The sequence below is a fragment of the Colossoma macropomum genome, unplaced genomic scaffold (assembly GCF_904425465.1).
Source record: "Colossoma macropomum unplaced genomic scaffold, Colossoma_macropomum, whole genome shotgun sequence".
Taxonomy (NCBI): domain Eukaryota; kingdom Metazoa; phylum Chordata; class Actinopteri; order Characiformes; family Serrasalmidae; genus Colossoma; species Colossoma macropomum.
In genome coordinates, this window is record NW_023494787.1 from 32,939,379 (window position 1) to 33,227,736 (window position 288,358).

At 39.0% G+C, this 288,358-nt stretch overlaps 8 protein-coding genes across 9 annotated transcripts in view; 4 read left to right on the top strand and 4 right to left on the bottom strand.

The window, feature by feature from the left end:
• wbp2nl (WBP2 N-terminal like) overlaps positions 1-4,097 on the top strand; it is a 15,918-nt gene extending 11,821 nt beyond the window's left edge. Inside the window, exons 6-8 of the mRNA XM_036567027.1 lie at positions 944-1,021; positions 1,170-1,255; positions 2,201-4,097. Coding sequence (XP_036422920.1) covers positions 944-1,021; positions 1,170-1,255; positions 2,201-2,257 — 221 coding nt within the window. The 3' untranslated portion in view covers positions 2,258-4,097. The remainder of the gene's footprint in view (positions 1-943; positions 1,022-1,169; positions 1,256-2,200) is intronic.
• A 13,177-nt stretch (positions 4,098-17,274) lies between these two features.
• LOC118805092 (heme-binding protein 1-like) lies at positions 17,275-32,556 on the bottom strand. Its single transcript, XM_036565702.1, has 4 exons — positions 32,174-32,556; positions 25,321-25,459; positions 24,699-24,879; positions 17,275-17,692 (listed from the first exon to the last, which is right to left on the bottom strand). The coding sequence occupies exons 1-4, from the start codon at positions 32,249-32,251 to the stop codon at positions 17,515-17,517; spliced, it is 576 nt and encodes a 191-aa protein (XP_036421595.1). The 5' UTR covers positions 32,252-32,556; the 3' UTR covers positions 17,275-17,514.
• An 8,289-nt stretch (positions 32,557-40,845) lies between these two features.
• fmc1 (formation of mitochondrial complex V assembly factor 1 homolog) lies at positions 40,846-43,468 on the bottom strand. Its single transcript, XM_036567028.1, has 2 exons — positions 43,302-43,468; positions 40,846-41,408 (listed from the first exon to the last, which is right to left on the bottom strand). Exons 1-2 carry the CDS (start codon positions 43,425-43,427, stop codon positions 41,205-41,207), a joined length of 330 nt encoding a protein of 109 aa, XP_036422921.1. The 5' UTR covers positions 43,428-43,468; the 3' UTR covers positions 40,846-41,204.
• Positions 43,469-59,053: 15,585 nt separating this feature from the next.
• On the top strand, positions 59,054-185,636 carry LOC118805887 (glutamate receptor ionotropic, NMDA 2B). Its single transcript, XM_036567029.1, has 17 exons — positions 59,054-59,165; positions 74,748-74,847; positions 75,486-75,609; positions 104,274-104,864; positions 138,930-139,073; positions 142,700-142,970; positions 145,857-146,049; positions 154,823-154,937; positions 156,355-156,563; positions 159,220-159,391; positions 165,444-165,597; positions 166,960-167,085; positions 168,429-168,658; positions 170,389-170,549; positions 171,323-171,510; positions 174,589-174,827; positions 182,166-185,636. Exons 3-17 carry the CDS (start codon positions 75,583-75,585, stop codon positions 184,209-184,211), a joined length of 4,866 nt encoding a protein of 1,621 aa, XP_036422922.1. The 5' UTR covers positions 59,054-59,165; positions 74,748-74,847; positions 75,486-75,582; the 3' UTR covers positions 184,212-185,636.
• Positions 185,637-221,628: 35,992 nt separating this feature from the next.
• On the top strand, positions 221,629-243,038 carry tcf20 (transcription factor 20). Its single transcript, XM_036567030.1, has 7 exons — positions 221,629-221,808; positions 222,042-222,223; positions 223,966-232,068; positions 232,234-232,327; positions 232,513-232,562; positions 235,766-235,876; positions 241,847-243,038. Exons 3-6 carry the CDS (start codon positions 224,989-224,991, stop codon positions 235,829-235,831), a joined length of 7,290 nt encoding a protein of 2,429 aa, XP_036422923.1. The 5' UTR covers positions 221,629-221,808; positions 222,042-222,223; positions 223,966-224,988; the 3' UTR covers positions 235,832-235,876; positions 241,847-243,038.
• Positions 243,039-247,272: 4,234 nt separating this feature from the next.
• On the top strand, positions 247,273-256,523 carry LOC118804909 (germ cell-specific gene 1-like protein). Its single transcript, XM_036565522.1, has 6 exons — positions 247,273-247,698; positions 250,564-250,611; positions 253,204-253,368; positions 253,488-253,599; positions 254,519-254,813; positions 256,365-256,523. The coding sequence occupies exons 1-6, from the start codon at positions 247,407-247,409 to the stop codon at positions 256,521-256,523; spliced, it is 1,071 nt and encodes a 356-aa protein (XP_036421415.1). The 5' UTR covers positions 247,273-247,406.
• Positions 256,524-263,846: 7,323 nt separating this feature from the next.
• On the bottom strand, positions 263,847-272,826 carry LOC118805889 (epithelial membrane protein 2-like). The gene is made up of 5 exons (XM_036567032.1): positions 272,682-272,826; positions 269,598-269,680; positions 268,577-268,679; positions 265,318-265,458; positions 263,847-265,136 (listed from the first exon to the last, which is right to left on the bottom strand). Exons 2-5 carry the CDS (start codon positions 269,673-269,675, stop codon positions 264,976-264,978), a joined length of 483 nt encoding a protein of 160 aa, XP_036422925.1. The 5' UTR covers positions 269,676-269,680; positions 272,682-272,826; the 3' UTR covers positions 263,847-264,975.
• A 6,471-nt stretch (positions 272,827-279,297) lies between these two features.
• zgc:65811 (uncharacterized protein LOC393524 homolog) overlaps positions 279,298-288,358 on the bottom strand; it is a 21,389-nt gene continuing 12,328 nt past the window's right edge. Inside the window, exons 5-9 of one of the 2 annotated variants that reach the window (XM_036567033.1) lie at positions 286,321-286,395; positions 285,952-286,053; positions 285,709-285,813; positions 282,562-282,639; positions 279,298-280,989 (exon numbers count right to left, since the gene is read on the bottom strand). In XM_036567033.1, coding sequence (XP_036422926.1) covers positions 280,831-280,989; positions 282,562-282,639; positions 285,709-285,813; positions 285,952-286,053; positions 286,321-286,395 — 519 coding nt within the window. In that variant the 3' untranslated portion in view covers positions 279,298-280,830. The remainder of the gene's footprint in view (positions 280,990-282,561; positions 282,640-285,708; positions 285,814-285,951; positions 286,054-286,320; positions 286,396-288,358) is intronic. The other variant, XM_036567034.1, reaches the window with a different exon arrangement.

Consider the following 288,358-nt stretch of genomic DNA (forward strand, 5'->3'; position numbering starts at 1 on the left):
AAACCATACTCCTACCCAGCTACTCCACCAGGAACCACACAGCCTGCTTATAATCCATACGCTTACCCAGCTACTGCACCAGGAACAACACAACCCATTTACAACTCATACGCTTACCCAGCTACTGCACCAGGAACAGCACAGCCTGCTTACAATCCATGCGCTTACCCAGCTACTGCACCAGAAACAACACAGCCTATTTACAACCCATAAGTTTACCCAGCTACTGCACCAGGTACAGCACAGCCTACTTGCAGCCCATACTCTTACTCAGCTACTGTACAAGGTACATCACAGCCCACTCGCTTACCCAGCTGCTGCACCAGGTACAGCACAGACCACTTACAACCCATATCACTTACCCAGCTACTACACCAGGTATAGCACAGACCACTTTTAACCCATAAGCGTACCCAGCTACTCTACCAGGTACACAGCATAGCAGGCTTACAACCTATTCATTTACTTAGCTACTGCACCAGGTACACTGCACAGCCCACTTACAGCCCACACGCTTACCCAGCTACTGCATCAGGTACAACACAACACAGCACAGTGTGGGTGTTAATAATGAGGCTAACAAACCAAAGCAGTCATCGAACCAAAGCAAAAAGGAATATTTTGATTAAGCTAGTGAAATCATTACAAATCATTAAGTTAAATGTTAAATACCATTTAACTAATACTTGTGTTTTGTTTTTGCTTTATTTTTACTGTCCATGCTTGTGTGAAATTCAGGGATTCCTCATGCTGCAGCAGAAAGGATTTAGCTAAATGTTGCTGCTACTATAACTAAAAGCATGGGAAAATCCAGTTAAAATTAAAGTTCTCTTATTAACTAACAGGCAATGTCACTTCTGTAGGTGTGTTTATAAGTTTGCAAAAGTATGTTTTTGTGTAATTGATATAGTGTGTGTGCGTGTGTGTTTGTGCATATGTGTAGGAATGAACCCCACTGCCCCGCCCTATATGGCTCCACCTCCTCCTTACCCTGGCCCCCCCCAGAACTGGAATGCGCCAGGTATCTCTCACACATACACACACAAACACACTGTACATCACTGTACACACACACAGCCACACACACAAATACATACACAGGCATTTTTGTATTGTTTACCTCTTACAAATAATGTGTGTGTCTCTCTCTTTCACTGTCTCTCTCTTAGTCGCTCCAGGTAATGCTAAAGCACAAGAAGCGGCTGGTAGCGCCTACTACAACCCCACCAACCCCCACAATGTCTACATGCCAATGGTATATACACACAATACACACGTATTAGGGCTGCAACTGAGTATTTTTTCTCTGATTTGATTAATCAACTGCTATTCGTTTCTGTTATGCTAATCATTCAGTTAAAGTACTCTCCCTTCTTCAGTTCCTCTCCCTTTGCGCTGCCATCGTTAAAAATTATTTATGTTGCTGTGTTCATAAGGGTTCAATCATTAACTCTTTTACTGTTCACCACATGGTATTTGCTATATAGTGAACTGGCTGGACCAAAATATTTATTATTGTGAATTCACCAACACTACAACATGACTGACTCCCTATATAGTGCACTATTTCTGTAATAAAATTGAACTCAGTGATTTTGTGTTAGATTTTATTACAAAAAGAATGTACTATTTGAAAAGTATGGCTTTTTCTGTCAAATAATGCACTAAATGTTCAACAGTGAGACATGCAGTCTATGGTAGAATCCTAAGTGTACCGCGTTTGTACATTTAATGCATTTGGATGTAAAAGTTGTAATTTCATGACCTACGCAGTGCAGTATATACGAAGTCCGGAGCCATTTGAGATTCATCCCTTATGTGAGGAGCGTTTTTGTCCCCTACTCTTCCTGTAGTGTATAACAATCTGTTTAAATGACTATATGAATGACCATGTAATTATCAAATAAACAGTATTGTGAATAATTACGGTACATCACAACAAGCTTTTTTGACTATATCATGGATATCGTCAAAACACTTTTTCAGAGAGAATGTAATTAACTGGATTTGGTTTAACATAGTTTTTATATTATTACCATATTGCCCAGCCCTAATTTTTCACAGTTGACAGTTACCAACTAATTGACTGTTGACTAATTGTTGCAGCCCTAATAACAAACTACAGCCACAATGTAGACCTCAATAAGTATGTATTCTAAATCTCTCTCTCTCTCTTTCTCTTTCTCTCTCTTGCCCTCAGGATCAGCCTCCTCCTTACTATCCTCCTCAGAATCAGCCAGACAAGAAAAACAACTGAAGTCTCTGAGCCCACTTACATTATTATTATTATTATTATTATTATTATTATTATTGTTGCTCTTGGCTATCACAGATTCCTGTGATGCTTGTATTCAGGCATTAGGAGTTGCTGAATGTTTGAATCAGAGTAATCATACAAAATGGGTTTGAGTTGGTTTCTGTGTGTGTGTGTGTGTGTGTGTGTGTGTGTGTGTGTGTGTGTGTCCCATCCCTTGGTATTGAAGTGCTTCATCCTCTTTTGTTCTCTGTAGGCTTGTACACTCTTTCCTTTATTGGGGAGAAAGAGAGAAGGATAGATTGCGTGTGTGTGGGTTTGTGAGATAGCTATGAGGGTGCTTTTGGAATGTAGAAGCTGGAGTTTTTAATCGCAGTTATAAGCAATGAGACAGAAAGATGTAATTAAGATGTTGTGGATATAATTATTTAGCATGTAATCTTAACAGTGAATGAAGAGTTCTTATTAATAATGTTAAATTTCTACTTTTGCTAACAGACGCATTCACCTGGAGAAGGTGTGTTGGGGGTTATGCACTGTGTGCGTGTTTGTGTGTGTGAGAGAGTGAGTGAGTTAATGGTTTGGTATTAAATGGTCAGAAGGGCTGTAAATCTCTAACCTCACAACGATTTAATTTGTTTACGATTCTTTAGGAAACACTTTATGCATCATGACATTTCACATTTCAACAGGAGTTGTGATTGTGAGAAATATAAACAGTAAAAACAATACACCTATCTTTTTACAACTCAAAGCTCAAAAACCTTATTCTGGCAAAAACATACTGCATTCAATTATTATAAGCATTATAACTGATACTAACATTTCTGTGTATTTGCAATTAAATCACCACTTTCAGATCGATGGATTTTTCCATGTACAGGCTTATGTACTGCAGGACATTATTGTGATGTAACTGAACCCAGAAATGAGCATTTAGGCTAGTCACGTTACCAGGCTGAAATGGCACAAATCCGATTTTTTGGCTTAATATGGCAGATCAGATTTTTTCAGCATTATTGGAATTTGTTATATCATGTTGTTTTTTCACTGCGCATATACCATCTTTCAGTGTTAATGTGGCAGCAGTGCCTAACCTGAAGTTAGTCAGTAAAGTGTGAAATCAAAGCACCTGACCATTTTTCATCTTCAACCTGCTCTATTAATAAACAGCTAAAAACTGGTCAGAATAAATCATCTTTGCTTCTGCTGGTTTGTTTGTTGTTCATAATGCATGTGGTTCATTTGCCCAATGTTGTTCATTAGGATTTGCTCATGCGGGCTGTTTAAGCACACAGGTTTGTTCACATCAGTGACAGATTTGATACCTACACCAATGAACCATCAAGTTAGGAGTGGAATTGAGCAGTGAGGCTTGTAATGTGAACGTAGCCTTATATTAGCAGTGATCCTGCCAATGCCGTTTCCTGCTATAGGTGGTTTAGCTCCACAGGGTTGCCAGGTGGCCCCAAGTATGTCATTTCTGAAGTGTATTCAATATTGCTTGCAGAAAAAGCACAGTGAGTCCAAAGATTTCTTCATTTTTCCCTGTTCAGAATTAAGTAATAATCCTTGTTCTGGTGGAGCTGACCTCAAATAATATGTGGCTTGGGGGTCTTCCAAAGTGAGTTGGGTAGTCAGTGAGCTTGGGGTGTGTGTGTGTGTGTGTGTGTGTGTGTGTGTGTATGTGTGGTTGGTTGAGAATGTACTATGGTGTACAGTGTACCCCCCCACACACCTTCCTCCTTCCTTTCCTTAGACTTTAGTGTTTCCTTTCTATGATATGATTTCTAACTGTTGAATATTATATTACTTAATAATAATAAATAAATATGAAACTCGGTGCATTTGTCTGAAGTAACTGTTAAGCCTCTTAGAGCCCCATGCATATCCATCCATCCATCATCTAAACCGCATATCCTTCTGGGTCACGGTGGGGTGCTGGAGCCTATCCCAGCTGTCATTGGGCGGAAGGCAGGATACACCCTGGACAGGTCGCCAGTCCATCGCAGGGCAGACAAACAGACATACACATTCACACACTCACACCTAGGGGCAATTTAGCATGTCCAATCAGCCTGACTGCTACCCACTGCGCCACCGTGCCGCCCGCCCCATGCATATATTATATATAATTTGTCTTGAAACTTATCTTACATTTTGTTTACTTTTTGCTGCTTTTAAGTAGAAAAGGAGAGAAAAAATGCTAGATTTAATAATGGAGTGGGAGAAAAAGAATGAATGTGATGCTGTTATCTGTATTTCATTCTGTGCAGTAGTATTGTGCTTGATAGCCTGCTATCCAGTCAGCACTCAGAGTAATGCTAGCATACTGTATATACCCTTATACTTTCTAAAATTAAAGGAAGGTTCTGGACAGGGGGTTAGAAACTAATTTAACTTTTAGTTTTTAGCTGTTTCATCCCTATTCATTGAAGGGGTTTTGCAGTCATGTTTTTGATATAATGGGGGAAACAGGAATTGGCCTTAAAGAGTAACTACACCCTAAGACCATTTTTTCATTAATAGCTGAAATGCACTGCTCTGTAATAATATACACCAGCCTTGAAACGTGAACACATTTCTAAACCATAAAAAATTTTTTTATTGTGGTTCGTTCCGGCTCTGCAGTGCCCCTCTTGTTCAACTCTGCTATATGTGCGGATGACGTGTCATCGTACTTTGGTACGATAACAGAATTCACAGGGTATATTTTATGTAAAATTTTAAAGTGAACTTCTTTGATCTTATTGGACATACAGTATTTATGAGGCAAAAGCCACGCCCTTTTCCAATTAATATCCTCAATAAAGGGCATCCAATAGAACTTACCCCTAGGGGAAATTTTGTTTCTTTGTTGAAGTATATATCGAATATATTTATTATCACATTTTTTCAAGTATATTTATACCCAAAAGCAATGAGGGTAGCATAATTTCATTATTACTAAAACTTAAATAACTTTTTACAAGATGAATGAGGCCATCAGGAATAGCTCTAAGCAAGGCATTATATTCTTTAAAGGGGACTGGGAAGTCATGTGTAGCCATGAATTGATCATAAGAGATAAACCTGAAGCTTGAGAAAAAAACTCAACTAAATTTATGGCATTTGACAGCTGACCACTATCTTTTAAAAACAAGGTAGTGTCATCTGCTAATTGAGAAATTTTAATTTCACGACCAAAAACGGAAATTCCTTCAAGACTATTTTCATGTACAATGCTTAATGATAACAATTCAGTAACTAAAATGAACAAACAGGGCGAAATGGGGCAGTCTTGTCTTAACCCACGATTTATGTCAAATCTTTGAGAAGTATTAAAATTAACAATTACAGAGCTATTAATTACTTTATAAAACATACTAATAATATCAATAAATCTATCACCAAATCCAAATAATTGGAGGGACTTTGAAAGAAAGTTATGATCAATAATATCAAACGCTTTATAAAAGTCCAAAAAGAGAATAAGAGCTTTAGAGTGTACTGAATTTGCATAATCTACTAAGTCTAAAATTAGTCTTATGTTGTTGCTAATATGCCAACCCTTTACAAAACCAGACTGTGTTTCTGATACTATGCTGTTAAGACCGGACTTTAATCTGTAAGCATAAGCCATAGATGGAATTTTGTAGTCTATGGTCAAAAGTGTAATAGGCCGCCAATTGTCTAATAAGAAGGTATCCTTATCGGGTTTGCGAATAAGGGAAATAATTCCCTGTTTCATAGTTGTTGTCATCTCTCCCTGGTCGATACATTCCTTATACATATTAAACAGAAGATGTTCAATAATTTCCCAAAAATGTATATAAAATTCTACAGACAAACCATCTATACCTGCCAATTTTCCTTTTTTCATTGAAAACAATGCCAATTTAATTTTGTCAATAGTAAAGCTAGAGTCGCAAAAGACTTTCCTCTATAATTGGAAGGTTTCCTCTATAATTGGAATGTAATGGCGAATTTTATCAACAAAACCTTCACACCTTTTCTCATCAAAATTAGAGGCATAAAGATTGGTATAAAATGAAGTTACATAATTAGACATTAATTTAGAATTTGTACATTAAACACCATTAATAGTAGCGCAGTTAAGGATTTCTTCTTGCCATTTCTTTTTTCAGGGGCAGCACGGTGGCGCAGTGGGTAGCGCTGTTGCCTCACAGCAAGAATGGCCTGGGTTCGATTCCCAGCTGGGCGACCAGGGTCCTTTCTGTGTGGAGTTTGCCTGTTGTCTGCGTGGGTTTCCTCCCACAGTCCAAAAACATGCAGTCAGGCTGATTGGACGTGCTAAAATTGCCCCTAGGTGTGAGTGAGTGTGTGATTGTGTATGTCTGTCTGTCTGCCCTGCGATGGACTGGCGACCTGTCCAGGGTGTATCCTGCCTTCCGCCCAATGACAGCTGGGATAGGCTCCAGCACCCCACCGTGACCCAGAAGGATAAGTGGTTTAGATGATGTATGTATGTATGTATTTCTTTTTTCAAGAGCAAAAAAATTATTTGTTTTTTTTCCCTTTCTTCCAACCATTTTGCTCTAGATATTATGAACGCACCCTTTGCCAGGTCCAAATAAATTGTATTTATCTACAGACTTATTTCTTTTAATTCCAATTCCTCTTCATCAGTAATTTTGTTTTTACTCAACAATACATTGATCCTAGTAAACAGTTCTGATTCTAATTTAGTTTTCAAATTTTTCAACTCTTTGCTTCTCTGAATAGCAATATATCTGATCTTATATTTAAAATATTCCCATTTTTGTTTGTGGCTACCTTTTGTAGTATCAACAGAGATTTCACTGACTAAATCTAAAATACTTTTATTAAAGCAATCGTCCTTCAAAAGAGTATTATTAAACTTCCAATAACCTCTCATCCTACGAATCTCTTGAATGCCGCCCATTTTCAAAGTAACACATTTGTGATCTAATAAAGGAGCAAATGAGTGAGATACATCATTAACAAAATGCATGGCTGAGGTGGAAACTAAGAAAAAGTCAATCCTGGATCTTGAAGATAAATTCCTATTAGACCAGCTAAATTCTAATGTATTCAGATTTAGCCATGCATCAGTCAGAGAGAGGTCAGAACATACCGAGAGGATAAGGTTATATCTTTGTGGACCTAAACTTAATTTGGGAGGGTATCTATCCAATGTGTCATCCATGCATTCATTAAAGTCCCCACCTAAAATTATAATGGAACCAGGATGTTTACAAAGCAATCCCTTGATTTCAGAAGTTATTAGGCAAAAAAGCTTTTTGTTAGCTGGGTGGGAATTATGACCGTAAATACTGCATATGATAAAGAAGGAATTATCCTGCTTAACTAAAATAATAATCCATCTTCCATCATTTGAAGACACCACATCCAGTACATCCCCTTTAACATTATGCAAAAGAACTAAAACACCAGCCCAATGACTGGTACCATGACTACAATAAATGGAATTTCCCCACTGCACCTTCTAAAATTTAAGATCTGAATCACATGAATTAGTTTCTTGAAGAATAATCAGATCAGCATCACTTCTCTTACAAAACAAAAAAATGGCTTTCCTCTTTACCACATCACGCAAGCCCCTGACATTCAAAGACAAAACAGAGAATGAGTTAAATGGAACATCCATAATATAAGGAAGTAAGAACGTAACTGACTTACACTAGTATGAACAACAAGAATCAAGTGTGCTTTAACTAGCTTAAAAGGCTAGTGGTAAACAACCAGCAAAACATTATCTATACCCTGTGACTAAGAAAATTATAAACCAAGATATGCAACAAAGTAAGGGTCATTTTTGGGCATATATAATTAACTAATTATAAAATAACTAAATTGTGCATTAAGTGCATCTGATGAGAGAGAAAAAAATACATAAAATGAAATAATAATAACTCTTAACTTTTGAGTTTTAAGGCAATGCCCATGCACATAGCACCGATAAGACAATATATAATAAGTGCATCACACCAGCAGGACTCTTTTGGGAAGTCAGGTCTACTTTACACTAGAAAAGTCCATTTTTTTCCTATTGGCAAATGAGGCACAGAAGGAGGCTTTCTTCCCTCATCCCTTGCTTTCTTTACCAGAGGCCACAGCTTCTCTCTCGCAGCTCTGTCCTCTGGTGACAGGGCCTCAGTTTGTTGTCTCGGAGAAACTTGCTTCGTCTGGCCAAATGGCATCTCTCAAGCGGCGGACTGCAAACAAAATGATGATGGATCTATGGGTTCCATCCTTTCTTCCTGGGCCAAGACGATGCACGACATCCACCCCCTTCACCAAGTGCTCACGTAGCTCTGGAGCCATTTTTCCAAGAATGTCAATTGCTACGTTTCTGGCGTCCTCTCTTTCCTCCTCCTTAACTCCATGTAGTTTTAATACCCACTTCCAACTGCAGCACTTGCATTCAGCCATTGCTGCTTTCAGTGACTCATTCTCTTTTCTCATCTTTTGAAGCTCAGCGTCCAAATGTTTCAGCGTTTCTTTTTGTTGATTGACATCTACCATTTGTCGGTGTACAGTAGAGGACAGCTTTTCAATTTGTTCGGAAGTAGTCTTGGTCGTTGTTTCAATTGCGGAAACTTTCTGGAATGTCTCGTCATGTTTAGCTGAAAGTTCGCAAATGGCGTTCAAAAAGTCCGCATACCCGTCTTTGTTGTCGCGTTTAGTCTTTTTGGTTAATGGTTTCAGAGAAGTGTCGGGAAGACGTACATCACTATCAATGTTTGGGTCTAACTCAAACTAGTTCACGCCACTCTGTTGCTGCGGTGACAACTTGCTTTCTTCTCTTTCCGCCCATAAATAGTCAAGTTCAGTTCTTACAGTCACACTCTATTTTGTCACTAACATATTCATGTCTAGAAACTTAGCCTTACTGCCTGTATTACTACATAACCCTAAAGATTGACGGAGCTTCACAAAACGCGTCTCACCTACCACCGCCATCTTGGCCCCCCCATATTTCATGTCCATATCTAAAATAGACCACTGTAGTCATGCGTCATTCTGTAGTCCTCGTTATGCCCATATTAGGAACTCCGGGTCTAAGCTCCATTTCTCTAAGCCAGAATGAACAGGGTTTTCGAAAAATCGCCTCTATCGCCCCCCTGTTAAATACAAATGTTCAGAACCCGATACGTTTTGTTCTGTGTACATCTTTCTCCCGAATACCACTGGATCATCCGAATTGCGAGGTCGTAAAGAACTATAATACTTGTATTGCTACATGCGAGCTAAAGCTATTTCGCATCAATTTGATGTCACTACATTACACGAAACTAAGGCGGGCTGTGGCAGTGCTCTGACAAGCTGTGCTACCTTATCGAAATGTTCTACCGTTGCGCATATATACAGGTATACCCGTAAATAAAACCTCTAGGTAGGATATTTTGGTAGGTTAAAACTCCTTATCAAAAATACTACCCGTGTTAAAACTACGAAGCTGAATTTTTTTTTTCGCAGCTTCTTGTTTGAATGTTCCCGTTCCACCTTAAATGGTGCAGCAGCTGTGACTCACAAACATTAGCAAACGAGACAAAATACCGACCTTTTAGTTCAGTGAAACAGCAAAAATAATTTAATGTTACTCAGCTGTTAAGCGTAAATAGTGAAACCTCTTCATATCAGGCCTTTCAACCCTCCATGAAGCTGAAGTCAGCTTGTTTTTCGCCGGCTGCTTGTTCAAATTTTCCCGTTTCACCTTAAGTGGCGCAGCAGTTGACTGCTGCACCATTTAAGGTGCAACGGGAAAAGTCGAACAAGCTAGCGAATGTCCTGAGAAAATGTCCTCAGAAAAATGTTCCCAGCATTACATTCCTCAAGCTAAACGGCTTGGAGTCTCAGAAAAAACATAACAGGTATCAGACCAAACGTAAGCCTGGTCGAGCATATACTGGTTCGTATAACTTAGAAAACTATTGTGTATCTCGATATAACTGCCAGTATAACATTTTCACAGTTTTTTCTGAGGCCGTTTGGTCTTCATTTTAGATATGGCCATGATATACCAGAATAACGACTAAAATGAAATGACAAATAGCTGTTTTAAATTTATTTTTATTTTTGTCACAGATTACTCATGCTTATGTGAAAAATGAAACTGCAAATGTAGGTATTTCATTTCATTTTCAAATTTTGGTAGGATATTTGCGCAGATGTTTGGAAAAAGAAATGGATTGCATTTACATTTTATTGTTTTAATTTTAAATTCTTTTTTGGCTGGATTTGCTTCCTATAGCATTCCGCCTCTACAAAACATAGCAAAACATCTGAGAAGGCCATTCTTGGCACTCTTCTAGCGTATGCTACTAACAAAACTATACTAAAATACTTATGACAAACATGTCTTCTAATGTCGTCAGTTGTCACATACACCTGCATACATACATCTGCAGCGGCCACATTTGTAGAGGACTGTATTAGAATCCATAGCACTGCTTTTTTACTATAGTGGGGTTTATATGTCGCTTCTGACTGGGTAACACCTCTGACACACCCTTGAAACGAGAGAAAACGCACCCCATTTCACACTGTTTTGACGAAACATGTTGTTCCACCCAGAAACCATAGCAAAACGGCACACAACGTTTTGAGATTGAACTTGCCTCAGATTTCAACTTTTTGCAAATGAATGTGGCCACCACATTGCATTTAACCAATCAGGCAATGGTCAACTGGTGTTCATCATGAACAGCAAACATCACTTTCATCAGAAGTAGACGGGGCAACAGCATCTCTCTGTTGAATGTGAGTGTTCAGCATAATAATCAAAATATCTGGATTTATACAGAACTGTTGACAGTGATGGTTTGAAGGGAGAAGTTTACATGGATCGAGCATTAAGGCAAAATTTAAACAATACATAGCTTGTAGTTTACTTACCAAAATAGCTAGCTTGGTTGCTTATGAGATAGAGCAAGCTAACTTTCTAGCTTGTGAGGATGACTGATGCATTCTAAAAATTCTGCAAACATAAGTTTGTATTTCAGTTCCACTGTAAGCTTACATTTACAGCATTTGGCAGACACTCTTATCCAGAGCAACTTACAATTTGATCATTTTTTACACAGGTAGGAGAAGGTGGCGTTAGGTGTCTTGCCCAAGAACTCTTATTGGTATAGTGTAGGGTGCTTGCCCAGGCAGAGGACTGAACCCCAGTCTACAACATAGAGGGCAGCAGTGTTACCCAGTACACTATACCAAGCTTCTGAACAGCAGCAGCCAGCTTTTATATATGTTTAGAAACAGCCCCAGATATTTTCAGTAGGGTTACTTCAATTGTATAACAACAGAGAAACGCCCTCCAGTGGCGAGCAGAGAGATCCAGAGTGGCGGAATGGTCAGGCATACCATAACAATAACACTTAACAAATCGTTCTCGTCCTAAACAAAACTGATTTGCTGAGCTAAGTAAAGTACTTGATATGTGCACACCTATGTCTGCCTCACAAGTTGAATTCTGTATTACTGCACCCAGACACTAAAAAGATTGGTCTATGTTATGCTACTTACATGGACCGCCAAGAACATTGATGGATGAAGTAAGAATGCAGTTTTGTTTAAACTGGGTAGTTAACAGCTTATTTCAGGGATGTCAGAATCTTTTTCAAAGAGGGCCAGATTGTACTGTGTTAAAATATCTGAGGGCTGACATATTATTCACAAATTATTCAAAATATTAAGTTGTAAAATATCGCAGATAGCACATTGAATGTTTCCTGTTGCTGTATAAAAGATGCACAACGTTTCTTCTATTGTTGGATTGTCCATTCAGAACAGTTTGGATCAATAAGCGCTTATAATAAATAATTGAATTGTTTAAGAGTGGCGATACATCATGTCTAATGTATTAGACATGGCTTATTTCCTTAACAACTAGACAAAATATAGCAGACTAGACAGGCATTCTGTGGCAAAGGCAAATCCTTTTTCATTTTCATAAGCTTATCACTGGTTACAAGCTAGATAACATACTACAGGATGGTGCCAAAACATGGCAGCCGAAGACTTTATAGCTATTCTTAGAGCAATATATCCACTTATGATGCCTAATGTCTTTATACATGACCTGATGAAAAAGCGTTTAATCCAATGGGTGGCCAAGTTCTCTAGTTTATTAGTCTGTGTAGCACGGCCTGTGCTACCCAGGGCACAGGAAGGACCCTGGAGGCAGGGTTGAAGATTGCACCGGCCATTTTAACTTTATTTTCACCCCAGCAAACACAACAAATGAAACAAAACCAAAGCTGGCCACTTTTCAGTGGCTTCAAAGTTAGACTTTTCAGTCCTTCTCTCAAAGTTGAGCTTTTCAGCTCTTCAGTCTGCTGTTGCCTGTCCCTCTTATCTCTCTGTTCCCTTCCTGCTCTTATTAAAAGGCGCTCACCTGAGCCGAGAGGGACAAAGCTCACTGCTCTGTTCAGGAGTTCGTGACTCGTGTCCTCATTTTGTGCCTCTTGTGGCTGTCATTGTCGTTCCCTCCTCTCTGGCGGCTGACATCCTCCTCCAGCCGTCACTCACATCCCTTGGCGGTATTTGGGGTCCGGGCCCACCTTCCCGCCAGCTCTTGCAGCTGTCATCGAGCCTGGGGGTCTGGTTTATAAAAACAGAAAGACTTTATAACCAGGGGAGCAGGGAGGCCCATCACACAGATTCCAGTTGATGGCATGTGGCGATATCTTCTATAATGTGAGCATTGAATGTGGATATATTCCTCTGCCATCACCACACCTGCTAATACAATACATGAATAGTGGAGGGCTGCAGAATTAAGCTAGCTAAAAGCCATGGTTAATGCTAGCTAATGCTACATTCCTAAAAAGGTCCTGATCTTCTGTTGTTACCAGCTGGCTAATATGAACCAACTTACTATATCACCCACATACCAATGATTTGTATAATTTTCTGTTTGAAAAGGAAAGCAGGACATCAGAGACCCCCTAGCTGATTTTGGTCTAAATACATTATATTGCCAAAAGTATTCGCTCGTCTGCCTTCACACGCATATGAACTTGAGTGACATCCTATTCTTAATCCATAGGGTTCAATATGATGTCGGCCCACCCTTTGCAGCCATAACAGCTTCAACTCTTCTGGGAAGGCTTTCCACAAGGTTTAGGAATGTGTTTATGGGAATTTTTGATCATTGTTCCATAAGCGCATTTATGAGGTCAGACACTGATGTTGGACGAGAAGGCCTGGCTCACACTCTCTGCTCCAATTTATCCCAAAGGTGTTCTATCGGGTTGAGATCCGGACTCTGTGCAGGCCAGTCAAGTTCTTCCACACCAAACTCGCTCATCCATGTCTTTATGGACCTTGCTTTGTGCACTGGTCCGCAGTCATGTTGGAACTGGAAGGGGCCATCCCCAAACTGTTCCCACAAAGTTGGGAGCATGAAATTGTCCAAAATCTCTTGGTATACTAAAGCATTAAGAGTTCCTTTCACTGGAACTAAGGGGCTGAGCCCAACTCCTGAAAAACAACCCCACACCATAATCCCCCCCTCCACCAAACTTTACACTTGGCACAATGCAGTCAGACAAGTACCGTTCTCCTGGCAACCGCCAAACCCAGACTCGTCCTTTGGATTGCCAGACGGAGAAGCGTGATTCGTCACTCCAGAGAACACGTCTCCACTGATCTAGAGTCCACCACTGCATTCAACACTTTGCATTGTGCTTGGTGATGTAAGGCTGGGATGCAGCTGCTTGTCCATGGAAACCCATTCCATGAAGCTCTGTAGACACTGTTCTTGAGCTAATCTGAAGGCCACATGAAGTTTGGATATCTGTAGCGATTGACTCTGCAGAAAGTTGGCGACCTCTGCGCACTATGCGCCTCAGCATCCGCTGACCTTGCTCTGTCATTTTACGTGGCCTACCACTTTGTGGCTGAGTTGCTGTCATTCCCAATCACTGTCATCCACTTTGTTATAATACCACTGACAGTTGACTGTGGAATATTTAGTAGTGAGGAAATTTCACGACTGGACTTGTTGCACAGGTGGCATCCTATCACGGTACCATGCTGGAATTCACAGAGCTTTCACAAATGTTTGTAGAAGCAGTCTGCATGCCTAGGTGCTTGGTTTTATACACCTGTGGCCATGGAAGTGATTGGAACACCTGAATTCAATGATTTGGATGTGTGAGTGAATACTTTTGGCAATATATTGTATGACAGGATACTGACACGGTACAGCGGCTGTTGCTGAATACAATACAAAAATCTACTATGTGTTCGATTAAAGATTATTTGTGGGTTCTGTATAGAGACATAGTAACCATTACAAGTGGATATGTTGCTCTGTTTCACCCTATCTTCTAATGTAAGATCAGACATGGTCCACATGAATCCTTCTCCGCTTAATGTACTGTTGGCCCCGTCCTGATGGGATGATTGACAGGTTGCCAAGTCTATGACAATGAAAATTAGGTCTGGTCAAATGCATTTTCAAAGGCATTTTGCCGCAGAATATGTGCAGTAGGCGAGACTATGCAATTGCAAAGTGGAAAGGCACCGTTTTTCCTGTAACATTTGAATTTTGCTATCTTTCTAGTGTGGTGCTGAGTTTGATAATTACATTTCAAATTCATTATTACTGAGTACAAATGCATATTAGGTCAATAGCATTTTAATTATCATTTTGACACCATTACTCCATGATCACATGAAATATATTCATCCAGTTTAGGAAATACATTTTAATTTAAATAAAGCTACTCATGAAGCATCCAGATGCATGTAAATGAAATATCAATAGTAGTCTACCAAATGGCAAATTTAACTGTAAAACTTGTAAATGTAATACTTTTTACATTTAAGTTGGAAATTACGGACAGGTGTGATGAATAAGAACTCTTTAGTGTGGTAGATCTCCAGACCTCGATTGGGCACCCCTGCTCTAATCAAACTAAATTTCTTAGAATTGTATATTGCGATTATTATTATTTATGACCTACATTATTTAGGAAAGATGTGTGTATTTTACCACATTTCATGTTGTCACTTTTTTATAAACGCAATAACCCACTTGAGGCCATGCGTTACAGTAATTTTACCACAGGTAAGGGTGTTTATGTTAAACAGTATGCCAAAAATAACTAATAATTATTCTAAACGTTAAACAGTTGTTTAGCTGTTTTAGAGGCACATCAGTAGGTAAACTCCACATCTGTTTTCCACAAAGCCTTTATTTTCACATGTAGTTAAATCAGTCAAATACATCCAGCCTAGATTTTCACACATAATAACACACTACACACAGCTTTAGCTTCAAATTCAGAGTCATTAACTAAATAAGAGAAGCTACTCTTATTATATTTACACACACATATGTCAGTATATCAGTTTATCAGTATATTAGATCAAATGAATCTACACTGGAGAAATGCAGCTCTGAGATAAACTAGGAAAGCAAACAAGAAAACTACTGTATTGCTTCCATTTAATTATGAACCTATACGTAAACATAAAAAATATAAATGACTAGAACAACTTAAGCACAAACACCCCAAAAAAGAGTCCACACAGCATGAGACACAGTTGAAATAAGGAGGAAACACCAAATTGCAACTCTACAGGTCGTATTTAGTCTCAATTTTCTAACACAACTGATTTCTCTTGGACCAGACATCAGCAGGACGTTCCATATTATTCCCAAACCCAGCCTCAGTCTGTGTGCCACATCAGTGGTGGACATGAACTTCATCAGGGGGCAAAATTTGCCTTATGGATTTGATTTTCAGGTTCATCCAGTCATCACAAACACTTTAATTTCAGTTAATCATTTCATTTAAACACTTGCTCTGTGTTTTCCATAAAACTACACATCTACTATAAATGCACTATCATGTGAACTACTCATGAACTACTGATTCACAAAAGCAAGGAGTGGGGGTGGGGTTAATCTCACATTGATATTTTTTACACTTTTAGGGCATAAGTATGCTAATACTTTAAGGGCAGGTGTTGTTTAAAAATACAAAACCTTCCTTGTAAGTCTATCAAGTCTATTCGTAATGTGCGCTGTAAACTCCAAATGTCAGCTTTCTCAAAACCACAGCACGACAGCAGTCGATCTGGGATTTACAAGATCGTTAGCCAAAAAAGTCCATAGGCCTATTTTTGCAAATGCATTTCTGAGATTTTTCCATAAAATCACACACATGACAACCCAAATTATAAAATATAAGCTACCAGGGAAATGACAAGAAGAGAGAGCAGGGGAATAAGCATCACGCAACACTGCCGGCTTTTATAGTGCTAATGTGAGAAGTGTTCAGAATAGGTTAGAAATTTTGTGCTTTCAAATGAAGACTGGGCCCATGTGTCTATCTTAGCACCAGACTTGTCCAACATGACCTTCCAGTGTGGGGTCTAACTCACTGTTTCACTAACTTACTCAGTGGTAAAGAGAATCTCTGCTGAAAACAAAAGATCTAACACAAGTATGTGTGTGAGAGAGAGAGAGAGAGAGAGAGAGAGAGTGCACTGGCCAGCCATTATCAGAAAGCCCTTGTAGCTCCACCTTGCTGGTATGCAGTTAGAAACTGTAGTCTATCTGTTGATGCTCAGTTTGATAGCCATCCTCAAGTCATCAATGGCCACAGTCCACAGAAATTGATAACTGACAAACTGTACATGACAACAGATGGGCTACATCTGTACACCTATATGGTGGACCTGTAAGGTTTGTGGAGCTCATTAAATAAATCCATAACAATAACTATCAAAATCAGTTCTTTTGTTATTGATGATCTGGTATTAGCAACAAAGGCTTGATGATGCTGTGTTCCTTTTACTTGCTCTACAGGTAGGGAAAAATGTCCTGGAAAAATGCCAATAGTTTTGTATACTTCATCAGAAAAAGTATTTTGTTTTCTTCAGGATTTAACATACTATTGAGACTCTATCATCAGTCAATAATCATAATAATTCTAATGCAGTGAATGAAAGCAAATATAATAATATAAGAAAATAATATGCTAACTGGTGACTGATAGCTTCCATTCATTGTTAGCAGCCTTAGTGCAGTGGAACTGTTCCTTTGAAAACTGAGCATTAGGAAATGTAAATTAATTGCACACAATTGATATCAAATGACATGGAAAAAATATTATGATAATAAATTTGGCTGTATTGCCCTACACTATTGGCCTGTGAGTGGAAATACACAAGGGGTTTCTAATAAAGTGGATGGTGAGTGTATATATGCACGTGAATGGATGTGTGTGTGCGTGTGTGCGTGTGTGTGTTTCTCAGGGTTCCTCCTGGATGAACCACACTTCATTGCGGCGGCTGTAGGGCTTGATTGGTGGGTCGTAGCTGCAGCAGAAGTAATGTTTGCGTTGGTATGGAGCGCCCTCTCCCAGAGTCCGAATGAGCCGGGCTGCCTGCGCACGATACTCACTCTCCCCCGCAAAACCACCAAACTGCCTACACACACACACATGCACAGGGGGTAAAGGTCAGAGACAGGGCATGGTTTGGGTTTCCTGAAAGCATCTTAGCATAAAGATGATTCTTAAATGGTAGAGGGAATGCCACACTGAGCTAGGGTTGCCAACCAGCATGTATGTGTTTCATACTGAACTGATACAGGACATGCTTTGTTCCATATTTCTGAGGATTAATTTGGAGCAAAAGTATGGGAGAGAAATATTACAGGTTAACTTATTAAGACAGTTTGATTTGTATGAGAAGAAAACCCTTCTGTTCTGCCTCAGCCTGTCTGTCATGTTATGTTACACTTCTCAAACTGAGGCTGTATTTCATTCCACAGGGTCCCTAAGCAGTACTGTTATATTCTCTACCCCACGACTCCCCCAGTTCTCCTTATTATATGTAAAGCTTAATGTCAATACATAAAACCATGCATGAAACCACTCCACCATGCTGCAGTGAAAAAGCAAAAATTGCTACAGTGACTAGGTATCACCTTAGAGCAGCTAGCACTGACTCTGAGACTTTTTAGAGTAAGGTAACGCATATACCCAAGAACTTACTGGTTCAGGTTTAATTTTTTTTCCGTTTTCCTGCTTTCAAAAGCTGGTAGAGCTGCTAAACTCGTAATATAAAACCCAGTGAATGCATTGTTAGTTTGGTGCTGTAACATAACAGATGTGAGCATTGTCAAAGAAGATAAAGTCAGTCATAGCAGATAAAATAAAGGCAATTTATTAAGTTACATTTTTTTCATTAAACACTGCACTGAAAATGAACAGCTGGTGCATGCTCATGATTTAATGACAAAAAAAAAAAAATAAACACACACAGTCCAGTTAATGATGAAGTAAGAATATCAGTTTAAAATAGAATTTAACAGCACCAGAACAGCTGCAGTAGCACATAGGATTCCATTATCAACCCTGAAAACATTAGGAGCATATAGTGTGCCAATACTTGATATAATAATAATGAATATGGAGAGGTACACACTATCTCAGTGTTTAGATGTTTCATTACAAGATCACTGAAAAAGTTCTGTTTTATCTGATATTTTGTTTAAAGAACTCCGAATTAAATATCTGAATTGATAGTAAATCCTGTTGTAGCAGTGAGGTGCTACAAGCATTACCCACTCAGAATTGAGGTCTTTGTTGTTGTGATGTAACACTGATTTGACCTATTAGTCAAGTAAGAATTTGTGACATCAAACAGCACACACCAGAGAAAATCACAGAGGCTGCGAAGGACACATGGAGGGGGGGGTCTCAAATTTCCTTGTCTGCCAGGCGTCTTTAGAGGTTAATATGGTATGTATTATAATCATATTGATTTTTTTTACCCAAATCTGGTTGATAGATAACAGTGTTGGGGAATCTATTTTGAAAGCATAGCTTTACAAGCTATCAATTACTCGACAATGGATAAAGTACAGCTAAGCTTTCCTAGTAGGAAATCTAGTTTAGTTCACTAAAGCTACTTAAAGCAGTTCAAACTACTATGTGAAAAACTATCAAATTGACAATATATATGTGGTACAACATTATAACAAAATATAATTCAAAAAAGTCACATGCCAGCAAAAAATGCTACACTGCAGTTTACTGCAAAAGAGCACCTGTACACTGGTCATACATAAACCAAAAAAAATAAAATAGCCTACAGTTCATGGGAAAGTGCAAGGTATGTCAGCTTTTTATGACCCTTTATTGTTTCTAGTTTTAGTAGTTAACTACACAAAAAGTAATTTATTTACTAGAATTACGATGCAGATTTGAATGTAGCTGAACTACCAGCAAGCTAATTACATTAGTTAATTACATGTAGTTCAATACTCCCAACACTGATAGATACATTGTGATTATTTTTACTGTATAAGTGAAAGTGCATCAAGTTAAGGTTCATATAATATAAATAGTAACAACTGAGTAGTAAATTATATTTACTATTTTATTTATAATAATAATAATTACATACTTTATATATATATATATAAACATAACCTTTTACACACATTTAACACATTTAAGTCCACACAGCTCCTATATGTATACATACAGGTAGTTTATACTATATACATGTACTATAAATATGTAACTATACATACTGTATATACAGTGAAATTGCATCCTTTTTTCTTTACAGGTGACTGCTGCTGTGTTAGAACATATACTGTGGAGTACAACTTGAGCTACAACAGTTCTAACTGTGCGCTTAAGCTGACTCACCGCCCACATTGCCAAGATGTCCTGTGGGAGGACAAAAGTTGAGGCAGCGGTCACAGTTGTCCTTGCTCCAAAGGCAGTAGAGGATGTGATCAATAAATTAAAGCAACACTATGTACAATTTAGGGATTTGGAGACCTCTCTTGTGGAAATATGTAATTGCAAACAACATGCTGAAGAACATTCAATGACGTTGGTTGTGCTTTGGACCCTAAGTGGATGAATCTGACTTTTGCAAGTGCATTAAAAGAATATTTGAAAATAACCCAAGTCAAAACTTTGTAAAAGATGTTTCTTCCGAGGTTGTAAATTAATTATCTATTATTGTCATCATTTCTTTATAAATATAATATTGACTTTGCATTTGAGACTTAAACATCAAGTTAGACCTTCTTTTTGAGCCTGTGTGTAGGACATTCATGTGTAAAGACTTGACGTGGTCTGAGAAACTCCCGCCAAATCTGTCCCAGGACCTCTGACCTTTAAATGATTATTTCAGGCTTTACAGGGTGACTTCACAGCTGAGCAAGCATGCCATATTTTAGTGTGTTCTTTTTTCTCCATACTCAGAAACGCCATTTTCAGTTTTGACAAAAATATTACACAGTGCTGCCTTAAAAAGTGCTGAGAATCCACTCCCATTCTCTATATAAACAGATGACTCTAACAAGGACAACCGCACAACATTTCCCTTGGCCTTACAGTTTTTCACTCAAGACAGACACATTAACAAGTTGATTAATTTTGTTGAAAATCCAAATGAGTCTGCTGAAGGAATAGTCAAAACCATCCTGAGTCTCTTTTGAAAACCTGGGCCTGACTTTGGATCTTGTGTCTGCATTCAGTGCAGACAATGCAAATGTCAATTAGGCCAGCCACAATTCAGTCTTCCAGCAGTAACCTCCTCCTAGGCAACTGCCATGCACATATTGTCCATAACACTATTAAACATGTCTTGGATCAGCTCTCAGTTAATAGTCTTAAAGGTCTACAGTTTCTTTTCCATCTCAGTCAAAAGGACAGAGTCCCTGAAGGGGTTTTGTGCCTTTTGTGATGTTGAGTTCCATGAAATCCTGCACCATGTGGTGATCAGATGGCTGTCACTCAACCCTGCAATCACCCGCCTGTTGCAGAACTGGAGTCCTCTGAAGTCATATTTTATCAGCATTGGCGATGACTGTCCAAGGCACCTGCAAGCACTGCTGAGGTTTAAAGGGGATGCCCGGAGTTGAAGAGGAGGCTGATCTTGCAGAGGTGTACCTCCTCTTCTGTAATGATGTTCTGTCCCTCTATGAAGAGGTGATCAAGAAGCTGAAGAAGGATGACACCACATCAACTGACCTCTGTGCCATTATGCACTGTTTTCTGAGAAGAAGAGATGATGTGTTCTATGGCTTCCTGAAAAAACAAAAGCTTCACTGTCTCTCTTCATCTAAGGCTGATGTTGCCAGACAGGAGTTTACAGCTTCCTTACACACCATAATCAGTCCAGAACTTTTGGTTAAACTTTTCAGAGGAAAACTGTCTCTTTCAGCTGCAGCTACACTCTCTGACATCTGGGAGGATCTCCTATGGAGAAGATCACTGAGCGGCTTCACTTGGCAGGCTTAACATCACCATGGATGAGCTCTACGATGAATGTGTTACTGCCAACAGCATTCCAGAGTGCATCAGGAGTGGGTGGACAGGTAGACAGCTGAGAGGTGGATGGCAATTTTCCAGGCTTCTGACCTTCCAAACATCTTGGCTGTGGTGTCCTTTGCCCTCAACATCCCATCCTCTACTGGTTGTGTGGAGAGGGTTTTCTCTTCAATGAAAAATTAATGGACAGATGTGTGGAACAAATGTTCTGTTGCACTACTGAAGAGTGAGTTGATTGTCACTCTATATTTTAAAATGTCTTGCTCAGAGTTTTACAGTACAGCTCTGGAGGATAAACAGCTACTTACAGCTGTAAGATATCAAAAAAAAATTAGTGAAAAAAAGGGCCTTGACCAAATTCGGAGCTGCTTCTAGAGCTGCTTGTGATGTCCACTAGTTTTTTTTTGTGTGTGTGTGATGTCTTCCATGGTTCAGGGTTTGAAAAATATATACATTTCAATAATTAATTATACTTTTGTTTAGAACATTTTTTCTGCAATCGATTTTTTTTGCACTAATGGTTGAAATTCTTTCACAATACCAGGCCTGTTTTATTCAAATGAGATGTAAAAGTGCAGTTTTGCACTTTTTTTTTCTTGAAATACAGATGTTTTATTAAAGAATGAGAAAATAATATATGTTAAACTGTTGGTTTGCACAGCCTAAATAAAATTCTTGAATGAGAATTTGTTTCACAAGTACACCTATCGCTCAGAAATACAGGACTGATCAAATTCAGGTTTGTGTATTTGTTTGCCCTGATACATGGGCGTATAGATACATGTCCAGTAAATAGTTGAAGCCATTGCAGTTTCCTTGATGCGAATATGTATGGTATAGATAGGACTTCTCACAACCAAGAATATGGGAATTACATCTTTAGAAATACACTAAGTTTACTACTGAAAGGTAATACAGGTGTAAGACCCATTATATTTCTTATAGGTCCTCAGTCTGACCTTCTCAGTTCAACATCACACTCCGCACGTTCCTTATTTCCATTTCAGGAAGTTGGCAACCCTACATTGAAAACTCTCTCTACAGTTAAGATGATCTTCATAATAAGATGCTTTGGGAAACTGGTCCCTGCTAAGTAGCTAACATAGTGATACCACTAATCAAAGGATCCATTGTTGGTTAAGTTACTTGTAAGGATGTGTACAGCTGCTAATTTTAGAACATTAACTCATGATGTTATAGATAGCAATACTAGCTCATAAAGCTAAGTTTAAGTTAACTAGCAATGCTAAATTAAACATCAATGCACATACTCATGTGTGAAAGCAATGTTCACTTTAATATTAATGGCTGAGCTAACTCAAATCCTTCTAAGTTAGCTAAAAGATCCAGACTGTTATGTTGGGTTATCTGTGCACTATAGCTTGTTTGCACACTAGCATAAATATAATGTTACCTCAGACATAAGCTTTGACTGGCATGTTCAGTTTTAACAATTTGAGTTTTTTTTCTGTAATTCAGCAATATGCTGTGCCATGGACAACACTGCCCCAATGGTACAAACCCAGTTACAAAAAGAGATCTTTAGAAAAATGAAAATATAAACAGACAGAAATTATGTGAAAATGCTTTTGGACCTGTATACAGTTGAAAACAGGACAGATACAATATATTTAATGATTCATTAAATAAATAAAGAAAAAATTCATTGACTTTACTGTTTTGTATATATGAACTTATTGCAAATTTGATGCCTGCAGCATATTTCAAAATTTGGGACAGGGACATGTTTACCACTGATTTACATCACCTTTCCTTTAACAACGTTCAGAAATAGTTTGGGAGCTAAGGACACTGATTGTTGTAGTTGTAAAAGTGGAATTGTTCTAATTCTTGCTTGATAAAACACTTCAGCTGCTCAACAGACCAGGGTCTCCATTGTAATATATTGCGCTTCATAATGCACCACATGTTTTCAGTGGGAGACATCTGAAATGCAGGCAGGCCAGTCTAGCACCTGCACTCTTTTACTACCGAGCCATGCTGTTGTAACATGTGCAGAACATGGCTTGGCACTGTCATCTAAACAAGTATGTTTGTCCCTGATAAAGACTTTGTCTAGATGGCAGCATATGTTGGTCCTGCATGCATGTGTACCCCTCAACATTAATGGTGCCTTCACAGATGTGCAAGGAACCCATGCCATTGGCACTAACACATCCCCACACCATGAGAAATGCTGGCTTTTGAATTTTGCACTGGTGACAATCAGGATGGTCTTTTTCCTATTTGGCCTGGAGAACATCAGACCTCAGACCACAGCATATGTTTCCACTCTACATCAGTCTGTTTCAGATTAGCTTTAGCCCAGAGAAGTCGGAGGCGTTTCTGGGCATTGATGTTTGGCTTCGGCTTTGCATAGTAAAGTATAAATGTTTTTGTAGATGCAACAATAAACTGTATTCCCGAGCCCAATGTGGTCATATTCATTACAAAAGCATTTCAGTTTTTGCTGCACTTCTGAGTGTACCTTTTTATGTACCTTCAGCCATGTCAGCCTTTAACAAGATACCCTACTCAAATGGATATTCCACAATGCCTGCTTTTAAAGGAAGTTATTTATCCATAGGCCTTCTGTTGATGCTTTTTGGGTGGGCTTGTCGGTTCCTATCCTTGTTTGGAGTCCATATGAATGTATGTAATTTCTAATGTCTGATCTTGCGCATTGCTCAACATTGTTTTTAAACTGTTTGACTATTCACTCATGAACTTTTTCAAAGGTGGTGAACCTTGGGTGATCCTTGCTCATAAATGAATGAGCCTTTGGGAATGCTCATTTTATACCCAATGATGATGGCATCACCTGTTCACTATTCACCTGTGGAAAGATCCAAAACAAGTATTTTTAATCATTTCACAAACTTCCCAGGCTTACATTGCCCCTGTCTCAACCTTTTTTGGAATGTGTTGCAGGCAACAATTTTGGAAGCAGTGTATATTTACAAAAATCAATTAATTTCATAAGGTAAAATATTAAATATGTCTTCTTTGTGCTGTTTTCAATACCTGTAAAACACTGTTTACAAATCACTCCTTTCTGTTTTTACTGCATTTTATCTACTGTGTTTGTACAAAGTGTAGATGGTCATGCTATGCATGTGTGTGTATCGTACAATGTGTATACAGTCATTCCCGGTCTATCCTCTATCCTTATTCCGCTGTCTGTAGGGGTGGGTGGCTCATTCCTGTAGCTGTTAGGAATCTGCATCCCGGCAACCAGGCGACGAGTCATGACCCCATCATCACGTGGAAACACTGTGATGACGATGGGGATTGTGGTGCCCATCGCCTCACCTGTGAGCACACACAAACATACAGTCTGATTACACTGCTGCACCAGAAACACACACATAGCTTAATTACAAAAATGTGTGAAGTTTTGTCCAGCAGGGCAGCAGTACTATGCAGTTTAGTGTTTCCCCACCCCAGTACACCTGCATAAACCCATCACCTAATTATCAACCTGACTCAGGTGTGTTGGAGCAGGAAACCACTTAACCGTGTAGTGTGTGGGAGTCCCAGCAATAAATATAGAAATAACATAAAACATTTAATTTTAACATAAAACAATAATTATAGACATAAAACATTTTTTGTGATATCGATAATGTGCATTTGAGGTATTTTTATAAAATGATTTCACAACATCCACTGTAAACCCCTTGACCCTCAGCCCTCAGCAAGGAGCCTGGTCATTGGCTGGTGAATGTTAACATAGTGATTTGATCGGCTCACCTTGTTCATTGCTACCTCCAGTGTACATGAGCAGCCGGCGCACCAGCTCACCTGACACCTGGTCAAAGCTCCGCCCCTCTGAGCTCACACAGGCATACTTAGCAGCATCATAGCGGCGCACCTCATAGCTCACACCATCCTACAAGAGAGAGAAAGAGTGTTTGTGTATGCATGTGCATAAGCATAAAAGACAGAACAGAACAGCATGAGTCAGTTGTGATGCTTATGAAAGGACACACAGTGTTCCAGCAGAAAAAGGCCTTCAGCGACACACACACACACCCACACACACACATACACAGAGGTACTCTACTCCTGTTCATTAAATGCCATTGGCTGTAGTGCTGTGCTGTGTCCACGGCAACGCTGAATCAGGACAATGTTTTCCAAAGGCAGCATCACACAGTAATCAGCGATATTCTCCACAGTGAGCCATCGCCATGGACATGTTACCAACATAAAATAAAGGGCTGTGAAGTCTCCGCTGACACCACATTGCATAAGATGTTTATTACAAAGTAAAATGGTATCATATCAAGCACTATAAAGTACCTGAGAGAGGATCCGTGCCAATTGTGTCCCCTCCAGAACAGAATATCCAACTGTTTATATAGAGTGCTTGTTGTTGAAAAAGCAAACTGAACATATGGCCCTTTTAAATTGATCTCATCTATGTAGAACTAAGAGATAGACCTTTGGAACAGGGGGCCCCTTTAATGTTAACATTCCAAACCCTGCAAAAACAGATAGCACAGAGGACTTCAGACCTCACCTTATACTTATAGAAGTTAAGAGTGTTTTTACCTTCTTTTATAAAACTATTTTTCTAAATACACCTCATCGGACAGTTATTTCCAGGCAAACAAGACCAGACTTCTATCTCCCTGAATGAGAAGAAACCAAAATATTCAAAACTGAAGGTAAAATTACCATTTCAAAATGATAATTGAAATCACAGATAAAATCTGACAAAAACCTCCTAAATAGTTTGTAGCGTTTGGCTGAATAATGCACAAAAAACTACTGTGCTTGTGCTGATCTCCACAATAGGGAAGGGGGTGTTTCCTGCGAGCACCACAATATTATCGACCCGTGTCTCTGAAATTATCTACATATACTAATGTGTCATCATTTATTTCTTACCTACATATAATAATGTAAAAGTGTGACCAAGGACAAATTACCTATTGTTTCGCCGTGTACATGTTCCCCACAGTACATGCAAAAATGTGACGATGTTGTTGATTGTGACTCTCTACTACCAGTATTTTAAGCTATCGTTGTCGACTTGTCACCTACATACAGTAATGCAAGAGTCATCATTTACATATTACCCACATATAATGATGTAAGTGTCGCTGTGGAGATATTACCAACATACAAGAATGTGCATGTTGCCATGGACACATTACCTACATACAATAATGCTGCTGTCACAGCGGGCATGTTAACTAAATAAATAATGTGTGTGTCACAATGGCCATGTTACCTATATACCCTTACAATAAAGCAAGTGCCATTCCATAAGTGTGTCGCCAATGTGCATCTTGCCATGGACATGTTACCTACAGTATATGCAATAATGTAAGTGGCCATGTTAATTGGTACTCTCATACTATAATGTGAGTACCGCTGTTGACTTGTTACCCACATACATTAATGTGAGTGTCATGGACAGATTACCAACATACTTTATCAGCATACAATAAGTATGACCATCAGCACTTATACACAACATATACCAACATAAAACAATGCAACTGTTGTCATAGACATGTTAATAACATACAATAACTTGCATGTCATGAATGGCATACAACAATGTGAGTCTTGCCATTAACAACACATAACAATGCGAGTGTTACCACAGACACGTTTACAACATACAGTAATGTGAGTGCTGCAGTGGACAAATTGAACAAGACATATAATCACATTAAAAGTCACCACAGACATATTTACAACATAGAAAGACATTAGTGTTGCCATGGATCCACTAAAGATTTACATGATAAATTACAAGATTGGTGCGACATACAACCTACAATTAAGTGTCACCACAGACAATTAAATGACATAATAATATGTGTGTTGCCGTGGGCACACCAACATAAATAATGATCATCACACAAAAACACAGTCTAGAACAGTGCTGTAGAAATTCAGAATTAGGGAATATTTCTGAAACACTTTCTTAAATGTACATGTTCATTTTCATACATGTAAACATACCATAAAAACAAACAGACAGGCACATGTTTCCATATGCATGCACATGTATTTCTCTCTCTGAACAAGCACATAGACACAAACACAAAAAAACACACACACACACAATGTGTGGTATTAGCAGCAATGTTGGATTCTGTTCCAGTTCAGCGAACACATATACTGGATAATTTTCCTATGAGTCAGCCTCTGACCCACTGCTGGCACTGCACACACGCAAATGCACACACGCAAATGCGAACACACACACACACACACACACACACACACACACACACACACACACACAGTTACACTAACGTTGCACCCAAACACACAAATCTCACAGTTGCACTGAAGCTCTATGACAGGCAGAACAGTTCTGCAGTTATTCGACACACTCCAACATCTCTACACTGCCTAAACCAAGAATTAAACCAACAAGACATAAAAAGAACATACTGAGTTGCAAAAAGCACATGTTTGGGTATTTATCTCTTTGTGAGGACCAGATATCCCCAGGATAATGAAAACATGAACATTTTGACATGTGGTCATTTGACTGAACTAATGGAAGCGTACAGACCACCAATCAGTGCGGTGCAAGCGACATGCCTAATTTATTACACACTTCACTCAAACTGTGTCAAGTTGTTAAGTAATCTCAGTTCGACTTGTTTATGCGGCTTCAGACACTCTATGACATACTGTTATCTATAGATGCAGTAGACAAAAAAAAACACTAGCAAAAATGCACTAATTGTCCAAAAGGATTTGTGAATTCAGCTACTTTAATGTACACCCATTGCTGACACAGACATTAAACTGCATTTACACAGCTTATATAATTTCCTTAGAAAAGCATTGGAAACAGAATGGGACGCTCTGGAGCAGCTGCACATTAGCGTAAGGTCACCATACCCAATGCCAAGAGTTGACTAGAGGAGTATAAGGCCCCGAGCACTGGGCTGTGGAGCAGTAGAACTGCATTCTCTGGAATGATGGAGTACCATCCAATAACTTTGAGATGAGCTGAAGTAAAATTTATGTTCCAGAACTACTCATTCAACATCAGTATCTGGTCTCATTAATCCTCTTGTGGCTAAATGCAATAAAATCCTCACAACAATATTCATCATCGAGAGTAAATCTCTTCTCAGAAGAATAGAGGCTGTTACTTTATCAAACGTGGGGACAAACTCCCTATCAATACCCTTGATTTCAGAAGAAATGCTGGATAAGAAGTCTACAAAATTTTGGACATTAACTGTACATAACATAGAGTAAAACTGCAGATAACAGATTTTGTCTATACATTTGCCATTTTTTTGGACAACAGTATGTATAGTTGACAAAAAAAATACTCAATGGCCAGCAGTTTTGAAGAGTTTTATATTCTTAAGAATTCTTCAACACATGGTACCAAAAAAGGAGACCAGAAGGAATGTGCAAACTATCATACAATTTCTTTTATGTCACATAAAATCATTATGCTCAAGATCATTCAATGCAGACTAAAGCCTCATGTTGTACAAGCAGGATTTGGGACAGGTAGTGAAACAAGACACATCATTGCTGATGTATGCTAGATAACTGAAAAAGCGAAAGAATTCAAGAAGGAAGTAAAAGGACAAACAGACTGGTATCACATCAGCAAAGGCTTCATACCATCACCATACTTGTTCAGCTGGGATGCTGAGGACTGGAGGAAGATGATCAAGGATTCAAGCAACATCAGTAACCTTTGATATGCCGATGACACGATACTCCAAGTGGAGAATGAAGACGATATTATAAGGAAAGTTAAAGAACAGTGAGAAGATGGGACTTCAGCTCAAAATGAAGAAAACAAAGGTTATGACAACAGAAAAAGTGGAGAACTTCACCACTGATGGTGAAGATGTAGAAGTGGTGAACAGCTTTTGCCTACTTGGATCAATTATTAACAAATATGATACAAATTGGCACTTGGCAGAACAAGGATAAAGGAGTTTGAAAAGGTCTTCAAATGTAGTTATTTTATCTCTATGTACAGAGATCAGAACTGAAGCAGGACACGAAAATATTGATGCCTTTGAATTCTGATGTTGGCGAAGACATTTGAGAGTTTCTTAGACAGAAAAAATCCTCAACCAAATCAAATCTTACCTCTCACTCGAAGCCCAAATAGCTCTGTTATTTTGGACAAATTACGAAAAGAATCAGTTCACTGAAAAATACTTGGAGCAGCTGAAAGTAAAGGAGGGAATGGGTGGCCAGCAACAAGATGGATCGATAAAATGAAAGGAATCATGAACAAACCATTAGAAGGCCTGAAGACCCAAACAGAAGATGAGATGGTCTGGAGAAACATTATCCATATGGTCAACCAACATGACGGCACTTAATAATAATAATAATAATAATAATAATAATAATAATAACAGTAGTATGATGTTAACCTGGTGCCTAGCTTTAATTGCTAGCTATGTTAGCCAGTGCCCCAGAACAAAACTAAAGAAGCAAACTTCGGACACCTAACACACCAAGTCTTGGCCAACTGACTACATCTGGGGTAAGGGAGAAATTTTGAATTTTTTTCCAGTGAACTAGAGCACTCAGTCTGACACACCCTGACCAAACACATCTAGAGTCCACGCTAACGCTAATGAGTGCTGACGTCTCTCTGTTTCTCTCTGTGCTGAGTCCCCTGTAATTTAACCTGCAGTCTTAGCCACCCCAGTGACACACACACACACACACACACACACACACACACACACACACGTGACACCTGGAGACAATAGCAATTACACACTCAACTTTGGGACTGCAGTTTGTTAGAGTTAGAGTGGTCTGTGTGTAAGGCAGATTAAGCTCCACTCGTTTCTCTTTGTTTAATTATTTTGTGTCTGAGCAGTAGAGTAGTCAGAGCTGTAATTAATGTAGCTATACTAATATTAGCCCTGTGCTAAATAATTGATCTCTCTCATGTTCTTTTGTCTCTGAGTGGCTGCTGGTTATTATAAGAGAGAGTTATAGCAGATACTGATGTTATTGCATTAACTACACTACAATAACTACTGAAAGGGTTCTTTAACATTCAATACTGCCATACAACAACAGTTCTTGGAATTTGCTTTAGCATGCTCACCACACAGACACAATAAAACTATACAAACTTGGTATATATTTTTTAGATGACTGTGCCATACAGAGTAAGAAACCATATAATCAAGACCCAATCAATAAACATCCATTGGTTGTTAGCTACATAAGCTTCAAGGCTCCAGCATAAAACTACAGAAAATCTTCAGACCCCAAACATGTCTTGACTGAATGACTACATTTGGGATAAAGGGGAAACCTTTTCTTGCTTTCATATGTGATTTAGGTGAGTTGGAGCAGAGAAAACGAAAGGGAGGGGGTTTAGAGTAGCTGAGGTAAAGAGATAGATTGCATGTGGTGCGTGTGATTGGAGTGTCACAGTTCCTCAGTGTTTCGTGTCAGCTGTAATTAAGTGTGTGTGTGTGTGTGTGTGTGTGGGGCTGGATCTCATGCTACTGTCTGATTTTGTTCTTTGCTGCAATTCACACGATGGTGTGTGTGTGTGTGTTAGTGTTTCTTTCTCTCCTTCTCTTTAGGAACTTGACCTTTCTAGTGGGTGACATCAGGGATTTTATTTCATTAGGAAACCTCCTTTACATTGTGTGTGGAGTGTGTGTATAGTGTGCCTTTTTGGCCCAGTATGTGTGTGTTTGTCTGTGTGTGTGTTCTTATTGCTGTTGTTGTCATTGGTGTCCTTGTTGCTGCTGCAGAGCCTTGATGGAAATGATGACTCAGACCCAGCTGAGCCTTGACCCCAACATAAATACAGAAATAATCAAAGAAAGACAGTAAGGCCACAAGGAAACAGCGCAATGACACTAAACTGCCCAGTGCCACCTGTTAAAGACTGACACTACCAAAAGAAAGCCCTAAAAACTGACATTACCAAGAGTAAGAGCCCTTACCAAGAGCCCTAAAATCTATCAGTAAGAGATCATTTTATCATGAAATGTTAATGTAAATGGTACCGAATTATAAAAATGAAAAAATAGAAATTGAAAAAAAAATTGAGTTTTTTATATGTATCAAAACCTTTTTGTGTCAAAGGTTTTGATACATATAATTCATTTTTTACTGGAATTATGTTGACACCGGATATTTGAGAAGTGTAGTTTAAATGTAATCCTGTACATGTAATTCTGATTGTAATTCTGGTTAGAGGTAGTTTAGGGTCAGCTCTTACGTAACAGAGCGGAAGTGAAGAGGGAAAATGAACCCAAAACTATATAAGTGCATATAATAACTATATGAGTGCATACAAAACCATATAAGTGCATAAAAGGTGACCTGTGTTGACTGCTATTAGATTAACAGTTCTGCTTCCAGCTGAGATCATACTTATGTTTAGGTAGTATTTGTGTGCAACATGCAAGAACCATAGAAACATTATATAGAACTACTGGAGCATGTTTTGTGTGATAGCTCAAAGTATAGCCTTAGTATTCCACACTCACATTTCCATCTAGAATAGAGAACACACACACACACATATATATATATATATATATATATATTTACACATACTTATACATTTAAATTTATGTGTGTATTACATTACCTTGGTCTCAGTGCTCAGTAGTTTGTACTCTACTTCCTCTGTGGCCCCGAACAGTGAGTTTTTGATCATTCCGAACATGCTGAGTGTGTTTGTGTTTCCTCTGTGTCCTGCTGTATCTCTTGCAGTGATGCTGACACACACTCAGCCTCAAAAGGTCCAAACTCTCTCTGATGGATCTGTAGTTCCAAACCCCAGCTGCTCAGGATGATCTGATAACGCTGTGTGTGTGTGTGTGTGTGTGTGTGTGTGTGTGTGTGCTTTCCAAGCGCTCGCAGCTTTGAAGAGAATGAAATGAAGCGATGCAACTCCCTCTCTCTCTCTGTCACTAACTCTGTTTTTGCTTCTCTCTCTCTCTCTCTCTCTCTCTCTCTTAGTAACTTAGTCCCTGCCCTCCTCTCTCTCCAGCTCTGTCTCTGGCTCTCTCTCTCATTAATTCTTCCTCTCAATGCCCCTCTCTTAGTCTCGCCTTATCTTTTTCTCAATCCCCTCCTCTTTCTTTGTTTCTTTCTCTCTCTCCTCCTCTCTGTCTCTCTGACTCTAATGATAATATTGAAGAACAAAAAAATGCGTATGGTTGCTGTCACAATAAAACATATCTCTGAAATGATAACTTTCATTCATCATGAACTGCTTACGTAATGTAAAGGCCAGCGTGCATTTTGAAATATGTGTGAGTAAAAATGGAATTTGACACGGCAGCGATGATATACAGTGATCATATGGCGTTCTCTACATTGATTGACGGGGATAAGGATGGTGATAAACTGTGTAGAAACAACTGGGTAATTGTAAACCTAGTACAAAATGCACATATATGGGAGGTGTTTCTGATAAAATGGTCAACGAGTATGAGTATTTCTGTTGTACACTCCCTCTATGTATGTGTGTATTCACTTACCCTCCTCTCTGTATACATGTACAGTGGCAGTCAGGAAGGCTCTCTCTCTCTCTCTCTCTCTCTATGTGCATTGTAAGTCACTGTTCTTTCTGTCACTTTCCTCAATTTCTAGAAAAGCATGTCTGGAAGTCTTTAAAAGTTTGGACCCTCATTATGCTGAGAACACACACACACATACAGATCTCAGTTTGGTATGACCTTAAGCTCTGGTGTTGTGTGTGCTCTGCTGTAGGTTTACTGTTAGTGTGTGTGTGTGTGTGTGTGCGCATGTGTGTGCTTTTACACAGCATGAACAGTGATGCATTCATGCCCATATATTTATATAGTATGTAATGTATATAACAGTGAAGCATGCATGTGTGTGAGATGCATGTGGTATGGCTTTGGGCTCTGTCTATTTCCACTGCTGAAAACTGGATTACTCATCTCTTTGTGTGTGTGTGTGTGTGTGTGTGTGTGTGTGTGTGTGTGTGTGTGTGTGTGTGTGTGATTTTACCCAGTGGACATGCATTGTGCTGATGAGCATTTTGTTCTTAAATCTCTGACTGACATATCAGAGAGAGTGATGAAGGGACGGAGGGATAGAGGGATAGAAGGATAGAGGGACTGGGTGTTTTAGAGAAGAAGTGAGCGACAGACTCACACTGATGGATCCCTGAAGGAGATATATGTCACATCTATTGAGTCACAGAGAGAGAGAGAGAGAGAGAGAGAGAGAGAGAGAGAGAGAAGGAGGCAGAGAGAGAGAGTCTCACTGCAGCTCAGAGCACAACAACAAATCAATCACATCTCACCAAACCTGCAAAGCAAAGGAATCAATCATGCTAAAAAACCTAAAAAAACAGACCAAATCAGAGGACCCCAGTCCTCTAAAAATGAAAATTCAAAACCAGAGGAATCTAATCCACTAAAGATCCAGAAAATCCAAACCAAACCATAAGAATTCAACCTGTTAGAAAATCCACTATAGAATCTAGAAAAACCATATCATAATTCATTCAAATCATAATTAACACTTAAATCCAATTAGATGAATTCAGTCCATTGCAAAACCCAGCAAATTGAAATCAAATCTGCTTTAAATTTCAAACCAAATCAGAGAGGTCTGCTACGTCAAAATCCAGAAAAACCTAATCCAAACCAGAGGTATCCAATCTGCTAAAAAAAGCTGGAATATTTCTGAAAGGTTGCCAAAGTAATGAAAGTAATGAAAAACATTAAAAAAAGAAGAAACTTAAACATAAAGAGAGTATAGATTTGTGATTATGTACACTAACACACTCTCACAGGGTTATTTATGTCTTTCTGTCTCTCTCTGTGAAAGGAAATGGAATTCAGCTCTTTTTCTCAGCATGCTGGTCTGTGTGTGAGAAGCTCTTATTCTTTCTGAGGCAGCAGTGACCAGTGACAGCGTCAGACCCAAAAGGATCCTCAGAGCTACTCTCTCTCTTCACTTTCTCTTTCTGTCACTCGCACACACACACACACACACACACACACACACGTTTGTGTATTCAGTGATACTCTGTCCATTCCCTGATCTATCAGCTGATGTGCTTCACTTCATTAGCTTATTAGTTCATTAGTAAAAAAAATTAGACTCCCTCTAACTCTGGTAGATATTGGTAGGTTTGCTAAAATAAATGTGTCGGGTACTTAAGAAATGTATCAAAAATGGCCATTCGTAAATTCTGTGTGATGGGACGTAACCCCAAAAAGTGGAAAAGAGAACATCTTTACATTAAAACTGTAAAATCTGCTTTTCAGAATTACAGTACCATAAAGAATATTTTATCACAATCATCATAATTAACAGAGTCGATAAAAATAGCGAAAAATCTCAACAGATCAAGAAATTCTGCATTTTTCAGTTTCTTCTGGCTATTGACTTTGATAGTACATATAAACTGGACCCAGTCATCTCACTCTTTTTAGTGGGGACCAGATGAGGTCAATTGCATACCTCCTGATTGGCTTTGTGCGGTGGATAGCGGTAGATAACACATGAGAGTGTGCAGATGCCTTAATGATGCAAATTAGTGGTCTGTTTGTAAGAGCTGCTCAGCAAATTTTTGTGAACATATTGAAGGGAACATAAATCATCACAATCATTCATCACAACAGTACATATTCACCGCATGAATAAGTTTTAGTTACTACTTTCTCCACCATTAGTTGTTTGTGTAAAATATGTTGTAGAATTTGAGATGAAAACAACAAGAAAAGACAACATGAGGGGAAAGTTTGGGTTGTTTCCTGCTTGTTGGTTAGACAGTAAGCTGATTAGTTATTTTTATTGAAGGACAGGACTTTCCTTGTAAACGAATGCCATGTTGAGCTTTTCAAGCTTTCTCAATTTTATTTCAACCAGTGACCTGTCTCCTCCTTTGTAACATCTCTGGTTACAATCAGCAAATCGGGGCTGCACCACTTGAGGGGGACTGCTGCTTTAATCCCTAAATTACTACAGATGTAAACTTGGATGTAACATTTTTAGTTTGTCTGAGTGTTCTTGTGCTTATGTAACACTGAGATTAACAACTGGCTCATTATCTTGATTTATCAGTCTGCTCAGGCTTTAGATGGAACTTTTCAAACGTTTGCAGAAAAAGTTAATGGAAGTGCTCTTTAGAATTGGTTAATAAACAAGCACTGATGGTGTTTCTTTTGAAGATTGTCTGTTTTTATTTAGGGGTAAGTATTCTAAAAGTATTCTCCTATAAATGCAAAACGTAACTGTATACTACCTTTTCAGAATATGAACTGGACTGATCAGAGAGGCTTAATTTCTGTATTCTGAAATTAAGCATTCTCAATACTTGTGTTCAGTTTCATATTCTAACCCTGTTTATAAATTTGTTCACAGTAACAGGTCCAAAACAATACTGGCCCACTGGGGACTCTCACGACTCTCCTGATTACCCACCGTGGCATTGTCATTATAAAGCATAACTATTATAATGGAGCCTTGGTTCACCAAAAGATGATGTTCACATGGGTCACTTATGTGCTTCTACAAAGGCCCACCCAGAGGAACAAGTTATTGTTCGATTGTTGCTCTTTGATGGCTCAGGAGACTTAATGGTGATTCTCTAAAAATTGCTCATTAGAAACAGCATTAGACAAAAAAGAGAGATTTGAGATAAAATAGGAATAAAGAAAGAAATAATTGTTTTGGCAAATCTGAGCATAATGTATGACTTCATTGAGATCTCTACTGAACCCTCAAGAGGAGACTTGTGAGATGACTGGGGTCTGTTGCTTTGGAGAAATATCAAAGAAGCAGGAGACTTCAGCAACAGCAAAAGATGATCTCTTTTTGTATTTTCCTATGGGCAAGGTCTTGAAGTGTTTCCGAATAATCTCCTCAGAGCAGAAAAACACAAAATTGTGTAGAACAGGGGGTTTAACAGAGTAAAAGACTGGGAAACACTAAATTAGTTTATTGCCGCATTTGAGGTTCAGTGGTGTAATTCAACCTAATCAGGTTTGTATTTTCTTCCACTTGAGTCACATCAATGCCATCTGGAGCTGAATCAGAAATCAAAAATAAACTGTAGGAGATAAGACTTCATAGATTATATGTATTGGTGCATAACTGCAGCTACTGCAGTTGGGTGATTCCACAACTATGGTGCCTTTTAGCCCTTGTCACTCATAAAAATTAAACTTTTTTTCTCCCAAAATTAAATCTAATACTGCCTTCAGGTGCTCCTCCTAAGGTGATATATACTAGATGGTTAACGAAACATGGCTTCAGTCCATTCAGGTGCTTGTTGGATGATACACCACAGAAAAATAAAGCATGGAAGTCTTGAGAAGTCAAGTCGCGATCCGCCATCCAGATGTTTATTAATGTCATTTCACTGCACAATATTGAAATCCTTTAAATGATGCTGCACTGCTTCTAATAACCTCCAAAGTTGTGTGTCATGACCATATTCATATTAGGAAGTCCAGGTTTTTCTACATGAGAAAAATGAATAGCGTTTTTTAAAAACACTAGTATCACATCCTAGGGTACACAAAAACGTTTAAAACCTGATACGTAATGCTCTGTGTACGAGATCATTCAACAGTCAAAATATGAATAATGCTACATTCCCACACACTGAAATGACATCACATGAAAGTAAGTCTACTATTAAACATTATTATATAGGCTACCAACATCAGCTATTCAAACTGTTGGCTATTACTGCCAAGGCAACTTAACTACATTTGGCAAAGCTTGCTGGTTTATGTGAGAAGTTTAGGTGAGGTTGCCTGTCTAATGTTAGCTCAGTGCAGCAATTATAGCTTGTATGCATAGCAATATTCATATTTTGACTCTTTACCAACCTCATAATTCAGAGGACTTGGTGACATAAATGTACATACAGCAAAACATAACAGCTTTGGAACATTTTTGTTTACCATAGGGCATGATAGCTGCACTTTCTGAAAACACCATTAATTTTCCCGCAGAGAAGTCAGCTTAGCCCTAGCCTTTGTGACATGGGCATGAAACCAACAACAAAATGATTACACCACTTCAGAAGTCAATGCTTTACAAAACATTTTACAGAGAATTAACAGCATTTTAAGCTACAAAGACAGCCACAACTTCTTCATAGTCAAAAGAAAAATATGGAATACATTGCAGCTAGTAGTGGTGTAAAAACTGCTTTCTGTTCTCCACAGGCAGCAACTCCACAGGCTTTTCTACTTTTTTTGTTCATACGCCTATGTATATACTTGCTTACTTGCTTAATGAGAGAGGTAGGAATATTGGCAATGCGATCAGTCCAGCTAGATCTGCTGATATTTTAATCACCATTGCAGTTACACTTGTCTTTAAATGTGTATGTGGACAACATCCAGATACAGGACAAATTTATTTGCAGGGGCAATTTAATGCACCAGCTTACCTGGGCTGAAGCTATTTCCCCCCATCTAGATTGATAACAAGCCTACCCAATCAAATCTAACTTCTTAAGTAAATTTGTGCTGTCACTGTATTGTGGCGAATCAAATTATTACCAGAGCCAGTTTATGTGGAGCCTGGCCACTTCCTATTTCCCCCGTTATATCAAAAAACATGACTGTAAAACGTCAAAGGGGGCCCGTGAGCGAGTTCTTGATAAATAAGAGTAACTGGAGCTCAATGGCTAAAAACGAAAAGTTAAATTGTTTGTAATCACTTGCCCAAAACTTTCCTTTAATTTTACAAAATAGAAGGATGTATTTTACCAAAAATGTGAAAGAAAACGTACCTGTATGTTTCCTTTTTTTCTACAGCAAACAGGTTTTGGGCAGCAGAACGCTGGAATCAGAGCTGTGTAGAGAGAGTAGCGTCATCTCCATTCAGTCCAATGGACCATTTTTTTTTACAGCAATGGCGGATCATGGAGCCTCTCAATAGTTCCCGGAAGTTAGCAGCAAATACTAGCAGTGCAGCCAAGTTGCAGCAGAATAGACCGGTTCTGATGCACTTTTAAAGGGTAAGACATTTAAAGAATCAGTTTGTATATAATCAGCACATCTGAATCAAATTAACATGTATATTAAAGTATGTCAGTGGATTATCCCTGACTGAATGAATAGATTTAGGGAACATTAACAGATAAGGCTAGGATACTGAGTAAAGTTAGCAACACATAACGGTAACCATAAACAGCCCTTGTAATTGCAAATTCCCTGCTCTCAATGTCATTTCATCCACCGTTGTTGAATTATAGAAAAAGGCTTATAAACGTGAGTTTTCGCAGGGTGGGTGGGAGTTAAATATTAGTTAAATATAACATGGGGGCATTATGTTGCAGTTTAGTTGATTTTGAATTAATGGCAAAAACCGCGGGGGTTTTGAAGCATTTTGAACTTCCGTTGACGCGACTCTCTCTACATGGCTCTGGGCTGGAACAGAGCCGTATAGAGAGAGAGAGTAGCGTCAACGGAAGTTCAAAATGCTTGATGGTCACGTGATTCACGTAGACTTCAGATAGTTCCATGACGTTCTTAGCAGGCAATTTAAACCCATAAACACAGAGCGACAGAACTGCGTCTTTTAGTTCTGTGGTTCTATGTAGAATCACATACAGCACATTCTCCATCAATCTGAAGAACTATTTCACCACGCAAAGAAACATTTAATCATTTGACATGGCTCTATACAGAGCCCCTGATTCTAAATAAAACCATTGCCTTTACTAAATAACCCTTGAAGAACCAACTTTTAGAGTGTAGGCCAGGGGTGCACAACTCCCCAGCGTCCAGTGCACTTTGGTGATTTCACTCCTAAAACACACCAGATTCAACTCCTCTGTCATCTGCCAGGTACAGTGGTTGTGTTTAAGTAGGGGAACCACCAAACTGTGCTGGACACCGGCCCTCTACGACTGGAGTTGTGCACCCCTGGTGTAGGCTATTTTACCTTCATTGGAATGTATGCCAATTTTGTTGAAAGATTTGTTCTCTCTTTCATATGACCATTTCAGACCAATCAAGGGATCATCAGGCAGTTGAAGTTACTGATCTGTGTGAAGCAGGTATAAAGATGAGTGAATAGCCTAAAGATAATCCTCACAACAATAATAATGATAATAACGTTACTCTAACACAAAGTGGGAGATTACTAAGGTACAAAAACGGATTTAATGAAGTTTTACAATAATCCCCCCAAAACCTTTGAATATGCATGTCAAATTGCAGAAAATTGTCATTATTTTCTTTTTTTCTGGGGAAGCCCCCCCCCCATACCCCCAACTCTTAATTGTGCCCCCCCCGGCTTGCATGATGCCCTTGGCCACAAACTCAGTATGTTATCAGCATGCCTGTGTTTTAATCTGAAGCTCCATTGGTGGTTAAAAGATATAACTGAGTACGTAAAAATGTGAGATCCCGTCCTGTAGAGTACATCGTTTTCTACTGTTGTCTGTGTCATTTTTTTTTTTTGCGAATTTGGTACTTATAATGTTCTTTTATTATAAAGGCTGAAATGGGCTTTGTGAAAATGCCAAAGCAAACATATATCAAAAGTAAAACATGAATAAACATTTTATATACCCCGCATGGCTGTATGCCTTACCTACCATAATTAGGTTTCCCTTTTTTTTTTAATGTTTTCTCTCAGTCGTCTCATCTTCTTTACGTCCATGCGTTTGGAAACTGTGTCTATCATGTTAGTCTACCCACTTACAGACCTACACAACAGTTTACCACTGAATCAGATGTTATACTACAGCTTGTTGTGGTCCTAAGCTCTTTAAGTGATGTTAATGGTTTTACAGAATACCACTGGAGAAGCGTCACTTGACTGACTGGATGTAGCAGAGCTAGCACATATAAGCTAAAGTTCGTTGCAAATTTGACCAACTATGAGTTTTAGTGGTTTGATTCTAGATTTAAGTTTGGTGAGGCTAAAACTAGCTTTCTATTCACCACCTTTGTATTTTCTGTTCAACCTTAAATAGTGTGACAGTCACAGGCACCAGAATGCAACTGCAGCACCATTTAAGGTTGAACAGAAAATTTGAAAAAGAACATGGCAGATAAAAAGCTAACTTAACCTTTGTATAAGTTTGAGCGGTAATGAAAAGATGATGAATAGTGGTATTGGAAATCACAAAAACAAAGGTTTCGAGTTTTTGGACACTGTGTAACTATACCCATAGGGCCCCTGAGCGGGTTAAAGTGCTGCTGTTTAAATGCCATGTATAAACAGAGCCTTTGTATCTACTAGCATTTCAAATTTAATACTGTGTTTGTCACTAGGAAAGGATTGTGAATCACTGAATAAAGGAGCGACAAAAATGTTTTAGTTAATTTTCCAGTGAAGACAAACATCTAGAAATCTGCTCATTTACAGCAACACAGGAGCCTTAGCAAGACAGGCTACGTCTCTAGTGGCTCCCTACTTCCTATACAGTGCAGTATGTCTTGAAGCTATGGCTTTTACGCCCAAACAGTGCATTACATATCCAATAGAGACTACAGCTGAATCCTGAATGGCCACTCTATAGGCAGTATGGAGCCATCCGAGATTCACTCGCAGTCAGTGAAATAAAAGACTTCTTATTCTTTCCCTTCAATCAGAGCCTCAGGACCAGCTTAAAGTCTAGTCCACCATCCTTCTTCATTCTTTTCTCCTCTTCGTCACTTCTCCCAGCCCTTGCCGCCTGGCTGTGTGGGCAGTCGCAGCCCCACCAGTCTGGCCACTTCATCTGGCCCACGCTCGCCCCGTGCGTGGTACTGCTGATGAAGATCCAAGTGGAGGCGTGTGGATTCCAGCAGACACAGGTAAACCTGACTGGTGTGCAAGGCCTCTCTCTGAGCACGGCAGTAACGCTCACCTGTCACCTGACACACAAAAACAGAGAGAAACTGATATGAATTTGAAATTATAAGGTTCTATCTGACATTTGTGTCAAAACATAGTTATACATACAGTTAAACATTTACTGCTCATTATAGTTTCTGTGGTATATCTTTAAACGATAAGTGTCAGAGTCTGTATTTTTAAAAAGTACAAGCTTTTAATCACAATAATTAATAATCACATACTAAGTTGGCGTTATAAGGTTCTACCTGCAGACCAGTCAGTGCAGCTGATGAATGTTGGAAAATCCATCTTTTCCCCCATGTTCCCGAACTCAACGGTAGGCTCTTTAAAGGGCTTAGTAACTATTTTCAGACTCTTTTGTAGACTTTTTAAACAATTTCAGTAGTAAAGCTATGCTGAAAGTGTAGTAATGCTGCTGATTGACCAAGGAGTTAAAAATATAACAGGTTTTTCCCAGTTTAAAGTCAAGTTAGAAGCAGCTACTTGCAATAACCATTGTTAGCTGAAGTCAGTCAGCTTAGCACATGAATCTCTCTACAAAACAGTTATCTAACTAACTAAAATCTGAGTACAAGGAATATGCCTCACTGTTTTTACCTGAAGTCATCTTTGGGAGTTATTAGTTTGCTGGGAAATAAAATACTAAAGGTTAGATTCCTTATCTAGCTGCTGTTGGCCACCTAGCTAACTGGTATTCAGTTTAATTACCCAATCTCCAAAGTAAAAAGCTAGCTACCAGAGTAGCAACAATAACACACACGGCTGCAGAGAAAGAGTATTTCTTATGCTGATATACTGCAATAAATGCATATTAAGAAATTAACATGTTGAAGCCTCTTCTTTCTTCACATTGGTTTTTCTCCTCATAATAACATGGCACAGTATATTGACTTATAATCATACAGCTTTTTCATATACATGTAGTATTTACACTATCCATATTTGCAAATTCTCACACTGATGTAGAACAACAGACTTATAAGTGTATATCTATATGATAGATTTTTCTCTCATTTCTTATTTCTTGATATTTCTTCATAATTCTTATCTGTAACTCATGAAACCTGTACAAAAGGGTTTCCATTTCAGTTTGGGTTTATTCACAAAACGTTAAAATTCTAAACGCAGTGAGAGGTCTTGGAATTAAAAAGTTCTATCTGCATTTGGTCCTTTCTGGAAAAGTCATTTTTTGAAAAAATCTAGAATTTTAAAATTCTGTGGCCAAAAGTAACTCAAGGCAACAACCTTGTTAAGATATGAAAGTAGAACCAGGTATAGTCTTCCTATTTTGAAAGTGAAATCACTGTTCCTCAATATCTCAATACTGCTCACACAGCTTATTCAAAAAGCAGTCCAGCCTAAAACACTCTTTAAAACTTAAGCATGAATGGGCAGGACTAGGCTTCTGTAGGCTGAGTAGCAGGGTAAATTTGTTGGTTTTTGTGACAGGCTGCTTTTTCAGTTTAGTTTCCACTAAACTAGACTACATGGACCAGGGAGTGGATGATGTTTTGAACCTTTAACAGTGTTTACATATACATCTAACTCTTGTTTCAGAAAAGTGAGGAACTATTATTATTATTAATATTATTAAGTATTTCCAAGACTTGGCAATACAGGTAACTAACAAACTATTATGCATACTACTAGTGAAGCACCATGAACTCAAGAGTTCTCTTATACTGGACTAACGTACAGTAAACTCGGCTGCATTCATAGTTAAGCGTTAGAGCTGATAAAATCTTACCGAACTGTGTTATGTGAATTTAGTAATAAATCTGACAATCTAAGTGGATCAGACCACTGAACTGTTCTACATTCACAGTTAAGTGTCCGCAGGTCGAGATGTGTATCCTTCACGTGAGTGTGTGTGTTCTGCTGTTCCTCAGACTCTTGTGTGTGTGTGTTACCTGGTTGTTTCTGAACTGCTCTCTCAGGTGTGTGTAGGCCATGGATTGTGTGTATTCGGAGCCCTGCAGATGCCGAAGCTCCTTTAACACACTGCGATATACACGGAGCGCGCACACAACCGCCATCACACTCACACACACACACTACCGGAAATGACGCAACGGTCCTCTCAAACAGTCACAAAACAGGAGAGCGGAGCCTATTTAAGTATTTGACCAGAAACGAATCTGTGATTAGACTGTATTTATTTTGTATTTAGAGTGTTTTTACAAAAAAAATGAGTTTAATGGCAATAAAGACACGCCACGCAATCATTAGCTAATTCTCTCGGCACCGTTTTTATTGACTATCCGTGCTAGGGAGATGTAGTCGATTTCCGAGCGAATCTATTCCGAGCAAAATTGTTTATGACCAAATCTGAATGATTTTAAACCACACTACCATCACTTACTAATTAGACGAAACGCAGAAATGAGTAAAATGCTCAGGTAAAACTTGAGTACTGAGTTTGCAATAAAACTAGTAAATCTACGGTGGAATTTTGTGGTACTAAGGACTGCATCTATCAACATGAGGTTTGTTAGGCACAGTTCTTCTCTTTTTGCAATACTTTTAGCCATAAATGAAACGTTATAGCTCCAAAAAGAGAGGTGTGAGCAACAGGACCTGTTTCAGTACTTTAATATACCCTCTCCAACTTCTACTCACTCCACTCCACTTTTTTTTGTCAGATCCTGCCAGTGATTTCCAACATGTTTGTGAAAAATTAATGTAGCTTCCTGGCTTTAAGTTTCAGGTTTATAACTCTCTCCCCATTTAAAGAGGAGTCTTGTATGAAATAAATGCCCGGTGGTGTTGCCAAGATGACACAGTCAGCTATATTAGCTATATTAGTGAGTCCATTTAATTTGCTGTCCATGCAACTGTATAATGCAAAATGTTTCTTGAGACTTCATAAGACATAAAATTTATGAACTGCTTTGTCTTGCTCTAAGTTTTGGTTTAGAACTGTGTACCCATTTGCTTGTTAACTAGCTAGTAAAGCAAAGAATTTGTATCAATAGTCATGTAAAACAGGAGTATTTTGCTACATAAATATTTGTTTGAACACAGCAAATCAGATGTTGGATATTTTGAAATGTTGAGTAATTTATTTTTTATTGGTATAGCTCTGTCTGCCATTTTTCTTGACCTGAAATGCATCAGATTGCAAATGATTTTCTGGGCATGTTCTCCTTCTGAATTTGACACTGGTGTTGCCTTTGAGTGGTGCTGAAAACTGGGAAATAATTGTTCACTGATTAATTGCAGTCAAACAGCTGACAATGTCATAATAACAAGTGCGGAAACTCGGGATTCTATACGATACAAGAGTTCACCAGATGTAATGTATAATGCAACCTTTCATCTTTTCCAGGAATGAAAAATGCTAAACTTGACAACGAATGTGAAAAAAATACACCTGATGTGTTCTTTGATCAGTGATCTTTTAAATATATCAAAGAAAATCAGCATACGTATTCTCCAGATCTCCGAATCTTCCAACAAGCACCTGATCATAGTGAACTCATATTTACTAGTTAACAATCATGCAAGTTCGATGGGCATCCAAATGCAGCATTATGTTCACTTAATCGCTCACCCCTCTGAAGACTCATCTAGTGAACTCCTCTTGAGCTAATATAGTAATGGGATGGCCCACCACATGGCTCTTAAGAGGAGAAATGGTGAGAGTAAGTTATAAAGAGTATTGAAACAGGCAGTAGAAAAAACAATAGAGGGTCAGTTACATACTTTTTTGTTTTTTTATGTATAGTTTATGTACAGTTTTATACTTGATTAGAATGCTACCTTACAATATGTACTAATAGAACCAGTTGGCGAACTAGTAATAACTATTAGTTAGTAAAAACAGTGATTGATATTAAATTTATGAAAAAGGGCCCTGCAAGTCCACATCATGGATTAATGGTTGCTTGGGTTCTGTCAGTTATATTAAAGCATGAAGCTACTCCTTTTTTTTTAGTGTGGATCTCATAACTTGTGGGCTCTAGTCTCACAGTCCTGCGATTTATGTTCTGTGATGAATGTCATCATGTCACATCACTTTTGGAACTTTTTCATTCATCTTGTTTCATTCATCATTTGTTTCACTATGAATTTAGAGTTAATCCTTGAGCAAAGTCTGCTTAAGTCTGCATACCAGGAGGACTATCTGGAAGTTCACAAAAAGTGTGCCTGACCCTCTTTGCAGATTTATTAAATGATAAAATATTAAATAATAAATATAAATGAAATAAACAAAACGGTATTCCATTACAGTTACAGAAAAAAGACAGTAAACAGATTGCAGGTGCATTATAAAAACAAAGTTATTACCAGCAGGATTACATTCAAATACAAAGTTGTCGTCTTATGTCGAAATTCGCTATTTTAATGATTAAATGAGTCACATGAGTCGCATAGATTTAAAGAGCTTTTATTTTGGGGAAAGGGGAAGGTGGTGCTGCTGCCAGGAGAGATTTCTGAAGACTCCCATGACCTGCTGATGAGCAGCAATTCAGTGTCCGAGCATGACGCACCAACATAATGATCCAGTACAAACTTATGATCCAGTACGGCCTTTTAGCAGACAGAACAAAAATGATCGGCAGTTAGAGTTTTAGAATTACCTCTATTTATGATTATTGTTGATGAGGGGTCTCAAAATAAGATTTCTACCAGATTGATCGTTTGACTTTGGCATGATAAACAGCAGATTTTAACAAATAAGGCAAATAAGAAAAAGTCCCAGAAGAGCAGTATAGGTTTACTATATTGCATTTGACACATTGTACTGGATTATTCTACATAGACTACCTGTTTCCCTGTGTTACGGGCTTTTAGTTTCAGTGTACTATTTTTTTAAATGTTCCTGTTAAAATCATCCATTTTTTTTTCCTGGGGAGCAAAGCTTGATTTCTAAACTTCAAGGTACAAGTCTAAAGTCAAACGATTTGTACTGTACAAATTTATCATCTATGTGTTTGAAATATTTCTATATATATTGCTCCACTGAGGTTTGGCCATTTTACTAAATGTGAGATCAGTGACTGTTTCTGTGAGGCAAAAAAATTTAAGTCACCTATAATGTATCATTTGGTTTTATAAAACAGTGCATTTAATTATATGACTTTAAAAAGACAAGTAATCCAAAAGTAATGGGAAGTAATCAGATTACATTACTTTTATATACTAATCCTTTGGATTGAGTTACAGCTACATTTTTTTTAGCAGGTAATGAGTAATATGTAAAGGAATACAGATTAAAAGTAACCCTCCCAAACCCCATGAGCCATTAACATATTATAATTAGATATTTATATGTTAGATAGTGTATATGCTTATGTTAAATGACCTATTCTGAAATATACATACTTTATGAAAATGTTATTTGTGATTGTAGTTCAATGTAGGCCACTCTCTGCGGTCATGATTATAATGGAGGAGGATCTTGGGTGTGATTTACTGGGTGAAAATCGATTAAAGTCCAGCAGAGAAAAACAAAAAGTTTGTGTGTGCGAATGATTTTCTGGGCATGTTCTGCTGCTGAAGTTGGCACCAGTGTGGCCTTCGAGTGGTGTTTAAAACTGGGAAAGAAACGCTAAAACAGGGAAAACAAAAAGTTTGTTGCTAATTGACACTCCCAAAGCGTCACTTTTTCAGTCCTATTGCTGCACAGGTTTAAAGTACATAATGCTAGTGTTAATGTTTATATAGGTCCAGTGTCACATCCACTGTTGGGGTAGTTACTCAAAAAAAGTAATCCATTACAAGTTACTAAATACTTATCTCAAGTTATGATAGGATTGCGTTACTTAATACTTTCCTTCTGTGTTACATGTGGATGGAGAGGATGAGAAAAATGAACAGAAGGAGAGTGAAATGAATGTGGAGAATCAGAAGAAGTAGGATGAAGAAACTGAAGTTTTATAGAGCCCCCTACTGGACAGATGTACTGCAAACTTAAAACTTTTCATACTTTTCAGGTTTATAAACAGTTCTAATAACCTAATTCTAATTCACTTTAGTGAATATGGATTAAAACATTATGTGGATTTCAAGGTGAAAAGTGTTACAAGGAATACAGTGTTACAATTGCATGTGTGGGCGTTTGTATTTAACGCCCACACATGCAAACCCTTACCTTTTTATTTTAACACCACCACAAATGAACACCCCATTTATAAACACCACAGTCTATCAGCACATTGTCATTCAATAACACTGCCATTCAGAAACACAGCAGCAGACCATATAAACTGAGAAGTGAACAATATGTTTTAAAATGTAAGTTAAACTCTTTAAAAAAAGCAAAAAAATATTTTTTATATTATGTTGGCCGTTGGTCTATATGATGTGTTAGTTGATGGTGTGTTGACAGATAGTGAAGTTGGATAGTGATATTGAAGGATGGTGGTGTTGATGGAAGGTGTGTTGATTAGTGGTAATAATAATAATAATAATAATAATATGATACATGATGGGGGCGGCACGGTGGTGCAGTGGGTAGCGCTGTCGCCTCACAGCAAGAATGGCCTGGGTTTGATTCCCGGCCAGGCGACCAGGGTCATTTCTGTGTGGAGTTTGCATGTTCTCCCCGTGTCTGCGTGGGTTTCCTCCGGGTACTCCGGTTTCCTCCCACAGTCCAAAGACATGCTGAATGTCAGGTGTGAATGTGTATGTCTGTCTGTCTGCCCTGCGATGGACTGGCGACCTGTCCAGGGTGTATCCTGCCTTCTGCCCAATGACAGCTAGGATAGGCTCCAGCACCCCACCGCGACCCAGAAGGATAAGCGGTTTAGATGATGGATGGATGATACATGATCATTTGAAAAATGCGGTAGTCAGTTGGTTACGTTGTAATGTAGTACTGTCCATGCTTTAGACATTTTCTTGTCTTCACATGTCCAATGTGGATTTTTTTTTCATTGTTTATATGTTGCAGGTTTACAAATGGCATCTTGTAAAACACCTCAAATCTGGTTTCTGTCTTGGGAACTTACTGGAACCGTGTCTAGGCCAGGGGTCGGCAACCCAAATGTTAAGAAGAGCCATTTTGTCCTTTCAACAAAACTCAAACCACCTTAGGAGCCGAAGCATTTTATATCCATTTTACCATCTTGGCTATAAATATGTCTCAGTACGTGCAAATGTACTAGTACAGGCTAAAAATATAATATAAACAAAAACTTACTTTGCTCTGCTTTAAGCATTAGCTCATTAGCTCAATGTATCATATGGAGTGCATATAAATGACTTAGCAGTTATGCAATAACTCTTAAAATTTGGTACAATGATCAGCAGCGCTTTATTTAATGCAAAGGAGGATTATTTTTCCTTAAAAATCGAATTCTTCTGTGGAGCCTCTACAGGGCAGTAAAAGAGCCGCATGTTGCTGACCCCTGGTTTAGGCTGTGTACAACAATGCATGTTGAGGACAGAAGAGTAAAAAGATTGTCTACACATCAAGAGTATAGTGGACTGCATGCACCTCATTTTTCACACGAGTAGTGATGTCAAGCGCTCCAGATCCCGGTCAGCTTCCTAACATTGAAGTCAGGTTTGAGTGTAGGGGTTCATCAGTTACATCATCATTGTCATGGTGGTCTGTTAAGTCAAATGCAAGTCAGGCTGCAGCTCAAGTAAGCGCTCTAAGCAGAAGTCACTCACACAAGAGCTAAATTGGCTAAGCGTTAAATTGCAAAGGCATGGATAGAGGCAACACTGAATGTTCTGAAACAGGGCAGTGAGGCTGAAGCAGGTCTAGCTGCAGCAATTACAATGGAAAATACTGCAGATTAAATAAATGACCAAATTGAAGTGATTAACTCTGATGCTCCTCTATTATCAGCTAGGTCGAGACAGCATACTGGTGATTATATCAATGCACGCTTAAGTCATAAGCAAAATAGTAAAAATGGAAAAAAGGTCAAAGAAGACTCACACGTTCATTGTGAAGACACTCATAAATATGGCCAGTGCATGCCACAACTAGTCACTGCATATGCACCACAGCATTTCCTGACTGTCTAACCACAGGACAGCCTGAACCCATGTCACTTATGCTGACACCAAAAGTGGAACTTCCTACTAAAAAGAAGGGTCGTTCTAAAGAGCTCACTGAATTCAAGCGTGGTACTGTAATAGGATGCCACCGTTGCAACAAGTTAGCTTGCAAAATTTCTTCCCTCCTAGATCTGCCATGATCAACTGTGAGTGGTACAGTGGCATATAGGGCATAAAAGTCACCAAAGCTCTGCTGACTCAATAACTGCAGAGTTCCAAACCACCTCTGTCATTAACATTAGCACAAAAACTGTGTACCGGAAGCATGGGTTTCCATGGCCAAGCAGCTGCATGCGAGCCTTACATCTCCAAACACAATGCCAAGTGTCGGATGGAGTGGTGTAAAGCATGCTGCCGCTGGACACTGGAGCAGTGGAAACGTATTCTGTGGTGTGACGAATCTATCTGGCAGTCTGACGGCTGAGTCTGGATTGGGGGGAATGCCTAGACCTCTTCGTGTCAGAATAACAAAATAACAAAAAAATGAGAATAACAAAAATATTATTAAAAATTACTAAAATCCTTTTCGCGACTCTATCCAAACTAACTGGTGACATTAAACAGTTTGAAGATGATTCTTCAGTGATAAAATAGAAAATATTAGACTACAAGTCCAAAATCTGCCTATAGATCTATTATCACAACATGATGAGTGATCTTTTAGTCCTATCCAAACAAATTAATTAGTCACACTGATTAGCTCATCCAAATCATCAACATGCATTCTTGACCCAGTACCCACAAAACTCTCAAACAGATTGTCACCTGTGTTGTTAAACCTCTGCAGTCTATAATAAATTCGTCCCTCAGTCTGGGATATGTACCAAAATCTTAAAAACTCGCAGTTGTTAAACCCCTACTTAAAAAGCAAGATCTTGATCCCAATGAACTTGCCAGCTATAGACCAATTTCCAATCTCCCTTTCATTGCTAATATCCAAGAAAAAAGTGGTCTCACATCAACTGTGCTCCTATCTACAAGAAAACTCTCTCCATGAGATGTTTCAGTCTGTCTTTAGACCCTTTCACAGTACTGAAACAGGATTAACTAGAGTAGTAAACGATCTCCTTGTTTCTCTCGATAGTGGCCATATTTGCATACTAGTCCTTCTAGATCTCAGTGCAGCATTCGATACTATCGACCACAAGATCCTCCTTGATAGGCTGGAAAATCTGGTTGGTATCAAAGGACAGGCTTTGTCGTGGTTCCGATCTTATCTGACAGACCGTTATCAATTTGTCAGTCTTAACAATAAACACTCTGATCGCACGCTAGTACAACATGGTGTCCCCCAAGGATCTGTGCTTGGGGCGCTGCTATTCTCTCTGTACATGCAACCTCTTGGTAACCTAATTCACAGATTCGGCATTAGTTTTCACTGCTACGCAGATGACACGCAACTTTACATATCTGCTAAACCAAATGAGGCTCTAATTCTAAACAAAAGAATGTAGAAGAATGTAGAAGAATGTGTTAAAAATATCCAAAGCTGGATGACCAATGAATTTCCTTCTTCTTAATCTTAACAAAACTGAGGTCCTACTACTTGGACCCAAAGCAGAGAGATCTCAACTCTCCAACTTTGAACTAAATTTAGATGGCCGTACAGTTATTCCAAGCACTACCCTAAAAAATCTAGGCGTCATCTTCGATTCCAGTCTGTCTTTTGATACACGTTTGCAACATTGTTAGAACCGCATTCTTTAGCTTGCATAACATTGCTAAACTACGTAATATTCTAGCCCTAAACAATGCGGAAAAACTTGTGCATGCATTTATAACCTCCAGGCTGGACTACTGTAACACCATTTTAGCTGGATGCTCCAACACTTGGTCCAGAATGCAGCTGCTAGAATCCTTACAAGGACCAAAATATTTGACCATATATCCCCAATCCTGTCCTCATTACACTGGCTACCTGTTAAATTTCGTGTAGCGTATAAGATCCTTCTCTTAACGTATAAATCATTAAATGGCCTGGCCCCACAGTATCTTAATGAATTAATTCAGTCATACAAACCCACACGAACGCTCCGCTCACAAAATAATGGCTTGCTGACAGTTCCTAGAATTAGAAAAACCACAGCAGGCGGTCGAACATTTTCCTATGTAGCCCCAAAATTGTGGAATCATCTTCCGACCTCTGTCCGGGACTCAGACACGCTCTCTACATTTAAAACTAGACTCAAAACGTATCTGTCTGCACAAGTATTTTGCTAATAGTTGTTTTACTATTAACTCACTAATCTCTCCATAAACAGACCTGTCCTGTTAATCAATTTCTCTCTCTCTCTCTCTCTCTCTCGCTCTCCCTCCCTTTATTTGATCCCTTGAGCAACGTCTGCCTGAGTCGCCATATGTGAGCCACCGGAGCTGCTAGAGTCACCAGAGCTCCATCTCTGTTGGCAGATCTGCACCTCACCTGCATGAACTGACCCTCCTGCTGATGCTGCTGCTGTATAAACTCTAAATTAACCATTGCTCCACCTGTTTTTCCTGTTTTGTATTCTAATATTTTATACTAATGCTGTTTGCTATCCGGTGTCGACCAGAGGAGGATGGGTTCCCCTTTTGAGTCTTGGTTCTTCTCAAGGTTTCTTCCTCTGACCTCAACCCCATCTGACACCTTTAGGATGAACTAGAACAGAGATTGCAAGCCAGGCCCTCTCATCCAACATCAGTGCCTGACCTCACAAATGCTTTTGTGGATGAATGGGCAAAAATTCCCAAAGACACACTCCAAAATCTAGTAGAAAACCTTCCTGAAGCTGTTATAGCTGATCAACTCCATATTAAGATCTATAAATTTAGAATGGGATGTCATAAAAGCTCCTGTAGGTGTAATGTGTAGGTGTCACAATATTTTTGTCCATATAGAGTACTTCCCAATGGCTTAATGGAGAGTCTCTCCAGCACACCTTGAGGATTAGAACAGTCCATCTTCTTCGGTCATGAGAATGACTGGACAAGAATTACGGTTCCTCAGAGGTGTCTGAAGCTTCAGTCTTCAAATGTATGGAAAGCCTCCCAAAGGTCTCCTACAAAAACCACCATCGTTTACAAGTTCTTGTGGGCCTGCTTCTGGAAATAGAAGCAGCAAAGAATTGTTTTTTACAGTTTGTTACTTGTTACTTTATAGACAATATATATAATACTAAAAGTAAAAAATAAGATAAAAATATAAAGATACTTAAAAAATAAACGGAGAAAATTACAGAAAGTAAGAAAAAAGCTCGAAGTGAGCTGGAGCTGCTGCAACAGGCCATCTGACTCAGGAAGGATAAATTTAGATGTAGAGAAGCTTTCACATAACATTTAAGAATCATGGGATGTACAAGGAACAAAATATAAGAAAGAACATCTTGTTTCTCATCCACCCTTATCTTACTTTGTTGAATTTGTGAAGTCGTGCATAAATCAATCAACCTTTATTTAACCGCAGAGAACATTGAGAGTGACCCTCATTTACAATGTTGCCGAGTTGATACAGGAAAAGGGATTGATAATGTGTAAGAACATATAAAAAAAATGACTCAAATCAGGCAAGTATTAAAAATGAAACATTAATAATGAAAATACATAAAAATACAGTAGAAAATATAAAATAATGATTAAAATGTGGCTAAAATGTAAAAGTTAATAAAATCAAATCAAAATAAAAGGAGGATAAGATCAAAAAGTAAACTAAAAATTAATTAAAATGACTAAAATAATAGTAAAATAAGAATAATTAAAATAAGAATATATATATATATATATATTATATTATATTATATTATATTATATTAATAATGAATAAACAAACAAATAAAATAATAAAAAGTAGGCAAAACAGGTGCAGGCAGAGTGGAGGTGGTTAGAGAGTAAAAGTTTACAATGACCGAGTGACACCAGCGAGCTGAGCTTTAGTGTTTCCTGTAGTGAGTTCCAGCTCGCTGGTGCTCTGTAGCTAAAGGCAGATTTTCCCTGTTCGGTAAAAACTCTTGGTACCTGGCATGTGATCCTACCACTGGAGTGAGTCTAAATGAAATCAGACCCCAGCTTTGTGTTTCAAAGCTCCAGTTCTATAGTACTTCCCAAGGCTGAGAAGCTGTTAATGAAGCACTCAGATGCTAGGTTTCCTATCTCTGCCAAAAGAACTGAAGTTGAGGCGACTAACTCCCAGTGCCAGGGTGTACTCTTGCAGGCCTGACTGGCAGCGCCCCATCCATAAAAAAATGGGATGCTCCACTAGTGCAGAAACAAGATAGATGGCAACGATGAAGAAATTCTCTGTAGTGCCTTGAAGAGTTGAAGATCTCAAGAATGTGCACTTTAATCCCCTGTCTTCAGCACAGAGAAGACAGTAAAGCATTTTCTGTGATGCAACCACTAAAGCTGTAGATGCTATCGCTTGCTTAAAACTTATGGATGTTGTGAATCGCACTGAAGCGGGTCTCCTTTTTGGTAAAACAAGGCTTGCTCTGACACCCAATACCTCCGTCCCACGTCTTAAGCTTTGCGCTGCCATACTGGCGGTAGAGGTTGCAGAGTTACTCTAGGACGAGTTGGTTATTGTACTGGATGATGTTAGGTATTCATTGATTCTAAGGGGGGACTGGGTTACATCTTCAATGCGGTTTTATCTCTACGTACACAGTTATGTGCAGAATATCAAATGTTTCCCACAAGTTCTCCAATGGAATTATGTGGACAGTGACCTAAATTGAGTCAATCATGCTACCAGAGCCCTACCTTCTCAGCAAGTGGATTTCTTTTCATGGCTAACAGGACCTGCTTTCCTCATTGACCATAACCAAGGTCAACCACATGAGAACTCTTTCAGTCTTGTTAACCTAGAGATGGATGCAGGACTACTACATCCAGAAAGTGTAACCAACCTGTCTCAAAGTAACCTTGGAAGTGCAAGGTTTAAAAGATTCTCTAGCTGGAGTTCTCTGTTAAAGGGTGTTGCTCGATTGCAACTCATTGCCAGGTCCTGTGGACACAGGCTCAAGGGTGGCTTTTATGGCTTACGGATTACTATATTGAAGTAATTTGAGTTGATAGATACATTGTGTTTCATTAATGCCCTGCGACGTTTCTTTGCCATTAGAGGTGCTGCTAAGCTTCTCAGGTCTAATTATGGGACAACCTTTGTTGTGTGCCTGCAAAGAGTTACAAATTGACAAAAACATGCTTTTCCTATGGCTGGTTCCTGGGAGCATATGATTGGAGTTTCACAGCGAATTCTTGTTGTCATGCTGCTGTAGCACAGCTTAGCAAAACTCACACATGAAGTTTTGGTAACCTTCATTGGCTGAGATAGCTGCAGTAGTGAATGCACTGCCTCTAACATCGGTCTCTACAGATCCATTATACCCTGTAATACTCACCCCTGTTGCGTTGCTCAAAAGACTGACACACCACCTATACCACCTGGACAGTTCGTGATGACCCCTTCAGGAGGCAGTGGCATTGCATCCAATATTTAGCCAGTGTCTTCTGGGAGCATTGGAAAATATATCAGTCAGCTCCAAGGGTGTCGCAAATGGCCAACAGTAAGGCCCAACCTACTAGAAGGATGTTGTTCTTCTTAAGGACAGCCAAGTGAGGGGCTGTGTTTGGCCAGTTGAACTTGTTACAGAAACATTTCCCAGCAAGGATGGGAAGGTTAGAAAGATTGATGTAAAGATTGCTAGAAAGAGTGAACAAAAATTATTCCGGAGACTTAAATTGTCCTTTTAATTTCCAAGAATACAACTTAGATTATGGTTAGTGGACTTCACCTACCACACACAGAGATTCCATACTTACTATGTTTGTTATTCTAAGTACATTTCTTTAAGTTGACAAGCGGGTAGTATTCTGGCACCAGTAGTCAGGTGAAAGGCTGCCACCTTGTGGTGAAATTAAGTAAAGCCGTGTGATAGAGCAGCCATCTTGTTTGAATTATTGATTATTGGAAGAAGTACAAGTACAACCCTGTCCATTCTTTGTGGTTTCACTCTTGTTGAAGCATAATCTGTAAGTGTGATGGTAGTTAGTTGTTTTTATGACATGACTAATCCATTTGGAGAAATATTCTATTTTGATGAGTTTACTTTTACCATGTGGCTAAGATACTTACTAAGCTAGTTGTTGGCTAAGTTCATTTAAAAATGCTGTCATCATTTTGTGTACATTGTAATGTACTCTTCACATGTATTTATATTTCACATGTATTTAAATGAAAATGTCTTTACTTTTTTATATGTCGCAGTTTTACATATGGCAACCAATAAAACACCTCAAATCTGGATTCTGTCTTGAGAACTTACTGGAACTGCGTCACAAACTAGGCTACGTACAGCAATGCATGGTGAGGGCAAAAGAGTTTAAATTAAAAAAAAACTTTATTTAAAAAAAATACTGCCCCACGTTTTCATGTCACTGCTGATATACCAAGGTGTTGTTTCTTAGGCGGAGCCTTATTTTAGCCACACCCCTGCATTTTAGAGCTGGAAGTGAGACTGTATCACTGTCCCTCATGGCCACATGGTTAGCAGTTAGATCCCATTGTTTTGAAGTCAGTGTGTCCCAAAGTCTGTAAATCTAGCTAAAATTAGCTAAAATAGTTAGCTAAAATTATCACTATCGAAATAATTATTACCAAAACATTTGGTAAAGTTTCAATACTGACAAAACGCAGTGTTCAGTCATTTATTTTAATAAACATAATTTAGGTATAGGGTCATTTAAGGCAAAAAGTCCAAAATGCGGTTCAAACTCTAAACTAGTTTGGTAAAATGATCCATGGACTCATTGGTTTCAGAAAACATAAAAAAATGTAGTTTTCTAAGTTGCTCTTTAAAGGAAGCTCCTCTGTGCTGAGGTTGACTGTATTCGGCCAGCAGAGGGTGCCACACCCTTTCACTATGTTCCATTCATCCTGCACTCCTCCACTCTCTTCTCCCTTTTCTCTCGCTGCATACTAATGCCCTGCTGGAGCCATCTCTCACTCCCTCCCTCCATTCTCTGCCAAGAGAGAGGGAGAGAGAGAGAGAACACTAGCGTTAGTTCTCATCCAGAATGCACTGGGTGCAGTGTGTGTGTGTGAGTGTGTGTGTGTGTGTGTGTGTTTAAACAGGTAATGATACAGACGCTTGACCCACAGCCACGCAGCTGTGTGTGTGTGAGGGTGTGAGTGAAAGCAGGTGTTTTTATGTGGAGCTCCAGCGGTGGACGGATGCGCGGCAGCACGGAGGCGGCTGGCGGCGTATTTGTTTTTCTCTTTCGCTTTTTGTTCTTCTTCTTCCTGATGGTGGTGCTGGGAGGTGCTCTGTCGTTCCATCTCTCCATTCTTTCTCTCCTCTGTCTGCTCATCTACTGCTCCATCTACATCCTCCACAATTCACTCCACCTGTGACCCACACACCACACACACAAAGAGAGGGAGCGTCCACATTTCTCTTTTCATCCCCGCTTCCACCCATCCATCCATCCATCCTTCCCTCATTCCATACTCCTCTCCTCACTCATCTCCACAATACTCACTGCCTGACGCTCTCTCTCTCTATCCATCTTGCTCTCATTCTCTCCTCCTCCTTCTCTCTCTCTCCATCACTCTCATTCTATTCTCCTTCTCTCTGTCACTCATTCTCCCCTTTCTCTCTCTCATTCTATCCCTCTCATTCTTTCCTTTTTCTCCCTCTCATCACTTTCTCATTCCCTTCTTTCTTCCCCTTTCTCTGTTTCTTGCTTTTTTCTACCCTTCTCTTATTCTCTTTCCCCCATTTTCTCCTCTCTCTCCCTCTCTCTCTCTCTCTAACTTTTATGTCTTCTCTATCTCTCCCTCTCTCCTTCATTCAACATCTCTCTCTATCTCCATCTTTTTCGGAGCATCTCTCTCTCTCTGTCCCTCTTTCATTCGGAGCGATTGATTTTCTCTCTTTTCCTCATCTCTCCCCTCCCCCACTCCGCCTCTCTGATTTGGGAAAACTCTGGGTTGGGATGATAGGTATGTACATCAGCGTTCACATTGCACACGCACGTGTGGTTATTTGTGTGTTCTTTTGCCATGCATGTACACATACACACACAAACACACACACCTGTACATACATGTGTGTGTATACTCTTTCTCTATGTGCGAACGTGTGCATGTGGATACATACCTACCAACAATATATATATGTATATATATGTGTGTCTCCATCTCCACACACAGACATACATATATATACACACATTTATATATATGTATGTATAGAGTGTGTGTCTCCATCTGCTCTGTTCAGTCCATCATAGCTGCCAGTAGAGTCGCTTCACACACTCACACTCAGGTTAACACACCTCCCTCTCACCACACGCCTGCGTGTGTGCGCTGCTCTGTCTGTCACATATCTTACAGTAGCTGCTATGCTGTGTGTGTTTGTGTGTGCGTGTATGTGTGCGTGTGTGTGTGTGTTTGTTATAGATTGAGGGCAAGGCAGTGTAGGGTTGTAGCAGTGTGTGTGTGTGTATAAGCCATCCGCTTCAACACACTGTTTGGCTCTCAAAACACAACTGTTCATCATCTACTAGTCCATCATCTGTGTCTCTGCATACCTCTCTCACTCTCTCTCTCTGTCTCTCTCTCACTCTCTCAGTGTCTGTCACTCTTCTTCTCTGTGTCTCTCTGTATCTGTCTCTCCTCATCTCCCTCTATGTGTCTCTTGTCTCTCTGTCTATATTTGTGTTTCTGTCAGTGTCTCTGCCTCTGTGTCTCTCTCTGTCTCTCCTTGTCTCCCTCTATGTGTCTCTGTCTCTCTCTGTCTATATGTGTGTTTCTGTCAGTGTCTCTGCCTGTGTCTCTCGGTATCTCTGTCTCTGTCCTTCACTGTCTCTCTCTTTGTCTCTACCTGTGTCTCTGTATCTCTCTCTTCTTCTCTCTGTATCTCTCTCCCTCTCTCTCTTCTCTCTCTCACACGCACAGGGTGTGAATGGACTAAACATCTATGCATTTTTTTTTACCTTTCAAGAGCCTTTTACTAAATTCTATTATTCATTTCTCTCTCTCTCTCTCTCTCTCTCTCTCTCTCTCTCTCTCTCTCACTCTCTCTCTCTCTCTCTCTCCTCTTATCTTTGTCTTGTCATGTTTTCCCTCCTGTACAACTCTCTCACTCACACACACCAGCACACACATTGGCTCTTCCACTAAGCACATTAGTGACGTCTGAGGTGGTGAGAGAGTTTTAGAGAGAGAGTTAGTGTGTAAGTACAAAAAAGATTAACTTGCGATTTAAATGAGTTGTGATGAGACACAGAGTAATTAATTTTATACAGATACACACACACACACACACTGATCTGACCAAAAAACTGACTTTAAAGACGTTTAAAGACGTGTGTGTGTGTGATTGTGCTGGAGTGTGTGTGTGACTCATACACAGATGTAGTCAGATACACATTTCACTAACTGGAGCACACTGGCACACACACACATCCATCTCCCAGTGTGTGAGTGTGTGTGTGTCTGTTGCTGTGAGAAAAGCGGATATTCCTCCTCACTCTGGACTCACACTGGACTGAGGATACACACTGACCGGATGCTTCTGCTCATTTTTCCTTCTATGGACCTAGTGTATGTGTGTGTGTGTGTTTTTGACCAGCTGCTGCCCAATGACTGTTGACCTTTGACCCCAACGCTCTCCCTGCTCTTTTTTAGAGTGAAGCTGATTTTGATCATTTTTCTAAAGCTGGAGTCTTTCCTTTTACCATGTTGAGTGTCCAGCTACGCCAACTTCAGTGAAAAGGTGAGTAAAGTCATTTTTTATAATAATAATAATAATCTTTATTTATAACGTCTTTATAATGCAGTTTTTGTTTTAGTTACAATATCTATAAGTGCTTTACACAAAGAAATAGCAAAACATTGGAAAGAAAAAATATTACAGTTAAAAATGCAAAGTAGAAAAATGAAAGAACTATGAATTATAGACTATGAAAAGGAATGCAGTACACTAAGAATATATTGGCTCAAACAAATATGTTTTTAATCTGGATTTAAAAGCACCTATCAAGTTTACATCTGGAACACTATTCTATGTAAGAAACTGATCTTCCACCAATTGAGCTGCAAAAAGATTATCAACATGTATAGGAATATTATACTAACAGTAAATCTCTGTGTGAGTAAAGAAAAGAAGGGACTATTTTGACTGCATACATTAATAATAATGTAACAACAACAACAACAACAATAATAATAATAATAATAATAATAATAATGCTAATAGTGTTTGATAAAGTTCATCTTGTAAATAGATTGCAGGTAAAAGTACTTCATATTGGATTTATGTAAGGTTTTAGCATTGCTTATAGGCATTAACTAGCTAATAGTGTTTTATGGTAGTGTACAGCAGTGGTTCTGAAACCAGTCCCTATGTGTTACAGACCGTCTGAGGGCCCCCGAGGACCAGTTTGAGAACCACTGGTGTAGAACAGCTGTATACACCTGTGTATGTGTGTGTGTGTGTGTTTGTGTGCGTGTGTGCTTGTGCATGATGTCTATTATTACACCCACTCTTGTATGCTTCCTGCTCGGTTCTAGAGTCTTTGATAAATTAATACTGGTTGTGTATGCGTGTGTGTTTGTGTTTGTGTGTGTGTGTGTGTGTGGTTGGGGTCAGTGCTGGCTATTAATCTGAAACTGTACACTGCCAGTATGCTCTACGCCTCTTATACCTTCACCTCTACCAACAATGCTCTGGAGTTTAGGACTAGACAGGTTCAGGACAATTTTTTAATGTATAAGATGGAGTCAGGCTCTTGATTGTTTTCTAATGAGAGATTTTTTCAATGCAGTAAATTAATTTTTATTCAAATAAATATGCTTATGACAGTTCTTCACACACCTACGCTGTGTTGCGTGCTCTCTCTTTTTCTAGTATAGTCTACTCAGAGACCACCCATAATTTATTTAATTTCCAGTCAAAACAGCTATTAAATACAAATAAATCAGCAGAAAACATATATTTAACATAAAATTGCATAGAAGCCTCAAAAACTACATCTAATATCATTTTTTTCAGCATTTAGCATGTTCATTCTTTGCCTTTATTACAGCTTCCATTCTTTTCAGAAGACTCTCAGTAAGTTTCTTAAAGAAATCTGCAGGGATTTTTATACATACCTCCAAAGTTCAGTCTTAGAAGTTGGTTGAATTTTCTGCTTGCAAACCCAAACATATTCAGTGATGTTGAGGTCTGGGCTCTGGGATGGACAGTCCACCGATCTGAGAACACCAGCAGATTCTTTGTTTGATTTGCAGATTCTCTTTGTTTTTGTCTATTTGCTTTTCTCAGTAACAGCTTCTTGACAGCTATACATACTATCAGACTCGTAGCACTAAGTTGTCTTCTCCCAGTGGAAGGATAGACAGAAATACCTCTAGATTTTTTCAGATCTGAAGCAAGAGTACAGCTTGATTTTCTCCACTCTCTCAAAAATAAAAGCTTTAATGCTGTTTTTCTGATGGTGAAAGTTTTGGCGGTCTGCAAGGTCTTGCATGGTTGTCAGCAGTCCCGTTTGATCTAGATCTTTAACTTTTTTTTGAACTCCAATTCCAATTGTTTTCTTTTGACTTTCCCCTTTCTTATCAAAGAAAACACCTTAGAAATATCTCCATATATACAGGGATGGGGGAGTAGCGTGCTACTTTTTGTAGTTGGCTACAAATTTTGTAGCTAATAGCTGTAGCCACTACAGTTTTATGAAATGTAGCTAATAGCTGTAGCGCCTACAAATTTTCATGTAGCTATAGCGAAGATTTTCGCTACAATTTCGCTACAGGCTTCAGACAATCCGCGTAAAATGAACCATAGAGCACGGTAGTTAACTGGGCTGGTGGTGAATGTGCAATCCTGACTGAGCCGCGGACAGTTCGAGCAAACGGTCACGCGCTGATCACCCCTTTCTAGTAGGCTTAGCTCAGGGGTCACAACCGAAATGTTAAGAAGAGCCATTTTGTCCTTTCAACAATAATGAAACCACCTTGGGAGCCACAACATTTTATGTCCGTTTTACCATCACTGTTGTAAGTATGTCTCAGTATGTGCTGATATGCTAGTTCATGCTAAAAATTAAATGAACAGTAACTCAGACTTAGTTTGCTCTGCTTTAACCTTTAGCTCAGTTATAGCCGCTTTTCCTGCACGTCAGGAAACTTTTCCACGAGTTTCTTGTAAAATGTCCGTGAATGTTCGACTTTTTGCGAGGCTGAAGTCGCTTCTTGTTCTGCTTCTCGTTCGAATTGTCCCTTTCCACCTTAAATAGTGCCTGAGGCGCCAGACTGTACTGCTGCGCCATTTAAGGTGTAACGGGAAAATTAGAACGGGATGCAGGAGAAAGAGAAGCGACTTCAGCTTCCTAAATTATTGCAGATTACCGTTGTTGCCGCAGCAGTACGGAGCCCCTAAGGAGCCGTGGTTTAAAAAAAAAGTTAATGACATTGCGTTCCCTCGCAAAATATATGCTTGTCAGACAGCAAGCAAACGTAGGACCAGCGGTGCCCAACGACATTGCTTACATTAGAGCTTTGTTTTTAGCATCGCTAACGTTGAAAACTGTTTTCCCAGTTTCGCCAGTCTATGCTGAGTTTATTCAGCAATTGTTCTCTGCAGTGTCTGTAAATGTAGCTTTTACTGTACGAGGACACGATCTCAGTTTCCGTTTGCGCTCACTAACAGCATAATTATGTTTGATTTTGAGAAGCGACACTATGTCTTTATATTTAAATACAAGATAAGCGTAAATTCAATGAGCTGCTCCACCTCTGAGCTTAAGCAAAACACAGCTTTTGCAAGCGATTGCAAACCGTTTGCATCGTAATGCGAAACATTTGGGAGGGAACGCATATTTTTTGCGAGGGACGGCAAAACATTTGCGAGGGAATGCATATATCGTTTGCAAGGGAACGCAAGACATTTGCGAGGGAACGCAATGTCATTAACCTTTTTTTTTTAACCACGGCCCCTTAGGGGCTCCGTCCAACAGCTCTGTAGCAGTGGAGAGATTATTCAGCTGCGTAGGCCTGATTCTCACCCCAAACAGAGCCAGGGTCACTGATGAGAATTTTGAGGCTGAAGTGTTGCTTAAGTTTAACAAAGGACTCTGAATGTCATGTTTGTATATCTTGCTGAAATGTTCAAATTGGAGCGGTTTTATTTAAACAGTTGACAATTCTTTGCACAAAGTTGTATACAGTTATTTTTGTTGATTTTTGTTAGGAAAAACCTGGAATGATTGACTTTGCCTTTACTTAGTCTAATTTCTTTGTTGGATATCACACCTTTTCAATTGTATGTTTCTTTCTGGCACATGATTAAATGCAGTGTCTTGTTCACACTGTCAGTTGGGCTTGTTGGTGTGTCAGGTGGAGATTCACAAACATTCTGACAATTGCGCTTTGAAAGTAGCTAAAAGTAGTGCACTACTTTTCAGAAAGTAGCTAAAAAGTAGCCACTACCTTTTCTGGACAAGGAGCTAAATTGTAGATAGCTACAACTTTTGGGAAAGTAGCTAACTACTAATTTTTCAGTAGCTGTCCCAACCTTGCATGTATATGACAAGCCTGCCGAATGGTTTTGGTAACTGTTGGTCATTGGCAAAATAAAACAGGCTGAGGTTGGGTTTTTAGCAGTTACTAGTCGAGCCTGACCAGGTTGAAATTGCAGGTACAGGTCGGGTTCGGGCTGCAATTTCACAGCTGTGTAGTTCTCTAGTGAGAGTGTGTGTTTATCATAGCAACTTTCTGGTGTGTATTTGTCTGTAGTTCAGTCTGCAGAGACAGTGCATTAGCACACACACCCTCTCTTCTTTGGCTAGGTCAGGTACCAGTGTGCACACATACACACTTGCACGGTCAGGTAGCTCCACTTAAGGAAAGTGGGGCGCCCCACATGCCCCGCCCACCGCAGCTCTGTACCCCACATACACACCAGCCTCTCGACTAAATATATCACACACATTCTACATCTCTCCAACATAACCCACTTTGCCATCCAAAGGCACACACACAAGTTGTAGACTTTTATATCATTGTAGGGACTGTCGCTTACCAAAACCCGAATCTGTCGCTTTCCAAAACCTGAGTCATGACTCTAGACAAAGCTCCAATCTTTAACCTTTCCTAACTGAAAACCATAGCTGCAATTTAAAAAAAAAGAAAATCTTACACATCTAGCGATGCACCAAAATGAAAAATGCTGGGCCGACAACTGATTATTTAGCAAAAACATTAACCAGTACAGTTATTGATACAGATAGTTTGTTTGTCCTTCTTCCTTAAGTTGTACATTTAAAGAAGCTATCTCACATTGCCAGCTGTGGGCAGAGAAACATAGCATACAGGTCAGACTTACTACTGACCTCCACATGTGCAGTGTGAAGCTAATGTTTGTCTGGTAGAGAACCTTAAAAGAAATAACTCCTGCTTGTCTTTAGGTGCCCTAAAAATTTATGCTGCATCTACACTGCTCCAGTGCATCAACGGGCATGAATGCATCCTCCTTTTGCCACATACAAATGTTTCATGCGTTGACCAGCAGACACGAATCACACAAACAACATCTGCCTCCTGATTAGGTAGACGCGCTGTTTTAGCCAGATTAATTTGCATAAAGTTCATCTCTGCTCAACTTTTTGATGGGATACACCCCCTCAAACTCAATGTGCTAGACCCATCATGCACCGCATGGACTATGTCGGACATAACCAGCACTTCTTCCCATTGAAGATGAATGGTAAATGTTGTAGTGCACTGCTGCATTGGAGCAATGTGTTAAAGTTAACCTGAAATCAAAACTGACCTTGTTAGTTCATGTGCCTGCTCATGTTAAGCACAATTCACCATATGACCTCCCCCTACTACCACCCCATGTATCATTGAACAAAAATGCTCAGCTAGCTCAGAAACCCTCCCTGAAACAGCGTTTCACTTGGAAATACATCACAGAACAGAAGGAAAATGTGTTTCTCATTCAAAGCTGATCATCTAGCATGTTCGAATCCATCAGTCTTAGAGTAATGCTTTTAGGTTTTGTGTTGCGCGGGTTGTGTGCTTTTGTGAAGGATGAGCATTAGCGTTTTCCGGGAATGAAATGTAGACAATTTAGCTTAGGTTTTTTAGTTTAGTTAGTTTGCAACCACGTGAAATTCTAACAGCTTGCATACAGTCGTTTTGCTAACATTTTAGCATACAGTAAAGTAGTTCCACATGGCATTGAACCCACTTCACATTGAGAGCCCCATGGCCCAGTGAAATTTTTGTGATTGACAGAAAAGAATTAGTGCTGACTAATAACATATCATTGTTTTGCATTTGCTAATACTGATTGTTAACCAATACGTTGATGTCTCACTGCAATTTTCCAACTTAAGCTAATGTAGCTAACAATGATTAATGATAGATTGATGATTAATTATATGCCAGCAAATAGCTAGCATGTCTAATTCATTACATAGTTGCCTCAAAGTCTGTGTATTCTCAAAACGACTTACTCATGTGGTTTCTGACACTGTATGACAGCATTAAAATGGTCAAAATTTCTGTTTTTTAAGGTGGCTCCTACTACTGTTTTAGCTATGCTACGTACTTTTGTTCATGTATATGGATACCAGTATATCATTCCTTGGTGACCCAAAAGCTGAGTTTGTCTTTTTTTTTCCTCCCTCATAGACACTGGCAGTTAGGGGTAGGGGAAAAAAACGATTCTTAGATGCATCGCGATGTGGACTTGAACGATTCTGAATCGATTCACAAATGTCAAAAATCGATTTTCTAAATATTTAATTTATAACGTAATAACGCGAAAGGCGGAACTTGGAAGTGGGTAAGTGCAGCGCCCGAACAGTCTGTGACGGCACACAACAAAAACACTACTGGATGAGTGAGAAATCCGACCGGCAGCCTCTGCGTTAAAAGCCAGGTTAGATCAGGAATCACAACCCAAATGTTAAGAAGAGCCATTTTGTCCTTTCAACAAAAATCAAACCACCTTGGGAGCCACAACATTTAATGTCTCAGTATGTGCGGCACCATTTAAGGTGGAACAAGAAAATTCATCTTTGTATCTTTTTACTGTTTGACAGTCTCTCGTTGCAGATTTAACTTGCCAGGAAACCAACTGTGCTGCTTATAAATGCGAATAACGCATCGTTGCTATGTGACCTGAAGTCTGCATGGCAATTCTCAGTCGTTGCGAAACAGGGCTTTCGCTCAATGTTGCACACGTCACGTCTTGAAGATATTTTGCTGACACAGCGACACCCCTTTCTCTACAATGAGACCAAAACCAAAGTTATAAAGTCACCAAAAACGGGTAGGACGGCTGTAACGCGCTGCGTGGACATCCGTTGCCACTGGATCTTATTTCACCGTAACTGCGCATTTTATCGCAGATGAGTGGCAGCTCATGTGCTCCAAAGGCAGTGAATGAGAGCCTTCCGGTTCACTTGCCACATCACTTCCATTTGATTTATTAATAAAAGATATTGGAAGTAAATTCATTATGGATCATTACAAATACTTTACAACTACCACGTCCTCACACAGTGAGAAAATAGAAATGATGTATAGAAAAAAAAAAGATGCATCGAGATGCATCGATAATCGTTTTAGAATTGCATCGCAGCCCTCTGAATCATAATCAAATCGAATCGTGAGGTGCCTAGAGATTCCCACCCCTACTGGCAGTATATTCCCACAAGGTCATTGTGCTGATATTATATTCCTTACGGAATAAAACTCATATACACACACTCTCTTTCTCTCACACATACACACACTTGCTGGTTTTAATACATCCGCAGTAGTGAAGGCCACTGTCCTTAAATTGATTTCGGTAATTAGAGATTACTGCTGGCTGCTTGGTGCGAGGCTGTAATTTTCTCAGGCTGGTTTGTGGAGGATCAGCCGGCTGCGGGTGTCACTGACCTGGGGTCAGAGAGAGGCAGCCAGAAAATACAGCCTCCATAATTTACATTAAAGTGGTAGTTCAGTCAAAAATCAAATGTATACAATTACTTCACCCCAAATGCAGTTGATCTGACAAGCCAGATTTTGTGTGTAAAATTTGCTTCTTCAGTTTTGTGTCAGAGCTATGAGGCTAATGCAGCTACAAGTAATTTAAGCTTATGCCTCACCAGTTAGCATAATGCCAATGTATGCCTAGATCTTTACACACTTTCCACAAACTGTCAAGTTGTTAAGTAATCTCAAAGCCACTTGCCTGGTTTCTAACACTGTATGACATAGTATTATCTAAAAACTTGAACAAAAGTATGTCGGATAGCTAATTCCAGTAGTATCTATAAGCTTGCATTACCTGTTAGCTACCTTAACCTCATAGCTGTAGGGCAAAACAAAAGAAGCAAGTTTTGGACACATGTCTATAAGCTGCTGTGGGTAGAAAAGCAAACTGGAGACTATAACTGGGTAAAATGTGTATGAATTAGAACAGTTAACTAATGCTTCCAGTATCTGCTGCCTTGGATTAGCATTAGGGCTGGGAGTTGATTACAGAAGAGTTGATTCTCCAATTTTAGACATTTAGGGATCGAGAGTTGACTCCAAAGCGAGTTTTCCACACGGAGTGTGAAATATACTCCTGTCACTATCTAGGCCGCCTGTCTGCACATCTACATCTTTCCACAACAGACATATCAGTAGACTGGCTGTGTTTTACTTTGGACAAAGTGTAAAACAAAGTAAAATGTCAAATAAGAAAAAATGTAATATAAATTGCCCTACAATCAATTTGCTTGTATATCTACGGTAAAAACAATAGGCTTACAGAAAGGTTCTGCTTTGCTGTATCGCTTTTATGCTCCAGGGGCATATTTTGCCACTCTCTAGTGTATAATACTTAATGCATGTAAGAGAGGGTTGTGCACAAACTAACACAGGGAAAATGTAACATGGATATTTTGCTTTTTGTTAAAAAGGATCAAATGGCTGCAATGTAGCACCATTTTAAGGCATATTAACAACTCACAGTAAGAGTTAGCCAAGTTATTGTACAGGTGCTACATGGTGGGGTTAGTTAGAACTCATTAGCTGTGTCTGAAACATTATATCGCTGCCTTTGAAGTGCGTCTCAAATGCAATTCGAGGGTAGGCACCTTTATTACAAAAGCACTGACTTATGAGACAGCACAGGTAGCGAAGCATCAAGCCAGCTGCCTTGTTTCAGACACAGCCGCTGTTACAACAGCAAGTCAAGTCAAGTCAAGAGGCTTTTATTGTCATTCCATCTATGCACAAGTACACAGTGGAGTGAAATTACGTTCCTCCAGGAACAAGGTGCAACATGGAACAAAATAGACGGTACAAAGTGCAAATGTGCAGACGCAAGTGTGCAAAAAATTTAAACTAGAAACAATACAATAAATCCGATAAAACAGACATTAGACACAGTAAAAAGACAGGACAGTGCAGCATCGACATAGCACTCATTTCTGGGCATGAGGTAGTGAGAATAAGGTGCAAAGATTATTTAACGTGCTGTGGTCTGTGAGTATACGCAGTCAGATAACATACGTGAGCACAGCAGTTCCTGAGATAGGATATACACAGTACTTGAGTAAACAATGTGTAAACACAGTGTTAGCAGCAATGTTCCAGATAGTGTAACCTCAACAACCTCCAAAAGTAAATAATGAGAGAAGTCAATTTTGTGTCAATTTTACCAGCATTTTGACTCCGGCTTGTGTTCACACTTATTGCCATCCCGTTTAAGTACTGTTAAATTCCTTTTTGAAATTTAAACTCAATAGAATTGCTGGGTGGAATCAACTTCACTTCACAATCATTTTGAATCAGAATCGGAGCTGACTCCATAGTCAAACAGCCCTAATTAGCATGATTCGCAGCAAAGCAAAGATTTTGTCTGTCTCAGAAACGGAACTGTAGCTGACATTATTGACCCCTACTAATGCTCAGTCTGTATGTGTGTGTGTGTGTGTGTGTGTGTCAGGGCTCAGCAGGGACCATATCACATTAATACCCGTTCAACCTGCCAGACACACACACACACACACACACACACATTCACCTAGAGAGAGGGAGACATGGAGGGGTGATTAGAGAATGGGAGTAGAGTGATAATGTAGGAGAGAGAAGGAGAGTCAGAGAGAGAGAGAGAGAGAGAGAGAAGGAAAACCAGAAAAACAGAGGTGAGGTGGGAGAAAGGCTCAGGGTGCTTTGGTGGATTTGGAGAAGGTGAGAGATAGGTGAGATAAAGTGATAGAGAGACAGAGTGCTGTAGTGTGTTTGGTGTTTCAGTGAGAGCAGAGTGGTGTGATTTTGTACAGGACACAGCCGACTTTTAGAGAATGGTAAAAAATTGGACGCCCAAGGATATGCAGATAGTGTGTGTGTGTGTGTGTGTATGTGCCTGAGCAGAATTGGTGTTTTCAGAGTCATAAATAACTGTCCCTCACTAATCAGCTGCTCTGATGGAGAGGGTCTTCTTATGTACATACAAACATATAAACTGCACATGGACCATTCTAATGAATTAGTTCACATAGTAAAAACAAAACTATTAAAAAACTATTAAATATTCCGACATTAAATATATACAAGAATTATGTTATGATCTATTTAAACCCAAGGCATTAATACAGAAAGTAATAAGCTAAATAGATACAAAATCATCATTTATAGAGTACTTTTTATTGGGAGGTGGCTGTTCCAAATTCTAACACCTAAATTTACATGTTTAAAAATAATAATTATTTTTGCATTTCTTTCAATATTGTTTTTAAAAAAGCTCTTTTTGATTTATATTAAAGTGAAGTTGTAAGTTTTAGTTTTTCCGAGAAAAAAAGATTAATTCAAAAAATGCCGTCCCATGTTTTCATGTCACTACCAAAACACAGAGTTTTATTCAATAGTCGGAACTGATTTTAGCCACACCCCTGCATTTTAGAGCAGGAAATGAGACTGCATCTCTGTCTCTCCTGGCCTCATGGTGAGCAGTTAGATCCTATTGTTTTGAAGTCATTGTGTCCCAAAGTCTGAAAATCAGTGTTTAACCTTAAGAAGACTTGCTCCCAAAACACATATGTTCTACACTTCGGTAAATTTTGTTATGTTTTAATAAAATAGTGTTTGCTAGTCATGTACTGGATAGTGTTTTTGAGTTATGCTTAAAATAAGCTAAAATTATCAGTACTGAAACATTTGGTAATGTTTCAGTAGTGTTATGAATGAAACAATCAGTCATTTATTTTAACCATATAAACATGATTAAAGTATACAGTCATTCAAAGCAATGCATTTTAGTCCAAAGTCCTTTAAAGTCTGTAATGTGTTTTGAACTTTGACTTTTATCTAATCCAGTAGAATGATCCATATACAAATATATATATATATATATATATATAAATGTTCCTGTATCATACATTTTCCTTATATGTTATTGTTTCCCCTTGATGTCTACTTAAGATGTTTGTTTGGTTTCTTCGCCAATGTGATGCTGACGTGGTGCTAGTGTGTTAGTGTGTGTTGTGCTGGTATGAGTGGATCAGACACAGCAGTGCTGCTAGAGTATTTAAACACCACATCCACTCACTGTCCACTCCAACTACTACCTTGTTGCTCCACCTTGCAGATGTAAAGACAGAGACAGTATCTGTTGACTGCACAGTTTGTGTTGGTCATCCTCTAGTCCTTCATCAGTGGTCACAGAATGCTGGTGGCTGGATGTTTTTGGTTGGCGTGCTATTCTCACTCAAGCAGTGACACTGAGGTGTTCAAAACTCCAGCAGCTCTGGTGTGTCTGATCGACTCATACCAGCACAACAAACACCACACACCACCACTACAGTCTCACTGCAGTGCTGAGAATGATCCACAGGACCACCACAGAGCAAATGATATGTGCTCTGTGGTGGTCCTTTGGGGATTCTGACCATTGAAGAACAGGGTGAGAGGGGGCTGACAAAGTATGAAGAAACAGTGCGGTAAGTAGAGCTGAGAAAAGGACAATGAGTGTAGATACAAGGAGGTATAATTAATGAAGTGTTGGGCCAGTTTAGCTTCGGTGCAACAGGACAGGGCTGCTGGAGGCTGTTTTGGCAGTTTAGTGTCTATATATGAATTGCATGTTTTTAAAATTTTAGCACTGTTTGTATGTTACAGCAAACTCTTTATTTGCAAAATTCAGTTTTCCATAATATGGACCTTTAAGTTTATTAACTTTAATGCAATAAAACTAATTTTAGACTGTTTCTACTGGCCATTTATCATGAAATGTTCACCTGTCAGGAGTTCTTATGGTCTATTCTGATTTCTTTACAGCTAAATTGGTGGCTACATTTTTGGGTTAGTTTAAGAAGTAACAGGCAGTTAAGACAATAACATAATTTATGTACTGTTTTACTGAAGCTCACAGTTTGCAAGCTAATTGAATAAATGAAACACATAATGCCAGATGTATGTATGAGCACAGGAGCAGTGCAAAATATATGTTGATGCGACAGCAATATGTGTTCACAATGGCTCTGAATTTAACGTTTGATTTACAATCTGCAGCTTATCATGTAAACTGCACATAGCCTAACCTGCTAATTGCTCGCCTGTGAGGCTGCATGGTTCAAATTCACTTTGACATAAAGGAGCTCTTAAAAAGCTTAAGACGAAAAAAAAAAAGTTGTGTCTTCATTGATAAAGTTTTTTTCCCACCAAATCATTCTACGGGCCTGTTATTTTACTTCTTACTGGGTAAGAAAATAGAGTGTATGAAACATGGATTGCATGGCCATATTGTGGTGACAGTTTTTGTCACCACCACCTATTCTCACATACATACATCTTGTCCTGAGAGAACAGTGTTATTCTGATGAGATTTGTGCCTTTGTCTAACCGCTGTGTCTGATGCCATTGTTAAAGGACGTCTCTCAACATGTCTTTTGAGACTGCCAATTTATGCCTTGTTTTAAAAGGCAAAGGGAAGTCAACGTAAAACTGTCCACCACAAACTGCTCAAATTGTAGAAAATCGAGCAGAATGTGTAATCAGCTGCACATGTTCCACCCTCAGCCCTCTCTCAAATACATAAGCCCAAGGAAGAGAAGCTCATGTTGCGTTTTTTCACGCAACCCATAAACTATGTGATAAGGCTCATATGCCAGTTTTGTGAGCAGAAAGCATCTGATCCACCACACATTTCATAGACAACATCCCCTAATAACACGATTCTTATAGTCTTTAGCATTAATAGCCAAATGTATCATGAGCACAAACACTTCTCTAATAAAGATATGTTTCTGAGTGTACAATATAGAACAGGAGATAGTCTATTATAAATTGCATGTGTATGAAGTAAATGGCCTAAAACCTTAGTAGTTGAAAGCATGTGATTTTGCTCAGCAACCAGCCTAGCAGATTGCTAACTGGCTAACAGGTTTCTCCACTAGTATTTAGATATAGCACAGATGTAATATAATAAAATACTTCATGTTACATGGTTTTCATAAGAGGGAGGGGTTCTCTGCATGTATGACAGTGGTGCGCTTGCGTTGTGCAAATCAGGCAGAGGATGCAGATCGGGTAGAGACAGGGTCAGCTTTGTGCCAAGGCTTGCTGCACAGGCTGCTGTTGTTGCTCAGGGGTGGGGTGACATGGAAAATGCAAGGCAGCATGCACTTTTCGCCCCATTGACTTGTGCTATTCTGGCTTACCTTATATATGATCTTTGGATATAAGTTGAAATGAATACTTAAGGATTACTTAAGGATTCATTGTAAAACTGTAACATACAATTGAATACCTCTGTACTGATTTGACTCTTCTCCACATCTCTGTAGTGGCTATGGCTTTTATACCACTAAACTCTCAAATGTGCATTTGTCTTTGTAAAGAGGGGTTTATGTACTGCAGCCCTACTATAATATCCCTCTCTGTGTAGTTGTGGATGGACTAATCGCTGATACAGTCTAATCAATTCTCAGTCAGTTGCTCTGCTGTTTTTCTTCATTGTACAAATGTGCGAGCAGCACGGTCACTGAATGTATGCTTTTGGCAACAATTTACTGATGTCTTTCCTATAGGTCTAAATACAGCTGTACCTTTAGTCTCTGTTCCTACTGAAACACTAGTCAGCTGAGCAGTCTTTGTGACTGAAGCTCCTGTTCCTGCTGTGTGCCATTAATGAAACCTCTTTCAAAGAGGGTCGAAAATCGAGCTCAACTGGTCCTAATCAGCTATTTCATACATGCCTTAGAGCATAGGATGTTAATTTCTCAGTAGTATCATGCAGTAGACCTATCTGAAAGCATCTGCACTCATTTTGTTTCTCCGCTCATTTATTCAAGTTTTTTCTTTAATTTGTCCCTCTTCTGTATGTATTGTGTACACAGTAGAGCACATATAACTGCACATTCATAAACTGTGAACAGGAGATGCTTATCTTTACTCATTCTGCTTAATTACAACCCCTTTTTTCAGGAGGATTAGGAATCTATTAAATATAAAAACTACAGTCTGTTGCCTTGGAGACGTTGTCAATTATTAATTATCATATATAATTCATCACTTATTTACCTAAAGCTTGGCCTTTGATAACCTAGTCTCTTGTGCTCCATTTGCATACAGTCTGAATATGCAAATGAGCACCTCAGAAAGATTTGCATAGTCTAAGCATAATCAGCATTGCTGGATGTATTTTACCATACGCCTACTCAATGAGCATCTTTCTCTTTCTAAGACACACACACACTCTACCCAGAGGAGGTATTGTGAGACATAGGCTCTATATGAGCAGAATGTATAATTTATCTGGTAGGTCAGCAGAATCAGCATGCACACACTGACACACACACATGCACAAGCAGTGTCTAAGCGTGCTGTCAGATTTGATCCAACATATAGATCCACCCCCCCCCGTTTAGTGCTCTACAGTCAGGGGTGTATTTCACAAGGCAACATTTCTCAGTTAAATTAAATGTGCCATAACTTTTGCACAGGCCACATTTTATGTTTTATTTTTTGCACAATGTCATTAAGATAGCTCTGGCATTAACACAGTAAAGAGTACAAAACACCACTGATTACTGACAGCTATGTTACTACTGTTGTGCAATAGTTGATAGACAGTCATGTTTTATCATTACAAAAGGGAATAAAGTTGACATATCATGGTTGACCATTACGTTCTGGGAGTTGTAAAGGCTGTTACGTCAGCTTTTCTTGTTTTACCCATAGAATCCCTCTGTGTCAGGCACTAAAAGCGGTTTTCTTTTTCAGCCAGCCAGTTTACAGAATGCTCACTGTCTTTGCATTAATGCAATGATTTAACATTAGATATTTAGTACCATTAGATACTATAGTACCATTACCAGTGTGGCTCATCTAGTTTGCCCTAGGACACTGCTAGATTACAGCGCTAGCGTCTACAGACCGGAAAGGTGGTACAACTTCATTCAACAACTAACGTTAGGTTTATGTTATTAAATGTCCAAAGCTGCACAGTGTACCTATTCTGCCATGTTGAAAGCTGTTCATGCCTCATAGGGTGACTGTTCAGAAGACGTGTCACTCCAAAGTGGTAGACCAATAGACAGTGCAGGTGAACATCCTCTTATGAAGTCCATGCTCTATGAAAATGTGCCAAAAATCAGAAGCAAAAGAAAGATTTCAGAAGTAAAAAGCGATTTCAGAGGCAAAAAATGTATCAGCAAAATCAGCAAATGGAAAAAAAAATGAAAGCAAAGCCTGGCAAAGTGAGTAACAGATTACCTGCCACTTAAAACTTCAGCACCTCTAACTAAAACACCTTCCATGTTATCTTTAAAACTGAAAGAACATATGTAGAAGAAGCCATCTTTTCTATGTAATTCAGTTCATTTTATAGCCTGTAGCTCCACTGCAAGACTAAAGAAATGAATTTCAGACACCAGCCATGTCTCTACTGACTGATAACATTTGGGGAAAGAGGTGAAACTGGGTATATTTGATTTTCACTAAACTTCGCTTATCACTTTAAGTTGCAGCTTTACTGAGAAATCTTGCTTTGTGTAAAATCCTGGAAGCAGACGTTTTCTGTGCTGAATTACACTGCATCACGTTCACACACTGATGCGTCTCTGTGTTTGGCATTGATTTATTTCCATAATGCTCAAATGGCCTTCAAATGCGTGCACACACGCACACAGAGGAAAACGAAGGCAGAAATAAATAATTTTCTAATTGATTGAGGTTGATGTATGCTTAAGGACAGTCCAGGCTGGATATGATCCTGTGCTATTAAACTGCCTGTACAGCTTGTCATTATTGATAAGGGCCTGTGTTTGACCCCTCGCTGACCCTCTCTATGCTTCATTTCCCCCAGTAGAACCGCCTCTTTCACTCTCTGCAAGTGACCTGAACTAACCATCACAGCCTTTACACAGCTTCTCTCACTGTGGGACTTCAGCTGCTGTCCATTTCGAGTAGGTAACGTTGATCTCTTAAACACATTAAATGTATTGTTGTCTTTGAATTGTGGCATTAGATAAGGATATTTATCAATACTAGACTATTTATCACAAACAGATATTTTTTAATTTTTCATTTTTTTAGGGTGTAACTATGATCTTCTAATTGTGGCACAGTGCCTTTTATATTAATTTTCTATTTACTTACTTTCCTAATTATTTACTTATTTATTTGAGATTGCTTTGTAGCTTTATTACCATTACAAATATTTAAATAATAGCACAGTGTTAATATGTTTGTTTGTTTTGTGTCTGTATAGTAACTTAATGTATAATACAAACATATAATTTTGTAAATTCTTTTTAATTCTATTGAGAAACCTGTACCAGCCTCCAGATATTCATTTATTCATTCATTCTTGATTGGATAATAGGTTGATTACCATTATTTTTTAATTCTTTTAATTCTTTTGAGGGTGTGTAAACTGATGCTAGTTGCTTGATTAACATAAATTTTATTTGTCTTGAAGATTTTGAAAATTAGTTTCAGTGTCTGCTTCTGACATCTGCAAGGTTTTTATACATTTTTGCAACTGTTAACAGGTAACTCACATCAATCCCTTTGTTTGTGTGTGTGTGTGTTTGTGTGTTAGCTGTTGATGTGTGTGTGCATGTGTGTAGGGTTGTGAGGATATGAGAGGGGGAGTGAATATTCAGGCCCAAACACCATGCTGCTTCTGACATGCAGGGATGAGTGTGTGGCTGGCAGTCAACAAGGTAAGACCTCATTTTCTCTCTGTTTTTCTACTGTGTGCTAAAGCGATAGTTTACACCCCCTTAGCCCACATAGCTAAAAACAGTGTTTATAGCCATAATAGCCAATTTCCGTAGTTTTGTCCACTTTTATAGATAACATTTATAGATATAGTATGTCATAGAGTGTCAGAAAACACATTAAGCAGGTTTATTTGAGAGGGCAATTAAGGGTTAATTCCATCAATATTTTCAAAATTTCTGGTAATTCAGTGGTTAAGATGTAAACGAGGTCGTTCAGAGTGGTTTGATGTGAAATGGTGCATTGTAGAAAAACATAGCAAGTCAGAATTGTTCACTGAGCGGTAGTGATAGGAGCCATACGAAGAGTTTAACCCTGTCAAATTGAGCATCTTGCCGGAAATCCATTCAGAGACTTTGGCCTCATCCACAGGCATTCGGATATTTTCAAAACTGTTGTTTTTTCCACTTTTTTTTTTTAAATCTCTGACCACACCAGTTGCATTTTCAAAAATCTCTACATCCACACAAATACAAAAATGACTCACATGAGCTTGCCAACCCAGTAGGGTTATGATAATACCCCATAAAATTTGATGTCATACTCCTCAAGAAGTTGTATTGTATTTTGTGCATTATAAGTGCACTGCACAAAATGTAGAGTGTGCCGTAAAGCTGTAGCAGAGATTTTCTAACAGTGTGATGGCAGCATATTACAAATACTGTAGATTTTGTTCTGCAGGTGGTCAGATCTTCATAATTTAATATTTCACACAGATTCACAGTTTTTGCTGGAAAATAAAAGCTTACAATGTGAAAGGAAACCCTGCTGCCATAGGGTTGCTTACAGTATAATGGCTACCACCATCTCTGAAACATCTACATCTACATCAGCAGGGCAGCTGAGATTTTCTAGCTTTCCCCCCCTTTTAAATTATAGAGTTGAGATTTATTTCGAATCTGACTTTGGTTAATGATCGTTAAGTCATATCTTTAGAAGCACTGAGGTGTTTTTAATGTTTGCAGTTAAGGTGATGCTCCATTTACAAGGACTGAGCACAGTACATGATGCCTCTGCGCTATAAAAGAGAGAGCCAAATTCAATTATAAACATGATTATAACTCCCAAATCACCCTCAAATTGCTGAACACAGAAATGACTGTCATCAGTCATATTGCACATGTATCATATTGTACACGTTCTACATACTTAATAAATAAAAACAACTAAGCGTTTTCAGTGAACAAAAATGGAAACATTTTTATGTAGGTGGGAGGAAAAAACAAAGTTTCCAAAAATATATGAATACGTGTGGACAGAGCCTTTGACAGTGGACACTTAAACTTGCCACCAGATGAGTTACAGTGGGTGCATGTCTTTGTCAGCCAGAGTGTATGAAAGATGCTCAAAGCATCCTTTATTGTTGGATGTACTGTGATTTTTTTGGGTAAGCATTCAGACTCATTCAGAGCTCAGTTTGGATCAATAAGTGCTTATTATTGTTTTGTTTAACCAGAGTAATGATAAAGCACAACTGCTGTGTGACTTATTCATGTGTTTTTTGTGTTTAAAAACACTGTTTGTGACACAGACTAAAAAAAAATCAATTTATTTTTGGCTTTGTCAGATTTTGTTCCTTGCATATCAAATAAATGCAACAGCATGGGGGAATCATTTGATGATTGACAGAGAAGAACAAACTAAATGGCAGAAATAGCCACTTTTTGCATTGACCTGAAAGGGTTAATGCCTCTAAAATCGACCTCACCGAAAATTATGACACATATAGTTATGGTGGAGAGGTACATGCAGGGTAAGGCAAAATGAACCTTTTTCAGATTCACCAACAGTGTCAGAATTACATTTTTAAAAATCTGGTGGTTTTGAACAGTAAAAACTGGCTACATTTGCACTGTAGCCATCACCAGATAGAAATCTGACTCAGATTCAAAATACTCTGTACAACTGTATAATCTCATTGAATGAGTTGTGCAGAAATGTAGATAAAAGAGTGGAATTACACCTTCAACACCTCAACACATTTGAAGGGAAATGTGTGATTTAGACACACAGCTGCCACAGTGCTAATCAGTGAGGTAAAGCTTCCATTATTTGTTGACTACATTAGCCTTGTAGCTCCTATACAAAAGTGTCTTAACTGACAAACTACATTTGAGGAAAGGGAGTACATTGTGTACACTTACATTTTTCACCAAAGTATCACTTTAACCCAGAGAACAAGAGCATACATCTCTCTGTGTGTGTGTGTGTGTGTGTAGTTTGTGCTGAAGCTCAAGTTACCTCACACTGCCTGAACATTTGTTTCATAACTGCAGCAGATTATGCCACATTTCTACTGCATCTCTACCTTCAGCTATGCATTGTAAAGCTGGTATTGATCTTGTGCGTGTGTGTTTGAGACACACACACAGTGTGTGTATGAAAGAGAACGGGGTGTATAGTTGTGGCTTTAGAGACGAGTTGCTTTCAGATTCTTTTTATGTGTGCATGTCAGATGTGAGTATGCGCTTGATAGCCTGCTGTGATTGATTATTGGATTTGTTTGCATCGCTTTGCAAATATTGATCAAGCAATTAAAGGATTTGTTGAATGGGACTCTTTTGGCCTCGAGGTGTGTCCACTTCCGAGTATGCATGTGTGTGCATTTGCAGGTGTTAGTGAGTAAATATATGTTATTTATCTATAAAGATAATAAACTTTGACCTTACATATTATGAAGCTTCAGTAGATCTTGATGATGTAGAGAGGGAATATGGCCTAAACATTACAGCACTATATATTCTGAACAGTCACTAAGTGCAACATATTTTTCAGTGTCAGAAAAAAAGCAGAAAACATATATGTGATAGAAAATTACACGGAAGCATCAAAAACGAAATCTAAAAACATATTTTCAGTGTTTACTAAGTCTACCCTTTAATTTATTACACCTTCCATTCTTTTCACGAAACTTTTTTTTTACTTTTTTCACAGACATCTGCAGAGATATTTATCCAATCCTTCAAAGTTTCTCCAAAGTCTAGAAATTAGTTCAATTTCTGTTTCTCAAGAACAGAAATCCCAAACACTTTCAGTGACGCTAAGGTCTGGAGTCTGGGACGGACAATAGAGAACACCTTCAGTTGCAAATTTTCTTTTTATTACTATTTTTAAAAAATATTTTTACTTCTTTTCTTTTCTTTTCTTTTCTCAGTAATGGCTTCTTGTCAGCTACACATCCTTTCAGACTCATAGCGTTGTCTTCTCATAGTGGAAGGATGGACAGAAACATCTGTGGATTTTTCAAATCTGAAGTAAGAGTGGACCTTGACAGACCTTAAGTGGACCTTGGTGGTCTACCAAGTCTTGCACGGTTGCTAGGAGTCCCATTTTCTCTGTATCTTTTGATCATTTTTTTGAACTCCAGTTCAGACTGAATTAGCTCCCCAGTCTTTGACAGTTAACCCTACATATGGAATTAGTTGTATAATTTCTACATCATTCAGTTGAATTGTTCATAGTTGGTAAGTTCTGACAACAAAATGTATGTTTTCATTTATAGCAGAGACTAAAAAAGAATTAATTTTACTTATATACTTTTTAAAAATTATTCAACAAAAGACTAAAATGTGTCAGGTTATACCCTGCTCTGCCCTAGTTTTTGTTTAGACCTTGAAATTAAGAATTTGTTCAACCACAATCATTAGATGTTTCATCCTAATTACTGTGTGTACCTCATTAAAACTTAATTAGTGGAATATGTGTCCTCATTAATTAATCAGCTGTGTTACAATACTGTACAAGTCAGGGACTACCCTTCATTAATTAAGTTTCCAGTCAAAATGTTATTTATTTTTGAGGAGATATTAGTGAAGAGATGCATAAGGAAGGAGTTTTTCAACCTCAGAAAATCACAACAACTCAACAAAAAAGACAACTCAAAAATAGAGAACTCAACACTATGAGTCTGAAAGGATGAGTAGCTATCAAGGAGTTGTTACCGAGAAAAGAAAATAAGAAAAAAAAAATTGAAATTTTGCAAATCAAACAAAGAAGCTGCTGGTGTTCTTCGAACACTGGACTGACCACCCCTCAATGTACATTGTATGTGTTCAGGATTATTAGCAGAAAATGCAACCAACTTGTTAGACTCCTTTGCAGGTGTGAAAAAATATCCCTGCAGGCTTTACATTGAAAAAAAATGAAAGCAAGTCTCCAGAAAGGAGCGAAATCTGTAAAAAAGGCAAAGACTTTAAAGGCAAAAACACTAAATACTAAAAAAACTAGTATTATATTTAGTTGTTGAGGCTTCTGTGTAATTTTCTGTTAAATATGTTTTCTCTTGTTTATTGATGCTGAAAAATAAAGAACTTGTACTTTATGACCATTTTTACCAGATATGAAATAAAACAAGGGTGGTCTCTGGCTTTGCACAGTACTGTACGAGGAACCGTGTGTCTTTGGTGTGAGGTTAATGTTTTTAATGATAATAATTCTATAATAGATGTGTGATTTTGAATTCACTGCTAGTAAAAATGAGGAGTATGTCCAAATGTTTGACTACACTTTACCTGCTATTTCTAAAAATAATTCTAAACTTTCCTCAGCTGTTGAGGATTTGATTTCTGCAGAATGGACAGAAATTGACAAATCAACTGTTTTAACTGACACCATACTACTTGCATTAAAGCCTGAGACATTTTGGTAAATATCATTTTGTAATACTTCTTGCTTGATGTTTTTTTCCCAAACAAGTTTTGCTTATTCATGGCATTTCAAGTTTTACTGGATGCAGAGTATTGCATAAGCATAGGAACTGTCTAAATAGAATTACATTACCTACCTAAACAAAACAATTTTATCAGTTACAGGAACAATCCATGAAACATGTTTTACAGTTTTGCATGTTCAAAGAGAAGAGAAATCCACTGCATTATTATAATATTACACAGACATAAAAGAACAGCAGTGGAGAACAGCCTGGAAGGCCAAGGCCTGCCATGTCTAAATATAATAAGAAGTTTGCCATACTTAGTGTGCCATAAATAATGTTGTCGCAGGTCTAAGGGCACATAAAATATCTCTAATCTACTGTGTGTAGGTTATGCATTTTCCTGTTTCATATAATCAAATGTGCAGCAACCGTCATCACAAAAGGCTATCAAGTCTGATTTGAAATACATCCTGTAGTCTACATACAGGCCCAGTATTTAAACATTATTCTGTATCCTGTAATGTATATAAAGGTCACATATTTAAACATTACACAATATCATTTATCCTATAGCCTTCACATAGACAAAATATTTAAAAATGATCATATTTCCTATAATCCAAAATTAAATTCCTAGTATTTAAACATTATCTTATGTAATTTATCCTACAGCCTACATATAGGCCCATTCTTTAAACATCGTTCTATATCATATATCGCATAGCCAACATATAGACCCAACATTTACACATTATCTTATATATCCTATAGCCTACACATAGGCCCAATATTTAAACAATATTCTATATAATTTATCCAGTAGCCTACACATAAACCACCATATTTAAACATGATTCAATATCATATATCCTATAACCTATATATTGGACCAATAATTGAATGTAAATTGTTCAACTCATGCTTTAGTAAGAGTGATATCTGTAGGGCTTTGCTGGTATTACAGACAGTATTCTTTGTATATCACTTTTGCTAGCCATAATTTCAGTCTTCTTGAGCTATTACCCTATTACCCTTAGTCACAACACTATGTTGCAAGGAAAATTAAAAATTACGAAGCTTGATAAATGTGATGCTGCAAGATAACATAAAATGCTTTACACAAGACACATAAACTCTTGCAAGAATGACCCAAGCAAAGATCCTAGCTGTTCTATGGAAAAAATACAGCACAGCCCTAGGATAATTTGTTAAATGTTAGTTTAATGGTCCCACATCAGCTGTTGTAAGACCATTAAATAAACATTTTGTAAATTAGCAAATTTTAGAATTTATGAAATTAGCAAAACATTTTGTTTTTTTTGTTAAGAAGTTATAGCAGGCAGCTAACAAGGCAGCTTGTTTATTATTTCTCATCATATTGTATAGACTTCACACCACAAATATGTTGGCTGTTATTAGCACCTTTAATGATGTCGATCGTTGTGTGCTCCTTAGTAATCACTGCAGTAATAATAATAATAATAATAATATTAAACAGAAGTTTTCAAAAATCATTACACTCAAATGGTGCACACTCAGACAATCACCCTGAGCTGATGTGACTAAACACTCCCGCCGCTAATCTCCGCACCACAGGAACCACACGCAAAATTATTATTAAAAAACACATGAAAGTCAAAGAGACAGTGACAGAGACAGTGAGGCTGCAGAAGCGTTTCAAACTGAATTTATTGATCAGCCCACTACTGCTGCTTTTTATTTATTTATTAATGTTTTTATGGAGCTGCTGCCATCCAGCATGGAGCTTTAAAACACACATACACACCTGCACATCTATAGTACAGTATCTGCAAAATACAATGCTTTACCTATGTAATACATAAGGGGTATATTATTCCATATAGGCCCTTACATATATGTAATACATAAGCGGCATATTATTACTATATGTAGGTACTTACATATATGCAAAACATATGTGGCATATTATTATTACATTAAAAAAACTTGTGTCTCCAAAATTGTACAGAAGGAAGAAACATTGACAGGTTTCAAAGTATGTTAACGTACAGAAATTTTATTACAAATAATAAGAGTATTTCTATTGGTCCACTTGTCACTTGTCAAATTTCTACACAATGTAAAGGATGGCTGGTATTTTCAAATTATGTCTGTGAAAAAATAGAGATATGAAGTTTTGTTCCTATATCATTAGCAATGATATAGATACTCACACATCAGGGACACGTTATATTATATAGCCACTTATAATGGTACAGAACCTTGTCTCTCCAAAAAAGTAGCTTTGCATGAGAAGAAAAACATTCTTAACTTTTAATGTAAGTTAACATTAAAAGTAACACATCTCGGTGCGTTTCTGTTGGTCCGTTCATCATGAAATTTTGACACAGTGTAAATTGCGTTTTCAAATAATAAAAAAATGTAAAATTGACAAAAGCACAAATGACAGCAATGATATAATACACAAGGAATATATTAGTACATATAGTCACTACATATAATACATATGGAACGTGTTGTGGATAGGTACTTAAATGTATATCATTCATGTAGAGCATATTATCACATATAACAATCCCACCAGCACCTCGTGGCCTATTGTCTGTGATTGTGGTGAGTTAAAACGTGATTTTGAAGCAGCATTTTTCAATATTTGCTGCAATATGTACACTTTGTTTTTCAGGGGAATAGTTTGCAATAAAACTGTAAAAAAAAGTCTTAATTTGGTGAAAAAAAATCTGGTAGTACTTAGAGGTAGAGATATATTATTGCGTATAGTTACCACAGTTTCCAGTATATGTAAATGTAAATGCATGTATTTGACTGGTAAAAACTGCAAGACCACTAAAAGCCTGCCAGACACAATGGTTGATAAAAAAAAAAAAAAAAGAATTCAACCAAATGTTTTAAGAAGAATTCTGTTGTGATGCCCCCTCTGCTGTTCTGGGGAAGATTAGGCAGACTACCACCATTAACAGAGGACAGAGCTTCAATCAGTTTCAAGTCTAAACTCTATTGCGCTGCACGGCAAGACATTTAACACAAATAAAGCTTGTATTGGTTTAAAATTCAAAAATGCATGTCTTTTGTCATGAATGTAGAACAGTATTCTGAGGTAAATATTGTTATTGTTCAAAAATGGCCAATGGCTAGGCTAGCATAGTCAGTTAAAAGTCACAGAAAGCCTGTATGCTCTTGTTCAAACAGCTATGTTCAGAGACGTGTATATAAACCTTATCATTTATGAGTGGCAATGCATGTTTATACTGATATGATGGTCAATGAAGGCATTATCCATTGTGATAAAGTACCGAAATGTGGACTGACAAGTTCTCTCGTGTTTGCAGTTCGGGCCGCAGCACTCTGGTAAGACTAGCTTTGCTAGAGTACGTTTTGCAAAAACGTAGATAAATTTGACTGATATGTCATAATGTCATGTAGGTCTTGTTCAACGTTAACATGAATGAGTGGAAATTTAACCATTTTTGCAAACTGAATTGGACACCCTGACTGGCACTTATATTTCCTAGCGGAAACTCTGATAACTGCTTATGTTTATATTTTACATACAGGATTACTATTACATATATACTTACCTGTGTGTGTGTGCTGCTCTCTCTGTTTCTGTTTTTCTTGAATAGTAATTCTCTGTTTTACACAGTATCCTCAGTAACTGTTGCTTTCATGTTTTTGTTTGACGTGAGAGACAGAGGGAGACAATGAGAGAAGAGAGATGGAGAGAGTGATGTAGATGGTGAAGATGTTGCTATAATAAAGTGTGTGAATTGCTGTCAGTGCAAGAGCAACATGTGTAATCTTATCTGAGTGTGTATCTGAGTGAGTGCTGTGTGTGTGTGTGTGTGTGTTTCAGCACTATAAATCTACTGTGTTTAATGCTACAGGAGGCTTGGCCAAAAGTGCTGTATTTTATTGTAGTAATTGTGTGTGTGTGTGTGTGTGTGTGTGTGTGTGTACACTGCAGCAGACTCAGTGCTCAGTAGAAAACAGTATAGCAGTGTAAGCAGGACTGAGTCTGCTGGCTAATGCCCTGCTATACATATACAGACAACATACAACTGTCTTTCTCTCTCTCTTTCTCTCTATCTGCTTTTCCTCCCACATTAACACATCTGTCCCCATGTGTCTGTCTGTCTTTCTTTGCCTCTCTGGATTTCTTTGGCTATGGACTGCTGACTGAGGTGATATTTATTTACCTCTGAGAAATCACATCTCTCTTAAAATAGTCAGTCAAACCCACACACACATACATGAACTTCTGCAGAGTGTGTGTGTCAGTGGTGTGCCCAGTTTTGGAGTGTTTGATGTGTAGGGTTGTTTTGGAGGGCTTGGGTTGTAGCATTTGGAGTATTGAGTTTGGATAAAAGTTTTTGGTGTATTAAATTTGCATTGTGGGTTTTTCTGTGTTGGGTTTTTGTTTTAAGGTTTGGAGTGTTAGGTTTTTGTTGTAAGGTTCAGAGTGTTAGGTTTGTACTGAAGGTTTTGGTTTGTTGGGTTTGAGTTGTAAGGTTTGGAGTATTGGCTGTGGGTTGTAGGGTTTAAAGTGTTGGGTTTGTATTGAATGTTTTGATACTTTGGGTTTGGGTTGTTAGGTTTGAAGTGTTGGGTTTGTGTTGAGTTTGGCTTGTAAGGTTTTGGTGTATTGGGTTTGGGTCATAGGGTTTGGAGTGTTGGGTTTATATAGGATTTGGGTTGCAAGGTTGGGAATGTTGGGTTTGAGTGTTGGGGTTTGGTATATCAGAGGTAAAAAAAAAAATCTTATCTAATTCTGTAACAGAATAGGGTTGTAGGGTTTGGAGTGTTGGCTTTTGGTTTGAGGGTTTGAAGTGTTGGATTTGGGGTGTAGTGTGTGTGCGTTGGGTTTGGAGTGTTAGGTTTGGGTTATTGAGTTTGGATTGTTCAGTTTTGCATGTAGAGTTTGGAGTGTATGGTTTGGGTGATAGGGTATGGTGTGTTCATTTTGACTGTGGGCTGTGGATTGAAAGTTTTTGTGTGTTTGGGTTGTAAAATTTGCAGTGTTGAGTTTAGGTAATAGAATGTGGAGTGTAGGATCTGGAGTGTTGGGTTTGGGTTGTAGGGTTGGAAAAAATGATCTTATCTGATTCTGATATAGGATTGGGTTGTGGGGTGTGGTGTGTTGAGTTTGTGGTGTGTAAGATTGTTAAGCACTTTTTATTTGCTGGGGTTAATCAGAGTAACAAAAACATGTGCCTGATGCATGACATATTCCTATTGCTATGGTTTTTTGATTAAAACTGCAGTTTGTGACACAAACTGAATAGAAGTGTCATATCAGTCAAATGTGATTAACAGAGAAGAGCAGATTAAATGGCAGAAATAACCCCATTTTTGCATCTGTCTCAAAGGGTTAACAGGTTTTATTCAACTCTAATAAATAGTGTTGTTGTACTGGAGTGTGTGGCCTCAAGACCATAACCGAGCAGGCTTGGTCTTGTCTCAGTCTCAACCTCATTTGGACTTGGTCTTGTCTTGGCCTTAAGGTATAGTGGACTGACAAGACCAGCTGAGAGCGATGCCTCCATCTGAGGTAACTGGAAATGAACAGAATTATTTTCTCCACAACAGGGGATCCCAAACTTTTGCAATTTGCAACCCCACACAAACCACCACAAAAGCTTCTGCGGTTTCGGCTGATGCCTTTTTCTGAATGAAAGGGCTGATTTGGCAGCTACCAAATCTGTTGGTTGAGGATCTAATTGATCCTTTCCAGGATGGCTTAACTGAGTATTACTAGTTTGTTGATGTTCTTTGGTTCTAAAGTTTAAACATCCCCTGAGGGTAGATCGGAAAATGACTATTACCATTTTTCATTTAATTATAAAAATGGATGTAGTTTAGTTTATGTTCATTTGACTTTAGGTGGTGATTCTGAAAAAGCTTTAAAGAAACAAGAAACAGAGACTGAAACTTTAACTTTACCAGTTTCCAGTTACAATGCTAATTTTGGCTAAGACTATAATATCATAATAATTACACACACATCTTCTAAGCTGCTTCTACTTCTGGAAGTAGGGGGGGGCTGGAGCCATCATAATAATTAATAATGGTTTATTATTTAATCATTACATATATCTATATTCTGAAAAAAAATCTTAGTCTGGTCTCAATCTCTGCCACTCTTGATCTTGTTTTTAAATTTTTTACTGAAAGTCTTGGTCTTGACTCAATGTATATCATGTACAGTAATGTGTACATGTGTGTGTGTGCATACAGTGGTTCAGTTTTGGCTGTGTGCTGCAATTTGAGTGTGTGCCAAACCATATAGAATCAATCTGTAAGAGTGCACACACGGTCAGAGTGAGAGGAGAGTGAGTGCAGAAGTGCAGAAGGTAGAACCTCTCTCACAAATACACTGGTTGGTGTCAGTCTGTGCCTGGTGACGGTTAATCGAGATACCGCAACATTACCATAACATTCCATCCAACTCATTTACTGGCATTTTAAAAACTCAGGTTCATTTATCGCTTTATTTCATGCAAACCATAGGATGACACTGTTATACCCACACATGAACAAAAATTAGCTTTTAAACATGTTGAGTGATGTGATATCTTATATTAACCCCTTAAAATCTCAGGCTTATTACATACTAAGATTTATTATTCAGTTACTACAGGGACTTCAGTGCAAACTGGCTGAGCTATTTGTAGATTTTAGAAGTGTGTAATAAAACTTTGGGCCTGCCCGTGGACTTTGGCCATTTAAGGTATTAATACCACATTTATTGTGCCTAACATAGAAGTTATGCAGCTGTTGTACTGCACTGGTTCAACACACTCACCGCTGCAGGCAGATATCATGCCTGTACAAAAAGCTGCCTGTTACGGTATACACTGTATTTTAGCTTTTGTTCAAACAGCCTCAGTGAAAATGGCTTCAAGGATGTAGGCATCAGGATATGCTAGTCTAAGTGGCCTTAGATGGTGAAGTTTTTATGACATTTACAGTCCAGTTCTTTTTTGGTTTCACAGCCAAATTAAAGATGCAGATACACTACAACCACGACTTTTACTGGTCTGCACTTTTATTTTTTTCTTTTATTTCAGATGGATTAAAACTGCACTATGTATGATTTTTTTTGTCAAAATTGAAAGAGGTATTATCACATCACTGAATGAGGAGGGAAAAACAGGCTAAAACATAAAGCCAGAAATAATTTAAAAGGTCACTGATCACATCACTGAATGTGTTTAGCATTACTTGGATTGTGATAAGCAGAAAACAGTTTCTAAGACTGAACTTTGGAGGTTAGGAAAAAGGAGAAATAGGAAAAATATGCCTGCAGATTTCTTTAAAATCTGAAAATGAGTCTCCCAAAAAGAATGGAAGCTGTAATAAAGGCAAAGGTGGACAGACTAAATACTGACAAATGGATATTATATTTAGTTGTTGAGGCTTCTGTGTAAAATGTGTTTTTTTTTGCTTATTTCCTGACACTGAAAAATAAGTAAGTTGTACCTAATGGTGGTTTTGACTGGATGTTAAATGAATGAAGAGGAATTTCTGACTTTCCTAGAGCACAGTACTGTAGTTAGCAGGTGGAACTGGAGATCCATTTTAAAAATGAGAGAAACATCATTACTTACCTGCGGGGCTGGAATTGGACTGTATTTGTGCTGGCTGCTTGGTTTTTTGTGTGTGTGTGTTGAGGTCAAACACATACATCATACACTAAAGAAATGTAAAAGACTAATGAAATGGACCACACACACACACACAGACCAGATGAGCAAATATTATTTGATTCTACTGTGTGATACAATATAGCTTTAGCTGAAATACTAGTGTCCAACATACAGCCATAGTACTACTACTACTACTACTACTAATAATAATAATAATAATTATAATAATCATGTTTTATTTATATAATGCCTTTCACAAACATATAGAAATTCCTCATGTGGTTCTAAGGAAATGTAACAGTGTATATATATATATATATATATATATATATATATATATATATATATATATATATATATAAAGCTGTTTCCTGCGGCTCTGAAGCTGCTTTTTAATTAAAGCGCTGAATCAATCCAGCAGTGTTATGAAATGTAACTGAGCTGAGACGGATTAGAACACCACACACACATGCACACACACACACTGCTCTATACCTCACAGTACTGTACAGCTACATGCACTGTTGCAAAACTGCACATGCGTGTTCACATTGCTATTCACAACCATAACATCACTCAAAGCAATCCCACTTAATGATGAACTCTTTTAGCCATAGCTGCTAATGGCCACTGGTAAAATGGAGCCCATTTGGAGTGTGTGAATTACAGACGTGTGAAGCATAGGCAGGTGCGCACCTGTGTGTGTGTGATCTGTTGACAGTCATGACTGGTACTGTGTGTGTATGAATGCATATGTCTGAGTTGATATGAGCAGTTGTTATTATTTTCATGTTTGACAGTGAGAATTATTTCAAACCTGAATTTCTCACATTTCCCCATAATACATTTCATATTTTAACTCCTAGCAATCTAGTGTTACTGCTCTTGGTTTGCTATTCCATTGAGATGTATATATGTTTTTAAATAGTAACTTATGCAATGAATTTCATTAACATTTGATTTACATTCTACCAAAGTTCATAAACGTTTTTCGTCTTTTGGGGAGAAGGTAGACTGTAATGCTTGTGGTGGGCTCAGAGCCAAAAAAACAAGATAGTACATAAAGAAAGAAACTTTGCACGTTGCTAGTACAAGTGAAGAAATTTTGTAAAACTGAATGTTACCATCTATATGAGGCACACTACTTTGCGATTAAATCGAGTGTCTGCTAGGGCCTGAGCCTCCTTCAGCCAAACAGAACACATATACATATCTTTGTACTTATATTTTCGCTTCTTATTTTGCTATAGATTATCTTTTTGCTGAATTTAAAGCAAGGCAGTCTGCCTCGTATGCAAGGAAACAGCTGGAATACTTAAAGAATAAACACATACACCAATGAGCCAAAACATTATCATCACTTACAGATGATGTGAGTGACGTTAATTATCTCTTAACAATGATGCATGTCAAGGCTTTGACAGCTGGTTCTCATAGTTGATGTTTTGAATGCGGGAGAAATGGGCAGGCGTGAAGACCTGAGTGACAAGGGCCAAATCATTATGGCCAGATGACTGGGGCAGAGCTTCTCCAAAATGACAAGGCTTCTAGTCAGCAGTAGTGAGTACCTACCAACAGTGATCCGAGGTGGGACAAAAACCAGCGACAAGGTGTTTGGCAGCCAATTCTCATTGATGCGTGAGGGCAATGAAGGCTATCTCACAAGGTCTGAACCAGCAGATTGACAACTGTGGCACAAGTCACAGAAATGTTTAATGCACTCTGCTATTGCACTTGAAGCTGCACAGCCGCAGACTGGTCAGTGTGCCCGTGCTAACCCCTGTCCACCATCAAAAGAACCTACAATGGGCACGCAAGTGTCAGAGCTGGAACACGGAGCAGTGTAAGAAGGTTGCCTGGTCCCATGAGACGTATTTTCTTTTACATCAAATGATGGCACCAGAATGCGCTGTGAGAAGAAGACAAGCCTCTGGAGGAAGTCTGATGCAATGTTCTGCTGGGAAACCTGGGTCCAGGCATTAATGTGGATGTCAGTTTGACATGTGCCAGCTACCTAAACATTATTGGAGACCTCTTCATGGAAATGGTATTAAGTCAGTGACCATCAGGATAATACACCCTGCACACCGCACACAATGCTTGGGAATGATTTGAGGAACATGAGGAAGAGTTTGAGGTGTTGCCCTGCCATCCAAATTCCTAATATCTCAGTCTGATCGAGCATCTGTGGAATGTGCTGGAACAACAAGTTCGATCTGCGGTGGCTCCACCTTGGAACTTACAGGACTTAAAGGATCTGCTGCTAACATCTTAGTGAAAGAGACCACGAGGCATCTTCAGAGGTCTTGTAGAGTCCATGCCTCAGTGGGTCGGAGCTCTTTCAGCAACACGTGGAGGACCAACAGCATATTAGGCAGGTGGTTAAAAAGATTCAAATATGTCAGGTGGCTGCAAATGAATAAATTGTGTTACATGAACATCATTATTGCCAAAACAAGTTAATCAAAGCGAATGTGTTGATTTGTGTGCAAATGTGTGGTGTGCCACATCAAACACAAATATGGTATAGATTAAATAGGTACGTTCCACACTTTCACAGAATTTCTTCCCTTATTTTCAATGAGCTACAAAGAATAAATGATTCATATTAAATGATACAGTACTTTTGTCATCACTAGGATAACTGTGACTTCTGCAGGTTAATCTTACCCTATTTCTTCTCTCTCTCTCTCTCTTTCTCTCTCTCTCTCTGGTTGGAATGTGTGCTGTTTTGGTTTCAGTGGTAATGAATAAATGAATGTGTATGTAAGATTTATTTCATTTAATGTGTTTTCTAAAAGCTCCTGTTAGACTAACATACTGGACCAAGCTTTGTACATGTCCACTGCTGCTTAGCCACTGGATAATTTATGAATGTCCCATGTGCTTGTATGCTTGTGCAGGGCTATACAGTGTGCACGTGCTAGGAGAAATTAATCCTGTGCAAATACAAAAACATCACAGTGGCACGCATGCGAAAGACCTTTGAGTGTGCATGTGTGTATTTCCACTGAAATACTTTATCAAGTCCTACTGCAAAATAACTCCACCGTTATTTTTTAACTATTCTCAGTAATTGATGTGTGTAATAATGATCAACTTTTCCCAGTTGCTCATGCCATCTCCTCAAACATAGTCATGTAAACTGCAATGCAAGTTCTGCTGTTTATAGTAGCTTTAGTTCATCAGGTAATTCACACACTGTAGAACAAAGTCAAAATGTAGCCCAGAGGTAGGAGAAGTGAGCAAATCACCCAGAAGGTAGCGAGTCAATTCCCACAACTGACCAGGTATACCTGATTGTGCCCTTGGACAAGGCACCTAACCCCCCCATTGCCCCAGGAGGCACTGCTCTGCTGGTGACACTGTGCTGCTCCCAGATTAGGCATAGTTTGGCAGTAAGATGATGAATTTCCCTCGTAGGACTCCTCATTTCCCTCGTAAAAGTACGCAATACAACATGTTGACACCAAGAAACTTGAAAGTCTGATGAATGAGCAGTGGTTTGTGCTGCTCTGCCCTCCTCTGACAATTCACAGTCATCTCCTTTATTTTGTCAACATTTAAGGAAAGATTGTTGACCACCAGGTTTGCCACCTCTGTCCTATAGTATAGGCTGTCTTATCACTCCAAGTAATCAGTCCCATGACAGTTGTATCATCAACAAATTTGAGGAAGCCATTTTGAAGCCATATGAGCCCTTGTGAGCTCCTGCTTGTGTGGGTTTTCTCTCTCTCAATGATGCAGAGAGTCACTACTTTGTGGGCAAAGTAGTGTGGGCAATTTGAATTATGGGCAATTTGAATTGGCGAAAATGAATTATCTGTACATTTACAGTCTTTTATATTGAAATCTTTTACATACTGCTTGAAGTTTTTTCACAGTTAAAATGACAAACTGTTCCAATTATTGGGATCAATACTTTGTAGGAGTCTTAATAATTAGTTTTTATCTCTGTGCTACAATATTTTAATTTGTGCTACAACACTTGCAACTTTTTTACCACCAGCATTATATGCTCAAAAACTTTATGAAGCCCTGGTGTGTGATGAAGGCCTTAAATGATAATAACATAAATAAATGTCATTAAATGATAAATAAGATGCAGTTTGCTTCAAGATTTGATCATCATCTTTTCAAACTTGATGTGTTCTAAATATTAATCTATTTATAACTTCATTCTTGATGTTCTACAGCTTTTTACAGTGATTTTAGAATCATCTACACCTCCATTCATCATTCTGAACATGTCTAAAATGTGTTACAGTTTTTCAGCTTGCTACTAATTATTTAAAACTTGTAAAGCATTATTTTAGAATTATTTGAAACATTTATGTGCACTTCATACTATTCATTACAAACTTTTTAACGCTAGTGTAAATATGTGCTGAGCCCTGTACACTGCGTCTACATCAAAAAGTCCAAACCTCCAGGATAATACAGGATAAAGTATTGATTTGAGATGTGCATAAATCTTCATTTGTCATGGTCGGTTAACCGGTAGCTGGACTGAGTGAGTGGAATGGGTGATGTGGCATGTGCCAATAAGCTCTGGATGCTAGTGACTAATCTTCCAGCCTTTGCAACAAAACTGACAGCTTTTCATCTGCGTAGTGTCTCACTGGCAGAAAAAAGCTCAGCCTCGCACTAGGGAAATCTGCCGAGTGGGTTAATGGGAATTTATTCAGGATAGCAGTGCTTTGGTTTCCAACACTGAAGCTCCAGCTTTGTTTTAAATGACAACTGAATTTCAGTCATCCAGCTCATTGAACTTTGTAGTAGTTGTGCTGGGGAATGGTTTCTGGGCTGTCAGAGAAAGCCTTGTGATTCCTGGAAATTACAAAAATCGTGTCTCATTTTTAGCACATTTTATTTAAGTGGATCACCATGTTTGTATTTAAACTCTGCAAGTATTGTAGTACTACTCTTAGGGTTATCAGGATTTTTTTCCCTATAACATCTTGGTAGATACATCTGAGCAGCATCAAGGTTTGTGTCCAGTTAAACTTTGGTGAACTTTGACATGCAAATTTGTATCCTCTACCAATAGTGCTACAGTTCGTCCCCACTGGCTATAAATAAACACATGAAAGAGAAACTGCATAAAACACAGTCAGTCGGAAGACTATATTATTATTTTTACTGCTGTGATTTTATTGTTCATGGGAAACAAGTTAGCCAGCTTGCTAAAGACTCTGTTACCTTGTTGGCTAACTGCAGCTGCACACAAGTTACCCCACTGCCGCCAACCAGTTATCTACAGTTTGTGTGTGTATTACTCAGTGTGTACTGTGCTGTGACAAATACATAACTATCTGATATAATCATGTACATGTCTGCATTTTTACCATTTATAGTAAGTGCTCACTGACAACTATGTTTGCTTCTTGGCTAACTGCAGAACACAAGTTGCACATGCAGAGGCTAACATATCATAGGTTGACTAGCAGAAATTAGCATTACTGTTTGTTTTATTCCTATTTTCTTGTTTTTGACCGAGTTTTAATATTTATGGTATAAACTGCAGCCCTTGCTCTAACAGTGATGATTTGGCACTAAGTGGTAGTAAGTTTAAGCAAGTTTTGTTGTTTAAGAGTCAATATTATTTCAGAGACATTACAAAGGAAGAGACAGTTCACTGGTTGGGAAATGAATAGGAAAGTTTGTAATGCTTAACATGGCGTCAATTTACAGGGAAAGTCCTGCACTTTAATTAAATGAGGCAGTCAGCTTGCTGGTAAAGCAACAAGCGAAAACACTCCCCTCTTTGTGGAGATATGTGCATGTGCATTATCCAGATCAAACTGAAAAATGCTTACAGTTTACCAACAAGCATTTGGCTCTTTTTATTAAAGGTGAGACTTTCCATAATACAGCAGCCACGTTAATCATTACGAGCTATCCCATTCGTCTTTCAAAGAACACATGGTCTTGTGAGACCTTAGAGCAATGGTCAGACACTGCTGTATATGGTATGCTGTGTGAACTGAGCCTAGAGATGTGCAGAAGAGACAGGATTTCATGCATAGAATGTAGCACATGGCTTTGGTTTAATATGCTGAACACATTCTGATCAGATTTCCAAAATATATGATAAAATATATGATAAACACCTTTCATCTTTTCTCTCCCTCACACATACCCATGCACACGCTGCCAGCACACCTGAACAGTCTTAATCCAGACAGACGTGTGTTCCAAAAATAACGGGTGCTGGATGAGATGGCTGTAGCGCCAGATTAGCGTGTGCTAATCTGTAAAAGCTGTCAGTAAAACACATTTACAGTGATTACTGCCCCTTACAGCCCACACACCATACACACCTCACAGGTGAGCTCATGTAGGTGTGTATGTGTGCAGCGTGCTGTAAGGGGCAGACTGTGGGCAGCAGACGGGGGATGTAAACGTTCACTTAGCCGCAGAGTTATATAACAAATGATTTGGCTAATACATGTATAGTACATAAAGGACATTTACAGCTTTACAAATAAATTGTTAAATATCAGCAGTTAGGTACCATGTCCTTGCTGTTGTAATCTGTTTAGTTAACTAGCTTGACATAGTCAATCTACAGTTATCTGGTTGATGTGCCACTAGCTTCCTCTCTATATATTAGTTATGAGGAGTTGATTCCGAAAGAGTCGGTAGTTCGACTCCAATATGTCTGGGAGTCGAGGTCAGTTGTTGGCTAGTCAAAATGCTTGGAGTCGACTCTTTAACTCTGTTAACTCTATGTTTTTAGTTGTAACAGGGACATTCTGATGGAAACGTCTGTTGACTTTGAGCAGCTCAAGTTTGTTTACCAGCTTTACAATATGCCAACATTGCTTATGAGCCGCTGACAGTAACATATTTAATATGTCTGCCTGTAACGTACGTTGCTCCCCTCTGCACCTTAATTCTGCTACAGAAAACCAAACTCTTCATTATTATCATGATTATGATTGCAGTAAACAAGTATCTAAAATGGCACAAGAAACAAAAACAAAGGTAAACAATATTTTTCACAGAATGTTAGAAAATAGCATTAAGCTAAAATTTGCTTCTTTTTGCCAGCTTATTTAGATTTTCTGTTCCACCTTAAATGGTACTGCACTTACATTCTTGTGCCTTTACACCATTTAAAGTAACCGCTGCGTCACTTAAGGTGGAACAGAAAATTCAACTAAGAAACCGGTGAATACACAAACGTCATAAAAAGGAACAAGATAACATTCAGCTGCTCTGGAATGAAAACTTTGCATTACATGTGGCTAATTGGCTAATACTATGAATAATACTATAGGTTTATTTTCATAGTAGTATGACTACAGTAATGACTTTCTCAGTACATCACTCTGCTTCCTTCTGAAGCTCGAGCTCCGTTCAGCAGCCTTATTTTGTGAAATATGAGAAGATGTTTTGAAACATTAAACAGATGAAAACATTTGTCAAGCTAGATATTACTTGGTATAATCTACAAATTTTCATTATATCACTATGATCTGTAGCTACATAAGAAACACTATGTTTAGGACAGTTTAATATCTGCTATATGCCGTTATCACTGGCTCTGGTGCTGCCTTGGTTAGCAGTGAGTGGAGTTGAGGAGTCGACTCCTCTCACTGCTAGGAAACAGCCCATACTTGTTTACACCTACTTGTGAGTTCTTGGAAAGCTCCGCAAAACTTTCCCAAGAGAAAACATACTGAAGGAGCTACTACATTAATGTGGCTAACAAGTAATTGGAACTTATACTCAAATAGCACTGTGTTTTTTGACACTCTGTGACATGCAGTACGTTGCAGAGCTAAAAACAGAAATAGCAGTAATGTTGAAGACTGAATTTACTTCTGTCTATTTGTAGGTATGAGGCCACATTAGCCTCTTGGCTCCAGTGCACATCTAAAGAAGGAAACTTCAAACACCATACGTGACTAGACTAATTGACTGCATTTAGGATGAGAGTAACATTGGGTAAATTAGATTTTTTACTAACCTATTGCTGTAAATGAAGCTGATGTTTATACTTCAGTGTGTGGGTCTATGTGAAGCTGTGTTTGCTAGAGTTGAGTAAACTCTCAGAAACAAAGAACTTGGGCCACACTCAGGCAGCTAATGGCACAACACTACGCTGCCTTTAGTTCATACACATGCTAATAACCCATCAATGCATTCTCACACACATCCAGAGGGAGGGTTTGAGAGACAGAGAAAGAGGGGAAAGTGAAAAGAGGGTATATTTTAAAGAATTATAGAGTGAGGGGGAGAAGAAAAAGAGTGCATTGAGAGAGAGAGAGGAGGAGGTGTGCTCTTCAAATGTCTCGTCTCTTGAAATAGACTCCATTATACCTCTCCATCTCTCTGTAAACACATGGACCTGTGTGCTGCTGCCTATGCTAATTACGGCCACGTGACCAGCCACTGGAGAACAGAAAATTGCCGGCTCCGCCTCCACAGTGCTACAGGGTCAGACTTAGTGTGCGTGAGTGTATGAGTGTGCATGTGTGTTCGATCATATGCGTGTTCTATGGCTGTTCTGAAATTGTGTGATATTGCAGGTTCATGGTACTTCAGCTTGACTCCTTTGCATAAAATCGTGCATTTATGCATTGTGTTTTAAGGCCGGCAGCTTTGGTGACACATCGTTGAAGCAACAACCTACAGACACATGACAGAACACCAGACTAAATATTGAGGTTTGCATTACAGAATCTCAGAGCAGATAATGATCTTTACATTACAAAACCCAAACTAGATAATGAACTTTACACTACAGAACCCCAAACTGGATAATGGACCTTTATATTTTAGAAAAACGGAACAGATAATGAATTTTACGTTACAGAATCCCAGACCAGTAAATGAACTTTGCATTACAGAAGACCAGACTAGATAATCAACTTCACATTTTAGAAGAACAGACTAGTTAATTAACTTCACATTACAGAACCCTAGACTCGATAATGATCTTTAATTTACAGAACGCCAGACTAGATAATAATCTTTCCAGTACAGAACCCCAGACTAGACAATGAACTTTACATTACAAAACCCCAGGCTGGATAATAAACTTTACATTACAGAATACAAGACTAGATAGCAATCTTTACATTACAAAACCCCAGGCTGGATAATGAACTTAACATTACAGAACACTGGACTGGATAATGAACTTTACATTATAGAACACTGGACTAGATAATGAACTTTACATTACAGAATGCAAGACTAGATAATAATCTTTACATTACAAAACCCCAGGCTGGATAATGAACTTTAAATTACAGAACACAAGGCTAGATATTGATTTTTACATGACAGAACACCTGACTAGATAATGAAATTTGCATTACAGAATACCAGCTTAAATGATAACTTTTAGATTATGGAACACTACACTAGATAATCATCTTTACTTTTACAGAACACCAGACTTGATAATTATCTTTAAATTACAGAACACCAGCAAGATAATAATATTGTCATGAGATAATTAATTTTTCAGAACCTCCAGGATAAATAACACACTTTTTTCAACAAACTAGATAACACACTTTACCAAACACCAGATAACTGACTTTGCAGAACATCAGACTAGATAAAAAAGTCCAGTATTACAGAGCACTAAACTGGATAATAAACTTTCCCGAACACCAGACTAAATAACAAACTTTATTTTACAATACTCCAGAAAAGTTAATAAACTTTACAGGACACCACATTAGAAGCATTCACTCTTTTTGAAACACCAGACTAGATTATGAACTTCACATTACAAAACAGCAGACTAGATAATGATCTTTACATAACCTCTAGGCTAAACACCACACTTAAATAACACACTGAACTCAAAGCTAGATAACAGAACATCAAACTAGATGACAAATTTTATTTTAAAGAACACCAGACTAGAAACGAACTTTCTTGTCCAAACACCAGACTAAACAACAAGCTTTATTTTACAGAACACCAGAACAGATAATGAACTTAATTTCACAGAACATCAGATTGGACAACAAACCTTGCAGAGCACCAGACTAGGTTATACATTTTACAAAACAGAGTAGATTATGAACTTTTTAGAATACCAGGCTAAATCATGCACTTTACAGAACTGCAGCAAACTGGATAACTGGATAACACACTTTACCAAAGACCAGACTAGACTTATTTTACTTACTTTATAGAACACCAGAGTAGATCATAAACTTTGTTGGAGAACACCAGAGTACAAGATGAATGTTACAGAACACCAAACAAAATAATAAATTTTACTTACTTGACAAAATTTTAGATTACATAATGAACCTTACAGAACACAAAACCAACAAACTTTATTTGACAAAACACCGGATTAGATAATAAACTTTGATTAGATAATAATAAATATTTGAATTGGGCCAGTTGAATGATGATTTGTGTGTGTGTATGTGTGGTCTACAGTGTTGAGCTTTTAATAAAATTACTATATATTACTATATACAGTCATTTGGACTGAAAATTTTTATCTCAGTGTGTATATGCTGTATGAGACAGTTTTATATGTGTTAAATGAAATGGTAAAGGTTTTGCTGCAAATCCACTGTGTGTGTGTGTGTGTGTGTGTGTGTGTGTGTGTGTGTGTGCACATGTGTGAGCAGTATATTTCAAATTTTCTGTGTGTGTGTGTTTGTGAGTGATTGAGTGTGTGTATGTCCATCAGCTGTGTATGGAGAGGCCTATTTTAATTGTTGCCATGGAAACTGAGTGCTGCCAGAAAAGTAGAGATTCAAAGAGCATTCACCTCTCCCTCTCTCTTTCTTTCTCTCTCAGTCTATCTGTCCTTCTTTCACCTGTTCTTTTTTGCTTTAGCCTGCTGTTTGGTTTGCTGCTCATTTCATGCACATATCACTCAATCATCATCTTCATCATCATTTCTCTCTCTCTTTCTCCCTCTCTCTCCCTCTCTCTCGCTCTCTCTTATCTAAGTGTGAAATTGACAATTAACACTAGGACCTGTAATTAGCACTCACAGACCTTCAACAATTAGTTCCCTAAAGAGACCCATATCCTCTCTTTGGCCTAAAACACATTCATTGTAGAGCGGTATGTGCAGGGTGTTGTAAGGTACATATAGCCCCTAAAGAAAACTTACATAAGTTTACTGGGTGTTTTGGATGATAAATAAAATGTCATCTGTCATGACCTCGGGTTCCTGTTACTACTACTGTGGAGAAATCAGAGTTGATAAGTTTCTCTGCAGTAAACCATTTCACTCTGAATGACTTTGTCTTCATCTCAGTGATTAGATTATGCAGAAATTTTGAAAAAATGGTGCAGTATCAACTGGCCCTGTTTAATTAGCAGATATTTGGTTAACTGCGGGGAAAAAAGTTGCTTTTTGCAGAAATGTATCATAATACACAAACAGGGTAAACTGGTGCACTGATGCTAGCAGGCTAAAAAAAATCAGTAAAGCAGCTGTCGCGCTGAACTGCTGCCTCACTGTTTTCTTTGCTGGACATGAGCAGGTGAGCACTGAGGCAATTTTGGAGAGAACGTATTGTCTGGTGAATGGCTAATGGTTAAATGTGAGTGACAAGCGGCATTATGTTGACTGAGGAGCAGCTCTTTCATTTAATTTTTTGGCAGAAAAAGTTACCACAGCTCACCCTGTTGGTTCTATTTCTATTTTGTAATTTGTGGGTTTAAAGTTCACCTAGATGGACTCAGTGTGAAGTAAAATTATTTTCTCATGTTCCCGTGTCTTTTCTCTTTCAAGTGAACTGACTTTTAAACCGGGCAAATTTTACTTGTGTTTGCTGTGCATGAGAAAAGTAGAATGCCTCTTCAGATGAGCTAATGAGCTAACGCTCACTTTTGAGCAGAGCAGAAGGTGATGACTCGTCCTTTTCTACTTTTTTGTCCTCAGTGAATGATGTTTATTAGTTTGTCAGGGTAACATTGAGACCATTGAGAAAAATCTTTTCATTGTTTTTGGTTCTAGCTAAAGCCAGAACTGAACTTTTTGAATTCTGGAACATTGAAAGATTAATCAACAACTCATTGTGCTAAGTTGTTTGTTAGCAAAGCTACTTTACCTGAAAAAATGGCAGGCGATGCAACAGTACTTTCAACAACAACAAAAATTCACAGCAAACTCTTATATATTATTATCAGTGCTGTCATGAGAAAACCTCATAACTCATTTTTTTTACTTGAAAAAAACCAGCTGCGCTTTAAATTGGGGTGTTGGGGTGGTTATTCAAAAATGAAAACATAATCCATTACTAATTACTTCTCTCAAACTTTAGTGGGATTACTTTAATTATAAGTACTTTATCTGTCACGTATTCTCTACTAAAGGTCCTCAATGGTCTTTTCAGTACTCCTTTGGAAAGAAATATCAGAGCACAGTAAACATAGTTTAAAAGCATATCACTATCCAATCTTTTACTCTGACCAACACAGCCAGTTATGCTGATTAAAAGTGAATGATTAACAAAGTTTGAAAGCCTAGAAACTATTTTTTTTGTTTGTTTACAGAGAAACAAAAAAAAAAATCCAGTGTCCAGTATACTTAGGTGCATGAAATGTGGGAGTTTTTGCAAAATAAACATAACGCATAAATAAAGTGAACAGATTGAGGTTGAAACAGTCGAGGTCAAAGATTTGAAAAAATGTCAGAAAACATTGCATAAACTATATAACATATTATATTGATTTGTATATAATGTTACACATATTACATACATTCTATACGTTAGCCTGGCGTCATAGATAGAAATAACATGAAATAATATGTTTATTTCCCACAATCTTTAATATTTTATATGCCTAATTCCAGTGTACTGGACACAGTATTCTAAAATAAAATAATTATAGTAGTGAAATGTTCTGAACTTAAGAGTAAATAATAATTTGAGTGTAGTAAAGACCCATGTATGCTTGTTTTAGAGTGGAGTTTGTATTTTATATATTTAAAGTTCGTATTTTCAAAACCTATAATAATACACTGTTTAAGTGAATGCCTTTTTTTTATTACAGTGAGCTGAATCACTTTCCTCTACTGTTGGTCGTTTTGAGGCCATGTCAGTAAAACACACTGAAGTTGAGGTACAAAGAGAGAAAGTCTATGCAGAGTCGTAGGCCAGTTGAAGCCCCAAAGCAGACTAATATTATTTTTTTATTTAAAAAATTTCTAAATTAATAATGTTTTTGAGAGAGCAGAGTGATGATGTGCGTCACTGGTTTGATGTGTCAGTTATCTGTATATATGGTTGTGTCTGGTCTCATTGTTAAACGTTCTGATGTAAATTAGCAAAAAAAGAAAAAAGATCAGTCAGAAAAAGACAAATCATTTCCATGATGTTATCTTTCAGCACCCCAACTTAAAAATCCTCCCCTGTCCCTGCTGTCTCAGCTTAATGTTATGTGGATATGCAAGAAATACGCGTCCTGAGACAGACCAATAGATTAAGAATGCTGAGAAGGTCATTTGTAATTTAAGCTGTAGCTGTAACAGTATTAAACCCCTAAACAAGCATCCAATAATCTGCAATACACAAATTAGCCAGTTATGAATTTATATAATTTAGCCATATTGTAGTAGTCAATATTAGTAGTTAGCCTTTAATTTTACAGTAAATCAGCTAGCAAGATGAAGTGACCCTGAAAAATCCTGATTAGGGTACCCAGAAGGCCAGATCCTGAGATCTGATTTACACTCTAATAAAGTACTTTAGATTTTATCTAGTAGATAAACTGATTTCTGTTCTCTCTTCTTCGGTGCAGTTTTTCCACAGCTGCATTTCAGGCACTGTCTTCAACTAGCAGACTTCTGTCCACACTGCCTAGTGGATTTATAGGTTGACTTGTCAACTAGTTGGGTAGTCTATGTAAGCCAACTCATTATTTTAATTTGCGTTGAAGTTTTCATTCTGTTTTTTTCCTTCTTGAATCAAGTTTATATTTCTAAAGAAATGGGCAGTGGCGACACATAGCACTTATCTGTACAACATATCAATGCATATCCTCCACAGTGCCATATGAACAAATATAAATCAAACAGTGAACCAAATATTTCTCTCATGCCCACTCAGCGTGTCTGCACACTTTCTTGTACACATGCAGTACAGCAGTCCCATTCACACACACAGTGGGTAGAAATAGACACTCTCATGTGTCTTATCATATGATGTGCTCTGTCCACTGTTTCTCTCTCTCTCTCTCTCTTTTACCCCCCCCCCTTTCTATCCTGGGGGAGAGTTTATGTCATCCATAATAACTGCTATAATCTTGCTTCAAAACACTCCACATCAAATATTGATCTGTGTGTGTGTACAGTCTGTTTCAATTATGCAGTATTTATGTGTGTTATACTCACCCTGTTAACCTCCCTCTCCCGCTCACTTTCTCCTCACTCATTCCTTTAAACCCACAGTAAATGATATAGCTCTACTGCTGCATGATGAGGGGAGTAGAACAGTATTTTGTTTTCTTTTCTTTTAGTGTTGTAATGGGGTACAATGTAAGATTTGTTTTAAATGACTGTGTAAGTTTGTAGTGGTGTGTGTGTGTGTGTGTGAGACAGAGAGAGAGAGACAGAGAGCAGTTAATAAACAGTTTCGCACATTTGTGTGGTTTACAAGAATGTGAAGAATGTAATATTTGCTGTTAGAGTGTGTCAGGTGCAGCAGGGCAGGTGCTGATCTCACCTGAGTGAACAGATGCACACTGCACTCACCTGCAAGCACAGTGCTAACACAGCAACGCTGAGGAAAGCTCTCTGTGCTTTAACAGTGATCTGTACTTATTTTGAAGTTTATAAATGATGCACACTGCTTTAACTGTGTATTCTGTAGAAAGCATGATGGGATGCATGTGTTATTCAATACTGACACGCAAGAGCTGACCTGTTGATGTAACTGTTACAGAAAACTATGGCAATTTCATCTTTGTAGATTCATAAAATATCATATCAGATTCAAATAATCTTTGTATATTGTCCAAAATTCATTATGCAGTTTCCAATCAAAATGGCTATTATGTTTTCCAATTTGTGAAATACTTCTTGGTATTTTTGAGGGGGGGGGGTTCAATGTTGGGTGGCTACTCCAGCATTGGCTAACTGCTAACTTACTCACCTTAGAGGTGCTGGTGTTAGCTTCAGTGGCACCGAAATATTTGGTTCAACAGTTCTTCTTTGGAAATGCTCTTTTGTGCTTCGGTAATGTGGTCTTTCTCACATCATTTGAGAACTTACATGTCTCCGCTAGTGTGTTTGGTTTGAGAAATGAGTAACAATTCACTCCTTCCACTAATCTCTTGCAAAATTGGGCACTTTTCAGATTTTCAAATATGCCATGGCATATTGTAAAGTTTTTTCAGAGGCATTCTGGTCATAGTTACAGTTGCTAGGCTATGAAGGACCAACAGGGTGAGCTGATTTGCTACAGCACCACCATGAGGCAGACCACTGCTATAGATAGTTAAGAATATTAAAGACAGAAGCTTGCTGGTTGTGAAGTAGGATAAAAAAAATTCCCTGAATTTGAATTTGAGTGTCTGTTTTACTTTAACAGACATTAAGCTTCATAAGAGGTTTATTTTCAGTATTCTAAATGCTTATGTTAACAGAAATTACACAGAAGACTCCACATTCCTTTTGTTTACAGTGAGCCCACCATTTGCCTCAAATGTTTTCACCTCCATTTCTTTGCCTCCATATGTTTTGGGAGACTTGCTTTCACTTTTTCAAAGAAATCTGCAGGGATATTTTTCCACGCCTTCAAAATTTAGTCCTAGAAGTTGGTTACATTTTCTGCTTCTCACGATTTCAGTAATCCCCAATACATACAGTGAGGTTAAGCTCTGAACACTGGGGTGGACAGTCCATTATTCTGAAAACAACAACAGCTTCTTTCTTTGTTTTGCAATTTTTCTTCTTTTTTGTCTATTTGCTTTTCTCTATAATGGCTTCTTGACAGCTACTCATCCTTTCAGACTCATAGTGTTCAGTTGTCTTCTGACAGTGGAGGGACAGAAATTCCTACAGATTTTTTTCCGATCTAAAGCAAGAGCTTGATTTTGTCCTCTCTCAAGGATTTAAGCTTTAAGTACTGTTTATCTGATGGGAACCTGTTTAGTGGTCTACCAGGTCTTGCACAGGTGTGAGGAGTCCCAGTTTCTATCCTAGCTTTTAATAATATTTTGGAAGGTAAAGAGTGGACAAATTAAATACTGATAGCTTTGATGATATACTTAATGTCAGAGGCTTCTGCATAATATTGTGTTAAATTAATAACTTGTACTTAATAGCTATTTTGATGTTTTTTATCTGTAGGTTTTTCTGGCCCCCTCCTCCGCAATGCTGGTTTGTGGTCGCTGTGGCTCGTCTTCACCCTCTCAGGAGAAGAGATCATGTCCTGTTTCACTGACCCCGCCCCCGGTCCCTTTCCGCCCCTGGCCCCGCCCCTCCCTTATCCAGCTTCTTCTCCTGTGCCTGCTGCTGCTGCCCCCTGGAAGTCAGTCCAGACGGGACCGTGGAGGTGGAGGGGGCGTGGCCCACTACCTCCCTGGGGCGGGGCATGAGCTGCTGGGGGTGGGGCCTAAGCTGCTGCAGGGTCTGAGCATCGCCGTGGTTCTGGTGGGAAACTCCAGTGAAGTGGCGATGGCAAGTGCAAGGGATAAAGATGATTTTGCACACACTCCTTTGGCCCCCAGTGTGGAAATGCTGACCATGAACGAAACTGACCCGAAGAGCATCATAAAGAGCATCTGCGACCTGATGACTGACCACTGGCTGCAGGGCGTGGTGTTTGGGGACGATACCGATCAGGAAGCCATTGCTCAGATACTGGACTTCATCTCCGCTCAAACACACATCCCCATACTGGGAGTCAAAGGCGGGTCATCCATGATCATGGCAGCTAAGGTACAGAACCAGTGAGTGTGTGTGTGTATGTGTGTTTGTGTTATTTTGTGTTGAAATAGTGATTTGAAAGTTTGTAGCCCACAGTATTAATACTAGTGTTTTAAGACTGGAAATTCAAACTAGTAACTTAGTGAATACTTAAAATATCTAAATATATGTGAATTATAGATTATTATTGAATTATAAGCCAAACAGTGCTATCTCGTGCAAAACAAGATTTATAATATTTGTAGTTTGTAATTGGGTCAGTGACATCATGTATTTTTTGTCTATTACATTACTATTGAATAGTTTAATAAAAAAACATCTCATTTCATACAATATAAATCATATGAATCTTAATATTCTTTCTATTTATGTCTCCCAAAGTATAAAAATGTCAGGTGGTACCACTGCCTGCCCATAAATGCAGATAAAGTAACTGCATTAAGTAATTGTGTTTTTAATGAAAAATACTGTGATTTAATGTGTTTGCAACTGTTTAAATCTGTGTTTGCTAGTCGTGTACTGGCAAGTGATTGGGAGTTATGCTGAACTAACTATCGAAACATTTGGTAAAGTAGAGAGAGCAAAATATGATTAAGAACCTTTAACTACACAAAAGAATGTAATTAATTTCAATTAATTATTTTAATTGTTTGACAGCCCTAATAAAAATATAAGAGGATATATACATAAACTCATCATTTGAAGTCAGTATATGGAAATAGCCTAGTAAAAAACATGTACAGTATATTCTCGACTATATCATTGAGTTGATGGGTGTACTGAGTGTACACACAATACTGCTGATGTAACCAACTTCTATATGTAACAGAGAAATAGAGCTTCAAGGCTGAGAGAGAAAGAGAGAAAGAGAGAAAGAGAGAGAGAGAGAGAGAGAGAGAAAACTGAAAGATGTACTATGTTGCATGGTATGTGTGAAATGGTATGTGGTGCACAAGCCTTAATGCATTGATTCAGCCACAATGTGCTATACAATATGCAGTCTCAACTTTATTTTTGTAGAAGACAGTGGAATGTATTGGTGGGAAACAACTTACTGTCACCATCTCTTGATCACTGAACTTTCAGTTTGTGTTTTGTCTCCAACTTGTCAACTCCTCCACTGTTTAACTGCATCTTTTAAACCCTATATCTTACAAGCAAGCAGTGGGCGAGGATGAGCTGCAATCTTGCCTTAAATCAATTGTTCAGACACACTGTGGGCAAATATTGCAGTCATATCAATGTACATTTTATGCTGCACCTGTGCTCATACATACGTCTGACCCAGAGAGAAAGACAGAGAGAGACAGAAAGACAAAGAAGGAGGCAGAGACAGATATATATATATATATATATATATATATATATATATATATATATATATAGTGAGAGAGAGAGAGAGAGATACAAAGACAGAGAAATATAAAGAGAAAGAGAGAGATAGAACAAGAGAGAAAGTAAGAGACAGAGAGAGAGAAAGACAGAAAAACAGAAAAAGAAGGAGAGAGAGGGTGTGTTGGGGGTAAACGAATGCTGAAATCGTTAGCGGAAATGCTGTGAGTCAGAAACACCCACACAAACAGCACAGACTGGGATCAAAACACACTGAAGTTACACAATGTACAGCGCACACATACACCATGACAAATTCTCTCTCAGTTTATTGTACTGCCTGCTTTTGTTCTTCTAAATTCCAACTGATCAGCAGTCAAAGTGTGTCTAGGTGTGTGTAAATGTGTGTTTCTGAAAGACCATGTTCTCATATCTCCTTTATAGCCATCTGATTTTGTTTGGAAATAAATTCCACTATGGAAAAGTAGCCATTACTTTAGGTGGAGTAGTCACTGTAGTAATAGGCAGTAAAGCGTCTAAGACCCCATTTACACCTGGTCTTTAATGCGTCTTGAGTATCAGGATTTCATGTAAATAGAAAAGGCAGGTGTAAATGACTTAAGATCTTTTAAAACAGATTGAAATCAGATTCCTTAAACAACTTCCGGAGGTAGTCTGAGACGCATATTAGGTGAATGTTATGCAGTTGTATGCAGTAAATGCATCTGCTTCGCCAAGCATCACTGCTTCTTCAGTTCATCTCCTGACATGAGGTAGTCCTCATCTTTATTTTATTAGCCTTCAGTGGCCCAAACTAGTTAAAATAAAGCACCATTTACAATCCAGATAGAAGTCACATGAAATGGCCAGTGTAAACGTGGTCTAAAATGTTTCATGATTGAAGTAAAAGGCCAACTTGTCACAGCTTGCAGTTCAGACCTTCAGTACAGCATGACTAACATTTACAAATACCAAAAATTCTTACAAGAATTAGTTAATGCCAGAGTGGCTAAACTTGACGTTTGGAAGAATTCCCAGTGGACTGGTAGCGTTTTGGGCCAGTTACTGTAAAAAGTGCAATCACATCTGCATTTTTAGTAATTTAGGGGTTAGCCTCAAGTGGCACAGCCCCAGTGTGCTGACTGTAATAGATCAGATTGTCATAAAGTGTGTAGAGATTAGCCTGTTCAGTTCTGTGTGGCGGTGTGAATCTGATGCTGTTGCAGAAGAGAAGTAAAGAGGACCTGTGTGCTGTTTGAGTGGTTTAAGAGAATGGTTGAATGGTTTTAGGGATGTATTTATGGAAAAGATTTAGGTGACTATTAACTTCTTGTGTTTGTTTGTAATGTTAGCCTCATGGCACCAAAGTTAAACTAAAGAAGCAAAATTTGGACACCAAACATGCATTGGCTAATTGACTGTATCTGTGTTAAGTGGAAATTTTCGTGAATTAGATTAAGCAAAAATACTTAGGCTGAGTGTGTGTCAGTAGTGTAGTGGTGTATAGACACAGCTGTGTGGCGTATGCATTTCCAGTGCATGTCTTTTCTCTGCTTTTACTGTTTCTTGCTGTCATGCTATAGAGTCAGTGACAACATTCCATAATGTAACGATATCTAGCTAGCAACTAGCTAATCTATTACAGTAGTGTAGAAATGAAGTAAACCCATCAAAACACGTTATTTGAATTTATGAAGAAACATAAAGCTACGTCTAATGATGGCAGTGACAGTGTTCCAGTCCCAAAGTACAGATTTTGTCATCCCTTTGTGTCATTTCACAATTTATTCACTCACGGAAGATGTGATGATGACTACGACCGAGTCACCATCACCAGACAAGTTCTGCGAGGCTACACCTCCTCACAGGAAAAGAGAACTGACAACGGACTTTGAGATGACGATGTACAAGGACGCGATTATTCGTTTAAATGTCTCCGTGCAGAGAGTGTACATATCGGAGCGGGCGGCATAAACTTTCACTTTTAAAACACGTGAAATGACATAACTCAAACATCTAACTCGGTACACAAAGAAACCTAAAGAAAACATAAAAGAGGAGGATAAAGAAACCGTATACTTATCTTCAGACCCCGGGGGAAGAAATTCAAAAGGGCACGCGCGCGCTGAACACCGTCCTATGTGGGGGGAGTAGAAACCACGCGTTTTCCGCCAGGGGGAACGGTTTGGTTTTCCGCAGCTCTCAATACGAACTGGTAAACGAGCAAGGAGATTATCACCGCTGGGTGGTACAGTCCGATCACGTTTGGCGGGAAGAGGAATGCATAAAAGCGACAGAGCTTAATTCAGAAGGAGAGGGGGGCTTGCGCGAAGCTGGAAAGAGGTGGACTGAACGGACCAAGTCTTCCTTAAGTGTTCTGAACACCAACACCAACACCAACACCAACACCAACACCAACACCAACACCAACACCAACACCAACACCAACACCAACACCAGTTGTGAGAGGACAGAATCTATAGACTAAAGCCAGAAGTTATTGCTGTCAAGCCCTAAGTTGTGGGGATAAATAACTTGTATAAAGGCTGCATTGAGCCTCGTTTATTTTGTAAATATATTTCCGTTTTTGTTTGCTTTTTTTTTTTCTTTCGTTTTACTCTCAATAAAAGGCGTGTCTGTTAAACTGGAACTCCTAGTGTCCTGGCTTCCCTAGCACCTCCACTTGGGCGCTATGACCACACGCAAAAAGTACCACAGAAGATCGCTCATCATTTTTGTGCTAGATTATCTTGTAATATATTGTGTTATGTTTAAATTACTATTTTTAAACAATATTGTAACATCTGGGCTGCAAAAGGAGGGGGTGGGGAGAAACTCAACTATTTACAAATTGGGTGTTTTATTGAGGCTGTATTTGGCCACAGCTTGCCTCACACATGGTCAGAAAGCTAACAGCTAGCTCTGTGTAGGGCCTAGGCCTCCCCACCAAAAGGGGGAAGAGCGCGCTGTGCGTCCAAACAGCTCAAGCGCTCAAGCCCAGCTCCCCAGTTCTTCTCTTGTTGAAGCACAAAACAGCTCCAAACATGGCAACACTGAATGCTTCTCTTCACAGTAAGGATGGGTACTGTGCTGTATCAGTAAATCTCAGGCACATTTGCTGCTCAGACACACTCATTCATCAGTGTGTTTCACTACTTTAAATATGCCTTGTGTGGCTGGTGTGTGCTTAATGGATTTACAAGGTCTTATGCCAGAGTGTGTCGCTGTGATCAGCCTCTGTGGGTGTTGATGTATGTATGTGTGTGTGGGGCGGGTGTATAGGTGTATGTGTGTGTGGGTGTAAGTGTGTGTTTGTGTGAGAAACGGCACAGACGGAGGCAGTGAACCCAGAAAGCATGACACACACTCACTCTCTCTCTCTTTCTATCTCCCTCTCCCCCCTCTCTTTCTCTCTGTCTCTCTGTGCTGTTGGCACGGCAACCTTCCAGCTTATATTCATGAGTGAATTGACAGGACGAGAGGAGTGTATTAAAGCTGTGCCCTTATGCAAAGGAAAGGGATCAGAGAGACAGAGAGAGAAGGGAGAGAGAGAGCAGCCCTCATATGCAGAGAGATGGAGGGAAGCGGTGCTGCCATCTGTGTGCATGAGAGAGGGATAGATTGAGTGAACAAGTAAAGGTTTCAGTGCTGTAAAGGAAGAGAGTGGGAGGCGGAGAGAGAGATGCAGTGGCAATGCAGAGAGGGACAATAGAGACAGAGCGAGAGACAGAGAGACAAAGAGAAAAAAGAAAGACAGAGAGAGAGAGGGAGAGAAGGAATAATTAGGAAGAGATGCAGTGAATGAAAGTATAGAGAGAGACAGACAGTCGGGGTGGGGGAGCAGGAGCAGACTGTAGGTGGTTGTGTGTGAGTGTGTGTGTGAGACACTGACTCAGTCTGTTTGGACTGCTAAACGCTCCTCTGGCAGCTGTACTGAAAAACACTTCCGTACCCCGCAACCGTGACAAGCACGCACACACACACACGTTCACACACATACACACACACACACACACACACAGACACAGTCACCCTGCATGTGTGTTATGTAAACGCTGACATTTCCACTCACACCTCTTAAGTGTTTAAGACCTTTAAGCGAGTGATATTTAGTCTGGAGCAGATCAGTGTGCGCTGATGCTGATGATGCTGCTGCTCTGTACTGAGACTCACCTGGAATCTGCAGCCTCACTGTGTCTGGAGTTAGCCTGGAGTTTGTTTGGAGTTCTGCAGGTTTGTAGTTGTACCTCTGAGACTGGAGTTCCATGGCTTTGTAGTCATGGACTTGTGAAAATGTAGTTTTGGTTCTGGAGTTAGTCTGTAGTTGGCTTTGTAGTTGGTCTGGAGTCCTGTGGATCTGTAGTTGTGACTCTGTAGTTTGTCTGGAGTTCTGTGGTGTTGTAGTTATGGCTCTGGAATAGATTTAGCATTCTGTGACACTGTAGATTTAGCTCTGGATTTAGTCTGTAGTTATTTTGGACATTTTTGGTTCTGTAGTTCTGCTGGTCTGTAGTTGTTACTCTGTAGTTAGTCTGGAGTTCTGTGGCTCTATAGTTTTGGTTCAGTAGTTATTATGGGCTTTTGAGGCTCTGTAGGTATGCAGGTCTGTAGTTGTGGAATTCTGTAACTGTAGCTGTGATGTGGTTTTGTTGTGAATCTGTAATTCAGTTGCTCTGTAGCTGTGATTCTGTAGTCAGTATGTAGTTCTGTGGCTTTGTAGTTGTTCTGTAGTCTCTCTGCAGTTGTGCGGCTCCATAGTTGTGGCTTAGGAGTAAGTCTGATGTTGTATGGGTTTGTAATTGTGGCTCTGGAGTAAATCTGATGTGTGGGTTTGTAATTGTGGCTCTGGATTTAGTCTAGCGTTTTATGGTTTGTAATTGTAGCTCTGGATTTAGTCTGATGTTGTATGGTTTGTAATTGTGGCTCTGGATTTAGTCTGATGTTGTGTGGGTTTGTAATTGTGGCTCTGGAGTTGGTCTGATGTTGTGTGGGTCTGTAATTGTAGCTCTGGATTTAGTCTGATGTTGTATGTGTTTGTAATTGTGGCTCTAGATTTAGTCTGATGTTGTGTGGGTTTGTAATTATGGCTCTGGAGTAATTCTGATCTTGTGTGGGTCTGTAATTGTGGCTCTGGATTTAGTCTAATGTGTGGGTCTATAATTGTGGTTCTGGATTCAGTCTGATGTTGTGTGGGTCTATAATTGTGGTTTTGGATTCAGTCTGATGTTGTGCAGGTTTGTAATTGTGGCTCTGGATTTAGTCTGACGTTGTTTGGGTTTGTAATTGTGGCTCTGGATTTAGTCTGATGTTGTGTGGGTTTGTAATTGTGGCTCTGGAGTTGGTCTGATGCTGTGTGGGTCTGTAGTTGTGGCTCTGGAGTTGGTCTGATGTGTGGGTCTGTTATTGTGGCTCTGGAGCAGAGTATGTGAGTGGAGTGGCACAGCAGTAATTTCTGTTCCCCACTCACAGCAGTCTGTAATCACGCAGCTCCCACTTCAGTCTATGTCTGCTCATTATTCTACATTCTTACTGCCATATATTTATATTATATACAGTATCTTGCACATCTTGGCAAGACACATTATACTTCCCTCCGTGAATTCTGTGGCTCCTAGTTAATGTAAAAACAGACCAACCTCCTGCATTTTTTCTGGAAATGTTATAGGCTTAAAGCTGTAAGCCAATCATACGTCAGAAAACTGCTGAGGGTAAAGAAATTCACATGCTTTGACCACAGTCTGTTTTACCAGTTGGAGGATGCAAGACTAATTGTGTGTAATGTCTGTACAACTTGGTTAAGAATGGTGAGAAAGGTGAGGGCCACTGTACTCATTTGCAGGGTAAATGCTGTACATGTAAAAGGTTAGTGCATGCAAGTTTGTCAGTCAGATAGACCCCATTGTTCTGAGTTTCTAAAAGGCCACTCCTCATTCCAGGCAAAATCGTGCAGCTCTGCTCACTGCTCTGCTCCCACTCTGCACTGCTAATATACTTTGCTCTGGACTGTAGTTGTGGCTCTGGTGTGTAGATCTTTGTGTCCGCAGGGTTGGCTCCTAATTGGCATGTATACCTGTGAGTCAGTATTAGTGGTTCTGGAGATAGTCTAATGTTTCATTTACATTTACATTTACAGCATTTAGCAGACGCTCTTATCCGGAGGGACTTACAAAAAGTGCTTTGTCTATCTAGAGAAAGTATCTTTGCTAGTTACCAGTAGGTTAGAGAGAAAGCTAGTCCTGAGCTCAGATACTGCTAGAAACAAAAAGTCCCTGTTGATACCTGGAGAAAAAGGAACAGAGTTAAACACAGTGCAGTGCAATAAAATACATTTCAGTAAGTGCAGTACAGTACATTACAATGAATACTTAACTCAGTGCTCATTTAAATGCTGTATAAAGAGATGTGTCTTCAGTCTGCGTTTGAAGATAGCGAGAGACTCTGCTGTACGGACAGCCAGGGGGAGTTCGTTCCACCACCTGGGTGCCATTACAGAGAAAAGTCTTAATGCGCGTCTTCTGCGCGTCTTTGAAGGATGGCGGGTCAAGCCGAGCTGTACTCGAAGCTCGAAGGTACAGTTTGAGTTTTGACCATCAAGTAGAGAGGAGCTGGTCCATTTTTAACTTTGTAGGCAAGCATCAGGGTTTTAAATCTGATGTGTGCAGCTACAGGAAGCCAGTGAAGGGAGCGCAGCAGTGGAGTGATGTGGCTGAACTTGATTGAAGTCGAGCCGTGCTGCTGCATTCTGGATGAGTTGCAGAGGCTTGATGGCCTGCATAGGAAGACCAGCCAAGAGTGGTTGCATTGGTCAAGCCTTCAGATGACAAGAGACTGAACTAGCACCTGGGTGGCCTCTTGAGTGAGAAAGGGTCGGATCTGGATGTTGTACAGGAGAAACCTGCATGACCGAGTTAGGTTCGCGATATGAGCTGAGAACGATAACTGGCCTTCCAGAATATCACCAAGACTTCTTGCCTCTACAGACGGAACAATCAGAGAGTTCTCGAATGAGATGGCAAGATCATGATGAGGACCTGTAGTTGTACGGGTGAATAGCAGCTCAGTCTTGCTAGGATTGAGCTTCAGGTAGTGAGCTGCCATCCATGAAGAGATGTCAGACATGCCGAGATGTGACTGGAAACCTGTGTGTCAGAAGGTGAGAAAGAAAGCATTAGTTGAGTGTCATCAGCATAGCAGTGATAAGAGAACCCATGAGAGGATATTACATTACCAAGAGAGCTAGTGTAAAGAGAAAAGAGAAGAGGACCCAGCACAGAGCCTTGTGGGACACCAGTGGAGAGCCTGCATGGAGAGGATGTGGAGCCTCTCCATGTTACCTGATAAGAGCAACCCTCCACATAGGACTTGAACCACTTCCACGCAGAGCCAGTGATTCCAAGGTTGGTGAGGATGTCCAGAAGGATTGTATGGTTGACCATGTCAAAAGCTGCTGAGAGGTCAAGAAGAATCAGGACAGATAACAGTTTGGCTGATCTTGCTTACTGGAGCTTCTCGGTCACTGCTATAAGGGCAGTTTCTGTTGAGTGCGCCGGTTTGAAGCCAGACTGGTTGGGGTCCTGGAGCTGGTTCTGTGTGAGAAAGAGAGACAGCTGATTATAGACTGCACATTCAAGAATTTTTGAAAGGAAAGAAAAGAGTGATACTGGTCTGTAGTTGTTGACATCAGAGCTGTCAAGCATGGGCTTTTTCAGGATGGGAAGTACTCTTGCAGTCTTGAAAGTTGATGGAACTTCACCTGATGACAAGGACTTGTTTATGAGAAAAGTGATGAAGGGCAGTAGATCCCTGGAGATGTGGCACTGTAATTGTGGCTGTGAATTTGTGGCTCTGGTGTTGGTGTATAGATATGTGCATCTGTAGTTGTGGTTGTGTAGTTGCTACGTAGGTATTTGGATGCATTGTTGCGACTCTGTGATTAGTATGTAGATCTGTGGGTCTGTAGTTGTGGCTCTGTAATTAGTTTGTAGATCTATGGGTCTGTAGTTGTGGGTCTGAAGTTGTGGCTTTGTAATTAGTGTATAGATCTGTGGGTCTGTAGTTGTGTCTGTAATTAGTGTATAGATCTATGGATCTGTAGTTGTGGCTTCATGGGCTTCATGGCTAATGTGTAGATCTGTAGTTGTGCCTCTGGTGTTGGTGTGTAGATATGTATGTCTATATGTGTGTAGTTGATGTGTAGTTCTTTGGGTGTATAGTTGTGGGTCTGCAATTAGTGTGTAGATCTGTGGGTCTGTAGTTGTGAGTCTTTAATTAGTGTGTAGATCTATGGGTCTGTAGTTGTGGCTCTGTAATTAGTATGTAGATCTATGGGTCTGTAGTTGGTGCTTAAACGCTGATGTGTAGATCTGTGGGTCTGTATTTGGGACTCTGGTGTTGGTGTGTAGATATGTGCATCTGTAGTTGTGGCTGTATGGCCTGTGGATGTGGATCTGTAGTTAGTGTAGTTTTGCAGATCTGTAGTTTTGGATTGTAGTTTGTAATTTTGTAGATTTGTAGTTTTGGACTGTAGTTGTGAGTAGTTCTGTAGGTGTGCTCTTCTAGGTCTCTAGTTGTTGTTCAGTAACACGGGTCTGTAATTTTGATCTGTAATTGGATCTAGTAGTTTAAGTCTGTAGTACAGATGGCATGATATCACTTTTTCGTTTCTGATACCGATATTGAAACCTTGAGTGTCGGCTGAAACAGATGTGGAGTCGATATTTTTTCTTTAAAAGTTACTTAGCTTTATAATGATTCATTTTTAATCAAAGCACTTCATTCATTTGCTTCAGCTCTTGCTCAAACTATTCAAACACTCTAGTACCCTACAGGAAGAAATATGCCACTAAATGCACATCAGCTACATGATGTGGGTGCAAATTCAGACTAGCTAATACACATTAGTGTGCTGTGTGGGTTTTTAGTTGGTACATGATATATGAGTGTGGGTCTGTAGTTACAGCTATGTAGTCATTAGTCTGTAGTTGGCATGCTGTTTTGCATATTTGTAGTTGGGGTCTGCAGCTTGTTGTGGAATTCTGTAGGTCTGGTTGTGGGACTAATTGTCTGTTGTTGGTGTGTAGTTCTGTAGATGTGTAGTTGGTTCGTAGTTTTGGAGTGTTTTTATAAGGAGCTATATTTGTTGTGTAGTTGGTAAATTAAGATGTAGTGGATTGTTGTAGATTTTAACAAACATTACTAACAGTATGAAGATATATGTTGTCATTAGAGTTCAGTATGCAGTTTTATTGATGATAAACTTTATTGGAAGCAGAACTGCAGCTTCATTCTTAAAGACAATTCTCTTCATCCTACAAAATGGACCTAAACTAAGTACTTTAAACCTAAAAAGTATATATATAATATGCATATTGCATTTAGACAGTATTTTTATAATGGTTAAAACATGTTCATATTCACGTGTTTATAGTGTTTAGACAGTGTTTCAGTGGTGTTCAAATGGAGCTTATATTGTATTTACACAGTATTTGTATGGGGTTTTGACAGTGTTTATGTGGTATTTAGTATTTATTTAGTGTTTTGACTAATATGGAGCTAAGACGGTGTTTGTATTGTATTTATTGTATTCTCTTTATTATTTGTTAGCTTGTAACTGGTGTGTGTGTGTGTGTATGTGTGTGTGTGTGTGTGTTTACTTAGTGGGAGGTGTGAGTTGAATCAGTGGGTGTAGGAGGTGCTGAATGGCTCACATGGCTAATGGTCACGCACTGTGCTCGCACACACATTACCACTAGGACTCAGGATGCTGTTTTCATTCTGGAGTCCTGTGGGTGTGTGTGTATGTTTCCTGATTCTCTTTGTTCTTTTTCTGTGAGTTTTTTCTTTTTGTCTGCCTCTTTCTTGTTGTCCTGGTTTAGGTGGCAGTGTGACATGTGTGTTCTCCTTTTAAAACCACAGAGAGAGAGGGAAGGAAAGGCAAATAGGGAGCGAAATAAAGACAGAGGGGGGAAATAAGGAGAAGGGCAGAGAGAGGAAGAAGAAAAGAAAAAGAACAGTTCGAGAGAAAGAGAAAGAGAGAGTAAAAGAAAGACAGAGAGAGAGAGGAAGAGAGAGAGAAATAGAGAGATAGAGAGAAAGAGAAAGAGAAAGAAAGAGAAAGAGAGAGAGAGAGAGATAGAAAGAGAGAGAGAGAAAGACCCAAATATGTGTCCTAATTCCTCTTTCTGTCCAGTTTCAGATGTGGACATTTTTAAACTCTGCTGGATGCCAGAACTTTTCCTTCACTCCTTCACTTCTATCTCTCTCTCACTCACTCTATAATGGGTATCCATTTTGTTGTGTTCAGAATATTGTACCTGAAGCACACATGTGCTTGGCTCTGCCTGCCAGTGCTTGACTCTGCCTCCCTTCTACTGCTGCTCCTATTCCAGTGGATCTTTGGACCAAGGATTAGAGACTGTGATTGGCTGGGAGTAATATATAAACCCTCTACGGATTTGCTTGAAATAATATGTGGGCCTTTTTTTTTAATGACTAGGAGTGATGTATGAACACTGTTTTGATTGGTTGGGAGTAATGTATGAACACTGTTCTGATTTGCTGGGAGTAATGTCAGTAATCTACTTACTGGCAGGGAGTAACAAGTCTTTTCCTGAATTGCTAGGAGTAATGTATGAGCACTGTTCTGATTTGCTGGGAGTAATGTCAGTAATCTACTTACTGGCAGGGAGTAACAAGTCTTTTCCTGAATTGCTAGGAGTAATGTATGAGCACTGTTCTGATTTGCTACGAGTAATGTATAAGCCCTTTTTTGACTGGCTGGGAAAAGTCTGTGAGCTTTGTTGGATGCATTCTGTTCGTAGGTAATATACACACAGTTACCAGATGACAGAACTCCACAAGAACACATCTTAGATTTGATTGACTATTTAACTGTCTAATAGTTCTAGTAGATAAACTACTTAAAACATTAATGTAAATTACAGAATTCACATGGAGAAATTATACGCTAAGTTAAACAGGTCTTGTAGCTCCTCTGGTTATGGACACATGGGACCCATAGGGTCAGACACATTTCCTTCCACTTATGTCTCCCTTCATCTTTCTCTTGTGCAGTGGTACTCTTATTAATGCTAACGTGTGTTCCTGCTCTTTGTATTTTTTCTCTGCTACTCTCCTTCACCCTCTCCCTTTGTTCTGTCCTTCCTCTGTCCTCACCGTCCAGTGACCACTGCCTCCAGTGAGAGAGAGAGAGAGAGAGAGAGAGAGAGAGAGAGAGAGAGAGAGACAGAAGGCCAGAGAGAGTGCAAGAGAGAGAGTGTGTGTGTGTGTGTGTGTGAAAGATGGAAAGCGTGTGTGAGGAACACAAGATGTGCTCAGTCAATTACCCATGAGCATCATGCCAACCTGGCAGCAGGCAAAGACACCACAAGCTGTTACGCTTACACACACACACACACACACACACTCACACACTCTCTTAGTTGTGTCTTTGTTTTGTATGAGAGCCATCTCGTGTAAAGGTTTGGGGTGCTGCTTATGAAAACGCAATGACAACAGAGGCGCCATTTAATCTCTGTTAATTATAATACAAAATAGTGATAACACAGATATATATATATATATATATCCATGGTGAAGGGAATGGCAAATATACAGTATGTGCAAAAATCAGAGACCACCCTACGTTTATTTCATGTCCGGTCTAAGAGTACAAGTTGTTCATTTTTTAGGACATAGTTCTGAGGAGATTAGATATGAGGTAATCAATGAAGCTGCTGTTTCAGAACAATGTACTGGCCGCCCCACAGTCCAGACCTCAGCATCATCCAATGTGTTTTGGGTTACTTGGATCGTGAGAAGCAAAAAATGCAACAAGCTTCTAAGACTGAACTTTGGAGGCGTGGAAAAATACTCCAGCAGATTTCTTTAAAATACTGAAAGCAAGTCTTCTGAAAAGAATGGAAGCTTTAATAAATGTAAAGGGTGGACAAAATACATACTGTTAGTTGTTGAGGCTTGTGTTATTTTCTTATGTTTTGTTATGTTATGTTAAAGTTATGTTATGTTTCTGTTAAAGTTTTCTGCTTTTTTCTGAAACTGAAAAAATTAATAGCTTGCACTTAATTACTGTTTTGACAGTGAATTAAGTAAGTGAGGGGTGGGATCTGATTTTTGCACAGTGCTGTAAGTCCGCTTATAAGATTGTATGGGTTTATATATAAGCAATGGAAGAGAGTGAGAGTGAGTGTGTTATTTTGAATAACATTATGGCTGTCATCTGGTCACAGTAGAACATGATAACTGCCATTAATTTGCAATAACACACAGTTATTCCATTGCTTTAGAAAGGCTGGAAACGCTATGCAGTATTCTCTTAACGTGAACTCATTATAATCATTATAAACAGATATTTTTGCCATAAAATATCCTTTATATATAATGAATAGGACAGTATATCACATTTTCTTCAGAAAAAATGTGACTACCTTCACTTGGGTGACTACACCTGTACAATCATGAAGTTGTACATTTAGACGCTTCTTCACACTGAAAAGGTGTTTCCAGCACTCCACAAGTGCTCAGACGCTTTAGAAAGGCTGGAAACGCTATGCAGTATTCTCTTAATGTGAACTCATTATAATGATTATTAACAGACATTTCTGCCATAAAATATCCTTTTTATGTAATGAATAGGACAGTACATCACATTTTCCTAAGAAAAAATATGACTACCTTCACTTGGGTGACTACACCTATACAATAATGAAGTCGTGGATTTAGGTGCTTCTTCACACTGAAAAGGCGTTTCCAGCACTCCAGAAGCGCTCAGACGATTTAGAAAGGCTGGAAACGCTATGCAGTATTATCTTAACGTGAACTCATCATAATGATTGTAAACAGACATTTCTGCCATTAAATATGCTTTATACATAATGGAACAAGACAGCAAATCACATTTTCCTAAGAAAAAATATGACTACTTTAACTTGGGTGACTACACCTGTACAATCATGACGTTGTGGATTTAGGCGCTTCTTCATGCTGAAAAGGCGTTTCCAGCACTCTACAGGCGCTTTGCTACAGTTTTGCAAAGTAAGGAAGGAAATGAAACCAAGAGGCCCTGAACACTGTATCAAATGTGCTTTAATAATTTCTTTGACCTTTACAGGAAAGTGTTGCAAATCAAGTTCAGCTTAGCTTTTTGTTGCTTTGTTCCAGCCAGTTTGTAAACATTCTGGGGTTTGGCTAATTCTAGTTTGTTTAGTTCTGTTGACTGACACTCTTCTTCAGAATCTGACCAAAAGGTCTACAGGTCATATATTATATCTATCTCTATCTATCTAATGTATCCAATTACTAAATTGGTATCCATGTAGAAAATTAGGGATGATTAGCTGCAGTGTAAAGACAGTTGTTATTTGGCAATCAGTGCTCAGCAGACTAGTTATCATGAAAAAAAAGTGCTCAGCAGAATACAGTTATCATTAAAAAAGTTTTTCAAATTTATTTAACCTTTATCCTGTCCATGTGCAGCGTCGTCCACTGCCTCCTATTCCTTCTAGCTGAGAACTTCATGTGGTGCATACTGGTTGGAGCCTAAAAAAAGTTCCCTTGTTCTGCTGTAAAAGACTGCATTAAACTTTTTTTTTGAGTGGCTGTTATCTTTCTCTTGTTTAAGTCCATGACAGGTTTCTCTTTTAATGAAAAGTCTTGGCCTTATACACAACTGTTGACAGTGAAGATTTAGAGGTAACACAAGTTTACGTGGTTAAGGTGGAAAAGAAAAATTTAAATCATATGGAGCTTGTTTGTTACTTGCTAAGGTAGCTATCTGGCTAATGAGACTTTATCATAGACAACTGATGCACATTATGGAAATTATAAACAAATAAGTGTACGGTTTAGTATCACTGTATGCTTTGGTGTTACATGAAGGCATAGCTGATTGTTTACTGGCCCTTGATGGCCATTATGATTCCTGTTGTTATGGACGTGTGCCATTAAAACAGCAGCCTGTTTTTGTTATTATGCCTTTAAGATACGTACGTAAATAACCACTGTTCCTCATGCCCCTTTTTTTAGTCCAGGCTGAAACACTCCTTATAACTTCAGTGTGAATGGGTGGGGCCAAACTACTGTGGGCTGATTTTAACAATATGTAAATGGCAACAGTAAAGACCTTTGTCTTGATTGGCTGCCACGTATTGTGCCTCACTCAAAAAGCTGTCTAGGCTGAAACACTCCTTAGCATGTTTACATAGTACATTCAGACTCTTACAAGTGAGGAGCATTTTTTCATGGTCTCTTTAAGTGAAAGTGACATGAAAAAACACTGTGTCCTCTATGCATTTAATGAATAGAAATAGTGCTTTTTCTCCTAAATGGCTTTTTCCCCTAAGTGGTTTGGGTCAAGGTTAGGCCTGACTCATTACAGTTTCTTTGGGTCAGTGTAAGACAATCAAGAAAGTAAGTACATCATTCAGAATGACATGTGTGTGAGTGTCTCTAGGATCAGTGCTAAGCTACACTTCTGCACTCAACATAAATACAGTCCATGTGCACGTGTGTGTGTGTATGTGTGTGTGTGTGTGTGTGTGTGTGTGATTGTGAGAGAGAGAGAGCTTTGCTAGTGAGACCTTTGGGTAGAACAGTAGTTTCCACGGTAACACAGCTTGTCTCTCTTGATTGGAAGTCTCTCTCACTCTACAGGGAGACTGACAAACAAAGGAGAGGAGAACAGTGGCTGAAGAAAACAGGAACTTAGCAGGTTAGAGAGAGAAAGAGGGAGAGAGAGACTGATGTATTGTAAAGGCCAGACAGCAGTGAGATCATATTGACCATAACCATTACACTGATAAACATGCTGATGCTCCTCAGGGTTCTGCTCCCTGTACTAAATTATTGTAGAAAGTATGAAACATATACATTAACATCAGAAAGCCTGTTATATCCTGGGTAGATTCTGTTTGGTTCAGTGTGGGTCTGTTTGTCCGTTTGGTTCATTTTGGTTCTGTGTGGTTTGTTTTGGTTTTGCACAGTTCTGTTTGTTTCCATTAGATTCTGTGTGATTCTCTTTAGGCCTGTTTGGTTGTTTGTGGTTCTTTATAGCTCTGTGGTTGTATGTGGTTCTTTATAGCTCTGCATGCCTCTATAAGGTTCCTGTGTGGCTCTGTTTTGTTCTCTGTGGCTCTTTGCATTCTTCTGTTCGGTTCCTGATTTTTTGTTATGTTTCTGCTTCTGTGTTTTCTTTTTGGTTCTCTGTGGCTCTGCATGGTTCTCTTTTTTTCCTCTGTTGTTCTGTGTAGTTATGTATAGCTCTCTTTGCTTCTTTTGTGGTTCTTTGATTCTCTGTGGTTCTGTTTGGTTATGTGTGCTTCTGTTTTGCTCTCTTTGGTCATCCTGTGGTTCTGTGTGATTACATTTAGTTCTATGTGGCTCTCATAACAGCTCAGTGTCTCTGGAAACATGCCTGATATAGGAGCTCTCTGATATAGACATGAACAAGGGAACAGTGGGAGAGAGATTCAGTGTTTTTTTTTTTTAAGGAGAAGTAAGCAATATGAGATACAGGTAATATCACAGAGCTCCTCTGGGCAAAGAGAGAAAAACACAAACACAGTTCCACAGAGTTCCTGAGTGATAGTAGATAAGAACGATTAAAGGATTAAAGGCTGCTCTATTGCTTAGGTCAGTAGTGCCATGACTAGAGATGCACTGAGACCCACAGCAGCACTAGAATCAGCCCTGAGGTCAGAAACAGTAATATCAGAGGTGGAAAGTAACACATTACAGCAACTCTTGTGACAGTGCTTGAGTACAGTACCTTAACAGTACCTTTGTGATTAGAGTTAAATGATAGTACTTTTTCTTGAGTATATTTTTTAAGAATCTTTCTTTGCTATTTTAATTTTTAATAATTGTTACAGAGTAAAAAATGTGTGTTTAAGCTTGGAAACCAATTATAAGAAAGCAAAATTGTGGGCAGGTTTCCCACATTATTATTAAGTCTAAGCCTAGATTGAAATTTAGTACATGATTAGACTTAATCCATATCTGGGAAACTGGCACTTTAAGACTTCTTTAAGAGTTCTGAAAGCTAATTAAAGCCGAGCGATGACCTGCTCCAAAAATACTGTTCAGGTGCTTTATGCATTCAGAGACTGTATGTATGTATGTATGTGTGTATGTTTGTATGTATGTATGCCAAAGGTCTATTTGGCATCTCTGTTTAATTGCAAAAATCACACAGCTGTACTGTGCTATGGCTTATAAGTTGTATTTTGTTAGGTAGCTAATTAAGCTTATATAAGTTAACATTTAAGGGTATATTAATCACTTTCTCACTCTTTCTCATTCTCTTCTCCTTATTTTCTCTCTTTTTTTTCATCTTTCTCTCTTTCTCCTTCTGTCAGCTCATCAGTATGATGAAGAGAGATTGTAGGAGGTGTGACAATCACAGGCACGAACAAAACAATTTCTCTTGCACATGATAAGCTTGATGATGGACTACTGTCTGTTTCTGTCTCTGCAAAATGGCTGCAGTACGTTCTGGCCATTTCTCACTCAGAAACTAATACTCAGATGTGTTACTGTAGCTGTTTTTTATTGCATGTATTAGGGATGAGATCACTTTCTGCATCTCCATTTGTTTTGCTAGCAAATGTCATTCTGTCTTTATGTGTTTAGCACTAGATACTGTCTCTCTGGTGCAGACCTGCTAACACCACAGACTAGAAGCAGACCACAGAAAGTATCTGCTAACAGTACAAAGATTGTATTTGCAAGCGCCATGGAAATGCATGCTAACATCGCAGAGAGAGTACAAAGGTAATGTAGACTTACAGCACAGAGATGTGTTATAATAATGATGTATGCTGTCAGCACAGACAGAATTAAATACAGTAAATATAGTGTGTGTATATATATATATATATATATATATATATATATATGCTGTACTCAATTCTGTATTTTAAATTTAAAGTGGTATTTTTAAGTATATAGTGCAAGGTTATTACAAATGCTTTTAAAGACCTACTTTTAACTACTACTGACCTTTATTTGTGTATTGTTTTGGTGTTTTGGCCCGCGGCCTACTACAAACATTGTACTTTGGCTCCCTAAGACAAAAATCTTATGCACTCCTTTCGTATACTTCTCTGTTTTCAATTTTGCTATTCGGATATTTATTTATTTTTAGGCTAAATGGACGCTGAGCAGAGGTAGTAAGTACAAAGTTCAAGTACTTTGTTACTGTAGTTAAGTAATTTTTTATCCATCTGTACTTGAGTATTTCACGTAATACCTTTTACTTAACCTGTAATTTTTACTCACTACATTTTTAAAAATAGGCTTGTTACTTTACTTTTAATGATCCATTTGTCTATTTTATCTCTCTATCTACTTATTTATATATTATTTTTTTATCAGGCAGATGTATTAGGGCACCTAATGAAGCACAAATCAACTCCCTATTGGATGTGAAAGAGGGAAGGGGAGGGGGGTGGGAGGAGCAGAGTGAACCTGTGACTGGCTACTTTTTACAGTTTACAGGCAGCAGCAATGAGTACGCAGGAAAGGAAGAAAAATAAACAGATGAGACAACGAAATCCGCAGAAAGTGACAGCGTCTAGCCAGCGCTTAAAGCGAATGATGCATCCATGGCCTTACTTAGTGCCAGAGAGGGAAATCAGAAGAGTTCCTGGTGGGCCGGTAGTGTTTTGGGCCAGTTACCGTGAGCTAATGAATAAACTCATAGCACAACAATGCTCAAGCTGTAAATGTTACATCCACGTGTATATCAGTAGTAATTTAGGGATTAGACCAGCTGTGGGACCAACTGTGTCATGTGATACAGCACCGGTTTACTGACTGTGATTAAGACTCAAACAATGAATAGAGACTAGATGAAGCTGAAGTTAGATTAATTTCCCGTTCCACCTTAAATGATGTAGTGGTTACGTTCAGACGCATGTACAGTGCATCGAGTCATTACAGGTAAGACATATATAATCCATACACATGTTTTACGCCTGCCATGGCACTATGCCTCAGCCTAGGATGATTAGGTTTAGTTGCTTAAGATAGCTGTGTTGTTTTTCCTCGTCTTCACACATCAGCCTTTTGATTTAACTTTCATACCGTCTTCAATTGGGTCTTCCTGCTGTGGCACTAACCTGTGTTTTTGGCTTCAGGAATTATCAAGTTTTAAGTTTGTACATCTTTAACTTTGTAGGTTTAACGTTGTACATCCCAGGTGTCTGATTTTAACTTAGTTTTGTCATCTTCTCTGTGTAGAAGTTGTGTCTGTGGTGAGCATAAGGTGCTGCAGTGTTGGTTGTTTGTGTGAATCCAGCTTTCTGATGGTGGCCATTGTTTTCTGTCAGGGCAGAAGTTTTGAAATATGTAGGATGATGACTGCACTGATGTTAGGAATAGCCTATATCCTGATGTAAAGATATTGCAGGACATTAGGACATTTTGTGTGTGTGCGTGTGCGTGTGCGTGTGTGGAGTGCGGGGTGGTCTGCATCATGTAACTCCCAGTCTGAAAACCCACTCTGGCCCTGGCCATAAGGAATTATTTGATCTGGTGTTTAGTATTGACTCCTAAAATAAAAATCAATATTTTTTTCTTAGTAGAGACTCCATCAATGTTCACCTCAAATGCTTGTAAAGGCACTCAAACATGTAAACGTGTTTGGGTGCACTAGACAAGACCTTTTTTGTGAATGATGCCTGCAGTTCTAGTATAAATCGTGTATGCTTTGTTTGATGGTTTTTAGATTACTAATACTTTTTCTTAGTAAGGGACTTGTGTACTTCTGCCACCTCTGGCATCGGTAAATGAGACCTGCAAAATAGCGTAACCTTTATGATTCTTAGACGACTCGAGGTTATGGTGCATAATATAGCATTATTTTTAATTTGCTGAAACAGCGCCAAGCATGGTTTAATTGCACTGTTAAAACGTCATGCTAACGTGGTGCTAGACAGCGTATATTCCCAGGGCGGCAAACAGTGCCCCACCGTACTGGACCCTTACTAGTGCCATGATGTATACCATTCGTACCTTGAGTTAGACCTTGAAGCGGTGGTTAACCTGTGCTTGCACTGTGCTATTACCCCCTAGCCCACAGCTAAGAACTGGCCTGCTAGACGGAGCGAAGCAGCAGCACTCTGCCGCAGCACTCTGCGAGGAAAGCAGCTAGCTTGGAGATTCGGATTTTACAGTGGAAGATGTCGCAGATGTGCTTTCAACACGAGCATCGGGCAACTTTCTCAGCCTGTGACCCAGACCATGACTCTAAACTCTGAAGAGGACTTTAGACCATTACTGCATCAAACCTTGCTTGTGTGTGAGTGTGACTTTGAGGACGTCTTTGCGGTGTGTAGTGTCAGTAGAGAACACTGTCACTGTGCATTAGTGTAAGAGCGCAGAGCGTGAAGGCTACTGCAAACCAAGCATACTACACCAGCTCATATGGGTGTGTGTGAAAGAGAGAGAGCAAGAATGTGATGTCACTGTGTATAATAGATATTTTTAGAATGGCTGGAAAATGATTTTTTTAATTAAGAATTCTGCTCAGAAATGGGGAGAGAGAAAGAGAGAGATGAGGCAGAGAGAGGGAAGGGAGGGACACAGGAGAGAGAGAGAAAGTGTTAGAGAGAGATAGAATGGAGAAATAGAGCAGAGATCAAAGGCATAGAGGGAGCGAGGTAGAGAAAGTGTGGGAAGAGAGAGAGAGAAAATGGAGAGGTTAATAACGTTAACACCTCTTTATCAGAGTGCTATAGTGTGAAGGTCATACTGTCCAGCCTCAATATGGGTATATTAGAGAGGTGTGTGTGTGTGCACTGCAGCGAAGCAGTGGTACCTGCACTTATTGCCAAAGAAACGCAACCAAACCTCAGTATGAAGCCGTGTACTGCTCAGTGACAATGTGTGTGTGTGTGTGTTGTGTGAGTGTGAGACTGAGATGCCAGAAGCTAGTTGGACTAGCACAGCTGGTGTGTCGATGTGTTGCCACAGTGTGAGAGCGGAAGTGCTGTGTCTGTGTGTGTTTGTTTTCAGCTCTGTTAAACTCATCCACTGAAAGAGATTTCAGTAGTTTTAATATTGATAATCCGTTGTTGTCAACCCATATAGTTCACCTGTAGAATTTTTTTCAGTGTTGAAGGTATACAGCTGTATAAGGCTGGGGTACGGGAAATCTAGTATAGTACAGTTTTGCCCATGCTCTTTGGTCAGCTAATATCAATAATTCTGTAACCCTTCGATTTCTTTTTCCCTTTTTGTCTTATTGCACGTACTAAGTGATATGCTCAGACTGTGGGTGGTCGTCCTGATTTAAGTGAAATGTTGTTGTTGTGCATAAGCTGTACACAGACAAAACAAAACAGATCTGATGTTAGAATGTTCCACACAAGTATCAGTGAATTTATACAGTTTGGGGGCTGTGAATTTAAGGATTAATGTCAGACACTGTTCTAGGACACAAAATCATGTTCAAATAGAAGATTTGTATTGGTGGAATATCGCTAGAAAAGGGCCATGTTGTTCATGAGATTCGTTTTGACTCCCTGGCAAAGACTTGTTGCAGAAACATGCTTTTAAAGGTTTCATATGACTATGCCATGACAATAAAGGCTTTATAGTTGTTTTAAAAAAAGAAAGTACCTTGGGGTTTTCCTGGTTTTCAAGGGTTAATGTCTCTAGAGGTTGACACTTTTGTTAATGTATCAGTATTATCAAATATCAAACTTTTAAGTTCAAGGCAGAAACAATTAGTGAATGAAGGAAATTTACACATTGTTTGCTTAAAAATAAAAACACCTTATAATGCTCTAAATGTTCATATAGTTCACATGGTGGTTCTAACATATTGCAGAACACTATAAGAGGTGTACAGGGTTATATAGCTTCTATTTCATTTAAAACACACTCTGTAATGCTCTGTAATGTTTATCTCTTATGTTTATATTATCCATGCCATCAATTTGGCAGATATACATACATCTATAACCACCATCTACAGGAACTGTAGTAGGTGATTTAGCTCATGTTGTTTCATTTAAACAGTGCTCTATAATACTCTATAATGTTTATATGTATTGAAGTACTCTAGAGGAAGTAGCAGTGGAGATTTTATTTAAAAAAAATGAAAAAGTGTGCATAATGCACAATATTGTTCATATGATCCACACATTTATTCTGACAGAATGTAATACATGACAGGAAGTGTAGGATGTATGTGGTTTCTATTGTTTCATCTGAAAAACACTCTATATACTCTATATATGTATATACTCTATAATGTTCATATAATCTACATGATCATTCTGGCAGGTTGTAATATGCTACCCAAAGCATAGAGGACAATACGAAAAAAAGTGGCCTGTAACACGTGATAATGCATATATGATCCACACACTCCTCTGGCAGGTTGTAATACACTACAGGAATTGTAGGGGTGATATAGATTTTACTGTTTTAATCAAAAAGCGCTCTTTAATGACCTATAATGTTGATATGGGCCACACACTCATGTTAACAGATTGTAATATACTACTGGAAGTGTAGGGGGTGATTTTATTATTTTATTGCACGACAAACTGCTTCCCCTACTTTGAATAATGGTTGCAGCAAAGGGAGAGAAACTAAAGAAAGCAAAATAGTTTAATTACTTACTGAATCTAATCTAATATAGAAATAATTGATTATGTTTACATACTTTAATAATCCGATAACTGCATAATATCAGATTCTGGCAATAATTCTTTCAATACCTTTACAAGCACTTCAGTAATCTGATAATGAGAAACTCCAGGTCTGCATGAATCCATCAATAATCTGATTTCTTTCTAAAAACATGCTGGGCACCTCTGCTGTTGCTTACCATCTTGCCAATAAACTGACCAAAGTGAGCTGCAAAATTCCAGCTTCTTGCCACAGTTCTCTTTTAGCCTAGAGTGGTTTACTGGTAAGTATTTATTTGGTCTTTTGGTCAGTGTGGTCATTTATCACAATTTCTTGGTGGTAGCATTAAAATAAGTGTTTAGTGTTTACTGGTTCCCAAATGGCACTTCTCTACTTGATTCTTATGCACACATGAACGGTACAAAAAAATACATACAGAAAGAAATCAGAGAAATGGTATACATGTGCTGAAAAACCAGATTATTTAGCTAAAATCATAAAAGCATGCACTGAAAAACCAGATTACTTAGCTAAAATCATTAACACGTGCTGAAAAACCTGATTACTTAGGTAAAATCATAAAAACATGCGCTGGAAAACCTAGTTACTAAGCTAAATTCCAGGTCTCGAATTTGATCATGGCTTCAATCTGACAGACAAAATGAAGTATATTGTTTAAAAGATCACTTGAATGATCGAATCATTTCTGAAATCAGATAATGATCATATTGTTGATATGCACGTAAACACACTAGCCGTAGTCCTAATTAGGATGCTTTAATATCCTGTAGTTATGTAAAAGGTAAAATGTTGTTTTAAATATCCCCACGCTGGAAAATACAGCTCATTCATTAAAAATAGGAAAATTTGAGAAATGAACAGTAGGAGCCACACAGTCAATAGAGAATCAACAGGAGAGCCACATTTATAGCTGTTAACCAACTAACTACACATTTGGTAAAATGTTCATATTGTCTTCACATAATATACAGCATCCCCACCATGCAGTCAATGTAAAATAATGCGTCATTTAGATTGTTTTTTGCCACTTGCTGCTATAAAAGCATGTTCAAAATGTTGTGGGTTTAGTGGGGCATTACCCCACTAAATTACCCCCTATTGCCAGGCCTGCATAGCCATAGTAACAGAACAGCATAATTTAGACATGCAGTTTAGACCAATTATTTGAAAATGCAGACGCACCAGGACTTCATGGCCAGTATTTTGTGATTGATGTGGGCTAAAATGCTGCAGTTTTTTAAAATATGCATCAATATTTTTACATTTTTTGATTTTGGGCGGGAGGGTGGGTTGCAATGTAGAGATTTGTGAAAATTATGGATCTAATATTAATTTAACTTGTTTTAAACCTAGCCTAGTTAGCCTAGCGCTCTGTCAAAACAAATAGGAAACAAAGTGTACCTCTGAGTACTGAGATTAACTGAAGATTAAAAAAATAGCAGTGTTTTAAATTTTCAAAGAGAGTTTTCCATCAAAATGATGTAATGAAAATTGGTTATAGCAACAAAATACTGATAAATCATCCACATGTACATTCTGCCAGCTGAACTTGTTCTCTAAATAAACTAAATAAAATGATTCAACAAATCTGAGGAAATGTATGAAATTAAAGTACTTTAAGCATCCAGTAGCACTGTGACTCTAATATGAGTAATATGACAACTAATATGAAGCTGGTTGCTAATGTGCTTTGTTTATGTGTGGGCAGAGTGGCTGAGACTTCGGCTTCCCTGCAGGTAGCAGGTAGTAGAAGGTAGCATAACAGTCCTGCTGCCGTGCCAGATGAGCCCAGTTATGCACAATTTACAGGAAATTACTTATTGGGTCACACACAACTCTGCACTGCAGTCTTCACTATTTGCATTGTCTTCTAATGAAGTGATGTAACATCAGATGGGAAGCGTAAGCGTTGTCAAGGCAACTAATTGGTAACAGGATTCGTTGCCAGCTGTTTTTTATTAGCAACGTTATTGATAATGCTGTTGCAGCTCTAGTCAGTTGTTGTATTTTCCTTTGCTAGATCAGAAGTGAAAAACCCAGTCACAGTACTGTACTAACTCTGCCAAAAGTGGAGTTTATTTCTTGGGAACTACACATACGACTGGGACTGATTTCAATATGTCTCAATTGATTATAACAGTGTTTGCAGAGACTGCAGCAAGGAAATGATACGCTGGTGAGGCTTTTCCCATGCATACATTCTCTCCCTCTCTCGATCTCTCTCTGAGAGCACAGAGAAAAAGGGAGATAAGGGGGAAAAATTAAGGTATATCAAAAAAACAAAAAAAAACACAAAAGAAAGAGGAAATATGCTGAGCATGTTGTTTCAGGAGGAAAAACAGAAATTTGTACCCAGAGAGAGAGAATGAAAGAAATATGTAGAGAGAGACGTGTGCTTTGTAGTGATGGTGGTGGTAGTGGTGTTGTTCTGCAGCACACACTCCTATTGTTCCTGCAGTGTATGTTTGACTGCAGAGACTGTACTGTGTCCATCCTGCAGAGCGAGCAGCTCACGCAGCTTTACTGTACTATCAAGATTGTTTATTGTCAGCCCAGGCCGGATTAGACTCTGACCTGCTTGTCATCAGAGAGTCTGGTGCATTTTGTCACTTAATGTGGTACCACCTCCTTTGACAGGAAAGAGCAGTTTGACTGACATTCAAAATAACGTAATCTGCTTTCACAAACAGGCATGTTTTAGAAGTTGCAAGCAATACAAAAAAGCTCAGCAAATTAGCGGGAAGTGTGCTCTGGAAACGTGCAGTAAAATCATCAGTGATATTTACAAGCTACTAAATTCTTCTAAAAAACTCTTGAATATTTTTAACATGTGATGCTGTGAAATTCACAAGCTTTTTTCTGTCCATACTATATCTTATTCAAAAGGTTTGTCACAGTTTGGGCAGATTAAACCTGTGCATGTCCACACTGTTAAAATAAAGGTGCTGTGCAGCTACATTTTTCATTTATCAAGGTACAAACAATGTAAGAGTACCCTCAAAGGTACAATAGTGGATTTAGTGTCCCTTAGTGTACCTTAAATAATTTTTTCCTTGGTGAAAAATATGTATTTGTATGTTTTTGTTACCTAATGTTTTAAAGCAGAACAATAAAACAAAAAGCCCAGAGACGAGGCGGAGTGTGTGGAGTCAATACAGCTCAGAAAATAAACTTTCAATAGATTATGGTGCAATTATGTTCCCTGACTAAAGGTACTGAGATGTACTTCTGAGGGTACCACCCCAGTGACAAGAGGCGCACTGCCCCAGTGACAGTTTCATAGCTTTTTTTTCTGAGAGTGCAGCTTAAAGGGACAGTCTGGCCAAAATGAAAAAAATGAACCTTCACTACACCTGTTGTAAACACGCATTTGTGGTGCATAATGCTCACAAAATGCTCACTGTGTATAATTTTCATACAGGACTATTAGCAGTCAGGACTGGAGTTGAGAACCCTGCCTTAGAACACTGGAACCTTTACTAATGAGCCATGAAGCTGCTCCAGCATAAAATACAGCATGGAGTGTCCTACTAGTACCTGTGCTTTATCAGTATATAAATGGCAAACACTACCCTATATCATTTAATCATAATGAACATGCCGTGCCAGAAAGAGTAACTGTGCTTAATGTGGAAAGCCTTAGCGTATTAACAGTACTAATATACTGTATAATATAATATACTTATTCAATACTAATATAGTTTGAATCTACACACAAACTGTGGACAAAGCCTGTAACAAAAATTTAGGTAACCTTTTTTACCGTGTATGCTGTAAATATACTGTGAATCATTCAGTACATATTTCGACTTAATACTGAACAACTGGATTTGCCTGTTAGCTCATTAATGTAGCAGCTTGATGAACTGCTTAGGTTAAGTTTGAGATGCTTTTATGCCTTTTATCTGATAGAGAGAGTTATTTGTCTGCTCTTCCTTCTGCTGTGCTGTGGATGTTGGATTGTTTACAAGCTCCGCTCAGAAGAGGGGCCGTCTCAGGTAATCAGAACGTGATAGCGCAGGAGAGGTTTGTGAAAGCAGACCAAATTGCTGTGAAGTGTCCATAATAACATTGCCGTGCATGGTATACCAAATTACCAAATACAAGCACATGGCTAATGCTGTCACGATTGTCTGTAGAGGGAGATTTTCTGGTTTAAAGACTAGAAACACTCTGAAGACAAATCTAGGTGTACCCAGAATACATGTGCAAATGAATTTCAGTCTCAAACACACAATGGAGACATTACTAATCCAAGTGAAATTGCTAATAAATTCAGTGATTTTTTTTTTCAGGTTGGACCCTCTACAGCTAGCAAAATACCCAATACTCTGCTGTCACTACTGAACTCTTCACCAGCATTTAATGCTTTCAGGTTTCGGCCTGTAACTTTAACGGAACCGAATAATATTATACACAAACTAAGAACACTGCTGCTGGTCTGGATGATTTCCCACCAGTGTCGTTAAAGAAATATCTCCCATCATTATAAAAACCATTACCTCAAATTAACAACAAATCCTTACGCTCTAGCACAGGGATGTCAAACTCAACCACCAAAAGGGCCATATTAAAAAAATCTCAGCAAATCCGTGGGCCAGCTGTGTTTTTATTTCATTTTTACGTAACATTTTGCCATGACCCAAATGGGCCATTGTTTATTCAAACTGCCAAAACTGCAAAATAGCCATTAAATACTTATTCAAAAATAATTCAAAAATAATAATAATAAGTAAATATAAGTTGTTTTAGGTAGTTTTTTAAAACTTTGTGTGTAAATGCTGGCCCATAGAATGTTGTTGGGGAAAGGGTGTCAGAACACACACATGTTGCAGTGTATGCTGGGGACTGTAGTGCATCTCAGGGTGAAACAGGCTAATAACAATAGAAAATTAAAATAATTTTGCGGGCCAAATATGACTGTCACAGGCCTGACTTGGCCCACGGGCCTTGTGTTTGACGCATGGGCTCTAGCATATTTCCTGAAGAACTGAAATGGGCAAAAGTTATCCTGTTAGCTAATCACCAAACAGTATTCTTCAATTATAGGCCCATATCTATTCTTCCATGTATTACCAAAATTTATGAAAGACTTGTTTATAACCAACTCATCTGTCATCTTAACAAATACAAACTGTTATATTGTCACCATTATGGATTTTGGGAAAAACTTGGAGATTTTTTAGATTTTTTAGATTTCTAGTGCACTGGATAAGCGTGAAATAAGTCTTTGACTTATTTATTATAATAAGTCTTTGTCCAAAGCATGACACCATCAATCACAGTATCCTGCTACAGAAGTTACAATAATATGCCATTCAAAATGTGGATTTAGAATGGTTCAAAAGCTATTTATCGTTTCATGGCAGTGCTCTTGCTGCAGTCTAAAGAATATAGATTGTGGAATTGCCCAAGGGTCAATATTGGATTCCCTGTTGTTTTAATATATGTTAATGACCTTTGCTTAGCAGCAAAGAATGTATTTTTAACTTTGTTTGCTGATGACGCCAATATTTTTCTGTATGATAAAGATGGCCCTAAAATTAATCTCATCTATGAATTTAGAATCATTAAATAATAATCACTGGTTTAAAGCTAAAAAATTATCCCTCAACATCAAAAAGGTTCATGCATGCCTTTCAGCCCTAGAAATAAAAAAGACATTGATACTCTTCCACTAGTCTGTATGTCTAGTCACATATTAACTCAGATCCACTGTACTAAATTTCTTCATATACTCTTTGATCATAAATTATCCCAAAAAATATTTCCTTAATTTAAAATAAAATAGCAAAATATTTGTGTCATCAGAAGAATCAGATGCATACTGTCACAAAAAAGTAACATCAGTTGTTTACATGTCCTTTAGAAGACCTTTTTTAGAATGGCCATTTCAACTAATTAGTATGTAAACTCTGATCCACTTTTCCAAATACGTAGTGTGTTTAATCACTTTATGCCTGTTTGTTTTCTCCTGTTTGTTGTCTTCTTCCTGCTTTGAGAACAGTGTTCCATACAACTTTAATGTTCATCATTATTCCACAAGATCTTCTAAAAACTTCCATAGAGCTTTCTTTCGAACATCACTTGGACAGTTTACACTCTCTTATTGAGGGCCTACAAGAGTATACCACCTCATCTAAAAACTGAACCTGTCTCATCAGCTTCAAAAACCAGATTAAAACTCATCTGCTCTTACTCTAACTAACCAAAATGTAGAACACCTACATGCTTGTGTTTATTGTCTACACATTTTTCTTTTAGGAAAAGTACTTTGTACAAGCCCTTTCTGGGCTTTACAAAGTACATTGTAAATAACAGAGATACAGCTCTCTCTCTCTCTCTGGTGTTAGTATTGTCAGCAGTACTAGTGAGATATGTAAATGTAGTTCATTCTAGTTTAATTAAGGTTAAATAAAGATGGAGAACAAGGCCAGGCCTAATTAAGAGCCATCTGACTAATCACATCTGCATGTGTTTGATTAAGGATAAGACTATATCAGAAGAAATCTGATGATGAAGCAGAGAGAGAGAGATTTAGAGAGAGAAGGAATTTCAGGAAGGACTCAGTGAAGTAAAGTGTGTGTGTGTCTGACTGAGGTGTGTGCATCGGTTGGTGTGTGCGCGCATGGATGTAATTAAGGTTAACTAAGGCATTCATGCCAGCTATAAGCAATAATAGCTTTTCTCTTTGCCAATAAACATGCTGGCTCTGAAGGCTAGGCCTATATGCTGAAAGAATCCTTTGACGAAAATATGCCTTGTTAGGTGCTAAACTATGTGCTTGGTAAAGTAAATGGTCTTGTTTGTTTCTTTTCTTCTGAGATACACCCCACCCCTCTCTCCCAGCATCTTCTTCCAGGAGTCCTGGGGTCCTAAGCTACTCCACATTTTTGTTCTGTTGAAGCTTTTTCACTCAGACTCAGATGTGTTGGAACAAAACTATGGGATGGTTTTCAGGTCCCTGAAGGACTAAATCAGAGACGTGTGTGTGTGTCTTTCTTTGTCATCCATGAATCAGTGTGAGAGGGCTTGGATAAGTACTCATTCCTTTATTCTGATGGGCTACTGATGTGTAGTTGGTAAACTCACACAGACACACTTTCTGGTCTTTTTATAGCCAGTATGAAGGCTAAAAGAAAGCGGTCTCTCTCATAGCCAGTGTCAATGTTAAATGTAGGTGAGCGTTCTTATAGACAATGTAAATGTTAAATGAAACCTGTCTTTCTTAGATCCAGTATGAGTGCTGTTTGTTCTCTGTTCTTTCTTGTAGCTGGTATAAGTACTGATTATGAATAGGTAACGAGTCTGCTCTCTCTTAAAGCTGGTGTGAATGCTGAATTTATTTTGGTCTCTTTCATAGCTTTTATGAATACTGAATATTAATGCAATATGAGGCTGGTCTCTATTATAGCCAGCATGAATGCTGAATGAAGCTGGTCTCTTTTATACCTAGTGATTGCTAATTCTGGTCTTTCTTGTAGCTGTTATGAATGCTGAATGAAGATGCTCTTATCTGTTATAGCCAGTGTGAATATGGTTATGAATAGTGAATGAGTCTGGTCATTCTTATAACCATTATGAATGCTGAATGAAAATGTTCTCTCTTAAAGCTGTTACAAATACGAATGAAAAGCAAATGAAGCTGATCTCTTTTATAGCTGGTATGAATGCTGAATGAAACTGGTCTCTCTTGTAGTCAGTATGAGAGCTGAACAAAGCTGGCCTATCTTATGGCAAATGATACTGAACATAGATAGTGAATGAAGCTGATCTCTCATACAGCTGGTATGAATACTGGGCAGGAATAGTGAATCAATCTGGTCTCTCATATAGCTGGTATGGTCTCTCATATAGCCAGTATGAATACTGGGCATGCATAGTGACTGAGTCAGGTCTCTCTTATAGCCGGTATGAATGCTGAACGAAGTCGGCTCTCTGCAGCTGCTCCATCTCTCCTCCCTTTTCTGCTGTTTTAGAGTAATGAGAGCTGTGCAGAGTTGGGCTCAGGCAGTGCATTAACACTGCTCTTACAGGGACAGCCAGAGCAGGATTCAATTAGATCTGTGTCCTGGCACCCATTCTGCTGGAATAAATGGGACATAGAGAGATAGCGTGAGTAGGAAATATGGAAGGTGGGAGGGAGTAAGAAGAAGAGAGCGATGGTAAAGAGAATGGAGTGAGAGAGGGAGGGGTGTAATGCTGGAGGATGAATTGTAATGCCCCTGAGTGTGGGGCTGTAGATTTAGGGTGGCTGTGTGACTGTATACACACTCAGTCACACAGGCCCAGCATCACACACATGCATACACACACAGACACACACACAGAGTACAGCAATGTCATGCTGCAGGTGAGAATGTGTTCTCAGGGACGCTGGCCATGAATTGCCCAGCTGGCACAGAGCCATCTACCACCTCCTTTATAGTGTGGTGTAGTGTATAGTGATAGTGTGTGTATGTGTGGCTAGGTCAGGTGACAGTCTTTTTCAGGCTGCTAAACTTCAGCTTTCACACACCCTTCATCTATTTCTTTCTCTCTCGCTCTGTCTTACACACACACACACACACACACACACACAGTTTTCTCCTAAACTGGGTTATGTGGATGTATTCACCTGTGTGTTGGGCCTTGTAAAGCTGCCAGTGTTGCTCCACATTACACTGCTGATGAATATAGCTCGTCCATTACCTATGGCAATGTAGGCCGGTTCTTTGGTTATGATCCAGCATCATCTGAGTCTGAAGGTGAAATCTGTAAAACCATTACGTATTAAATACTACAGTTGTAAGGCACAGAAAACTGATAACACTGAAGCATGACAATTGATGGTAAACTCAATATTTCCCTACTTAATTATAGTTTAGTCCTGTACAGTTCTTTGCAAAAAGTCAGAGACCATGCTTCATTCATTGAATTTCCAGTCAAAATGGTCAAGATTTTTTAGCATCAGGAAAGATCAAAAAACATGTATTTAATATTAAAGTTACACAGAAGCCTCAAAAAATTAAATATAATGTCACCTTTTTCAGCATTTAGTATGTCCACCAATTACTTTACTTTGGCATCAAAATTATATCAAAATATCTTCTGATTCTTCTGTGACAAAAAAGAAAGCCTTTAAATGAGCAGAATGAATTGTTCCAAATAATTATGCCACCTATCTGACATCAAGATCCCTTCCTGTTCTTTTGTACTGTATGCTCAGAGCAGCATTTTTATGAAACAGTTTAACTCTGTATAACACTTTGTAAAAATGAAAAGCCGTCCAGTCAGATTTGAAAAGATGCTAAGATACTAAAAACTGAGTTGATGGGCCTAATTAGCAGTATTGTTAAGATTATTAGCAGACCTGCAAACATTATGGGCTAGCTAGGTACAAATGTATGCTTTTAAGTACGTTTAGCAACAGTCAGTTGGCAAAACATTGCTAAACATCACAGTTATGAAATCTAATCTATGCATAGTGATCTAGTTGCCTTTGCTGCAGTCTCATGGCCATGAAATTTAAATCTCACGAGTTTTCACGTTCTCAAAATAAAATTTGTTTTACAAAATTGTGATGCGCTACACAACAATGCCACAGTAAAAGTATTTGGATTATGTCACCCAGCATTAATGAGCAAAACATCCACCTCACATTAAACACTACAGTACTAATTTCACACACTGACATTTAACAACTAAATCACCAGTATCAAAATGGTATACTTTTGCAGTAGAAAAATGTCCCCTCAATGCAGTCTTAAGTTTGATACATCATGAAGTCAAATCAAATAGTGTGCATTGAATTGCCATGTGAAGAGTTGGCATGCTGTAAAAGTCACTGCGTTGCAGAACTCGTGGTTGTTTCACATTTCAAAATGCTTTAATGCAAGCTGCACACTCGAACAACGCAATGCTGCATTCAGGTCAAATTACTATACACACGGATTTCGGATCATTTGAGATTATTATTGAGTTCAATGGTACAGATATCTGTATCAGCTGATAAATGATAATAAGTTTTTGGCCTTTGGAAACACACAAAAATGGATATGGAGTGAAGTAATAAAGCATGCAGGATACAATGAAGTAGCATAGTGGCATCTAGTAGCCACAGCCAGGGCCATCACACACCATGAATCAACATAGAACAAGAGAGAAAGAGCAAAGAGAGAGAAGAGAAAAACAGAAGCGGAAATGGAAATGAGAAAATGGAGTGACCCATGTAGGGGTCAGAGCTAGGTCAGTAGTTTTAATGTGGAGAGAGAGAAGGACCAGTGCTTTTAAACCAGGCACTGATACTGATACAGCCATTCTCTCTCTCTCGTACTGAGTCTGCAATTACACTCTCAGTGGTCATTACAATCACAGAACCTGAAATTATACTCTCAGTGGTCATTACAATCACAGAATCTGAAATTATACTCTCATATACCATCACCAAATGTGACATTATACTCTATGTGATAAGTACTATGACAGAATCTGAAATGATCCAGTGAATACTGTCAGTACATTTGAAATGATGCTCTGAGTGGTTATTACAGTCCCTGAATCTGAAATTATACTCTGAGTGGTCATTATTATTATTAAATCTAAAATCATACTCTGATTGGTCATTTCTGTCTCTGAATTTGAAATTAAACTCTGAGTTGTCATCACCGACACTGAATTTGAAATTATCCTCATATCACCGCTGGCACTGAATTTGAAATTATACTCTGAGTGTTCATTCCCATTACTAAATCTTAAATTATATTCTGAGTGGTCATTACTTTCACTGAATCTGAAATTATACTCTGAGTGTTCAGTAGTATCACCAAATCTAAAATGATCCTCCAGTTATTACTGTCACTGTATTCTGAGTGGTCATTAACGTCACTGAGCCTCTGAGTGATAATCACAGTTTCAGATTCTGTTATGGTAATGACCAAGGGTTGCCCTGTGAAATTTCTGGACACTCGATCAGTGGTTGATGTTAAATTTTATCTATGTGTAATTGCGATAGTTAACTTTGGCTATTAATCATTTGCCTTCATCTTCTTCTTTCTCTCTTTCTTTCTCTTTCCTTCTCTGTAGGATGATAATTCCATGTTTTTCCAGTTTGGGCCATCCATCGAGCAGCAGGCCTCTGTGATGCTGAATATTATGGAGGAATATGATTGGTATATCTTCTCCATCGTTACCACATACTATCCTGGCTACCAGGACTTTGTCACTAAGGTAATAAACTCACATATAAATAAACATTTAGGTCAGATGACACTTTGCTTTAAAATGTCTCTTCCAACTCACATGCAAAATTTAAAACTTCATTCATTTACATACAATTCATGAAATGTTTTCAATTTAAAGGGACAGTTTGGTAAAAAAAATCTGATTTTCTCCTTAGTATAAAGGAAGTCAAGCCAAGACATTTTTGGTATCAGATGTTTGCTTCATTGATTTTGAGTCTAATGTAATGTTATAAGCAATGGAAGCTTATACCTCACCAACTAACAATGTGGGAACTGTTATGTAATGTCAGATAAATAATGGACAAAATTCAGGCTTCAAGATATCTGCTGCTTTTTATATATGCCATGTGCTTTTGTTCCTGTGTACATTCACTAAACTATCACTTTCAGCCTCTTCTTTTACATTACGCCAAATGACACTTGTTTCTGTTTAGTTCCTTAACATAGCAGTGCAATCCTAAACCAGAACAGAGCATTATTATTAGCTGCTATTAATTCTCTCTGTACTCAGTGGGGATTCTGGGGACATGTCCTCAGCTTTTTTAAATACCCCGTTTTGTTCTCACCACTTTTTTGAAGTGTTCCATTTTGTCCCCTCAAATTGTTGGATGTGTAAAATGACACTAGGATCAAGCAGTTGTCATTCCTCACCACTAAGCTAATGCCTCCGTAATAGTTCAGGTAGGTTAGCCCATCAGTCTAAGATGCAGTTAAAATATATTCCCTTAATAGGGCTTTATACTAATGCACATTAAGGTGAGTTCAGTTGGTTGAGTTGGCGATTAATGCTCTTTAATGCTGCAGCCTGTGCATACAATCACTCTCAATTTAATATTCAACAAAAACTCAAAGAATTATCGTGAAGCAGATCCACTGGCCATTTAATATTTAATTGGCCAGGAAAATAATTGAGCTCTTTATGTTATTATTTTTAGAAGTAAGAACTTACATATATTATTATTATTATTATTATTATTGTTGTTGTTGTTGTTATTATTTATAATACCAGACTTAATAATGTACCTTGATTAAGTGAATTTAATAATTAACATTTGATTATGTTAATTTATCGTTGCCTATTATAATTACATTTAATTTAATAATATTACTGTTATTTGTCCAGGATAGCTAACACTAGCTAGCTGTACTTGCACTGTTACATACTGAGACAAGTTCACATTGACGGTAATAACTTTTTTTAGTGTTGTAGGCAGAGACATATGAAATATGAATATGTGGGACATTAGCTGGTCTATCTTTGCTTAGTAATAGCCAATTTAGATAACCTTCTTTAGCATGTTAGCATTAGCATTTACTTGTGTCCGGTGCTGTAACAGTAAATAAGGCAGCATGTAGCTCAAGAGTGTCAAACTGGGTCGTTCCAGGCCACAGTTCTGTAGAGTTTAGTATTCCTTCTCATTAAACATGGTTGATTCAACTCATCAGCTAATTAGCAAGGTCTTTAAGAGTTCTCTGAGTGTTTCAATAGGGAAAACGCTAATCTCTGCAGAGTTGTGGGCCAGTGGAATATAAATAGATCTGCTGGTGTACCTAATTAAATGACCAATGGGCATAGGTACCAAGATAGGTGTACCCTATAAACCGGCACGTCAGTGCCACAGTAAAGTCTGTCTACAGACTGCAGACGTAGTTTTAGTGTAGTATCATGTTATTGCATATCTTTTCACTTGGTAATGACAAAACTTGTGCCTTAACATACCACGGACATGACTGAGAAGTCTTGAGTACTGTGGTTAGGCTAAATGTGAGCTGAAGTAAGAAAAGATACTCCTCTTTTGTTAGTGTTACCTCGACAAGACGTTTCCACATCATCCACTGAGCAAAAAATGACCTTGTGTAGAAGACGACAACTGTATCTAATGTTAAGTATGCTCTATAATTAGCACTTGTACTGATTTTAACCCACAGTGACTAATAGACTTCCCTTCTCTTTTAAATGACCAAAGCATTTTTTTAAATAATAATTATGTTTAATTGGCTCCACTGCCTGCTACAAAATTTTCCCTGATAGTCTATTATTTAGACAGTAAAGCTAAATGCAACACAGGTGTGGCTTAACATTTTATGTGAGATTAGTTGTATGTTCACCCCATGGGAATTTAATTGTGATGCGTCATATTTTACAGCGTCAGCTATTTTCATTACACTGAAAGGAACCCAGTTTGACAGCCCTGGTGAAGCCGCAGTCTCTTTTCCATGTAGCGTGCTGCTCTTTCTTCTGGCTGGGATAGACGAAGATTCCAGATCAGAGCATGCCACTGTTTCTAGCTTTTAATGTTTTACTATATAGTCAGTGCTGCTGCTATTTGCACCCATGGTTAATGTTTCAAAGAAGGTACTCAATGATGTAAAGTAACATAATTTAAGAGACACATGCCACAAAGCGGCAGGACGTATGGGTTTAATACATGGCAATGAGTTAATTTGGGAACTACATGGCACATTTAGCAAGCAGTTCATGTTATTGAATATTATTTCTGCAAAGGATCTACTTTGAATTCTTATTCCATCCAATGAATTGAAATTCAACAATAATAATGCAATTAAAACAATTGCTTATAATATTTACTTCATGCTGTTCATCCTCTCTACGACAAGCATCCATATCTAACACTCATCAGTAATGAAAAACAGTCGCTGCATCTTCTTTAATCATACAGAAAAAAACACTAAATGGCTCTGTGTACCTGAAGCAACTTGACACTGATGCAGTGGATACAGCCTCTTCGATGTGGGGTCAGCTAGCTTCTTACTTACAGGACACTAACAAACATTATTTCATTTCCAGTCAAAACGACCATTAAGCACAAGTTATTAATTTTTCTCAGGAGACATTTCTGAGGAGATTAAATAAGACAGACAAGCAAATCTACTTGCATAAGAGAAAAGTTGAAGGAAAACATAGTTCAAGGAATTATTGAAAGGTATGGAGAAAATGAGACTCCTAACAACTGTGCAAGACCTGGTAGACCACCATATAAAGCAGGTCTTAAAGCTTTCATCTTTCAGATAGAGAAGAAAATTAAGTTCCACTCTTGCTTCATATCTGAATAAATCCACAAGTGTTTCTGTCCATTCTTCCACAGTGAGAAGACAACTCAACACTGTGGGTGTGTGGGTGTACTTGGATCGTGAGAAGCAGAAAAAGCAAGTCTTCTGAAAAGAATGGAAGCTTTAATAAAGACAAAGGCTGAACACACTAAATACTGAAATGCTATATTTAGTTGTTGAGGATTCTGTGTAATTTTCTATTAAATATGTTTTCCTTTTTTTCCTGATACTGAAAAATTAGTTACTTGTATGCAAAGGCAATTTTCACTGGAAATAAAAAATAAAAAGTAGGAGGAAGGGTGGTCTCAGAGTTTTGCACAGTACTTTATATCCAACAGGATTCTCATAAATTTTTCCCCTCCGTCCTTGTCCCCAGCAGTTTTCTAAATATGAGTTTCATTAATGTGCTGCTGAACACTGCTGCTGGCTGGTGTCTTACAAATTGCACTCATATTCTGCAGCAGCTTAGCAGCAGTATCACAGTTTATTTTGCTTGGGTTATGCAGTTGTTCCTCATATTCTTTCCTGTTCTTTCTGCAGATCCGCAGCACTATAGAAAACAGTTTTGTAGGCTGGGAGCTGGAGGAGGTGCTGCTGCTAGACATGTCAGTGGATGATGGAGACTCGAAGATCCAGAACCAGCTGAAGAAGCTGCAAAGCCCGGTCATCCTGCTCTACTCCACCAAAGAGGAGGCCAACATTATCTTTGAGGTGGCACACTCCGTGGGCCTCACAGGATACGGATACACCTGGATTGTACCTTCTCTGGTGGCGGGGGATGCTGACCACATTCCTCCAGAGTTCCCCACAGGTGATAAAGCAGAGATACCACTCTCATAATAATGTCAGATTAACCAGGTGTAATTTCTGTTCAGGCTGCTTTATACACAAAATGTTTTTTTTCTCAAAATGTTTGTATAATTACCAGTGTTTCACATCATCATGAATATCAGACCACAAGCATTACTGTCATTCAGATTTGCTCTGAAAGTTTTAACAGATTTACAAGTGTTCTGTGCTGCCAGTGCAGCAGGTTTATCTGCTAACTGTTCTAAAGTGTTGCCTAAGAAGGATGAGACAACTGTATAAGCCACATATTAACTGTATAAGTAAGGTTTTCTTAGATGCCTTATGCCTTATGCTGCTGTCTGAATGGGATTAGTGATTATCTCAGAAACATGCCTACATTGCCTAGAAATGTCTCAAACGCTGTAGTTCTTTAGAGTGGATTTCTCTGCTGTTTCTGAGGCAAGTAAGAGTTTTAAAAGCTTCAGGAAGAATGATTGAATGAACCACAGAGCAGCTGTAGGGGGGGCTGTGTGCAATAAACCTTAGAGTCAAGACTCAAAAGGGGATACTAAGAGCATGAGAGAAAAACCACTGAGAGGAACCAAGGCTGTAAAGGAAAAACTCCCTAAGAGCCTGAGGAAGAACTACTGAGAGGAACCGAGACTCAAAAGAAGAAACTCCTGAAAAGCATGAGGATTAACCACTGGTACCAAGAGTCAAAAGCCCACCCTCCAGGTAGGATACAAGTGAGACAAATTTAGATGGGAGACTTAAAGAGGCACTAGGATCATACAGAGGAAATGCCAGTGATGATAGAAAAGTCTGTCATCCAAAATCTGGAGAATCTATTTATTTTGTGGGACACACAGAGGATGGTAGATATGAGTGTGGCTCATAAATTTTTGTCGGGATGTAAAGATTTCCATATCTGTTTGCCTCATCCATTGCTGTCACAAAGTAGTTTGAATTTATTGACAAAGCTAAAGATAACATTTTGTCCCACTTTCTGTCATAATGTTGCTATAGATGACAAATATGACAGGGAAAATGTTGGCACATCTCATGATGTCTGAGTGCACTGACTGTGTTAGAGTGAAAGCTGAAATTGAACGTGGTCTGTGATGTGTGTAGCTCTCTCGCCATCACTGAGCTACTATCATGCTTAGTTTTATGGAGGTATTTCCTGGCTCAGATTTTCCCAGACCTCCTGCTTTTGCCTTCCAACACGTGCTACCGGAATTGAGCTGCATAGACATGAGAGGATCATTTAAGAGAAGCTCTCCATTCACTTCCATTCATTTCAGGGTGCCTTCAGCCGAATAATAAAGGCGCATCTGAGCTGTTTGTCCTCTTCTAGAGAGACTGGACTGTGTGTCATTTGATCCACAGGCCTGACAATCACTTTATAGCTTCAGAATTAACATTGTTCTGTAACAGTACAGAAAATGATGTAATAAAGCTGCTACTTAAAAGCTCCTCAGTAATATAAAGCATGGAGTAGGTTCACTGTGTAATAATAATAATAATAATAATAAAGGGGATTGTTGTTGTTGTTATTATTATTATTATTATTATTATTATTATTGTTATTGTTATTGTTATTATTACACAGTGAACCTACTTCATGGTTTATATTACTGAGGAGCTTCTACTGCAAATATTACAGGGCAGTCTTTTCGCAGCTTTATTACATAATGTTCTGTACTGTCACAGAACAACGTTAATTTTTAAACTATAAAGTGATTATTATTATTTGTAATCATTATTATAATACTAACATGTTCAGATGTCTACACTGTGTCCTCTTGTTCTGTTCTGTTGTACAATATATTCAACACAAAAAATGTTTGTGATGATTTACGTTCCCTTCAACTTGTTTACAATATATTGTTGGGCAGCTTCCTCACGCTGAAGATTTGCATGATTAATGCGCTTGCACAGTCTCTCATGTTGCTGCTACCCACCACATGAGTAAACAATCAGGAAGTGACCCAATTGACCTCACCTGGTCCTATTTGAAAACAGCAGGATGACTGGGTCCAATTTATATTGTAGTATGAGGGGTTCTCAGAAGAAGCATAGACAACGTAAAGTTTGTGCCCATAACACAGCTTTATTCAATCTTGACTCAGCAAACAGAGTACAAGGAGGGAAATTGCTCTCCACCTCAACTCATGTGTCTTCCTCTCCCTTTTCCCTCATTCAGCTTACACACACATACACAGAGCCCCTCCTCCATAATAAGAGTCCTTAGCAAAATGAACCAAATGAACAATTAACCTAAAAACAACACGCTTTCTATCAGTGTTACCTATCAGTGAGCCCCTCTGAAATATAAATGGGAGGAATGTTTTTATTTAGGTGTTCAGACGTCATATCATAATTTTGAAATACCACACTGGCATCATTTTAAAATCCTAATAGGTATACCCTGTTATAGTTAACACTAGTAGAAACCCATTGATTTTGAACTCGTCTAGGCATGCCCTCTTGCTTTGGACAAACCCAGAGGACATTACTGAGTGGCATTTCTCTTTACTGGAAATTCTCTGGTTCAACCTCAGTACCTATGAAAGAATGCATTTGTGGGTGGAGCCTGGATAGGACAGTTAAACTCCGGTATGCCTGGAATTGCCCAGATTTGCATACTCTCTATCTCTCTTACACTCTCTTTCTCAAATCAGTTTACCTCAATTCAGCATAGCTTTGTCAGCATGACTGTCTCAAGTACCATGTTGCCAAATCATTGAAGTTTAAAGATGAACATACTCAGCTCATATTATAGCAATTGTTAATGGCAGTAATAATGCTAACAATGATAAGAACAACAACTCTCTCTCTCTCTCTCTCTCTCTCTCTCTCTCTCTCTCTCTCTTTCTCTCTCTCTCTCTCTCTCTCTCTCTCTCAGGTATGATCAGTGTGTCTTATGATGAGTGGGATTATGGTCTGGAGGCACGGGTGCGTGATGGCATTGCCGTAATCGCCATGGCGACCTCCACCATGATGATGGACCGTGGTCCGCACACACTGCTGAAGTCAGAGTGTCATGGAGCTCCTGAAAAGAAAAGCCCAGTATTGGGCAACCCTAATGAAGTCCTGCGGTAAGCAAACACATACACACTCATCTTCTAGTGCTGCACAACATGTTGTTTGTTAATCATTTAGGTGAAATTTGGCCTCTGCCATATTGATACCACAAAGGCTGCAATACACAAATTAACCTGTAACCAACAGTGTTTTGGCAGTTACTCCAAAAAAGTAAAAAGTAAAAAGTACAAATTACTCATTACTTCTCTCAAACTGTAATGATATCACTTCACTTATTACTTTAGTAATTGCCAGTTATGCTAAGCATGAATGGCTGCGCTGTTGGAAAACCCAAAAAATAGTCAAGAGAAAAAGTTTTAAAAAGGCTTCTCTAAAGTAAATTCTTTAAGAGTAAAATATGTATCTTACAGAGCTTTGGTCTGTTTAGGTGAGGTTGGGGGTCTCTCTTCTTCAGCAAGAGGATCTTTTTCCATCAGTTTCATGTTAGCATGATTAGATACTGTGGTAGATGGCTTGTCGAGTTTACAGAGGTGGAAAGTTTTTTTCCCCCACGCTTGTGCTGCACTGCTCACATTCACAATCAAAGTCATGCAGTCAAACTGCACACAGAGAGAGGTACTGATAATCTGTGCAAAGGAAATATAGATGTTGCGAGAAATGTGTAACACATTAATGAACTTCTTAAGTCAGTAACTGTGTTGTGATAAGAATTTAAACTTTAATGGCGTACACTACTTTATTACAGGAAAAACATAATTACATTACTGTAATATGATATTTTTATATCATGCTCAACACTGGTAATCAAGCACAGAACCTAAAATGTGCTGTGGGAGTTCCATTGCTGTGACCTCCAGATGAGCTACTGTGAGGACTTCGACGAATGAAGACATTCATATGATCCAACATAAAGTAAATAATATTTGGAAACATCAGACTACAATCCATACAGTAAATAGAGAATTTTCCACCGAATGTAGACTAAAACAGAAATGCAAGTGAAATCAAACTAGATCAGTAACTAGTAAAAATCCTGATAACATGGCAACACCTGCACAAAACCTCCAGGTTCTTTGAAGTGCAGCTTAGACCAATTTGCTAGTATAGTGCCAAAGGTAAGCATTACCTCATTATTATAATACTCAGTGTCTTGCTAACTACAACTAAGCCATATTACCACCACAAGTAATGTTAGCATTAGGAACTATACCAGGAAATCTACTTTCAAAATTACTTAATAAACATTAGAAGTATAACTAAAAGCAAAAGTTTATTCTGCTCTCTGCCCACTCTCTTTTGTGTTCTCTCTTTCTGTTTTATGCTGTGAACACTTCAAGCTAATACCGCTGTGAGTGAACAAAGTATGCACAACACAAGTCTGTCAGTGTCTCACATTAGACCACTGATTGTGGTTATCAGTATCATAAAAAATAACTCCAGAAAGCATTTTAAAAGTGTATGTTAATGGTAGCAGCTACCTAGATTATGTGACATTTAGTCACCGTTATCTTAGTTTAGTTATCATATACTATATTACTGAAGGTTGCATACAGCAACAATCATAGTAATATTCTACATTACAGGAGTGAGTAGCTTAAGTCATTAGTCAAAACAGTAGTTATTTAACTTGTCTGCCACAAAGACGTTTCCTTTCTCAGACCAGCAGGTAGAGAAATAAGCCCAATGGCCCCTTCTGACATGTGGGCCAGTTTCCCAGACATGAATTAAGCCTAGTTCTGGACTACACAGCATTTTGAATAGAGATTTTCCATTTAAAGGAAAATATAGTCTATGACTAGGCTTAATCCCTGTCAATTCACATTGTGTTTGTTGTAGTATAATATGTCTGTGAAATCTAATGACTGTGCAAAATGATTGCAGTCAGCTTAAATAATTGCGATTATGTAATTATTGTGACAGGGTAGTTACATGCTATGTAAACTACTGACCAACAAACCGCTTCAAGTTGTTTTGCTGTTTTTCATTTAAACACCTCATTTACTGCATGTTGCGTTTCAGTTCTGTCCTTCAGCCTGAATGAAAGGCTCATTATTTGAAGCTGCGTTGAACCTGACAGGTTTTAGTATGGGTTTACTTTTGTACAACTCAGTGCCTGCAGCTAATAACAAAGCTAAACTGTACTTTACTAACTTTACTGTCTCTACTAACGACTCAACACTTCACTTGGGTTCGCACAGCACACACTCAGACTTGACTTGGACCCCAGAGGCTCAACTTGGACACACATATATTGACTTATGAACATCTCTGCCTGAAGTTCAAGCGTAATCTTTGTTGGTGCAACCCACTGCAAATATACAAAAAAATGGTTTAAGAAAGGCAGTAGTGAGTTATTTGGCACTGTATTTACTTTAATAATGTAGACCAAACATCTAGTGTATGACACATAGGAAGAACAATATCAACCATTGTTTTGTGTTATTCCAAACACTTACCGACTGAAAAAAAATGTTTCTCTTCAGAACAAACCAAGTATATTGCTTGTGAATTCTGATTAAAATAAAGCAGAACACATTAAGGGTTCCCATGTTTCATTTATTAATACACAGCAAGTTATATTGCTATTACAGTATGCAGCAATATAGTCTAGACAACACACACACACACACCTCTCTTTGTCTTGAGAGAGCAAAAAGAAATAAATGGCAGTTTTTTGCGTCATCCCCCCCACTCTCTCCCATTAGAGGAGCTTATTATAGGTGTGTGCCCTCATTCCTCATCCAGTGAACACGCGCATATTCTCACATGGGCATGCACAGGTGCGTGCACACACGTGTACACACACAGTCAGATATTACAGTGTTAATGTGTGTTTGTAATGTGTTTAGGAGGCTTAGTCTGTAGTGCTAATTTATATTCCACAGCCCTTCTCTGTAATTTAGCATCTGAGCACACTGTGAATAATTGTGTGCATGAGTGTGTGTTTGGATGCCAAAATATCCTGTGTTTTTAGTGCACTGAGCGAAAGGACAATCAGTCTCAATTTATTCAGAGGTTTATATCAGAGGGAGAGAGAGAGAGAGAGAGGGGAGAAAGAGGGGTCTGTGAGAGAAGAGCATGTGTGTGTGTGTATGTGTGTGTGTGGCGGGGGTACAGGCGACTATTCCTCGTCATCTTTCTGTCTTTGCCTTTCTCACTGTCACTATCTCTTTGTGAAATTGTGGTTCCCATAGCAACACAGCAGATTGGCTTGGGAATTGCAGTGATTGTGGGCGCCATGGCAACACATTACATATGTACATATGCCTGTAGGACTCTAATTGCATGCCTGCTGTCACACACACACACACACACACACACACACACACACACACACACACACACACAAGTGTGTATTAGTGTGTGTGTGTGTGTGTATTAGTATGTGTGTAGGTGTGCGTTTTAGTGTGTGTGTATTTGTGGGCGTGTTTGGATTTGTGTATGTATGGATGTAAGTGCTCGTGCCAAGCTGCTTGTTAAAGCTGCACTATGTAAGATTTCTTTGTTAAAATTGAAAGAAGTTTCATTACTCAGGAAGAAAATATGGTGTCCATGTGCTGCTTTGAGTCACCCTGTAAAGCCTGAAATAATAGTAGTTTATAATAATAATAGTTTAGAAGTCAAAGTTGTGGGGTCGGATTTTGCAGACGTTTTTCGGACCATGTCATATATTTTTACATTACACCGATAGACTCAAAAAGAGGGTCCAGCTTGTTTGCAAAATCAACATTATACTGATGAAGATATGATGACAACAGTAGATAATTCACTTACATTCTTGGAAGACACGTCCTTCACCAAGTTTTGACTAAGTTCTCTTTGAAACTCTCAACACGCTCACAAAAGTAGAAGGGGTCTGACATTACAAAATATTTGTCAACATTTTGTGTGCAGTACACATGTTCACCAGAGAGGTCTCCAAATCTTACATAGTCTTGCATAGTAAATCTTACTTTAAACAAAAACGAGTTTGTAAGGTTAAGTTCAATACTCTTTCGTGCTTTTTACTTCATACACACAGTTTTGCTGCACACATTCGTATACTTGTGAGATCCACTTGTGTGGATTTTTTTTTTTCCATGCCTTAGCTTTGTTCATTGTAATTGTTTAGATCTGCCCAGAGGATGGACTGTATCATCTGATTGGTGCTTAGCAGTGTAATGGGAGCTTACATAAGCAGAGCTGATCTGAGTAACTAAAAAATCTCTGGTAAAACTGCCACTTGACTAATGGTATATGTGTGTTTACAGTAATGTTACTGTGCATGTTTAATATCCCGGTGTACCGATTTTTCGAATACCAATACATAGCCACACACCCCTAAGCCAGTTCTGACTTAACCTCAGCAACCGATCAGCTTTGAACAGCTTTTTGACTTTTTTTGTACTTTGCTGCTTTTTTGACACTTTCTCTCATGAGGAGCAGCCAAACATCCCCAAAATCACAAAATGTTATCTTCATCCTGGAGACATTTTTTGTGGGCACATAGTCCAAACACATGCATTCATCGGATATCGGACTGGTATCTGTATCCTGCCAATGCTCAAGGTTTCAGTATCGTATCAATATCGGACAAGAAAAGTGTAATCATGCCATCTCTAATTCATGCGATTAACCCCTTAGACTCCATTTGGATGTGGGTCCACAGTTCAGATCTGTATTCCCTTAACTACACAACTTGCATAATTGTCTTATAGTAGCTACTGAATTATAAATCTTACAATTAATAACTCGATAAGCTTGCAGTTTAAGAGGTTAGACACTCACACATACAAAACACTGCACAAAACATACAGTCCCTGTGCCATGAAGGTCCCTCTATGAGCTATTTTTTATTTTTTTTTATGTGTGTGTGTTTGAGTGCACATGTAATGTTAAAGGTTGCTATGGAAACAGTGTCACAAATGAAGAAGTGAGGAGGGAACAGAGATCAATTTACTATATTCATACACACACACACACACACACACACACACACGTACATTCATACACTCAGCTACAGCTGTATTGGTTAGTCATGGACAGTGGGGTCCAAAACTAGTGAAAATGTTTCTTTTCTAATTTAATACAAAGATTTTCCATGCAGATTTTATTATTAGCATTACAATTTTGACAAAACCTTTGAAATATTTACATGAATTTCATGGACTCCACAAGTTAGTGTAAAAGCCTCTGATAAGTAGATCAAGTCCACCTGAGAATCGTTTGAACATATGCTTCAATGGAAAGGATAACACACACACAAAAAAATAAGAAAGCTACATAAGCCTTTCATTAAGACATAAACCTACATGGATCACCATTCTGCCAAACTGGATCGAAGCCAGAGTTGAAAACACATTTTGGACTAAAGTCTTTTTGCTATGAGTGACCCTACACCTAAATGTTTATTTTATTAAATTAAATAATTGAACATTCCATTTTGTCACTCCCCAAACCACCATAACACTACCAAAACTTTGCCAAATATGTCAGTAGTGACTGTTGTGGTAGTGACCATTTTATTGAGCATTGCAGAAAACATACAATATAGCCAAAAATATGTGGATGCCCCATATTTTGATTGAGTTCAGGTATTTCAGCCACACCAATTGTGATCAGGTGTGTAAAATCTTTTATTTTTATACTAATGCTGTTTGCTATCCGGTGTCAACCAGAGGAGGATGGGTTCCCCTTTTGAGTCTTGGTTCCTCTCAAGGTTTCTTCCTCTTGCTCTTAGGGAGTTTTTTCTTGCCACTGTCGCCATTGTCTTGCTCATGGAGGCTTGGACATGGATTCTTCTGTAAAGCTACTTTGTGACAACACCTGTTGTAAAAAGCGCTATATAAATAAACTTTGACTTGACTTGACTTACAATCAAGCACATAGCCATCTCCATAGACAAACATTGGTAGTAGCATGGGTCATGTGTTAGTTCTGCCCCAATCAACTGTAAGTGTTATGCCACTGAACACCTTTAAAATTGAAATGTTGATTGCCAGGCCTTGTCATCCAACATCCGTGCCTGACCCCACAAATGCTCTTTTGACTGAATGGGCATAAATTCTCACAGACACAGTCCAAAATCATGTGGAAAGCCTTCCCAGAAGAGTGGAGGCTGTTGCAGCCACAATGTGTGAGCCAACTTTATATTAATACCTGTGGTTTTGGAATGGGATATCTATCAAGCTCATATACGTGTGTTAGTCAGGTGTCCACATACTTTTGGCCATACAGTGTTTCAGTAATGAAAATTCTTAATGTTACACACTGATTTTCATACCTTGGGACACATTTACTTCAAAACAATGGGATCTAACTGCTCATTGTGTAGCCATCAGTGTGTCTCACTTGCTGCTCTAAAATGCAAAGGTGTGGCTAGAATAAGGCTCCACCTATGGAGTAAAACTCTTTGGGTTTTGGTAACGACAGTTTTTTATGTAAAAAAATTCAACTTATAATCATATAAAAAAATCAGGAAGATCTTTAAATAAACAATGAAAAAAATACGTAAGTATTAGTTTCACAAGTTAAAATTTAGGGGCTAGGGTTTGGGACAACCATATCCTAATAGAAAGTATCATATAAATAATGGTTTATAGGGTATGTTTAGGGTATATTTTGCATATTACTACCTCAATCTGTTTAAACCCAATTAAGGCCTTGAGTTTAAATATATCATAATATGACCTTTGTAAATATTTACCATCTGAGCAGTTTGAACTAATTCGGTAGAATGGTCCATACAGACATTTGTAAAGGCTTATGAACTTACTGAGGTGAAATAAGAGCAAAATTGACAAACATAGCCTTTATGATAACTGAAACTTGTTGGAACTTTTCCCAAAAAAGTAAAAAAAACACAATTCGGTGATGTGCAAATCATTTAAACCTTATATTAAATCGAAAATAGTACAAAGGCAGGCAAACAATTTTCATTAGGTAGAACCAAGTGGCTATGAAATAACCTTTTGCAAACAAGCAAAGTTTCAGTTTAAGATTTATTTGCAACTTAGTTACAAGTTTAAATTTTATAAAAACTTGCTTTAAACACAGGTTCACAAATGAGTTTTCCTTTTCATATTGCATCTGTAGGTCTCTGTTCATAAACAAACTAGCCAACATAAATTTACTATAAAATGAAAAAGTTTATATAAATTCAGAAAAAAGAAACATGCCAGTCACAACTGCATGTATGTGCATATTTCTATATTGTGGTCTATTTAGACAAAGTTAGGTAAGAGTCAGGAGTTTCTTCCATCATTTATGTAGGAATAGGCACTCCTAAACTTTTACACTGTTGCACTGACGTTGCTGTATGCTTGCACTGGGTAGCTATGTCCAAAATGTCAAAACAATCTCAAAACAAAGTGCGTGCTGTACCCTGATTGGTGTGCTTGCTTCATGCTTCTTTTGTTTTGACATGTTATGTTTTATGCACACATAACCAAAAGGAACCACAGATTTCGCATAATGTAGTGGATATTTGACTTTGAAATGTAGTGGAGTAAAAGTAAAAAGTCACCCAAAATGGAAATACTTCAGTAAAGTACAGATACACGAAAAAACTACTTAAGTGCAGTAACAAATTACATTTACTTCACTACTGTTCACCACTGCAGGCAGCACCCGGACTCTTTTACTACAGAGCCATGTTGTGCAGAATGTGGTTTGGCATTGTATTGCTGAAATAAACAAGGCCTTCCCTGAAAAGACGTTGTCTGGGTGGCAGCATATGTTGCTCCAAAACCTGTATATAATGTAGCATTGGTGCCTTCACAGATGCACCCATGCCATGTGCACTAATGCAACCCCCATACCATCACAGATGCTGGTTTTTGAGCTGTGCGCTGATAACAAGCCGGACGGTCTTCTCTTTAGCCTGGAGGATGCATGATTTTCAAGAAGAATTTAAAATTTTAATTTGTCAGACCACAGGACACTTTTCAGCTCAGTCCATCTTAAATAAGCTTGGGCCCAGAGAAGGCGGTGGCATTTGTGGGTACTGTTTAGATATAGTTTATTCTTTGCATGGTAGAGTTTTAACTTGTGGTTGCAGATGCAGCAGCAAACTGTGGTACATAATTGTATGTGTTTTTAAGTTAAATTACCCTTTATTTTCCCGCAATGGGGAAATTCACCTTCACATTTAACCCATCTGTGCAGTGAAACACCCACATACACACTAGTGAATTGACACACACTAGGGGCCACGATGCCCGGGGAGCAGTTGTGGAGTAGGTGCCTTGCTCAAGGGCAGTTCAGTCATGTTCTGTCAGCTCTGGGGATCGAATCAGCAACATTCCAGTCACAAGGCTGGTTCCCTAACCTCCAGCGCATGACTGCCCCCATGCAGTGCCGTCTGAGGGTTTGAAGATCACGATCAGCCAATACTGGTTTTGTCACTTGCATGCAGAGATTTCTCCGGGTTCCCTGAATCTGTTTCTTGCTATTTTACATTGAGAAACGTTATTCTTGTTTGCATGTGCAACCTTTCATAGAGTGATGAACCCCTCCCCATCTTTACTTCTGAAAGACTTAGACTCTCTTGGATGCTCATTTTGTACCCAGCTATGTTACTGACCTGTTGGCAGTTAACCTAATTATTTGTGAGATGTTCCACCAAGTGTTTTTTTTTTTCATTACACAACTTTTCCTAGTCCTTTGTTGTCCCTGTACCAACTTTTTTGAAATATGTTGCTGGCATTAAATTCAAAATGGGCATTTATTTTTCAAAAAACAATAATCTTTCTCAGTTTCAATTTTTGATATGCTGTCTTTGCACTTTTTTTCAATTAAATATAGGGTTTAAATGATGTGTAAAGCCCTGCTGTGTGTATTCCTCAGGTATCTCATGAATGTGACGTTTGAGGGCCGTAACCTGTCCTTCAGTGAGGATGGATATCAGATGCACCCAAAACTGGTCATCATCCTGCTGGACAAAGACAGGCAGTGGGACAGAGTGTGTCTTTATTTATCTTACTCTCTCTTGGTTTATCTCTTTCAGTTCTTTTCAACAGTTTGTTTTAAAAAATTTAATTTGCATCGTCGAGACATTACAACAAGCATTATAATACATATAAAATTATTATTGTTATATGTAGCTTCAAGGCTGATTAAAATAATATACGTGCAAATTCTGTGACTTTAACATATTATTCAGTAATTGAAAAAGACCAGTATAAGAATTTAAAATATACATAATGAGGTTTTCTGCAGGTATCAGCTAATTTAATGCATATTTTTAATGTCATTTTTAGTAATTTTGAGAAATACTTAATACTGCTGTGGGAAGAAACATTACATTAAGTACTTTTAGTTTCTTTGATTAGTACCGCCACAAAAGTGCTACTTTTTGAATGTTGCTGTTCAGTGTTTTTACAAATACAAATAAGAGTTGACAGAAGTAATATTACAAATAGTGTAATATTACTTCTGTCAACTTTTAAACATAGAGATTTGAAGCTTATAATAGACATTCAAGTTGAATACTCGTTATACTCGTTGCTTTGCAGTTTTAAGGTGAATCCTTCAGAAAATAGTTTAACTTAAAGCCTAACTACATATTGTTAAAGTCCTGTTTGACTGTAGTTGTCTACTGAGCTGTTCAGTCTAGACCTTGTTAAACAAAACCATTTCCTTTATATATACTTTTACTTCCTATGTACACAATTTGTAACAGCAACCCTTTAATTTCACTTCAAAACATGAAATTTGTAGCAACAACTTAGATGCATTAGTGAGTTCATACTGGTGTGGCTTTCCTTTCTTTTAGTGATGCCTACAAAAGCTATTTAAGTGCTAAAGGGTGCTTGTCGAGAGTGCTCAGCCTGCTAAAATTGGCTTTAGCCAATGATATACCCAAATTATTATTCACTTTGCAAACTAATCATTGCCAGTTGACCAAGAACGCACAGTTAATTCAGTTAATTATTTATATTAATAGCGCTTATTGCATTTTACCCTGCATTATGTTGTGCCCAGTGCTCCCCTATAATGTGTTATGCAATATTTTATGTTGCATGTTGCAACATACTATTTTGTAATATATTATAGTGCCTGTTGCAATGCTCTCTCTGGACTTTTCTTTCTTGACTTTTATAAATTTCTTTTAGCTATTGTTGTTGCCCTAAAACAACTCATATCCCCATTCAAATATACTAATGTAACTCCAGAATGGTTTGCCTTTCAAGTAGACTATTCTACAATACAGAATTTTTTAATGGGATACAAAAATAAAGGAATTAATAATTTTCTTTTATAACAGCTATGATTTGTTGTCCTTTAGCACAGAAGACAATAAATCACAAATAGCACCAACTACATAAGTGCTGCAGCTGCTGCTTTAGCCACATTTCTGTGTCTGTGTGTGTGTGTAGGTGGGAAAGTGGGAGAACGGCTCATTGTTAATGAAATACCACGTGTGGCCGCGGTTTGAGCTGTACTCTGGAGCAGAGAGCCGCCAGGATGACCACCTCTCCATTGTCACTCTGGAGGAAGCTCCATTCGTTATAGTGGAAGATGTAGATCCACTGAGTGGAACATGCATGAGGAACACTGTACCATGCAGGAAACAGCTAAAGATACGGTACACACAAACACACACATACACTACGGCTCAAAAAGTTTCAAATATTACCGGTTACCGTATTAACAATTTTAGTTGTTGCAATACTGACTCGTACAGTGTGGAATTAAATATTGGTCATAAAACCTGACCGATGATTTGTGATCTTTTACCCACATAATTTTTGTTTATGTCTTTATTTCGATGTTAGTGTGAACGCTAAGCGAATCAGAGCTAAAATGCAACAGTGTATCTTTTTTTTTGGTGTGTACCAAGAAAACCAAATTACAAGTATAAATGCACCCTATGTGACTAAAATGAATCAGGCCACTTTATATTGAATATTTAGGCCCATATGATTTCCATAATGCAGAGAACACAAACGAAATTAAAGAATTGAAAGTGTCAAGTGTACAGAAATACCAGTTGTTCAAACCAAATTGAGGAGCAGGGCATTATAATATCATTTCAGTAGTTATCATTATCATTTTTTATCAACGGCTATGCACAAGCCAGCTCAAAATATGCTACACAGATGTCTTGGTAACACATACAGTGCCCTCCACAAACATTGGCACCTGGTGAACATGAAAAAAAAAAACAGGCTGTAAAAAACATTGTTGACTGCTTATCCTTGATCTTTCATTCAGGATGCTAACAAAAATCTCACCTTTATTTGAAAAAAGCTAAATCTTATTATGAAATAAATATTTTATGTGTCTCACAATTGTTGGCACAATCTGCTAGGGAAGATTGGATAGCTGTCCCATTGTAAAAAGTGTAAATGCGTCCAAGATGCATGGGAGACAGAATGCCATCTGATCACTCAAACCACTTGAGGAACTGCACTGGAGACACAACTCAGCAAAAAGTAAACATATCTGTTTAGTCTGGCAGAGATAAATGAACCTGTAATCTGTCGCATATGACATCAAATAATTTGATGTTGTGTTCAAAAGCTAGTTAGCCTGTCAGTGCTGTCAATGAAAGCACATAGCACTATCCCCTCCACCAGCATTGACCCTTTAATCTTAGCTGTAGAGCGCTTTCGCTAGTGAAATCAGTTGCTGACAACAAAACAAGGACTGGATAAAACAACTTCTGTTGCCTCCCTTTGATTGATAAAAAGTCCATAACTACAAAGAACAACATTTCTGTAGTGTCCAGCATCACTTTATATTTTCTTATAATGCAGGAAAAGCAGCACAGACACAGTCTGTCAAACTGAGATGCATTCGTTTGGCCAAGTGCAGTAGAACTTAGACAAACCTGATTGGGACATTTTCCAGTTACAAAATGCCTTCAGTGGTAAATATGCTCAAATACTTGAGCATATAATAAATATTATACAAATACACAGATCTACACAAGTCGGTGGTGGGCAACTCCAGCAACTCCAGCAATGCCAGATTTTCACACAGTTAGGTGGTTTTCCTGTGCAAACACACCTGATTCTGCTCAGCAGTTAATTACCAGCATTAGAAGGTGTGTTAGAGCACCTGTTAGAAGGTGTGTGGACTCTATTCCTCCAGAACATGAGTTGCCCATCACTGAGCTAAATAAAGGTACCGTTGATGGTGTGGCTGACCTGTGAAGCATTTCTGTAGGGAGTTTTTATATAACAATACTGGCAGCGATCAGCTGAGTGTTTTTAAGATACATGAGAAGCTCCTGATTGGCACACGACAAAAAACAGTCCTTTCAAGCACAGAGAGAGGCTAATGACTGCATGTCCAGATTTTTTGGAAAAACATCCAAAGTTGCAGAATGATTCTAACGCACACAAACACATGCACACACATAAACAATGCCATTCAATCCTTACATACAATACTGAGGAAAAGTCAGAGACCACCCTTCATTTATTTAATATCAGTCAAAATTATAAATTAAAACATCATATAACATTAGAATATATGTAAATATACATAAATACAATAAACATTTCCAGCAACCACATAAATTTGTTAAATTCCATCACCAGCACACTTGATTTAACATAAGGAAGTGTTAATTAGCCCAACCAGGTGTTGGATAATAACTATAAACTTCTACAATGAGAGGTTTGGAAATGGTTAAACAAGCACATTGATAAACATAAAATCACTACTTATTGTATAACTATTTGTTATTTGTATATATTGTATATCACTCCTGTCGGAAGAAAACCTTATATCTCCATTTTTAGGTTTTTGACATAATTTGAAAATGCCTGATGCCCTTTACATTGTGTATAAATTTCATGATGCATGGAACAAAAGAAACAGCCCAAAATTACTTGGAAGAAAGTCTGGTTCCATTGATGTGCATTAAAAGTAAAGCAGGTTTTTTCCTTCTACTGTAAAGTTACCATTTTGGAGATATGAGGTTTTCTTCCGACAACAGCGATATATTGTACATATTGTAATAGTAGTGTTTTGAGCAAATAAACACTTACCTCCCAGATAAATAGCTTTTTAAATTGAATTTTCTCAGGTCCCTAGAACTTTTGCACAGTACTGTATGTTTTCTGCTTTTTCCTGACACTGAAAAATGAATAAACTGTAGTTAATGGGAAATTAACTAAATGAAGGGTGGTTCCTGATTTTTGCAATGTACTTTATATTAACCTTAAATGTACTTTATATTTTGATTCTCTCCCTCTCTTTCTCTCTTTCTCTTTCTTTTTCTCTCTCAGTAATCAGACAGGTGACTCTAGTGTATACATTAAACGCTGCTGTAAGGGTTTCTGCATTGACATTTTGAAGAAAATTGCCAAGTCAGTGAAGTTCACCTATGACCTTTATCTGGTCACCAACGGCAAACACGGCAAGAAAATCAACGGCACCTGGAACGGCATGGTGGGAGAGGTGAGAAGAAGTGTGTGTGTGCTGTTACAAAGATAATCCATCACTGGAGTGTTTTAGGGCTCCAGGAAAACACCATATTGTGATTGTATTTATTTAAAACACACTGGCAAACCCTTATTATGGCACAAATCGATAAATTAATTCAGACACTTAAATCTTTATTCACCTGTCACATAAACAAACCATCCATCCATCCATCCATCCATCCATCCATTTATCCATCTTCAAAGCTGCTGATCTTTCTGGGTTGCAGAGGGTGCTGGAGCCACCCTGGACAGGAAACACCCTGGACAGGTCGCCAGTCCATTGCAGGGCAGATACAACGACATACACAATCACACTCATTCACACCTAAGGACGATTTAGCATCTCCAGTTGGCCTGACTGCATGTCTTTGGACTATGTGAGGAAACTGGAGCACCGGGAGGAAACCAAATAAACAAACTACATAAATTAATTGATTATTTAATTAAAGCGAGGTCAAAGTTGTCTTCTTACTCGTAGCTGCAGACATGGGTGTTTTAAAAAGGGAGAATTTTCCAGGAAAAACTACAGAACTTGATTGTGCTTCAAATTTAATTCTTGATCCATGACTTGAGTAACCTACAATAGTTACCAGCAGTCACATGGTAGGGTCTTTGTTTTTAACTGTGCCCACTGTTTTCAAGTTTCAACAACAGGTGTTGTTGCAAGGCGGCTTTACAGAAAAATTCGGGTCCAAGCCCCCATGAGCAAGCCAATGGCGACAAGATAGCTAAACAAAGCAAAACAAAGATTAAATATTTTTTTTATTTGATTTTAAATGCTGTGTATAGTTCTTAAAGAACTAATTATAAACTTCTGGGTAGGTGTGAGTGTTGGCGTAAGCTGATGTACTGTATCACCCAAATGCTCCATTTTCTTTTACCAACACAATATATGTAACTAGGGTTGCACCGATACAGATACCATATCAGTATTGGTGCTGATACTGGCACTTAAAAGCTGTTTTTGTGATGGGGATATTAAAAGCACAAAGCAAATTCAGAGGAGTATGTAGATTAAACTTAACAACACATCAACAGTGGGGGTTGACAAAGCAGCTGTAAAAATACTCATGGCAAAATCCGTAAAGCCAGTATTTCATGGGGAAGGCAGTGGTAGTGGGTGATATGCCAGTTAACTTCTTCCTGAAGTATTTGTTTCACCGATTTGCCACAAATAAGCCAGTTAACAACTTACAGACAGTTTAAAACATGCTAAAGGCAGGCACCCCTTTAACTTACCTGAATGGCTGAGCCACACTTCTTTCAGTAATCACTCATTGCCACTTTGAAGTCAGTTACAGTCTGAGTTAATGTTAGTCCAGGTTTTTACAGAGGGAACATTAGAAAAAAAGACATTATATATGGAAGTATGCCTAGGGCCCCCCATGAGCCAAGGGCTCCATGAAAATAGATATACAGTATGTATTGGTGTTCAATACGCTGTTCTAACTTTCCGGATGTTGAGAGGGAAATTCAAGTAAAAGTTATTCAAGAGCAGCAGAGAAACACAAAACACAAAGCCTTCAGGATGTCTACACCAGAAACGGCAAATGTGTGTGTCAAGCCAAAACACAAACAAACCATAGACCTATCAGAAAAAAGCTTGAGACTTAAATTAAAATAGGTGAGTTTCCTTGCTATCCTATGCTGTTGGATGGCTCGGTTTTATCTGCTAACTTGTATCTGCTAAGTCTATTTAGCTGGCTAGCTAGCTAAGTATCCTGGTCAATCCGTGACACAAAACAAACTATAATAATTTACCTCCAACTTCCAGCACTCTGGAATCTCTCTTCAAATTGTTTCCTTTTTGTTAAATCCTTATAGTATGTACTGGAAGGGTAGCGTAGAGCCCTCCTTTTCTCCACTTCATGGAAGAGTTTCTCTGCATCTGTTCAGATTGGAATGGCACATAGATGCTAGCCATCAAAAATAGAATCTATTATTGTCTATCAAAACATTTTTATTGTCCGTCAAAAAACTGACACACTCTGCCGCTTGAAGCTAGTACCAACAGCTTCATTGGTTATAATGAGAGAGTTTTGGCTTTGTCATTGTTGCTTGCTCTTGTCACTTGCTGTTTGGAGAGGGTGAAAGAGGGAGGAAAGCAAGACCGTACATAATGCTAGCATAGATAGCTTCAGTGTTGGGGTACTTACTCAAAATAGGCAATCCATTACATGTTACAATTTACTTTTCTCAAACTGTAAAACTTCCTGAACAACAAAATAAATAAAAAAATACTATTTTATTTACTTCAGTGTTAGACAGTTTCACTTAATAAAATTAAAATGTGTATTTTTTGCTGTGTAGATGGTTCTACCCCATTCCAGGGGGCCTCATTCCTGTCTTTTTTCTAAAGCCTCAAAAACACTAAATCTGCCCCTGCCGCTAGCCAGGCTAGTGTGTCCAGTAGACTCGCTTGTCGTGGTCCTCTGTTTCCCAGGTGCATCAGACAGTGACATGGTTGTGTGGCCTGTTGCTTTAACCAAGCTGGAAAAACTGCAGAAAGCCATTGCTTCTGACAGCGTGAATGACTGTAATATTAACTGAACGCAAGAAGAGTCTGAGGCCTGAACGTTTGCAGAACTTTTCATTTATCCAACTATAAGCATTACAATAATGCTCATTCCTGCTTGAACCTTTGTGGTATTTGCAATGTTATGTTAAGCTAAAGGTGGTGTACACTCACTTTCCACAGTGGGGTTAAATACCACTTATAGATTGCTCTCACTTTCAATGATGCACACAAAACCTTCTTGAGTGCTAATATCTCCCCCTTGTAAAGAACTTTAGGCACAGAAATTTTAGGGACGTGTGATTTAACACGCTACCGGTTTGCCTACAGAAGGGATAACTCTCAACTTACACTGTACAGTTTTATTATTTTTATGTTTGAAATATTTTAACATATTGTTTAGATCTGGCCATTTATTACTCCAAACTACACACGCCTTATTTGAATACCTGAAATGAATACCTGACATTTTTGGATACTTAAATTTCTGTGCAAAAGTCAGAGACCACTCTTCTTTTATTTAATTTTCAGTCAATTAATTTTTTCAGTCAGAATAGTCATTTAATGTAAGTTATTGATTTTTCAGCGTCAGGAAAAAGTGCAATACATATATTTAACAGAAAATTACACAGAAGCCTCAATAAGTAAATATAGTATTTTTTCATTTTTATTTTAAATTTTTATCAATATTTTTCGTTATTTAGTGTGGCCACTCTTTGCCTTTATTACAGCTTCTATTCTTTTTAGAAGACTTGCTTTCAGTTTTTCATGATGTTCAGGGTCTGGGCTCAGTGGACTAATAGACCTTTTTGACTGGAAACAAAGTCAAAGAGGGGGTGATTTCTGACTTTTTCACTGTACTGTACAAATAGCACTCATAAATCAAACAATATATCTACACAGTTATGCATCATAAAACATTGCAGTGTTTCTATTTGCCTTGTGCTAACTTAAAGCTATATGGTTGAAGTTGCTTTTGTCTTGTGTTTATTTGAATACATGACCTTAAAAGGACAGATAATCCATTATTATGCTTATTTAATATAGTAATCATTTGGTCTAGGTTACAGGTTACGTTTGTAACAGGTAATGAGTATTCTGTACTGGAATAAATTCCTAAAGTAACCTTCCCAACCCTGCTTTTAGCTCTTTCTAGATAAGCTGTTTTGTCTCCAACCTACTTTCACAGTTAGGCAAAATTGTTCTTTTTTTTAATACTGTGTTTTAAATTTGAAAGGTCAGTTTAATATGCATTCAGCCTGTTACTGTTTAAACTTTCATTTTTATCCATGCTAAATGGATAGTGACCCAGTTTCACTTTAACCGTGCATATCCCTGATTCCCTGAGTTATCTTCTATTTTTTTTTGTTGAAGAAGCTCACAGGAAGCCTCAAGCCCACGCTGTCTTATTCCCAACATTTTCCAAAAGCAGTGCAGTTTTCCACAAGTAACTGTTTGAAACAAGTACAGCAGTAAATATGCGATGGATCTGTCCTTATATTTATTATCGGTCCATCCTTTCTGTGCTCAATTAGAGAAATGCTCTCTCTCTCTGCCTTGGTATGCACAAATGTATTTCCTTGTTACTACTTTGCAAAAATGTTTAATTTAAGAAGAATCATTTCATTTTGGTGTAGACAGAATCAGTTTTATAGCAATCTGTGCTTTACACCTGTCTATAATTACTTTTACCTTATTATAAATGTGTTTTTGTTGGGATGTTGAAATCCGATTTAATACATTGCATATTGACAATATTAAGTCCAATCCACTTCTAATCTTTTGTTGTGCCCTATTTACCAAAAACTGACATTTTAGTGACAGTGGCAGGAAAGCATGCTCTCGAACATGAACAAATCATCAGTATCAGTAAATTACTGTTTAAGTGTTCTATAATGCTTCTCTAATATTGCCAAAGTAGCTATGAAAGAATGAATTTGAGTGGAGCAAAGTCAGTTCCTGCATTATTCTTGCACTTTGTGTACATGTCTAAAAGAGTGTTTTAGCTTCCCTGCAGCAATTCAAAGCCAGTCATAATCATCCATCTACTGTTTATATTGCAATACACCTGATAACACGAAATCAACACACACACAAACACTGTACACAGCTCATTCTCAGCAACACCCATTTTGGTCACTTTCATAACAGAGGAAGAGGAGGAGAAAGAAGGAATGGGAGAGAGAGGAAGAGGAGGAGAGAGAAAGAGCGACTAGAAGAAGAGGAGGAGAAAGAGAGGGAGAAAAACATAAAGAGAGAGAGACCAAGAGATAAGGTGAACAAAAGAACTTGAGATGGGATAGGTAAATAGAGAGAGGGAGGAAGAAAAGGAGAGAAAGAGAGGAAAAGAGATATAAAGAGAGGATGAGAAAGAGAAATTGAGAAGGAGAGAAGAAAGAAAAAGAACAGGAGGAAAGAGAGACAGATGAGAGAAAAGAAGAAGAGGAGGAGGAGAGAAATAGGCAGACAGGAAGAGGACACTCGAAAGAGGGAGAGAAAAAGACAATACATGGGGAGGACAGAAAGGGAGACAGGGAGAGAGAAAAAGAAGACGCAGAGAGAGAGAAAGAGAGTCTGGAAGAAGAGGAGGAGGAAAGAGACCGAGAGATATGGAAAGAGACAGAAAGAGAGGAAGAGACAGAGAGAGGGAGAAAGAGAGAGAGATAGATGGGACAAGGGGAGAAAAGTTGCTCCTGGATGAATATGTTCTCTCAAAGGACACACACACACCCTCAAACACTTCCACTATCACCCCACGGAAGCACTTCTAGATAAAACCAAGCCTCAGTGTACACACTCCTCACACACACACACAAACACCTTGTTTCTAGGTTGTGTTTTGTCCCAGTTTAGCGGGCAGGTATGTAGGGCTAAATGTGCATGTGGATCAGGCCAGGGTGGGACGGAGGGGGAGACAGAGACAGAACGTGGGAGTGGGGGGGTGTGTGTTATTTCCAGCAGTGACCCAGTGTTGTAACCCACTTTTTCTTTTCTTCATTCTGTTGTTCTTTTTTCCTCTCTGCTGCTCCTTCTGCTCTGCATCCAACTGCCCCTATCCCCTAACTTGGGGCAGTTAGGTTTAGGGTTTGAGGTTTAGGGTGTGGGGTTACCCCGCTGTATTATACCCTGTTTGTTTCAGTTCCTCTCAGTTCAATGCAGCAGTCCTTAATTAGCATGGATGTCTTATTATTACCAAAACTATGATTATTAAAGTGATGGTTAAGCAAAGCATCTAATTTGGCCAAATCTATTCAATCAACTAATACATCTTTAGTGCTTCTTTAGTTTTGCACTGGAGCTGCAAGAATAATGTAGGTAACAAGTAATGAAAGCTCATACCCTACCAAATGGCACTGTGGCAACTGCATGCCTGCTTTAGACATCAGATGTCTTGGCTGATTGACTGCATTTGGGGTAAAGGATAAATTGGGGTGAATTGTGAAAGTTTTTCTGATGAATTATGGCTTTAACTGGTTTCTATTACATTATCTCTCTCTATCATTGTCTCTAGGTGGTGGCGAAGAATGCCCACATGGCAGTAGGTTCTCTCACCATAAATGAGGAGAGGTCAGAAGTCATTGACTTCTCTGTGCCCTTTATTGAGACAGGCATCAGCGTCATGGTCTCACGTAGCAACGGGACTGTGTCGCCCTCTGCGTTTCTGGGTGAGATGATAAAACAAACTAAAACAAACTGTGAATGCAAGTATTCAAGAATGGTCTGCTACCCCAATACAGACTGCATATCTCTTTCAAACTGCCCCAATACAGACTGCTCTTGTCCCTCGAACTGCCCCAATATAAACTGACACTGTCCCTCAAACTGCCCGAATACACACTGCTTCTATACCCCCAAACTGCACCAGTGCAGAGTGCTAATGTACCCCTAAACTGCCCCAATTCAGACTGCTACTGTACCGCTAAACTGCCCCAATTCAGACTGCTACTGTACCGCTAAACTGCCTCAATTCAGACTGCTACTGTACTGCTTAACTGCCTCAATTCAGACTGCTACTGTACTGCTAAACTGTCTCAATTCAGACTGTACCCCCAAACTGCACCAATGCAGACTGCTGCCATATCCCCAAAATGTCCCAATTCAAACTGTCCCAATGTATACTGCTATGTACCCCCAAACCATCCCAGTGCAGTCTGCTACTGTACCCCGAAACTGTCCCAGTGCAGTCTGCTACTGTATCCCCAAACTGTCCCAATGTAGACTGCTACTGTATTGCCAAACTGTTCCAATGTATACTGCTACTATACACCCAAACTGTCCCAGTGCAGTCTGCTACTGCACCCCCAACCTGTCCCAATGTAGACTGCTACTGTGCTCCCAAATTGTCCTAATGTATACTGCTGCCATATACCCAAAATGTCCCAATTCAAATTGTCCCAATACAGTCTGCTATTGTACCCCCAAACTGTCCCAATTTAGACTTCTACTGTCCCCTCAAATTGTCCTAATGTAGACTGCTACTGTACCCCCAAACTGTCCCAATGTAGACTGCTACTGTACCCCCAAATTGTCCTAATGTAGACGGCTACTGTACCTCCAAATTGCCCCAATGCAGACTGCTACTGTATCCCCAAATTGCCCCAGTGCAGACTGCTACTGTCTTTCCATAATGCCCCAACAGAGACTGCTACTCTACCCACAAACTGCCACAGAGCAGACAGCTCTAAATCTTTATTTTTGCAAACATGTGATTAAATAAAAATCTCTGTACACATAGATTTTAATGGTTTTTCACGTTTAAATGTACCCCTTCTGATTTGAGGGTGCATTCTGTCAGTTCCAACTCAGAAACACTAAGTTTTGTATATTGTGAAATGTCTGTTATATTTTTGGCATATCGCCTACTATTACTGTATCTCCTAACTGCCTGAACCGTTAGTAGATCTGCTGTGTGCTAGTTCTATACTGCAGTTCACCTTAGGCAAATGCTGTGGTAAAGTTGTGTTTATACTGGAGGGGTCTTTCTAGATGGTGCTGACGGAGCTGTATATGTGTGTGTGTGTCTGTAGAACCCTTCAGTGCGGACGTGTGGGTGATGATGTTCGTCATGCTGCTGCTGGTTTCTGCTATCGCCGTGTTTGTATTCGAATATTTCAGCCCTGTGGGCTACAACCGCTGCCTCGCCGACGGAAGGGGTGAGTTACTACACCCGCACTCTGTCTGTGTGTGCGTGTTTCAACTGAGAAGGATCACACTCAGGTGACACTGGCATCTCCATACTCTGTGCCTTCACACACGCACACACACACACACGGCTGTCACTATTCACACAGGCTTTTCTCCTGAGGGAGTTTTGTCACTGGCTACCCATCTTATATATTCCCACATGCCTAACTGTCTGGGTCTCTCTCCCTCTCTCTCTTTCTTTCTCTCCATCTCTGTCTGTCTGTCTTGCATTCATTTCCATATTTTTAGGAATCTGGTGTCATAGTTGACAGCGTGTGGAGTGTTAGATCTTCCAGTAGAAAAAAGAGAGAGCGAGAAAATCAATGCCTCTCATCCCTCCTCATGATCGGCCAATATTTATACCTATCTTCCCTCTGCCGGTTAGCCTAGAGGATTCCTCCCTGTAGGCTGACCAGCACAACTCTAATGTTCTGAAAGCTGTGTATTCATTTCAAAATGTACACAAGTAAATATGCCACCACTCAAACACCAAATGCAAAGAATGTCGTTTGCATGGTTCAGTATCAGTCCTTCAGCAATTTACTGCTTTTTTTACTTTGAGCACAGCACATTTCAAGTTATGTTTTAGACAACTGGACAAAAGTGGATAAAGGTGTAATGCATAGCTAAAGTAGTAACAGCAGTCTGGAGTTCTGAATAGACTAAGGAGTGTATTGACAGTGCGATTTTTTATACTTTAGTACATTGTTTCTTGTGATTTTTCTGCATTGTTTACATGTTGACATAGTTTAAAACAAATTGTGGTCCATGCCCCATGGCAAAATTGTTGTAAATGGTGATGGTGCTTGACTGTGTAAACATTGCCATGGTGATTTTTAATGGTATAACAGAAGCGTTTCTGAATATGTGTGCGAGACAGAGGTATGCACTATCCTGTCTTATGAAGAACAAACATGAATGTGTCTCAGTACATCACATTGTGTATTTATGTTGATTTACCCTGTAGATTGCTCCAGGATTACCTACGGTTGCCCACTATTCACAGTTATTTATGGGGCCTGATGGCATTTATGGGCTTATGCGAGGTTATGTGTTTTTCTGAGGCTATTCCACAGATTGTAGAGGCATTTACAAGTGTATCCTTAGATAGGTTCATGCTGCAGGGTCACACATGGGCATGGCTGGTTCAAGCTGAAGTAGAGGGGTTTAGGAGTGACTTAGACCACTTGGAGGATGACACTTCATGTTGTTTTTAGAGCATTCCTGCTCCTCAGTTCTTCCAGTTTTGCAGGTATTTTCCTCTGTTTATTGGTTATAATGTAACTGAATCTGATTGTTTTTTTTTCCACAGAGCCTGGAGGCCCTTCGTTCACCATTGGGAAGGCAATCTGGTTGCTGTGGGGCTTGGTCTTTAACAACTCTGTCCCTGTGCAGAACCCCAGGGGCACCACCAGTAAGATCATGGTGTCCGTCTGGGCCTTCTTCGCTGTCATCTTCCTGGCCAGCTACACTGCCAACTTGGCTGCATTCATGATCCAGGAGGAGTATGTGGACCAGGTGTCCGGCCTCAGTGACAAAAAGGTACAGAAATACAGATGCTGAAGGAACGAAGGAGCTTATGTTGTGTCTTTCCTTGTTTTGATCTCATCGCTTTTTAAAACCCTTTTCCACCGACAAGGTGTCAGTGCTGGTGCAGGAGTCAGTGCTGGTTCCTGGGAACCAGCAAACCTATTTAAGAACTGGTCTGCATATCTGAGTGCTCAAGAGAGGAACAGTTATGTAACTGGATGTGGATGTACACATCTGCCAGTAGAAATTGTCCTAACCCTTTAATGTCTGTTTCTGCCGTTTAATCCTTTGTTCTCAATTAGTAACAGCAGTGTTGTTGTTGCATTTATTTGATACGCAAAAAACTACCTTTTTGAATGGAAAAAGTCATGACTAAGAATGCACTTCACATATCATTTGTATTTAGGCGCTACTTTGACAGAAAACAATAAGTGACTACCAATACAGATTGTACTCGAAATGTGCTTTCGCCATCTCAAAAAAAAATCCTCCAGCAATAAATGCAGCCTTGTACATTTTGAATATAGTGACAGAAACCATTGTAGCTCACAAAAGGCCCTGATTCTACATTTTTACTGGATTCTTGCATGTACAGCGCCTTTCAAACCCTCCACAGTATTTCAATGGGATTGGGATCTGGACTTAGACTAGGCCATTCCTCAACCCTCCATTTCCTTTTGAACCGTTTCTTGGTGAGTTTATTTGTATGTTTGGGATCTTCATCCTGTTGGAAGGTCCACATTTTCAGCTTAAACTTTTTAGCAGATGGCTTCACATTCTCATCAAACACTCTCTGGTATGAAAGAGAATTTATAGTCAATTAAATGAAGCAAAGCAGCCCCAAACCATAACCCTTTCCACCACCACTTTACAGTTGGTACGAGGTTCTACTGATCAAATGCAGTCTTTGGTTTTTGCCACACTTGGCTTCTAGTACTGTGGCCAAACAATCTATCTTTGACTCGCCTATCCATAGCACATTGTCCCAAAAGTGCTGGTCCTCACCGAGATATTCATTAGCAAACTTTAGTCTTGCCCCAATGTTCTTTCACGGCTGCCAGTGCTTCCTCCTGGCGCGCCTCCTATGTAGGTCAAATTTGTGCAGTCTCATTCTAATTGTAGATACATGGACTTTGACATCCACAGTGACAAGAGCTACTTGATCTTGTGATAAATTTTGGGGTTCTTAAGTTTTTGCGGTTCTTAAAGATTTATTTTAGTATTTTACAGTCTGCTCTTGTGTTAAATTTGCTGGGGCAGCCTGGCCTGGACAAGTTGGCAGGTTTTAAATTTCTACTTCTGTATACCTTGTCACCTTTATCTATCAGCAGGATATCTGTATGTCCAAATATGCTGAAAAAAAGTCTAAACTACATGGTAATACAAACACTGCTATCATAAGAAAATATCAGATGTTACCTCACACTTTGAGCGATGATGGGATGGATGGAATGAGTTTCATATTTAAAGCATGATGATGTGGGTCAGGTTAGGTCGAGTTTGGACAGAATTTTGTCAAGCTTAGTTTGTGTTCAGGCTCAAAACACTATATTGGATGCTTTTAGTTTTATGTGTTCAAATATTGACTTTTTTCTTTTATACATGTATGTTTAAATATAGACATTTTTTTCACTCAAGTATTTTTCTCTGATTTTGACACAATATCTATACTTTCACTTAAGTACAGTTTCTCTGAATCTCTCCCTCACTCCCTCTGTTTTTCTGTCTCTCTCTCCCCACAGTTCCAGAGGCCTAATGACTTCTCCCCTCCCTTCCGCTTTGGAACAGTCCCTAATGGCAGTACAGAGAGGAATATCCGCAATAACTATAAAGAAATGCATTCCTACATGGTTAAATTTCACCAGCGCAACGTGGATGAAGCTTTACAAAGCCTGAAGGCCGGGTCAGGACCAACACACACTCGCACACTTTCGCGCAAACACAGAATGGATCAGGATGAACACACACAGTCTCACATACACACATACAGACACATGCACACACACTTCCAGCCCTGTGCGAACAGTTGCCCACAGCATAAAGAGGCTGATACTGGTGGTGTGAGTACTGGGCTGCTGCTGTTTAGTTTTTGCCAGGAGGGAGATTCACTGGGCCACAAACACCATGCAGCAACCAAATTAGCAAATAACATGCAAATGGGAAACAGACTGCAGAGCTTTTTCTTCATTTTACTCTCTGGTTGTATATGTGTGTTACCCCTTGAAAGTTGAGATTACAGTCATTGTACTGTGTTATTTAATGCAATTATAAAGTTCAGAATTAAACTAACGAAATAAGTAATTAAATCTCCTCTTATATTGACAAACACACATGGAGTATAGAATCCACAGATACTTTCCACAGAACTTCACCACTTGTTTCAAGTATTTCAGTAAGTTTAAATTCTAAGTGTATGTATGTGGGTCAATTTTTCAGGCTCATAACTGCATAATATACATATTAGTTTATAGTAGTTACTGAATACTTTATAGTAGGTGCTAACTAATTAATAGTTGTAATGAATAATAAAGAATTACTTTAACTTAGTATTAATAATATTTGCCAAGCCTTAAGGGATTAAACAAAATGGTAAAATAAACATTTGAAGGCATATGTGTCTTTGGTGACCTAGGAGAAATAACTGTAGTTGGCATTGGCTCTGTGTTTATCTCTCAGAAAGCTGGATGCATTTATCTATGATGCCGCTGTGCTCAACTACATGGCTGGAAGGGATGAAGGCTGTAAGCTTGTGACGATCGGCTCAGGGAAAGTTTTCGCCTCCACTGGCTACGGCATCGCCATTCAAAAAGATTCAGGATGGAAAAGACATGTTGACCTGGCTATCCTACAACTCTTTGGAGACGGTACACACACACAAATATATACACTTGTGTTTTTGTACTGTTTCAGGACGTGGGGTCATATGTATTGTCTGTCTGTCTATCTATCTGTCTATCTATCTATCTATCTATCTATCTATCTATCTATCTATCTGTCTACCTATCTGTCTCTCTCTCTCTCTCTCTCTCTCTATATATATATATATATATATATAAAAGAATGTTTCATTTGTTGAACTAAAAGGGTAAAATAATTTCTTTTTGGTTTGTTAAGGTTAAGGTTAAAATTAGTACATATATATATATATATATATATATATAAAGAGAGAGAGAGAGAGAGAGAGAGAGAGAGAGAGAGAGCAGGTATTATTAGGGTGGTGGATCATTCTCAGCACTGCAGTGACACTGATTTGGTGGTGTGAGTTGCAGTGAGTTGCAGTGAATTAGACACAGCAGCGTCCAAATAATACCTGTTATATGGGGGTCCTGAACAAAAAACAGGTTAAAAGAGGGTTAACAAAGTATGCAGAGAAACAGATGGCCTACAGTCTGTAATTGTAGAACTACAAAGTGCACCTATATGGTAATTGGAGCTGATAACATGGACAGTTGGAGCTGAAGTTGCTTGGAATAATGTCTTTACATTAGCTTACATTAAAAGAAAAGGACATTTTGCCTTCTTCTCCAAAATTTTACAGAAGAAGGAAAAATGTTATTTGCTTTTAATGTAAGCTAATGTAAAGACATTTTATTCCAAGCAACTTCAAAACATTTCTATTTCTCTAATAATTTCACACATAAAGGACAGCTGCTGTGTTTAAATAAAGTAGAAAAATAAAAATATATAAATGTATGTGTGTGTGTGGGGTGTGTGTGTGTATATATTTATATGTAACAATCATATTGCCCATATGTATTATATGTATATGTAAGTACCTACATGTAATAACAATATGCTCCTTATTTATTGTATATGACTGTTGGAGCGAAACCTCATATCTCTAAAGTAGTACACTTTCGGAGAGAATTTTTTTTTCTTGTTTAATTTGATGTTTAAATGTATATTAATTTAACAAGATATTTTTTAAAGTAATTTTGGATAATTTCTATTGGTCCATTCATCATGAGAAAGGCAGCTGGTGTTTTCAAACATGTACCATTTGTATTATATTTGTCATCAATGTCAGAACAAAACCTTGTACATTTTTGTGACTTGTACATTTTTTTTACATAAATAGATCCTAGACTCAGAATAAAATCTTGTTACGTTAGCCTACACTGAAAGTTAAAACCATTTTTTCCTTCTCCTATAAAGCATTTTTTAGTGATATGAGATTTTGTTCCAACAATGATATGTAACTACCTATAGGTAATATAATTTTTATATGTACTAATTTTAACCTTAACGAACCAAAAAGAAATTATTTTACCCTTTTAGTTCAACAAATTAAACATTCTTCTGTTAGTTTAGCCCTGGTTTTCTCTGATTTTCCTACAGTCTGGTGTTTTTTTAGTTGAAAATATATGAAAACAAACACACACACACACACACACACACACACACACACACACACACATACAGCTCAGACTCTACTGCAGTGGCCTACATTGCGCTTGTATATTAAAGTTCATTTATGGAGCTGGAGACGTTGCAAACTTCAAGGAACAATCTTTGTTGTATTAAAATTTATTTCTTTAGCTGTGTGAAGTTTCTGGTGTGTGTATATGTTTGAGGAGTGCTTTAACTCTTCAGGCTAAAGGTTTGGAAGCAACACCATCTTTGTGAAAAAAGTGTTTAGAAAAAATCTGTTTAGATATGTGGTGTGCATGTGTGTATTTGAATCAATCCTGTATGTTCAAGTGGGTCAGTGTGTGTGTGTGTGTGTGTGTCTCTCTCTGGATTTCAATGTCATTTTAGCACAGTAAAGCACACATACACACACACAGAACTGTGGCCCAGATACTGAAACTGATATAGCAGCACATCAACTCCCACACCTCACACACACACACACATACAGACATGGCACAGGATGATAGAACAGAGAGAAAAAGGGAATTTACTGAACTGGTTTTAACTACTTTTCAAATCACTAAAACAACATCAGAAATATTAAACACATAATTATGTCACTTTTCTCTTTTTCCTTCTTTTCTCTTCCCTTCCCTTGTTTCCTTTTACTTTTTATTTATTCTTTTCTTTTTCTGTTCTTTTTCCTCATTTCATGTCCTCTTTTTATTTCTTTTTCCTTTCTTTTCCTTATTTTCATTTTGTCTTTGGTTTTCTTTTCCTTTCTTTTTTTTAAATTTTCTTTTTCAATTCCTTTCATTTTTTCTTTTCTGTTTGTTTCCTTTTTTCGTCCTTTACTTTTCCATTTCTTTTCTGTTCCTTTATCTTATCTTTATCCTATCCCTAACTATTACACATACACACATTGTTCATTTACTTCACTTTCTTTTCCTTTTTTATTCTTTTACTCTCCTTTATTTTCCTTTCTTTCTTTTTCTCTTGTTTTTTATTTCTCCTTTTTTTGCTTTTCTTATTTTTCCTTTCCTTTCCTTTCCTTTCCTTACATTTTCTCCTACTCCTTAAAATTTCTTTGTTTTATTTCCTCTTCTTATTCTTTATTTTCTTGTCTTTTATTTTCTTTTCTATTGCTTTAATTTTTCTCCTTCTCTCGCTCTTCATTTCCATTTCTTTTTAGTTTTCTCTTGTTTTTATTTCTTCTTTTTTGCTTTTCTTCTTTTTCCTTTCCTTTCCTTTCCTTACTTTTTCTCCTACTCCTTAAAATTTCTCTTTGTTTTATTTCCTCTTCTTATTATTTATTTTCTTGTCTTTTATTTTCTTTTCTATTCCTTTAATTTTTCTCCTTCTCTCCTTTTCCCTTTTCCCATTTCTCGAGTCCTTTCCTTTCCTTTCCTTTCCTTTCCTTTCTTTTTCTCCTACTCCTTAAAATTTCTCTGTTTTATTTCCTCTTCTTATTCTTTATTTTTTTTCTTTCCCTTCTTCCTCTAAGTTGCTGCTCATAGATGCTACATCACAGCCACATATGCTCCTGCCTTACATCTTCCTCTGTGTGTATGTGTCTGTGATTCTCCTAGGTGAGATGGAGGAACTGGAGGCCTTGTGGCTAACAGGAATCTGCCACCATGAGAAGAATGAGGTAATGAGCAGCCAGCTGGATGTGGATAACATGGCTGGAGTTTTCTACATGCTGGGGGCGGCCATGGCCCTGTCCCTCATCACCTTCATTGCTGAGCATCTCTTCTACTGGCAGCTGCGCTTCTGCTTCATGGGAGTATGTTCTGGAAAACCAGGACTGACATTCACTATCAGCAGGGTGAGACACACACACACTTCCACACACTATATACTCACATATACTGTGTTTTTCACAGGTTGTTAACTGTAGTGTGCAACGTGTGACAGCATCTGCATTATTCATTGATTGTCGTGTGTATTGTTTCATAGCATGTGTCTCTCAGCTTGTGAATGAGGCAGCATGTTTTGTAGTGTGGGTATGAGTGTGTGTATTGTATGGTTTGGGAGTTCAGTGCTGTAGGATTTGGTAGTTCAGTGCTCAAGGGTTAGGGAGTTCAGTGCTGTAGGGTTTGGGAGTTCAGTGCTTTAGGCTTTGGGATTTCAGTGTTGTAGGCTTTGGGGGTTCAGTGCTCTAGAGCAGGGGTTCCCAGCTGTAGGGTTTCAGTGCTGTAGGGTTTCAGGGTTCAGTACTATAGGTTTTGGGGTTTAATGCTGTGGGGTTAGGAGTTCAGTGCTGTAGGTTTTGGGAGTTCAGTGCTGTAGGTTTGGGGGTTTAATGATGTGGGGTTTGGGGGTGCATTGCTGTAGGGTTTGGGAAGTCAGTGCTGTAGAGTTTCATGGTGCAGTACTGTAGGGTTTGGGAGGGACAGTGCTGTAGGGTTTGGGAGTTCAGTGCTGTAGGGTTTCAGGGTTTAGTGTTGTAGGGTTTCAGGGTTCAGTACTGTGGGGTTTGGGGGTTTAATGCTGTGGGGTTTTGGTGTGCATTGCTGTACGGTTTGGGAGTTCAGTGCTGTAGGGTTTCAGGGTTTAGTGTTGTAGGGTTTCAGGGTTCAGTACTGTGGGGTTTGGGGGTTTAATGCTGTGGGGTTTTGGTGTGCATTGCTGTACGGTTTGGGAGTTCAGTGCTGTAGGGTTTGGCAGTTCAGTGCTAGAGGGTTTGGGAGTCTAGTGCTGTAGGGTTTGGGAGTTCAGTACTGTGGGTTTTAGAATTTTAGTGCTGTAGGGTTTGGAAGTTCAGTACTGTAGGCTTTGGGGATTCAGTGCTGTAAGGTAAGGGAGATTAGCGCTGTAGAGTTTGGGGATTCAGTGCTATAGGGTATGGGAGATTAGTGCTGTAGGGTTTGGGGATTCAGTGCTGTGGGGTTTGGGAGTTCAGTGTTGCATGGTTGTAGACGTCAGTGCTATAGGGTTTGAGGTTGCATTGCTTTAGGCTTTGGGATTTCAGTGCTGTAGGGTTTGGGGGTTCAGTGCTCTAGAGCAGGGGTTCCCAGCCTTTTGCAACTCTTAGCCCACACAAACAATGACCAAAGCTTCTGCAGTCCACGACAGGATTTAACCGAGCAGGTGAATTTTTCTGAATCACCTAAAGAGCTGATCTAGTTTGGCTGCTACTGAGTGCTGGATGTAAGGCTGAAGAGAGGAAAGCTAAAAACGTTGTTATGGCTAACTTTGACAGTTTTAGATACATATTTACTGTGTTTAGTCTCCATGTGATGTTGTAAATTGTTGGATTTCAAAGCTTTCCTTTTAAAAGAACTTTTTTAACCGTTTATCCACAATTAATGAGTTCCAAACAATTGAAAAGTGAAACAGTTTACCTTGACTTGCACTGAAATTATAAACTTTAACCAGCTACTATTTTGCCAGAACAATGAATGAGCTCAATATATGTTTTATTTTTGCAAATAATCAATGTCATTTTTAAAATTGCTTTTGATTGAATGTCTATATTCTAACATTTTTTTACGGTAAAACAAACAACTGATAGCCAACAGGCCACTACCAGTACCATCACAGCCCACAGGGTGGTCACGGCCAACAGGCTGAAAACCACGGGACCTCTAGAGTTTGGGTGTTCTGCTGTAGGATTTGGTGGTTTAGTACTGTAGAGTTTGAAAGTTCAGTGTCGTAGAATTTGGGTTCAGTTCTGTAGGGTTTGGAGATTCAATGTAGATTTCGGGGGTTCAATACTACAGGTTTTGAGGTTCATTGGTGCTGGTTTGAAGGGACAGTGCTCTTGGTTTCGGGGGTTTGGTGCTGCAGGATTTGGGAGTTTAGTGCTGTAGCATTTGGGGGGTCAGTTCTGCCGTGTTGGGGGTTCAGTGCTGTAGGCTTTACGATTCAGTGCTATTAGGCTTTGGCGTTCAGCACTGTTGGGTTTGGGGGTGCATTGCAGTAAGGTTTGGGAGTTCAGTGCTATTAGGCTTTGGCGTTCAGCGCTTCATATTTCTTGTAGGGATGGTAATCTCTAGGCATCTCACGATTCGATTCAGTTATGATTCAGAGGGCTGCGATGCGATTATAAAACGATTATCGATGCATCTCGATGCATCTTTTTTTTTCTATACATGATTTCTATTTTCTTACTGTCTGAGGACTTGGTACTGGTACTTGGACTGGTAGTTTTAAAGCAAAGTATTTGTAATGATCCATAATGCATTTACATCCAATATCTTTTATTAATTTTACAAATGGAAGTGATGTGGCAAGTGAACTAGAAGGCTCTCATTAACTGCTCTTGTTTGGAGACGCTGCTGCCATTCATCTGTGATAAAATGTGCTGTTACGGTGAAATAAGATCCAGTGGTAAAGGATGACCACGCAGCACATTATATATTCTTTAGTGATTTCATAACTTCGGGTTTGGTCTTGTGGTGGGGGGGGCAACGTAGCAACAAGGTTTCGCCTGGCTAGTAGCGAACGAAAAAGGAAAAGAGAAAGACAGACGAACATTTGGGGATGAACAGACTTATTCGCATTTATAAGCAGCGCATTTGGTTTCCTGGTATGTTAAATCTGCAAGGAGAGACTGTCAAACACTAACTGAAAAGTTGCGAAGATAAAGTCGCTTCTCTTTCCAATTTTCCCGTTCCACCTTAAATTGTGCTGGTTTTACATTCGGTGCCTCAGTCAGAATTTAAGGTGGAATGGTAAAGTTCATCAAGAAGCTGGCGAGTGAGAAGTGACTTCAGCCTCGTAAAACGCTGAGAGACATTTTACAAGAAGCTATTCAACTTTTGAGGAAAAGTTTTCTGGTTGGAAGAAAAGCAGCTATAGTTGAAGCTTAAAGCAGAGCAAAGTAAGTCCGCGTTTTCGTTTATATTTTTTAGTCTATACTAGGACATTATCACATACTGAGACATACTGGACTAATGTTGTGGCTCCCAAGGTGGTCTGATTTTTGTTGAAAGGACAAAATGGCTCTTCTTAACATTTGGGTTGTGACTCCTGACCTAACCTGGCTTTTAATGCAGAGGTTGCCGGTCGGATTTCTCACTCATCCAGTTGTGGTTTTGTTATGTGCCGCCACAGACTGTCCGGGCACTGCACTTACCCACTTCCAAGTTCCGCCATTCACTGTGCAATACTCACTACAATACATACATTTCTACATTTCTAAATTTAAATTTAATACTTTGTATATTTTTCTTGTAATTTTTGTACATATACATATATCTTTATATTTTTATTGTTTGTTCTATTTTATATATTGTTTGTATATTTCCTGCTGCTCTGTCTTCTGTGCTGCTGTAACACCGCAAATTTCCCCGTTGTGGGATTAATAAAGGATTATCTTATCTTATCTTATCTTCTATTCCGTCAACATTACGTTATAAATTAAATATTTAGAAAATCGATTTTTGACATTTGTGAATCGATTCAGAATCGTCCATGTCTGCATCGCGATGCATCTAAGAAGCGATTTTTTCGCGTACCCCTAATTTCATGAAAAACTACCAGGGGTGTTACTATACTTAATTATTATTTTGGAAGATTTGTATTTTACCCAAGTATTGCTGAAATTAATTACTTGTACTTTTACTCAATTACATTTCCAGGAAAAAGACATACATTTTACTTTTTACATTATCATTTAGATCTTCAAAGTCCAAGTTATTCACCATGAGAAATGGCCCTGAGATGCTCTCTTTTTTCTCTTGCCAGTTCAGATTAGAATTTATTTTTTTAATAAAACATCCAACCAAATTCATATCAGTGTAAAATAATACTCCCCATAACTATGCAGATTTAATAATAGGTAAGGATTAGTACCACATATTAGTCACCGCATAACACCAATGCATCGCATACCACGAAAAAACAAAATTAAAACATTTACTTTTTAATTTTATATACTTCTAAATGTATATTTAAATGTCTATAGATTTTGACTTTCTCTCAAATCTAATTTTGGCCCCTTACACTTTAAACTGAGTAAGATTTTGACTGAATACCCATACTTTCACTTTAGTAAAGCCTTTCTCTACTTTTTACACCCCTGTACATTATAATAAACGTGTGTTTCCAAGAATAAATTTTTCATGTTGATTTCTAGTATGTTTCAGTCTATAAGTCAATTTACTTTCACACTTTCAGTTATCTTACTAAATTAATGTTACTTGGCTGTGCCACAGAGAATTCTGGGCTCAAAATGTTCTGTTCAGTCTTATGCGTATTTACCAAAATTCATTAAAATGGCACGTGCCATTGTTATCATCAACTATGATGAAGACGGACAAACAACCACAGAAAAATTGAAGATTGGACAAGTTCAAGAGTCCCTTTTTTCTAACCAAAACATAACAATAAAATAAGAGTATTACTACAATAACTGCAGAGACTAATGACATTATAAAATAAAAATTGAACCGCCTCTGGCCAGGGACAACTGATGAAAGCAATTTCCAGTAACTTTGGCTCCTTTACAGTTCTGTTGATACTGTTTGTTAATGTACACTGTCCTTGACAAATTAATCAGTAAATAAACTTAATATTACAGACATATTTTTTAATTCCCAGAATTCAATAGGCCATCTATGAAAGCCAAGAATGCCCTAAGGGTGGCTGTCTGTCTTTTTCTAAATTTTTTTGACAAATATTTAAGTGAGGGTGCTCCTGATCAGATACTTTGCTATTTGCACGGCAGCGATGCCACAAAACAAAACTTAAGGAATCACTATAATAATTACTATTCTCTAAATAAAAATATAACCATGAGACTAGAGATTTATTTTTGCCACTCAATAGTTTGTTGCTCCTCTCCTCCTATTGCCTTGCTTTGTTTGCTTCAAATAAGGACATTTGCCCAACAAGTGGCCACTGATAAACTCGGTGTGAATTAGTGGTATGTTTGTTAAGAAAGACTTGTGTGGCCAAACAATAGAGTGTTATTCACAATCAATAATCACAAGCTCTGATATTTAGTCATTTAAATCTGTATGGATTAGCATCTGCTGGAATTGGAGCTGGCAGCAATTTTAATTATCTTTGTAGTTTAGTATGGAGTTTGTATTGTGGAAATATGAAAGAATTGTGATCTGTGATTTGTAGATTTACACATGCACTGTTTTAAAGGGGTGGCCTGGGTGGCCAGTGCTGTACCTGAAGTCTGATTGGCCACCCCAAAATGTCTGCCACATCATTGGCTTCTGCCTCGCTGTGGGGCAGGTGTTTGTGCCTTTAAGAGGAAGGACTGCATCTCTTCTGTGTAGCTTTTCCTTTAAGTGGAGAGTTAATTGGCTATCGGTGAGTTGTGGAACAACTGTCCAACCTTTCTCCACCCCTCATTCAGTTTACATAGGTTTGTTTCTCAGCTCTCTGTGATTAAATTGATATTGTGCTGCTGCACCACTGTTAGAATGGTAACACCATGCCTGAGCTGTAAGAGACTAACAGCTACAACAGTGTCTACAAATCACAGTTTATAGATACAAAATGTTTTGGCTTTAATCTGACGCCATATTTATGCAACGATGAACATATGTGTGGCAGATGTTTTCCATTACTACCACCACCCTGGTTGCTTGCCTTCATAGAAACACGTTTTCTAGCAGGATCATCAGCGGCAAGTGAGTGCCATGCCTCCATTATTAAATCACACCTCCAGTAACAGATATATGACACTGTTAGTATTTCATACTCTCTCTGTCCCTCTGTAACTCATCATTTCTCTCACTTTTTTTCTTACTATTTTTGCCTTCACTTGCTCATTGTATACTATTTCTCATGCACTTATAAAGTCATAATTAAGTTGTAAAACCATACATATTCAGCTAATGGTTACAGATGTAAACAAAGGTCTGTGGTCAACTTGGTAACTATTAATGGTACATTAATAGTTACATTAAATTGCATTTAAAAATGACAGATTTATCTACCACTGACCACTGAAACTATCATTTCAGTCTACTATGACAAAAAGTTTAATAGTCAGTAACAGTTTAGAAACTCCAACATAAAAATAGTTTCCTAAGCTCCCACTTGAATTTATCACTTATGGTGGCATGGGTATCGATAACTGGTTCCTGACTGGCCTGTACCAAAATATTAATAAGCTCCTTGACAAACGGAGCTGCTATCGGTATTTATGTAATATTAATTCATTCTACCATTGCTGGCCTTTTCATATAGTTGGTGCTAGATTGGATCAGTGGGAGGAGCGCTCTGCTCCATGTGACGAAAGCATTTGTATGCCTCTGATTGGCTACCCCTAACCTTTGTCACTCCGTGCACTCCGGTCATGGCTGAAAAGGTAAAACATTCGAAAGTGTGGGCTCACTTTACTACATTTAATGAACATGGAGCTAAAACGGTATGCAAAATGGCAGTTGCATGTAAAGAAGATAACACCACCAACCTCATGAAACATTTACGAATACAACATTCTATAAATCTGAAGCAGTGCAGCAAACCGGCCGCTGCACCAACATCCTCAGTGCAGCCTGCCGGCTCCGATGCTGATGGGATTTGCCGAACTAAAAATGCGACTGTCTCGACCTTGTCAAGTCAAGGTAGCACTCGTTACCATTATATAAATAAGTCTGTATTCATTAACACAGTACAACGCTGAAATTGGCTTCCCATTCACCAGCTTCATGTTCGAATTTTCCCATTTCATCTTAAATGGTGCAGCTGTTATTATCATAACGCCTGTGCTGACAACCAGGGGTAACTAATTTTGTATTGCTTATGGTTTTTTAAATTTATATAATGGTTATATAAATTAATATATAATGTCCTCTTTTTCAGACCCCACACTACCTTCAGTATGTAATTTAAAAGAAGGCATAAAAAAATAAATAAATAAAATATTGGTCAGTAATCAGTATCAAAATCAAGGTGTTAGTACCAGGTAAACGCAGAAAACATTTTAACTTGTTATTAACTAGTAAAAATAACTGTTGAATCTTTTCACAACTTTTCATGTCATGTTTTTATTTTTTTACACCAAACTATGGGGAGAAGTATCGATAAGAATATCTGTAATTATTGGGATCAATAAGCAGTATCATTATTGATATCAGTATCAATAAAATCCTAATGATACCCATCTCTACCTATAGGGATGCTTATGTGCAACCTTTTTTCCGAAGGCCTCATGTGTCCGTGATCCTCTATCTTTTTCTCTGTGTTTCAGGAGGTATACAGCTGCATCCATGGTGTTGAGATTGAGGACAAGAGTTCAGCGATGAATTCTCCCTCAGCCACCATGAACAACACCCACTCCAACATTCTGCGACTGTTGCGCACAGCCAAGAACATGGCATCCCTGTCTGGGGTCAATGGCTCACCCCACAGCGCCCTGGACTTCATCCGCCGTGAGTCGTCTGTCTACGACATCAGTGAGCACCGCCGCAGCCTGGCAGGACACTCGGACTGCAAGGCCCCCTACCTGCCGGACGACAACATGTTCAGCGACTACATCAATGAGGTGGAGCGCACCTTTGGCAACCTGCACCTTAAGGACAGTAATCTGTACCAGGAACATTACCTGCACCACCACACAGGATCAGCCCTGGGACTGTCTGGTCCAACTGTCCCCCGTCCTCCCAGCCTGGGGTCAAGCAGCTCCTTGGAAGGTGGCATGTTCGACTGTGACAGTTTGGGTGGTGGGGTGGCACCAATCTTCACCACCCAGCCCTGCTCTGCCCTTACTCACCGGAATATGAGCAAGTTTGACCTGCTGCAAGCCCAGACTCCACCATCAGGCCAGGGCTTCAAGCAAGGATTAGCTGATTTGTATGGAAAGTTCTCGTTTAAGGGCGGAGCCTCCAGCTCAGGTTACATCCCAACGTGTCATGACCGCTACTGCAGTGGTGCAGATGATGTGTCAGACATTTCCACACACACCGTCACCTATGGCAATCTGGAAGGCAACAGCAAGAAGCGCAAGCAGTACCGAGATAGCCTGAAGAAGAGGCCTGCATCTGCCAAGTCCCGCCGTGAGCTTGTCCGGGAAATGGACCACATTGAGATGCGACGAAGACCGCATCACAATCACCACCATTACCATGGAAAACGCTCCTCGTCCCCACCCCTACGAGGAGGAGGTTCTTCCTCATTCCTGTACCAAGGCAAGGAGGAGAGTCTGCGAGACTTCTACTTGGACCAGTTCCGGCCCAAAGAGGGTGTGCCCCAGTGGGAGCATGTGGACCTGACAGACGGGCCAAGTGGGGGTGGACCTGGGGTTGGAGGTGGAGCCAATTGCTCCAGCCTGGTGCCAGTGGATGACTTCTTGAAGAGCAAACCCTCAAAGGCGGAGAGTAAAGGCGGAGGTGGGGAGTGGGAATGCCGAAATTGCAGAGCTAGCAGTGCAGGAAGCAAACGCATGGCATTGCATGCTGGGGGTGGTGGCTATAGTGGTGGAGGGGGTGGGGTCACTACCTGTGGCGCATCTGGAGGTGGGCTGGGGGGTGGGGCCAGTCGGCCCAGCTCAGCAACATGTATGAGGTGCGAGGCATGCAAAAAGTCTGGCAACCTGTATGACATCAGTGAGGACAGCAACCACCTATTGGACCAGCTGGTGGGGGGGCGAGGCCAGACACCATCACAGCGGCGGCGGGCTTTCAGCGGGAAGCCTCTGCGGAGACAGCATTCGTATGACACTTTCATGGACTTGCAGAGGGAAGAAGGGGTGGGGATTGGGCTGGGTGGTGGGGATGTCATGGGCGGAGCTTTACCGCCACCCCCTCGCAGTGTGAGTCTGAAGGAGAAAGAGAGATACCTGGAGGGCTCCAGCCCTTTTGCACACATGTTTGACCACCAGGTTGCGACAGATCAGGATTTCTACAGCCCTGGTGACCGGGGCAAAGGTTCGGCACCCCACTTCGGCCTTTTCCAAGGGGGTGACATTGGGCCTCACCGGCGTTCCATGGGAGAGAGAGACCTTCGAGAGAGAGGCCTAGCTGAGGGACCTGCCTACTCTCTCTCCAAGTCTCTCTACCCAGACCGCACCAACCACAACCCATTCATCCCCACTTTCGGGGATGACCAGTGCCTGCTGCATGGAGCCAAGAGCTACTACATGAAGAAGCAGCAGCAGCAGCTCTCCTCCTTCCTCCCCTCCTCTTGCTTCCCCAACCAGCATTCGGGCAGCAAGCTGGGCCTTGGGCCGCCCAGACCCTTCAATGGCACGAATGGCCATGTGTACGAGAAACTCTCCAGCATTGAGTCAGATGTTTGAGAGGGAGGGACGGAGGGAAGGAGGGATGGAGGGAGGGAGGGAGGAGGATCAATGGAGTGGAGATAAAGTGTTAGAAAAGGTATAAATCTGATGATGAGGAGAGGAGAAAGTGGAGATCAATTTCAGCTGACCAATCCTAACCTAGCTACAGTATCTGCGTATCTCTGCATTAGTCAGATCACAGTCTCACAGAAGCCTCACACCACTGACTGTGAAACTCACGATTTGTTCCACAGCCCGCAGAGTGCTAAAGAGGAAGTGGAGAGATGGAGAGGTTAGACAACAGGCCATATGGGCAAGTGTCTCAGAGAGAGAGAGAGAGAGAGAAAGAACTAGAGAGGAGTGCAGATAAGAGTTTTGCCAACCCTCCCCAAAAGCTTTTTCTCTTTCTCTCTGTCCTTTCCTATCTCTCCTCACGCTCAGATCCTTTCTCCTCTCCTTTTCTCCTTCTTTTGTCTCCTTGACTTACTGTACAATGAAGTAACAATCATGAAAGAGAATACAAAATTCTGATGCTAACAGGGTAATAATCAATAACGCTACCAATAACATTGTGATCGCAGATCTGGTACTAGTATTGATATTGCTAATGCTGGTTAAGGCTGGTTTTGGCATTTTGCCATGTTATCTGGCAGTTTGGCAGTAGGCCTGCTTCCAGATCAACACCACAGGATCTTTCATTTATGTCTTTATCATTTCGAGACACTGTCGTGGACTGCCTCTTGTGGCTCCAGAGTGAACTGAAATAGAGGTTTTAAACTGTGCTGATAAGAATGATGGAATAAGACAAATTCTAGGGTGGTCCATCAGCTTGGGTTGACTCATCCCACACACGCATACGCATGTACATGATTTGATATCATTTGCAAAACGTAATTGTTTCCGCTGCTGATGTGGCCCATTTCTGCAAATTTTTACCTTTTTCTTACTTGCAGAACATTCGTATCACTTTTTTCCAAAGCGGTTTGGCCTTCAAGGGTGTGATTATCAGAATAAAGGCCTCAGTATACTTCTGGCAAAGAAGACATCCACCTGACAAACAATATTTAGTAATCACAGAGAAAACAAACAACCACAGTTGCGCACATGGCAGCTGGGCGAACTCTGTGGACAAACATGCTATGTGACAATGCCTGTGATTGGTTGGTTCAAATGCTAGTAAAACCTCAGAGAGTATGAAAGCTTGTAAGCTCATGGAGGTGGTTATGGCTTAGTGTAAATTTTGCAAGTTCCGTTTCACTCAAAGTATACCGAGGCCTGAGGAAGAAAAGACAGAACGAAAAGGTCAGTATCAGCACTTCTGGTGTAAATAACACACTCTACTTTCTACACTTGCATACACTTCACACACACATGATCTTCTTACAGTCTGATATACAGGATGGACCTTTACTATATCTTTTACAAAATTTAACAAATAACCAAAATAAGGACAAAAACAAAAAAAAAACCTCAAAAACAAAAATATGCAAACTGTAGTTAAGACAAAAGTATTACTCATTGTAAGTGATATAATAAACAGTAGTTTCTTTGCTTTTAAATTCATGTTTATTACTTGATAGTTAAGAAGCAGACTGGTTAAGAGTGTTTTTTTGCTTACTTTCACTAAGACGCCGCAGCCCGTGAGTGTTGGCTTCTGTGTTTTGAAACTTCCATAAGAAAGTATTGTTAAGTTTTAGGGCTCCTAAATAAGTTTCCCTTAAAATTGCGTTGTAATTTTCGTTACTTTTTACAGCAGGTTTTCAAGCTTTTGATTACGTATGCCACAGTGTGGATCATCACCGATCATCTAGAAACAGTCTTACATGCACAATGCGTTCTCTCATCGACCCACACACACTCTGCTTGGTGTGAGCTTCTGCTTTCGAAAAAGGCCGCACTTCCTTAGGAGTCGCTGCTTCTGTTTGGTTTGAAGTTAATTAGTACAGTTACATACATTGTGCTTGTGTTGCAAAGCAGCAGGTGTCCAGCCTCTGGCAGAAAGGCTGCTGCTACTGCTGTGGAGTCAGCCTCATTCACACCGTCAAGCTTTACTTGAACCTGAGGAGTCTCATTCTCATGCTAATGTACTGTATGAAGAAGGGCCTAGCACTTGAGGAATGTTCGACTCGCACATACATGCACATGCATACACACACACCGTTTTCTCCTTTGTGTGAGGGTGCGCGTGTGTGTGGTGGTGCAATTATGTGACTACTTTCACTGTGTTTTTGCCTCTGAATCATTTAGTAATCACTGTCCACTCTGGATGAACTAATCAAGAGTTAGTTATCCATGCTTTTTCCAAAGTATTTCTTCTTAATGTCCTTTTGATTCAAATCTTTACTATCTATATGTATCAGTAGTACTTGTTGGTTAAGCCTTTTTGCATTTCATTTGTGTGTTAGCATGTGTTTGACCATTTTACACAGTTTCTGGATTGCAATAAGCAGTGAGCAGTGTTTGCGTGTGTAAAGCTGAGAGTGACTTGGTCAGTTGTGGATACCACACTAGATCTCTCCCATATAGCTATCTGCCTATAGCAGCTCCTCAAACCCACCAGCAAAGGCTACGAGCTCCTGCACACTGAGCCGAGCTGTTCCCGCTATCAGAGATTTCTAAAGTTTTAGAAAGTATAGTGGTCAAGCATATGTGTTTGTGAGACATATTTGGGCTGTGGAGTCTAGGCTGCTTGCTAGAGTGTCTACCTTGTAGTCTGGGTTGGAACACTCATGTTAGGATTAGTGTTGGGCATGGGTGTTGAGGGCTTTGGGATGAGATTAGGATGTTAGCTCCAGTTAGCTTAGCACAAACTGCAGCACCCTCAGCTTAAAGCACCATGGCAAGGGTTAGGGTTTTTGCTGTTGGGGTTGGCAGATGTTTGTGTTAGACATTGGTGTTGGGCTGGGGTTCAGACATTAACTTTGTCGCCTTACCTCAACCTAAACTACAACGATCTCAGCTTAATGAACCATCTGTGGTTGGGAGTCAATCCTAGAAAGAGTTGATTCCACTTTTGAGAGTAAACTCCGAAGCTTTGGCCTTAATTTAACGCAGCTTTTCTGCATTAATTGGTCATGAAATTTGATTTTTTTTTCTTCATCTAAGTCACAAGTATAGACAAACACAATGTTCTAGAGCTAATAACACACAAAAAGTTATAATCTTTCATGTTTTATTGTGGACACCAATTAAAACATTCACAGTGCTGATGGAAGAAGTATGTGAACCTTTGGACTTAAAAAATGGGTGAACCTTCTCTGGCAGCAGTAACCTTAAGTAAGCACCTCTGATAGCTGTAAATCAGACCTGCACAGGGGTGCTGTATGGGGGGGTGGGGGTGGGATGATTCTAAGGACCTGAGACTGACAGGGGCCCTAAAAATTATTAGAACATTAGGTATTTTTTAATATTAAATTATTGTCCTATCATCATTAATAGAATATTGAATTTACTATGTACTTCTTTTCTTTTTCTTTTCTTGTTTTTGGTAAGAAGTAAACATCCAGAGAGCCTCTATGTTTCCTGCCCCCCCCCCACCTCCATATACATGAAATGGTTAAGTCCTGCCCCCCAAACCAGGTATGTATGGTACTTGCTAGCAGTGACTTGCGAGTGAGGTGTGCCGGTGGAGCACACCTCACTTTCTAAAGAAAAATTTCCAAAAACAAAAAGAAAGACAGGAGGCAAACATTTAGCAAGCTATTTATACTAAATCAGTTGTCCCGGCCCCTGCCTGCTGCCAGGCACAACAGACACAACTTCAGGCTCAGATTAAGGCCAGGGCATATTTTAGGATGCCTTTATACATACATTCAGGTGTTCACACATTTTTTCTTGCACTGTGCTTGGACAAAGTGGATAAATGAGTTAATGTAAAATTTGTTATAAAAAGTGGCTTACAATCCTTAGAATATGTTTTTACATCTAAGGTAATTTTACATGGTCTTGCTAGTTACGCTGCAGCACTTTTGCGCAGTAGCAGCCACTCACGCACAGGGGGCAGATTTTGCTGATTTTCTCCAGCAGAATGCCAATAGAATAATGTACAAAATACACATTTTTCACTCACAAAAACTGAAAACTCAGAAACATTTAACTTTGCTGGCCGTAACAAAGACAACTTTGTTTTTCTGTTAAAGTATCAGTGTTTGTTTACATATGAGCCTTCTTGGTAATTTTGTGGGAATTGCACTAGCCCTCATGGAGGTAAATTGCTACTTCAGTCTTACTGCCTTTTGACTCCAGCTTTTGTTCACACTTAACCACTTCCCGTCATATTCCAGTGTGAAAGTGCATATGTAATAGGGGCTTACATCTTGATTTTTGGAATCAAGAATTTAAAAAAAAATCACTGTGTAGAACTGACTCTCGGAATCTACTCTGTCCACTTGGAATTGGAATAGGAGTCGACTTTAGACTTTCTGGAATCAAACAGCCCTTGCACCACGCCAAGGGTTAGGGTTTGTGTTGAGGGTTGGTGTAGGGGGTAATGTTAGGATTTGATGTGGGGAATTGGGTTTTGGGTAAAGGTTAATGCATTTCCTTTACCTTAGTATAAACTGTAACACTCTCAGCTTAACGCACCATTTAGCAGCTAAACATGCATTCGCTCTCACTGCATATCTATACGCTTAATTACATCATTTTACTTGTATGTGGGTAGAATTACTAGAAACTACTTGTAGGCAGACTAGTAGGTATGATTTTTCTATAATTCTTCTTAGTATTTTTAGCTCATTTTTAAATTATTTTGGCTCATGTATATCATTAATATGACTTAGATATACAGTAGTTGACTTACAGTTAAACTATGAACAGAAGTAAGATTTCCTGATCCAGTCTTTACTACTAATGTTAGAACATAAATCTTTTTAATCTTGTTTAAGGAAATGTGTAAATATTTAGTTTGGTTTCTGTCATTTTAGATGACAATTGTTAAAACAAATCATGTTTCTTTTGTACTATGTTCATTTGTCATTATATCATAGCGTGTGTTGGAAGAATGAGAAGATTGAGTTTGTGAGTGTGATCATACTGGGTTATGTATGTTTATTGTGTTTGAGTGATCTTGTTTTAATTTTGAAGCTAACCTTGCGCGTTTTTTACAGCAGGGTACTTTGACATTGTCAGGGCGTTCTGAATGTCACTCAGAGATGAGCTTCATGGTGACACATTTTCAGTGTTGTTGTCACTATGATGGTTTTGTTTCCACGCTGTTGTCATGGTAATTGAAGTGTGCGAGGTGTGCTGTGTATGTGTGTATGTCTGCGTGTGTGTGTATGTATGGGCATCACTGTAACGGCTCTTAATTATCTTTTCCCCATGGCCATGGTCTCTTCATCATGGCTTTCACTTTCAGATGTTACCAAAACTTTTACATTACATTGATAAAATGATACAAAAATTATTAATTGTACAGATTGTGTATATAATAATTATGGAGACAATTCCTCTTACTCCTTTGTTTTTGTATGGAAATAATAACATTAATATCAATGAGAACTTGGCAGTTTTATTAGGACAAAATGCAGAATATGGTGTGTTGATCATGGCAGCACTAATAACAATCACTCAGATATAATGTAGGATGCTAAGCTCGTCGCTGTCTTTGAACATGATCAATAAACTGGAAAGTGTTGAACATGAATAAAAAACTACACTGGGGTGTGGTCTTTTTTGTCTGTCTGTCTTGTGCTTGGACTGTATATGTCAGCATACTTCATTTTACTTCTAATCTGTAGCACAGTACTGATACGTGTGTGCTACAGTGTGCTACACTTCTGTACTATGCTACCTACTCTGCTACATGATGTAATGTACACTCACCGAGAACTTTATTAGGAACACCTGTACACCTACTCATTCATGCAGTTATCTAATCAGCCAATCGTGTAGCAACATTGCAAAAAAATCATGCAGATATAGGCCAGCAGCTTCAGGCAATGTGTACATCAACCATCAGAATGGGGAAAAATTGGGGCTGGTTTGAGTATTTCTATAACTGCTGATCTCCTGGGATTTTGAAGCACAACAATCTCTAGAGTTTACACAGAATGGTGCACTGAAGAAAAAGCATGAAGTCAACGGCAGTTCTGCGGACAGAAACACCTTGTTGATGAGAGAGGTCAACGAAGAATGGCCAGACTGGTTTGAGCTGATAGAAAGGCTTTGGTAACTCAGATAACCACTATATAAAATAGTGGTGAGCAGAAAGCATCTCAGAATGCACATATCAAACCTTGAGGCAGATGGGCTACAACAGCAGACCACAACAGGTTTCACTTCTGAAACAGCCAAAAATAGAAAGCTGAGGCTGAAGTGGGCACTGGCTCACCAGAACTGAACAGACTGGACAAGACTGGGAAAATGTACCCTGGTCTGATGAATCTCGATTTGTGCTAAAGCACAACTGTACTACAGACTACATCACATATTGTACTACCTTTACTACTAGACTACTACAGTTTAGACTATATCATCTGCTGTACTGCATTAACTACTACAGTACACTGCTATACTGTATTAACTACTGTAATTCACAGCTGTACTACACTACACTACTACAATATGTCTTGTACTGGACTACTGCACCACACTAACTACTCTGCTATTACTGTAACTCCTGTACCACATGATGTACCACAGTATTTTATTGACAGTTGTATGCCATACATTGCAGAGATAGGAATAAGTCACTAAGTTGCAAGTAACAGTTAAGTCTTAAGTCCCTCAAGACACTCAGGCCCGAGTCCCAAATCAGCCGAAGTCTTGGGCCAGTACAGGCAAGTCTCAAGTCGTGTGCAGAATCCTGTGTTCTTCAGCAGATTTAATGTCATTTTAACACTGAACACCAACAATTATGGAAGTGGTAATATAGCGTTTTAGTGTCAGTGTGTTAGTAGTGTATGGTTGTATATTACCGTTATTTTTTTCACCTTAGCAAATGAATTTCAAAATCCATGGTACACAGATAATCATGACAGACTGACATAATGATATACATAGAGAGTAGTGCAACTACACATAAAAAAATTCAAAGTACTATTGAATTTATAGTTAAAGATAATAGTTTTTGATCATTATTGAAAGCATTAGGAGCATGGGGTGAAAATAACAACTAAAAGCAACCGCTAGTTTAAACAATTTAGACACCAAACAACAGGAACCAAAATGACCATGCTAAAGTTCACAGAAAAGATCTCTTCTTTTTCAAATTTTCTGTTCCACTTTAAAAGGGTGCAGCAGTTAGGCGCCAGAATGTAAGCCATAAAGCTCAAGTCTAAGTCAAAGTCTGAGTCACTGGTGTTCAAGTCAAAGTCTGAATCATTTGTGTTCAAGTCAAAGTCTGAGTCACTGGTGTTCAAGTTAAAGTCGAGTCGCAAGTGTTTTTGTATTTTGTAGAGTCGAGTCTCAAGTCATCAAATTCATTACTGAAGTCTTGACTCAATTCCACATAATATGACTCGAGATACTACTCTGCAGGACTGTCTATGTGCATTAAATCCTGCTGTCTGATTTTCTTCAATAATACTGCTTCCGGTAGACAGAGATTGTTTGCTATTCAGAGACATAGATAAGAAGAATCCCCATCACTCTTTTAAGGTCAAAGGTTCTCTCTCTCTCTCACACACACACACACACACACAGACATTATGTTGCCATCCTCATGCTTTTGTATGTGGGGATGGGTGTGTGTATGATCTTTGTGTCCCCACTGCTGTCCCCCCTCCAGCACAAACACTCGCTCATCTTTATTTTATTCTCTATGTTTCTCCTTCTCTCTCTCTCTCTCTCTCTCTCTCTCTCTCTCTCTCTCTCTCTCTGTCTCTCTCCCTCTCTCCCTCGCTCTCTATCTTCTCTTGTGTTATGTCTAATCTATCATCCCTGGGCTGCCATATCCTCTCCTGCTCTCCTGCTCATTCATTTTTCAGTCACGCAGAGCCCTATTAAACATTGATAGGCAGGAAGAGAGAGAGAGAGAGAGAGAGAGAGAGAGAGAGAGAGAGAGAGAGAGAGAGCAAGAAAGAAAGAGGAAATGAGGAAGGACTCTTATACACCAACCTGTCTGGAAGTTGTCGGTGAACTTGGAGAAAGGGATAAAAGTAGAGAGAGGGAAAAAGAGAAGCAGAAAAGGGATGGAGGAAGGCACTAGTCCCAAATGGGGTTTCTCTCTCTCTCTCTCTCTCTCTCTCTCTCTCTCTCTCTGTCTATCTCCATCTCATCATCTTTCCTTTTCTCAGTATCTCACTATCTTTCTTTCTCTGTCTTTCAAGTACATGTCTGTGAAGTACAATAACAATACACTATGGGAAAAACAATAATATCAATAACAATAACAACAATAATTCTCTCTCTCTCTCTCTCTGCTTCTCTTTCTCTTGCACTCTCTCTCTCTCTTGCTCTCTTTCTCTCTCTCTCTCTCTCTCTCTCTCTCTCTCTCTCTCTCTCTCTCTCTCTTTCTCTCTCTTTCTCTCTCTTTCTATCTTTCTCTCTCTTCCTGTATTTGGCTTGCTGCCCCTGCAGGCTCTCCAAGGCCCCGTTATATTGAGTGTCAGTGTGAGTTATAGGATGGGTGTGTGTGTGTAATAAAGAGAGGGAGAGAGGTGAGTTGTGGGTGTGATGCTACCAGATCATGGCGTATAAGAGTGAAGCAGGAAAGAGGAATGGGCAAAAGGAGATAGAAAGAAGAGAGAGAGAAGAGGATGAAGCAATAGAGTGAGGAATGTGGTAGCTGATGTGGAACAGATGAGGGCAAAGGGAGCTTCAGACTCCACAAGCTGCTTCCTGCTTTCAGCTCACTGCACACACACATACACACACACACACACACCAACTGCTGGCTCACTGTTTACACTACATGGAATTACACAGCATTACAGGCATTACACAAAGCTATATTACTGTATGCTGCATTAAACTGCCTCCTATTACTCCTCACTGCGTTACACCATCCTATATTACACTGTACTGCATTACACCATACCATATTACACTATAATATATTATAGTACTGCATTACTATTTACACAAAAACAGGTGTTTTTGATTATTCCACAAACTTTCCAGTTTTACAGTGCCCCTGTCCCAATGTTTTTGGAATATGTTGGAGGCATCAAATTTAGAATTAGTGTATGTTTACAAACATGAACACTGTTTACAAATTTTGTATTTTTATTTGCATTTTACCTACTCTATACTACATTACACTATATTATATTGCACTGCATTACACTATACCATATTATCCTACTCTGCATTATGCAACACAATGATACTCTGTACCACATTACACAATACTATATTACACTGTACTGCACCTCACTATACTATATTACCCTACAGTGTATTACACTGTCTTATACTACTCTACACTACATTACGCAATACTATTTTACTCTGCATTGTATTACCCTATTTGATATTATCCTACAGTACATTACACAGACATTACATCATTCTACACTGTATTACACCACGCTACATTGCACAGTTCTATATTACACTCTACTGTATTAAGCAAGTTGTATAAAGTTGCTGACAAGCTGTTATTACAGGACGAGAAAAAATTAGCTGGCACCATTTTATTATTCACTGATGAGTTTGATAAGTGCTGAGTCAATTAGATACCAGAGGTTTTGTGTATTGGCATTTCAAATGTGTGCTTAAAAGGACATGTAGGACATGCTCCACTAGCACTAGTTCCAGAGAGAAGTTTGTACTGTGAGCAGCAGTGTACAGGTCACACCACTCATCTGATTGAGCTTGGAGTAGAATGTTCATGCAGAATGTAGGGAGCCTGTGGCAGTCCTAACTTGGAAAAGGCCAAGTGCACACACTGTAGCTATGGCTGTGCTGACCTACAAGGCAGTGCCAAAGGGTGATTTCAGGCTGGGTTGCTACAAGTAGCCTGTAGAACCGCAGTAAAGTTGGCTTCCGGTTAGCGATTCAGACTTCTATCGGCTATAACTCCGTAATGCAGTAATGTACATCTGCAAACCCTGATGCGTTTTGTTAGTCCTGATTTGTGAATTCAGGTGATGTTATTTTCCACTCTAAAATTTGCAATATTATACATCATGGTTTTATTTTCTAAAGCTTCTAACTTCAAAAGTTCTCAGATGAATATAACCATTTCACAGTTCTTATTTGGTCCATCTGTGGCCTGCGTAGACCGCGAGCACGGAAAGTGAAAGTAATTGAAATATAAGTGTTTCTTGACTCAGGCATTTTTAATACAAATGACATCAAAATCTATGAGAATGTGTTGGATTAAGCAGTGCTCGATCTGTGAAAAAATTCACAAATGGAGCTCATCATGTTTGATTGCGCCATACAGCTCTGTCTCCTCAAGAATAAGACCATCTGACTTTGGAGTGTAATTTCATTTACAAACATTATTAATAACCTTGCAAATGAACTTGTTGTACACATTACTTGATTTGTGAAAATATTCACAAATATTTGTGATATTTTTTGTTCAATACAGGTCTTTTTCCATTACAACGCATACAAAATACAGTATTTCTATTATTTGCCCAGTAATACACGTGTAAAGAGATGAAAGCATTTGTTTGTCAGCCATTGATTAAAAGGGTTTTGCACAAAAAAGCTTCAGCTTTTGGGGCAAATATAGAACATTAATGCATTTAAGTTTGATAACTGATCATGTATTGAGATAACAGCAGACATGAGTTGACTTTTCAGGTTTGTGAAACTATATTTATGTCTGTCAGTCCTTTATTAATAACTTTTAGAAAAAAGCAAAATATGTTGAGAGTTTGACTTGAAACACTTTTTACAGGAACAATAGCTATGGAATATCACTTGTTTTAGGCATTATCTCATTTGTCAAAACTTTCAAAAACACAGTTTTTTTTAAAGACATCATTTGGTTTATGAAAAAAGTATATCCAGTCCACAGGTTTTTCCTTGAAGTTACTGTAAATGCTTTGCACATGTTCTACAATTAAATGTTTTCATGTGTAAAAATTACTGATTATGTTACATAAGCCAAAGCTGCCAAGCTTTACCAAGCTTTACCAACATTTAAAAATGTCTTGTTACACAAAAGTAGTGTTGATGTTATATTTCACTTCTATTGTTAATGTGCTGTTCATTTTTGTGCTGTATCTATTATGTGTACTGAAACTATTTTTTGACAGATTTAGTATTGTGGATTGGATATCTATTTCCGGTAACACTTTACATTAAGGGTCACTAATCAATCATTAAATATATAATAATCAACTATTAGTTTCCCATTATTTAGTTATTAGTTAACTCTTCATTAAGCATTAGCTATTACTTAGTAATTGATTAAGCACTTATCAATTAGTAATTAAGTACACTGTTAGTTGATAAGTTAGTTTGTGGCTTACTTACTCATTATCTGTGTGCTAATTGCTGTTTATTACATTGTTAATTAACTAATAAGTATTTTTCTTCATATAAAGAAGTAACGTGATAACTTACTAGCACTTATGTGTTAATCCCACTAATTATCTGTTAATTAACTTTCCATCACCTCCATATATTCAGTTGCTTCGCTTTTCTCACTTTGGTTCTTGTTCATTAAAGATGCTTATGGTCACATCTGACCGTAAGATGAGCACACACAAATTCATGGATGGTTTTGTTATTCATCACGTTCATCTTGGCATATCTGTACTCATATCTGGTAGGAGTGCATGTAAATTTGGGCATAAATGCTGGATATGTGACTAATTAACCATAACAGTCCAGTACAAAAGTGGATGTACTTACTTTACATGCACATTGATAGAAACAAGTGCTGCAACTATTTCATGTTCCATTTAAAGACACATTACACTGTGCTTTTGTTTCATACTACTGACTCACAAACACAGCTTCGGTCATACACTGCAATAATACAGCGTTTATTTTAGGGAATTAATTACACTAAACAATCACTCTACTATGTTAACAACACTGAGTATTTTGTTTTATTTCACATTTTATTTTTTCCAGTTGTTTTCATTTTAATACTATTAAGTTTGATCAGCAGGGGAGGAGTGCACTCACTGCTGGACATCAAACTCCACCCACAAGCACGGCCATTAGCTTTCATGCCAAACACTGCTGTTTGATTGGCTGGCTACTGAAACATCTGCATGAATTAGTGTGTGCTTCATGTAAATGATATGTAAATGAGGTGCTGGTAGGCTGGTTTCATACACTGAAGCTGATTTATCATTTATGCTCAAATCTCCACTTGTTTCCACATTGTACAAAATTGTTATGAATCAGACGCAGAGCAGTTCATACCTTATAAAAGGCAAAAAAAAGGTGTTCTTTTTTACGTAACTTTGATGATTAATGGCCATTAGATCTTTACATTTTGACCATTAATTACTTCTTAAATTCCACTTAATCAACCATTCATTGCTTCTTAAATTCTCTTAATCATTAATTACTTCTTAAAGTCCTCTTACTTAACCATTAATTACTGCTTTTGTGTCCCTCCAAGTAAAGTGACAACACAAAATCAGTAATTAATGTTTAAGTAAGAGGAATTTAAAAAGTAATTAATGGTCAAAATGTAAAGATCTAATGGCCATGGGCCCTTTTCACAAAGAGTCGCGATTATGTCCGGATTAAGCATTAGCAGTGAACTATAATGCTCAAATACTGAGCTACAACAGACATATGTTAGTTTTCGTGCACTATCATGACAAAAAGTGAGAATAGGAAGTGAATGAAAGCACTGATTTAACTTTAAACACAGCTAAAATGTTGTGTGTGGTGTAGCCCTGCTTACTGCTGCTGCTTACATCAAGCAGTGTCTCTGTAGTTGAACAACATGCCAGTGATTTCTGTAATATTTCTGTTTTCAAAAGAAACAAAAGTTCTTCTGTGTAGTATGAATTTGGTAGACGTTGTTTAGCTGTAGCTACCTAGCAACGCTAGAAGCCATTTCTAACTGTAGCTGTATTCCCAAAATAAGGAAGCTAGAGTTAGCTTTCATCAGCTGCTGCCACCAGCCGGCTAACGTGGAGCAGGTTCTGTGACACATTTAGCTACATGATGGCAGTGACTTCTGACATAAACACAAACAAAAAATTTTATATGTAAAGTCTATTTTACAGACCTTGTTTAAACTGTATTAGCTTATGGTAGGCTAGCAGGCGCTAATTAGCTAGCCTACCATTAGCAGTTTGAGAAACACCAGCTTCGTATGAGTAGTACACTTTAAAGCTAAGTTAGCTCTAACGCTAGCTATGTTAGCGATCTGCCAAACAGCATTATTCTTATAGTTTCATGGCAATTTTTGAAGCCGCACTTCAGAAAACATCCAACTTTCACTGCTCAGTCAAAAACAAGACCCCTAGCTGAAAAAAACATTTGAAAAAGCTGCTTTATGTTAGCCGGGCTAGTTTGGTTGGCAGTAGCTTCTAGCCAGTATAGCTCGCGTAATATAAACAGAGTCTATAACATTCATGCTACATATAAAAGTTCTTCTTTCTTTTGAAAACAGAAAATTACCGACATCGCTGGCATGTTGTACAAAGACACAGAGGCTGCTTGATGTGAAGCAGCTGCAGCAGAACTGCAGTAAAAACAACATACAGCATTTTAGCTCTGTTTACAGTTAAATCAGCGCCTCCGTCCACTTCTTATTCTCGCTGTTTGTCACAACCGTGCAGGAAAACTAAAATACAGCTGTTGTAGCTCAGTGTTTGAGCGTTATAGTTCACTAATAAACATTTTGACATCGCGTCTGCAGTAGCTATATGGAGAGGAAGTGAGTTTTACCCTGCTAATGCTTAAACCGGAAGTAATCACGAATCTTGTGAAAAGGGCCCATTAATCATCAAAGTTACGTAAAAAAAACACCTTTTTTGCCTTTTATAAGGTATGAACTGCTCTGCGTCTGATTCATAACAATTTTGTACAATGTGGAAACAAGTGGAGATTTGAGCATAAATGATAAATCAGCTTCAGTGCATGAAACCAGCCTACCAGCACCTCATTTACATATCATTTACATGAAGCACACACTAATTCATGCAGATGTTTCAGTAGCCAGCCAATCAAACAGCAGTGTTTGGCATGAAAGCTAATGGCTGTGCTCGTGGGTGGAGTTTGATGTCCAGCAGTGAGTGCACTCCTCCCCTGCTGATCAAACTTAATAGTATTAAAATGAAAACAACTGGAAAAAATAAAATGTGAAATAAAACAAAATACTCAGTGTTGTTAACATAGTAGAGTGATTGTTTAGTGTAATTAATTCCCTAAAATAAACGCTGTATTATTGCAGTGTATGACCGAAGCTGTGTTTGTGAGTCAGTAGTATGAAACAAAAGCACAGTGTAATGTGTCTTTAAATGGAACATGAAATAGTTGCAGCACTTGTTTCTATCAATGTGCATGTAAAGTAAGTACATCCACTTTTGTACTGGACTGTCATGCACAAAAATTAGTATTATTGAAATTTTCTATCCTTATTTTTGCAATTACAGATTATGTTGATAATAGTTTTGGTTAATTAGCCACATATCCAGCATTTATGCCCAAATTTACATGCACTCCTACCAGATATGAGAACAGATATGCCAAGATGAACGTGATGAATAACAAAACCGTCCATGAATTTGTGTGCGCTCATCTTACGGTCAGATGTGACCATAAGTAGTGAGAAAAGTGAAGCAACTGAATATATGGAGGTGATGGAAAGTTAATTAACAGATAATTCTTTATATGAAGAAAAATACTTATTAGTTAATTAACAATGTAATAAACAGCAATTAGCACACAGATAATGAGTAAGTAAGCCACAAACTAACGACAAACTAACTTATCAACTAACAGTGTACTTAATTACTAATTGATAAGTGCTTAATCAATTACTAAGTAATAGCTAATGCTTAATGAAGAGTTAACTAATAACTAAATAATGGGAAACTAATAGTTGATTACTATATTTTTAATGATTGATTAGCGACCCTTAATGTAAAGTGTTACCCTATTTCCATTAACCAAATAATGTCTGTAAATTTTAAAATCAAAAGAAATGAAACTGTTAAATGACAAAAAGGAATAGGATAACCACTAAGAAAGTTTTCACAAACTGGAACATTGATTAAAGCCTGTTTTCATCATTTTGCATGATCAGTTTTGGGACGTCATATGCATTGCTGTGCCAGTGTTGGCCTAACTAACTGGAAAACACTTTTCAGGTGAAAATGCAAATATTATAGTATAAAAAAATGAAAGTTTACACAAATCATCTAATACCAAAAAAACAACATTGCTAATGAATGTTTAGATTTTAAAAATTACTCCAAAGACAGATTCTCCATCTGAACAGTACACTGACTTACAAACGAATGACTGGAGGCAAGAAAAAAAATAAAACATTTCAGATGTCAGGTGAGTTGATTTGAAACTACTTCCATCTCTCTACATGATCAGTTATTAAAGCATTTCCAACATGCATTTTTCAGTGTTTGCACCCAAAAATCACCTTCTATATTACTTACATGAAAATGTTAGTAGAACTGTATAAATAAAAAAACACAACAACCTGTGTTTATGAAAGTTTTCACAAATCAGATATTGCCTAAAACAATTGAAATTTCATTGCTATACTTACTGTAAATAGCTTTTCAGAGTCATGCCCCCTAATTATCCAGCTTCTGATTACCAAAACATATTAATAAAGGATTGATAGACATATAGTTACGAAAAATTTCACAAATCAGAAAAGTCTGGATTCATGATCAGTTATCCAAGTTATATGTATTAATGTTGTACATTTGGCTCAGAAGCTGAACTACTGTATTATTACACAAGAAAATGTGAGCAGAACTGTATCACTCGAATATGCCAAACTGTGTTTGGGAAAGTTTTCACAAATCAGGTGATAACATTGCATGATTATTGGTAGTGTACATATTAAATTGGGTTCCAACGTTAAAAACATATATTTTTCAGCTTTTTTGTGCATAACCTTTTTAATCAATGGCTGACAAACAATTCTAGCCTGCTTTCGTCTCCTTACATGTGTGTTACTGGGCAAATAATAGAAATACTGTATTTTGTATGCATTGTAATGGAAATAGACCTGTATTGAACTATAAAATATTACAAAATCTGTTTGTGAATATTTTTACAAATCAAGTAATGTGTACAACAAGTTAATTTGCAAGGTTATTAATAATGTTTGTAAATGAAATTAAACTCCAAAGTCAGATGGGCTTATTCTTGAGGAGACAGAGCTGTATGGAGCAAACGTACCAAGCTCCATTTGTGATTTTTTTCACAAACCGAGCTCTGCCAAATCCAACACATTTTCATAGATTTTGATGTCATTTGTATTGAAAATCACCTGCCAAAGAAAAACACATCATTTACTTTCACTATACACAGGCCATGGAATTATAGCCGATAGAGGTTTGAATCGCTAACCACCTTTACTGCAGTGCCAGACAGAGATACTGATGAATGAGGTTTCATACATGACAAATGGTGTTTGTTGTGTGGTGTGAGGGTGTATGGTGTTTGGTATATGTCATTTCAGTCAAATTTAATATCTGTATGACATTGTTAAAAAAAAGAAAGGATAAGACTTTTAAGGCTACAGGTTACTACACATGAGACACATTGTGATGCCACAAGAGACAGTGACACCACACTGTATATTACTAATGCTGTACAGCTATAAATCTAGACTCAGACAACAAATCCACAGTAGGTGACGTGACTTGAAATGTGTACAGTGAACAGCATGCAATTTAAAATATTAAAGATAAACAGATTAATGCTAAGGGTCTGTTTCCACCTCAGCTAATGTTACTAGCCTAGTCACATTGTATTTCACCACATACGTTTTAACTGTACAACAGTGAGTTTATGAAGAGTTAGTTAGCTGACATCAAACATATTAAATTTTCTAAATAAGTTGTATTCCATCACATCTAAACAAATAGACCTTCCTGATTATCAGTATTTTTCTGTGGTGTTTCCTATGTGAATATGCCATAGCTGCACTTTATACTATATTCTAGCTGGGGAGCTTCTCACCCAGTGTGTGGTAGCCTTCAGCCAGCTCCAGCAGTCTGTCTATGCTTCCTTCTTTGAACTAAGCAGATGACGAACACTGAAACGTGACATGCAGGCTCTACACTGACCTCTGGAGGAGTGTAGAGTTCAGAAATATCCTGGTCCTTCAATATAATAATATCAAAGAATATATATAATTAATAATAATATATAATTCCTTAATATTATGTATAAATATGTAATAAGAAAAATAGTATGAAATTATTACAAAAATGTATGACTATTTGAAAATTTGTAAATTCTGACTTATCCCTACATAACTCATCGGTGTATGGTGAATGGTGTATGATATAAGGGTGTATGGTATATGCTATAATAATGTCTGATGGAGGTTGAGTAGTGTTTGTTGTCTAACCTATTCTAAGTAATATAGGCAGTTGACTAGTGCTGTGACTTGCAAGGGGCAGCAACAGCAGATTTCCTCACAGGTACTCGTGCCTGTCATCCTGCCACATTAAACCACAATGCTTATTGGTTGCAACTTGATGCCCCCTGCCCCCAATCAGGCCTATTTTCTTGCTTTCTTTAGCCTTTGCTTTTTTAGAATTAATTAAAAAGCACATCTTAAATAATATCAATTGAAATGCAGAGTATAGCAACTCTGGGCAATTAAATAATTCACTTCCTGTTTTGAAATTTGTGGTGTTGGTGTTGAGTGTGTGGTGTTTGGAGAACGGCGAGTGGTGTTGGGTTTGTGGCGTTTAGACAATGGTGAATGGTGTTGGTGTGTGGCATTTGGAGATTGGTGAGGGTGTTGGGTGTGTGGCATTTGGAGAACAATGAGCGGTGTTGGGTGTGTGGAGTTTGGAGAATAATGAAAGGTATTGGCTGTGTGGTGTTTAGAGAATGGTGAATGGTGTTGGGTGCGTGGTGTTTGGAGAACGATGAATGGTGTTGTGTGTGTGGTGTTTGGAGAATGGTGAATCGTGCTGGGTGTGTGGTGTTTGGAGAATGTTGAATGGTGTTGTGTGTGTGGTGTTTGGAGAATGGTGAATTGTTGGGTGTGTGGTGTTTGGAGAATGTTGAATGGTGTTGTGTGTGTGGTGTTTGGAGAATGGTGAATCATGTTGGGTGTGTGGTGTTTGGAGAATATTGAATGGTGTGTGTGTGTGGTGTTTGGGGAATGGTGAATGGTGTTGGGTGTGTGGTGTCTGGAGAATGGTGAATGATGTTTATGTAATGAAGAGGAGAGCAAGCTCTCTGACCACATGCTGAGCAGAGTGAGAAAAGCCAATTTCAAGCTAAGCAGCATTAACTAGCGCTTCTGGAGTCTCAGTTCTTGTTTCCAAATGACACCAGTCTTATAGTCTTTGCTATTAACTTACATTTTAAATCCTTTAGAAATGTCTGTATCTCCTGCCAGTTCATAAACCCAGTCCTTTTGAAAACTGAATCATTCCCTACAAATTTCCTGGATGGAATCTAATCTGCTTTCTGTGAGCACTCAAGTCGATCTCTGCCTCTGTACAAAGTGGCTGAAAATGACCAACAGTCTTCTTTTCTCTGAGGGAATGGCTAAACAAAACCTGGGCTGTTTATCATTGTCAAGGTCCTGAGACACAGTAGAGGATGTTTTGGCTGAGCTTGTCCAGCTGGGCTGAACTGGAACTAGTCAAGCTGCACAGAGTAAAAGTCAACAGTCTTGGTCGGTTGGGCCTCACGTACAGAAAGGGATTTTAGTGCTGGCTTCACCATGTGTTTTCAGTGATTCTTTTTCAAATGTCCATAACTGTCTGCAGCTGTTCTGAATCACTGCAATGGACAACATTCATGGTCAAATTAAATTTCAACCACCCAGGTATTATCCAACAAACATCCTGATATAGTTTTTTGACCACAGACAAAGCAAAACTAATATATTTATTTATTTATTTACTTATTTTGTTTGTTTAAAATGTTCGCAAAAACTCAGCAAATAGGACCTTCACTGTTCCCTTGCTGCCTCCTTACTGTCCCCCTGATGCCCCCTGCTGGTCCTCCACCCACTTTGACTCTCAGCGGTAAGCGCTATTTGCATGTCTCCTCCCAAACAAGGGGCAGACCCTTTTAATAACTACATTTTTAACTCACTGTAACACTGCTGTTACTGTTCACCCACCATCACAGCAACATTTTTATTATTGTGCCATCATAACTGTGCTGTAACAAAAAGATGATGAAAAACACACAACCCCTTCAGTGTTTTATTCCTATATTTGAGCTTGTGGGCTAAAAGTACATATGAGGACAGCAGAGACAGAGAGAAGAAAGAGGTGGAGAGATAAAGATGGAGAGAAAAAGGGTAGGGGAAATGAAGTATGGAAAAAGACACAGATATGGAGAGTAAAGAGAGATCAGACAGAGAGGGATAGAGATGAGAGATGGAGAGAAGAAGACAGTGAAGGATGGAGATGGAGACAGATGTAGTGAGGAGAGAGAGAGACAGACAGATGGATATCTATGGATGTCCATTGACACTATACTGAAAAAAGATATTATCTTTGTGGAAGTTACAAACAATGGCATTTACAGGAAGTAAGGGAGAGTGGAGTAGATTGGCACAGTTTTATCTCTGCCAAATATCCCAGCATACCATACGTTACATAGCCCAACTAGCCGCAAATGCAAACTGAAAAACCTTTTCTGGAAGAGGAGCATTCATGACTTAATTTGTGTTGTGCACCTATGTATGAGTTTTTAATCCAAATCAAACCACAAATATAAATATTCAGTAGCAACCAAATCATGTTTTTCAGTCAATGAAATGTTTGTTAATTTTATCATTGGCTTGTATCAAAGAGCAATAAGAAGAAAAATAAAAGTGGGCCACTTTACCAAATGAAAAAAAAAATCTTTTTTCTTTCATTATCCCACATTGCAACATCACTATTCTTCATTCTAAACATTTTTTATTTACTTAACACTTTATTTTTTAAATGAAATATTAGTTGATATCAAACTTTTAAATTAAAAATCATATTCAATACATGAAAAGTTTGGGTTCAAAGTTATGTTATTATTATATGTTATTATCTTGATATAGACTCACTAATCATCAAATGGCCTAAAGCTTAGAGGTAACAACGACTCGTTACGAATTAAATGGAATTTTATTATAAACAGCCATATAAATCAGCACTGCATTCTAGTTGTGGTACTTAATATGTTATTTGATATGTGTACAGCGTATAATCTGAAATAACATGTTTGTAACAGTAGCCCTATATTTGGGGAGGCTGATGCATGACAACAGCCCCGAAATCAAAGTGCCAACCAACCTCACCCACATGAGAGCACAACTCTGTATTTATTTATTGTTAGCTGACTAGCATTACTTATTCTTAACTTTCAAATCATGCATCAAATGATAGCTGCTTGCCATTCATACTTACGAAAATTTAAAAAGCTTAATCTTTCTTTAAAACATTTCTTCAATTTCTTTACTCAGGGAGACATTTTTTGTTTAACACAGTAAAATCAAAAAGTTATCTCTGTCTTCACAGATTGCAATGTTCAGAGCTCTTAACAAAATGTATGAATGTTGGTCAAGAGGTCAATCATTTTCATGGTACATTATTGTGAGTTTTTCCCCTGCAGACCATGAAGTTACCACTGTGCCAACCCATGCCTTCTCCTTTATATGACCTATTTTTTCACTCTGCATGACCAGGATTCAGTCTAGCACATTAACCATTAATTTAACTAAAATGAACCTTTGCTTGTTTATTTGTCAACATGGAATGTCATTGCTGATTTCTTCTATCATTTCATTCAAAGTGAATTCCCTTCCCAGCAGAACTGGCTGACTGAAGCTCCAAATGTGCCAGATTTCAGGATAAATGCATGATCAATCCAGCACAACGAGTCTATGCCACAGACATACACTACCCTTTTTGTACATCAGCGCCAGAGACGGACAGTAAAGGATGATGGCGGCGATGATGATGAAGACATGCCTCATTGCAGACACTCAAGCTTTAAAAGGAGTGCATGAGAAAGAGACAGTGAGAGAGGGAGGGAAAGGAAGGGAGAGTGAGCACAGATGGGGTTGGAGGAGGTGAGTAAGTACAGAAACGCTGGGAGCTGACAGGAAGTGGTGGAGAGACAAAAAAAGGGTTAAAGGGAGGAGAAGAGACGGTTGTTACCGTAGCAACAAGGCCTAACATTTCTCTCCCACTTCCTACTGATGGAATACTTCTGTAGAGTGGAGATACACACTCTTCTTACTGTACCACACACACACAGTCCCTCTCTGCCTCAGTCTCTCTCTCTCTCTCTTTTTTCCATTATATCTCCATCTCTCTCTCTCTCTCTCTCTCTCTCTCTCTCTCTCTCTCTCTCTTATTGGGATGCCGATGCTAACCCCTCCCTGACATCCGGAGTGTGGAGACAGGGCAGTGCGGTTGCTAGGCGACGAGTGAGTGTGGCATTTAGTTGTGTAGAGAGGGAGCCATGTGGAGCGCTGATGTCGCTCTGGAGCAACACTGACGCCTGCTGGACACTGTGAGAATAACAGGGACAAAACCGGAGTCCTGCGGTGGAGATAAAAGCTACAGTACAGCAGAAACACAGCGGCTCACATTTCTGACTGCACTCACACCTGACCATTTGATTACTCTGTCTTTTCTGGAGGATGACTAAATGTCCACGTGCATTTTGCCTCAGAGCCACGGCATGGGACTAAGTTAGGGTTAGTCAGGTAAAGTTAAGATCAGATAGACATAGTGGCAGGTAACCCCTTTTCATAGTAGCAATTTCCCACCTGTTTTGGCGGTTCCTCATTTGAACTATGCATTTTTTCACCGGTAACATTGTTGAAATGTATATTTCAATGGAAATGTGTTTGAATTACAAGCAACTGGATTTTCGTCTTTGTAGGTGAACAAGCATGTCAACATTTACAAACTTGTTTAAACTGAGTTTAAATGCTAATTTTAATGTGGCAGCTGTACACAGTTTTTAGATATCAAGAAAGCTGCAGCTGTGCTATTTTAACTCGGCACAGCTGTTTTTATGAAGAGATGTGAATTGTTTTTAAAGAAGGAGGTCTTCTCCCCTTTTATTTCAACCCTTATTGCTCACTAGTAGCTCAACACAAAGTCACAACATTTCACACAAAGAGAGCCAAAAGCATCTCAGTCTGATAACAGACTTATGGAGAAAATATTTTATTCGATTTGATCTGATTTCTACTCTACTGGTGGAAGAGTGCACAGCAGAAAAAGGCTACTATACAAAATAAACATCTTTATGATTAAACCAAACTGGGTGTTTGTAAGATATGTGAAAGATGATTACAGGTTGGAGAGGACAGCAAATAAACATTTAAAAAAAAACAAATGCTGGTTATTATCCTTGTGCCACTGAGGACTTCACTCCATGTGCTTGTTGAGACTTCCTGCTGCTTATGGCTGTGAATTAAACAGTGTTGGTGTGATGTGTGAATATCACACAGCTCTGTCAAACATAATATGCAAGGCCTAAGCTGTACTTTTATGGTGTCACTCTGCCCTCTTGAGGTGATGAAAAGCACTACAGCGACAAAGTCATTAAGTGAGAAGATGACTTTTGTACTACCACACCAGGGAAGTAAAAGGTACAGAGAAACTATACTTAAAACTTTATTGATTTTTCAAGAGTGAATCTGTTCATGATTCAGCCATTATAGAGTATGAAAAATGTACATTCACTCAACATGACCTGATCATCTGAATTTCTTGAAGATCAGGAAATTAAGATCTCTAATTCGTTTTGACTTTAAGTTCAACCCTGTTACCTAAATTACTAAGTTATAGAGTTTTTAAGCATCTCATTGTCAGTGCTGAACTTAGAATTGTCCACCAAGCAAAAATATCCAGCCAACAGGCAGTGTCCTGTGACCACTCATGAAGGACTAGAGGATGGCCATCACAAACTGTGCAGAAACAGATGAGCTATTACCTCTGACTTCACATCTACAAGGTGAACCCACAGAAACAGATGAACAGATGAACTACAGTAGGGGTGTTAAAACTAAACCACTAAAAGTGTTAAGAAAAGTGTTAAGAAATCTGTGGGCCAGCTGTGTTTTTATTTCATTTTGCTATGATCCGAACGGGCCATTATTTATTCAAAATATGCCAAAACTACAATGGCAAAATAGGCACTAAATACTTATTAAAAAGTAATTCTAAATAAAAATACACTGTTTTAGGTGGTCAAACTGCCTATTTGCTTGAACTAGACACCAGACATCTTTTCTTTTTGTGTAACCACTGGCCCAGAGATTGTTGTTGGGGGAAAGGGTCGAAAAGCACACTATGTTGCGGTGCATGCTGGTAACTGTAGTTCATCTCAGGGTGAAATGGACTAATAATAAATATTTTAAATAATTTCGCAGGCTGAATAGGACTGTGTCACAGGCCTTGTATTTGACACATAGGAACTAGAGTCTGTAATTGTAGATCTACAAAATGCCACTATATGGTAAATAGAGCTAACAAAATGGACAATTGGTGTAACTACAAGGTAGGTGTACTTTATGAAGTGGCCCTATATATATATTATATAAGGACAAACTCAATAGCATCCAACCAGTACTTTATGAACACAAGGCTTCATAACAGGGTAAATCAAAGCCAATGTACAAAACTACACAAAAAATAGAGTTTAAGCTGTAAAATAACAGAAACAGGGATCCTTTATCTGGTCTACATTTAATATTCTCTGTAAATCTTTTTCTGACCACATTCTGCCCTTATTAATGTAGGCTGACGAGGTCAGCAGAAAGCTAACATGCTAACAAGTCAATAAAATTGAAAGACAAATTTTAAATTCAATTATGTTTGGATCGCAAAACTACAATATAATAGTTGTTGCTTACTCCAACATTAGTTAAAAAAAAATGCCACAAATGTTTGTTAGCTAATACTAATGCATTACCCCTGCCTGTTACCCCTCAGTGTACATAAAGTTAATGAAATGGCTGTAATATCTAGTGACTGTTGGTGATAAACCTGCATGTGGGGGGAAAAATGAACACTTATCAATAGCTCCCACACTGTAGCATCACATTTAAGAGCCACTTCCCAGCTACAGCAAAGAAACAATGACACATTGGTCTTGGATCCACAGACGTACAAAACAATCAATTTCTAGTCATTTGTTAACAGCAGGTAAAACAATGTGGGTGCCAAAAATTAAACCTTACTTTGAGGTCATTTTTTTCTTTGAAAGAGAGACACAGCTTAGCAGTACCAGCCCATCTATACCAGCTGGCCCATGAAACACCCTATGTTGTATTTCATGTATGCATGTTTTTGTTATCCGCCTGAGTACCCTTCATAAGGTTGCAGTGTTCTATGGAGCTGACTCTTTTGAGTGTTTTCTTCTTTTTAGTCTCCAGCAGGTTTGCCTGAGTGAGTGAATTACGTTGAGTTGAACACCGGTTCAGTCGATTCAGCTCAGTCAAGCTCCACAGCGGTTGTCAGGTTTAGCTTATGAGCTTTTTTTTTTCCTTTATTTCAGTTTTGTGGGAGACTCAGCTCAGAGGTACTCTAGCAGGAAGCCCTTAGCAATCACATGCACACAGCACAAACACATACCAGGAAACTACAGGCTACTGAGAGAAAACATATGCAAATTCAAATAATTTACAATATGTACATAATGCATATATCTTTTGTGTTACAATTACATGATGTTACATTGTGTTAGACTTCACTATAAAGTAGCTGAATTCTCTAATTTGAAGGGATGTCTGGATACTTTTGAACGTATTTCCACCAGTCCTTTGAGATCTGATGGAGTAACGGGAGCATTATGGGCACTGGGGACAGTTGGAAACCTGAAAACCAAATACAAAAAACCACCAAAAATAGATACATAATTAAATTTAAATTAGAATAAGAAACATGGAAATAAATCAACTGAATCATTGGAATAATATTTTTTGCTTCTTGACCTCACCTCCTATCCATACACACAAAGCACTCATCCATATCTATAGTGGACATCTATCTGACATTAGATACAATTTACAAGGGTGGTCCAGCCAAAAAGATTTCTTTATCTGTTTTTTTTTTAAGAACAGGATTGTTTTTGCCCAAGGCAGAAGTATCTGGTAGCACTGGGCACTTATAATTGGATTGCCATATATTTTTGCCTTTGGAGGAGGTTGGAGATGAAGGTAAGATGTGTGACTATAACAGACTGACAGGAGGTCCATGACACTTACACTTGTCCACTGACAAGCCTTCCATCCCAGAACTCAATTTTCCCAAACATGTTTTCTCAGGCATATAGTACAGAGTTGATGAAATTAATAATTATTTTTACTTTGTGTTCTACATGTTTCAGGGTTATTTGTAACATGAAGACAGTACAAATATTACCTATTGCACCTTTAATATAATACAGTATGTTCTCTGAATAATAGACATACACGGCTGAAAGTACTGCTCTAAATTACTCTGTAACATTCTCCATGGAAACGGCTTACAGACTGAGGCTAAGCTTTTTTTGTGGACTGTACAGTCTCTGGAATATATTTAATGTCCACAACCACAGACTGCAAAAACAATTTGTGTGGTGGGTGTTTGTCAGTGTTGTGAGTGTGTTTGTGTGAGAAGTGTATTTGTGTGGTAGGTCTTAGTTTGTTGCATGTATTAGTGTTGTCGGCATGCTATGCGAACGGGTAACTGTGGTGTGTGTCTTATTGTGGTGAATGTATTTGTGTGGTAGCTGTGTTAATATGGTGGGCGCACATTAGTGGTTGGAATCACAGGGACAGCCTTTAACGTTATCAGTTCGTACAGGTAAATGACTTATCTTCCAATTATTCACAAGTAAGATCTGGAATTCCGCAAGGCTCTATTTTAATAGTTAATTTTTAATAGTTCCCAGAATTCAGAAGGTTTCATCTGGGGGAAGAGCGTTTTCTTATAAAGCCCTCAAACTCTGGAATGATCTTCCAGAAAATGTTCGGGACTCAGACTCAGTCGCAATATTCAAATCTAGGCTGAAAACTCACTTGTTTAGTTTAGCTTTTGGTAGCTAATGTTTCCCCTTGGATAAAGGCAGCAGAACCAGGGGTCCACGGACGCAGGGAATTATAGTAAACTGAGACGCTGGTGCTGTCGTCCCGCCGCTCGCACGCGAACACTCAGGTTTGTGGAAGGTGGAGCGGAGGGATGCCAAATTGTTTCAGGGTGCTCCCGTGTCTGTGTGCCCTTTTGGTTCGTTCCTTTTAGTTAAGCTGTTATAGTCAGATCTGCCGGAGTCATTAGCCACACTCTGGAAATGTTTTACATACTACTATACATACACCCATACAGAACTAAACTAACTCCATTTCCCTACCTTTCTTCCGAGAAAACAACTGCCCACCTGTCCGGCCGGACACTGCTGGATGATTGTTTGTAGAGCTCTCCGGCTACCCGCTTCAGACCAGTTACCCACAACCCAGTCACCGCCACCTGCCGTGGACTGGCTGCCCACTCTACACTGAAGTGGACTCCTAACTATTACTACTACTACTACTATTAATATTAGTAGAATAATAATTTTGTATGTAGTTTGACCAGAGGAAGAGGGTCCCCCCATGTGAGCCTTGGTTCCTTCCAAGGTTTCTTCCTCAGCTCTGAGGGAGTTTTTCCTTACCACTGTTGCCCCTGGCTTGCTCACCTGGAGGATTTACATTTCATGTTGAAACTTTGTCCTAAACGGATTTCTGTGAAGCTGCTTTGTGACAACATCAGTTGTAAAAAGCGCTATACAAATAAATTTGATTTGATTTGATTTGGTGTGGGTGTGTGATAGTGTTGTGGGTGTGTCAGTGTGGTATTTTATGTGGTAGGTGAGTTTGTGTGGTAGGTATATGTCAGAGTGGTGGATGTGTGTTTGTGAAGTGTGTGGGGGGGGTGTTAATGTGGAAGTGTGCTAGTGTTGTGGATGTATTAGTGTGGTGGGTGTTTTGTGTGATAGGTGTGTTACTGTGGTGACTGTTTAATTTGTAAGTGTGGTGGGTGTGTGAGTGTTGTGGGTGTGCTAGTGGTGGTGAATTTGTGTGGTAGGTGTGTTTGTGAGGGAGGTGTGTATGTGTTAGTGTGGTGAATATGCAACCAGTGTTTGTATTTTGGATGTGTTCTTGTGGTGGGAGTGTTTGTGTGGTGGTTGTATTAGTGAGATGGGTAGATGTGAGTGTAGTGGGTGTGTGTTATTGTTGTGGATGTGTTAGTGTGGTGGAATTGTTTGTGTGGTGGGTGTGTTTAATTTGTAAGTGTGGTGGGTGTGTTAGTGTTGTGGGTGTGGGGGTGGGTTTGTGTGGTAGGTGTGTTTGTGAGGTAGGTGTGTATGTGTTAGTGTAGTGAACATGCACGTGTGGTGGCTGTGTTTGTATTCTGAGTGTGGTGGGAGTGTTTGTGTGACGGGTAAATGTTAGTGTAGTGGGTTTGTTAGTGTTGTGTGTGTGTTAGGGTGATGGTTGTCTGTTAGCATTGTGGATGTGTTAGTGTGGTGGATTTGTTTGTGTGGTAGGTGTGTTTATGTGGTGGGTGTGTTTGTGTGGTACATGTTTTAGTGAGTGTGGTGTGTATGTGTTAGTCTTGTAGGTGTGTTAGTGGTTAGTGGTGGTGGAGATGGTGATAATGATGGAGAGAGTGTTGGTGATGATAGTCATGATAATGATGATGATAGTGAGATGATGATAGTGATGAGGATGTTGATGATTATGGAGATTTTGTACAACTCCAATTCCAAGAAAGTTGAGATGCTGTGTGAAATGTAAATAAATGTAAATTTTTGTTATTCATGAGAACTTGATGGCAGCAACGCATCTCAAAAAAGTTGAGACAGGGCCATGTCTACCGTTGGGTAGCCTCCCCTCTTCTGTAAACAACAGTCTGTAAATGTCTGGGAAATGAGGAGACCAATTGCTGGAGTTTTGGGAGAGGAATGTTGCCCCATTCTTGTCTGATGTAGGATTCTAGCTGCTCAACAGTCCTGGGTCTTCTTTGCCAGATTTTTCATTTGATGATGTGCCAAAGATTTTCTGTTGGTGAAAGGTCTGGACTGCAGGCAGGCCAATTCAGCACCTGGACTCTTCTTCTATGAAGCCATGCTGTTGTGATGGATGCAGTGTGTGGTTTAGCATTGTCTTGCTGAAATATACAAGGCCTTCCCTGAAAGAAATGGTGTCTGAATGGCAGCATATGTTGCCAAAGCCTGTGTATTTCATTCAGCATTAATGGTGCCTTCACTGATGTGCAAGAAACCCATACCATATGCACTAATGCACCCCTATACCATTATGGGTGCTGGCTTTTGAACTGTGTGCTAATAACAAGCTGAGGGGTCTTTAGTCCAGAGGACACAGTGTCCATGATTTCCAAAAAGAATTTCAAATTTTAAGTCATCAGAACACAGGACACTTTTCTACTTCCTCTCAGTCCATTTTAAATGAGCTCAGGCCCAGAGAAGACAGAGGCGTTTCTGGATCGTGTTGACATATGGCATCTTCTTTGCATGATACAGCTTTAACTTGCATATGTAGATTGTACAGCAAACTGTTTTCACAGACAATGATATCTGGAAGTGCTCCTGAGCCCATGCAGTGATTTCCACTACAGAATCATGTCTGTTTTTATTGCAGTGCCACCTGAGGGCCCAAAGATCACAGCCAGCCAATATTAGTTTTAGGCTTTGTCCCTGGCATACAGAGATTTCTCCAGATTCTCTGAATCTTTTAATGATATTATGTGCCGTAGATGATGAAAAGCAAAAGTTCTTTTCTATTTTACGTTTAGAAACGTTATTCTTTAATTCTTGCACTATTTTATCACGCAGTCTTTCACAGAGCGGTGAACCCCTCCCTATCTTTACTTCTGAAAGACTCAGGCTCTCTGGGATGCTCTATTTATACCCAATGATGTTACTGACTTGTTGCCGATTAACCACCAGGTGTGTTTATTAGCATTACACAACTTTACTAGCCTTTTGTTGCCCCTGTCCCAACTTTTTTGAGATGCGCTGCTGCCGTCAAGTTCTAAATGAGTTAATGTTTTTCAGGAAATGGTAAAATGTCTCACTTTCAACATCTGATATGTGTTCTATGTTCCGTTGTGAATAAAATATGGTTCTATAAGATTTGCAAATCATTGCATTTTGTTTTTATTTACATCTATTAACATTTTACACAGCATCCCAACTTTTTTGGAATTGGGGTTGTAGATGGCAGTGTTAAAGGTGGTGGTGATGATGACAATGGTAACAATGATGGTCATGATCATGATGTTGATTGCAATGATGATGGTGAATATGATGACTGAGTTGACGGTGATGTGAAGATGTGATGAATATAGTGACTGAGGAGATGATGGTGGTGATGAAGCAGGTAATGGCGATGTGATTATGTTTACTATATTGTTGATATTGATGGTGGTGATGGTGAGATGATGAGGACGATGATGCTGGTGGTGATGCTGGTAATGGTAACAATGGTGATGATGATCATGAAAATGATGGTGCTGGTGATAGCGATGAAGATTGGGATGATGATAGTGATGTGATGATGCTGGTAACAATAGTAATGATCATGATAGTGGTGATGATGGATATAAAGATGATGTTGATAGGTGATCATAATTGTGCAATTGTTTTCTATGCTTTGCCTTAAAGTGTCTCCCCCCTTGTGTACTCATTCAAAGATGTGTATGTGTGTGTGTGCACGTGTTTGTGTGTGTGTGCGCACATGAGTTTCGGGAGAAGTGTGTGTGTGTGTGTTTGTGTGTGTGAGCATGAGTTTGGGTGTGTGTGAGTGTGTGTCAGGGGTGTAAATATGTGGCCTATAAATTATCCACAGTCAGGCTTCCGTGATGCAGTTGCTATGGTAACCATGATGGAAATAGACGTGTATCTGCATAGGAACAGGGGAATAGAACAGTTGAGAGAGAGAGAGAGAGAGAGAGAGAGAGAGAGAGAGAGAACATTTGTAGATTGGATCGCTGCAGTTGAATTCTGTATGTCTAAGGCGCTTGTGCAGAATCTGATCCAGTCCAGTTCAGAATCAGAATATTTTTATTTGCCAAGTAAGAAGCAAACAGCATCAAACTCGTAATACACATCCAGTAGAGGCACATTTTAGCTACAAAATTTGGGGAAAATAAAACACCTTAATCCATAACTGGCTTGTAGTTGGGTGACAAATCCAAGTTTACACTGACACTGTATGATATACTGTTGTCTAAAAACATGGGAATGTGTGCACTAGGGGGCAGTGTCCGAACCAGAATGTACAGAAAACCAAGAGGAAAGTTTCAGGTTTTCCTGTCTCCCTCTCTCCAAGAACACTGAACACTCACTTCACTGTTTTTTGTAATGTTTTGAAGATATGTCTTATAAATGTTTACAATGACACACCGCTTCTGGTAGCCGATTTTCCCGCTGCTTTGTTTTGATTTTGGTCTAGTGCTGGTAGCCACAGCACTACCAGAGAGCTAATCAGCATTTGCATAGTGCACAAAACTTTGAATTTATGCTACGTGTATTTGAAATTTTGGAGGTGTTAAGCTACGCCTTCTCCTGAACTTGTTAATGTGCATCTTTGCAGAAGTATGAATTGGCCTTCAGAAACAATATAAGCAAGTCTATTTGAGATTTCTAAACAACTCTACACAGTTTGAGGCATACGTAGGGTTAGAAGGTATTAATTGTGCTATACCTTCAAACCATCTACAAAAATTACCGCAGTATACAGTATTGGGGGTGAGGTGGCGGTGATGTAAATGATGTAAAAGCACATAACTGACATAAAAGCCTCTATGTTGCTTTTGTGCTGCCTCGTCCTCATCGTTCTTAAAATCAACAATAATCAAAAGTTTTGTTTACTTATATGATCACCAAATAAGTTAATGCAATGCATAATTTTCCAGCGATCATTCAATGAATATCCTAAGTGATTGCAATGCACATTTTTTAAGCCATCTATTTAACAATTGCTAAATGTTTAACAGTGCTACTACCTAGGAGAGGGAGCTGATTAGCATTAGATTAGTTAGCATGATAATAGCCTGCTTAACACCGAACATGTTTGATTCTGGCTGACTAAAGCACTGACAGAAGTTAAGATGATAATGATCAAAATCTGAGAGAATGAAGTGAGCAACTGGCACTGAAGGGACAGAAAGGCAAAATTAAACCTGTTTAGGCAGTGGGCTGAGTCTCGCCATCTGTTTTAGTTTTTGAGTTGATCAAGCCCTGACTCGGAACTGAATGAAAGCTCACTATTACACACTTCATTTTTTTGTGATTGCAATGGTGATCATTGGCATTGTCAGTTTTTATAAACGTACATTTTTTTGTAAACTTAATAACAAGTCAGGCAAATGCCATCAGCTACTAAACAAAATCAAAGTCAAATGTCTCGCATCGCAATTTTTGCTCATTCAGCGAATCACTACCAGCGCAGTGAACCGTGGCGGTAAACAGCTCGAGAGCTGCGTTAGCCCAGAGGGTTCATTTGGTTAGACACACTAGGTATTTGTGTACGGCGCAACCATCTAAGCGTTGGCCCTATCATCAGAAGATGGTGAGTTCAACCCCTGTCGATGTTACAGCCATCCGTGGCCGGGAGTCCAAGAGAGCATAATTGGCCTCACTTTCTGGGTAGGTAGGATGCTCCCCACTATCACTCAATGCGATTCTAGTTAGTGCAGGCGTCAGCTAACGTAACAGATCTGGCGGTGGCTGGCTTCACAGGTTTTGAAGGAAGTCTGTGCTAGCCTTCGCCCTCTAGCGCCGGTAGCATCGTGTGATTGGGGGAGTCCTAACTAGTGGGTGAAATTGGAGACGAGTAAATTGGGGGAAAAAAAAAATTAAATAAACTAATGTAATTCATTTGTAGTAAATTGTACATTCATTATCATGAATTATACATTATATACTAATACACATAATAGTACATTTATATTTTCTAAACATAACATTACGTAATATATAGCTTAAAACATTAATAATTATTATTATGTTATAGTCAGTGAGGTTCTCTGTTCCTTTCTTCTCTGAAATTTATTCAGAATCACCACCTAAAGTCAAATGAACATAAACAACATCCCTTTTTGTTTTTAAATGAAAATATAGTAATAATAATATTCTGTAACTACGACTGTATTGAACTGTGACTGCTGCAAGGAGAGGTTAATATTACATGGCCACATGACTGTTATAAAAAGAAATTAATAATAGTACACGACTACAAAAAATGTTGAAAATAGCTAAAAAATACAGCAGAAGCGAAAAGATTGATTACAATTAATGATGTTCTATCAACAGATTTGTAAACAATATAATGAGCAGTGAATTCCAACTCTCAGTAAAAGGTGCCAGAATGTTTCACTGGCTTGTGAATGTAACTGCTGCACCATTTAAAGTGAAACATTGAAAAAGGTGGAAAATTTGAACAAGAAGCTGGCAAATAAGAAGCTTTGTGTAATTTAAGCTATCAAAATATCCTACCTACAGTTTTATGTGGAGCTCTGCCTATAAATATGATCTGTGATTGGACATTTTGACGAAGTAGAACAATTCAAACACCCGTTGGCACTGCCTCTTATGAAGCTGAGTGATGAGCTACCAAGTTCACAGTTATAAATATAAAAACTGAAATAAATGATTACTTACATTGTCATACGAGTTCAACAGGTGATAGAATAAAGAAAGTTGTCTTTGTTATTACTTCTTTGGAACAGAGATTGAAACTTTCAGTGTTGTTTGTCTTGCAGCTCCGGCTGCTTCTGTCTGTATCTTAGCAACGCGTCTGCATGTGCATATCAGAGGCACAGCATGAAGAGCGAAGCAGTGCAGAGAGTTTAGTACACAGAGAAAGGGCTGTTCGTTCTGTTTATTCTGGTTTTGATAATATTAAGTAATAATTGAGCCTATAGTTACCTCAGGCGGAGATCGAGACAGAGAAAAGACTGAGACTGCTAGTTTATGGTCTCGGTACTACAACACTAGTGCGTAGCTTTTAGCTGTCACTGAATAACTGACATGCTTAGTTTTTCCTGGCTCTGGTTTTCCCCGTCTTTATATCAGCCCCATCTATCACTGTGCTTCCACACCACCAATAGGTCCTTTTCACATTTCTGTATTTTTGCTGGAATTACGCAGGATTTTGCAGGATTACGCTGCTTCTGCTAAAACAACAATAACAACGATGGCTGAGTAGAGCTTGTACAGCTTACCCAAGTGCTCAAGCTTGAAGCATAAAACAGCCTTACCTCAGTTTTGATAGCTTATCAGCTGATGATGAGCAAAAGAAAACGGGTTTGTGCAATTAGGAGAGATGCTGTCATATGGAGGAAAAGTAACTCTGTTTCAGCATTTCACCGCTGCTGACTAACTTTATTCTGAAGACAGTTCACACATTAAGGTGCTGCTGTGGTTGGTTTCAGTGCAACAGTTGTCATGTGTTCGCTCAAATGCTCTTTGCATGTGAAAGAGTAAGTGCTCGGCAGTGAGAAGATTTTCATTCCCTGGAGCCGGTGGTTGTAGAAAACATCTACAGTGGCCCTACAGACCATGACTACACAGCACACCCACTGCTGGTATGTGTGTGTGTGTGTTTACCATTTTGTTTCAAACTGTTTTAACATTACCAGCTAACATGGTTAATCTAGCTTTTTGGATGTAGTTATTTTCACTCATGTATTGTTTTATTAGCTGACATCATCATACTCCGATAGCTGTAAAGGAACTCTTTCACAAAGAATTTATGTTCTTTATTCATCTCGGGCGGCACGGTGGCGCAGTGGGTAGTGCTGTTGCCTCACAGCAAGAATGGCCTGGGTTCGATTCCCGGCCGGGCGACCAGAGTCATTTCTGTGTGGAGTTTGCCTGTTCTCCCCGTGTCTGCGTGGGTTTCCACCGGGTACTCCGGTTTCCTCCCACAGTCCAAAAACATGCAGTCAGGCCAATTGGACATGCTGAATTGCCCCTAGGTGTGAGTGTGTGTGTGACTGTGTATGTCTGTCTGTCTGCCCTGTGATGGACTGGCGACCTGTCCAGGGTGTATCCTGCCTTCCGCCCAATGACAGCTGGGATAGGCTCCAGCACCCCACCGCGACCCAGAAGGATAAGCGGTTTAGATGATGTATGTATGTATTCATCTTGGACTCCCACATTGCTGTGTGTTTAGTGTTCTCCAGCAATCCTGGACACATCTTCAAATTTCAATCTTGTCAACAACGACAAAGATAAAGTGATATATCTTTCCATTGTGAGCTGAAGAATTTTTGAGATTAATAATTGCTTGTAAGGCAGTAGCACAATTTGTTTTACCTGCCGTTTGCGTACTTCTTGTGAAAAAGCCTATCACTGAGCCCCTCTGAAATATAAATGGGTGGAATGTGTTTATTTGGTCATTCAGACATGGGACACATATTTGACATGTCGTCATTTTTTAATTACTGCCATAATCTTTAAATTATATGGTATACCTTTTAACAGTTATACCACCTAAACGTAGGTGTGAGCTTCCATTACATATTAACTACATTAGTGTTACTGCACAAGTATGAAACTAAAGAAGTAAACTACACATTTCAAGCATGTCTTTGTTGATTGACGACATTTGGGGTAAGGCGGAAAATGGGTACATTTGATTTTTGGCCACAGTTCATAATGAAACGAGGCAATTGCACTTTTCTGCATTATACTCTTCTTCACACAATGTCAAAAAGGGTGGAAAACCTATTATTGGGTTAATTATCAATGTTGTTTGGCCATGATGTTCCTTCATAAATCCCTTTTTTTGGTTTTATATGTAGGATGGGTTGTTTCACATAGTTCAATTAGAATCTGCTTTGCTCTGTCTAAACTAAAGTTTTTGGCTCTGGTGTCAGTGAAGAGAAAGGGTTATGTCACTTGCCATGAAAGGCCCTTTTTTTAAAATGACTTCACTTTGTTATCTTTAAATATTTATCAAACAAAGAAAAGTCTTTTCAGATGCCACAGAAGTATCAGAGAAATGTCCTCACTCCATCATTGATTTCCCTGTTTACAAGCAATGACAGATAGATAGACTTTCCTCCTCTATGGCATATACACTGCCAAACACATCTTCTTATAACTATACTATGTGTTGACCAGGGTCCTTTCTGTGTGGAGTTTGCATGTTCTCCCTCTGTCTGTGTGGGTTTCTCTGGGTGTTCCAGTTTCTTCCCACACTCCAAAGACATGTAGTCAGGTGAATTAGAGATACTAAATTGCCCCTAGGTGCGAGTGTGTGTATAAATGTATATGTCTGTGTGTCTGTCCTGTGATTGACTGGCGACTTGTCAAGGGTATTACCTGCCTTCCGTTAGTTAAGAATACCAAAGACAAGCTTGATTGTGCTTTTCCCTGAATTTGTATTTGAGTGTCTGTTTTTCCAAACAAATAGCATAACTTTATAATATGTTTATATTCAGGGGCCTCCCAGAATTTTGATTTTGAGGCATTCAGGGGCTCCAAAATGTTATTTAGGGAGACCTGGACCCCCAGGACCCCTTGTATTTCACACCTTGCCAGATGGTTTACTACTAAAAATGACTAAAATCTGTTTGGGTGCTTGTTCATAGACATGGCCCAGCACACAGAAAAAAGAAAGCATGGAGATCTGGAGAATACATATCCTGCTTTTTCTTTGCTGAGTTAAAAAGCACATAGATCTAATAGAAGTCAGGTATATAATTTTTCACATTCACTACAAGTTCACATCACATCTCGTAAACTCGTGTATCATCTAGAATCTTGAGTTTATCAGCTGTAAATATGACTATGTTGGCCATTCAAACACAATTTAGAAGTGGGAAAACTGGTGTTTCCCGGAGTTACACGTTGTTCCTGTAAAAGTAATTTTGTTTAAAAAAGCTTCAATCACTGAAAACCAGATATTATGAGATATTGTGATATTTTTTTGTTTTACAGTGTTGTTATTTATATTACACTGTTGACTGATGGTATCTTGAAATAATTATAATAACACCATTTTGATAAATGGCAATCTAATGGTGTAAGGGGATGTAAGATTCCTTGTTATGCTCTTTTTGATTAATTGGTTGTTACTGTAGTTAAAGAGTTTTGCTGTACTTGGTGTTTTATCATGTTGGTCTATGTGCCCCATTTTAACTTTGTGCACCTGCCTGTTTAAGGGTGTCTTGCCTTGCATAAAAGCATTACACTTATGGCGAACAGCCAATCATGTGAAACATGACGAAGAATCACCAAAGAAGGAAAAAGAAATAAACTCACTAAATATGTAGTGAGTAAAACATTTATAATGGTAAAAAGCAATGCTATTGCCACTGCCACCAGGGTTATATCCAACAATGCTCAAAGTTAGCTGGATAAGAAAGAAATACTGTGTCATGACACAGTCCCTTGGGTCAAGAATGCTAAGATCATCTGTATTTTAAACTGTAACTTATTAGAACCCCTAATGAGCATCCAATCATCAGCAATACATAAATTAGCCAGTTATAAATGTATATAACTTAGACATTGTTATATTATCTTTTAACTTTACAAAAAAATCAGCTAGCAAGATGGGGCCCCCAAAAAAATCTTAAATAAATTTAATAAGTGCCAATAAACACCCTGGTTTGTTACTCTCCTTCAGTTTTACAGCAAACAAAATCTACCATAGCTTCTGCCCTATAGCTCCTTCTACCACTGAGGTTTACAGTAGGTCAGTGTGTTCACAGGTAGAACATTACTGAATTGTTCTCCAAATTATCCTCATCCACACTCTAGGCCAAAGGTTAGCACTGAGGTCAGGTTCAAGGTCAAGGTCAGGGCTAGAGTTAAGGTTAGTACTAACAGCCCTTGCATAACACAGTGTAGGAAGCGGAGGACAGGTCATGCCCTTCCTCCATAAAACTGTTCAGAAACCACATCAAAATGATGGATAATTACAGACGTACCACTAACTGTCCCAATCACAGGCCTAAGGGTGGCCATGTTTGCCAAGAACACACAAACTCACACACATGACATCTGTCACACAGATCAGATCTGTCAAAGTCGTCAGTGAACACACTGATGATTCAACAACAGAAAAAGTTCCCACCCTGTCAACAAGTGCTGCTCTTTCTACTCTGACTCCTCTTTGAGCATCTCCGGCTTCTGAGCTAAACTCTTTCCTGTTCGTGCCTCAGCGTCAGGTGACACGCTAACAAAAGGAAATGAGCATTACAAAGCAGCAGCAACAGGATTACTGTAGAGCTTCAGTGCTGTTTCTATCGTTTTATGTTGGTCTGATAAAAGAGTGGAGAAAGGGTTTTGAAAGGGGAATTGATGAAAAGCAGCGGGGGACATCGTGGCCGGGGTCGATATGACCGTGTGAGTGTATGTATGAATGTGTGTGCATTTTTAAGGCGGGCTTTCACTTGCAAAAAAAGAGGAAAAGCAAAAAAAAAAGAAAGAACTGTTAACCGAAGACGAAATCGCACATCAGGCTAAGCTACAAGCCATGTAGGTGATATTTGGAGATAGAGAGTGGCTGGATGTGAGAGAGAAAGTCCGAAGCATTTTAGAGTTGGTACGTATAATGTAATGCGTGATTTATATTGACATCTGTGTCGATTCACCTAAACGGGGGGGATATCGAGAGAGAGAGAGAGAGAGAGGGAGAGAGGGAGAGAGAGAGAGAGAGGGAGAGAGGGAGAGAGGGAGGGGGGCAGGCAGGCAGGCAGGCAGGCAGGGGGCGGGGGTGTGTGGACTCTCTGGTTTCGGGACCTACAGGCTCCCTGATTGTGTTCTTGTTATTTTTAGAAGTGAGGACAAAAGAAAAAGGAAAATTTTTGTGGAAAAAGCCCGGAGCTCGCGGCGGACTGACGGGCCCCCGGAGCTCGGCGCCGCTGGCTGCGGCTTTTGGGTGCGCGAAGAGCGGAGCAGCCTCTCACTCGAGCCCGGGGACTTTCACACAAAACCCGCTTGTAGTGGGCCTCCCGCAGGTATGCGCCTCAACAAGGCCACTTTCACCCATTTTACACCCCGTTTCCACAGCAGAAAGCTCGATGTGGATGCGCCCAAGTCGGAATAAAAACCGTTTTTTTCTGTCTGTGTATCATCATCATCATCATCGCCATCATCATCATTCTGCAGCGTTGTAGCTTAGCTTAGCCTAGCCGCATCATCAGCACGATTTTTTCCTCCATCAGCTACAACAACGTCGCCTGCTAATGAACACTGCCATTCTGCATGCAGTACAGGGATTTTTTGAATATTTAAGTGATCATGGTGCCTTTATGTGTCGAGATGAAAATCACCGTTGTAAATGTCTGTTTTTGGTTCGTTTGTAAGCGGGCTGATATTGTGTTTGTGTCTGTAAGAGCACAAGCAGCGTCTTCACAATAAGCATAGTGAGGCTAACGTATAATGAGCTAACGTTAATGCAGCCTTTCCAAGAAATCAGCTGGCAGCTGTAGGTAAGGGGCAACTTTGGCTTAGCTGTGGTGAAAAAAACTGCCCCCACTGTGGGCACAACGCTGTTAATGCCACACAGCAATGACTAATGCGGCTGTCTTTGCTTTGCTAGCATCCAGTGATTCAGAACAGAAGGTGGCTGCCTTGGTGTTGGATGAACAACTAGATATTAATCAATTTATGTAGGAGATAACCAGCAGATAAAAGTTGATTTAGTAGTTATGTCTTAGAAATGTGATCCTGATCTGTAATGAACTGTTGTATTTCAAGTTGAAGTGCACTAATAAGTGGTTTGATTACTTAGTTGACTGCTGTCTTCTGATGAAACTTCTGCAATGGTTCTTTAAAACAACAGCAGAACAACAGCATTCACTTAATGTCTAAAACTAGTGAAGGCTGATTTTCAGTAAAAATAATAGTGTTGCATACTAAAGCTGCAAGGCAGTAGCCATAAAGTAATCTTCATTGTAGAAGAGACAAGTGGACACGTGTCAGAAGGCTGGTTCATGACTAATGACCCCATTAAGGTGCCTGAGCTACTCATTAGGGCCTGCGCTAATTAAATACCCATTTACACAGACACATTATAGCTGCCACTGTCTTTGACATTTACTAAGTTGTATACTCAGTCAGGGGATTTAAGGATTTTTGATACATTATGCTTTGTTTTTGTTTGTGCTCCCTCTGAGAACATGCATATCCACACTCTTCAGTGTAAACTCCTTACTCTCTTCTCCTTTAAGCTGCCTCTTAACAATTTTCTCTTATCAGAAATCCTCTTTTTGAAATGATGTTCTGCTCTAATAACACAGGATGATTAGGATCAGTGCTGTTAACTTTGGATACATGGAAAAAGAACATAACAATGATCAGTGGTGTCGCATCACACCAAATTAATGAGGATCAGCATGTGTAAGGGAAAGACTTTATTATTAATAATGAGAGTGTGTTTATGCATGTGAGCTACATGCTTGCAAACATGTCTTTTTTTAACAATTGGTCATCAAGGTAAAAGTTAATGTAACTTCATATTGTTTTTCAGACTTGCACATAAATATGTCTACAGACAGTGCCACACTGAAAGTCTAGAGAGTGGCTACATAAATAACATCATAGAGTGTTAGCTTTAAGGAAACATTTGTTAAGAAAATGTTGTTGTGCTGGTCAAGCTCAGTAAAGGTTTATATAAATTTCACTAATACTGAGTCTGTGTAACTAACTACAATTCTAACTATTTGTAAGCTAATTCACTCATATTCCTTTCTTTCAGATTTTTACAAACATCCTGCTTGTAAGGAAGAGAACAATTTGGGAGCATGTGAATGAAATGTTCATGATGACAGACCTCACGTTTGAACCATGTGGTAGGAAAAGCAACCAGGCTGAAACCTGAGTAACCGAACCAGTGTGATTACGGGGACTGTACTGGACTACACCATGAAAAACTCTAATTCATAACAGTTTTAAAGGGAAAATGTTTGGAGAAAGAAGAAAAATGGGGACCAAAGGTTTCTGTTTGTGACCATGAAACAAAAGAAATGAACAGTGTTAAGCAGGACAGAAGTACGATCTTAAAGTATTTATCGTAATGGAACCATTTGGAATGTTTGTGGAATTAGCATTTGATAGACGTGTCCGTGAACTGTAATGATTCCACTGCGTGGACCGTTCTTACTCATTAACTGATCGTTAGCATTTTGTTGTGTAAGCCAGCCTATAGCTGAAGTTATAAAGGGGTGCAATATGATTTGAGTAACCCGGAATTGACTGCTTCAGCTCAGTGAAGAAAGATTAAGCTGCACTTTTGGTTACACTATTTTTTTCCAACACTTAGCCTTCTCAGCTAAGAACTGGCTAGTTACTCATTTCATGTTGTTTGCACGTGAACTCTGCCTTTCATCTAAAATCTATTGCCACTGCTATGACCACACAGTGGAAATTTTGACTCCTGTTAATCTGAATGGATGTGACAGCTGCTAGGTTTGTCACTGTCACATCCTGTTGTTACTTTTAGCCTAGCTGTTGCAAAGTTCACACAAGAATTTCTCTTTGCTTTACCAGCCTGTTACTACTCCATATGTTGCTGCTATGATTATGATTATTTCATCCATCAGCTGCAGCCTGTAAAGCAACTTTTCTAGTGACACAGTCACAGATTTCATGTAAGCGATTTTTTGGATATTTCAGTCTTTAAGTGAAGCAGACATTCCTTTGTGTTTAGCTTTGTGATTCTTTTGTTAGAAAAGGCCTTACTCTGAAATAACTGCTAATCTAAAACACTAATACCACAAAAATGCAGAACTTTCCCAACAGTCCTGCCCCTCCGCCTCCAGGGTTTCCTAGCAGGGGTGGAAACATGGTTGGCTCTCCTTATCCACCCCACCTGTCAGACCCTCAGATATCCCCCAGGACCACAGAAGACTATGCTGCTATGCAGCCAGCCCAGCCTATTCTTCAGAGTCATGGGCAGCACCTACACCTGCGTGGTCAGCAGCAGCAAGGACAGGCATCCGGTATACATGGCTATGCGCCTAGGCGTGGTGCTGGAGAGGTACCACAGGCTGGTGGCCACAGTGGAAGCAGTAGCACCCTTTACCGAAAGGAAAGTATGGATTATTATTTTTCAGTGAGTGGCAGAGATAGGAACAGAAGAGGAGGAGGGGTTTATGGAGCCGGATTTGGGTTCCCTAACATGGATGGGCACATACCTCATCAGTATAGACATACGTCTGGGTCAGTGTCATCTTCTGGAATGGTGTCCCCATACCCCATGGACTACAGCACCAGTGCTGCTTCTGGAAGTAGCACTGGTAATAGCAGTGGCAGTGGTTCATTTTCTCCGACCCAGCAGTTTAGTATGGCTCAGAATGCTTCAATGCATCCAGCTTCAGGTGCAGAAATGCACCAGCGTCAACACAGCCAGAAATATCCCTCACATCAAGGATTACATCAGGGTCAGCGAGCCTATTCCATCTCTGGACACAGAATACCTTCTCAGTTTGGCCACTACCCTCCTCTTAATGCACCCACAGCATCAGCTGGAATGTACAACTCTCCACCACAGAGGTATGAGACCAGCACTGGAAACATGGATTCCAAAATTAATAACTCACCCACTCACTCCAATCCAAACTCCAGCACTGCCTCAAACAATTCTGGACATCAAGAGAGTGTAGGACAGACTTACCCGTCCTCTAACCATCCTCCCTACTCACCTCCGTCTCATCCTGTTCACAAGCATGCCTCTCGTCGCACTCCCCAGCACAGTGTTGGAGGAGGCTATGATGCCTCCTTGAAGATGCAGCATGCTGCTGCTGGCCATGCACACCCTAAAAATCCTCAGTCCTCAAGTCCTGCTGCACCTCACCATGTCTCCCAAGACATGTCCAAATCTCCCATGCACTCCCAAAACCAGCAGACTCATATGAATCAAAACTTTAGCCCAATATCTAACCCTTCTCCTGCTCCATCTGCTGTGCACTCTCCCAGCTGCAGCTCTTCCTCCTCCCCGCTCTTGGGTGTTTCAGAAGGGCAAGGTAATACTGCACCTCCCCACTGCCTTTCCTCACAGCCACTATCCCATTCTTCTCTCTTAAATCCCCGCGGCAGTCACAGCAGTGTCAGGCCCTCGCATACCATACCTCAACTTAGCCCTACTCCCAGTTCAAATAGCAGCATCAGCAGCTGTGGTAGCAGCGCAGGTAGTAAGGCCGCTGGTCTGAACCCAAATGTCTTGAGCTCTGCCATGAATCAAAACCGAATGGGAGTTGGTTCTCGAGGTGGGCAGCGGGATGAAAGCTCATCTTCTCTGTGTCCACAGGACAAGCTCTCACAAGACCCAGGTCTGAATAGTCTCAATGCCTTGACATCACAGGTAGCTAATTTACCCAACACAGTGCAACACATGCTGCTAACAGACACTGTGCTCTCTCATAAGAAAGGCAGAGATCAGGCTCACTTACAGCAACCGGCTGCAAGCCAGCAAAAACCTCGAAATGCTAGTGCTGCCGGACATATCGCAGCAAATGAAGAAAGTGGAGATGTTTTGGAATCTGAGCTGGTGGAGGCAAGGAGGGATCATGGCGAACCAACAGCCCGTGAAAAAATGCGGCAAATGGGTGGATCTAGCACTGACTCTAAGCCAGCCAACTGCTATCAAGCAAATCAGAGTCAAACACAAACCCAGATGGGGCAAAATCGTCATGGGTTGCATCTGCAAATGGACAGCAGGATCACAGACGCATCTGTTAAACAATCATTCAGTCAAGTTTCAACACCTTGTTCTCAGACTAAGACCCCAGAAACCCAAACCCCATCATCCTCTTCTCCACCGTCAGTTCCTCCCTTTGCGGAACCTAGTCCAAATGCACTTTCTTGCCCTCCTGCTCCATCTGCTGCATCGTCCTCCACTTCCTCCCCTATTCACTCTACACGATCAAACTGTGTGACTGACCCTGATCTCAGTCATAGTGATGATAAGAGTGCACTGAGGGACAAAATGACCTCACGTATGAAAGATGAAAGAAACATACTAGAACAGGAAGAACATTGCCATCAGGAAGAACTGGATAAAGTAAAACATACCCAGGACATTGTCAGTGTAAAAGTGGAAGATTCAGTCCCAAGTAAACAAAATAAGAATGAGAAAGATGAAGTAAACAGTAAACATTTAAATACTCCAGAGCAGTCTAATGTTGGAGTTGTTGGTGTTATTGTATCTGCCCGTTCCGAACAAATTCCTGAGGCAGCTAAACAAACAGAAGCTACATCTCCTCACTACGGCACTTCTTATCATCTTGGCAAACTCAACTATTCAGAGGAGAAACACCCCGTGTTTAGGGATTCTGGAAGTCACAATGGAGAGGGGGAAACTGGCATGGAACCATACGTAGCACACTATGATGTTTCCCCAAAAACTGAGTTTGGACAGAATATGGCATCAAACCACTGTCACCCTGGTACTTATAAATACAGCAGTCCTGAGTTACCATACAATGCTTGCATGGGTGCAAAGAACAAGGGAAAGGCTGGACCAGGTAGTGGAATGAGTGCAAATAGATACCAAGACTATAGTCATTCACAGTATAACTTCGGTTCTTTGTCCAGAAAAGATGCTAGTGTTCTAGGCAGAAGTTGTGTGGCAGTTGGATCAAGAGGCCAGGATAGTAATTCTCAGTTGCAGCAACCTTATCCTAGTCTTTTGCAAGAAGTCCTTCAAGGTTATCACTTAGATCGGCGCTATGGTCGTCCTGAACAATCATCTAGTGCTCATCACCAACCTAAAAATATGTCTCAATCCCATTACCATACCAGACTCCCCTATCGTATGATTGAAAACATGAGGTCTCATGGAGTAGGTCAGTCAATAATGATGGGTGCCTCTGTTCATCATCAAATGGCCTCAGGAAAGCCTCACATTCAAGATCAGAGTCAGGGACCAGATCATGGGATGGGACTGAGCGTTCTTCATCCCTCTTGGGATTCTGAAGCACAAAGGCCAAAGGGAGATCATGGAATCTCGACTGAGAAGGGCGCAACAAATATGTCTCCCAACTATTCCACTCACATGCAGCAGTCCTCAGATCCTTCTACAGGAACACCTCCTAAGCACATTAACTTAGCAGACTACTCCTTACCTCACAGGAAACCCCCAAGCCTAGCTACTCCACCTTCTGCTGTTCAGCAGTTGCTTTTACAGGAAACTGATGCATTAGCTGCTGATGCAGAAACTGTAAGTCAGACACAATCTCAGACATCTTCTTCAGGAAGACGCTCAGTAATCTGTGATGTTTCTCCATCTCGACGGACCACTCCAGAGAGAGAGAGGGGGACTTCTGGACCCTCTGTCATTCAACAGCCACTCTCGTCTACAGGACTGAATGAGCAAGGGTGCAGTAAGGAGGATGTAAAGGAAAAAAAAAAGGAGCAAGAGCCAGAAGAAGCTTCTAAGGTAAACCCCATTGATCTTGCAAGACCAATTGGAGAAGCACACACTTCGGTGCTAGCTAAGGAAGAACCTAGTAAGACCATACATGCCTCCTTGGAGGTGAATCCAGACTTACATAGACACAGCAGTTGCAAAGGGAACACTGAACACCCAGGCAATGCTTCATACCAACACTCACTGTCCTCTGAGCCCTTAACATCACCATCCAGGCGCAAACCATATTCACAGGCTGTTGATGGATCAGGTATGGCTGCTTATGGGTTTGGTGATACAGTAGATGGATCCAAAATGAATACTCATCATCCATCTCATAATCCCTTCCATACATTATCATCTCCAAGTCACATTCCACCATCCGGTAACAAATTACAGACATATTTGCACCCTCTCTCTCTTCAGCACCCACACAGTATGGACGACAGATTTGATTGGTCTGCTAGCACTAACAGACCTAAAGATATTTCTGTCCATCACAACTCTGCCCAGAACTCTGACCAAAAGTGTAAAGTCCAGTCCCCTGCTGAGGTTTTGCCCAATCAGCATCACTTGTCAAGACAACACTCTTATCCTGGCTCTCTTTATAACACTGGTTCTCACTATGATGTGAAAATATATGAATCCTATGCTGAAAGAGAACGAGCTGGAAGCCAGCAGCTACACTCGGGAGTCCCCCATGAGTCTTCTGGCTCACGGACAGTACCAACCAGCGGTCCTAAGCCTCTGGAGGCAGATGCCTCACGAGGGATGACCGAAGAATCAGCCAAGTCATTTCATCCATCCACAGCTGCAAGTGCTGCTGGTTCAGGTGGTCCCAACAGCAGTAATGTGACCCCAGGTACTCACCAAGGACAGCGCCCAGCCAAAACTGGAGGGTCAGTAGAAACTAACCCATTAATGATGAGGAGGAGGGTCCGGTCCTTTATTTCTCCAATTCCTGCCAAGAGGCAGCTTCAGGATTTTTCCAGTCAGAGGAGTGGATCTTACCACTCTCCAGTACCCCATTCTGAACCTAGACAACCAAATGACAGTGATTCATCCAATGTAGACCCTCGTCCAAAACTAGCTTCCCCCAGCACACCATATCAGACACCCAGCAACAACTCACCTCCACAGGGGAAAACAAAGATTCTGCCACCAAGAAAGGGACGTGGCTTAAAACTGGAAGCAATAGTACAGAAAATTACTCCAAATAAAAAGACCAGTTACAGTAATAGTCATGTAGATGGTGATTATTCTGATATATCTCACTATAGCTCTGACGTCCCTGATCCAGAGATTGGTGCACCTTTCTCTAGTGCTCCTCACAGAGAAGGAGGCTGTTTGCCATATCTTGATGAAGCTCATTCTTTAGATGATCTTTTGCCCTTTAGAGCAGAAGATGCATATTCTTGTGATTCTCAAGTTCTCAAACAGAGTGCAACAGGTTCTACCAGTGGCACCCTAAGAAACTTGCCAACAGATTTTGACTTCGGGTTAGGCACTGCTGGGTCTGGCACAGGGTCTGGGACAGGTGATGATGATAAAGATGACTTTACCCTATTAGGACCCCTGCCCCCACCACCTCCATTACCTTGTCCTGTGCAAGGCTCCCCTCCTCCATCCTCATCTGCCCTGTCTGATATACAGCAGTTCACCAATACTTACCAACAGCTGGAGACAAGAAGAGGGGAGCAATCTGCTGCTAATCTACTCAGGCAGAAACTACAGGAGAGTGGCATGGGCTTTGATGATTATGGTGGAGGGGATTTCTATGGCGCAACCCCTCCCCATAGTCAAAGCCCGGGACATCATCTCCTCTCTAGAGATCCACAGCATCAGTTAGGCTCTACCAGGATGGCAGCATCAGACTCCAAAGCACCAGAGAACACTGTTCCCAAAGGTTATTTCCCATCAGGCAAGAAAAAGGGGCGCCCAGTAGGAAGTGTCAACAAACAAAAACGTGCGCAAGTTCAAGTTCAGAATGTCACAGCCATACCTGCAGCCCCTCAAACCCCTCCTGCTGCAGGTTCTGCTGCTGCTACCCCTCAGACTACACAAAACTCCAACACTGCAGGAGAATCAGTCACAGCTTCAGCAGCCCCTGATCAGAAACCTTGTCCCTCTGTGGATATACCTGCCCAGAACCAGCCAGTGAAGGTAGAAATGGAAAGTGATAATAATCAACCTGAGATAGATATAAAGCCAGTGAAACACAGGCAGCGAAAGGGGAAAGAGGGAAGTGAAGGAACTGGCTCAAGAGCCAGGCAGTTTAGGAGGAGAAGAGGATTGGCTTCTAAACAAGAGTTGGATCCTCAGACTGGCACTGGAGGAAATGCAGGCCTAAGTGGGGTTTTACAAGACACCAGAAAGAATGTTTTTTCTCCATACATACATGTAGAAAGGAAGATAGCTGAAATTGGAGCTGTGTGTACCATAGTCAATTCTGAGGATGAGAAATCAAAAGGAGGAGGCAAAGGGTGTGGTTCTGCAGTTGATGGCCCCTCAAATGGTTCTCTAGTGTCTCAGATGGTCAGAAAAGAGAAGGAAAATGAGAGGATGCAGGAAAAAGGGATTGCTGAGCAGACTGATTCCGTTCAGTCGGGAAAGTCGCTTCCAACATCTGGATATGTCCTTCCAGGTCCTGTTATATCGGAGACTGTGCACACTGGTCGTTTCTTATGCTGTCTGTGCCAGAAGTGGGCAAATTACAAGAATCTTGGGGATCTTTATGGTCCCTTCTACCCAGCTGAGTATGCTGCCAAGTTCCCGAAAAATCAACCCCAAATTCGACAGGTCTGGTCAAACTCTGGGGCAGCTAATGCAGGACCAAATTTGTCTTCTGTTTCCACAGAATTAGCCACCACAGACACTCAGTTGCTTCATCATCCAAATATTAAATCAGCAAACAATGATTGCACAGTAAGTCAAACCACAAATCCAGCATCTCCTGCTACTACTATTGGCACTGCGTCCCCTGCTACAGGTGAAGATTTGCGATGTCTTAGTGCTAAGACAAGTGATGATGCCTCTAACACAACAGCACAAAATTGGGATTCAGTGCCAGAAGTGGCGCCCGTAGTGCTGAAACCACCTGACCTGGAGAGTGAGCTCACCCAGAAAAGACAGCAGAAGGCAGAGGACCTACAGCAACGACCACAGCATAGAAAATTAACTTCTCATCCCCGTTTCAAAAGGAGACACAAATCCAGTGAAGATTTGCCCCGCACTATTCCAATTAACAGTAAAGCTTCACTGCCATTTCAACCTCCCCCGCCCAGCCTAGACTCCTTGGGCCCCTTGGCCCAGCTAGCTCAGCTCCCGCTGGTGCCATTAGACCCTGAGGAGCTGTGGGTGCATGAGAGCTGCATAGTCTGGACTAGCGGAGTTTATCTGGTCAATGGGAGACTGTATGGCCTTCAGGAGGCACTAGATGGCGCCAGAGAAACAGTAAGTTAGATTAATACGTGTAATTTTTGATTAAGAAGTCTAGTGTAATGTCTTTCTGTGACTGTCTTCATTGTTTTTTTTTTGACACTTAGTTTAAAACATGTTGGGTTGAACCATATCTTCTTTTTGAATTTTTTGAATTTTCAACTTTTTTTTTTTCTTCAGAGCTGTTCTCATTGCGAAATGGCTGGTTCCACTCTGGGTTGCTACAGCAAAGGTTGCACACTGAGGTACCATTACCAATGTGCTGTTGAAGCAGGTGAGGCATGTGTGACTGAATGAGACTGTGCATGTACTTCAGATGTTTCTGAGAAACTATTCATATAATGTGGAGTTAAACATAAAACTCAACTTACTGAGCTGTCTCTTAAGTGTTTGATCTAAGGTTGCTATACTGATGAAAAAGCTATCGAGGCTGATTCTGTATTTGTTTATTTTTTATAGACTGCTATCTAAATGAAGACAATTTCTCTTTGAGGTGTCCAAAGCACAAGGTAAGACCGGATAACATTCTTGTTCGATCTGATTAGATAAATGGTGCGGGGATCGCTTAACCCATATAGAGTAAAATCAGAAGACTCAGTAGGGTAGCAACAGCTGAAATGCGCTGCTTTGTAATAATAAAATATACCAGCCTTGCTTGAAATGTAAGCACATCTTTCCAAGCTGTAAAAATAACATTTTTATCATGGTCAGTTCCGTTTCTGCAGTTCAACTCTGCTATAGGCGCAAAAAACGTGTCTTCATACCAAAATACAATGACTTCACAGTATGCAAATCAGTCAACCAATGTTACCAGCCCCTGATGACGCCATACTCGTGCCGCACTCATTAATATGAAGGCATAGGAGCGTAGAGCAAGGAGATAACCACACTCACGTGCTGACCTAAATACCCCCAGCACCACCTCATAAAGTTGCGATATGCCAGATGTCTGTACTAACTGTAAATATCCCAGTTAATCTAAGGTAAGTCCATATAGCAATGGCAAGTAACACTGCAACTACGGAAAGCAAAACGGTTCAGGAAAGGTTAATGCTAAATGGCCATTGTTACTGACAGTGTCAACCTTTTGTCCGTACAGCCTTTCTTGAACTTTTTTTTTTCGCTTTCTGTAGTTCCATTGTTGCTTGCCATTGATTTCTCTTCAGTGAGTGTGATTTATGAAGGGGAACGTGAATATGAGGGGGAATTGAATCACCCGGTATGGTATGGTTGGTATGTAACACCCGGTAAGTGAACAGCTTGCAGAACGCAAGGATTTAGGGCCACTGCAGCAAGCCTTGGCTCACCGGTGATTTAGTCTGCGACCTTGATGTAAAACTGAATGAGACTTGCACAATGTTAATTCGGAATTCAGTACATCTAAGAAATCAGCATGTGGGTTATGACGAATATGGACCTGCTGAACAGATAATTAGAAGGCGGCTTGAGTCAGTGGCTTATATTGGTGAAGCTCAAGACACACTGCCTGGTCAAAAACATTTTCCCTCGTCAAAGACAGGGATGGCAGTAGAGAAAAAATGTTAAGTTGCAAAAGTGCTGTTTTGATTCTGTCCATATTTTCTGGTAGCTAACGTTAACAATAAAAACACAGCAGCCCAGCCTGCCCGGTTTCCCTCGCAGCCCCACCTCCAAACCCAAACATCACTGCAGTGCCCCTCCCAATGTGCCCCTCTCATTTTTTCAAAGTTGAGCCAGGGGTAGAGTTAGCTGAAAATAGTGGGGTGTAGTTACCTTTTAACTCAAGGAGTGTTGCATATATCTACTAGTGCATGTGACAATAATAATTTTCAGTTTCTCCATATGTATTTTAGCAATTAACCAATCTTTAGGATCTGTAATGTCAGAACAACGCAAATTACATTGCACATGCAGCACAGTAATTCGATTTTTGAGAGTGTCATATTGCAGATGCACAGTCTCCTGAGCCAGACTTCAACCCAAGTCTCTTGTATGGTGTAGGTGTAATTTGGAACAACATATACTGCCTTCTAGATGACCTCTTTTTCAGGGACGTCCATGCTTATCATTATAATGCTAAGCCACATTCTGCACATGTTACAACATGGCTGGCCTGACCTACCTCAGACCACATCTGTCTCCCATTGAAAATGTGTTGTGCATTATGAAATGCAAAATATGGCAATATAGGTCCCATCTGGATGTGAAGCTGAAGACTTGCAGATTATTATTAAAGCACAAAGAAACCTAAGTCTGTGGTTTTTTTTCTAAGTCTGTAACATTTTCTCTTGTGAGCTCACAAACTACATGCACAAAGTATGTCTTGTGAATAAATTTTCATTGCCCAGTAAATGACCAAACATTGTCCTGCCTCGATGTAAAATGGGCAGTGCTAAGCTTGGGTCGCATGTACAAAGCTTATGTGGTTTGTCCCGCCCTATCTTTAACAAAATTGTGTTTCCATTGGTGTCGTTCTCTCTATGTTCAAGACAGATAAACTGAACTCTTGGATAAACTCGAGAAAGCCAACGACAAACAAAAGCTAACCTAGCAAGGATAACTGAGCTAGCAAGAACATCCATTGATGTTCTGAGCAGCGGTCACAGTGGGGTCTACAACAGAATCTGAAACTTTATCGAGCCTCACATTTTATGCCCATATAATGCTCTAATGTCTTCCAGAAGTCCAGAAATGTTTTTATTGTATGTTGTATTACTGATTTTTATTTCTTATTGTTTTTTAGTGGATCAGTATTGATTCAGTTCCTTTGTTTTGGGCAAAGTAGAGATTACACTATGCAATGAAAAATATATACTATACAGTTTATTAGAAATGTAGTTTTTCCATTTAGCTTGTTGTATACACAAAACTATTTTTTGTCTTTGCCCGAAACTGCAGGTGTAAAGGAATAAAAGTGTAATACATTAAATGCTGGTTTGACCAAATTATAAGCAGCGTGACTCCACACTGGAGCTTGAAAAGCCGATGCTGAGCAGATTGTTTGTTTGGCTAAGTTACTGTTTTATTCATGTTATGCAGAAAGTTAACTTTTAAATAGACAATGTAAGCACACCCACCTCAAGACCAGCAGAGGAAGCTAGTGTGGCTTCTGTTGGCACTAAGTGCAGTGTTATTAATGTATCGAAAGGCTAAATCCACAGCTTTTAAAAACATCAAGTAGGTTACTTCAGTGCTTACCTGAAATCACTGTGCTGCATTTTGGGATGCAGTACACCATTAAGACAGTTCTGGCTGCGTACTGGAATATTTTGCCGTAGCAGTACGTTATCCAAGTATCTTTAGCGTACTGGAAAAATTAATGTTGGTCACATACTGCATGCTACTTTTAGGCACAATCAGTATGTAAACAGTATGTAGTAGGCTATTGTGTTTTTTGTTACACTCATACTTGCCACATATATATATATATATATATATATATATATGTATGTATGTATGTATGTATGTGTGTGTGTGTGTGTGTGTGTGTGTGTGTATATGTGCATATGTATGGATATGGATATATACACACACACATCTATATACAAACATACGTATGTATGTATGTATGTATGTATGCATGTGTTTGTGTACACACAGATGTTTTATTTTTTCTTTTTTGTATAGAATAACTGCAAAAAAGGACTGACTGGAAAGTTTAATACATGTGTAAAGATTAAAATGTTTTTGTTCTCATTTTCAGAATTTTCGTTTGTGTGTTCTTTTTTTTCAGTTTCCCTCAAACAGTAGACCAGTGAAGCCTGTTGCTGCGTATCTGGAGCAGTCAGAAAGAGGCTGAAGATATATATATATATATATATATGTACACACGAAGTGATCAAACGTTAGTATAACCTTTGTTTTTCTTACATTATCATGTTAAAAATGTTAGCTCTTTTAAATTCTTGATTGACAGTTAGGCTGATGTGCCTGACTTCTTTATTTTGTCTGAAATACTTTGGGAAATACTGGATAATGAACAATTGTTACTAAGAAAGAGAAACTGCCGTTATGGTTTAGGGAATGGTTACTATACAATTGAATTCTGTTTTCAATTTGCTGTTTGCTGGATTACTTAGTGAATGAGTTTTGAATTTGTCTTCTTGTTGCGTCAAAGATGGGGGTGGTTATGATGCCGATCTTAAAGTAATAGTTCTAATGCAGTTAGCTCTCATTTTGTTATGAAAGGTTAAAGCAGTATTTTAGCCCCTTAGCCCAAAATGTAGTCGATCAGCCAAGACATTGTTGGTGTCTGAATTTATTTATTTAATTCTTTAAGTTTTGCACTGGAGCTTTGAAGATAATTTAGCCTATATATAATGAAAGTTTCGCCTCACTGATTAGCATTGTGCAAACTGCTCTTATAAATCATGTGATGTCTCAAAATGCATTTACTTACTAATCTCAAATAGACTTGCTTATCTGGTTTCTGACATGATATACTTGTCCATTAAAATGGACAAACATACAAACAGAATTCAGGCATAGCTGCTACTGTTTATAATATGCTATGCACTTCTGTCTATTTTTATTGGTGGTCAATACAAAAGTAGAAATGCACATGTGATGTACATACGTATTATACACAAATGTTTAGGTTTGATATGAGATGAGAGTTTTATATGAGATGAGAGTTTTAATTAGGGCTGGACCCAAATACATGACTATGCAGATATTTGTTTGTTGGATAGTTATTTTGGAATACGTTTTTTGGGTTGTTTTTTTTTTTGGGCTAAATGTTGGCTATCAGTAGAGGCAAACTGCAAAGTACCGCAAACAGTACCCTGCCGTAATGGCTGCAATGTATGTCCTTCGTACCTCAAGTTAGACAGCCACCCTAAAGAGCTGGTTAACCAGTGGAGTCACTGTGCTAAGAGAGGCTGGTGGGCCTGGTAGACAGAGTGAAGCTACACTGTGAGTGCTGCAGCACGCTGCGAGGAAGGAAGCTAGCCTGGAGATTTAGATTTTACTGTAGATAAAATCACTGATGTACAGATGCAGATTTTCTGAATGACTTTGTCAGCCCCCCTCCACCCCTAAGAAAATGATATTGGGAACAGCCCTAGTTCTAATTATTAACAACAGTTAAACCAATTGGTTTGTCTCAGATAAATTGAAGTTCTTCGGTAGAACTTTTTCAACACCCGCCGCATTGCGCTCTAACAAAATAAACTGCCAGTGATTATGCTGATATCAGTATCAATTTTTTGTTTGCTTACATATGTGTAAACCCAGCGGAAAGTCTACACAGCTAACAATCAAATCTACCTTACGTTAAGAGACTAAGGTGGCCTCAGCAGTTTTTATATTTGTATTTCACATATTGTTATCACGTACTGCTTTTACATACTACAGATTAAATATCAATAAGCTTCAGTAGCCTTTGTTGTCATTAGGCATGTTTATGAAACCATGCACTTCTGTGGGGTAACGTTTATTTGATTACTATCAGTATTACTCAAATACCAGCTCTGCACACCAGACTCATATGAGATTGTGGAAAGTTATTCAGACTGCACAGGGTAGTAACATTAGCTGCTATTCCACTGCATGGTACTGACTCTACTCGCTTTTTTTTTTTGTTTTCCACAAGGCAAATCTGGTCCCTGGTACTAGGTACTATTTTTTGCGACTCAGCAGTCGTGTGGCGTCACTACGATGACCAGCTATATTAAGGGTGTACTATATCTGCAGTGGAAAACGAAATGGCTGGTACCAAAGCAAGTGGAGTCGGGTCAAGTCGTACCATGGGGTGAAAAAGCGGTTTTAACGCTGACCTGGCTGAGTTAAGTGTGTGCTCTGGTATAAAGTGATTTGTAGCGGCTTAAAACCTTGATCACCCCTCGTTCGCTGACAGGCTGTGGCTCCAATAAATTCACATACGTATCTACAAACAGCAACCACAGAAGTAAATCTGTTTGAAATTTCTTAACGGCTTGACATGGTTTGTGTCAAGTGTGAAATAATTAAGGCATGCAATTAACATTGGTGGAGTATAAGGTTCTCTTACTTGTTAGCTATATTAGCCTTGTAGCTTCAGTGCAGAACTCAAGTATCAAATTTCAGATACCAAATGTCTTGGCTGATGGACTACATTTGAATTCAAAAACTATTGCTTTGACTTTTCATAATGAGAGTCCAAAAAATGCACTGCATTAAACACTTTTAAATCCTTCATGTAGACATTTTAGTATAGCATGAGGTTTTCACTTTTTTAAACCTGATTCTGTAGTCGCTCACCCATGATTTTTACTGTAATGGCTCACCTTGACTTATTATATTCTATGTGTTCTTTTTCAGTAACTACATTGAAAAGAGTGTAAACTAGAGTTATTCCTAAGTTATAGGAGTGAGGAATAGAAGCAGATCCTGGGCATTTAAAGGGTAAATCAAAGTGTAACGATACACCATTTGTTTCAAAATACTCCACTCCTACTTTAACTTTGTAAATGGCTCAAAAATGGGAAGGACCCTGCAGACCATTTGGGAGGGAAAGGGTTGGGCGTTATGGTGCAAAAAAGTACGCAGCTTAAGTAATAATGCTTTGTCTGTCACCTTTACTTCACCGTGATCCGAACATAGTCTGTTAACATAATTACTATGATGTTAATACACGCACACGTACACAAACAGGGAAGAGAGAAACATCAAATGAAAACCTTCACATGGAGATAAGGAATATATGCTGTTACATGAACATGGGGGATATCTGAACTTGTGTAGTAATTGCAGAACGGGATGAATTACTGAATATTCACTAACGTTAGCTTGATAGCTAGGGTCATTCTACATGGCGGCATGCACAGATGCTGCGGCTTTGAGCACTCTCAGACAGTGTAGTTTCTTTATGTCCCTAGCTGAGTGTTTTTATACTTCAACAAAGGCGCAATAGTACAGCCGTGCCGAACTTCTGAACCTAAACTGGGGATTAAGACATCAACTGCCAGCAGATATATTCATCCCCCCCAAGACTGCCAGAACAGCAGGACAAGCCGGGACTCCAGTGGCAACAGAGAGGTGGCGGAAAAGACACTGTAAGCAGAAGCAGAAATGAGGGAAGTGCGTCAGTGTGCTTGCTAGGCTAAAAGCTACTAACACTTCCTACAATCCTCCTCACAAATACCCGATCAATAAGATTGATGAAGTCCGACTGCAACTTGCAACCCAAAAATTTAACCGACTGCTGCAGTATGATCTTTACAGAGATGTAGCTGGATAGCACCATTCCAGATGTAGCTATTGAGCTAGCGGTCTGCGCCGTCTGCCAAGCAGACACGCAAACAACTAACAGTATTCACCATGAATAGAAACTGCTGCCCTGACTTGGATTTCATGTTGCTGAAATGCAGGCCTTTTTACCTACTGAGAGAATTCAACATTGTTTCCATCTGCACTGTGTGTATCCCTCGTGACGCTAGCTCTAAGTTAGGACAGCTGTGTGATTTGTGCCTGTTTGCCCACCCAGATAGTGTTTTTATCACAGCTGGGGATTTTAAACCTGCTGACCATAAATTCCATTGCAATGGAACCTGCGCAGCTAGAGGTCATGAAACATTAGATCAGGTTAAACTAATGTGACTAAGACTTATAAGGCACAGCCAGACCCCCATTTGGGCTTCTCTGACCACCTTTTACTCTTTTTGTACCGCATTTCTCTCTTTATAAGCAAAGAATTAAGACTGTTGAGCTCATAACCAAGTCTGTTACAATCTGGCCTGAGGATGCTGTTTCACACCTTCAGGGTTGCTTTCAAGTCACAGACTTGGATATATTTGCAGGCTAGAGAATGCAGTTATACCCAGTATCTACACTAGAGAAATATACTACCACAATCTTGGATTACATAAATTACTGTGTGGACAGTGTTACCAGCAAGAGGCTGATCTGTGTGTTTCCGAACCAGAAGCCATGGATGACGTGTGATGTATAGGCACTAATCAAAGCTCGGGATGCAGCCTACAGAGCAGGGGATCCATCTGCAGATAGCAATTACAGGCCTGTGGCACTTACTCCCTTACCTACTAAATGTCTGGGGAGACTGGTCATGAGGTACATCAGAAGCGTCATACCAGCCTCTTTCGACCAGCACCAGTTTGCCTATAGGGAGAAACATCTGGGGCATAAGGAGACATATATGTAAGAATGCTCTTCATTAATTACAGCTCCACTTTTAATACATTCCTGCCCAAAAAACTCCTTACGAACTTGTAGGACCTGGGACCTAACATCTGCAGCTGGGTATTGGACTTCTTAACAAACCACACAGTCTGTCTGACTTAGCAAACATGTATCATCCATTCTATCCCTAAACACTGTGCCCCACAGGGATACGTGCTTAGTCCACTACTTTATACCCTTTGTAGACATGACCGCTCCCTGTCCTATCCTTATAACTCTGTCGTCAAGTTTGCAGATGATTCCATAGTGCTTGGCCTCATCTTAAACAATAACAAAGTCTGTTTACAGGAGTGAGGTACAGAAGCTGGCAGTATGGTGTAACAGTCACAACCTGAGTCTGAAGATCAAGAAGGAAGTGATCGTGGAGTTTCGCAAGTCAGGACAACACAACCACACCCCATTGTACATAAATAGCAAGGCAGTGGTTAAGGTTACCAACTTAAAGTTCCTGCACCTTACAGTGACTGAGGACCTGTCCTAGAGCACCACTACTGCCTCAGTGATTGGGAAAGCTCAACAGCGCCTCTTTTAACTAAGGAAGTTGGGGAAAGTAAATCTACTGCCGAAGCTTTGGTGAATTTCTACCACTGTGCCATCGAAATTGTGCTGACATACTGCGTGTCGGTTAGGTTCATGACTTGCACAAAGGCAGAGCAGCAAACCCTCCAGGGACTAATAAAGACCGCTGGGAAAATCATTGTGGTCCAGTTACCAGACATCACCACCATCTACATCTCACATCCCAGTCCATCACTTTTTTGAACTCCTGCCCTCCGGAAGAATATACAGGTCTTTGTGAGTAAGAATGAAATGAAATGACCAGAATGCATCCCCCCAAGCATTCAGGCTGCTAGTCCTGTCTTCCCAGTCCTGACCCCACCACCCCTACACAACTCCAGTCTAGAATACATGCTGGCTTCTTACTGTATCCTAATATCAATTTTACGTTATACTTTGCACTTGCGTGGCTCAGGAAGATGCTTCACGGTTGTGTTGTTTTACACAATGACAATAAGTATACTTGGCTTGGCTTGACTTGACTCGATGCTTGCGTAACACTAGAAATCCCATAAATGCACCAGCAAAAATGAGCATTATCGTAGCAGTACTCATTTCTAGCAAAAACAAAGGGGAAAAGTCATATTTCACTACCTGTTTTTTCCACCTCATTCATGTGACTTGCAATGGCATGAGATAGGAGAGTGGCAAAAATTGATTTTGCTAACTTACTTTTACTGGTATGTCTGTTGTCACTGTCTACTTTATGTATTACGAACTCATTTGCTGAGTACAGTGCAAGAAGGGCATCCGAGGGCGTTTTTTGACTGATTTGCAGAATGTCACATGGCATAGAGAAGACCTAGAGGGGGCAATGGCGAGGCAGAACTGACGACAAGACTGATGTCATTTATAGTTACAAAGCAGTACATTTTAGATTTTAATGGAAAAAGTTTGAGGGTGTAACTTGTCTAATATGCTAGTGAACATTTACCTTTCATTAAGTGACATTTTGGTCACTTTGTCAGTGATTAAAAAAGTATCCTATTTGAAATACTAGACATTCAAATTAAGGTCACTTTTGTCAAATGTTTAAACAAATGTTTAAATGGTGTGTGTTTGTGTGTTCTTTCTGCAGACAGCACGACTGATGGAGCAAAAGGATGGAACTATGGGAGACCGGTGTATTTACAGATGGAGTTATTGATTATGAATGGATAAACTGAGTTTAAAGAACACTAATAACAGAAAAAAACTGACATGTAAAAGAAAAAAAAGATTTTGTTAATTATCTACCTGTACCATGGAAAAAAGTTTAAAAACAAAAAAAAGGAAACAAAAAGATCAACACTACATGGAAAAAGGACACAATCACAGATTGTGCTGGATGGAAACTCAAAGCAAGCTTGCAAGCTTTCCGTTTGTGGAGAGACTTTCATATTGTTTGACTTTTAATTCCATTGTTCATTCTCATGTTATTGTATTATGTTGTTTTGGCCCAAACAGTGTTTCTGACAGTTCTGAGAACAATTAGTCTTTCTGAGGAAGAATCTACAAAGATTTTTGTAGTATTATGGTAGTATTATTCATGTTATTATTTTAATCACATTTGTTTATTTCATCAGTATTTTACTCTCCAGTGGAAGTGGAACTGTCTGATTGGACAAACTCTTTATTATTGTATCTGCGATTGGACGGAGAAAGAGAACAGGTCATTTTTTTCTTTGTTAAAACATCATTCCTTTACAACGATGGAGCTTTCTCGGTGACATCACACAGAATGTCGGGGTCCTGTTGCCACAGAGACGTTGTTGCCGTGGAGAACAGACATTTATTGCCTTCGAAGGTGTGCTTTTGAGTGTGTGTGTGTGTGTGTGTGTGTGTGCATGTGTGCGTGCGTGTGTGAGAGAGAGAGCGAGCGAGCAGGCTTTGCTGCCTATGTGCCTGTGTTCCTATTTTTCATCACCAGGTTTTTACAGTGGAGTAAACTTCACCGGAAAATGAAACAGACATGATATTTTCCATGAGGAAAAAAATAGTTCATGTTTGAGGGAGAACTGAAATAAAAAGGCTGAGGATGGAGAATCCACGGATTTCTCTGCCCGAACCGTCGGAGTGAAGGGTTTATTCCTCATTCAGCCGCACGGGCCGCTCATCCATCAACCAACATTTTTTGCCGTAACAAGAAAGGTACATTTCCACCTGGTGTTATGATCATTTTTTATTCTTGTAAAAAATCTGAACAAAAAAGAATGACCATATGAAATCACATTGTACTACAAAACTGTCAATATGTATATGCTTCATGAATACAGGTCCTGAACAGAGAAGGGGGTGTGATTTCCTGCATGTGTGTATGTGTACACGCATACGCGTGTGGGAGAAAGATGACTGATGTGTAACAGCGCTCCCTCTGGTGGCTAATGTGTGATAGTGCACACCATTCAGTCCTCAAAGGGGAGTTAAAAATGAAGCGTGTCTGAGCAAGAAAGCAGGATTTCTTAGTAGAGCTGGATAAGCCCGAAGTGAGGATTGTGTAAGTTAGGCTTGATAGTGTGGGAAACAATCAAGTTTACCAAATTTTACCTTTACTCCAAATATAGTTGATGAGACATGTCTGGTGTCTGCAGTTTGCTTTTTTATTTTTGCACTAGAGCTACAAGGCTAATAGCCTTGTAAGAAGGAAACAAAAAATTAAAGCTTATAGCCACCAATTAGCACTGTGCCAATTACATGTCTACATCACGACACATTTGCCTCAAACCATCTCAAATTACAACGTAATCTCAAATAGACTAGATTATGTGTTATTTGGCACTGTATGACACATTGTTATCTATAAAAAGGGACAAAAGTACAGATAAATGTAGGCCTTCACAATGGCTGCTGTATTTATTTTTTTTTTAAGTATTAGATGTGTTTTTGTTAAATTGTATTCATTTGGATTTTTGGCTGATCCATCACTTCTTATCTGTGAAATCCTGCTTTGTGAAATATTCCCTTACTACAATGAATTTTGGAACTAAATCAAATCAATTCATCACACTGGGCCCACAGTGTAGGAATTGGGCATTAAGTAAGTAATGACTACCTGATACGATGATGAGTCTGATCCTCTGTAAGAAACATTAAAAAAAAAAAACAGTCTGAAAAGACTCAGGAAAATATCCTGATCAGATCTGTAACGTTTCCACTTATGTGAAGCAGTTCCTGCACAGTTATCTCATGCAAATACTGTAATCTAATTGTGTTTCTCCAGATAGCTAGAAGCTGCTGAGTTTCCCTGTTTATTGCTACACTTCTCAGTGAAATGTCCTCACAAATGTGAAAAAGCCCTTGTTGGTGCTTGTTACGACACCCAGTTGTAATGGGTGTAATAATTCCTTTCATGAGCCTTGTGCTGCCATTTTGTGTATGTTGCATTGTGTGCAAGTACATGATTGACCACCCGGGGGCACCCACCCGTATAAAAGAGGTCACCAGGCCACCACCTGGGACATGTTCAGGGCTCTCTCCAGTCTGCTTCACTTCACCTCCATTGTTTAATCTGTGACCACTTTATTGGACTTGGTTTAAAAGTTTATTGGACTGTGAGCTTGGGGAAAGTAGGGGATAAGTCCCGTGTCGAACGTCTTCCAGGTGCTGGTATGGTGACCTCTTTAGTACGGGTGAGTGCCCCTGTGTGGCCAATCATGTACTTGCGCACAGTGCAATACATAACATACACCAAATGGCAGCACAAGTTCATGAAAGGAACATTACGGGGGTCTTAACAGTGCTATTCACAGCTCAAAGGGAAATTCCAGTGTTAAATCTGAAAAAAAAAATCAGAGTACTACTTTGCCTTACAGTGCCCTGTATGTACCCCTCTGTGAAATTCTTTTACAAAAAAAATAATATTCAAGGCCAAAACCTTCTCAAAACGGTGATAAAACAGTGTCTCAGGCATAAGGCAGCGTGTTAGTAATTTTGTGTAATAACTTTGTGATGTAGCTCTTTAAAATAATTTCATGTCAAACCTCTGAATTATTTTATTTACATCTTAATCATTTAATTATGCAGAGATGTACAAAATGTTTGTACCTTTAATTTAACAAAAAATCAAAGAGTACATTTTAAATTTAAACATTACATAATGGAGGTCTTCACAGGTATAGATATATAACACTATATGCTTGTTTTTTTAGACAGCTACGATTTTTGAGACTGACTCTTAAGTGTGAGTTCAAGCCAGTGATACTAATCCCTCTTCCACTTATCCTCTGTATTTATATGTATGCATGTGCCTATGTATTTATCTCACTGTGGGGTCCAAATTGCCTCAGATGATGAAATAATGAACGTTTTATAGTTTGTGGGGACATTTGGTTTCTCTCCACAAGAAAAGTTGCTTTTTTTTTCTTCAGAAATCGCAGCCTTTAATAGAAAAAGCACAGGAGGCCAAAGCTGACCTTTTGGAGGCTGAGATTAATTTTGGGACATTTGTATTGTATTTAATCCTCATAAAGTTTTCACACAATGTAAAGGACAGCTGCTTTGCTCAAATGACTGAAAAATAAAATAGAATTTTTCTTTTCAAAAGTGCAGAATTTCAGTTGTAACTTATCAATTCTAGATAACTTTCACCTAACCTCCCATTTTGCTTAAAATGAAAAAAATGTTGGGACACTTTCAAATATACACACAATCCAGATATCTTCAGTAGACCTCTGAACTCATGCATCATACTGTACAGTTACTGAGTAAAGTAACAAGTTCGGGAGGAGGACCGTGCCCGAAGCTCCTCCTGCTTGTAGTCTAACAAACCCAGAATGCCAGCCCATGTTCTCACAGTTCTCTCCTCTCTTAGCCATACAGTGTCTTTTTAGAATTTAACCATGTTGAAGGCATGGTCCAACCTAGCAAAATATACTGAATTAGAGGAAAGAGACAGGAACCTGAGCTACAGTTGTGCAAACCCATGCAGTCCATGCCTCGAAGACTTTGAGCTGTCAAACAAAAGAATCATTAGGCAAAAAAAAATAAAAACTGACTTAAATTTTCAAGCAACTACCAGGATCATTTTGACTTTCATTTAGCAATCCTGGTCATTATTGCTGGTTGTTGTTATTTTTCTGATAAAAAGAAATGAATAAATGATAACTTTTAGCTTGGAAAGTAATAAATAAACAAGACCAAATATGTTCGGATATGTTCTAAACTATCTTTGAGTACTGTAGGGGAAGCACAGTAACATTTAGCCATAGTCATATATAAGCTCAGGGAACCTCCCTCACCACCACCACCACCTCACACACACCAACACAGTCTAGATTGTGTGAATGTTTGTGTGTTTGTATTGGCAGGCTGGTTTGGGGTCAATGTGATATCTGAGTGTGAGATTGGTCTGAAATGAAACAGATTGCAGCACAGTGATCTTATTCAATGTGGATTTAATGATGTATCTGTGGATTAGCGGAGTGGAGCTTAATACACTAACCTGTGACTGAGACACCTGGGTTTTGTTCAGATGAAACAGAAGCAGAAGCAAATGGAACTGTATAGTGCAGAAATCTCTTCCTCCATATTTTGTTTGCTACGGTAAGTCAAAAAGATTTCTTCAAAAAAGGTGAGTCATTTACCCAAATATTCATGCACTATTTGGCTGGAAACTGCAAACACTGGTCCACAATCAAATGTGTAAAGAATTAACCTAATTTGGACATTTGTACTTGTTTAGAAAGTTATGCTAGGTGTATGAAGTTTGCTTCATTAGTTTTGCGTTAGTAATGTAAAATATAATGTTATATTAAGCAACATCAGTAACATTGTAGCACCACTGACAGAGGTACTAAATCTAAGCTTTTCTAAAATACAATCCTCTAGCAGTCACATTGTAGAAAGTTACAAATATTGCATGTCATTATTTTATTTCAGTTTTAAAATTTCATGAGTAACATCAGTGACACAATATTTTTGTGACAAAGCTGTCAATACTTTAGCCAAATTCATCAGAAATATAAAAATATTTTAGTAACTTTAGGCTTCTAATGAAATATTATCCAAATAAAATTTTATTTATATATCAACAGATCTTTCAATGCATTTTAACTATATAAACTGAAATACAAGCAACAAGTTTGTTGGTTTACATAAAAGTAATACCTCAGGTTCTCATGCTTGACTGAAAATCCTTAATCTAAAAATACAAAAAGAAGAATTGTCTATTTTTTGTTGGTTTATTAAATGAGTACAGCAAAGAACACAGGGAAATCAACTTCCAGTGGTTTACTGTTATTTTGAGCTCATTTTCATTTTCTCACAATTATAGAACACTGCTCTACACCTTAGTGGTAGAATGGACCAAATATGCTATGTACTTTTGTCCATTTTTATAGATGAAAGCATGTCATACAGAGAATGAGTACAGATCTTGGATCAGATTTCTCTCCTAGTTACAGATACAAACAGATCCTAGATCTGCGTTCCTACCCTTAGAGGCTTTTAGGCCTAGATAAGCAAGTCTTTTTAAGAAAACTCAACAGCTCAACATGTATAAACATTTAAAGCAAGGGAATGATGATGTAGGTATGCAGATGGCATGGTGGTAGGACGTAACCATACTACATTTGGGGTAAGGGGAACAAAACTGGGGGAATGAATTTTGACACTGCACTTTCTCTGTCCAATTTGTCTCTCTGTGTGTGTTTGTAGAGGTGATGGCCGTTTTATCCCGTCTGCGCTCCCCCAAGCTGTCCTTCTTACAGACCCTTCTGGCCTTGGCCCTCTCGGCTGTGGCCCTGTTGTCCTCTCATTGGTGTTCCGGTAGACAGAAGGTACCGAAGCCGCTCTGCACCACCTCCAGGCTGCACCACTGCACCCCTGTCCCTGGTGTGTCCAACACATCATCTCAGTTCTCCTGGGAGACCGGTGATGACCGCTTTATCTTCCCTACCTTCCATGCTGGAATCTGGAGTAGCTGCGAGGAAAACATACACACAGATGCTTGGGGTGAGGAGGCAGGTGGTCAAAAATGCAGATATTTAGTACTGTGTTATTAAATTTTGTCTGTCAGTAGAGATGATCTTAATGAACTATATGAAGTCTAACATGAATAACATTACTGTTTCCATGAAATGTATAGTTAGCAAGCTAATAATAGCTAATATTAATGTTATCTATCATGTAGTTAGCTCATTAGCTTAGCTATCACTAATTAAACTAAGACATGTTTGGAATCAGACGTTTGCTAGTGTTTTGCACTAGAGTTATGAGGCTAGTGTAGTAGAAGTAGTAGAAGTGTATACTTCACCAATTAGCATTGTGCTAACTGCATGGCTAAATCATCACATACTTGCCCGAAAGCAGGTTGTCAAGTAATCTCAAATAAACTTGCTGGTGTGGTTTCTGACACTGTGCGACATACTGTGATATTTAAAAAGTAGACAAACATATGTAGCATAGTTAAAATCAGAAGAAGCAGCCATTTTGAAGTCACTGCAATGCGTTTTCCTTCCATACCGTGACATTTCAGTGTGACACATGGTATTAGGGAGGGTCTCTCAGCTGAGTGTTTTCCCTCAACGATAGGTGGGAATGGTGGAAGAGGGGAAATGACATTACTGGTTAATGTTATTCCTTCCTGTCTGCTTGTGAACGGTGATGTAATGAAAAATTGGAAGATGTTTTAGAGTCAAAAGTCATTGCATTTTGATGGAAAACAAAAGTTTTGTCATTTAAATGAGATGATATGGTGAATCATGCTTAGAGATGACACCTCAGCCCTGTAAAATTCCTGGACATTTGATCAACAGCTTGATTTTTTTCTAAATTCAGAAGATGGATGGCTATGCTTGTGATGCAGTCTAGGCTCAGTTAGATGTCAGTTTAGCTACAGAACCTAATGTTCTCAGTTAAAGGGTCCATATCATGAAAAACTGATTTTTCAGCGCTTTTTAGAAATAAGTTTGTAAGTTTGATGTAGTATGTAAACACGGATAAAGTTTCAAAATGTACTATTCACTCCCCAGTCCATGCATTCCATAAATGTAAACAAAGCTGCAAAAACAGCCTGTTTTGAATTCATTGTTTTTATGATGCCACAAAAATCAATGAATGTATATACATTCTTGCCTATTCAGCCTATAGCAGTTTAACTCCACTCATTCGTGCTTATGCTATAAGGAGCGTTTCAGCTTGCACTGCTTTTTGAATAAGGCACAATAGAGGGCAGCCAGTCAGAACAGAGATCATTTATGTCTGTTCTAAAGGCACAGTAACAAAAAATGAAAATGATTACAAGAAAAAAATATAAAAAGGGCTCTTTAGTGCATTTAGTGCCTAAACATGCAACTAACAGGGCACTGTTCCAAAATAATTGTCACTATGTTGAAGGTAATCTGAACCAATTAAACTCATTCTTTGTTTACAGATGGTATGATTAGATAAAGTAAGACTTCAAATTTTATGATAAACATATGCTAACATATGAAAATGCTTAGATTCCAGGATATTTTGTATCTAAGAAAGGAATTATTTTATTCCTGAACAGACGGCCAAAAAACCAAGATGGTCCTGGAAAAACCTGAATGGGTGGGAACTGTAATTGAGCTTAATGATTTCAGTTGAATTTAACACAGAAGTAAAAACTTGTAAAGAGGTACAAGATAAATCGGTCAGTTTATCAAGATGCTGTAGATTGTAACATAGCTAACAGGTAGAGGAGTACAAAGGGAGATGGGCTTTAAGACATGCCGATAGGAGGATTAACAGCTGTGTGTGTGTGTGTGTGTGTGTGTGTGTGGAGTGTTGGTGAATGAAATGCCCCCATCAGTGCTGCTGTATATTACACTCACAACCAGATTATTCAGCTTTAGTTTCGTACTCATCAAAACCGCTACACAAGCTCAAATTGTGAAACAGACCTTTAACTGAGGAGGGTGTGTGTGTGTGTGTGTGTGTGTGTGTGTGTGTGTGTGTGTGTGCATGTGTGTCTGTAACAGCCTCTAAAGAAGATTATTGCATTCGATGTTTGGGCTGCTTTTGTCTCCATCAGCATTCAGCAGAACTCAATTATGGATTAGAGAGAGAGACAGAAGTGAGTATTTCACTAGGCAGATAATTTAAGCCTAGACTGTGCAGCAGGAGTAGCACGGATCATGGAGCTCTCCTACACTAATCATCACCAAATATCACCAAATAAAATCAGTTGTTTTACGCTTCATTCAGTATTTTGTTTCACTGGAGTCTCTCACTGTTGCTATCCAGACAACACACGCAGCATGTTTAATCTGCTCCCACAGTCCTATGATAGTTTAGCACTGTTTGCATAGAGCAGCCTGATTGGATGAACTCAAATAAGTTCAGAATTAAATCAAACAAAGATCAAGTAAAATTTATTTTTATAGAATTATGACAAATGTAGACTAGATAATACGTTATGCTAAGCATCTCTATTTTCTTGCTCTTAACCAATTTTCTCCCCAGTTTGGTCATGACTAGTTCCCATTCCTAGCTAGGGCTCCCCCTTATGTGATGCCAACAATCCTGGAGGGCAAAGGCTAACATGATCTTGCTCCGAGACATGTGAAGAAACACTGCATGTTTTCAAACTACTGCTCAGCATGCTTGGAGGAGAATGCTAATTGTCAATTCAGTTATGTCAGCGAACAGACCCTGGCTAGCATTACACTCAGTGATGGAGTAGAGGGCTATCCTACCCACCCAGAGAAAACCCACCCAGAGATACTGATTTTATACAAAGAGAATACATGCAGGGTAGATCTGGATGATCAGTGATAGGCTGCTTGAAGTTCTGTGGCCAGTGAGGTCACCTGTGAAAGATGACTGTATAACTCCTCCCTCTGTCTGTTTTAGAGGAGAAATGTCGCAGTTTCATGGCTCTGACGCCTGGATCAGAGAAAGGTAATAAGGCAGAGACACACATACTGCAGTCTTCCAAAACACACACCCATGCTGCAACTCCAGAGTAGCTAACTGTTTCAAGCTTTTTATTAGATGATAATTTGTTTCAGGAAATGTTTTACAGTTTGTTTTTTATTTCCAGAGTTCATGGATAAATAGATGGAAAACACAAATGCACTGCTGTTTCATTGTGGCTAAGGCAGAAATGGCAAGTTTACAACAGCAAATGAATATGTGATGCACTGTCAGTGTGCAAATCATTAGTGAAGCTGAGAGTAGATAATTTATTGTGCTCAATGCCAAATGAACTCATGCCTTCTAGTTTTCTAGTTTTTGTTTTTCAGAGCTCTCTTCTGTCTTAACCCTTAGAACTGATTTCTCTTACATTTGGTTTACATTTTATGATTATTTAGGTGTAATTATTAGTGGTGTGTCAAAGTTAACACATTAATCACATGTTAATGCGATAAATTGTTAATGCCATTCAATTTTATTATTGCTGCTAAGGCATTTTCTTAGTTCACCCCTTCAAACGATCCATTTGTCCACCCTGAAGCTGATCATGCGCCGTTACTTGGCGTCCTCAGGATTTTCATTCTACATCAGAAAACCTCACCCTGGTCAGGATGATCCAGCCTCAGCCTGTGTCATAGCAGCAACTTCTTGTGGATCCAATCTTCTTTCAGAGCCTTTTTAAGGTTCCCTCTGCAGCTTTCGTTCTTTGGTACAGGACCTTTTTTTCCCCAGTGAGGCAGTGCGGTCTACATTTTAAGTAGGGACTGCACTACAAAACCCCTATACTCTATCTCTAGAGGCAAACACCTATCCTTCCAGCCTCATCTGTGTCAGTCTCTAAACAGACTTACATATTTGTCCCTTTTATGTTCAAAAACCACCTTTATATGAACTTTTTACAGCACCACAGCAATTAGTTCCAGCATGCAGTTAGTTCCAGATGCATGCTACATGCAGGAGCTAATTGCTGAATGCAGCATAATGACGGTCTTTGCTGACTCTGACGCAAGGGCGATATCTGGTCTGAGGGTAGCCTTGACAACATGCTGCGGGAACTTGAGTTGTCTGCCGACGTCTGCTGAAGGTCTTGTGCTGCTCCCACCAGGACAGCAGACATAGCCATGATTTGCCTGCTTCTTCCTGGCATAGTGTGCCTAATACACTTGCTTCCTGGTAGCCACTGGTTTCTACAGATGCACAGTTGTCAAGATACATCTTCTGATGCTACTCTAGGGCACATGTAACAGGAGTTTCAGGTCTTACACGTTCACTCTGACAACCCCGCTGCAGTTGATTCCGCCTTAGCTTGTGCCCTAGCAGCACATTCTTATGGATCTACTCTCGTCATTTTGTGACCACTGAGGCTCTTTCTGTGGCCTTTGGTAGATGGCTAGTCTCTTCCTCTGTCAAGAGTGTCAAGTACATTGTACACCTTACCAAGGCACTACCCTGCAAGACCCCTACACTCCACCTCTAGAGGCAAGCAACAAATCTTCCAACCTCATCATATGAATGGCACTGTCCCTTTTCTGTTAAAAGGCCTCCTCCATACAGTCATTCCACAATTCCTCCAGAATGATGATGGTCTTTGGTGACTAGGATGATATCGGTTCTAGGGGGGGGTAGTCTTCACCACATGCTGCAGGAAATCTGTTAAAGGTGTTGTGTTACTCCTAGTGGGATAGCAGGCATGGCCGTGACTTTCCCTGTTTCTCTGCCTGCTCCTCTGCCTGCGTCTACTCTTCATTTCCTATCAGTGTTTATAAGAACTCCTCTTCCTGAGATTTTCAGGTTAAGTCACCTGACTCTCTGGATTGTAGCACCACCCTTGCTTACAAGACCTTTAACTTACCTTCAGTGGACTTGAAACAGGAATCTCAGTTTGTAGATACTTCCATATAGAATGATGCTGCCCCTTGATGGTCCTTGCCATCTTCCCAGGTAGCACCTAAATCTTCTTTTCAATTCTGTAATGATGTAAATAGGAGACAAGTTTTTTAGCAGGATCCTTTATTGCTTAATCCATGCTTTGAAGTTGCCCAGTTGATCTGTCTTGTCAACATTTTTCAGTCACCCCACCAGTTGCTCAAAAGTGTTCTTAATTGGTACCATATTTCTAAGGCTGTTGTCGGAGTTCTCACCTAGTCGTGTTCTCAGGCTTCTCAAGCAAAAATAGCAACTTTGCAACCATTTGTCTAATTTTAATATTTACTCTGTAGCTTCTGTAGCAGGGGTGTCCAGTCTTATCCGCTGATGTGGCTGCAGGTTTTCATTGCAACCAGGCACAACAGAGCCTACTTGTTTTATAAGTTGGTTTCAGCCTTCAAATGTTTTAATGCTTTGTTGGAATGATTTGTCAGATTATAACAGCAACACACAGAACACAAGCAGCTGGGCTTCAACCTGCACTACAACATTACTCTAAGGGTCAGGAAAATGCATTAATGGTGTTATAAAAATTTGTGGCATTAATAATTTATCATGTTAACATGTTAATGTGTTGACTTTGGACTTTTCTAGGAATGATTGAATTAAAACTCTCTCTCTCTCTCTCTCTCTCTCTCTCTCTCTATGTAGCATTCTTCTGGCTATGTGTGGGGATGGAGCTGATGTATATCAGTCTGTTGTGTATCAGTTGTGTGTTACTGTCAGTGCAGTTGTGTTTGTCTGCCTGGTGGCCGCTGGCTCATCACTGGGGGCGGCTGCTGAATGCTCATGCTGCTGTCTTCACTGTGCTGGGAGGTATGTTGCACATGCTACTGCTCTTACTAGGGTGGAATCATTCTTTCATGCATGCATACACTCATAATGCAACTGGTAACTAGTTTGCATGTTTGAAAATGTGTGCATCTCTCTCTCAGGTTTGGTGGGGATGGTGGCTCACATCATGTTCATGCAGGTGTTCCAGGTCACAGCCTCAAGTGGGCCAGAGGATTTCAAACCACACAGTTATGGATACTCATGGGCCTTTTAGTGAGTCACACACACACTTGCACACGTTTTGTCCTGTGTGGCTCAGTGCATGATAATGAGTGAATAACAGCTGACTCGTGTGTTAAAGCAAAGAAGCACTTACCTGTTCAGTGGCTCTTTGGTGTTTAAAGCAATAGTTTGGTAATAAATCAAATCTACTAATCTACTCAGTCTGCTTTGTGCTAACTGCATGCTTAAATCATCATGTACATGCCTCAGACAGAAAAAAGATCAGGCTATATATCCATCACAGAAGCATGCCAGTTTTTAATGTAGTGCCATCTAAGTTATTAAAGGTTATGGGCATTTAGTTGTGGTTTTCCACCTTAGTCTTTACACACAGTGATGAGGGTGAAAAGTCATTGAAATCACCTTTTGAGGAATGTTAAACTATTGGATTGTTCACTGGCACATTTTTTTGCCAATGTGGAAAACCTTGTACCATCCAGGCTCTATAACTTAGAGCATCAACTATAAAAAGGAAAGGACTATAACTTTTCTGGATGCTTCTGAGGCATTGTTGAAGTGCTCACTTCCAGGCTTTACAGGCTTCTCAGAGATAATAGAGATTGATATACTTGATAAAGAAAACCGTCACCATTATTTCTAGGTTGCCAGTTTTTCTTTTCCAAAATCTGCCAAATTTAGTCTTGGTCTATTCCAATTGTGCACCGCTACATGTTAGCATTGTAGCTCCAGTGGAAAATAAAAGAAGCAAACTTCAGACAGGAATCGATTGCATTTGGGTTAAGGGGGGAAAATGTGCAAATTTGATTTTTGGCCCAACTATCTCTTTAACTTACAATGCTTGTGTTTTCTTCTGATGCTCACAACCTACAGAATTTGACTATATTCCCAACACACATCTGATTTTTTTGTTGTTTTTTTTTGTTGTCTCCTGTGTGTTTGTGTGTTTAAGCGTGGCATGGGTGGCCTTCACCTGCTGTATGTCCTCTGGTATCTCCACGCTGAATAACTACACTAAGAAGGAGCTGATGGTGGGGCTGAAGCAGAGGGCCGTGTTTTATCCCTGCAGAAACTTTACCTTTCCAACTCAGTCATCACACATGCCATTCTACTGCCCACCCCCACCATCACTGCCTCCACCATCTCCCCCACCACCACCTCTGTCACCTTTATCGCCCTACTATTGCCCCCCTTCCCCATCTTCCCCTAACGAATCCTTCACCCCTCCCCCTTCCCCTCCTGCTCCTGTCTCTCCATACTACACTCATCCTCCTCCCTCACCATCTCCATCTCTCTCTCGCCTCCAATCTCCTCTTTCTCCATCTCTCTCTCTCCTCCGCTCCCCTCCATCTCCCTCTCATCACCATTCCCCTTCATCTCCCTCTCTCCTCCGCTCCCCTCCATCTCCCTCTCTCCACGAATCCCCTCCAGCTCCATCTCCCTCTCTCTCTCTCCACCACTCCCCTCCATCTCCCTTTCTCCGTCTCCACCGCTCCCCTCCATCTCCCTCTTCTTCTCTCCTCCGCTCCACTCCATCTCCTTCTTTTGTCAACCAGACCCCTTCATCTCTCTCTGTATCTCTTCTCCATTCCCCTCTCTCACCTTCTCGCTCACTCATCCATCCTCCTCTCTCTCCTTCTCGCTCACTCATCCGTCCCCCAATCTTTCCTTCTCTTTCACTCGACCATCCCCCCTTCTCTCCCTCCATCTCCTTTGTTCTCTCGGCCTCCAGTGGGTCTTCACCTCCATCAGAACAGGAGGATTACAGCCCCCTCTGACTCTGCTCACTGACTGTAGCAATACCTTAAAAACCTATAAGATTCTTTAAAATACTGTATTAACTCACTCTCTGTGTCTGTTATAATATTACAATAACCACTGTTTGGGGGGGCGGTGGGGGGGGGTGGGGGCGTGGTGGGGGGTGGGGGGTGGTTGAGGAAAGGCAGATAATGGCATAATGGGCTGACATCCAGTTAGTTACGTGTTACTATGCACTTTTGGCTTTTACTACATACTGGTTGGTGGTGGTGGTGTTTGTATTGTTGCTGTTTTTTACTAACTCTCTATAATTGGTCTAAATCCTTTTTATAATCCTTGCAGTTGTTCAGTGTCTCAGAAGTACTGAGTGTACCCATCATATACTCAAAAAGTGTATTGTGATGTATTTTATTACAATAACATAAGGTCATCCCTAGCTCATAACCAGTCACTAACCTGGCCCACTCCAATGCTGGACAAATGCTATCCATATTGTATTGTGATATATTTTATTACAACAACATATGGTCATCCCTAGCCAATAACCAATACTCCAATGCTGGGCAAATGCCAACCAATTGCAGAACCGTTCTGTAATTTGCATGAATCTACCATGAAAACTTTACACTTTCTTAAAAACATTTAAAGAAAATATGCAGTACTTAATTTCCAGTCAAAATGGCCATTAGACTTCCTCCCATTCTATGTGGAGTATTTGGCAGCTAGCCATCTCCAAATTGCATGGTCTTGAGCAAGATCTTTTTCCTTATCCTAACTGACACCAAGCATCTGCATATCCTGTTGCTTTAATCATCCCCACGTAGAATGGGGCCGACCTTTCTTTCTCTGTCCTCCTTGAGGTGTCCACATAAATGCTTCACCTGCTGAGCATTGAGAGGGGATTCATAGAATGTGTCCTGTCACTCCCCTGTCCTCAAAATCTGCTCAGAAGTCCTTGCAATTAGACAGTACTAGGATCTCACTCCAGGAACGGGATCTATACATGCATGAGTGTCAGTGCCTCTATTGTGGGCATGCAGGCCACCTCCGTTCTGCACCCATCAAACCCCATCCTCTTACTCTGCACATGGGTCAACACACTGATCAAATTTCTCTGTTCCTCATCCAAGCTCCTCAACTACAGCTGGTACTGGGCTTTCCATGGTTTTACTGGCACAACCCGTGGCTGGACTGGCTGACCCAGTCAGTGGTGGGTTGGGATCCCCATTGTTTAGAGTCCTGCATTGTTGCCCCCACAGCTATCTTTCACCACCTCAGATAAGCCTGACCTCTCTCATGTTACTGTGAAATATCATTATCATGAAATATTATGAAATATCAACTCTGGGAGGTCTTTGGTAAACAGAAGTCTCAAATCCTACCTCCTCACATGTTGTATGATTTCTCCTCAGAGCAGGCTGTTTTCTCTCTCGGGCCCTCAATGGACAGGAATGTGGGAGTATATTCAGGAGGGTCTAGCATTTGGCTTTATACAGTCTTCTACCTCCCCAGTAGGTGCTGGGTTCTTCTTTGTGGGGAAGAAGGATGGGGGCCTTCGCCTGTATTGATTATTGGGGCGTAATAAGATTACAGTTATGGATTGGTATCCCCTGCCCCGATGACTTTGGAATTTGAATCACTGCAGCAGGCCTCAATCTTCACCAAGCTGGGCCTGCGCAGTGCTTATAATCTTATCTGCGTCACACTGGGGGATAAAATCTTGGTCATGCCTTTTGGGTTAGCAATGTCCTTGCCAGGGCCCTCAAACACATAGCTCATATCAGACATATCCTCCAGCTGCTTATGGAGAACCACCTTTATGTCAAACTAGAGAAATCAATATTTCATGTCCCATCGGTTTCTCAGAGTTGTGGTATTCAGAGGCAGCAAATGTGTGGATCCAGCCAAGATCAAAGCAGTCATTGAGTGGCCTCATTCCACTTCTCTCAGGCTGGTCCAGCACTTCTTGGGCTTCGCCACTTCATCTGGAACTTTAGCACTGCCACCGTTCTTCTGACTGCCCTTATCAAGAAGAACAGTTTCAGTAGACCCTGGAAGCACAGAATGCTTTTGAGGGCATTGAATGGCATCTAACCCTGGCATCAGTCCTGCATTTACCTGACTTGTGCTTTCCTAATGTTCTGGCCTTGACCAGAAACTGCACCCCCATGCCAATATTTCTCATTGTCTCATGCTTGCTGCGCAAAATTATTACATCAGAAACTGAGAGCTCCTGGTTGTAAAATGAGCTCTTGAGGAATTTGAGGAAATTATTACATCAGAAACTGAGCGCTCCTGGCTGTAAAATGAGCCCTTGAGGAATTGAGGCACTGGCCGAAGGGGGCTGAACATCAAATTCTGGTCTGGATGGATCATAAAAATCTGGCTTACATTCAGGACACCAAGTGTCTTTAGCCCCACCAGGCCAGATGGGCCTTGTTCTTCAACAGGTTCAGTTACCTGCTATCATACCAGCCTGGTTTGAAGAATGGCATACCTGATGCCCTCTTCAGGCAGTGGGAATCTCCAATCTCTGATGCCCTCTGAGCCCATCCTCCATGGACTGCAGATCCCGATGCTCAGACAGGAGCCAAATTCTGGAGGGGGTCTCCCAGGGAGGCTTTATTTCCCTACTGCAGCACAGGCCCAAACTGTGCAATGGGGCATGTCCCCTTTCACAGCCCATCAAGGTGTAACTCCGACCCTGGAATTTCAAAGCACTTTAGGTGGCATGGGATGGACAAGGACGTTCAGGCTTTTGTAGCTGCCTGTGTGATCTGTTCCCGAAACAAAGACTATGCGATTCAACCAGCAGGTCTGCTTCATCCCTTGCCTATACCCCTTACACCCCTGGTCCCACCTTTTCTTTGATTTTATCACTGAATTGCCTGCTGCCATTGGGTTTGACAGAAAGCCCCCATCACCCTTTGGGTAGCATCTGAGGCCCATAAGCGAGTCACCAATCACAATAAGTTATTGGGGCCCACATTTTGTCCAGGGCAATGGGTTTGGCTGTTTTGCAAAGGACCTGCTATGAAGGCTTGAATCCCACAAACTTGCTTCACATTATGTCAGGCCTTTTTAAGTACCCGTCCGCCTCCATGCCTGATCACTCAGTTTCCTGCCTTTACAGTCAGGTGCCTCTTGGATTCTCAGCATGTGCGAGGTGGCACTCAGTACCTGGCACCCTAAAGAACGCTCTTGGGTTCCGGCTTGTCACATTTTGGACCCTGAGCTTGTCAGGGCTTTCCAGCGAGATCGCACAGCTGGATTGGAAACGTTGGGAGATGTTCCTCTGGACAGGGTGGATTGTAATATCCCAACCTATGACTGGGCTGCCAGTTAGACCAAGCCTGGCCACCAGAGGAAGGCAAAGGGCACCTCCCTCACAATTAACAGGCAAACATTATCACCTGTGACTCTCCTGGTTGAGGAGAAAGTTTTCACAGCTCAGTGCCCAGTCTTGGGTTCTCTTTTTAGAGTGCTGAAAAGAGTTTCTTCCCTTAAGGTTTCTTCTGGGTCTATCTTCTTTTTTGCCTTTCCTTTCTGCGCCAGAGGAGAAAAAAAAAAGGCAAATTATGTATATATATAATGTGTGTGTGTGTGCATGTATTTAATGGCAGTACTTTATGTTTATTTTTTTCTGTTGTGTAAAACTCTATGAATGCTATGAATAAGCTATTTATTAAGTTGTAGTAAGCTTTAGTTGTTAGCCAGCTAAACTAAGCTTTAATAGCAAGCTCTTGTCACTAATTTTGCATTTATTTTCCACAGATTACTTTAGTAGATAGTACTTAATTATAGTAGCAATTAATTATAACCATACTAACCTTAATACTATCAATTCATATTAGAATTATTAATAGCATAATAAAACTTGATAATTGTACTCTTCAGCTGAGTTGCTAGAAGCCAAGCTTTGTTGTAGTTTGTGTTTCCTTTTGGTTTCTTTTGTACTTGTTAACATAAAAAGGCAGTAACTGGACATGGATAAAATTGTAAATAATTGCATACAGGAAACAGAAAATTTGTAAATAGTGCACTAAAAAAGCAGTTCTGCATTTACATGAATCATTGTGGTTCTTTTTCTTTATTTTTTTAATACTTGTAAATATAAAGGAAGCAAGCCAAAACTCTCTAAGATTTGACTTTGCACCTAATCACCAACACTCCCTAGGCAGACTAGACCCTCCAGATAATCTTTTGGCCCTTCCCACACTCTACAAAAGCCTATTTAGCAGTGCTGTAATGACTTTTGAATGACTCACTGTCATATCTGTCTTTATCTTAATACTATAATAACCTAATATGACTCACATTATAATAATGAGTGGTTCATTATGTATTGTATATTTATTATAATGCTTAGTTATCTCTAATGATTGGGTATCTGTAGTAATAGCCTTCTTTGATTTTTTGCTTTATGCTGTTCTATTGTCATTTTCCTTTGTCACTGTCACTGTTGTTTACTTTAACTTTGAAGAGTGTTTAATTATTTTATCTGCTAAATAAACCATTCTGACTGGGCCTTGCTAGTCTCAGTGGTTTTAGATTAATGTCTAAAATGTAATTTTATTCATACATTTTCATGTTCATTGAGAATTAAAGACACACTTTTAATAGCAATTAATGGTTTACTTCAACATAATTACAAATTAGCTAATCTAATATCAGGTTACAATTTCTGATTCAGTAGCATGTTTGTGATACAGTGATCTCTATGAAAATGAAAAGTACGTCACTAATAATATTTTTGTATCTTCTCAGAACTATAAAAATACTGAAAGTGAAACTGAACTGCTCTGTTCATGTGTTTAGTGTGTGTTTAATCAGTGTTATAAAAAATAAATGATACAATATGTGATCAATAAATTATTATTATTATTATTATTATTATTACAAACTGCACAAACACCACTACCATAAAAATACCAAACACCATATATCATTGCTGTCAGTAATTTTGGCCATTTATGATGAATAATTTTAACCTGACCTACGTAGAATGCATTTGACATGACCTAATTGGGGAGAAAAACTGGGTGAAAAAAGAGCAGATAATAAGCTGAATAATTTTAATACTCATGTATTCATTTCTTTATTTAGTCTTCAGTAGCTTAATTTCACAGACTGAACTTGGACTTGCTCAGCCTTAATTGCCTCACTTCAGCTCTAGCCATTCGTTATTACAAACACTGGCAGCTAGACTGCATCCTTGTCTCTCTTGTGTCTGCAAGTGAAGTAAGTGTTTTAATGAAAATATTTTGATTTTATATGTATACAACTGCTCAAAGCTGTGTTTGCTAGTCATGTTAGTCATGTCATGCTAGTCATGTCATGTGGGTCCAGTTTCATGTATTTTGACCATAGTAACTGTTGTGCTGTAATAAACTATGATGAAGGCCGACTAATAAAATTGGGTTCTAAGTAAGTAACCTTTTAAACTGTGTCGGAAAATCATAATAGCTGAAGATGGTTAGTGATGCTTTGGTTAACTATGGAACAGTCAATAAAGAAAATAAATTACAATAGTTCTATAAAAAAAATTATATCTCTTGCTTTCCCCCTCATGAGATTTATCGCTTGTCACTTTTTTTTAGAAAAGTCGCTGAGTAAAAAGGGTCTTAAAAGTCACGTAGGCCCAATCCCATTTCTTCTTTTTACCCCTACCCCTTGTTTTTGAGTGTCACCCTAACCCCTTGGAACTGAGTTACAAGGGTTAGTGGTTGAAATCCTGCCCTACGAAATGAGACAACCCTCAAATTAAAAAAAACAAACAAAAAAAAAAAACACTGCTTCGTTAACAGGCTACTAGCGGCACTCTGTGGGCGACCCGGCCCGTCTTCAGTGATAGCAGAGAAGGGAAAAGTTCAGCAACCTTGCTGCTGCTAGTTACATTTAGGGCATCATATGCCTTCAAAGAGAGGGTATAAAACAATTATTTATTATCGCCAACCGCTAATTCTTTGGTGATACGAAGCTGAAGTCAGTTATTCACCAGCTTCTTGTTTGAATTTTCCCGTTCCACCTTAAATGGTGCAGCAGTTTTGACGCCTGAAGCACCAGAATGTAACTGCTGCACTATTTAAGGTGGAATGGAAAAGTTAGCTAGCTAGCTACTGAAACAGTAGCATGCTATTAGCGATTTTTCATGCTTGTTATGAAGAAAACGACCATAATACATTGAAATGACATTAAACTAAGTTAATACAATGGTTATTGTAATTTTTTAACTGAGAAAATACTTACATTTGTGGGTTTCTTTGGTCACTCACGCAGCCATCTTGCCAGTTTTTCTTTTTTTCTCATAACACTCTGTTTGAAGTGTGCCTCTGAAAAACCTCCGTTTGGAGGGCCATGTAGCCCTAACACTTAACCCTACCCCTCTATCTCAACAAAAAGTGGGACACCCTAACCCTAGATGTGAGCGTGCAAAAAAGAGGGCTAAGGGCTAAGTGGTAGGGGCAAGGGGTGAAATGGGATTGGGCCTAAGCTAGCGGCTTTGGCAGGAATGAGGCAAGGATACCACAAAAGATTAGACGGTTGTAATAGCCCACAATTCATGTTCATAATAAATATTTTGGCAGTAAAAAGAGACCCGTGGTTATAGCCCAATAGCCAGACCCTAAACACACCCCTGGGCTAGCTCCAGTTCTGGAGAGACAGAGCCGGCTGCTATCAACATATGCCATGTGTCACATATGGATGGTTGAAAAAGTGACACATTTAAAAAAAATGATGCACTATTTGTAGATTACATGGTAGCCAGTCAAGTAGATTGTATGCCTATAAAACAGATCTACCTACCTAACTCCTGGTAGTATGATTCAAGTCTCATAAACTCAACCTTGCTTTTAATCCCTGGGTTACCTCTTGTCTTGAGAAGATGTTTGTGGTGTGCTGTGCTGTGGACTCACTTGACACTTGCTAGCTTTTGTTTTTTTTTCTCAGCAGTATTTTCTATGGCAAGTAAGTGGTAGAAGTGGCTAGTAGATAGCAGGAGCTGGCCCACTCTGTTGGCCAAAGCAAGCACAATGTGAGATGTCTGCTCATCTGCTGTGCTGTCAGGTCTTTCTTCTGACTTTCCGGTGTGTTTTTAATTCACATTTAAAAACAAGGACTTTTCTAGGGAATGCTCCAGCTTGTTGTGACTCCAGACATCCAGGGACACTCCCTGTTTTTAAGTGGAAAAAGGGGGATGTCTGAAGGCCCAAGTCTGATGATTCATCTCAAAGGTAAGTGTATCTTGCCTGATAAGCCACATGCATACTGAATGTTGGAAGTTAAAATTATGGTTCATTATGAAATGTAAATGTTATTTGTTTTTAAGTGTTTTTCAGAACAAATATTCAAGTACTTTATCAGAAATATAAATAAGTATTCAAAACCTGTAAAATCACATACAGTATTGTGCAAAATTCAGAGACCACCTCTCATTTTTTTCATTTCCTGTCAAATCGCCATTAATTACAAGTTATTATTTCTCAGAATAATAGCCCACTTTATATATCTTGTAAATACTTATGTTGCGTTTAACTTACATTAAGTTAAAAATCTATTAAATTCACCTTAATTTTTCCTTACAGTATCGTTGCCCCAGCCCTATCCATAACCTTAACTTCACTCGAAATCCTAAACTTATCCCTGGTCGTGAACCTAACCTTGGTACTAGTTCTAACCCTGATCCCAACAATAATGAGAATCACCTGATAATTTGTTAATGATTTGAACATGTATAGATAATCTAGTGGGGGCCATCCAAATACAGTGGAACCAAAATATTTAGCAGAAAATTACACAGATGTTTCAACAACTAAATATAACATCAAATTAGTGTATCCACCCATTGCCAGTTTTGCAGCTTCATTTTTTTTAGGAGACTTGCTTTCAGTTTTTCAAAAAAATCTGCAGAGATATTTGTCCACACCTCCAAAGTTTAGGCTTAGGAATTGGTTGCATTTTCTACTTCTTACAATTCCAGTAATCCAAAACACATTCAGTGATGCTGAGGCTTGGGCTCTGGAGCGGTCAGTTCATTGCTTTGAGATCACAAACAGCTTCTTTCTTTGACTTCTTTTTTGTCTGTTTCGTTTTCTCAGTAATGGCTTCTTAACAGCTACACAGCTACCTTCAGATTTCAGACATAGCATCGTCTACCCACAGTGGAAGGATAGACCCAAACACGTGGACTTTTTACTGCTTAGTACTGTTTATCTGATGGTGACAGTTTTGGTGGTCTACCAGGTCCTGTGTGGTTTTCTCTGTATCTTTTAATTATTTTTTAACGGCAGTTTTGGAAACTTCTGTTTTAGTTTTTGTTTTTGTTTTGGTTTTCTACGTTTGCCTTATCTATTCAAGTGGATCTCCCCAGAAGTATCTCCTGAAAAATAAATAACATACTTAATGACAGTTTTGACTGGAAATTAAATAAACAAAGAGTAGTCTCTGACTTTTGCACAGTTCTAATAACTGCAAGTTATTGACCAGAATATTGAAACACAAGAAACACAAGCACTCCACTGTGTGAGTTAATTAAACTTTAATACAAATGTTCAGTTGCATAAAAGACATACTGTAACAAAAATAAAATAACTAATCATTCATAGTTTTGTGCTAAATAAAAAAAAAAAAAGCATTCATTCAGCCCCCAATTCCAGACTCCACCCACATTTAGCCAAACGTGTTCCAGTTAGTGCCAGGCCTCACAGCTCATACTTAACTCTAAAGACACACACTGTTTGCAATAATACACACATGGCCCTAAATAACATTGATACATTTACACTCATTAGCCCTGAAAATGGCAGCCATGGTGCAGGTCTCCACATGTTGTGTTGATTTCTCTCTCATTGTTTAGGTTGTAACAGTGAGGAACTGTTCATTTGCACATGCTGTTAGAAGTCACTTTATATAGTAACATATTAATGATGGAAGAAGCAAAAACCTCTCATGTCCTCCCCAGAAGCCTCTACAAGAACTGGTTATAAACATTTATGACCTGAAAACTGCCCCACAAACACCAGCAAACACACCCATACCATCACACTCACAGTCAAGCTTCTTTGGCTTTTTAACCCCTTACGCCCTAAAGGCTCTTATTTGAGCTCAGACTTCAATTGCTCTGCCTATGCTCTGCCTATGCTCTGCCCACAAGTTGTTGTTTTGTAGCTACTGTTGCTAGATTGGATAAGCTTTACAGAACAGAATTTATTCTGTTCAACCTCAAATCTTATTCAACCTAATGAGAAACTGTAACACACAAGCCACAATACCTACTTTTAGTGTTTTAATTACAAATGTTTTGCTTTTTATGTTATATAGTGACTCAATGTTATATAGCGACTATAAGACTATGAAGAAGTTTGCTTCTGTCTCTGGTAAAAACTGGGTTTTTCCAGCATTCTGTAAAGCTTATCCAATCTCACAACAGTAGCTACCAAAGACTGAATTTGCAGGCAGAGCTTGGACAGCACTCTCTTATAACTACACAACTTAAATATTAGTTTCGTAGTATTTACTGAATAATAAGCCTGCAGGTTAAGGGGGTTAAGACCCTGACATGAGAATACAGTCACACATTAAACAGATGTGTGTGTGTGTGTTTGTAAGAGTTTGTTGGGCTTTTCTTGTGCTGTGCGACATGTGTATTCTTCAGGTGGTCTTCTTGCGCAGGATGAAGTAGATGACACAAGAGATAAAGGTGAGGGCAAAGGAAATCCAGGCAAGGATGAAGGATGGTCCGTGCTGGCCAGCTTTCTCATCTTTATGGAAAATATCCGTGTAGATAGAGGCAGCAATCATAATACACAAACCTGAGAGACAGAGAAAGGTAATTTGCATTATTGCTAGGCTAAATGTGTAGTATGAGTAGAATGTTGTCATGGTTTCAGAACTGTGCTGGGGCATTAATGATTTCTGCTCAGTGAGAATATGAGTGTGAATTCTGTAGTTTGTGTAATTTGTGTAGTTTGTGTAGTGTATGTGGTGTCATACAGGCCAGTAGCTGGAAGATTCCGGAGAAAGTGAAACGCTTTCCTTTGGGCAGTGTGAAGAGCTGAGCCACGAAAACAAAGAGACCGATGCCAGAGAACACACACGCCAGCACGGAGCTTGCCTGTACCGCCTGCAGGTACCCTGCACACACACACACACACACACACACACACACACACACACAAAGCATGTCAACAATATTGTAATGACATGGCATAGCAATAAAAACTATTTTTTGAATATGTATGATCTGAAATGGATTAGAGCAGCATTCAACAATACAATATTTAAAATCCATAACAGTTACATATTAACACTGATGTCATAAAACATGTATATTTGAAAACAATGTAGAAAAGAAATACATGTAGTATATTTATTTTTAGGTAGGCATTTGAAGTATTTTAAAGTGTACAAATTGTATGTTATGTGGTTTTAGTCTAAATCAAAGGCTGCCCAAAGTGTGCCCTGTGAAGACGTTTGATTTGGCCCATCAGAAAGCTACTCTACCCCTTCACCCAGTTAGAAAACAAACATATTATATTTTTAAAAAGTGTGTCAGTAATAAAATACAGTGTGACGTTATAAAATTTATTTTAAAAACTCAATTTGAAACCCACCAATCTTCTTTATTTTTATAATGTTTTGTCTTTTTGGCCCTCGGCCTACCACAAACATTGCAATTTGGCCCCCCAAAACAAAACGTTGCTCTTAATAATGCTGTCTATGTAATGGCCAAATCAGACTATAGGGCACGCCATTGAGTAAGGAAGGGGCTACATATTTGAGAATTTTAGAATTTTATTTTCTGTCCCATTAAAAAATTAAATCCCTCCCCTGATACATTGAGTCTCCCTACTGTCTCATTCCCTCTTCACACTCAACCACTCTAAACATTCAGTCTTTTTAAATAGTTTATTTCAAACTTTGAAACTTTATACATTAAATCCATGACACATTGAACATCTGTCTATATTAAATCCCTCTACAGCAGCTTTGCTCTCAATCCCTCTACATGTTCAATCCCACTTTACTTTCAAATACCTCTACACATTCAATCCCTTGAAACTCTCAAACCCTGACCCCTCTACTCTCTCAATCCCCCTATACATTCAATCCCTCTACACACTCAATTCTCTACACTCTGTCACTGGGGCACTTCCCCTCTTGCCGTTGGGGTTGTATCCTCAAGGGTACATCTGAGTACCTTTAGATAGGGAACATAATTGTACCATAATCCATTGAAATTATATTTTCTTAATTGTACTCCACACACTCCATCTCATCTCCAGGCTTTTTATTTTATTGTTCTGTTTTAAAACATTAGGTTATGAAAAGATACAAATATATACTTTTCCACTAGGAAAAACATATTCAAACCACCGTTGTACCGTTGAGGGTTTGCATTGTTTGTACCTTTATGAACGGAAAATGTACCTGCACAGTACCTTTATTTCTAACTGTCTACATACCTAATCCCTTTACACATGCAGTCCCACTACACTCTCAATTAACATTTACATTTAACTGTATGAAATTTAGCAGACAGAGAATGTATCCTAGCTAGTACAAATAGGTTACAGTCCAAACTACCCATTAGCACAGATACAGCCAGAAACAAAAGTCAGTGCTAATACCTAGGAGAAAAGATACAGAATTAGGCATAGCCTAAGTGCAATAGAATGCAATTCAATAAGGACTTAGATCAGCGCTCACTTAAGTGCTTTACAAAGACATGGGTCTTTAGTTTGCATTTGAAGACTGCAAGGGAGTATGCTGTTTGGACAGCTAGTGGTAGTTCATTCCACCACCTGAGTCCCAGGACAGAGAAGTTCTCAATTCCTCTACACACTCAATCCTTCTACACACTCAGTCTTTTTATACACTGTGTTACTCAACAAATTCAGTTCCTCTACACACTCAGATACTAGATGAACTAGATGTTCAGTCCTTCTACACACTCAATCCCTTTATGCAGTTAATCTTAGAACATTGAACATCTATTCACTTTCAGTCCCTCTACACACTCAACCCCCATTCACTCTCAATTTCTCTACACATTCAACCTCACTATGCATTCAATCCCTCTACACACTTAATCATGGCTGTGCAGTATATCATTTTTTAATCATTGTTGTCCCATGGACCTTAAGGATACTAATCTTGGGCTGTAACATGCACATATTTTTTTTGTGTACTAATTCTAAGAGACTATCCTAATCAATTACAGATGGATGAATACACATTCACATAATCCAAACTGAATAATTTGGACAGAAACAATTTAGCTACACCTCATCAAGGGTTAGCAAGGGTTGCATTGTGTACAGAAGTCTCAATGTGTGGCTTTTAAATGTCAGTACAGACAGTTTGTGTGTGTGTGTGTGTGTTTGTATGTGTGTGTGTGTGTGTGACTCTAGAGGCACACCCTAACAACTGCCTCCTCTCACGGTTCTTTCCCACTCTCATTCTTTCCACACTAATGCTAAACAATGAAAAAACACACAAAACAGTTTCACATGCTTACACACAAGAGGCAGCTTTCCTGAATATACCACACTAAACTTCATGACTCATTTTATGGAACAATCTTTCTGGGGTTGGATACACACAAACACATACACACAGTAATGCCCCACTCCGCCTATACACACCCACACCCACCCTATACTTCCTCTGCATGAGATCTGCATTGTTGAGTTATTAAGCAATGCAGTGAGTCACTTCATACCAGACATACATGTAATACACAAACCCAGTACATAACCACTGCCTGGTAATCTCACACATGCACACTCAGTATATACACCTAAAATGCATGCAAACTAACTACACTTCTTACTATATGGAAAATACTGCATAACTGAGTTTATTAGTTACACCTTGAACCTACAGTTCATAGCCATTTAATCAGACACACCTACAAATCCATTTTTAGGGTTACATTTACTGACATTTGCTACACAATTTATCAGCCCCTCTTTACCCCATCCATACATGGAGAGGGACCACGATAGGACCACCACTGAGCTGGCGTTATTTAGGTGGTGGACCATTTTCAGTACAGCAGTGATACTGACATGTTGCTGCTGTTTTTTTTTTTGGTCCATTTTATTGACCCTTGTATATATTTTAAAAAAAGGTAAAATATATACTAAATATACAATATAAATATATAATATATAATATAATAATCACATTAAATAAATGCAGAAATTGTATTTTACAATGTGCAGTGGTGTGTGTTTGTGTTTTCTACCTTCAGGGTAAATTCCAGGTAGATCTGTGTAGTTCCAGTTAGAACCAGTCCTAATCCAGCGAGCCCAAATATCAGTGGACATACTGCTCGTCACCCACCAAGCCTAGAAAGAGATGAAGATGAATGAAGAAGAATCTACCTACCTATCTACGTCCCTGTGAAATAATCAAGACAAAGAAGTGTATCTACGTTTCTGTCCACCAATCAGAACAGGGAGACATATCTATGTCCCTTTCAACAAATCAGGACAAAAAGAAGCATCTTCATCCTTGTAAACTAGTAAGAAGAAGGAAGCACATCTATGTCCTTGTCTACCAGTCAGAACGAGGAAGCGCATCTACATCCCTGTCAACCAATAAGGACAGTGAGGTGTATTTACTCCTCTGTCAACCATTCAGGACAAGGACGCTGATCTATCTGCCTGTCAATTAAGGAGGCATATCTATGTCCCTGTCACCCAGTCAGGACAAGGAGGAGTATCTACTTCCCTGTCAAGCAATCAGGACAAATAGGCATATCTATGTCCCTGTCAGCCAAACATAAGAGCTGAGGTACATCTATGTCACAGTCAACCAATCATGAGCAGAAGGCGTATCTATTTGCCTGTCAATCATGCTCCGCGTCCACAGCACATAGTGGAAAGCTATATACTAGCCTTAGCTTTATATAGCGATCTAGCTACAAATCTGATAACACCCCTCTAGCTTAGGGAGGACATGTAGGTTTTGGGAGTAAGGCTTAAGAGGGAACACTAAAGGGTAGAGCTGTTTTTGTTTAGACGTTGAGTTTTTAAACATCTAGCTTCAGTGAACTTTTGCTTGTTTATCAGCAGTCACATTAGTCTTTGATGTTAAATATTCCAGATGTGCCTCTGAAATTTCTGAAATCAAGAAACACTTGCAAAACCAACTGAATGAAACATATTTGTGTATTTGTATGACATGAATTACTGTAAACAAGACTGACATTTAAAGGTGTCTCTAAAGTGTGTCTAAACAGTATTTATAAGGCTGTGACTCACATTCTCAATGGTGGCAGCAAGTAAGAGGATGACGGTAGCGATGTGGAGGACGAAGATTCCAGCCAGGAGAACCAACATGGTGACTGAGGGAAAGAGAAAAATTTATTTAAAATGTGAATGCTTAAAGCTGAATGGATCTCCTGTTTCTCAAGCAGCTACAGTGTTGTGTGCGTTTGTGTGCTTAATCCTCTCCTGTCTGTGGCTGAATGATGAGCTCTGGCATCTTCAGGTGTGTTTTTAAGCTTGCTCAGGTGAGTCTTAAGCCCCACCCCTTACCAGGTCAGGCAGTGCTGCTCCCTTTTTTCTCAACTGCATTTTTTGAACAGGAGAAGGGTGGAGCTGCCATGGTTTGAGAATGTAAGCCCTTAAACTGCAAACGCATTGTTCAACTTCTAGGGGTATAAAATGCATTGATGTGAAGGGAGCCGTATTAACTCCATCTATTTTGAAACGTCAGAATTAATTCTAATAAATTAAATATTCATTCAAGTATAAACTCTTTTTTGGTCAAAAGTATATTTTCAGGCTGTGTTCAAATATAAAAATCCACAAAAAAGATTTTATTGTTTATTTATTTAGGATATATTGCTGTCTGTATTCCACTAGTGTTCCACATCTGTGTATTTTGTGTATCTTAAAAAAATAAATACTGTACCAAATTAATAAGGTCAAATTGAAATGTGGTGAAATGTGAGATTTCCTAATGTATTGAAACGTTTGTTAAAGAATCATAATCACATTAAATCATTTGTACGATCACAGATTTTTATGTAGTAACCACTATGACATATTCAGTAACAGCTATGAATTATTCAGTAACTACTATGAATTATTCAGTAACTATTTTTTATTCATTAATTACTATGAAATATTCTGTGGTCTGTATGAAATATTCGGTAACTACTGTTAATTATTTAATGTCTACTATGAATCATTCAGTAACCAGTATAAATTACTCAGTGACTACTAGAAATGATCCAGTAACTATTATGAGCTTTTCAATAACTACTGTAAATATTTCAGTAACTATTGTAAACCTTTCAGTAACTACTATAAATAAATCAGTAATAGCTATAAATTAGTATTTTTATATGTATTTTATGAATACAAAAAACACATGCACACGCCAACCTGGGAAGGTGTGTGATTGCGGTGACCTTATTTGTTTATTTTAGTGTAAATTCTTGAAACCAATGTGTTAGTTCTGCAGTTATGAGAAAAAGGAGGAAAGGCCCAAGTGCTGTCCCTTAGAGTTTTAGGAATTTAAAGGATAGTTTGAGTAGTTCAGACTGGCTCAGTTCACACTAAATCTGCAGGTATTCCGCACACCTGAAGTTTTACTCCATAACTACAGCACTTCCTGTCTATCACTCTGCAGGTGTGTGTGTGTGAGTGTGAACAGGTGTGTGACTCTAATCCTGAAACACCTGGGAGGTATTACCCAAAGCAGGATTTCTAAGTAGAGCTGGGCCAATAGAAATATCCCCAAGCTTTCCTCCTATTGGACAGTCTTCACTTCAGGCTTAAGTTAGATCTCAGTAAAACTGTTGTGAGAAACACTCCCTTGTATATTTAGCAGTCTATTTAAACGCACTCCTGCGAATGTGTGGAATCAGTTCCCACCGTTTTCTTTGGATGGCAATTCTACTCTGTACTTCTCCTTTCAGAACTACTCACACAGTGTAGTATTTATTGCTCATCTAATGCTATTATTATCATCACATAGTTCCTGTTAATGCTAATATTACTGCACCATTGTTGAGTTTATCCTTACAGACTCTAAACATCTGAATTGTATATTACTATTACTATTAATTATTACTGTTTCTTCAATTATCTTCATCATTAGCAAGTCCATACTTCAAGTCAAGTCAAGAGGCTTTTATTGTCATTCCATCTATGTACAAGTACATAGTGGAGCGAAATTACGTTCCTCCAGGAACAACACGGTGCAACAAGGAACAAAAAGTACAAAGTACAAAAATACAAAAGTACTTTGCCAGTATAGTAACATTAATAATGCTTCTTTACTTAGTAAAGCACTTTATACTGAGACAGGTTAAGTTGAATTGAATGAGCTGTAGGTGTTGGCAGGTAGATGAGTTCTAACCTGTCTGAAGCTTTGCAAAAACGCTGCCACTCCCTAACAGTAACTGCTCAGAATGCCTCTCTCTCTCTCTCTCTCTCTCTCTCTCTCTCTCTGTCTATCTCTTTCACACACACACACACACACACCCTCTCTAAGAATTAAATTGTGAGCATATCATTTTCAGGTTAGTTTCATTAATTTAAGTAACAAACAACATATATATATATATATATATATATATATATATATATATATATATATATATATATGTATATATACATATATATATATATATATATATATATATATATGTATATATACATACACTTCAAACTCCAAATCCTAAGGCTGAATAAGCAGCACACACAGGCATGCACCAACCTGAGAGAGTTAAACATAGTACCCCGAATCTCTTAGCAAATCCCCGTGTGTGTTTGTGGTGGTCTTATCTGTTTATTTCAGTGCATTGAGAGTTGACCTGATCTTATCTGGCTGTTGCATGCACACTCAAATATGTGTATGTCTATAACCAAACCTGAGCCATTTTCATGCTGCCTGTCATAAGACGCAAACACACACACACACACAAATATATTTATATAAATACCCACACAGCTGCAGCTGGTTTCAGATGAGTTTGAGGAGCTCAGTAGACTTTCAGCTGAAATGTTGAACTTTATCACAGTTTAATGCTTTAACTCTTCCCCTAATGCTCCTCTGCTCTACAGCAGCTATGCTCTAATCAGTCCCACCACACTAAATCAGGCCAACCAAACCCACTCCCTTTTTCTCACACAGAGGCAGATTTATCTCAGCAGTAAAGGAGAACATACACAAACAAAGCCAAAGGCAGCTACTAATCACATCCAGTTTTTCTAGAAAGAACACACTGGAAGCACTATAACCACACTGAAATAAAAAAAATTTAAATAATGCTTGATGAACTGCAGATAAATGTCCTTAAAATACAGATAAAGCTTTTTTTTTTTTTTTACCTTTTTAACAGCGGCAGCAGTTTCTCCGTATCTCCTTCTGAATCTCTCTGCTCAAAACCGCCCTGCTCCAAGAGTTAAAGAGGAGCTACAAAGTTTCTGCACCAACGCCCTCCGGCCCCTCCCACACACACACACACTCTTTCTCTCTCTCTCTCTGTTTGAGGGTGTGGGCTCTTTTTTCTTCACTCTGTCAGTCCAGCAGTGGTTGGATTACTGTGTGTCTGTGTATTGTGCTGACTTTGTTTGCGTGTGTGTGTGTATGTGTATGTGTGTTGTGTTTGTCTCTGCCTGTCTGTACATGTTAAACATCCAACTACTCACTCTTTCTCATCTACAGCTTCATTCACACACACACACTGGTTATTGCAGTCTGTGGTCTCAGCAAGCTCAGCCCTGTTTACGGAACTCCTAAATATTGTCATGAATCCAATGTCCATCACTATAGCAACTGAGGTGTTGTGTTGCCAAGGAAAGCGTGTTATTAGAGTCGCTGTGTCACAAGGATTTCCTTCTGCTGAGGGTTAGCACGGAGGAAATGAATGTCTGTTTTTACTCTCTTTACCAGAACCTAATGTCTCCATTATCATGGATATAGTTTCAACTTGTGAAATGTCCCCCACATATGTCTCAGAATCTGGTTTTTGTCCTTCAACTTTTCAAAATCTAGCTTTTGGCCTCCAGCTTTAAAAATCCAGTTTTTGCCCCTCAGTTTTTCAATGTGTTTTGTGTCTAGCCTTTCAAAATCCAGTTTTCAAATCTCATTTTTGGCTGCTGCCCCCCTCCCCACCCTTGCAAACTCCTTTTTAAAAAAATCTGTCTTTGTCCCAACATACTTTTCAAAATCCGGTTTTTGCACCCCCTCCCCACTCTTTTTAAAATCTAGTGTTTGTCTTCCACCCTGTCAAAATCCACTTTTTGTCCACTACACACTTTTGAAAATCCAATTTTTGTGTGCATCAGAATCATTTTTGCTCCCCAACACTATTTTTAAAAACCTTAAGTTATTTTTTTGTCCCTCACACCATCAAAACCAAGTTTGTCCCCTGACCATGTCAAAATCCAGTTTTTGTCCCAACATTTTCAAATCCAGGTTTTGCCCCCCTTCACTTTTTCTAAATCAAGTTTTTATCCCCTGATTTCTGAAATTCCAGTTTTTGAGAATCCTGCTTTTCAACCTTTGCCCCCCAACATGTTAAAATGCTGTTTTTGTTCCCTAAATTGTCAAAATCCAATTTCATCCAGCTCATTTTTAAAAATCCAGTTTTGTCCCCCCAGTGTTCCTTTCAAATCCAAATTTTCCCCCCAACTCCTCTTTTCAGAATTCAGTTTCCCAATTGTCATAATCTGGATCATAGAAATATAAATATAACATGGACTGGTTTTGAGAAATCAACTACCTATACTGATATATAGATCAGTGGGCTACATCTGTTTTCATGGTTTTACTGGTAAAAATACATCATCACGGTTATGTTAAAGATGTGTTCACTGTGCGTATAAACTTGGATTGCATAATGACTCTGAACTAACATTTGGATTTTGTGTTGGTTATTTGTATCTTACATCCAAATCCAAATAAATCCAAATAAAGCATTTGAAATGTATGTTGTTACAGATTCAAAGCTCCAGAGCATCTTTAAGTTTCTGCAGCATGGTGAAAGAGCTCTGAATTCCAGAACACAGACGGATAATTATGTTTCAACATAAAAATCTTTAAACAGGGCTGATACACATGCACACGCACATGATGTGAGACACATGTCACCGTAGTACACACCCAAATGATGAGAGAGGAAAAGAATTTCAAATCCCGTCAGACAAGATTTCACTCACAAGAGTTTTCATCTGCACCTCCCTGCCCTGCCTCAATGCACACACATTAATAATATGTCTGTGAGCTTACACTGACTCTAGTGTTAATAACTCTAACTTTAAAATTAACTCTAATCATTTGGGAGTTATGTAGAAGAAAATAAGGAGAAATGTTCATTTAGCTTTTTTGGAAAAGCAACATTTTTATAAAGCAAATGAAAATAAAGCAGAAAGGCTTTAACAAACATCTGTTTATCAGTATTTCTGTTCATATGAGGACGTTTGGTCAACAAGACATGCTGATTAGTGTAATTTGGCTGTGGACTGTGGAATCTGATTGGCTGTGGACAGTGAAATGTGGCAGGCCACAGAATGGAATCTGATTGGCTGTGGTCAGTGGAATCTGAAAGGATGTAGTTAGTATGTAGTTAGGAATAAGAGGGGCTGCTGTCAGTCAAATCTGACTGGCTGTGCAGTGGAATCTGATTGGCTGCAGTCAGTGGATTGTGACTGTCTGAGCAGTAAAATCTGATTGGCTGTGTAGTGGAATCTGATTGGCTTCCACTGTGGTCAGTAGAGTCTTTCACACAACACACGTTTCTCAGAGTGTTCCTATTGGACAGTCCATATTTTTCACTTAAGACAGTGGTCCACCCAATGATTATGTTTTAAAAGGCCTGGCTAATTCTTGTGATAGAGCGCTGCAAACATTCAAAATGTGACTAGATAAAACTAATAGATTAGATTGGGACAATGGTGAGGTTGTTCTTGTGGAAAAATATTGGGTGGACCACATTTGAGTGGTGTAGAAATACCAATTACCTTGTAGATTGCACGTAAATGAGTGTATTTCAATATCTAATAATAACTATTGTCACCTAATAATAATAATAATAGGAACAATAATGAATCTGGAGCCATGTCAGTTACACTATCAGTTAAGATTAATATAAATAACAAGGCTTACTGAGAGGCTGTTTTCTAATGCTAAAGCCTGCATAACTGTATAACTGTATAATTGTATAAACTGTATACATTTGTGAAAGGTATAAACATACATATACTATAAATGTAGAGTTTAAATATTTATAAACTATAACTGTATAAAACTGCAGGATGAGAGCAGTGAGGGTCAGTATGGAGAACATCACTGAAGATGGGATGAGTAATCTGAGGGGAAAAAAACCTCACTTATATTTGCGCACACACACACACACACACACACATACACAAACAGATGGGTGTGTTCCTGAACTTGTTCTCTCTGTTCTGTTCTCTTCTGGACTGTGTGATTGTCTGTGTGCGTGTGAGTGTCTCTTTACTGGAAGTTGTGTTAAATCGGTGTAACATGGCACCATGCTTAAGGCTGAAAGCGCTCATGTGACCAACCGGAAGTGAGATTATGTGGTGTTTACATTCCAGTCCAGTTGTGTGCTACCGTGAAGGTGAAGAATGCCTCTATCCCTTCTCAGCTCTAACATTACACTTCTGAGTTCATGCACGCACTCCTCCCTCCCTCACATACATACACACATAGACACACACACGCACACACTCTCCCTCTCTCTCTCTCTTCCTCTCTCTCTCTCATTTTCAATGAAATCCAGACGTTCATATTTTGCTTTAAATGTTGAAAACAACTCCTCCTGTCGCTAGGCAACTCAAAATGATATGAGTCACCAACTACTGCCTCCAACCCCTCCCTCCATCTTCATCTCCACCTCTCTCACTCACTCTCCATGTCTCTCACTCCTGACACTCACTCTATTACGCATTTTCTAAGACACAGGACCAGATAGACAATTCACAGAAAATCTGTTTAAATGCTTGTAGGGAGCTTTAAACTACATTGCGTAGAGAAGAGAACCTACACACACACACACATCCACTGCCTCCCTTCTTGCCGCTGCTCTCAGTCTTATTATCTTGTTCTTTATAATGAACAGCACTTATTATGTATCCAGGAACACAGTGTGCGTGTCTGTGTGTGTGTAGAGGGTTTCCTGACTGTGCTTATGTTACCCAGAGGCTCCAGTAGGGGAAACAGGATGTGGGTTGTGTATCAGTGCTGCCCACTGGTGCACAGACTTGGTACTGCATGCTTTTGGAGCGTGGAGCAATTACATAATTTAAAGTAAACCTTAAATAAAGGTTTTATAGTCATTCTGTTGTTAATTGTTAATTTCTTTTTGTTTAAAAAAAAACCCAAAGTACAACAAAACAGTTGTACGTGGTGTGGCTAGTTTTGCTGGCAACGACAGAGCTATTCTAAAGTCAGCAAAGATTACATTGGTTAAAGCTAGCTAGCTAGTTAGTTTATTAGTTGACAACCAATGGTTTTGTCCTTATTTATGGCTATTTTTTAAACACAAATGTAGCAGAAATAAAATGTGGGTTAATTGAACATATTTCCAAATGACTTTACCATTGGTGTAATTAATTTGCTTTCACTATGTGCTAAGGGAAGGGTTATGATATTTGCTAAAATGTCTAGGACACAACCTTCTGTCCTCATGGCCCCGTGTTTTACAATCATGTTTCTTCAGCATAAAAATGTCATGAAAGTGTCCACAAAATTACGAAAACATACTCTAGCATTGCACATGCACATATTCTAACATGAAATGTTTTATAAAAAAATACCTGAAATAATAGCTGTTTCTGGACATGCTGCTTCCAGATAGACTCCCTTCACTTTAATTATTTACAGTTCAGTGTACAAGAATGAGAATCCATTCAGTGATTAGTGTGTTACTCATCACTTTATTTCAACCTGCCATCAACATGCCCTCACCATCCTTGCTACAAAAACCAGCATGGACCAGCATGGCATATGCCGCAAAACCAGCATACATTGTGTGTTGGATGCTGGTTAGCAGCAATGGAAGTTGGTATGCAGATCACCAGCATGTTGCAGCTGTCCAAAAAAAAAAAGTATCTCCAAAATTGTAAGTTTATATGATAAAGCAAAAATATTCTTTAATGTCAATATAAATTAATGTAACATTTACAAACAATAAATCAAGGAAAAACAAACACAGACAATTTGGTTTTAAAGACTCTTATTTCAACTCCACACACTATATATACACCCGTATCAGGAACTCTGCAACCAAATACATCATTCAGGGTGGCCAACTGGATATGTAGATGATTTCCAAGGGCTATGATTACTGTATATGCATATCCCAAGGATATGATCATTATATATGCATTGTATGTTGTAATAACTCTTTTTAAAAGGGTATTTTGTTAATTGGATTTCACTTACCTGCTTTAATCTAGCATGCTGGCAGCTGTTCTGGGAGTCTAAGGACTCAAACACCTGGGGTTGTTGGGAGTTTTAGTCTCTAGTTCGCGCCCTTCTTAGAACCTTGAAATTTTCCACTCTGGGGGGAGTGTCCCTGGTTATCTTTTGTATTTTAGTGTAGTTAACGTTTTAGTGTAAATAATGGTAAATTCAATACATGTTTATCAAATACATATTTTAAGCTAGACAAAATGTATAGTTGATAATTGTGAATTTACTGAAATAATAATTACTAAGTTAATACGTTCTGCCCTGTGATGGACTGGTGACCTGTCCAGGGTGTCTCCTGCCTTTTGCTGACTGAGTGCTGGGATAGGCTCCAGCTCCCCTGGAGGATAAGCAGCTTAGATGATGAGATGATGAGTTGATAAGTGTAATTTAAAGTAGCAGTATTTAAAGAGTATTTAAAGAGCAGATCTCAGTAATTTCAGGGTTGGTTGGCTGGGGTGCAGATTTAAATGCAGTGCTATAATCAAGAAGCACTTTAGATTGAGTTTACTTTAGGTCCAGTTTGAATTAATTTATTCATTCATAAATTTATTCACTAGGATGTTTTAAAGTCCAATTTTAAAACCCATTCAAGTCCTTTTAATGACTATGTATTCAGTTATCTGTCCTAAGTCTGTTTCTGTCTTGCCATCAGTAGCTCTTTTACTTTGTTTTTTTTTTCCATTTGATTTGTTTTTATATGCATGCTATTTTCCTTGTTGGATGTATTGTGCAGTTCTGACAAGCCAGTAGTGGTTATTTTTAGTTGACATTATTGTGCAGCACTTTGGCCAACACGTCTTTTAAATGTGCTACAGAAATAAACATGACTTTTCAATAAAACAGCTTTACCTGCTAAGGCAAACAGGCTACCACAAACTGTATATAACAAACTGTATAATGTTTTTTTGATATTACATCTATTCATTTAGCATATAAGGTTATAAAATGAGCTGCTAGCTGTAAACATCACTAGAAATTAGTTAGCTAGTATGTATTTGATGATAAAATTAGGTTTTGCAAGACTGAGTACTAGTTAGCTGTTGAAGCATTATTGTGGCTAATATGTGCTGTTTCCTGAGGATATGTTGAATAAAAATAGCAGTATAAGTGATATTAACTCCTGACTGACCTCACATGCCCCACCCCCACCCCCCGCCCCACAAAAAGGCCCAGGATATCATGAAAAGCCACACAAATATTTATTCTTTTAACAAAGAGCACAAACACACAATGGCTCAGATGATGAATTCTGATTAACACCTTAAGGAAACATCACTTTATACATTTAATTCCAAAACCAATTTCTTGGGTTGCTTACAAACAGACCATTTCTGAAGCTACTGCTTTTGAAACAGCAGAATATTACTTTGAATTTTTGAAATACATATCTGCTTTTCTAACTTTAAAGCAGTAATGCTACTAGAAATAAAAACAAGTATTTAAAATAAACAAAAATGAAATGAAAATGTTTCCAAAAATTAACTTTTTAAGTACTATGCATCCTTAAGAGTAACTGCAGATGCAGAACCAGCAGGCAGGTGTACTTCAGTTAGGAATGTAAGTGTAATGTACAACAAAGTCCTCCTCAGCTGCAATTTTTGGCACATTGGGATCATGCTGCTTGGTGTACTTCTAAGAGAAGAAAGACAAGGAGAAAGAAGAGCAAGAGAAGAAGCGTGGAGGCGTCATGCAGCCCTGATTTTCAGCAGAAGGTCAGTAGTAGGAAATCGGGTGTGAATAGTGCGTGCTCTTCTTTACACTGTTGTACATCAGAATACTGCAGCCCACTGCCACCAGCTAAGAGAGAGTGTGAGAGAGAGAGATAAAAGTAATAGGTTTGTGAGAGGTCTAAAGGTTGCACCACCCATTCACGTTATAAGTTACAATGAGTGTTTCAGCTCTGAGTGGCTTTTGAATAAGGCACAATTAAAATACATTCTTAATTTTTGCAGGGATCAGCAAATTTAAATAAACATTACTTTATATAGTAGTATTCAATGCAGAAACTATTTATAAAGTAGCACAACCGTCTAGCAGTTAGTTTATTTAACACAAAATAATGCTAATTTCAAAAGCCACTATTCAATATTATTTTAGAGTCAAGCTAAAAGTGGTGTATACAGACCTCTCACACAGAGTTTAATATTGCACAGGCCATCTCTAAATAAAAACAGACATTTAAAACATCTGATGTTTGTAACAGGAATATTCTTTGTATTTTGCCATTTTACTTCAGCTTCGGTAAAAGCTAAATGAATATTTTTGGAGTAGATGTTCAGTCTAGTCCTATTTTAAAAAAAAAAGTACATTTTTACTGTCCTACATAGGCAATGTGTAACAGCAAACATTTACGTTTATTTTACACATGTGCAGTTTGTAAAAAATTCAGTGACGCACATAAAAGTGCCTCGAGTGCTAATAGTTCATCATTATGAAGAATCCTCATAAAGAGGATAATGAGCCTGCAGAAACCTGTTTATCATTTAAATTGCCAATTAATTACTCAGCTGATTCATTGAAAACACTTTTATTTGAGCCCTACAAAAATTCCAAGTGGACCTGTGGGGGAAAACAAAAAATACAAGCATGTAGAATATGTACCATTTAAAGATTGTTAGTAGTTATTTTGTTAAAGTTAAAAGCGTATTAGTACTTTTTGGTTAAAGATGTTTTAGTAATTTCTGGTCAAAGTTGAAGGTTTGTTTTAGTAGTTTATTGTTAAAGAAATTAGTTCAAGGTTAAGTGGTATAAAAAAGAGAGAACAGTGCGGTTCTACAGCTGCGTCTACTTTCCTATCTGCTCTCCTTGATTTTGCCTGATCTGTAGTCCATGGCCTAACTAAATATACTGGCAGAGCTGACTAATCAAGCAAAATCAAGGAAAGCAGACAGGAACTATTCAGACACAGCCTACAACTAGTCCAGTGCTCCACAGGGATGATATCACCAGCACAATGAAAGCAAAGCCTGAGGTGGACAGAGTGTAGATTAAACGAGTGAGTGGGAGAGTGGCTTTAGGTTGGAAAGATCTAGTAAGTCAGACATCTTCAGCGCTGTCAGTGAGAGGGGAAGAAGAGGAGTGATAAGGGGAGGGAGTGAGAGGAATGGAGGAAGAGAGAATGACGTAGGGGGGAGGTGAAGAGATGGAGTGAGAGGATTGGTGCCAGATGACAGAAGCGCACACTACAGCCACAATCTAAACAGAGAGGGGGAGGAGAAACAGAAAGCATGAATTTTAGCATTGTCGTGCAAAAAATGGCCTGGAAATTTATTTTACAGCTCCTTATACATGCTGTCATACATTTAAGGGTACAAGCACTGAGGGTTTACCACATTAGCATGGACTGATGATCACTAGGGATCACTAGGGAACTGCTATAACAGTAATTGCAAACTGGGACCACAGTACTGTGCAGAAGTCAGAGACCACTCATCATTTATTAAATTTTGTGTCAAAACAGCCATTAAAGTTATTCATTTTTCAGCATTAGGATAAAGAGCAGAACACATACATTGAACAGGAAATTACACAGAATTTTAACAAATAAATATAATAGACAATTTTATTCAATGTGTCCTCTCTTTGCCTTTACTATAACTTTTACTACAACAAATTGTTTACTACAACAATTATTATCAGGAGACTTGCCTTCAGTTTTTCAAATAAATCTCAAAATTTCACTCCAAGAAGTTGGTTGCATTTTCTGCTTCTCACAATCCAAATAATTCTAAACACATGCTAGAGTCCATAAACCTTCCTCCACTTCTCAGATGTCCAATTTAGGTATTCTAGTACATATGGTTGCTTTGAATATGATTGTCAGCAACAGCTTCTTGACAGCTACACAGACCCATAGCGTTGAGCTCTCACAGCTGTGGATTTTTTCAGCTCTGAACCTGATTTTCTCATAATTTGCAAGGTATGTTTGGATAGTTGAGAATATTGATATCTATTTGAAGGGTAACAATGGGCCTCATTTATTAACAAGAAATGTCTTCTTAAAACCCACTTACACAAGTTTCACAAAGGTTCTGACATTTATCAATGTTTTCTTATTTGGGGTTTGTTCATAGGTTAAAAACAAAATGTCTGCACCCTCAAGAGCACAGAGGTACAGAGGAACAATAGTGCAGGTTAAGAACACCTAATGAATCTGATGTAGACTTTTTCTTAGGACCTTTCTCAAGAAAAAAAAACAAGAAAAAACTTAAGACGATATTGGTGAATGAAACCCAATGTCAGTAACATAATGACACCTTTGGTAACAGCTTTTGTTTGGAGGGCAGAGCTGTAAGTCGTAGACTGGAAGGATGGGAGAGTGAAAGTGCCAGTAGGTGCATAAAAGTAAAGAGTGGATTAATTCAATTTCCTGCTTTTTATTCTGACAATGAAAAATTATTGACTTGTACTTAATGGCTGTTTTGGCTAAAAATTAAATAAACGAAAGGGTAGTCTCTGATTTTTGCACAGTACAGTAGATGGAAACGCATGCTTGAATGCCACAGATCACCATTCAAAATAATCATCTGGACATATTGCACATTTGCATGAAATTCTATAGTTCACTTTAAACAGTGGGGCTGACTTACATTGCAGGTACCTGAGACTGTAGCAAAGTCAGTAAACTAAGCAAGATGTTTTCCAAATTATTCCACTCTAAATAAAGTGACTTGTGAGTAAACACTGAAGGGGCATAGAACTTTTGATCCCTGTCCAACTGTACAAAGAAAAATGGAATGGCTACCGCTGTGTGTTTGTGTTACTCACCATGGCACCAGCAATGCCCAGAAATACTCCCAGAACTGTGGATGCCTGCAGGTCAACCAGGATCGCAGTCACGCAGCTCTGTATGCACAGACACACATAAAAATGGGTGGGTCGGTGGACAATAGATAATAAGAATTTATGGATAGGGTTAGAGATTTTGTTGACATCTTTAAACAGCTACACAGTAAAGCTGTGGAAATAAAATTTGACATTCGAATATCTGTTGAATTCAATAAAAATTAGCTTAGCCAGCTAATTTTAAGTTTAGTTTGATCTAACCCTGCATTTTCTGTCTCACAACGCAGGATTATTCTCTCAGGCTAAATTTCTACAGCAACTTATGCTGCACGTCTAACCTACATAAGAGCTGCTTAAATTCAGCGTTTGGCTCATAAACATCTCTTGAACCAACCAAGGCCGAACTTATGACGGAGGTGGAACCCTCTGGTGACTTTCTGTTTGGTTTTGTGAAACTTCGTCAGGAACTGTGACAGGCCCCTGGCATGTTTCAGGCCAAGTTATTTGTTAACGTCCCACAGGTCCAACTAAGCAACTCTGAACAAAGCGATACGTCTACTTTTAACAGTAAAAGTTACAGAAATACACCCTGTGCTTATGCTGATAAGCATATGTGGACACTCAACACATAATTACATCTACTCGTGTTAATTTAGTCTTCGTTTCCGTCAACTCAAAAATAGGCCAACTGTGGGGTTATGATCTCACACTGACATGACCACAACTGTGAAAGACAGAAAACTGTTAATATGAAGTAGGAGGGCATTAAGAGTCTCTGTGATGTTATACTTTTAATTACCGTCTATTACATTAAGCACTAGAGTACAGTAGGTTAAGCTTCACGCTAATTCAAGGTAGCACAAATGAGTTTATTTACCCCTTTTCAGAGTAGCCATAAAATATGAATTCTGGCTGTTTTGGAGGTCCCTCAGTTTAAATATGCATTTTTTTTTCAGTAAAGGTAATGGAACATGTTTTGATGGAAATGTTGGAAACCAGAAGCAAACTTGCTTTTTATCTTTGTGAACATGCCAGCATTTATAAAAGTTTCGATTGTGGCAGTTGTACATGATGTTTTGATATGAAAAAGGCTTTGTGGAGAGGTGTGATTTGTTTTCACATTAGGAAGCTCTCACCCCTCCCCTTTCATCACTCGTTGCTCACTAGCAGCCCAACACAGAGCACATATTTCACTCACAGAGAGCCAAAGTGTCCTATTAATCTGATAACAGAGTTATTGAAAAAGTATGTATTATTTATTATTATTACTATTATATATTATTAATGTATATCAGAGTGAATTTTGCCTCTAGATGGCCTGCAGGTGGGTGGTTTGGGTGATGTCTTCTTAACTGGCATATGACACTGTGATAGATGATGGGGGGGCTGCGCAGAGCTTCAGTAGACATGAGACTGTAATAACTCCTTGAAAAAGCTCAGTTGGTAGCATTGAAACATGTGCTTATTAAATGGAACCAGATAATAAACTGCCAGCTGAACATCACTGTTTGGTTCTAAAAGACTTGCATTTTTTTCACTCTTTAACTGACTATATTCTGCCCTCACTAGTAGGTTGAACAGGTAACACAAAAGCTAGCTAGCTGGCTGACAGGCTAACATCACAATAACAAAAGACAGACTCCAAGTGGAAGCCCTTAAATAAAGCATTACTTACAGACATACAAAGTAAAGAATGTTACTTATATGCTCGTTACTAGCTAATGAGTCTGTATTTAAAATGTCTGAATTTAACTGACATAAAAATCCCAAATAGCACCAAGCTAACCCTGCTAGCTTGATGCTAACATAGCTACCATGGTGAAAATACAAGGAGCATAATTAAAACGCTGGTTTAAAAAACAGATTTCATTAGGCACTGTTGTGAAAAGGGAATATTTTATGGTTCTCTGTCCCTGAGTCTCAGTGTAAACACGATTTAAAAATGTAAATAAAATCAGTGTGTAATCAGTGTAACGTTATCCTCTGCCTTATGTGTCCCTGCTGTTGGCAAGCACTGGGGGTTGAGGACTAGGGGAGTGCGGCATTGCAATGCTGGCTTTACATTATGATTTCTGTCAGCCATCAACAATGGATGATGGCATTGTCTCTCAGCCCAACCCTACTGCAGAGAAAGATTAATAGTACATAATCAATAAAATACAATATGTGTTACAATTGAGTGAATAATATGATGAGGCTATGCAAAAGTAAATAAGTAAATATTGTAAATAAAACAAACACAGCAGAATACTGCCTAAATGAAACCTGAGATACACAGAGTAAGACTAATAGACAGAGAAGAAAAGAGAGGTGTGGGGAGAGAAAGAGAGCGAGCGCTACAACCAGAATCAGGAGTGCAGTCACCTTTTATGTTGACTAAACTGTTCTTTTTCAAAATGAAGAGCTTGCCTGTTCTGACCAATCAGAGCCTCTGATTCTGCACTTTTGGGGATGTTTGATATTTGAGTGACCACTCATGAATTTAGCAAACATAACATTGTCTTAGGCTGTTTTCACACCTAGCTTGAGTTATAAGTCTGAACCAGAGTTTGGGTTTTTGTAACATTGTATTTTTTTCATTTGATTGAGTTGGTTTCACACTGAAATGGCTAAAGTGCACCAAATGACTCTTGTGAGAGTTATTTTTGACTTTTACTCACCTATTACTGTATGACATCCAGATTTATCCCTCACATACATGTGTGATATAAGTGTATTATCCTACCCCAACTTTGTATCAAAATACAAATGCTTAACATATGTGCATCACAATCAAACCTTTACAACTGAATGGTTTATCAGTTTCAATTTAACCAATGGCCAAAGTATGCTGGCCAAAATATGACCAAAAATACATTCCACAATCCATGTGGCAAAATCACATGCATTGCTTTGCTATGATTGTATTGATCATATTGTGTTTTCACCAGCAGCCTGTGCAGCAAGAAAGAGTTTCCATCAAGAGTCAGACGTAAAGACAAAAAGTCTGACATTTACTTATCTTCTTGTAAAATAAGTTATTTTGATACCTGGTAAACTAGAGTAAAATTCTAATTTAATTTCTAAGCTCAGTTGACAACTCTATTATGCAGAGATATGGGAATGTCCATGTTTATGCATGTGACTCACAGTGGAGGTGGATATGGATATTCCCAGCAGTGAGTACCTCTGAGGACAGGTATCAGTCTCCTGCAGGATTGTCTGCACAGTGCCTCCTAATCCACAGCAGTCAAACTGAAGGAAAACAAACAAGCCCAGTGAGGCTCTTAGCTTTTAAACACACACACTATATGTGTAAACAATTTGCACAGAGAGTCTGTGATACACACTACCACTACATCATGGATAAGTAAATGAGTGTAAAGCTCGTACAGTGTTATGGAACAGTTTGAGGATGATGGAGCGGATCCAGTCTTTCTTAATCAGATACTGGGCGTAAACGGTGGCGTAAAATTCACCTAAGTGGCTAGAAAACTGAAAAACAGCAAAAGCACATGTAAAGAATAGAGCAAAGACCAACATCCAACAAAATCCAACAAAAAAGAGTGCACAAAATGTCAGTGAGAGCTCAAACAACTTTAGGTAAAATTAAAAAACAACTCTAGACGTTCATACAATAACTATACTATAGCCAAAAGTACACGTATTATGATGCTGTATTAAAGGTACTATAAAATTGAAAGCATTCCACCCCTTCCTATCTCACACACTTTTGCATATGTGTGTGTGTGAGAGAGATACCTCTCTGATGTTAGTGAAGGACAGGACACCAGCAATGACGGCCAGTATAGCTAGACAGGTCAGCAGGCTGGTGTACTGGAGAGAAGAAAAACAGAAGGAATCATCTCTATTTCTATCCATCTTCCACCCATGCATCCAGTCACAGCATTATGATCATACATTTAGCAGCTGGGCATTATCAATAACTGTCTCTAACTGGGCATTTTTGTTTACTATGACTCTAACTAGGCATCATAAGTAACTCTTGACTCTGTGCATGATAGGTAACCTGACTCTAACTGGGCATTGGTAGCATTGGTAGCCTGACTACTAAATGGGCGTTATTAGTAACCAGACTAACCTGATGTTATCAGTTACTCTGACTCTAGCTGGGCATTAGTGGTAATTCTGACACTAGCTGGGCGTTAATAGTAATTTTGACTCCAAGCTGGGTGTAATCAGTAACTCTGATTCCTGCGGGTCGTTATCAGTAATTCTGATTTTAACTGGGTGTGACTAGAAACTCTGAGTCTCATACAGGGAGTTATCGATAACTTTGACTCAGGGCATGATTGGTAACTTGACTCTAACTGGAAGTGATCATAACGTAACTGCGTTTTTGGTAACTTTGGCTCTAGTTGGGCATTATTGATAATTCTGAGTCTAACTAGGCATTACTGGTAGCTCTATGTCACGACTCCCTTCGCTCTGAACTCTCTCATGCAACAATCAGCGCTCCAGTTCCCCAGAGTATCGATCAGACACACCTGTTCTTCTTTGATTAATTTAGTTTAAAGCCCGGGCTTGTCTCATTGCGAGGTATTGCTGTTTTTCACAGAGCTACTGAGCGTTATTTCTGACTGTTTATTCCTGTTCTGACTTGTTTTGCCTTGTTTTTTGACCTGTCTTTTGCCTGATCCCTTTTGGAATTTTTGCCTGGTTATGTTTGTGCTTTTGTGTTTACTGTCTTTTTTGGATTTGACCATTGCCTGTGACCTGACGATGATTGTGGATTCTGTTTGCACTAGTAAAGCCTCTCATTCACCTTTTATCTGCGAGTGTCTGCGTCATTCTGTCACGTTACACTCTGATTCTAAATTAGAGTAACTGGTAACTCATGCGTGCATTTCCAACATCATGTGAATGGCTATTCAAAGTTTAGAAGCTACGTAAGAAAAAGATCTTCCATCAGCTGAGCTGTATGTTATCTTAGGGCAGGAGTCGGCAACCAAAATGTTAAGAAGAGCGATTTTGTCCTTTTCATCAAAAATCAAACCACCTTGGGAGCCACAACATTTTATGTCCATTTTACTAAAATAATGTTTTACCATTCTGTCTATGTCTTTGTATGCTAATGTGCTAATATAGAGTAAAAAATATAAAATAAAATAAAATGCAGACTCACTTTGCTCTGCTTTAAGCTTTAGCTCAGCTATAGCCACTTTTCATGCATCTATGGCAGGAAACTTTTCCGTGTTAAATATTGTTATATATTATATATAGATATATTTATATATAACATTTGACTTTTTACAAGGCTGAAGTCAGCTTGTCATTCGCCAGCTTTTTTTCATTCCATCTTAAATGGCAGCTGAGGGGCCAGAATGTAACTGCTGTGGAAAGGGAAAATTCTAACAAGCAGCTGGCAAATGACAAGCTGAATTTAGCTTTGCAACTTTTTGTTGTTGGATAGTTTCTCGCTGCAGATTGAACGTATCAGGAAACCAGCTGGAGTGCTTGTAAATACAAACAAGTCTGTCTATTTGTCCCTAAATTATCAATGTTCGTCTTGTAATTATCTTTCTTTTCTTTGCCTTTTCATTAGTTACTAGCTAGGTGAGATGGCTAGTCTGCGGTGCTATGGTGACAAGTAGGCTGCGCGCCAATTTAGGGTTAAAGGTTGGTAAATTAGCAGCTGTACATTACTTACAGTGGTTAAAACCATTTATTGTTAATGTTTATAATTTATTGTTAACTGTGTTAGAACTGTGTGGTAGAATGCAAACAAGGATTATTTTGTTATTGCCTAAAAATCTAATACCACTATGGTGCCACAACA

Bases quoted from the DNA above. Each gene is read 5' to 3' on its own strand.
- LOC118805092 (XM_036565702.1), bottom strand. From the start codon at position 32,251: ATGTTCGGAATGATCAAAAACTCACTGTTCGGGGCCACAGAGGAAGTA. The intron at 24,880-25,320 runs GTGAGCCGATCA...GTGTGCTCACAG, and splicing joins TGGAGGTAGCAATGAACAAG to GTGAGGCGATGGGCACCACA. The intron at 17,693-24,698 runs GTACGATACACA...GTGTGTGTGTAG, and splicing joins GGAATGACTGTATACACATT to GCAGTTTGGTGGTTTTGCGG.
- fmc1 (XM_036567028.1), bottom strand. From the start codon at position 43,427: ATGGCGGTTGTGTGCGCGCTCCGTGTATATCGCAGTGTGTTAAAGGAG. The intron at 41,409-43,301 runs GTAACACACACA...TTTGTGTGTCAG, and splicing joins AGCAGTTCAGAAACAACCAG to GTGACAGGTGAGCGTTACTG.
- LOC118805887 (XM_036567029.1), top strand. From the start codon at position 75,583: ATGAGTGTGTGGCTGGCAGTCAACAAG. The intron at 154,938-156,354 runs GTGTGTCTTTAT...GTGTGTGTGTAG, and splicing joins AAGACAGGCAGTGGGACAGA to GTGGGAAAGTGGGAGAACGG. The intron at 159,392-165,443 runs GTGAGAAGAAGT...CATTGTCTCTAG, and splicing joins GGAACGGCATGGTGGGAGAG to GTGGTGGCGAAGAATGCCCA.
- tcf20 (XM_036567030.1), top strand. From the start codon at position 224,989: ATGCAGAACTTTCCCAACAGTCCTGCCCCTCCGCCTCCAGGGTTTCCT. The intron at 232,069-232,233 runs GTAAGTTAGATT...TTTTTTCTTCAG, and splicing joins TAGATGGCGCCAGAGAAACA to AGCTGTTCTCATTGCGAAAT. The intron at 232,563-235,765 runs GTAAGACCGGAT...CTTTTTTTTCAG, and splicing joins TGAGGTGTCCAAAGCACAAG to TTTCCCTCAAACAGTAGACC.
- LOC118804909 (XM_036565522.1), top strand. From the start codon at position 247,407: ATGGCCGTTTTATCCCGTCTGCGCTCCCCCAAGCTGTCCTTCTTACAG. The intron at 247,699-250,563 runs GTGAGGAGGCAG...TGTCTGTTTTAG, and splicing joins CATACACACAGATGCTTGGG to AGGAGAAATGTCGCAGTTTC. The intron at 250,612-253,203 runs GTAATAAGGCAG...CTCTCTATGTAG, and splicing joins GACGCCTGGATCAGAGAAAG to CATTCTTCTGGCTATGTGTG.
- LOC118805889 (XM_036567032.1), bottom strand. From the start codon at position 269,675: ATGTTGGTTCTCCTGGCTGGAATCTTCGTCCTCCACATCGCTACCGTC. The intron at 268,680-269,597 runs GTGAGTCACAGC...ATCTCTTTCTAG, and splicing joins TTGCTGCCACCATTGAGAAT to GCTTGGTGGGTGACGAGCAG. The intron at 265,137-265,317 runs GTATGACACCAC...TCTGTCTCTCAG, and splicing joins AATCTTCCAGCTACTGGCCT to GTTTGTGTATTATGATTGCT.